The 288,358-nt window shown below is 37.4% G+C and overlaps 3 protein-coding genes, 3 long non-coding RNA genes and 1 other non-coding gene across 8 annotated transcripts; 4 read left to right on the top strand and 3 right to left on the bottom strand.

Annotated features, from left to right (window-relative positions):
• Window positions 1-35,746: 35,746 nt before the first annotated feature.
• On the bottom strand, window positions 35,747-40,688 carry LOC118488252. Its single transcript, XM_035985513.1, has 2 exons — window positions 40,430-40,688; window positions 35,747-36,732 (listed from the first exon to the last, which is right to left on the bottom strand). The coding sequence occupies exons 1-2, from the start codon at window positions 40,686-40,688 to the stop codon at window positions 35,747-35,749; spliced, it is 1,245 nt and encodes a 414-aa protein (XP_035841406.1).
• Window positions 40,689-40,748: 60 nt separating this feature from the next.
• Window positions 40,749-166,628, top strand: LOC110919641 ((3S,6E)-nerolidol synthase 1). The gene is given in 7 exon segments (XM_035985514.1): window positions 40,749-40,847; window positions 52,113-52,347; window positions 52,819-53,176; window positions 53,326-53,544; window positions 102,785-102,923; window positions 103,365-103,610; window positions 166,196-166,628. Coding segments are annotated over 7 exon segments (1,623 nt in total). The 3' UTR covers window positions 166,523-166,628.
• Window positions 166,629-183,657: 17,029 nt separating this feature from the next.
• Window positions 183,658-183,763, bottom strand: LOC118488558. Its single transcript, XR_004885102.1, has one exon. It is a non-coding gene; the product is annotated as a small nucleolar RNA R71 (small nucleolar RNA).
• A 6,422-nt stretch (window positions 183,764-190,185) lies between these two features.
• On the bottom strand, window positions 190,186-193,071 carry LOC118488080. The gene is made up of 2 exons (XR_004883638.1): window positions 192,615-193,071; window positions 190,186-190,365 (listed from the first exon to the last, which is right to left on the bottom strand). It is a non-coding gene; the product is annotated as an uncharacterized LOC118488080 (long non-coding RNA).
• A 29,580-nt stretch (window positions 193,072-222,651) lies between these two features.
• Window positions 222,652-223,340, top strand: LOC110917904. Its single transcript, XR_002580933.1, has 3 exons — window positions 222,652-222,733; window positions 223,161-223,189; window positions 223,286-223,340. It is a non-coding gene; the product is annotated as an uncharacterized LOC110917904 (long non-coding RNA).
• Window positions 223,341-232,229: 8,889 nt separating this feature from the next.
• Window positions 232,230-261,905, top strand: LOC110919663. The gene is made up of 5 exons (XM_022163926.1): window positions 232,230-232,755; window positions 233,162-234,379; window positions 234,471-234,859; window positions 260,631-260,999; window positions 261,372-261,905. Exons 1-5 carry the CDS (start codon window positions 232,230-232,232, stop codon window positions 261,903-261,905), a joined length of 3,036 nt encoding a protein of 1,011 aa, XP_022019618.1.
• Window positions 261,906-285,472: 23,567 nt separating this feature from the next.
• LOC110916563 lies at window positions 285,473-287,084 on the top strand. 2 transcript variants are annotated; one of them, XR_004883639.1, is made up of 7 exons: window positions 285,473-285,562; window positions 285,688-285,739; window positions 285,895-285,979; window positions 286,056-286,118; window positions 286,359-286,387; window positions 286,486-286,597; window positions 286,672-287,084. It is a non-coding gene; the product is annotated as an uncharacterized LOC110916563 (long non-coding RNA). The 2 variants fall into 2 exon arrangements; XR_002579846.2 differs by having other exon boundaries at window positions 286,676-287,084.
• Window positions 287,085-288,358: the final 1,274 nt, after the last annotated feature.

Below are 288,358 nucleotides of genomic sequence, written 5' to 3' on the forward strand. Positions count from 1 at the left end.
TTCGAATAGGTTTTACCCTTTCCTTTCTGCTCAAGGCATCGGCGACTACATTCGCCTTGCCTGGATGGTACCTGATCTCGCAATCATAGTCATTCAGGGTCTCCATCCAACGGCGCTGCCTCATGTTCAACTCCTTCTGGTTGAACAGGTGCTAGAGGCTTTTGTGATCAGAATAAATCACAAATTTAATACCATAAAGGTAGTGCCTCCACAACTTCAGTGCAAATACAACGGCACCCAACTCCAAATCATGGGTGGTGTAATTCTTTTCGTGCACCTTTAATTGCCGTGAAGCGTAGGCAATAACCTTGCCCTTCTGCATAAGCACACACCCCATGCCTGTGTGTGATGCATCGCAGTACACTACGAATTCATCTGTACCTTCAGGTAGTGTCAACACAGGTGCGTTGCTCAGCTTTTGCTTCAGGATTTCGAAGGACTCTTGCTGCTTTGGGCCCCAAATATACTTTTCTTTCTTCTTGGTCAAGGAAGTCAAGGGCGCAGCAATCCTCGAAAAATTTTCAATAAATCTCCGGTAGTATCCTGCTAACCCCAGGAAGCTACGGATTTCGGTAGGCGTCTTTGGCTCTTGCCAGTTCATGACTGCCTCTACCTTAGCGGGATCTACTTGAATACCACGCTCACTCACAACGTGTCCTAAAAACTGAACCTCTCTCAGCCAGAATTCACATTTCGAGAATTTGGCGTAGAGCTTCTCACGCTGTAATAATTCGAGAATGCAACGGAGGTGCTTCTCGTGGTCAGCTTGGTTCTTGGAATATATAAGGATATCGTCGATGAAGACTATGACAAATTTGTCCAAATACGGCTTGCAGACGCGATTCATGAGATCCATGAACGCAGCCGGTGCATTTGTGAGCCCAAAAGGCATCACTAGGAACTCGTAATGACCATAGCGAGTCCTAAATGCTGTCTTATGTACATCTTCATCTCTGACCCTTAGTTGATGATAGCCCGACCTTAAGTCGATCTTTGAAAAGTAGCTCGCTCCTTGCAGCTGGTCGAACAGATCATCGATCCTCGGCAAAGGATATCTGTTCTTTATGGTAACTTTATTTAGTTCTCGATAGTCGATGCACAACCGCATCGATCCGTCCTTCTTCTTTACAAATAGGACTGGTGCTCCCAAGGGAGATGAACTAGGTCTGATAAAACCTTTCGCCAGCAATTCACCCAACTGGGTCCTCAGTTCTTTCATTTCTGTCGGAGCTAATCTGTAAGGTGCTCTTGCTATCGGAGCCGCTCCAGGAATGATGTCTATTCTGAACTCCACTTGTCTATCTGGTGGCAAACCAGGTAGTTCTTCGGGAAAAACCTCGGGGTATTCAGAAATGACAGGAAGATCCTCGATCTTCGGCTTAGGTTCTTCTATTATCACCTGAGCCATGTAAATTACGCAGCCTCTGTTCAAACACCTTGAAGCTTTCAGCATAGATACGTCTTCGGGCAATCCGTACTGCGTATCCCCTCGAATGGTAAGTGATTCACCACTCGGAGTCTTTAGCACTATATGCCTCTTGCCGCAAATGATTTGGGCCTGATTACGGGATAACCAGTCCATGCCTAGCACAATGTCAAAACCCGCTAATTTGAAGGGAAGTAGAGATAAAGGAAAAGAATGGTTCCTAATGGACATTTCACATCCTTCTAGAACAATTGAGACGGTTTCTATCGTGCCGTCTGCTAACTCTACTTCGTATTTCGCATCAAGGGTTTTGATATGCGTATTTAGTAGTTGGCAAAATTTCTGGTCTACAAAGGATTTATCAGCGCCAGAATCGAATAGTACTCTTGCAAATATATTATTTACGAGGAAAGTACCTGTAAGCACATTGTCGTTCTGGACCGCTTCCTTTGCATCCATGCGAAAAACTCTCGCATTTGACTTCTTCGTCTCTTCCGCCTTCTTGGCATACTTTGGGCAGTTACTCTTGATGTGCCCTTTTTCATTACAACCATAGCAGGTTGCATCCTTGATTTTCTTGCACTCCACGGTCTTATGATCCTTGGACTTGCATAGTCCACAGGAAGGAGTCTTTGATTGCGACTGTGAGTTTGATGCAAATCTGCATTTCCCAGAGTGGGGTTTCTTGCAGATCTTGCAGTTGGGCCTTTCACCAGTTTGCCCATCCTTCTTTGCCTCCGACCCTCTTTTGCCTTCACCGCTTCCACGGTGCTTCTTCCCTGATCTTCGTGAGGTATCATCCTCACGTTTTCTCTTCTCAGCCTCCTTGTTCCTTAGTGTCCTCAGACGGACAGCGTCTAAGGTAAGAGACAAGGAAAGGTCAGTAACTGACCTGAAGGTCGTCGGCCGAGAGGCCTTTACACTCGCCTTTATTGCGGGCTCCAAGCCCCCAATAAAACGGGCGATTCTTCGAGGTTCTGGGGTCACAAGGTACGGGACCAGACGAGACATTGTATTGAAACTCGTCAAATATGCCTGGCAGTCCAGGTTCGTCATCACCAGTGACACAAAGTCAGCCTCGATCTTCTCAACCTCATGCTGAGGGCAGTAGTTTTCCTTAATGAGAGCAATAAATTCCTCCCATGTCATCTTGTACAAAGCAGACTTACCAGATGCCTGCACCAACGCCCTCCACCATGCCAGGGCCTCGCCCTTGAATGATTGGGACACATACTTCACCACATCCCTCGCTGCACACCCGCTGATGTCCACAATAGTGTCCATCTCATCTAGCCAGGTGATACAATCCACAGCACCTTTCTCCCCTGTAAATTCCCGGGGCTTACAAGATACAAAATACTTGTAAGTGCAACCCTTAGCACTGGATGCATCAGTATATTCTCTATCGCGATGAACGCTATTCTCAGTGGACGAGTGTTTGTCGTCATCTTTCTTGGGTTGAGAGGGTGGTTTGGAGTGTGTCTTTGGTTTAGAGGGTGGTTTTGACACAGTTCTGCCTTGGGACTCAGTATATGGACGATCAAGAGCTGCCTGAACAGCATTGTCAATCAGAGCCTTCAGTTGTGCGCCTGTCAGATGCACTGGCGCATTGTCGTATTCATCATCATTAGTATGGCTATTCTCTCCGTTGGGATCCGCCATTGTAACTTGAATCTGTTACAGAAGATAACAAAATTTTATTCAGGAGATTATTATATAATTGTCTTTTATGACAATTTGTCAACCATGGTACAGAGACCATATTTGGTTAACTTATTATTTCATTATATATTAGGATTTGAATATATCCTATTTCAGCTATATAAATAGTATTGGCGGCATAAAGCCTAATCATGATGATGTTTTATAATATTAGCCGAGATTTCAGAGAATCAAAGGCATAGAGGTTTGAACCGTAGTTCTCCTACCCCTTTCTGGCAGGGAGTCATAGACCACCACTGTCTTTTGTCGTTATAAGACAATTATTACGGCCCATAGGCACTACACCTCTAATGGATGTTTTTAATATGGTTGGCCCGTAGGCACTACATCTCTAATGGATGTTTTAATAAGGTTGGCCCGTAGGCACTACATCACTAATGGATGTTTTAATAATATTGGCCCGTAGGCACTACATCACTAATGGATGTTTTAATAAGGTTGGCCCGTAGGCACTACATCACTAATGGATGTTTTAATAATATTGGCCCGTAGGCACTACATCACTAATGGATGTTTTAATAAGGTTGGCCCGTAGGCACTACATCTCAAATGGATGTTTTAATAAGGTTGCCCCGTAGGCACTACATCACTAATGGATGTTTTAATAATATTGGCCCGTAGGCACTACATCACTAATGGATGTTTTAATAAGGTTGGCCCGTAGGCACTACATCACTAATGGATGTTTTAATAACATTGATCACCTTCATCGGTGATTTAACCCACGATTTATAAATCATTTAGTTGGGTTTTGAAATCCTTAGAGGATTATTGTATAAGAATGACGTGCGTGATTTTAACGAATCACATCTGCCATGATTGTTAACATGCGTACAGAGGTTAACAGGGAATCAGAATCTTTTCAACTAGGTCGTACCATCTTGACTGGATCTTAAAAGACACCAAGCTAGGTTTCACCCCTATAAGATTCTTTATTTAGGCAGATCAATTTAAAAGGAATGGTTTTGATTTATTTTATACCTATTAAAACAAAACTCATAACATACATTCCATAATCTCAAATACAACTACATATTGCCCTAAACGGGTCTTTCAAATAGTACATACCTCCATAGAGGTTTTAAAATGAGTGACAAGTCCACGCAGGGACTAATACAAGATAGGTGTCCATGTAAGGACTAAAAGATAAGTCCACGTAGGGACTGAAATACGATAAGTTTTCCACGCAGGGACTTATTTCAAAGTAGAAATTACATTAGTACAACTATCAAGGGCTAATGGTCACGTTTCTTCTTTTTGCCCTTTAGTAGGTTTGCCAAGCCCTTGAGAAATCCTCGGTGGCTCTTTTTCTCTTCTTCGAACTCTCTCTCCACACGATCTAGTCGATGGAGTATTTCTTCCTGTTCAGGAGGAGAGAAACGTGGTTGTGGCGCTTGATGCGGAACTGGAGGTCTGGGAGGTATTGGATACCCATGAGCTGAGTAGTCCGGTGGTCCCATGTTTCCATGAGCTCCGTCAGGGTAGCGCGCATTATATCTTGCCGACACCACATATGGGTCGTGCTCATAGCCGTAGTTGTATTGTGCTTGTGATGGTTCGAATGGGTTGTAAGCCGTGGGACCCGTGTAAGCAGGTATGGGTTGGTCATACCCAAATGGTGGCGAATTTTGTGCAGCTGGTGCGGAGTTCGCCTCCTGTATAGGACTTGAAGGTCCTTCTTCTTGTAGTGGCGGATAGTGGCTACTACTAGAATGTCGAGGAGTGCTGAAGTGGATACCCCCTCCTCCTCGTGTAGACATACGAGCATTTGTCCTCCTACGCCTTGGCGGATCAGGTATTACTGGTTGTGCCGGTGGCGGATGTGGTGGCGTAACTGCCTCAAAGCGTGAATCCTCAGAGGGATCCTGTGGATGTCGCGGTTGTTGTGATGTCTGTTGAGGTGGTGTGTAGTACCACTCATGTCGGTCAAACATCGCTTGGAAACTGTCTGGTCCCTGATAGGGTGTACCATGGAAGGATGACCCATCAGAGACTTCTATCGGATGCGTGGGCGTACCACGCGCAGGTTCAGTTGGATCAGTATCTTCATCCATATGGTCCTCGGAGAAATGATCTTGTGGCCCTAGTGGAACAAAACCTGAAGGTTCCTGTATGTAGTCAGCTGGATTAAACTGACCTATGTAGTATGGAGTAGGGTCGTCGTAATTTCGGTGCGATACCGAACGTTGTAGAGGTATGAAGGAAGGTTGTGGGTTGTTGGGATCATTTTCTGAATTTGGCCCAAAGGAGTGCCGGTAGGATGGCGTCGAGCTGTGCGAGGTGGAATGCCTCGCGGGTTCGTAAAGATCTCTTCGTCGTTGTGGCTCTTCGCTCCGTGTCATCGAAGGATGCCTTGTACCAGATGGTCCAGCTTCGTTATCGTGATGTGTCACGATTTCTCCTCTGCCTCTTCTTCCCCTTCCTCTTCCTCGGAATATAACAGGTGGCATTTTCCTGCTCCAAAACTTATTAAAAATCGAATTGAAAATAAAGACAAAAAGGAGTATTAATCCGAATTTATCCTAAGTTATTGTCTAGACTCAAGTATGTGCAATTGTGTTATTGAGATTAAACACAGTAGGGTAGTGTTTAATTCACTCAATGTTGGCTCTGATACCAACCTGTCACACCCCGATTTCCACGTGTCTCACCGGTGGGCCCGGTGGGGGATTATCGTGACGATGTTGGCAACAATATAGTCAAACCACACAATTATATAATGCACAGCGGAAGCTTAAGATAAATATATAAACTTCAACCTCTGGTTGTAATATCAAATGTATTACAGAAGTTGAATATATCCACAGCGGATCAAAAAGTAATAAATATTGTTCATTCAGATGCAGCATCGAGTTTGCGAGACTATGTACGATGCTTAGGAAGCTAATACCAGCCCATTTCGTATAGTACCTGCACTTAATCTTTTTGGGGAAAATACGTCAGTTTACACTGGTAAATACATTCAACTGACACATTTGAAAATTTTTATTAAAAATTGATTTGAATGCACAAGGCACAAACTCTTTTATAACTTGGGAAAATTATAGTAAAATCTTGTGAACGTTTTACATGTTCTTTTATGCTTTCAGTAGCCCGGGTCGTGCCGGGTTAAAGATTTATAGACACACCACATTGCGTAAAACCGTAGTATAGAAACCAACGGCTACGTCTTTTAATTTAATGTCGACAATATATACCGGGTGTACGCCTACACCGGGATGTCGATGGTCGTGGCCATTTCGTAAAATGATGTCAAGGATATCCGGGACAACGGTCATTAAACCCCCCAAAGGCTTATAAGAAACAAAACTGTTTAAATGAGCCGATCATATTATTTAATTAACCACCTAAGCGATGGAAGAATACAATGCTCAATCAAGCGGTATTAATATACCGTAACCCAAGCCCATATAGGGGAAATAAGTTAAAGTATTTACCTTTGCAAGTATATTTCCTTAATTTGGATTAAATCACCGATAGCTTTTACTGGGGCTCCTAATCTGGAACGAAGGTTTTAATTAACCTCTTAGAATCCTAACGAGTCGTTATAATGGCCGTAGCCTAGACCGGTTGGTTCCGATATATATAGATATGGTTTAATCGCGCGAAAAGGCGGAAACCGAGAATGGAGTGTGATTCTGACCCAACAAGTTCAGAGACTTGTTTTATACGGGTTTATGGTCCACACTCTGGATTTTGGGGTTCAAATAATATAATTTGACCCGTATCGGCTAATTTATGAAAACTAGTTTCATAAGCCGAACCGTGCGCGCAATAGGCGAAACGGTTAACCATGAGAGTCGTACGTTTATTTCCTAAGTCAATATGCCTTAAATGGGTTGTGGTATCAGTAGGATACCTTCCGTGACGCCCGCAACGAGTTTAAGTTAATATTATGCCCCGTAGGGGCTTTTCGGTCATTTTAAAGACTTTTAAAGAGCTTTTCGAGTTCTACAGGAAATCTGAGTTTCCCGAACAGTTTATAAAGTCTAAAATACTTTATTTATTATTTAAAATCAGTAGCAACTGGAATCGGGTCAAAAGACCTTGTAGAACTCATGTTTTGGCCGAAAAGGGCATATTCGGTATTTACCGAACCGTAGCCATAACCGCAGGTTATGAGCGAGGTAAAAATTATTAAAAATCTTTAAAATTCCCAAAATATTATTTTAATACAATGGGTAAAAGTTTTGGTGACGAAATCTTGGTTTAGATAGGTGTTATGCTAATTGCGCCGTTAATTACTAAAGTTTACTTTAAATGCGCCATTTAGCATAACTCTCATTCTAGACCTCGGATTGACGTGAAACTTTAGGGACATGCTTATAATTTATTAAGCAAGGTTCTGGTCCGTTCACATATCCGAAATACTCGTTTTAATTTCAAAAGGCCGTTACGGTCAACTTTTAGGCGAATGACGGAAATGCGCAAAAGACTCGGATAACTCATGAACCGATCACAGAGGTTTATACCAACATGTGACCTGGTCCTAAGAGAGTCCTAAGGCATATCTATACCCCACTAAAACGGGTCAGAACTGAAGTCAAAGCAAAAGTCAAACTTTTGCGACATTCGGCTCCGAACCGGGTCAATATAGCAAATGATCGATTCAAACGAGCGCAAACAAGTTTATATACTTAATATCATGTTTTATAAGTGTCAAAACAGGTTTCATAACATATACATTACAGATTATGCATAAATCGCTAAAATAGCTTTCTGTTGACTTTTTAACCACACGTTTGACTCGATATTTGACATAGTTAGAGTGGTGATCAGGGGGAACCCTTTTAGAGGTTTATTACCCACATAAATACCAACTCATAACCACTTTTGATTCGTCGTAAGACTGATCCATTACTGAGTTATTTTAAAGTCAAACCGTATTTACGACGGTTTGGTTTCTAGCCATTTACTAAGGAAATGTGAAACCACAAAGGGTTAGATCACTTACAGAAGTTGAGTCTTGCTTATAGAGCAGAGATGGATGCTTGGGAGCTTCTTAGAATGATCAGTAATTGTGTTTTGAGTTGTGTGAATGTTGTAACCACAACATGGCCTTTTATAGTGAAAAATGAACCCCAAGATCATTCCACATTGGCCTATACTGATCATGGATCATGGGCAGGTGTCCCTAAGGTGTATGGGTCGAGTAGGGGGCGCCCATGCTCCATTAATTATGTGTATGATCGTTCACAAGCTCCAAAAGGCAAGAAACTACAACTTTCTGCATCTGGGCACTTTACGCGACCCGCATGGGAGTTCCCATGCACTTTTACGCGGGTCGCCTGAGTTTAAGAAATCAGACGCGTAATTGAGGTGGCTCGCGACCCGCCTACACTTAGGCTAACACTTAACGCGGGTCGCGAGAGGCCAGATTTCCAGAAACTTTAAATCTTTTGAAATGATTACGAAATCCTGGTAATTAATAACGAAATCTTTCGTAATGATTTACCTGACCTTTCGGGTTCGAAGGGGTAACTTTGCGGTTTGGCCCTCGGTTATTTACCGATAGGGGCCTCGTGTTATTTACCCGCATTATAAAGTCCCCGGTTAGTTTATTAATTATTTGGAAAGCCTTAACTTTCACTGTTGACGCTTTTAACCCTTCTCATACGAATCCGAGTATAACTCTCTCGTTTTAAGACGGAACTTCGCGGAATTTGTACAGTACATTCTAGTGAGCGTATAATATTGTTACGAAGCCTTGGGAACGTTAAAGGGTCACTCAGAGGTAGTATTAAACATGTTGACACAGTTAACCCCTGTAGCTCGTAATCTCTCACTTTCTTCCGCGTTTCGCTTCCGTACGATCTATGATTTATTCGTTTGAAGGTTCAAGCATTATTTAGGGTTACTATACAGTATATTTACCCTTGTTGACATTTATAACCCTCGAATTTATATACTTTCAAGGTTTGTCAAAATTAGTCCTTTATTTAATATCAATGCCACGTGTAAACAAATGACACGTGTTAACACATTATTGGACACAAAAAATTCGAGGTGTTACACTCCTGCAATCCTTGGCTTCATGACCAAGCTTGTTACATCTCTGACAACGACCCTTGTTGCATGGCCCGCTGTGGTGAAAATTACATCGATTGCACTTGGGTGATTTCCCCTATATCCACCCTGACCCTGATTCTGATTGCCTGAAGATTGCTGACCAGGGCTCTTGAAGTCGTCAGTCCTTCGCTGTTGAGACTGAGACTGAGACTGACTGCCTGAAGATTGCTGACCAGGGCTCTTGAAGTCGTCAGTCCTTGCTCGAATTTCCATCCCACTTGCGCTTATTGTCGCTAGGAGCATCTGAAGTAGCTGTAGCACTAATACGTTTGGGCAGCCTGTTTTGCTCAACTGCCTGACCAGTGAGATGGTGGGCTAGCCGTATGACCTGCTGGATAGTACCAAGGTTAGCTGCAGTCACATGGCTCTGAATCTCTGGCACTAAACCCTTGAGGTACAGCTCGATACGTTTGATAGGAGGATCCACCATAGTAGGACACAAGATAGCTAATTCATTTGATCTCTTCGTATACGCCTCGATTTAAGACCCCGTTATCTTTGGATTGTAAAACTCCACCTCTAGCTTGTGAATGTCGTCGCGATGGCAGTATTCCTCTTTGATCAGCTCTTTGAAGTCGTTCCATGGGGTGGCATTAGCAGCTGCCAACCCTAGCATTTGAACATGTGCTTTCCACCAGGTTAACGCAGCACCTTCGAGTGTTCCCGTAGCAAATTTCACTCTACGAGCTTCAGGGCATTCACACATTTCAAAGACAGATTCGAGCTTCTCGAACCAGTGGAGAAGGCCTACAGCTCCTTCAGTACCGCTGAAGGTACTAGGTCGACAGTCCATAAAAGTCTTGAAAGTACATACAGGAGGCTGAGCATGTTGACCTGTCGTGCGAGAAAGAAAAGACAAGATTAAGCACAAGAGTTGGTTCGCGAGAGTAGGATCTAAACGTCCTAAGATAGGTCGGTATGGCAGGTTATACCTCCTGCGGGGCTGCTGCGAGTGCTTCAGCAACTCGTTCGTTGATAAGAGCCGTCAGTTGGGCTTGAGTCGAGTTCAGACGTCCACTCATGATCTTCATTTCAAAGGAAACATAAGTGAGAAAGGTGTCGCGAAAGTACGTAAGTGTGGAGTGACAGAAGAGAGTAAGCACACAGGGTTTCAAACAATGGTCGTTACGTTAACCAAGCATACCATGAACAATGTACTATGTGAACTAACAAGCAGGTAATATAAACATAAACCATATCACCTATAGTGTTGAATCTTGCACGTGGCGCGACGCGTCGTTGTGGATCGTTGAGCACTGTACAGGTTATAGTCTGGTTTTGTCAAAAAGCTTTTCCCTATTTAAAACCAAGTTCACTATAACCAATGGCTCTGATACCAATTTGTCACACCCCCAAATTCCACAAGCGGAGTTTCACCGCAGGAGGCGTGACTGACCAGGATCAAGCCACCAATCATATTGAACCATATAGTAAAGTAATTAAAAGTTCAACCACACAATATAATTGGTGTTCAAAACAAGTTATTCAAGTTTAAGTTAACCAGCGGAAGCATAACATATCAAAACATAAGTCATAAGTTCATAAAGTTTAGCATGGCACACAACGGTCCATGTCCCACCACGACTCCTCCTGCTCGTGCAAGCTCCAGCTAAGCATCTAACGACCTGCAAGGCATGTAACAACGAGTCAACAACAAAGTTGAGCGAGTTCCCAGTTGGTTGTTTAGTTAAAGTTGTTTCAAAAACCATATGTTCATTCGAAAACCAATAGTTAATCAATTCCTTGTTTCCCAAACCATAACCAGTGGAGGCTACCCCATGTAACCACTAGACCGTTACCATATCGACAACTGACTGAGAAAGTTGTGCCCTATGTCAATGTCTATCATCATTTACTAAGTGCCCAGATCCATTAGTACACGCCTGTCCTACCGGCACAGTCTGAGGCTTGTCAACCCTAATAGCGCTATTAACTAATGACCCGCTCGCCATTGGCCCGGCGATTAAGTCGATGTAAAAATGAGGGACTTCATGATAGAGTTATGTCTACTAAGTTATATGTTGTCATCCTTCCCAACCGAGGACGGAGGTACGTACTCTACCCAACCGAGAATACGCAGATTAAATGTAGTCGTCCTTCCCAACCGAGGACGGAGGTACATATTCTGTTAGAGGTGAATATGTAGGTTTCGTTTTAGCTTCTTAACCCATTCCCAATCCCACCGGGAATTCCATGCCTTATAAAAGTGTGAACTCACCTCGGTTTGCTCGGTATGGTTATCTACTTGCTCACAGTTTATCGGTCAAAGCCTATAGTATTCATATGTACATAATCAGTGTACATCCACATAGTTCGCGTATAAGTCATGGTCAACATATGTATTCAAGCATCAACTACCACATAGCACTTAACAGTTATTCGAACTCGTGCAATTCATACTTCACATATATGATTCATTACAACACATAACAGTTACTTGTGCCATCCCTAGTAGTTAACTCAATGTTCCTCCATCTTTCACTAACATAATGATCCATTAACAGAAAAAACTTGATTAACTGTGTCTGTTTACCCTCCAGGCGAAACCCCTATGTTTCGCCGTGATCCCCTATTGACGAAACCCCCAGGTTTCGTCATGACCACCCTTGACGAAACTACCATGTTTCGTCGTGACCTTCAGTTGACGAAACTCCCAAGTTTCGTCGACATCTGGGTTTCGTCGACAATCATAAGTTACGTCGCATTAACAAGTGATCACACACAGAAGCCCTAATTACACCTTAATAGTTAATCATTAGCATCTAACCTAACCACAAATTGTACGTTACCAGATCATTGACATATACATGACTGTAATACATATATATTTTAACATTCATATAACATGATTTACAAGCATCAAACCGAACATGAACAGTGGCGTAACAATTACAATCATAAACATCAGATCTAGTCCAATGGATTAACGACAGAGCATCAAACCCTAACTATTAACCAATTCATCATCAAACGATCAAATCTCTCCATACGTAACCGCAACTGATAATCTAGTGACCTATTATAATCAAACTCATCATCCAATCATGCACTTAAGCATCACTTAGCAACAATTAATGATTTCAATTAAACAGTTAATGATGATTTCACTCAAACAATCAACAAAGGTTAAACAATAACCGAGATAGAAGGAATAATGAGTTGATCGCTAAAGAGGGCTTTGAGAACTCACGGTTGACGTCGCACAGAAATAGGGGATCTAGGGTTTCGCCAGTTATGATTTCTAATTAAGGTTTCACGTATAAGAGGTTTATAGTTGATTCTAGTGTGGGCACTCCTGGGCCGAAAGCCCATATCCACGAAACCTCAAAGGGGCGACGAAACCCTTTGTTTCATCGTCATGGGCTTGACGAAACTCCTGGGTTTCGTTGAGTTGCATTGCGGCAAAACTCTAGTGTTTCCTCAGGTGGATTTTCAACTTTTAAATAATACATAAGTTTATAAAACATGTTAACACATTAACCATATAAATAACAACACAATATTCCAAACATATAACATCCGTGCATAGTTACAGTGCAATAAGTTGTTCAAACATAATTGTGAAACAAATAACGTGTCGAGGAAAGACCTTGAAAACTCGGGTTGTCACACGGTAGTTCATACCCGAGCTCTCAAGGTCTCGCATTAACCCAGAGTACAGATATCAATATAGTATACTCACTGTAAGAATGAATCTAGGGAATCTTGATACATGAGTATATTCTGAGGTGGGACACACGAATAAGTTTAAGTTCTTAAAACAGATACGCGAGTATATTCTGAGGTGGGACACACGAATAAGTTTAAGTTCTTAAAACATTAAACTCGTATCTTGGAACAGTTGAACTTTGTGTGAGAATTTAAGTGGATCAGTATACTGACAATCTAAGTGAATCGTTTATAACTTAAAGTGTGTATAGCTCAATGGTGCTAGTGATTTGTCATAAACTGATATGATCCTCTGGCACGAACTTAAACAAAAATATTGTCTGTAAATATTTGTTTACTGCTTTATGTTTCAGAAAAATTCAAAAAGATTTTGATTCTACTTTATTTTCGACAACCGATGTCTGAAACCTAAGTTTCAAAATCTAACTATGCTGAACATGTTTCTGAAAATAAATTAATTTGAAACTTGAGGTTTTTATTGAAAAATTCAAAAACGGTGTGAAATTTCCAAGGTCATTAATTTGCACTTGGATGATTATCTGAGAGGATTTTGGATGCTTAAACTGTCAGATATTGAGTTATTTGATAGGGGGAGTAGAGTCGGGTAATTATGGGACTCTACATATTGTTATATCTTTATTTAGAGCCATGTTATCATTCTAAAAGCTTTCACTATTAAATACTTGTGATTTTCAGATGTAAAAGCCAGATTACGATCCCCATTGCTGAGACTAAGGGGGAGCCTGAAGACGAGCTCAAAGCAAGGGGAGCTTGTAATCGAAGAGCCAGGTATCGATCCTGAAAAGCATGGATGTTTAAAGAAAGGGGGAGCAAAGAGAAATAGTCAAACGAAAGGGGGAGCTGATTCAGAACGCAGATTCAAGAGTTGAAGAGCAAAAGAGGAGTCTGTGGTACTGAAGATGTCAAAGCTTCAAAAAGACTCAGGAAGAGAGAGAAGATAAAAAGCTATGAGATTGACTGCAGTAATATCTAAGGGGGAGTCTGTGAATACATAATGTCTGTCACTTCCGTCAATCCTATTTCGTAGCAGAAAATGATCGAGACAAGGTTTTGTATAGTTAACATATAAGGGAAAGTCCATTTGGTAGGAAGGTGGCAAACTTGTAAATAAGGAGACAATCCTTATGCCATTGCCTATAAATAGGATGGGTGTTAGGAATTTAGAACTTCTGCACTTTTGAGGAGTTTTAGGGTTCTAGAGAGAGAAAGTGCTACAAGGTGATTCACGGTTCTTGTACTTTGTCAAATCTTCAATAGAATCATCATATTATTACGTTCTTGTGTCGACCCATACACATACACAGATTCCGCACGTGATACGTGTTCTTCGCAATAGTGTCAGGAGTTCGAATACGATCCGGAAACGCATCCACACTTATCATTTTAAGTCTGATTTTAACAATATTCAAGCACACCGTTACCTATTTCATGGCTCAAAGATGAAACATGTAGCCTAACCTGAAATTTGTTGCGCTAAGATGAAGTGTGCGACGAAGATGAGAGGTGATGATGCTCGAATGAGTGATGGCAGCCGATCCTCGAGATAATGTTGACGCTGCCGTGACTTGTCAAGAATAAGGGTAAGGATCTGGGTGTTGCAGGAATTTCTCCTAGAGAGAGAGAGATGGGTTAGAGAGAGAGGATGGAAAAGAGAATTTTTCTAGGGATTGATGGAAATGATTTGATTATGAAACTTCCTTGAATGTCGGCTGGTTTAGAATTTATACTACCTACTTCATGGTTGCAAACTTTGACCACTTGTCCCTTACTCACTATGCGATGGCGTTAGGGTTACATGAGGGTGTCAACTGGGCTTTAGTTGGGCCAGTGTTAGGTTGTACGACCCATAAGGCAACAAGGGTGCAGCCCAATAATCGTTCAACACAGAGAGTGTATGGGGGGTGTAGGTGTTCGACTAAGTTTGCTTATAGACATAAAAATATCATTCTTATTTATTCATACACATATAAACATATATCATTTAAATCAAACAATTATAAATACCCATTCTTTAAATTCACAAAGTTTATTTTAATACTTATTGATGTGTGCAAAATGCAACATATAAATTACATTAATTGAGGTATAAAACCAACCCTTTTTTAGTACTAATGGTTGAAAAAGCTTGTTTCTTTCTTCCTTTTGAATTTACAGGACCAGACGAGCTTAAAAGAACAAAAGGAACAAATAGGTAGCCAAAACCAACATAAATACAAGAAGAAGGAATAACGTGACATGCACGACCCCTCGGCAGCATCCCCAAAGCAAAAACAAGAAGACAGAAACTGACCACGGGGCCGTGCCCAGTTGGGCATGGGGCGTGGTCAGCCCTGGCACATCAAGACAAAAGCTACAAAAGCTTCTACGCCCACCACGGGGCCGTGCCCAACTCTCCACAAGGCGTGGTCAACTCTTAGATTTGTAGAATCTTGATAGTACAGCGAAGAGTTGACCACGGGGCCGTGCCCAGATGACACATGCTCATATGGGGCCCTCTGCTGACAATTGCATTAAATGAAGGAAGAGAAGAAGGATGGCCATGGGGTGTGCCCACTGGACACGGGGTCGTGGCCAGGGCTCTGTTCTGGCTATAAATAGGGGTGCTTGGTTCACTTCAAAGGCATCCCTTGGCAAACCACTTCTCTCCACTTTGCCACCAATCCACCACCACTATGACACCAACACCCACCACCATCATCCATCTACCATCTTTATAGTGTGTAGTAGTCTTAGGATCCAAGATTGATCGTAAGAGTTCTTGCCAATCAAATGCCATGTTTGGCTAATCTCTTACATCACTTGGTGAAGACAAGTTTTTAATGTATTACTTTTGATTTTTAATCTTTCGACGCTTTTTAATTGGGTTTGTATTAATGACTTTAATAACTAGTTTCTTATGTTGAAAGTGAATTTTCTTTACCATTTCTTCATGATGTCATTGATTTGCTCATTCGTGTCTTTACGGTCTATATAAAGCGCGTTAACTACCTGACAGGGGTTAGGAGGGTGGTTTGGTAAAGTTCTTGTCTCGTTTAGTGTATAGATCCTGCGAGGACTTGGTTCAAGCTTACTAGGACCTCCTTCAATGCCTAACGGTATTGGACGGCGGGGGTGCGAATAGCTTGAACCCCTCATATGTAACCTACTATTAATACTTTAAATCGGCTTCTTGGGATTGTATCCTTGCTGACTCAAACCACTTAGCCGAGGGTAACGTCACCTTAAAAAGAGGGGCCTACCACTTTTCGCATTAATAACTTACTTAATTGTCTTTCAATATTCCGACCCTTTGGGATTGTATCCCTGCTGACACAAACCACTGGGTTGAGGGTAACGTCACCTTCAAAAGATGGGCCTACTACTATAACTAAGATAATCTTTTAAAAAGTCTGAAAGTGCGAAAATCATCAAAGGATACAATAAAGATGAGTTGGATCCAAGTGATTCTATCTTGTCTATTTGTTTTTCATTTTACTTATCTTTCCATTTTTAGTTTTATTTTCATGTTTCAAAACTTTTCTCAAAAAATTTGGATTGATTAGACGTTGACGATAAACCGGTATTAAAAGCTCTTGTGTCCTTGGACGACCTCGGTATCTTACCAACACTATACTACGCTCATGATGGGTGCACTTGCCCAAGTGTGTGTTTAGTGTTAGTACAATATCGTGTTTTATAAATTTAAAACTTGACTAATACGTAAAATGGACTCAAAACATTAATAAAATCATATTGCACTCGACACGCACCAGGTTTTTTTCGCGCCGTTGCCGGGGACACAAGGATTTTAAGAAAGTTTAGAATCGACGGCCTAGTTATTTTTATTCATTTTTTCTATTTTTTAGGATTTTTTCTTAATTTTTCAATTTCTGCAGAACTCAGCACGGGCCGTGCCCAGCCAGACACGGGGCCGTGTCCATCATCCTTGCTGGCAATTCTGTTTTAAGTCAGACAGTAGCTGACCACGGGGTCGTGTCCACCCAACACGCCCCCGTGTCCAATCTCTAGTTACTGAAAACAGGACCGTAAGATCCCGACGGTTGGTAAATTCTGACAAAAATATGGATGATATTGATTATTTTTACTTTTGCCACTCTTACGGTGAGTGGTGTCAAATATGTGGAGGATTTCATCAAGATTTAGAATGTTACTTTCTAAACTGTGAACCCCACTATTTAGACACATCGTTTTCCTGTAATCACCTTAAGATGGGCGAAAGTAAAAACGATCAATATTATCTGCCCGAATGTCCTCAACCGTCTCTTCCAACTGACATAACCTTCGAACAATTATGTCAAATCAAAGAAAGAATTCTCCAAAAATAAAAGAAATAGAACTTATGATGAAAATGAGGAATTCGTCACAAGACAACAATCAAGGAGAAATATTGGGACCACATTCGGTATCCACCAACATCGACGACACCAAAAGTACCTCAACCTCTTGTGAAAGCATGGGCGATAGTCGTCCCTGTGTCGATTGTGCCGTGAAGGACTCTCTATCGGCTCCCACTGATGCACTCATAGACCTGAGTGATTCGACATACACCTTCTTTAACAAGAGCCCGGATAAGGGGAATAAAGGTTGGTTTCGCTCACCGGTAAGTAGTTTAGGTTTTACCCTTTCCGATAACCTCTTGCGTTCTTGCATAAATCAAGAGCAATTAAGGTACCTTAGGCACTTCGGTTTTGTTCCCTCCAGTAAGGAACCACCCGATCCGAATACAAACCTTAAAATAAGACGATACTTCATAAAACTCTAGCCACGGGGCCATGCTCAGGTCAACATGCCCCGTGCCCACCTCAAAATTCACCACGGGGTCGTGCCCAGGCCACCACGCCCCGTGCCCCTAATACGGACAAAAGTGTCAGAATCTTATCTGACCACTGGGCCGTGCCCAGCCGACACGGGGCCGTGGTCAGTGTGCTGTCGTTTTCTATAAAGTCAGCAATGGTTCCGCACATTTGGACCCATTCCAAAGACAAAGATCTGCTGAGGATTTGCACACATACCTTAAAAGGTATATTCTCAAAAAGGTTTCTCTCAAACTATCTTGTCTTTGCCACTTTTGTCACTTACATTCTTCTCAAATACTCTCCAACCTCCATTAGTGCTTGAAACTTCATAACTTCAAGATTTATTTAAGTAAGTGCAAGGTTTTTAACCAATGAGTCTTATTAAACATATGTTTTACAATAACGTTTTGAGTTATTTATGTTCAGAAATGTTTTAAAACACAAAAAAATAATTTAAAACAATGATATTTCTTGGTTCAAAATCTTGCAGAGGTGACCACGGGGCCGTGCCCAGCAGGCACGGGGCCGTGGCCGGGAGTTCATCTTCATTCTTTTGAAATTTTTGTCTTGTTTTCTTAGTATGTCGAGCTAGAACAGTGGAACGTCATCAACCCACTCAAGAAACAGTCGAAGGGGAAGAAGACAATCGATCAAAGCTACCCTTGTCCGCTATGTGTATGCATTAAGGGAAGCCATCGACGAAATGACATCGGTGGAGGAGATCCTCATTAACAGTATCAACTACGTGACGGTGGGACTAGAGAATAGCTTTCAAGAAATCAACCTTTTGCACCAAAGGTTGAACATTCTTGCTTTGCCACCCATGGAACCAATCTTCCCACAAGAAGATTGAAACCTTGCGCAAGAAGTTGTTAACCCAACCAGATTGGACGACCTCCCTCCGGAACCTCCTCTAGACGCTTCACACGAGGTTCTGGTGGTCGAAGCACCTCCTCCACAAAATGTTGTGGATAATGAGCCCGTGTTCCTTCTCCCTCGGGAGATTGAGGAGTGGCTCAACGACGTTTGAGGAGCACCCTCCGGATTGAAGTTCTAAGAGCCCTTAGTCACCGGAAAATCATTTTCGGGTTTTTATTGTTCTTATCATGAAAACATTTAGGGTAGAACTTCAATATGGTTTAATTTTCTTGCATATTAGGACTATCTAATTTAAGGACTTTTGAATTTTTAATTTTTAGGACCTATGTATCTCGCACTCCAATGATGATGGTTTAAGTTATTGTGTGGTGTTTGGATCTTATATAATGGCTTAACAAACGAGAAATGATGAAAATTGCCAAAGGGACGTTAAAACCGCACCCCCATGCACGGGAACAGTGCCTTCCGACAAATTTTCCATATGTCCAGCATGTGCAGCATGGGGCCGTGCTCAGCCCAACACGCCCCGCGCCCAGGCTCTGCAGAAAAAGCTCCAGATCAGGTAACTGACCACGGGGCCGTGCCCGGACAACACGGGGCCGTAGCTAGGTGCCCAGTAACACAAAACTTGTTTTTACACATTCAAATCAACCTAAAAACTTATTTTTGGGACACATTGAGGACAATGTGTAATTTAAGTGTGGGGGATGCTAAAACCTTGAATCTTCCAAGTCCTAATAACAAGCCTTACACAAAACTCTATTGGAACCGCTAATCACCCCAAATCTTTCAAAAATTTTCATTTTTTACTTGTCTTGGTTTTATTTGGGAATAAAAAGTTCTAAAAAAAGTTATGTTTTTACAAATTTACAACCGATAAAGTCATGATAAAAGGAACCAAATAAGAAAATTATGAAAAGGCATGACAAATCTCTTTTAAAAATTTGATTATATATACTTGATCACGTTATAAACTCATTCCCACAATAAGTGAGTTTTGAGCATTTATTGAGCATGCATGCATACATCTTTAAACTAAATGCTCATTTACTTTTCTTGTGTGAATAACCGCTTGGTTCTTACGACTCTAGAACTTGCCAAGACGATACATTCCTGGTCCTTACCATCTTGAACCCAAGTGAGTAAATGATGGAGGCATTAGGACTAACCCATTTTCCTTTCAAAACCATTATTTTTCTTTTTTTTTACCCCCCTACCAAAAATCCCCCTAGTTAACCCCTTTGAGCCTAAACAATTCGTTTCAAAACCAGCAAAATAAACACCCATTACCCACCAAAACCTTTTTCCTTTCAAACCCATTTGTTTTAGTAAAAAGCTCGGTTTTCTTGTGACATGAAAAAAATCGAGAATTTTGTAATAACCAAACAAGTTCCTCAAAGAAATCTTGTTTGAATATGCTTAGATTGAATAAATGTCACAAAAATAAAAAGTTTTACGACAACCGACGCTTTTTACGCTTTTCACCATTTTACTAACCACTAACCAAAAAACCACCTACCCTTAGCCCAAGCCTAACCCTTTTCCAAGTCCTCTTGATATTTACAAAGGTTTATAGTTAAAAAGGAGGAGGATTGATCGCTTGGCAAGCATATGGTAGAAGTAAGTCCCATGCCGGTATCGAGTGTTTCACAAAATACACAATCGACAGAGTGTTGAGTGATCTTCCGTGAGGTATGTGAACTTGTATATAAATGGAATTTTAAGGAGGTATGTTATGCCCAAATAAATAATTTTTCTTAATAAGTGTTCTAAATAAATCATGACGAATATGATTGTAAATAAAATAAAATAAAAACTTAATAAAGATCTTGGATTCCCGACACTCAAGATAAGCCCAAAAACTTCTCCTTTACCTATTCCATTTGAGTGTGTAAGCCACATATTAAAGAGTTTTGCTCGATGACAAGCAAAGATTCAAGTGTGGGGGTATTTAATGTGTGCAAAATGCAACATATAAATTACATCATGGGGCACAAGAAGGGTATTTATTATACCTTAGGTAACCCATTGTCCATACCAAAGCCGAAAGGAGATCACATGGGCCATTGTGATGTCGGTTACACATACCTGATTGTAAACCATGTTTGATATCAATGGAGTTTCATCCGTTAATTATTCATTAAGTATTGGCTATGCTCATTAGTGTTATAAAATGCCCATTGAGATTTTTAACTATATTTTTTCCTTTAGAATTTTAGATTTTTAAAATTAAAATAAATAAAAAAATATGTTCACTTGATACAAAATATTTACAATTGTAAATGCTAGGATAATAAAAATCTCAAAAAAAAAATTTCATATTATATAAATATAAGTAAACTAATATCATCAATATATATACACACATACATATATTAATGGTTGCCCATACAATTTGGAAGACAATACAAACACCGGTGATCATGTAACATGTTATTTTTTTTTAAATTAAAAAAAACTATCGCAATATCATAATCAAATTTAAGAAAAGGAAATGCTCAGTTTATGGTGTACGCTTTTTTAAAGAAATATTAACGTATGAAAAAGTTATAATTATTTAAAAATAGTAGGAGTTAGATGGTTCAAGAGTCAACAATATATTTTAAAAGATTGTTCAATTCTAAAAGTTGGATTACCTAAACTCTTTAAATTAAGCAACATTAATTTATTGTCCTCCATATATTTATCATAATACAATGTGTGTGGTAGTGCTTAATGAAGTTAATAGAATCAAGATTACTAAAAAGGGTTAAGAGAAAATAAAATAAAAAATTATCTGATATACGTTTCATGGGTATGGTTAGGGTAAAAAGGTTATATTTTTGTGTAATCGGACCGGATATTACCTATTCCTATACTAGCGAAAAAAATTCCAACCCATACCCTCTTGGATGTTTCAGGCTTCAGGTAAGACTATCGGGCTCAGGTTTTTTTATTATCCCTATGCGTTGGGGCGGCCGTTGGGTATTCATGTTTAATAAACAGGGTAGAACGTGAAGGCTGGGCAATGGTTGGGTTTTATTATAACGTGCTTTCAGTTTTTTAGTTGATCGAGAGGAAAGATCCAGTAAAATGAAGAATGGGCGACAGTATGGGGGACAACAGACTTAGGTGTTGTTTGTTTTTTAAGAGTTAAAATGTCTGTAGTCTACGGACCACATCTACAGACATTTGTAGAAGAAGCGGTGGACCAAACTTCTGCAGTCTGCAAAAAGAAGGTTGTTTGTTTTTTAACGTATGCAGACTTCTAAAATAAACTGGTGGTGGCGTACGGACGGTGGTGGTGGGTGGTGGTAGACGATGGTGGTGGGTGGTGGGTGGTGGACGATGGTGGTGGTGACGGACGGTGGTGGTGAACTGTGGTGGTGGTGGTGATGGGCAGTTGTGGTGAGTGCTGGTGTTTAACTCTCTTCACACTTTAGAAGATTTTAGAAGTGGTTGGCCCAAGTCTGCACCAAGAAGAGCTCGCGCAGACATTTTTTATTGAAACGTCTTCAAAAAAACAAACAATCTGCGTGTGGCATTGTCTGCGTGTGGTCTGCGTGGCGCAGACAGAAGAACTTGCGCAGAGCTTTTCAGAAAAAAAAAAAAAAAAAGCAGCACCTTAGAGGAAAGTGAAGTGGGGAGGATGAATGTTTATTTTTCTTTAAATTTTGTATTATTATATTTTTTTTATTCTTTAATCTTTTATATAAATTTATTAATTAAACTAAGTATTATTTAATTTATTTATTTAATATATATAATTGGACAACCATTTTGAATAATATTTTTGTTTCTTTTTATTTTATCTTTTAGGGTTTTAACTTTCAATGATATTTTTTAATTGGTATTATCGGAACCTTATTGATATTCGTTTTGGATGAGTAGAGCTAACAATGACCAAAGTCACGCCGTATAGTACGGGATAAAACGATCAAACTCTCGCCACGTAACGAGGTGGGAAAAACCCATAGCGTAAGAATCCGACTAAGACCATGTGTAGTGGTAATTTGAAGCGAGCGTGTTCTTGCCACTTCACACCCTAAAACGCCATGTGCACCGACCCTGTGGGCATGATTCGTCCAAATTTTCGAATGGCGTGTTTGTAGAAACGTCCAGATGATTTTGGTTTGTCCAATAGAATTGTTTGTTTTTATTTTATTTTTCTAAAAAATAATAATAATTGGGTAATCATTCTGAGGGCATTATACCACTACACCCTTTTTTAACTTCACATTCCATAAAGTGCCACATGTCATTTCATGGCCAAGGAAAGAGACATTATGATAATGCCTCACTATAAATGGTCTAAGATTTATGAAACTTTAAAGAATGTTAATTTGAGGAAAATTTGCCATTTTAGTCCCTAAGGTTTGACCGAAATTGCCACTTTAGTCCAAATATTTTTTTGTCATTTTAGTCCATATATTTTTTTTCTGCCATTTTAGTCCCTGACTTTTGTCAATTTTTTTACCATTTTCATCCAACTCACTAACTTCATTTAAAAATTTTTAACTTAGATGAATTTTGGTCAAACCACATTTTTCTTTCGCTTTTTGCAGGTGCAATGGTATGAGGATGGTGGTATGCCGGTTTATAGTGAAGATGATGGAGGTGGTTGCTGGTTTACGATGATGGCTGTGGTGTTGGTTGATGATGTGGGTGGCGGAAAAGTGGCCGGTGGTGGTGGAATGATGGGTGGTGATGGTGGTGGGGTGGGTGGGTGGTGACGGTGCAGGCAGGCGGTGGTGATGATGATGATAGAAGCTTATGATGGGGTGGGTGGTGGGAGATGGTGGTGATGGTAGATGTAAATGGAAAAAAAAATGACAAAAGTCAGGGAGTAAAATGACAGAAAAAGCCTATTTAGACTAAACAAAAAAAATATTTAGACTAAAGTGCCAATTCGAGGGACTAAAATGACAATTTACTTTTAATTTTACACCTCAAGCTTATTTCAAAACTCAAACTAGTTAAGTTAACTTTAAAGTAAAAACATTTAAACTTATGGGTTAGGAGAAGAAACAAAGTTTAAAAAAAATAATAAGAAGTCGTACAAAGGATATCAAACGGACTCCAATTGACCTCATTCAAGCGGTATTGGAACAGTCTCATCGAACGCTACGATGTGAGATTTTAGGTTTTTGTTTTTAAATGTTTAACTTGTAGATTTTAGAGTTTTTGTTTACATTATTGTGTCTTTTTATATAGAGTAAACTGCCATTTTGGTCTCTGAGGTTTGGCCAGTTTTGCCACTTTAGTCCAAATTTCATACCTTTTGCCATTTTGGTCCCTGTGGTTTTGTTTTTGTTGCCATTTTGGTCCAAATTTCAAATTTGGCCAGATTCCTCAATTTAAAACCCCCTTTTTGTCCTTTTGCTCAGGGGTATTTTCGTCATTTTAGGCTTTATTTTAACTGATTATCAATTAAATTTAATAAAACCTTTCTCTCTCTCTCTCTCTCTCTCTCTTTCTTTCTTTCTCTCTCTCTCCACTCTACGCACATTGTCTCTCTCTCTAAACACCCTCTGTCTCTCTCTCTTCTCTCTCTATCACACACACCTGCAATCTCTCTCTCTCTATAGAACCCCCTACCACCTCCATTAACACCACCGCACCACCACTACACTACCCCCTTAGATCTGATCGACAAACTCCAATCCTTCCATCAAACCTCCAGATTTGGTCGGGGAGGTGTTTGAATTTTAGTACTCCGATGATGACGACGATGCTCTGATGGCGACGATGCTCTGACGATGGCGGTTGGAGAATCGGGATGTGGTTGAAGTGTACATCGCCGGCGGTTGTGGTTTTATGCTTTTACCAGAGGTGAAGTTGCAGGAAACCATGGTGGGAAAAGTGGAAAGTGGAAAGAGGTGTACGGTGGTGGAGGGGAGACGGTGGTGCTGGATGTACCGTGGTGGAGGGGAGACGATGGTGGTGGGTGATTCCGGTACAAGCGAAACCCTCCGTTTCTCTCTCTAACTGTTTACTGGCGAAACGAAACCCTTTGTTTCTCTCTCTAACTGTTCACCGGTGACATCGCCGGAGAAGATGAACCGGTGCTGCTCCATTGCCGGGTGTACACCGGACTCTCCGTCCGGTTCCGATCCATTTGAGTGAATTGAACAGGATTATAGTGGATTTGTAGGGGTAATTGTAGAGATTTGGTGGATATTTTGTGCGATTGTTAGGGTTTTGTGGAGAGAAAGATCACCGGAGAGAATAGTGGAGTTGATTTTTAGGTGTTAAGGCTGGTGAGTTTAGAGAGAGAGAGAGAGAGAGACTGAGTTTCAGATTGGAGAAGATGAAATAATTTAGTTTTATTAAATTTAATTGATAATCAGTTAAAATAAAGCCTAAAATGACGAAAATGCCCCTGAGCAAAAGGACAAAACAGGGGGGTTTAAATTGAGGAATCTGGCCAAATTTGAAATTTGAACCAAAATGGCAACAAAAACGAAACCACGGGTACCAAAATGGCAAAAGGTTTGAAATTTGGACTAAAGTGGCGAAGTTGGCCAAACCTCAGGGACCAAAATGGCAGTTTACTCTTTTATATATTATTTTGTGTTTTGATATGTTTGCGTCATTATGTTTTTACTATAACACATTGTGTCTTTTTTTTTTTTGAAATTGTGTTATATTTTTTTGTGTTGTGTTATATTTTATTTGAATATTTTTAGAAGCTTTGTAGAATGTAAAGTTATATACCATACATGACTAGATTCAAATCGTACTGTACGTAACTAACTCTTAGTATTATAAAGAAGAAGAAAAAATCACGACTTCAATATGATGATTGTATACTTGTGTTACACGTGGTGTGTGATACTTGAGGAACATTGAACATATAACTTTTTTTTAAAGAAAGGAAGTGCATGTCTCTTTGTTTGACTCCATTTATCAGTACACGAATACCTCCAAATTTGGTGTTTCAACAACTTATTTTTCTCACGTTTATCACGTCGTTCGACCCTTCATGGGAAGCAACGCTTCAAATACAAATAGTTAAAATAATTAATTTATACCTTGGTCAAAGTTACATAATAATAAGTCGTATTAGTTTCTCAAACATACAAAGTATCATCATCAGTTTATTCTATAAGTTCTAAAACAAAACATTGTGTCTATATGTTATAAACTTAGAAGAAGAAAAACACAGATCAATATTCCAAGCATGGAACAGAGTGTACAAAGAAATTAATGTTACAAGCAAATTTCAAACAAAGAAGTAACAAGTAGTGAATTACATATCAAGCAAACAAAGAACAATGTGTGTATTACAAAGCTTAAACAAAGAACACTATGTATATCATGACACGTAAGAACACATATTAAGCATACCGATATACATATGTTACCATAAGGCTAAAGGGTATGGGAGCGTGGGTTGGATTGTGATTTGTCACATAGGACCATTATTCATGCGCTACACCGCCCCCTCATTTAATTACCCTCATTTAATTACGGTGGTTCGTATGGATTAAACCACGACAAACTTGGACCATAATTCCAAACTTTGGGGAGGCACCTTTAGACATTTTTTTTTTAAATAAAAGAGACAGTGGTGGGTCATGACCACACCATATAGGGTAGTCGTTTTGAATAGTGTATTAGGCTGGGTGACATGGCGCTAACAAAGAGGGTCATGGTGGTCATGAGGGTCATGACCACACCCTATAGCCTAATAAAAAAAACCAAACCAGATAATAAACCACCATTTTCAATATTTGGCTATGGGGTATGGGGGTGGTGGATTGGATTATGGATTGCCACGCCCCCTTACCAAACCATGGTGATTCACATGGTTTAATCTATGGCAACCTTGACCCTCTTTTGATTAATTTTGGGATTTTGATTGGTGGTGGAGAATAGTGAATGATAGTGGGGTCATGGTCCATACCATATAGGGTAGTGTATTAGCTTGTTGGATGATGGTGGGATGACATGTCGCTGACGTAGAAGGTGGTGGTGATCATTTGGGTTATGACCATATCACATAGCCTTAAAAAAGAACACAGGTATGAGAAGAGAAAGGAAAGGTGAAGAAAACAGATCTCGGCAAAATAAGGGGGTTTTTTTTTTGAAAGTTAAACTTCATCAAACAACCTCCGGCCCAAACGGGCAAAAGGCCAAACAAACAAAACACCCATGACCCAAACGGGCAAAAGGCACAGTAATTACAAAATGTACATAGAGTATTTACACAAATTCGTCCATCTAATACATTTACAAGAAGATCTATTTTTCACCCAAGCGAAACCTCTAGACTTTATCTCCTCTATGATGTCTTAAAGGCTACATCTTTTCTGATTAAAGACCACTTCGTTTCTTTCTTTCCATATGCACCAACATGCTATCAAAGCCAACCCGTAAATGATCTTCTCCCCCTTCTTGATATGATTACTGAATTTGTGTATTTCAAGGATGTCTTTATATTCGAAAAGTAGAGTGCGTGCGTCTAGTACCGATCTCTCGGATCCTGATAAGGTAATAAAGACACAGATCAATATTCGAAAAGCATGTTGAACTGTCTTTTTTTTAACCGCATCGGATTTATACTGTTATTGCCGCACCTACTATCTTTTGTAGGAAAATAGTGCGTACCAAAAAGGGGTGGTCGTATTGCCTGTATATCTTTTTTTAGGACAAATGAAACCATGCTACCAATTAATCTTGCTATGTTCATGACTTTTGAAAATATCACACAACGTGTTTTCCGTGTTTCAGAATATCTGACTACATTATGACAGCCACATGTGCATTTTGGTAGTACAACATAAATATTTAAATATATATAAGGTAAATCTTTTATTTATGTAGTTTAAAATATAGCAAGCATCTCTCATTCTGGTAGGTAGGGCTATAAACGAACCAAACGAACACGAACAAGACTTTGTCCGTGTTCGTTTGTTAAAAAATATATGTGTTCGCGAACCGTTCACGAACACTTATCGAACAAGATTTTATGTTCGTGTTCGTTTGTTAAGGAAATGAACTTGTTCGTGTTCGTTTGTGTTTGTTTGTTAATTTTAGGCAACGAACGTTGACGACCACAAATGAGCACAAACTAATGTTTATGAACACAAATGGAAACAAACGAACACAAACAATCGTTCATGAACGGAATATATAATACACTGACACTTATTAGATATTTAATTTGTCGGAATTTTGAAGTATTTAAATAAATATAAAAACTAAAAACACTAATGAACTATCGAACACAAACGAACATGTTACCGAACGTTCACGAACATAAACGAACGGACACGTCTTATGTTCATGTGTTCATTTAAGTAAACGAACGAAATTTTTTGTTCGTGTTCGTTTGTTTAATAAACGAACGAACACAAACGAACTTCCCGCCGAACGGTTCACGAACTGTTCGCCGAACGTTTGGTTCGTTTACAGCCCTAGTGGCAGGTCTATATCATATATATAAGAGTTAAATGCGATATTAGTCCCTGTGGTTTGTGTCATTTTTTAGTTTAGTTCAAATGTTTCATTTTTTCCTTGTGTGTCCAAAAAGGTTTCACCATTGCCATTTTAGTCCACTAAGTTAATTTCATCCATTTTTTCTGTTAACGAGAACGGCAATTCGGTCATTTTATATGTAATTTTGTTAATTAGAAGGGCAATTCAGCCATATAAAATGACCGAATTGCCCTTCTCGTTAACATAAATAATTGATAAAGTTAACCCAGTGGACTAAAATGGCAACAGTGAAACCTTTTTTGACCCACAGATGAAAATGAAACCTTTGTACTAAACTATTAAAATGGACAAAACCACAGGGACTAAAATGACATTTAACTTTATATATAATTTAGGTAAATTAAAGGGACCAAAGTAATGCATACCATATAGGATGATGTATTAGGTTGGTGGATGATGGTGGGATGACATGTCGGTGACGTAGAAGGTGGTGGTGATTTTTTGGGTTATGACCACATCACATAGCCTTAAAAAAGAACACGGGTATGAGAAGAGAAAGGAAAGGTGATCTCGGAAAAATAAGTAGAGTGTGTGCGTATAGTATCGATCTCTTGGATCCCGATAAAGTAATAAAGACCGATTTTATCATAAAAGCATGTTGAAATGTCTTATTTTTTTAACGGCACCGGATTTAAACTGTCATTGCCGCACCTACTATATTTTGTAGGAAAATAATGGGTACCAAAAAAGGGTGGTCGTATTGCTTGTATATCTTTTTTAGGACAAATGAAACCATGCTACCAATTAGTCTTGCTTTGTTCAACAATACTGATTGTTAGACTTTTGAAAATATCACACAACGTGTTTTCCGTTTTTATCTGACTAGATTATGACAGCCACATGTGCATTTTGGAAGTACTAGTGGAGCTTTTATACAACATAAATATTTAAATCTATATAGGTAAATCTTTTATTTATGTAATTTAAAATACAGCTACGGCAGGTCTATATCATATATATAATTTAGGCAAATTATTGGGACCAAAGTAATAGAAATTATGGCAGGTCTATATCATATATATAATTTAGGCAAATTATTGGGACCAAAGTACAGTAATGGAATAATATCCATTTTTATGATATCGAAATGTAACACGTATTTATATATTTCATCTAAAAGAAAAATATATATATATATATATATATATATATATTTTTCTTTTAGATGAAATATATAAATACGTGTTACATTTCGATATCATAAAAATGGATATTATTCCATTACTGTACTTTGGTCCCAATAATTTGCCTAAATTATATATATGATATAGACCTGCCATAATTTCTATTACTTTGGTCCCAATATAGACCTGTCATATATATATATATATATATATATATATATATATATATATATATATAGGGGATCGCTAAAATGAAAACCACATCTAGTTGTAAAAACCATGAGAACCACTTTAAGGCCATTAGATCAACTAGATGGATGTATGTGATCAAAAGTAGTTAATATTAATATTAAAAGCTTTTTGTCTTACTATGTCTTTAATATTATAATCCAAAAGGGTATTTAAGTAAAATAACTCTATTTTGTCTTTTTATATATATTAATTTTAAATTACCTTTTTTGTCCTATTCATTAATTACTTTTTATTACTTTTATTTTTTAAACATAATTTTCTTTATTAAAAACATTTTTAAATTCAGTTTTTTTTTAAAAGATTTTTATACTTTTTACAATTTAAGATTTTTATAAGTTTTACAATTTAACGCTGTTTTTTAACGCCGTTTTTTAACGCGCCGTTCTCAATCGGCGTTTTTAACGCGCCGTTTTTAACGCACCGATTTTTTAACGCGCCGTTTTTTAATGCGCCATTATTTAACGCGCCGTTTTTTACGCGCAGTTTTTCACGCGCCGTTTTTAAGCGCCGTTTTAACGCGCCGTTTTTTAAAGGCGTCGTTTTTCTCAATCGGCGTTTTTTAACGCGCTGTTTTTTAACGCCGTTTTTTACGCGCCGTTTTTTTAAGTCGTCGTTTTTCTCAATCGCCGTTTTTTTAACGCGCGGTTTTTTACACGTTTTTTACGCGCCGTTTTTCCGAAGTTTTTTAACGCGCCGTTTTTTTCAAGCGTCGTTTTTTTAAACGCGCAGTTTTCCACGTTTTTTAACGCGCCAAATTTTTTACACGCTTTTTACACGCCGGTTTAACGCGCCGTTTTTCCGAAGTTTTTTAATGCGCCGTTTTTTTGAAGTTTTTTAACGCGCCGTTTTTTACGCGTTTTTACACGCCGTTTTTTCAAGCGTCGTTTTTTTAAAACACGCCGTTTTTCCACGTTTTTTAATGCGTCGTTTTTTTACACGCCGTTTTAACACGCCGTTTTTTTCACTTGTTTTAACACGCCGTTTTCACTTGTTTTTTTACACGCCGTTTTAAACGCGTCGTTTTTTTAAAACACGTCGTTTTTCCACGTTTTTTAATGCGTCGTTTTTCCACCGACGAGATTGATGATGATGCGAGGATGGTGTCGACGGCAAAAAACTGCCCCAGCCGGTGGTGGTGGGGCCGGCCGGCGGCGGCAGTAGCTGTGGTGGTGTTACTGTTCAAGTTTTGGCTTCGAGTCTCGGTTCAAGATGCGGGTTCGAGTCAAGAATGCAAACTTGCTTCAGATTCAGTTTCGGTTCAGATTTGGTTCGGGTTTCGCGACACGGTCGGTCCAGGTCAACTCAGTTCAATCAACGAAATTAAACACGAGACTCGGTAAACTCGGTCAACGAAATTAAACACTAGACTCGGTTATGCATTGTGGATTTGCTTGTTGTCAGCAAACTAGTTTTTTGAAATTTGAAAGGGTTTATATTTGCTTTAGAATTGATCCTGGATGCCCAACCATTTGTGTTTTTGATATTGCGGGTTTGAGAATTGATCCTGTCTTCTGTTGTTTTCTGTGAGTTGACGTTAGTTGGAAGAAAAGGTTCCGTAAACTTTTTAACGTAAAATATAAAACGTAAAGTTTTTAACGTAAAACGTAAAAAGTTTAACGTAAAGCGTAAAACGTAAGAAGTTTAACGTAAAACTTAAAAACGTAAAAAGTTTAACGTGAAACGTAAAAAGTTTTACGTGAAATGTAAAACGTAAAAAGTTTACGTAAAACGTAAACCGTAAACTTTTTTATCGTAAAACGTAAACTTTTTGACGTAAAACGTAAAAAAACGGCGCGTTAAAACGTAAAATTTTTAACGTAAAACGTAAAAAAACGGCGCGTTAAAACGTAAAAAATTTAACGTAAAAAAACGGCGATTTTCTGTTGCGTTCGGTTTTGCGTAAAAACGTTTTTGTAAAAAAAAATTAAACCGTAAACTTGTTAACGTAAACCGTAAACTTTTTATCGTAAAACGTAAAAACGTGAAGCGTAAAAAGTGTTACGTAAATTTTTTCGTAAGTTTTACGTAAAACGTAAAACGTAAAAAGTTTTTCGTAAGTTTTACGTGAACTTTTTCGTAAATTTTTTTCGTAAGTTTTACGTAAACTTTTTCGTAAGTTTTTCGTAAAACGTAAAAAGTTTTAAGTAAAACGTAAAAAGTTTTACGTAAAACGTAAAACGTAAAAAGTTAAACGTAAAACGTGAAAAGTTTTACGTAAAACGTAAACTTTTTCGTAAGTTTTTCGTAAAACGTAAAAATGTTTACGTAAAACGTAAAACGTAAAAAGTTTTTCGTAAAACGTAAAAAGTTTTACGTAAAACCTAAAAAGTTTTACGTAAAACGTAAAAAGTTTAAATTTTTAACGCAAAACGTAAAAAGTGTACAAAAAGGGGCGCGTTAAAACAAGTGAAAAAAACGGCGCGTTTAAAACGGCGTGTAAAAAAACGACGCATTAAAAAACGTGGAAAAACGGCGTGTTTTAAAAAAACGACGCTTGAAAAAACGGCGTGTAAAAACGCGTAAAAAACGGCGCGTTAAAAAACTTCAAAAAAACGGCGCATTAAAAAACTTCGGAAAAACGGCGCGTTAAACCGGCGTGTAAAAAGCGTGTAAAAAATTTGGCGCGTTAAAAAACGTGGAAAACTGCGCGTTTAAAAAAACGACGCTTGAAAAAAACGGCGCGTTAAAAAACTTCGGAAAAACGGCGCGTAAAAAACGTGTAAAAAACCGCGCGTTAAAAAAACGGCGATTGAGAAAAACGACGACTTAAAAAAACGGCGCGTAAAAAACGGCGTTAAAAAACAGCGCGTTAAAAAACGCCGATTGAGAAAAACGACGCCTTTAAAAAACGGCGCGTTAAAACGGCGCTTAAAAACGGCGCGTGAAAAACGGCGCGTAAAAAACGGCGCGTTAAATAATGGCGCATTAAAAAACGGCGCGTTAAAAAATCGGTGCGTTAAAAACGGCGCGTTAAAAACGCCGATTGAGAACGGGGCGTTAAAAAACGGCGTTAAAAAACAGCGTTAAATTGTAAAACTTATAAAAATCTTAAATTGTAAAAAGTATAAAAATCTTTTAAAAAAAAAACTGAATTTAAAAATGTTTTTAATAAAGAAAATTATGTTTAAAAAATAAAAGTAATAAAAAGTAATTAATGAATAGGACAAAAAAGGTAATTTAAAATTAATATATAGAGTTATTTTACTTAAATACCCTTTTGGATTATAATATTAAAGACATAGTAAGACAAAAAGCTTTTAATATTAATATTAACTACTTTTAATCACATACATCCATCTAGTTGATCTAATGGCCTTAAAGTGGTTCTCATGGTTTTTACAACTAGATGTGGTTTTCATTTTAGCGATCCCCTATATATATATATATATATATATATATATATATATATATATATATATATATATATATATATAAAACTCTTTTTAAATAATACAATGAATACTTGGCAGACCCGAATCCAAGTTTCATCTAACCCGAAAATCAATTTTGACTAGGAAAATTGGTAAATAATAATTCAATCTACAGAATTGGTATATAATAATCCTACCTATCAACATGTTGGTACTCAATGAACTTCTGTTAATTTTTTTCAACTGAAGTTAGTTTTTAAGTTTTATTTATTACACAAACAGTCCCTGTAGTTATAAGTTACTAGTTTTAAGTTTTATTTATTACATAAACAGTCCTTGTAGTTATAAAAAAATCATAAAAATCCTAAAAAATCTAAAAAAATCTAAAAAATCATAAAAATTCTAGAAAAAATCAAAAAAATCTTAAAAAATAAAAAAATTATAAAAATCAAAAAAATCCTAAAAAATAAAAAAAAATTCTAAAAAAAATTCTAAAAAATCAAAAAATCGATTTATAAAATTAACGTGTTTCGCTTTACGGAAATTTTACGAAAAACGGGCAGAGTTTCCTCTGTTTTTGGACGACCCCGACAACACAAGTTGTCGATATAATATTCAAAACGCAACAATCAATGAAGCATTAAACTAACCCGAGACTGAACCAACATTACTCGAACCTGCTCGTTGACTTGCGTTGACCGAGACCCTGCAAGAAACTAACCCGACACCCAACTGACCCGAAAGACGAAACTGAAACATAAACAGGTACAGACCACACCTGAACCGTCACCGCCGTCAGCGGCATCTGTCGCCGCCGTCTGCTGCAGTCACCTAATTTCTCTCTCTCTCTCTCTCTCTATCTCTCTCTCTCGCTTCCTCTCGGTCCTTCGCCACCGCTGAGCACCGCCACCACTGGTGGTGCTGCTGCCGTTGTTGTTTATCGGGGAGAGGGGAACCGAGTAGAGGGAGATGGAGGGTGATGGTGGTGCTGCCGGAGAAGAAGGAGATGGGTGGGGTGGTCGTCGGCGGTTTAAGGAGGAGAGGGGAGGTGAGGGGTGTCGTGGTGGTTGTCGCGTGGAAATTCTTGATTTCCAAGATATTGTTTGGGCAAATTTGAGCTAAATTTATTTTGAACTTTTTTCTGCTTTGTTTCTTTACCTCAATAAGCTTTTTTTGATTTTTTTGATTTTTTAGAATTTTTTTAAGATTTTTTTGATTTTTTTAGAAATTTTATGATTTTTTAGAATTTTTTTTATTTTTTAGGATTTTTATAATTTTTTTATAACTACAGGGACTGTTTGTGTAATAAATAAAACGTAAAAACTAACTTCAGTTAAAAAAAAATTAACAGAAGTTCATTGAGTACCAACATATTGATAGGTAGGATTATTATATACCAATTCTGTAGGTTGGATTATTATTTATCAACTGGTTAAAGGTTGGTTTATTAAATACCAATTTTCCTTTTGACTATTACCTAATAATGTTGACTATTTAATTCTTCTTTTCATTCAAAGCTTTAATTCTTATATGTTTCAAACAAATGGAACAAATAGGGCTATAAACGAACCGAACGAGTTAAGGAAATCAACATGTTCGTGAACTGTTCACGAACGCATACCGAACATAAGTTTATGTTCGTGTTCGTTCGTTAAGGAAATTCAATTGTTCACGAACAGTTCGTGAACACGGGTCTCGAACACAAACGAACATAAGCAAATAAAAACGAACATTTAAGTTGAAAATAATAAATAAAAACATTGTTATCCTTAAACATTGGAAATAAGTAGTTAATTACAACCATCAGATGATAAAAAAAAACACAAGAAGTCTACTACAACCACCGAACGATGAATCAAGTTTAACTAACTTAGACATAATTATCCCAAAAAATGTCTTAGAATGTCCAAATTTTAGCTAACTTAGAAAAAATAGAGTTTCAAGTTTTCAGTATGTTTAGATAAAAGGTTTATTATTTATTATTTTTTAATATAATCAAACGAACGTAAACGAACGAACATAAACTAACGTAACCGAACATATCACCGAACGTTCACGAACGCAGTCGAACGAACGAGACCTGTGTTCGTGTTCGTTCGCTAAGCTAACCGAACGAATTTTTTTGTTCGTGTTCGTTCGTTAAGCTAATCGAACGAACATAAACGAACTTCCCGCCGAACGGTTCACGAACTGTTCGCTGAACGTTCGGTTCGTTTACATCCCTAGGAACAAAGGATTGGGGCACGCTAATTATTACAATTGTCTGTATAAGCCAACTTAAGCTTCGTAATCGAAGTTGATTTTCGAATCTGATCCATCTGTTTCGCCCGATCTATTCTTTCGCAACGCACGACCACCGTCCTATAGCATTTCAACCGGAACCCCGCACGTTGTGGCAGAAACGGCTCGATTCCAAATAAAGTTTATCTTGAAACGTAGAAAATATAAGCAACTTGACTTTTGGATTAACATGAAATAATATGTTTCAAATGTTATTAGAGGAAATTAAAACTTAATTTAAAAAAGGAGAAGAATATGTTTTGAGTGAGTTACCCAAATTTCGTAGAAACAGATTTAAAAAGAAAATAATTAAAATTTCGGCTTTTTATCATTTATTTGAAGTATAAACTTGAGACTAACAATTACATTTTATGATAAATAATATATAATATATATGTGCACAGTTTTCAATTAGAATTTAGAGCCAATGATCCCACGTGCCTTGATAGCATCTCTTTATTTTTTTTTAACCACAAAATCACTTTATAAAGCTGGGATACAATAAGCAAACGAAAACGAATAAAAAAAAAAAAAAAAAAAAAACAACAGAGGAGACGCATTACAAAATGTCAACAATATCAAAAATCCTCCAGTTACTCCAGGTTGGGTTTTTTAGATTTGAACGATTGCAAATCCAGAGAAAGGCATCTTCTTTCACGAACTCCAGAGTAGGTAGTTGGCTTTGGGTGGAGCCCAAATGATCCATTCGAAACCTGGAATACAACACAAATCAGCCCCCAGCGTGTCTTCCAAGTCGCTCCGCACCTGTTTGACCGAGAACGCGACATCCGAACTAGACCGCCATTTCCAAAATCCATTGCTCTCAACCAAATTCGGCTTGATATCAATGCCCATCTTATGGAGTTCCGGGTCCATGCAACCGATATCCTTCCAACCCCCGGGGATCGATTTGGACACCGGAATAAGTTGGTTCGCAGTGTTGTATTTGTGAATCGAGCCAATCACATGAGCCCAGAGATGATTCGGATTCACTTTGAATCTCCACCACCATTTAGTCAACATAGCAAGGTTGAAATCTCTGATTCTCCCAACCCCCAGACCACCGGACTTCTTCGAACGCAACATAGAGTCCCATCTGACCCATCTAAATTTTTTTCTTGTGTCTGTTATACCCCAAATGAAATCCCTTCTGATTCTATCAATCTTCTTAATTATACACTTAGGAGCCAAAAACAAAGACAGGTAGTACGCCGGAATACTCCCTAAGACCGACTTAGCTAAAGTTACTCTACCCGCAAAAGACAAATGTCTCGCTTTCCATTTTGATAACCTCGCACCCACCCTATTCACCACTGGATCCCAAAATTTTGCTCTCTTCATGTTAGCCCCAATCTGAACTCCCAAATACATAAAAGGCAGCACCCCTGCCTCACAATTCAATTTGGCCGCCATTTGAGCCACATCCTCGTCCTGAACACCGATTCCGAAAAGTTTACATTTCCTATTATTAATTTTCAGCCCCGTAACCAACCTTAACCACCTCAGCAAACGGGTGAGAGTCACCACATTCTGATCCGACCATCTACCTATAAAAAGGACGTCGTCTGCATAACAAAGATTGGAGAGAAGCGGCCCACCATTGGGGAGCTGAAAACCTTGGAAAAGGCCATCGACAATCGCTTTATTCAAGAACAGGTTAATCACTTCCATAGCAATAATGAAAAGGAAAGGGGACAGGGGACAGGGGATCTCCTGGATGCAAACCGCGCTTAAATTTGAACTCTGAGGTAAGTGAGCCGTTGACCAAAATCGATCCCATACCAGAACGGAGGCAACCTTTAATCCACGAGATCCATTTATCCGGAAAAGCCATGTGAGACATCATCTGCAGAAGGAATTTCTAGTTGATAGAGTCGTAGGCCTTCTCGAAAACAACTTTGAAAATAAGCAAGTTCGTTTTATTTTTCTTCGCCCAAGCAACCGCTTCACTGATAATGAGAGGACTATCCAAAATGTTTCTTCCCCCGACGAAGGCTGATTGAGTCTGGGAGATGACCTTGTTTAGGACAGGTTTTAACCGGTTAGCTAGAACTTTAGCTATGATTTTATATATAGACCCGACAAAGGAGATCGGCCGAAAATTTGAAAGCTCTTGAGGATCTTTGGATTTTGGAATCAGAGCCACAAAAGAGGAAACACCCTTTGCTTATAAAGCCACTGCTGAAAAAATCGCTGAAAATCCCCATTAAGGTCACCAGCATTTTAGTTTTATAAAATTTAGAGGTTTAAGTAGATTTTATTTTTTATAAAACTGATCTATATAAAAAAATAGAAATTAGTTTCTTTCTTAGTTTATAAACATCATTCGCCTTAATAGAAATATTAACTTAGTCATTGGTTGCATGAAAATTTATAAAAATTATGTGACAAAGCTTTTATTTTTTTCATATAAAAATTGCATGTATATTCTTTTTTATTATATATGTAACAAAATTAATTAAATAAAAGAAATTTAAAAGAGTTTGAGTAAATTGCCAAAATCATCCCTATGGTTTTATATTTGCCGGTTTCATCCAAATATCCTCAACTTAACAGAAAAAATAAACTAAGTTAGTGGTTTGGATGAAAATAACAAAAAGTTACAAACGTTGGGGGCAATTTGGTACAAAAGTGTCATTTTAGACGAAAATGGCAAACGTGCCCAAACCTCAGAAACGATTTTGGCAATTAACTCTTAGAAAAAATATATGATCACTTATATACAATCACTTACACTCTGTTCCCGAGTTAACTTAATGAGGGATAAGAAAAGAAAGCAAAAGTGAAAAAGGAAAGGACGAGAAAGGAAAAATAAAAATGTCTTTCCCACCGTTTCCTCCCAAATCGGAAGGAAAGAAAAATTAAAGAATTTAGCCTAGTTTTCCTGTCACTTCCTTTCTTTTCCTTCCTTAAAGGAAACTCGGGAACACGACATGTTTTATTTTCCTTTCTTTTCCTTCCTTAAATGAAACTCTGGAACACAAAATATTTTTGTTTTCTTTTTGTTTCCATTCCTTTCCTTCGGTTAGTAAACTCTGGAACACAGTGTTAGTAATATAGTCGACATATTTACAATTATAAATGCTATGATAATAGAAATCTCAAAAAGTAAATTTCATATTATATAAATAAAAGTGAATTAATATCATCAATATATATACACACATACATACATTAGTGGGTGCCTACACAATCTAGAAGACAACACAAACACCGGTAATCATGTAACATGTTAATTTTTTTAAATTAAAAAAAAAAACCATTGCAATATCATAATCAAATTTAAGAAAATGAAATGCTTATTTTTTTTGGTGTACAGTTTTTAAAGAGATATTAACGTATAAAAAAGTTAAAATTATCTAAAAATAGTAGAAGTTAGTTGGTTTAAGAGTTACCAATATATTTTAAATGATTGTTCAATTCTAAAAGTTAGGTTAGCTAAACTATTTAAATTAAGTAACATTAATTTATTGTCCTCCATATATATTGTGTGTGGTAGTGCTTAATGAAGTTAATAGAATCAAGTATTACTAAAAAGAGTTAAGGGAGAATAAAATAAAAAAAATATTCGATATGCGTTTCATGGGTATGGTTAGGGTAAAAAGGTTATATTTTTGTGTAATTGGACCGGATATTAGCTATTCCTATATAGAGTGGGGAAAAGAGATATGGTAGGCCTTGGAGCTACCTATTTTTTGTGATCAAATTCCAACCCCATACCCTTTTGGATGTTTCGGGCTTCAGGTAAGACTATAGGGCTCATGTTTTTTATTATTCCTATGCGTTGGGGGCGGCCGTTGTGAAGCATTTATGAGGGGGTATTCATATTTAATAAACATGGTAGAACGTGAAGGCTGGGCAATGGTTGGATTTTATTATAACTTGCTTTTAGTTTTTTATTTGATCGAGAGGAAAGATCCGATAAAAATGAAGAAATGGGCGATAGGATGGGGGATGACAGACTTAAAGGAAAGTAAGGTGGGGAGGATGAATGTTTATTTTTCTTTCAAATTTTGAATTATTTATATTTTTTTGAGTTAATTGCCCGGATGGTCCCTGTAGTTTCACGTTTAGTCCCTACCTTTTGAAAATAGCAGGTATCCTCCCTATGGTTTGTTATTTTGTTACTCGGATAGTCCCCTGAGTAGATGTCAGTTAGTTTGGAAATAGCAGGTATGCTCCCTATGGTTTGTCATTTTGTTACTCGGATAGTCCCCTGAGTAAATGTCAGGGGACTATCCGAGTAACAAAATGACAAACCATAGGGAGCATATCTGTTATTTCCAAAAGGTGGGGACTAAACGTGAAAAAATGTGAAACCACAGGGACCATCCGGGCTATGTTTTTATTCTTTAATCTTTTATATAAATTTGAGTAAATTACAAAACTCGTTCTTTATGTTAACACTATATTGCAAAGCGTGTCCTTTGTCTCCAAAAGTACAAAAAACGTACTCAATGTTTGCAAACCCTTACATGTTACGTCCTTTAGCCCTTGTGGTTTGGTCGTTTTAACGGTTTTACCCCAATCCTTTAAAAATAACAATTTTCCTCCATGATCTTTCTAACTTGTCATCATTTTGCTCCCCGCCTCAAACTTAGTTAAAAGTAAGGGTATTTTAGTAATTTTACATATAATCACAAGGGTATTTTGGTAATTTACAAATAAACATTAAACTATTTATTTTAGAGTTAAATGCCCAGATAGTCCCTATGGTTTGACATTTTTTCACCTTTAGTCCCTAACTTTCTAAAATTACAGTTATAGTCCCCAACTTTTTCAATTTCGTTCCCGGATAGTCCTTGACGCAGATGAAGGTTAGTTTTTGATGTTAAGTGGGTATGAAATGACCAAAATGCCCTTAATAATAAAAATGTTATTAATTATCTATTTACATATCTAATTAAAAGAAAGTGGGGCCATCATACACCCACCCCACCCCAACTCCCCTTTTCTCTTTCATTTGATTTGTCTGCAACCAGAAACACCACCAACCACCCCCAAATACCAACCACCACCACCCAAATACCACCCACCAGCACCCCCAAATACCACTGCAACCATCTCACCCTCTCACCATCACCTTCAATCCCTCTAAGTCTTAAGTTTTTGGATTCAGAATCAAAAAGTCCCCAATCCTTAACGAAATCCCCAATCCTTAACCGTCTAAATTAAATACTAATGGGGTCGATGGCCATTGAAAAAAAATCCTTTCAGAACATCTCTAGGGGTTCAAGTCCCACAAATTACGTAATTAAAAAGATTCGTTTAAACAAAAAAAAAGAAAAAAAATTGAAACACCAATTAATAAGGTGTATCTAATAACTAAATAAGTACCAGTGATATCAGTGGCTAGTTTGCCATTGCAGAATCTTTCGGTGGGTTGATTGTTAACAAAGTCACGACCATAGGGTGGATAATTAGCTTTAAAAATGGTGGGAAGGTAGTCGTTGTTACCGACATCGACCGCAGAATCACCGAAAGCAATGATAGCCAGAACCACTGAGGTGGAGTCTTGAGCTTCACCTGTACTGATGACAAAGGCCACCGCTACAACAACCAACCCCCAAGACAGCTTTCTGGTTCTGGAATCCATGAGCATAAGTCTTTGTTTGGAAATGTGTGAGTGTGAAGCAAAACAGTAGTGTTTATAAAGATGGTGCATTTAATATGGGATTTCGTTAAGGATTGTGGACTTTTTGATTCTAAATCCAAAAACTTATGGCTTATAGAGGTTGAAGATGATGGTGGGAAGGTGAGGTGGTTGCGGTGGTATTTGGGGTGGTGATGGTTGGTATTTGGAGGTGGTTAGTGGTGTTTGATAATTCTAGTTGCAGGCATAGCAAAGGAAAGAGAAAAGGAGAGTGGGGGTGGGGGTAAGGTGGGTGTATGGTGGGCCTCACTATATGTAACTAGATAATTAATAACATTTTTTATTATTAAGGGTATTTTGGTCATTTTACACCAAAAACTAACATCCATCCGCGCCAGGGACTATCCGGGAACGAAATTGAAAAAGTTGAGAACTATAGCTGTAATTTTAGAAAGTTAGTGACTAAAGTTGAAAAAAAGCCAAACCAGAGGGACTATCCGGGCATTTAACTCTTTATTTTAATATCAAACTACCTACCACAAACTTTATCCTCTCTTCTTCATAACCCACCACCAGCCATCATCTCTTCTCCATAACCCACTACCACCGTCAACCACCACCCCCACCTAATTCCCACCACTGATCTGAACACACTCAGTCACTCCTCACAGACCACCGATCATCACCACCACTATCCCCACCCATTCCATACCACCGTACCCCTAACGCCACCGCTGCCTGAACACATGTTCAGCCAATAACAACATTTCCCCAAACCAACATTTTCCGAAACGCCACTGCCGCCTATTTCGTTAAGGGGTTTAAACTCAAGAAGATCACCTCAAGAGATTTGAGTGGGTCTCATCAAATCTGAACGTGAATTTGAACGCAGATAAAAGGTGATCTGAACCGATTGTGGAGGGTTTTTCCCGGTGGCGATGATGGAGGGTTTTTTCCGGCGACGATGGTGGAGGGGTTTTTTTTCCGGTGTGAACCAAGGCCATGAAGTGAATGTTGGATCAGTTCTGTTTGAATGTAATGGAAAACATGAATAATACCTGTTACAGCAGACAGGCCAGCAGAGAATCCAGTCAGAGATGCAGCCATTGAGTTCGACATGATTGTCAGGATGATCTGGTTCCTCCTTAGGGTGTAAGTTATGATGGTGATGAAACCGAAATTAGGGAGGTTTCGGTTATGGGGAGAGAGTCACGAATTCTTGATGTTAATGAGGGTTTGATTGTGTAATGTGTGTAACTGTGTAACCCTTTAACTCTCTAATAAGCCCCTTATTTATACACCCAAGAGGAAACCCAATTAGTTAATAAGGGTAATATGGTCCATCAACAATTACCAACTAATTATTAATAGGTTAATAAATATATTTTGATCTAATATAATATAAATGATTATATAGGCTACAAGATTAAATATTACATTTATATATTTAATCTCACATTCTCCCACTTAGCCAAGTAATCATTTATCATGAGTATTAGGTAAGCCTGGCCAGGAGTTAACACTCATTTTAGCTTTAAACCAAGAACTATAGCAGAGAAATACAGCCGTTGAATCATCATTCGACTCAGGACCCCCATTAGTCATACTATAGCCTCAATTTAAAACCTAATAGTTACGATCAAAATATGTATAAGCCCTTTAGCGTCTGATTTGTATTTATATTTGTCTATATGTCATTACACCGGCAGAACATATGTTAGAGACATACAAAATCAAACTGAGGAAATTTTATTAATTAAAACATAAGCTAGTACAATATGCCATTAAACAAGGTCTTTAGTAAGTCCCATATTCGATACATGTTCTTCGAAAACTTTAGGTGGGAGACCTTTAGTCATCGGATCCGCTAGCATATCTTTAGTACTAATATACTCAATACAAAGATTATTTTCCTCAACTCGTTCACGTACGAACAAGTATTTTGTATCGAGATATAAACCAGCTCCAGTCGAACTGTTACTGTTCGAGAAACTAACGGCAGCTGAGTTATCACAGTAAAGCTTCAATGGTCTAGAAATGGAATTAACAATTTTGAGTCCAGTGATCAGATTTCTAAGCAACATTCCATGACAGGTTGCGTTGTAAACAGCAATGTATTCTGCCATCATTGTGGAAGTTGTAGTTAACTGTTGTTTATGACTCTTCCATGAGATAGGTCCGCCTGCTAACATAAAGATGTAGCCCAAGTGGATTTCTTGTCATCTTTGCACTTGGCAAACTCAGAATCAGAATAACCTACCACTTCTAAGTGATCACTTCTTCTATAAGTCAGTTTATAGTCTTTCGTCCCTTGCAGATATCTGAGGACCTTCTTAGCTGCTTTCCAGTGATCTAGGCCAGGATTAGTCTGATAACGGCCTAGCATTCCAGCAATATAAGTGATATCTGGGCGAGTACAGACTTGAGCATACATCAGGCTCCCGACTACTGACGCGTAAGGTATCTGGCTCATTTGCTCCTTTTCAACCTCTGTTGTCGGACACTGGAATGAACCGAAAACATCTCCCTTAACTACTGGAGCGACGGAGGGTTTGCACTGTTGCATGTTATAACGTGTAAGGACACGATCTATGTAAGTCTTTTGAGACAATCCTAAGATCCCTTTGTGTCTATCTCGGTGAATTTCGATGCCAATGACGTAAGAAGCATCTCCGAGATCCTTCATGTCGAAGTTATGCGAGAGTAACCGCTTCGACTCATGCAACATGTCTAAACTATTACTTGCCAATAGAATATCATCTACGTAAAGGACAAGTATAGTAAAATTACTCCCACTCATCTTGAGGTAGGTGCATTGGTCCACTTGATTCTTCATAAAACCTTGCCTCTTCATGACTTCATCAAACTTGAGGTACCATTGACGTGATACTTGTTTTAACCTATAAATGGATTTCTTCAACTTACAGACTAGATGCTCCTGACCTTCAGGTTTAAAGCCTTCAGGTTGTTTCATGTAAACATCTTCGTCTAAGTCTCCGTTAAGGAAAGCAGTTTTGACGTCCATCTGATGTAGCTCTAAATCAAAATGAGCTACTAAGGCCATAACGATCCTTAATGAATCTTTACGAGAGACAGGTGAAAACGTCTCTTGATAATCAATTCCCTCTTTCTGAGTGTAGCCCTTTGCAACCAATCTCGCTTTGTAGCGTTCAACGTTCCCATTCGGATCCAGTTTTGTTTTGAACACCCATTTACAACCTACAGGTTTGACACCGTTGGGTAATTCTACCAAATCCCAAACGTCATTTTTCTTCATGGATTCAAGCTCATCAATCATAGCTTTGTTCCATTCAGAAGACTGATCACTGCTAATGGCTTCATTATAAGAGATAGGATCATTGAGCTTTCCAGCATCCATTTCAGTTAGGTAGGTAATATAATCATCCCAATTAGTAGGCCGTTTTTGCATAGATGACCTCCTGAGCTGATTTTCGGGTTGAGCGTTGTCTTGGTTTTGAGCGTTTGATGTGCCTTCGTTATGAGGCACGATGGGTTCTGGTTGTGGAGATGGAGTTTGTGCAGTGGCTTCAGGTGCAGTTGCATGGGGTACAAGAGGAGTAAACGGAGTAATGGTAAGCGACGAGTCTCTCCCCCCCGCGTCTTGTACTTCTTGCAATTCTTCGTAAGGGTTAGTACTGCTCCCACTGACCTTGAAATCCTCCAGGAACGCAGCACGCTTGGTTTCAACAATACGGGTGACATGGGAAGGACAATAGAAACGATAACCCTTTGAATGATCAGGATACCCGATAAAGAAGCAGGTAACTGTTTTAGGGTCAAGTTTCCTTAGGAAAGGATTGTAAAGTTTTTCTTCGGCAATGCAGCCCCATACTTTCATATATTTAAGACTCGGTTTCCTTCCTGTCCAAAGTTCATAAGGAGTTTTAGGGACAGACTTAGAAGGAACTCTATTGAGTATATGAACAGCTGCTTTTAACGCTTCAGTCCAGAGGAATAATGGTAAATTAGTGTTGGCTAACATACTGCGCACCATGTTCATAAGGGTACGATTTCTGCGTTCAGCGACACCATTCTGCTGAGGTGTACCAGGCATGGTGTATTGGTTCACAATCCCCTGGCCCTTACAAAACTCATAAAATGGACCAGGAGCTTGACCCACATCAGTATGTCTTCCATAATATTCACCGCCTCTGTCTGATCTCACAACTTTAATCTGACGATCTAATTGCTTTTCAACTTCAGCTTTATAATCTTTAAAAGTTGTAAGAGATTCAGACTTTTCCTTTATAAGATACAAGTACATGTAACGAGAATAATCATCAATGAAAGTGATAAATGAAGTATGTCCTGTGATGCCAGCGATTTGATAGGGACCACTAATGTCAGTGTGAATGAGTTCTAATAAATTCGAGCTCCTAGTGGCACCTTTCTTATTCGCTGATGTCATTTTGCCTTTAAGACATTTGACACATGTTCCAAAATCAGTGAAATCGAGAGGAGGTAAGACTTCATCCTTTACGAGACGATTTAATCGTTCTCTTGAGATGTGGCCTAAACGTTGATGCCACAACATAGATGAAGTCTCTAAGTCTCGAATTTGTTTCTTTTCCATCTTTGTGAGTGATTCATTAATATTATATGACAACAAAGATTTGGAAAAATTATCATCTAGTTCTAATCTATAGAGACCACCATCCAGAATGCCAGTACCATAAACAACGGAATCATAGAGAATAGAGAGTTTGCGATGACCATGAGAAACGACAAAACCGTCCATGTCTAACTTTGGTCCTGATACAAGGTTCCGAGTTACCTCAGGAACATATAAGGTATCATAAAGTTTAATACATAAACCAGTTTTCAAAAATAATTGTAATGTTCCTATGGCCTTCACTTCTAATTCCCGATCATCCCCAACTTTAAGTGTTCTTTGGTTTCTTCCCAGCTTCCGGATTGTAAGGAATCCCTGAAGTGAATTGGTAACATGAACCATAGAACCAGAATCAAACCACCAAGAATTAGCAGGAACATTTAAATTAAAGGACTCAAGTATCATGAAAAAATCGTTACCTTTCTTAGCCAGCCACTCCTTGAAATCAGGGCATTCCTTTTGCTTATGTCCTGTTTTCTTACAGAACTTGCAATAGGGTTTGCCTAAGGAGTTCTTAGAGCTGGAAGGTGTACTTGTATTAGGATGAGGATTTTGCTTTTGAACCTTAGAAGCATCCTTTCTTGGATAAGAGTTCTTCCTCTTCTTTGAGCTGGAAGTGGTGAAGTTAGCAACATCAGTAGTGCGATCCATCTTCATACGCTCTTCCTCCTGCACGCACATAGCGATCAGCTCACTCATCGTCCATTTGTCCTTCTGAGTGTTGTAATTGATCTTGAATGCTTCATAGGACGAAGGAAGCGAAGTGATGATGAAGTGAACAAGAAAACCATCACTGATTTCCATCTCAAGGCCAATCAGCTTATTGGCCATGTCATGCATCATCATGATGTGTTCGCGAATGCCGCTCCTCCCATCATATTTAGTTGTCACCAGCTTGAGGATAAGAGTACTGGCGTGTGCTTTTGATGTTCCCTTGAATTGATCCTCCACAGAAGCCAAATAGGTTTTAGCATCTTCAGAATCAGGAATGGCTCCTCTGATTGAATTATGAATGGACTGCTTCATGAACATGAGAGACATGCGGTTACACCTAGTCCATTTATCATGGACTATCTGCTCAGCAGCAGTACTTGTAGCGGTAAGGTCCGCTGGCTTATTCTCTCTTAGAGCATAATCAAAGTCCAGCAGCCCAAGCGTAAGCATGAGGGCATCCTTCCATTCAGCAAAGTTATCACCAGTCAAAGGTGGAATCCCGCAATTGGGTGCTGATAGTGGAAATAAGATGAGCAAGTTATGATACAAAAGAAGAAGTCCTAATGTGATCTAATGGGCATGTTATACTAAGGCAGGCATAAATAATGACCATTTTAATTATGAAGCTGTGATAATGTCTATTACTAACATCAAAATAATAGACTTAGTAAAAATTCTACTTAAACGAAGACAAATCAGCTTTGGCCAGAAGTGTAATCATTTAAGTATGTGTGCAAAGTAATCGTGACAAATCAGCTTTGGCCAGAAATGAGACAATCACTTTAGTTATGCACTTGTCAAGCATGCTAAACATAAATGAATTAAATCAGCTTTGGCCAGAATTAAGACATTTCAGGTTTGTAATGCATACTCAACATAGCTTTTATTAGACTTGAACAATAAATAGATGTATTAAATCAGCTTTGGCCAGAATTAATACATCAGAAGCTCATTCAAGTAAAGCTATTTTGGTTTTGCCAAAAATTATCTGATTCTGATAAATTAATTAAGTGTTAACAAAACCAAGTATTTAATAGCAAACCACCTGTTAGCGCGGATCGAACTAACAACTAAAGTAATGAGGTTTCGAGTCTTGTGCGATCAGTAAAGCCCAAGTGTTGTGCGATTAGTGAGGCCCAAGACTTGTGCGATCAATAATGACTTGTGCGATCAGTGAGGCCCAAATAATTTGTGCGATCAGTAATGCCTTGTGCGATCCACAAGTCTTGTGCGATCCACACATCTTGTGCGATCAATAAGGCCCAAAACTTGTGCGATCAATAAGGCCCAAAACTTGTGCGATCAATAAGGCCCAAAACTTGTGGATCAGTAATGCCTTGTGCGATTAGTAAGGTCTTGTGCGATCCACAAGTCTTGTGCGATCCACTAGTATTGTGCGATTATCTTTTGCGATCAGATTATCACTTATGTGATCCAATCTTGTGCGACATGTTTAAGGCTGTTTGTTGTGATAACTTAACTAAAATTCGAAAATTATGAATTTTGATAGAGTTTCCTATTATAACATTGATCTAATTTTATCATAAAATTTCGAAAATCATAATTGTTTATCTCATTAACAGATTTCGAAAACAACTTATTAGATAAAATAAGATCAAATTAGGAAAAACATTACATAATTCAAAACACATTCCAAAACATAAGGGAAATTTCGAATTTTAACTAAGAACATTATGAACCCTAAAAAAATAAAAACATAATTCTGGGTTCCGAAATCTTAATTTTAAGAATTTTGTTAACAGATTTCGAATATTAGGTTTGTCCATTATGATTTCGAGTCAAAACCTTAATTCATTAACTTCCGAAAACAGTAATTTCGGCAACAAAACTCGAAAACAGTCGTGACTTTTCAAGACTTTAACAATTTTGTTTTTCAGATTTTTGATCCCAGAATAATGGATACAAAACAGAACTGGTTTATCAACATATGCTCTGATACCACATGTTGGATCAGTTCTGTTTGAATGTAATGGAAAACATGAATAATACCTGTTACAGCAGACATGCTAGCAGAGAATCCAGTCAGAGATGCAGCCATTGAGTTCGACATGATTGTCAGGATGATCTGGTTCCTCCTTAGGGTGTAAGTTATGATGGTGATGAAACCGAAATTAGGGAGGTTTCGGTTATGGGGAGAGAGTCACGAATTCTTGATGTTAATGAGGGTTTGATTGTGTAATGTGTGTAACTATGTAACCCTTTAACTCTCTAATAAGCCCCTTATTTATACACCCAAGAGGAAACCCAATTAGTTAATAAGGGTAATATGGTCCATCAACAATTACCAACTAATTATTAATAGGTTAATAAATATATTTTGATCTAATATAATATAAATGATTATATAGGCTACAAGATTAAATATTACATTTATATATTTAATCTCACAGTGAACCCAAACCAACTACCCGTTTTCCACTACCCATCGCATCCTTAACAATCTAGATCAATAATATATCCAGGTGTACACAAAATAGACTGGAGATTGAGGAAATTAGGACCTGGAAGGTTATTTTTTTGTTAAATTATATATTAAGTTACCGTAGTGGAATTGTGTAAGTTTCATGTAAATAATGATGATTTTGGGGCGGTGGTGGTGCTAGGTGGTGGTTCATGTGGTTGTAGGAGTTGGCTGTAGTGATAGGGGAAAAGGGAGGGGTAGTGGTCAACAGGTGGTGGTTGTAGGAGAGAGAAGGGTGATAAAGAACGGGTGATACTAAATACACTCCCCTAATTACTAACTATATCCCCTATAAAAATATCAAATCATTATATCATAAATCAACATTTTATTGTTTTTTTTGTCTTTATGTTGTCTTTTTAATTATTATTATTTACTAGTAGTAATCATTTATTATTATTATTATTATAATAGTAATTATAATTATTATTTTAAAAATATTTATTTGAATAACAATATTTATTAAAAAAAATTGAACGAACTCGGTTTTTAATAAAACTTATCTGAATGTTCAAAAAAAGGTAAAACAAGGCTGTCTTTTCATATTTTTTAAAAATAAAATGTTAATAAGTTATTAAAGAAAACCATATTATAGGTGAAATTAATTGTTATAAAAGAGATATGAAAAACAAATTTTATATATAATTTAGTAATTTTTTATTGTTTCACCCCCTGTTATTGCATTTACTATTAGAAGCAGCGATGAATTTATTATTATTATTAATTTTTACATATAGTTTATAAATTGTAAACACTTTTAAAAAAAGTAAGAAAATATATTTAGACTAACTTATTTAGGGATGAACATTTGATAGTGGGTACTGGTACTGAATCGGTTTATAATTTCGTTATACATGAAGCATCATTATATAATTTGTTTTATTATTTGCTCCAAACTTAATCTCACTTTATCATTATTAATAACTTATCTCATCTATGGAGTTATAAACCTTACTAAAAAATAAGCTTTTTCATCTGTATGGATCAAACTTTTTAATAAAATTCTATTTTACCCGATTACTTTGTAAGTGGCACATTTCTCCGAATGATAAAGTGGATTACACCATTTGTGAACTACCAAGTTCCTGGTGAACCAAGTCCATTCATGACCCAAGATACTGATGGACAAGGGTTTTTTGCCAGCCTTCTAAACACATCGGGCTATGATTTCATGGGGTTAAACCAAGATGTTGTCGGACAGAGTTCTTTCGCCAACTCTACAAGTGCGCCGCACTATGATTTCATGGGGTTGAACCAAGATCAAACATCACAAGTGATACACGAATATATTGATCAAATTCCAAAAATCTTCCATGCGTATGTTACACGCATACATAACGTGTTAGGTGATGGAAATTGTGGATTTCGGGCTACGACTTCTGCTCTAGGGTACAATGAAGATGAATGGTTATTTATCCGAAGATCACTGTTGGAAGAGCTACTTCAGTTTAGAAATAAGTACACTAAAGCTTTCTGTGGCTCCTTTGAAAATGTGTTTACGTCCTTGGCTTTGTCAGGCTCGGGGGTTGCACCAAAAAAACATTGGATGATTATGGTAGAGGCAGGATTCTTGATTGCAAACAAGTTTAACGTAATCGTTCAATTTTTATCTAAAGAAAAAAGAAACAGTTCGACTTGTTTTTCGCTTTGGAGAGGCCCTCACCAGTTCCTACAAAAAAAATAATTTCAATTGCACATGTGAATGGTGGCCATTTTATAATGGTAGAATTGCAAGGAGAGTATCCAATTGCCTCCCCAAACAACCTATGGACATTAATGAGAGAAAATGGTGCGGCTGGCTGGGATAAAATATATTTGAATCACGTCAAAATATGTATAATTCTTATATAGCACATCCTGCTACATATTATGTTGTAGATTAAAGCTCGGTATGTAAAATGTTTAATGATATAATTTTGTAAGAATGCATTTATTTTTTTATAGTTTCTGTTACTACTACAAATGTAATTGGATAAATAATTAGTTATAATAATAATAATAATAATAATAATAATAATAATAATAATAATAATAATAAAATATAACTAACCACTAAATAAAAGATTAAAAAAAGACAACTAAAAGACAAAAAAGCTAAAAACTTAACAAAAGTTGTTAACTAAAAGACAAAATAGACTAAAAACAAAATTGTTAACTATCGTATCATATAGTATACCTCTCGTATAGGTTTCGTATAGCCCTCGTATAGGCCTATGGATGTATCGTATCCAATAGTATCGTATAGTATTGTATAGTTTATTATCGTATCATATAGTGTAGTATAAGTCTCGTATAGGTTTCCTATAGGTCTTGTATAAGCCTGTACGAGACCTATATTATACTATACGATATAATACTTAACAATGTTTTTTTAAGAAAATTACTTATTATAAAAGTTTGCTAAAATAATAAATATTGAATAAAAATGTTTGTAAAAAACCACCCTTTATATACACCGCATATAGGCCTGTACGCGGCGTATATAAGGTGACCACATGATGTGAATCAGAGATTCTCTTGGAAATTGAAAAATGTGACCGCGTATAGACCTATACACGGCGTATATAAAGCTAGGGTTTAGTGTGCAAATAGTAAGCTTGGTGTGCCAATATATACATTCTTTATATAATATTTTAGAGTAAACTGCCATTTTGGTCCCTGAGGTTTGGTCATTTTTGCCATTTTAGTCCAAATCTCAAACCTTTTAAATCTGGGTCTTTGTGGTTTCACTTTTATTGTCATTTTGGTCCAAAAATCAAATCACCCCTTATTTAACTATTAAAAGCTGGTTATTTTGTCTTTTTGTTCATGGGCAATTTTGTCTATTTACAACCTTTTTGTTTCCTACAACTGCTTAAAATTGTAGTGCAGCCAACTTTATCCAAATCGAAAACTCAAAAGTAAAGTACACAGTGCTATTCATAATCATATTCATCAAATTCTTCTTCAAATCCAATTCCTAAAAGTTCAGAAGCTGCTACAACATCATAGATACAACAAAAACTCTAATTCACCTAATTTCATACACATCAATTAAACAATTATCATTCATAAGTCATAACTCATAGAAACGTATTAAATCTCATACATCGTACATAAGAATCAGAATTGAATTCATACGGATCTGAATCTGTGTAATTGAATGGCGAATGGATCATACAGGTTTAGATCTGAACAAGTAGATTTAATGAAACTAACAGCATATAGATTGATTGATTAATTACAGATCTGGAGATTAAAATCTTCATAGGTAAAATAAAAGGATCAATGGTGGAAGAGTGAGTACCTTTGAGGAAGAAAAAGAAGAGTCACCCCTGAACAAAATCTTCATAGTATAAATGAATTAAGTATAATTAATTTAATTTTTAAAATGTTATAATAAATTGAGATGGACAAAATTTTCCCTGAACAAAAAGACAAAATAACCGGCTTTTAATAGTCAAATAAGGGGTGATTTGATTTTTGGATCAAAATGGCAATAAAATAAAAGTGAAACCACAGTGACCCATATTTAAAATGTTTGAGATTTGGACTAAAATGACAAAAGTGACCAAACCTCAGGGACCAAAATGACAATTTACTCTATATTTTATTACAGTTAGGAGAAGTACATAGTCTTCTTAACAATGGTTCTTCCAAAATAAAATTGGAAATGGTTGATGCTCTCCAAAAACTTTGCATCAACCATTACTTCCAAGGGGAGATCGACTCGATATTAAAAATGTTTCACACTAGAATGTCCAATTCTCTTTACTATAATCATGGTCCAAGTCTTTATGAGGTTTCCCTCAATTTTCGAATCCTTCGACAAGAGGGCTACTATGTTCCGGCTGGTGAGCACAAACACTCATCTTATTCTACTTTTGAGTCAAAATTGGAACTTTTTTATATCTATAGGTGGATAAGAAAATGTAAGTGTTTCTATGATATTTATAAGATTATTTTTGTTTCTTTGCAGCCCGCCACCTGAGATAGCGGACTCTAAAATAATCTAACTTAGAATGACACGTGGCAAGCGCACTACATGACAGCGCTGACAAGACATATGAATTAAGCGCATCCGCTTGCCACGTCAAAATATTGGAGAGTCCGCTACCTCATGCGGTGATATCCATACAAACCAAAACAACCCACTGAATGTCCTAGAGACATATTTTGGAGAGTCCGCTACTTCAAGCAGCGAGCTCCGTAGAAACCAAAACAACCCAATGAATGTCCATGAAACACTAAAAACATTTCCTTAACCACCTAGACATCAAAAAAGTTGTGCAAAAATGTCACTTTTTTAATTGTAACACGTGTTCAAATCAGATGTATTTTCAAACAAAAGGATGGAAAGTTCAAGGGAGAACTAGCAGAAGATGTGAAGGGTCTAATGGCATTATATGAAGCCTCACAGCTAAGCATAGAAGGAGATCATACGATTGAAGAGGCTGCGCATTTTAGCAGTCATGGACTAATATAAAAGATTCCATTTCTTAATCAAGATGAAGCTAGAATAGTGAATGATACTTTATAACATTCATATCAAAGAAACTCGCCAACTTTCATGGTCATGAAATTTATCAAACATTACACAGGGACCACCATGTCTAAACTAGCCTTATTGGAGTTGGCTAAAGTCCAGTCGCTGGATCGAACCGAGGTAGATATAATCTCCGGGTAAAATTTTCTAAATATTCAGCTTAATCTCATTATTCTACTACTACAAAAAAAAAAAAAGACCAGGATCTAAGAAACTTATCTTGTTATGAAATTTTATCATTATTCTTTATATAAAAGCTGCATGTTTAATATCTATAATCAAATAGATGGTGGAAGGATTTGGGTTTAGCACAAGAGTTTAAGGATGCAAGGAACCAACTGTTACACTGGTACTTATGGCCGATGGCTAGCCTCACTGATCCTAGCTTGTCGGAGCAGCGAATCGAGCTCACAAAGCCCATTGCTTTAGTCTTCCTGATTGATGACATTTTAGATGTGTATGGAACTCTAGACGAACTTATACTCTTCACAGAAGCAGTGAAAAGGTATAATAATATACATCTTGATATTGGAAAAATATTTTTTTAATTTCTTATAACGTTTCTACTTAATTTACCTTCAGATGGGACAGTAACACTCTTGAACAACTCCCATATAACCTAAGAATCTGTGTTGAGGCTCTATATAAAGTAACACAAGAAATCAATGACAAGATCTACAAGAAGTATGGGTTCAATCCCAATGAGTTTTTGAAACAAGCGTTAAGGCCTCATGTACGTTATTTGCAATGTAGTAATGCAACACCATGAATAAAAGTTATCATGCAAGTTGATGATAACATTCATTACAAAAGTAATTTTAACACCCATTTTTTCTACAAGATTTTGGAAAGTATAAACATTTTTGGCCAATTCGTTTGCATATAGTAACTTATACTAAGTCAACAATTTTACAAACGTGATTTTTCTTTTTTAAGAAAAGTCTAAGCTTTTTGATAAACAAATTTATCAGCCAATGCAATCTACACTTATAAAGTCTACATAAGTTTTACTATGTGCTTCTTTAGAAATATGAACATTTTGTCCTCAACAATTTATATGATAAAATAAATTATTTTAATTTATATACTTCTCAAGGCTTATTTATGTGACAATCTTTCATACACATGTATATGTGAACAAACTTATTAAATATCCTGCAGTGCACAAACCTTTATGAAGCAGTTCTGTTAGAAGCAAAATGGTTTGCTCTAGGACACATGCCTATGGCTGATGATTACATAAAGAATGGGATGGTTAGTGATACGTGGTCGAAAACCGGTGTTCGTAATCGTGTAACTTGATGTTTTTACAGAAGTTTTAATTCCTAATAGCCTACTTTTAATTAAAAATGTCTTTTGCAGGTATAATGAAGTTAAAGATGCTTTTTGGGAGCTTTACGGACTACCGGGACGAAAAACGGACCACCGGGACGCGAAACGGGTCAACCGGACTCAAGAAGTTGAAAAAATGGAGAATATGTTTTGCAGGCACCGTCATCGACGCCCATATGTGTGACATCTCGTATTTTCAATCTTTCCATTTTTGGCAAGTCTACTTGTACTTTCTATTTTTGTAAGTTGTACCTTCGTGGTATTTGTTTCAAATTCCAAATTGTACTCGAGACTTGAAATCATAATGAAAATGCATGATTTTATCCATATTTGTGTTTGAATGCTGTGTATTGTTGAAACAATTGAAACACGTTGAAACTATGTTAAACACGTAAAAACAGTGGAATCACATCTTAATTTCGACTCTTAAATTCATCGTTGCCAAGAGATTACCCTAAACCGTGCAAGAATTGGGAATTTATACGCTAATTCGGTAAAAATATTGAAATTTGGGTTAAAAATGATTATTATATTATTTTATTAATATTTTAGATAAATAAAATAACAATTTAAATTAAATAAATAATCATTTTCTGAATTTTTATTGATTTTAGGCATTCCGTTAACGAAACTGACCCAGTTAGTGAAAACCCGGTTAAATAACCTAACCTGGTTAGTTTTATTAAAGGGCAGCACTAACTGAGTTGGAAAACTCAGTTAGTGGCTAACCCAGTTAGTTAAAACTAACTGTATCAAAAAAGGGATTAAATCCCAAGAAAAGGCGTGACCGGGGTTTCGAACCCGCGACCAACAACAACTAAAACAGCGCACAAACCAACTGGTCTACACCAGAACATGTGAATGATTTGGATCTGCTTTCTATTTAAACTTACATTAATTGCGAATTTAAATTCAAACAAAAGAAACCGCCCAGCCTGTTCTGATCGTCTTCCTCGGCCTTTTTGTTTACCGGAACCCGTTCATTATCCGTAACTGACGACCAGACAACCCTTATAAAAACCCGAGCCAAACCCCTCATTCTCGTTCCTTTCCTTTACACCCGTTACGAACCCGAAACAATAAACGACACACCGAACACCACCTTCGTCGCCGGGAACTTCCGACTGCCGCCGCTGCGACCATCGGCCACCGCCGCTGCCATCACCGGCCACCGCCGCTGCGACCACCGGCCACCGTTGTCCGTCCGGTAACGTTTTCCGACCGTATTTCCTTTTTCCGATTATGATTCTGTTATATTATTATTAATATTATTATTATTATTATTATTATTATTAATACTATTATATTATTATTATTATTATTATTATTATTATTACATAAATCAGATTTATTTATTTAACATCAGGAAATTGTGTTTTTAAAATCAGAATTTCCATTTGATTTATTTATAAAAAAATCAGATTTAGTGTTTTAAAATCAGATTTATATTTTAAAATCAGAAAATATGATTTTCAGAAATTATATTTTTATCAGAATTTTTTTTTATTTTCTGAATTATTAATTAAATCAGAAATTTAATAAATCAGATTTATTTATTTAACTAATCAGATTTATAATTATTATTTATTTATTAAAACAGATTTAATATTTCAGAATTTATAATTATTATTCCAGAATTTATTATTTAAATTTTCAGATTTATTGTCTTATTTGATATAACTAGAATTTTATAAATAAGTTATTAATTATAGAATTGTTAGTTAATGTTAACTTATTTATTTTAGATAATTTTATACATATTTAAATTCTTATTTGTTTAATCCAATATTTTGGAAATCTATTTGTGATATCTTGGTTAATCTTTATTTTATCTATTTATTTGTCATAAATTATTAAATATATAAGGCATATAACTTATATAAATTAGAGATATTAATTCTATTTTATTGATTGTCTAGTTAATTAATAATTCCCAAAATTCCCAATAATTGATAAATCCTTCCAACTTAATAGGGTAATCTTCTTGTGCACATCTCTTGGGATTCTATCAGTCTATTATTCTATCTTATACCAATAAACGCAACGCACTCTAAGGTGAGTATACTTGACCCATTTTCGATTTTACACTTTTGGGTGTAGTATGCATTTCCTATATCAAAAACACTATGTTAAACATTTTTGCACTATCTATCAACATTCTTGTGAATCTATTTGACTCATGTTAATCATGTTATGCTAATGTTAAACATTTATGGCTGTGTGTTCATTAACTTTGCAAGCCTCCCCTAACAATGGCAGCGCTGTAGGTTGTAACGCCCCTCCCGTAATATTATGGGTATTGTTAGGCGTTTTAACTCTATGTTACCACCCTTTCGAGGGTTAGGCTATGTTAATTGCGTTAAACTATGGTTTGAACACATAGTTTCATCGTTACGAGTATAACTGTTAATATGAATTCAAGTATTCACGTGGACTAGATCCTGTTAAACTATTTTAACTCTATTATGCTATGTACAAACTTGTATACTCGCCAGCATTATTTGTTGACTTTATTTTAAATGCATACTGCAGGATGAGGAAGTCAAGATTTGAAGAAATGAATAGGATGGCCTAGAAACCCACTTTTGAAATAAACTATGTTTAATGTTTGTTATTTCCTTTTATGACAATGTATGAAACTTTGCAATTTTAATAAATGAAACTTAATTATATTGTCTGTGTTATGATGTCTTTGAACAGTTTGTACGTCTCATCCCGATGTTTCCGCTATCGGTTGGGGTGTGACAGATTGGTATCAGAGCCATAACTATAGGGAATTAGGTAGAATTGCTATACTTTTCCCTAGTCCATAGTAGGAGTACTCTGATACCAGATTGGTATCAGAGCCATAACTATAGGGAATTAGGAAAAGTAGGAATGCTTTTACCTAGTCTATAGTTTAGGAGCTTTCTCATTATTTGTTGTTTAAGACAATATTCCTTTCTTTCTTCCTTGCTTCCCTCTATTCTTTTGGACTTCTAATATACAAGCCTTTCCTAAGGCTAACACAATACACATATGGAAGCTGTGAAGACATTCATGTAATACAATCGAAAGGATTCATCAAAACAGGGGTGATTCCCATATTTGGTGATGATTTTCATTCAGCTTAATTTGATTTTTGCACGAAACCTACCCTCAAGTTAGGAGTGATATCCAAACCTTGATGGGAGTTTCCATTTCATATTCTAGTGGACCCTCATCCTTGGATGAGTACCAACCACATTAGGGTACGATGTTATCAAGTTAGAGGTGAAACTCGTATCTTGTTAACTAGTCCCATTCCTTGATTTTCGATCTCGCCAAAGTTTCGATTTTCCCAATCGATTAAGGACGTGTAGTAACTGGAAGGACAAACATCGTTAGTCGCTCCTCGATGAGAGTGTTTGTCTATTAGGTCAAAGCACGTCTCCTTAATTCGAAAAGGATTTCGATTCACTTTGGAATAGTCTATGTTACGTTCCGTGACACTCCATGTTTTTATGATGAATCTCTTTTTATGTTATCTTAATTATCATGTGATTTACATTTTGAGCGTTATCTTCATTTCAAGTTTGGGAACACGAAGCACGTTATTATCGCAATCTAAAACAATTAATAATTACTCCTTCGTGAACAAACTAAATTTATCTTGCTTTCATTATACATGATATTCTATGTGTAACACTATGTCATCCTATGTGCAATGCTATGTTATTCTATGTGAAACTATTTGGTAATTCATGTGAAAAACTATGTGCTATGTGATGCATACATGAAATCAATTTTCCTAAACAAAAACATTATGATCAAAGTCTCATTTATTTCCCTCTTTTTGAATCATTAGATGTCATCTTTTCAAAAGTTTTCCTCTTAGATTTCGAGGACGAAATCTCCTAAAGTAGGGGAGACTGTGACATCTCGTATTTTCAATCTTTCCATTTTTGGCAAGTCTACTTGTACTTTCTATTTTTGTAAGTTGTACCTTCGTGGTATTTGTTTCAAATTCCAAATTGTACTCGAGACTTGAAATCATAATGAAAATGCATGATTTTATCCATATTTGTGTTTGAATGCTGTGTATTGTTGAAACAAGTGAAACACATTGAAACTATGTTAAACACGTAAAAACAGTGGAATCACATCTTAATTTCGACTCTTAAATTCATCGTTGCCAAGAGATTACCCTAAACCGTGCAAGAATTGGGAATTTATACGCTAATTCGGTAAACATATTGAAATTTGGGTTAAAAATGATTATTATATTATTTTATTAATATTTTAGATAAATAAAATAACAATTTAAATTAAATAAATAATCATTTTCTGAATTTTTATTGATTTTAGGCATTTCCGTTAACGAAACTGACCCAGTTAGTGAAAACCCGGTTAAATAACCTAACCTGGTTAGTTTTATTAAAGGGCAGCACTAACTGAGTTGGAAAACTCAGTTAGTGGCTAACCCAGTTAGTTAAAACTAACTGTATCAAAAAAGGGATTAAATCCCAAGAAAAGGCGTGACTGGGGTTTCGAACTCGCGACCAACAACAACTAAAACAGCGCACAAACCAACTGGTCTACACCAGAACATGTGAATGATTTGGATCTGCTTTCTATTTAAACTTACATTAATTGCGAATTTAAATTCAAACAAAAGAAACCGCCCAGCCTGTTCTGATCGTCTTCCTCGGCCTTTTTGTTTACCGGAACCCGTTCATTATCCGTAACTGACGACCAGACAACCCTTATAAAAACCCGAGCCAAACCCCTCATTCTCGTTCCTTTCCTTTACACCCGTTACGAACCCGAAACAATAAACGACACACCGAACACCACCTTCGTCGCCGGGAACTTCCGACTGCCGCCGCTGCGACCATCGGCCACCGCCGCTGCCATCACCGGCCACCGCCGCTGCGACCACCGGCCACCGTTGTCCGTCCGGTAACGTTTTCCGACCGTATTTCCTTTTTCCGATTATGATTCTGTTATATTATTATTAATATTATTATTATTATTATTATTATTATTATTAATACTATTATTATTATTATTATTATTATTATTATTATTATTATTATTATTATTACATAAATCAGATTTATTTATTTAACATCAGGAAATTGTGTTTTTAAAATCAGAATTTCCATTTGATTTATTTATAAAAAAATCAGATTTAGTGTTTTAAAATCAGATTTATATTTTAAAATCAGAAAATATGATTTTCAGAAATTATATTTTTATCAGAATTTTTTTATTTTCTGAATTATTAATTAAATCAGAAATTTAATAAATCAGATTTATTTATTTAACTAATCAGATTTATAATTATTATTTATTTATTAAAACAGATTTAATATTTCAGAATTTATAATTATTATTCCAGAATTTATTATTTAAATTTTCAGATTTATTGTCTTATTTGATATAACTAGAATTTTATAAATAAGTTATTAATTATAGAATTGTTAGTTAATGTTAACTTATTTATTTTAGATAATTTTATACATATTTAAATTCTTATTTGTTTAATCCAATATTTTGGAAATCTATTTGTGATATCTTGGTTAATCTTTATTTTATCTATTTATTTGTCATAAATTATTAAATATATAAGGCATATAACTTATATAAATTAGAGATATTAATTCTATTTTATTGATTGCCTAGTTAATTAATAATTCCCAAAATTCCCAATAATTGATAAATCCTTCCAACTTAATAGGGTAATCTTCTTGTGCACATCTCTTGGGATTCTACCAGTCTATTATTCTATCTTATACCAATAAACGCAACGCACTCTAAGGTGAGTATACTTGACCCATTTTCAATTTTACACTTTTGGGTGTAGTATGCATTTCCTATATCAAAAACACTATGTTAAACATTTTTGCACTATCTATCAACATTCTTGTGAATCTATTTGACTCATGTTAATCATGTTATGCTAATGTTAAACATTTATGGCTGTGTGTTCATTAACTTTGCAAGCCTCCCCTAACAATGGCAGCGCTGTAGGTTGTAACGCCCCTCCCGTAATATTATGGGTATTGTTAGGATTTTTAACTCTATGTTACCACCCTTTCGAGGGTTAGGCTATGTTAATTGCGTTAAACTATGGTTTGAACACATAGTTTCATCGTTACGAGTATAACTGTTAATATGAATTCAAGTATTCACGTGGACTAGATCCTGTTAAACTATTTTAACTCTATTATGCTATGTACAAACTTGTATACTCGCCAGCATTATTTGTTGACTTTATTTTAAATGCATACTGCAGGATGAGGAAGTCAAGATTTGAAGAAATGAATAGGATGGCCTAGAAACCCACTTTTGAAATAAACTATGTTTAATGTTTGTTATTTCCTTTTATGACAATGTATGAAACTTTGCAATTTTAATAAATGAAACTTAATTATATTGTCACATTTAGTGTTATGATGTCTTTGAACAGTTTGTACGTCTCATCCCGATGTTTCCGCTATCGGTTGGGGTGTGACAATATGGGCCGTCGCCGATGCCTTGTACAAATTTCCGTCGCCAAAAAGTACTGTAGACAGCATGTTTAGCCGTTGGCCATATTTGAACAAAGCACGAGGCGTCGCCGATGGGGCTTCAGGCCGTCGACGACGGCTTCCCTATTCTGCCGACGAGAATTTCTCAATTTTGGATGTGTTGAACGATTTTAAATATCTTTTGGTCATTAGTTTCGGGAGTTACACTCTCTTTCAAGTTTGAAAGTGATCTTGGAGCCATAGTTCATCATCATCTCATCACCAACCAATCCATCCATCGATCCATCATCCGATTCTTCGAATCGAAACCCTAGTTCATCACCATTACAATCATCCTTCAATACTCTCATGACCATCACTTACCACAACCCTAATCACCATCATTCACTATCTCCAAGCATCAAGATGATCAAGAACAAGTTTCCAACATCCGGTGATCATGTCCGTTTGATCATGCGCGGCTAATTCCTTGGAGGTTTCACCCCGGTGTAAACTTTTGTAAGATTTAGGTTTTGCTATGTGTTGATTTTTGGTTTGTGACAACTTGAATTACATTTGAAGCTTTAGACAATTGTCCTACGTTTGTATCGCATTTATGAATTGTCGAATGAATGATTAAATTTGACTTTGTGAAACAAATACACGTATTTATGCCTTGTCTCTTGATAGGATTTGTTAGTCCAAGGTAACGAAGTGCGTCATGGTCCGTTGTCTATGACGTTGATAGTGATTGGCACCTAAGCTTTGTGATTATTGACCCGTTAATGAATTAATTTGAGTAAATCAAATTAAAACACATAGTAATCCTAGGTCTTGCATTTGTTGAAACCGGGTTTGAACCTTGTTATTCCATATTGCTTTATTAATCAAGTTTTCTTGCAAACTGTTAATCATTAGTAGTTAATCAATCCAATCATTTTTAGTAATTTTATTCAACATCTTTTTAACAAACAAAAACCACAAAAACAACTTAGCAAGCTTCATAAAAGTGACAACTTCTACAAATCATTCAAAGTCCATTCGCAAACCACATACTCTTCATGGTTCGACCCCTTGCTACCACTAGCTATCGTTAAGGGTAATTAGGGCTTATAAATATTATCTTTGACCGGAGCGCGACACTCCGATCAAATATTGGCGTCGTTGCCGTGTCACATCCCTTGTGCGTTTTAAAACTCTAGTTCTTACACATTGAGGACAATGTTTACCTCAAGTGTGGGGATGGGGGAGTAGTAAAAGTTCTTCGATTTTGACCCGTTCATTTAAACACTACACATTGAGGACAATGTTGACCTCAAGTGTGGGGATGGGGGAAAATTTCAAAAATTTTTCAAAAATTTCTTGTTTCAAAAGCGATCTTAAAAGCACAAGTAACTAAGTCAACGAGGGATGACACAACCCATTTGGTCTTTTGTCATGGTCAAGTTCAAATTAATAACATGACGGGTATTTAGCGGGTGGTTATTTGGGAATAATCCGCCTAAGAAACTAGCATGTTATGCATGTCACATACCATACCCTTTATATATGTGAGGTTTTGAGCCACTTTTACATCATAGAATTACATGTTTATGTTTCTTTGTTTGAGTGGACCATTAGTCATGTATTGTAGAACTTGCAACTTTTGATACGTTTGAGACCATAGATCGAATATAAGCACAAGAATGATTAAGGCATTAGGTAAATGTTTTCCTTTTACACCATTTATCTATCCTTACCCAAAAATTATCCCTTAGTAGCCAACTTTGAGCCTAACCCTTTCGTTTGATAACCCATTTAAGCAATAACTTTAAATCTTTTTCTTTTAAATCCGTGTGATGGAAATTCGATTATAGGAGTTAAGTTGTATAGTTGTGAATTGTTTGTTTGCATAAAAAAGAGAGAGAAAAATCAGAAAATGTTGCGAAAAAGAATGGAAAATAATTGAGAAAAGAACAAAAACATGTGTTTCTAGTTGTTGAATAAAAGGCGAAAATCATTGCCTTGAAGTTCATGTTTATAGTTTTGTTTTATTTAGAATAGTCGTTTGTAATAAAAAATCGAATTTTTCATCACCTTAGCCACTTTAAAATATCCTATTTCCTACCCTTAGCCTAGCCCCGTTACAACCCTTACAAAGACCTTTTGACTTGTGCTTAGTATCCGTGATCGGTGATGGAGAATGATTGAGTTGCAAGCCTATGCGGGTACGTGTTCTAATCGGTTTGAGTGATTATTTCAAAAGCGCTAATGCATCAACTACTAGCCAATTTTAAACCGAGTGGAGAGAACATTGTGAGGGATGTGCATGATTTATTGGTTTCACAGGCGGGTTAATCTTGGATAACCATTTTTACATAATTAATCAATTATTGCTAAATATGTTGAAAATTGTAAAGGGTTTGAACTTGGGCATGACAATTGACCTTAACCTTCGTCTCATCGACTCACGTGAAAGTGAAAAACTAATTTGCTTGAGGGCAAGCTGACGTGATGTCGTAGGTACACGCAAACTTAATCCCAAAAACAACTATAGATAGCGGTAAGAGGGTATCGAACTCAGGGAGTATGTGGAAAGTATGTCGATTGTATAGCTTTGCAATTAAACTACAATTACCTAAAATGCAGAAATTAAAATTCAAGATTTGATTGTTTTGGTATAACTAAAGTTAACTAATTAAATTGCAAATCAAAGACCGTAGTTTGTAAACAGATTAGGAACAAGCGACCATCCTAAATTTCCAGTTTGCTTTGGACAATTGTGTTTAAATTCACTAGAAAGAATCACATAGACATGATTCGTGTGTAATTGTTTGTTGTGATAAAAGGGAACTAAGTACTCGGATTATGACAATGCGAGGTTGTTACCCGATAACCAATTGACTAATATCCAACCCTAATCCCTCCCGTGATATCTCGATTGTCAACGACACCAAGAACGTACGGTTTAGAATATGAGTATAACATCAATCAACAATTTACAATCAAACTTCCACACACCATAATAAACAAACAAACATTGCAAGTCTATTATTCTAGAAATACGAATCCAAACACAAAAGTCTTAAACAAACCTTCAATTCAGGATGATCACCATGAGTTTAGCCACACATAGCTTGGTGAATCATCATAGCACAAAGTTCAATGTTCATACGGATCGAAAACACAAACGAAATGTTTAGATAATGTTTACAACCAAGCAAGATCACCAAAATCACCCCTAGCAAGCTCCCAAAACGTCCAATGATGAGAATAGGTGAAAAGACACCATCAAAACTCACTTAATGTGGCAGTTACACAAATTCCGCAGACTCCACCGTAATTTACGGCTCCACCGTAAATTACGGTGGACATAAAAGTGTTACGGTATCTTGAAACTGTTTTACAGTGGGAACCAAATGCTTTTCAGGTCCACCGTAAATTACGGTGGGACCGTAATTTACGGTGGCAGCCTGAATTTTGTGCTTTGTTCATCTTATGCTCCACATTCTCAACCCGTTCAACTTGTAAGCCTTCAAAGCTGCATTTTTCCTCCATTTGAGCCGCCAAACCGTACCTGAGACATAAACAACAGTAGTTATCTAATTCACGATAATTACACACATAAATGAGGGATAAACTTGTCTTTTAGCTTCGCAAAGGGTTGTCCAATGGACCACCCGTCACATCCCCACACTTAACCGTTGCTTGTCCCAAAGCAACTCATCAAATCAGTTTCTAAACAAGTGATCAATGTAAACCAAGCAAAACAAGCAATCTTTTTACTAACCCCTTTTTAACACCCAACCAATGCACCCCTCTCTAAATCTCTCCTCTCGACTACAATTGAATACTAGCAAAGATAAGCTAGACACACAATAGGCAAACGGGTGGTTGCGCGATCATAGGCTTGTACATAAATCAATCCTTCTCCTATAAGTGCCAAACATGAATGCAAATCAATGGGACTTCAAGGTTGTAACGTGGCTAGGTGTATAGGTAGGAAATGGGATATATATGAAGTAGCGAAAATTTGGCCCGGTCTTTTTATTACACAAATAAACAAAATAACAACTACCAAACTAACTCCTAAATACAAGACAACTAACATCCTTTCTTTTCATTTTTCATTTTTTTAGAGAAAATAACCATGCAATAAAGCATCACATATCTACATCCCATTACTACAACTACTACTAATACTACAAGACCGGGTCAAATTGGGCAAATTTTTAGGTAAGTAGCTAGGGGTAGCAAATGATAGGCTTTTAGGCACAAAATTGGGCAACTAAATGTCCAAACCCCCGCCCCTCTCACTATCATGCTCATATATAAAACTTATGAGGTCCAACCCCCCAAATCCCACACTCGCTCACACCAACGACGAGGCTACCTAAATGCCCTTGTCCTTTCTACATTCATGTCTAACTAAGGACTCAAATCGCATTCAAGCACAAGTTCTAACGCACCCCCACCCGTAGCCACTCTCATCAAAGATAAGCATTATTTTTATACAAATGTGGCTACAATTATCACCAAGAATGAAAAAGGTATCAAGGGTTGCCGGTGCACCATTTGGGGTTAATTAAGGGTGTTCAAATTTTCACATCGTTTCGCTTTCGCTTGGCTCACAATTTTTCAAAAATCTTCAAAAAATTCCCCCCATCCCCACACTTGGGATACATTGACCCCAATGTATGGCTTTAGGAGGCTTGATCACTAAATTCATTCAACATCACAACAAGCTTCTTCACTCAAACCACAAATTTCTTTTTGTATTTTTCATTTTATATTTTTTTACTTTTTTTTTTAAAACACATATGACACCACCAACGAGCACCATCCCAAACTCAACAAAACAATCATACACCACCCAACCGCCCAACCATAATCAAAATAAAACTACAAATATGCACAAATTATACAAAAGAGAGAACACCACCTGACTAATAGTAGCGCGGTCCTGGAGGTCCAAAAATGGAAGACATCATGTCATTCCATTCTCCAAATCCAAACGCGCCGCTGCTACTCCCTCCTTGTTGTTGGGCTCCCTCTTGCTGTCTCGGGTCAATCCATTGTGAGTGGTGAAGCGGTGGAGTCGGATATGAGACACTACCATCATAAGGCGGTAACGAGGCATAATCCACATGTTGTGGATCCTCAACAACCGGCCTTCCGGCATGCCAATCTGCATGCATCCTCCTCGCTTGATCATCGAAGTACCTATTATTCGTTTCCACCTCTCGGGAATACGCAAATGTGCGGTTCCATGCCTCAGTACGATCAAGATTTTGCTTCAAAGAACATTCAATACTTGCACTCATCATGGTATTTTGGTCATATAACGTCCGCTCCGGACCCGACCATGTATCGAAGACAGAAGCCGAAGGACGTTGGTTTGCTATTACTTCTTGCATGGTACCTTCATACGCCCACCCGGGCACATAAGATCGCTCAGTATAATCGTAGAAAGCACCACCAAAACCTCCACCATGACCCCCTTGACCCACATTCAAATTCACACCGCCTTGCGGTTGCTCCTCATAATCTTCATCCCCACTTGGGATCTCCGCTTCACTCTCGGGTTCATCCTCTTCACCCGGTAACAAATCTCTCGCATTTGCCTTAAGAGCTCTCCATCTTTGACCCTCGGATTTTAACTTGTGATACCGCTCCGATTGGGTATATGTCCAACCACTTCCCATTTTGTCTAACGTAAACGGTTGGTGCCTCTTTGTTACCCCTCGATCCTCCGAAGTAAGAGCTTTCTGCTGTTTCATCAACCCCGTGATGATCCTACAATATGGGACAATGTCCCTTCCATACTTATTTCGGCATATCCATAGGTGATGCATAATCAGATAGCGTATCGGAAAACGTGGAGACCCATGCATTAGCGAATAGAGGACAGGTACCTCCGGATATCTCACCTGTTCCTTATCTCCTCTGCGCGGAATAACATTGAGAACACAAATGGCTAGCAACAACTTAGCTTCTATCTTCAAATTCTTCCGGTATAGAATACCACTGTATGTACCGGGTAAAAATATTGCTGCCAACATATCATTCCATCGAACATGTTTCTCCGGTTTAAGCAAGAGGTCATCGAGAGTGGGAACCATGTAATCACGAGCCGGGAGACTGTCATACTTCCCGAGCTTCTTCAATGTGTCAAATGACATCTCCACCGGTACCCCGTGCACCTCACCAATTAACTTCATCTGTGATGGCTTGTTAAAATTGTGACATTTCAGGGTCACCATCCATTCTTGTATCTCGGTCATAAACAAGTTGCTCTTGTCTTTATCAAAACATTTAAGCGCCGATTCCCATCCTAACGCCCGAAACTTATCAAACACCCCAAACTGTTGGAACTCCACTTCCCGAACCTCTCGTTCACAAATGAAGGCCGCTGCCTTGTTCTTGAGCTTATTCATTCTATCATGATATAATGTTGGCTGCCACTCCTCGGGTTGATCATCCAGAGGACCCGAGTCCCATACCGGTTTATCATGTGGATCCAACTCCATTTCTTCTTCACTCCCACTCTCGCTTTCACTTATCCGACCCACATATTGCCTTTTTCGCGGTTGTTGTTCCAATTGTTTGCCTTTCCCTTTCGATGATGACGAACTGGATCCCGCTTTTTCTTTTGTCTTAACCATTTTCCTACACACATTAGACAAATAACGCAAGCAAACAACAAAATTAGGCCCTTTCCTCCAAAACATCCTCACACTTGCTTGTTACTATGGTTGTAGATACTAGTGAACTACAATGTATAAGTTTTTCAAAAATTTGGGTATGGTGTCTCTACAATGTAGAAATCCCCAAAAGTTCACTACTTTACTAAACATCCTACATCTACAACCATAATCATGTCCATGAACAAGTAACAAATAACACTATGAACAAGCAAGTGGGTATGAACAAACATCAACAATAACCTCAATCTTCACAATGCATCATCAAAATACACAAATTAAACTTCCATACCTTGTCTTGAAGATGCTAAAGTGCTTGTGAGACAAAAACTCCAAAAACCCCCAAAAATTTTCGGACTAGGGTTCGGAATTCGCACCCAAAAACAGCATTTTCTTGTAAATCTCTTGTCAAAATCAGAATACGTGAAAAATTAGTCAAGATTGACTCCAATTTCACTTAGTTTGGACAAGAATTGATGAAGTTATGGAGGTTTTGAAGGTTGGGGAAGAAGATGGCTTGTGGGTCTTGAGAGAGATGAAGATGGATGGTGATAGAGGGAGTAAGATTGTGTGGTTAGGGAAAGATTCACGTGACCAGATATGTTTGTGTTTTATTATATATATATATTTTTTTATATATATATACGGAACCCCGAACGACGGACATGATTTTTCTCCGCACCGTAACTTACGGTCCCACCGTAAGTTACGGTGAGACCTGGACATCAATTCTTCTACCTTAAAATAGTAGACTTTCACCGTAAACCCCCCAAATTTTCAACACCCACCGTAAATTATGGTAATACCGTAATTTACGGTACAACCTGGGCACTTGAAGTTTTTCCAAAAATTGCATTTTTGAGGGATTTTTTTATATTTTTTTAGTTTTTGATTTTTTTATGTTTTTTTAATTTTTTCAAAAACTTGTAAAAATCACCCTATCCCCTCAAAAGTCCCGTGTTGTCCTCAACACAATGTTAGAGTAATTCGTGACCCGAACGTCCCCACACTTGTTTCAAACACGGATTTCGAGGAAATACGGCAATTGTGCAAACTATACAAAACAAACAAAACAAAACACTACTATGTACACTACCAAACCTGGGCCTCTTATGGTTGTTCCTCATCGACCGGGCGCAAGATGTAGCCCGCTTTGTCAAGCTCCAAGTTATTGATGTCGTTCCCCTCCAAGTATGGCTTCAAGCGGTGACCGTTCACCGTTTGTTGTTTCAATGTTTGCTCGTCTTGGATGTCTACATCACCAAATCTCCCAACTCTCCGAATGACATACGGACCCATCCATTTGCTTTTGAGCTTGCCCGCGAACATCTTTAATCTTGAGTTATACAACCAAACTTTTTGCCCCACTTCAAATGTTTTCTTTCTCAATTTCGCATCATGCACCTTCTTGAGTTTATCTTTATAGGCCGATGCACATTCATATGCCTCATCCCGAATCTCTTCTATTTCGCTTAATTGCAACTTCCTCAACTTCCCCGCCTCATCATAATCCGCGTTAACCGTCTTAATTGCCCAATGTGCTCTATGCGCCAACTCCATTGGCAAGTGACAACCTTTACCATACACCATCCGGTAAGGCGTTGTGCCAATAGGAGTCTTGTAGGCCGTTCGGTATGCCCACAACGCATTATCTAACTTACTCGACCAATCCTTTCTATCCGTTCTTACCGTCTTCATGAGGATCTCTTTGATTTGACGGTTGGACACTTCAACTTGTCCACTTGTTTGCGGATGGTAAGGTGTGGCAATTCGGTGATTCACACTATACCTCTTCAATAATTTCCCAAAGTTGAAGTTCTTGAAATGCGAACCACCATCACTTATAATAACCCGCGGGATTCCAAAGCGAGAAAAAATGTTGGATTGGACAAATTTACAAACAACCGAATGGTCATTTGTTCGTGTTGCAATGGCTTCAATCCACTTCGAGACATAATCCACCGCTACCAAAATATATAGGAAGCCATTCGAATTCGGGAAAGGACCCATGAAGTCTATACCCCATACATCAAATATCTCAACAACCAAGATTGGTTGTAATGGCATCTCATCCCTTTTCGATATACTTCCCATTTTTTGGCAATTTATACAATTCCTAGCGAATTCACATGCATCCTTGAAAATTGTGGGCCAGTAAAACCCACATGAAAGAATCCGATAGCCTGTTTTATGCCCACTAAAATGACCCCCACATGCGGACGAATGGGCATGGGTCAAAATTTCCAACACTTCCGTTTCAGGCACACACCTTCGTATAACTTGATCCGGTCCAATCTTGAAGAGATCCGATTCATCCCAAATGTATTGCTTTACTTGGACCATGAATTGTTGTCGACGCTTTTTGGTCCAATGACTTGGAATGGCACCCGTGGCTAAATAGTTGACATAATGAGCATACCACGGTGCAACGAAAGTGGAAACGACTAAAAGTTGCTCGTCGGGAAAACTTTCATTGATTTCACTCACATCATCGATCCCTTCCACCGGAATCCGAGACAAGTGATCCGCTACTACATTCTCACTTCCCTTTTTGTCTCGGATTTCTAGATCGAACTCTTGTAACAATAAGACCCACCGAATCAAGCGAGGCTTCGCGTCCTTTTTCTCCATCAAGTACCGGACCGCGCTATGATCCGAATAAACCACCACTTTGCTCCCCCAAATATACGATCGAAACTTATCCAAAGCATACACCACCGCTAGTAATTCCTTCTCGGTTGTGGTGTAGTTAAGTTGTGCTTCGGATAAAGTCTTACTCGCATAGTAAATCACCACCGGCTTTCTATCAACCCGTTGACCCAAAACTGCACCAATAGTGGTGTCGCTTGCATCACACATTATCTCGAACGGCTTTGACCAATCCGGTGGTTGCAAAATAGGAGCTTTGACCAAGTGTTCCTTCAAAACAGTGAAAGCTTGCAACACTCGTTAGTAAAATCAAATGGGACATCCTTTAATAACAAATTGCATAAGGGTTTGGTGATAACACTAAAACCCTTAATGAAACGTCTATAAAAACCTGCGTGTCCCAAGAACGACCTTACACCCTTAACATTTTTCGGAGGTGGCAAAGATGATATTACCCGTATTTTTGCCTTATCCACCTCCATCCCCCTTTCAGAAATTACATGACCCAACACAATGCCCTCTTGCACCATGAAATGACTTTTCTCCCAACTTAACACTAAGTTTTTCTCAACACATCTTTTTAACACTTTTTGTAATTCGTTGAGACAAGCATCAAAACTAGTGCCAAAAATGGAGAAGTCAACCATGAATACTTCGAGCGACTCTCCAACCATGTCCGAGAAAATACTCATCATACATCGTTGGAAAGTTGCCGGAGCATTGCACAAGCCAAATGGCATTCGCCTAAAGGCAAAGGTGCCATATGGACATGTGAAGGTGGTCTTGTGTTGGTCATCCGGGTGTATGGCGATTTGATTGTAACCCGAATACCCATCTAAAAACAATAGTATTTTTGACCCGATAGTTTTTCAATAATTTGATCAATGAATGGTAGCGGGAAATGATCCTTAGAAGTGGCGGCATTCAATTTCCGGTAGTCAATACATACACGCCACCCGGTAACCGGTCGGGTGGCAATTTGTTCACCACTTTCATCCTTGACTACTTGAATGCCGGCCTTGTTAGGCACAACTTGGGTGGGACTCACCCAAGCACTATCCGAAATCGGATAAATAATTCCCGCATCCAACCATTTAATTACCTCTTTCTTAACTACCTCCCGTAGGTTCGGATTCAATCGCCTTTGAGCCTCTCGTGTCGGCTTTGCATCTTCAGTTGTAATGATCTTATGCATGACAATGGACGGACTAATTCCTTTGAGGTCGGCAATCGTCCATCCAATAGCTCCCTTGTTCTCTTTTAAAACCTCCAACAATGCTTGCTCTTGTGCCAACTCCAAATTAGAGGCAATAATGACCGGTAAAGTGTCATTATCCCCTAAAAACACATACTTCAAGTGGCTAGGCAAGTCTTTGAGCTCCAACTTTGGCGGTTCCTCTAATGATGGTTTCGTACCCGAATCGATCTTCGCCGGTAGACCTTCAAATTGATGAGTCCATGGCGGTCTACCTTCTTTCAACGCCATCGCATCTTGCTTTTCCTCTTCAACCCGGAGTGCATAAGCATGTACCTGTTCAGAAAAATCACACAGGCAAATATCCAAACCATCCTCCTCATACTCATGCGGGTTGCATCCGTCAACTATATCTGCCATGAAACACTCATCAACACCATTAGCATTAGAATTGTTAGTAAAAACATTCAAACGCATTTTTCTATTTCCAAAAGCAATATCAACTGTACCAAATCTACAATCGATAATAACATGTGCGGTGCTCAAAAATGGCCGACCCAAAATTATATTTTGTTGTTGCTTAGGGTCCGCCGATGAGTAATCCAAGACTAAAAAGTCAACCGGGTAATAAAACTCATCAGTTTTTATGATTACATTTTGAACCATACCCCGAGGTAGCTTATGAGACAAATCGGCCAAAACAACCGTTGTCTCCACCCTTGCTAACGGACCAAAGTCATATTGGTCATATAAGCCCCCCGGTAAAATGCTAACCCTGGCTCCAAGATCTAGCAATGCCTTAGCCATTTGAAAATTACCAACTTGTATATTAATCAATGGCGTGCCCGGATCTTGGAGCTTAGGAGGAAGCTCCCCATTCAAAACTGCACTCACTTGCCCGGTTAAATCCACCCGCTTAGGCACTTTCTTTTTGTTTTGCCTTTTTTGTGTACATAATTCTTTTAAAAATTTTGCATAAGCGGGGACTTGTTTTATTGCATCAAGGAGTGGGAGATTTATTTTCACTTGTTTAAACATGTCCCACATCTCTTCTTTTTGAGGACCTCTCGACACAATAAAATTTTTCTTTCCGGGGTCAAGTAAGGCCGATGGAAACGGGACTTGACTCGGTTCACCCTCAACTTTTTCATTCTTTTCGTTTTCACCCAAACCTGGTTTTTTAACTACTGTTTCTTTTGGTTTAACCGGTGAAACTTCATCATCACTTTCATTACCCGTGATATCCTCAACTACCCCCTCAACCAATTCGGGTGACAAATTGGCTTTGAACTCTTTTCCACTTCTTAAAACACTAACATGATTAATATTAACATTACCTCGTGACGAACCATGTGAAGGATTTACCTTAGTGTCGCTTGGAAGTTGACCCTTACTTTTCTTCAATTTAGCCACATCGGTTGCTAATTGACCCATTTGGGTTGTTAGTGATTGGATGCTTTTGTCAGAAACCTCGTCCTTTTGCATACGAACTTCATCGAGTTGGTTCCGTTTTTGCATCTCCATTTGCATGCTCTTTAGCATCTCCATCATCTCGTTTCCACCCGAGGACCCCCTTGTTCTTGACCCGTTTGGTATTGTTTTTGATAGCCTTGGTTGTTTCCGCCTCGGTATCCACCTTGGTTATTGTAAGATTGGCGTGACCCAAAGTTACCTTGGCTACCTTGAAAGTTCGGGTTGGCTTGATTTGAAGGGTTCCCATACCGAAAATTCGGGTGATTCCTTAACCCGGGGTGGTAGGTATTAGAGTTCATGTTGTTGTAATTCCTACCACCTCCTCCTTGACCTTGACCTTGAACCGCATGGACCTCTTCGTATTGCCCTTCCAACATCCCTTGGCAATTTTCAGCCGCGTGACCTATTTCATTACACAAAGCACAAACATCATAAATTTGGTTAGTAGTTTGAACATTACCATCATCTATGGCGTGCACTTGAGGTCGGGTAATGGCCGGTCGGGCTCTTCTTGAGGCTTGAGCTTTCCTCTTTGATGTAGTTGCCATGCTTTCCAAGAACTCCCAATCATCGTTCTCATAATTTGTTCCAAAAGTCCCACCGGTAATAGACATCAAGTCACGTGCATCTTCGGCACTCAACCCCTCGTGAAAGGAATTCTTCAACTCCCACAATTCAATTCCATGGTGAGGGCAATTCTTTATCATCATATTGAAGCGTTCAAACGCCTCGTGAAACATCTCACCATGTTGTTGTTGGAAGCTTCTCAACCCCTTTCTTGCATCGTTGGTCTTTTGGGCGGTGTAAAACTCATCCAAGAAAGTTTGTTGCATCTCCCCCCATGTATATATGGATGCCGAGGGTAACGTGTAAAACCATTTCTTCGCCTTATCTTCCAAAGAAAATTGGAACAAAACCAATTTAATATCGTCGGCCGAAAACCCTTGACTCCCAAGAGTGTTGCAAATCGAGTCATAAGCCTCTAAATGAAAGTAAGGCTCCTCCGTTGCCAACCCTTTGTATTTTGGTAAGGTTTGCAAAGAGTTGGTTCTCACTTCAAATGTTCTCCCTTGATCATTGTGAGGAATAACTACCGGTGAAGGGTTTTGAGTGATTACCGGCCGAAAATGTGCTTCGATGCCCCTCACATTTTCTCTAAGGTGTCTCCTTGGTACACCAAACCTACCCCTTGGGCGAATAGGACCCATTGGCCTTGGTACATGCCCTTGTGGTGCATTTGGTTGTTGAAATTGCTGTTGCGGCATCGGTGGGCGTTGAATTGGCCTTTGGAATTGTTGAACATTTGGTTGTACATTTTGTGGCCGAATTTGTTGCAACGGGATAGGATGTTGCATTGGTGGCCCTTGTGGTCTTGGCCGAATGTGTTGTGGTACGAGTTGTTGTTGTTGTGACATTCCACCAACACTTGCCATCCCTTGAGATTGACTTTGAACATATCCAAATTCTCCTTGATCACCATAACCCCCGTAAAAATACCCATCTTCATCATAACCCTCAAATTCTTCAAACCCTTCATCATACCCATCTCCTTGAATTCCTGACGATTGCCCAAATGGAATGTTTGAATATTGAAAACCCGCTTGATTCGATGGTCTAAATGTTGAAGTAGCATGGACCATGGTCGAAATTGGTGCTATGGTATGGGTTGAATATGACGGACCCGCACCCGGGAAGAAATGGGACAATGGTGGTATAGTAGTGGATGGGTTAAAGGTAATGGTTGGTTGTTCTTGGGTAGTAATGGGTTGTGTTGTGTTGGTTGGTGTAGTTTCATGAGGTGGAGTAGGAATTGTAGTGGAATTTGGTATAGTTGTGTTTGGTGATGGTTGTGTGGAAGTAGGTATAAATGATGAGGTCGTTTGACCCGTTGTAGGTGGAATTTGTGAATCGGCCATGATGTTTCTTGGTGTAATGGGTGAAGTGGGTGAACCAATGATTCGGTTTTCTCGTAATAAAACCCTGTTTTGCCTTAGCGTTCTTTCGATTTCCGGATCAAATGACAATGGTGACGCTTTGTGAGAGCCTCTAGTATGCATGCACCTGTAGAACCTGCACACTAAACACACCAGTGTAAACCCGAAAATAACAAAACAAAACTAATAAACTGACACACGTTGCGCACTACTCCCCGGAAGCGGCGCCAAAATTTGACGTGATGTCGTGGTCACAATCAAATTTTGTCCCAAAAACAACTATAGATAGCGGTAAGAGGGTATCGAACTCAGGGAGTATGTGGAAAGTATGTCGATTGTATAGCTTTGCAATTAAACTACAATTACCTAAAATGCAGAAATTAAAATTCAAGATTTGATTGTTTTGGTTTTAATAACTAAAGTTAACTAATTAAATTGCAAATCAAAGACCGTAGTTTGTAAACAGATTAGGAACAAGCGACCATCCTAAATTTCCAGTTTGCTTTGGACAATTGTGTTTAAATTCACTAGAAAGAATCACATAGACGTGATTCGTGTGTAATTTTTTGTTGTGATAAAAGGGAACTAAGTACTCGGATTATGACAATGCGAGGTTGTTACCCGATAACCAATTGACTAATATCCAACCCTAATCCCTCCCGTGATATCTCGATTGTCAACGACACCAAGAACGTACGGTTTAGAATATGAGTATAACATCAATCAACAATTTACAATCAAACTTCCACACACCATAATAAACAAACAAACATTGCAAGTCTATTATTCTAGAAATACAAATCCAAACACAAAAGTCTTAAACAAACCTTCAATTCAGGATGATCACCATGAGTTTAGCCACACATAGCTTGGTGAATCATCATAGCACAAAGTTCAATGTTCATACGGATCGAAAACACAAACGAAATGTTTAGATAATGTTTACAACCAAGCAAGATCACCAAAATCGCCCCTAGCAAGCTCCCAAAACGTCCAATGATGAGAATAGGTGAAAAGACACCATCAAAACTCACTTAATGTGGCAGTTACACAAATTCCGCAGACTCCACCGTAATTTACGGCTCCACCGTAAATTACGGTGGACATAAAAGTGTTACGGTATCTTGAAACTGTTTTACGGTGGGAACCAAATGCTTTTCAGGTCCACCGTAAATTACGGTGGGACCGTAATTTACGGTGGCAGCCTGAATTTTGTGCTTTGTTCATCTTATGCTCCACATTCTCAACCCGTTCAACTTGTAAGCCTTCAAAGCTGCATTTTTCCTCCATTTGAGCCGCCAAACCGTACCTGAGACATAAACAACAGTAGTTATCTAATTCAAGATAATTACACACATAAATGAGGGATAAACTTGTCTTTTAGCTTCGCAAAGGGTTGTCCAATGGACCACCCGTCACAAGCAAAAGACAAGTGTGGGGATGTGATACAGGATCGAAAATCGGTGTTCGTAATCGTGTAACTTGATGTTTTTACATAAGTTTTAATTCTGAATATCCTACTTTTAATTAAAATATGTTTTTCAGGTTTGATGAAGTTAAAGGTGCTTTTTGGGAGCTTTACGGACTACCGGGACGAAAAACGGACCACCAGGACGCGAAACGGGTCAACCGGACTCAAGAAGTTGAAAAAATGGAGAATATGTTTTGCGGGCACTGTCGCCGACGCCTTGTACAAATTTCCGTCGCCAAAAAGTACCGTAGACAGCAGGTTTGGCCGTCGGCCATATTTGAACAAAGCATGAGGCGTCGCCGACGGCCTCCCTATTCTGCCGAAGCGAATTTCTTAATTTTGGATGTGTTGAACGATTTTAAACATCTTTTGGTCATTAATTTCAGGAGTTACACTCTCTTTCAAGTTTGAAAGTGATCTTGGAGCCATAGTTCATCATCATCTAATCACCAACCAATCCATCCATCGATCCATCATCCGATTCATTCGAATCGAAACCCTAGTTCATCACCATTACAATCATCCTTCAATCCTCTCATCACCATCACTTACCACAACCCTAATCACCATCATTCACTATCTCCAAGCATCAAGATGATCAAGAACAAGTTTCCAACATCCGGTGATCACGTTCGTTCGATCATGCGCGGCTAATTCCTTGGAGGTTTCACCCCGGTGTAAACTTTTGTAAGATTTAGGTTTTGCTATGTGTTGATTTTTGGTTTTTGACAACTTGAAATACATTTGAAGCTTTAGACAATTGTCCTACGTTTGTATTGCATTTATGAATTGTCGAATGAATGATTAAATTTGACTTTGTGAAACGAATACACGTATTTATGTCTTGTCTCTTGATAGGATTTGTTAGTCCAAGGTAACGAAGTGCATCATGGTTTGTTGTCTATGATGTTGATAGTGATTGGCACCTAAGCTTTGTGATTATTAAGCCGTTAATGAATTAATTCGAGTAAATCAAATTAAAACACATAGTAATCCTAGGTCTTGCATTTATTAAAACCGGGTGTAAACCTTGTTATTCCATATTGCTTTATTAATCAAGTTTTCTTGCAAATTGTTAATCATTAGTAGTTAATCAATCCAATCATTTTTAGTAATTTTATTCAACATCTTTTTAACAAACAAAAACCACAAAAACAACTTAGCAAGCTTCATAAAAGTGACAACTTGTACAAATCATTCAAAGTCCATTCGCAAACCACATACTCTTCGTGGTTCGACCCCTTGCTACCACTAGCTATCGTTAAGGGTAATTAGGGCTTATAAATATTATCTTTGGCCGGAGCGCGTCACTCCGATTAGTTAGTACTGGGGTACATGTTGTGATCGTGCACTTGTTCTTCCTCCTTGGTGGTGGTACCAGCAAAGAAAGTGCTATAGTTATTAACGATAACAAAATCTCATCTTGTTTGGAAAAGATTGTCTTTGGGATGATTTAGGAAGTGCTAAGGTAAAAGAGTAGGTCGATATACATTGTAAATGTGGCATTAAGCTTGTTAATAACCTGAATGATTGTTTGTTATGTGTTAGTAATAATTTTAAAAAAGTAAAATAACTTTTCTCAATCTATCAGGATGCGAATCAAGATGGTCATGATGGATCATATGTGACATTGTGACACCCCAGGAAAACCAGTAAACGATACAACTTACCTAGCTTCCTCAGTAACCGCATGCTAAATTTCGGGACGAAATTTCTTTCAAGTTGGGGATAATGTGACAACTCGAGTTTCCGAGATTCCACTTTCGCATTTATTACACATTCACTGGTTGTTTAGTTGTTTACTTGCACAATTGTTTGCGTTGTAACTGTATACGTTTTGGTTTGATAAAGTATATTGTGATTCTGCATGGTTATGTGCTATTTACGAAAGATTTGACAGATACATGAACTTGGTGATGAAATTGTAAATTATATTGTGATGGGTGTGTTTTATGTAAAAGATGATACTTAGGGGTGAGTAGAGTAGATTGTGAAACCTTAACAACTCTTAACCCTAATCTTCTTCACTAATCATATCACAAAATCAATACACGTACTTTCACATACTCCAATCCTCTCTACAATCATCTTCTTCATCATTGGAACAAGCTCTCAATCATCACTCTTGATCCCTCTCTTTATCTAGAATCAATCCAAGGTAATCGTTTACTGGTTATTGGCTGATTAATCATTGATTATTTGATTCATGCAAACCCTAGTCCTACATACAATAGTTCTGTGTTTATTGATTGATTCTAGTATTGTGAAATGGTTATGATTAGTTGTGAAATCACTTGCTGAATGTTAAGATGCCTGTTATGATAGAATGTTTGATTGTGGATTTGATTACTGCACTGCGAAAATGAAATTAGGGTTCTTGATCGTAAGAACGTAACTGTTCCAATGAACTTGAATATTCGTATGACTGATTGTTGATCTGAGTTTTACCCTAGTCCGACTTTTGAATGATATGTTTCATATGTCCGAGTTTTATTGTATGGAGTTTGGTCCGAGTTTAATTGTAAACACATGGTTCGAACCTTATAAATCACACAAGTGGTCCGAACTTTTAATAAATAAGTTGGTCCGAATTATTTAAGTGTTATGTAGGTCCGAATTTTTATGATGGGGTTTAAGTCCGAATATTGATGTGTTAGTCCGAATTTTTGACAAGGGAAGCCTTGTCCGAATTTTGTATTAAGAAGGCATATGTCCGACTTTTGCTTATATCATATATGTCCGACTTTTTGAAAGACACAAGGGAGTCCGAATTTTTAATTGTGAAGCATGGAGTCCGAACTTTTATATATCAAACAAGGTCCGAACTTTGATATGATATAAGGGTCCGATTTTGTGAATGAATATGAAGTTCCAAAGTTTTGAATGAATACTCATGGTCCGACCATATGTGGTCCGACTTTTGGATTAATTTAAATGGTCCGACTTTGTGATGTATTATAGGGTCCGAACTTTATACAAGATAGTATGGTCCGAGTTTGTTTAATATGCTAGTCCAACTTTTATGCTTGATAACCTAGTCCGAGTTTTATGCTTGATACATTCTGAACTTTATGCTTGATGAAAGATCCGACTTTTGTTGATGAATTGTCTGAAGTTTAGATTGAATACATGATCTGGATTTTTAGTAATGTTACATACTCCGAGTTCTGTTAATGCTTGAAAGGTCTGAGTTTACTTATGATGCTAAGTTCCAAACCCTGTACGAAGAACACCTTGTATGTACTGTATGATATGATACTGTATGATACTGTATGTATGAACAATCTATGTGATGTCATTCTGTACACAACCATCACACGAATCACAGTTGTTCGGACATCAAGGACTTGTAAACCCTAATTGAACGTAAACACTTACATCGAGTTTATGTGCAATGTACCATAGGTCGTGAGTAACGGACCTAATCATTAATTAACACTAGGAGCAATAACATACCGAGCAAACCAAGGTGAGTTCACACTCTTTACCAAGGCATGGGATTCCCGGGGATTGGGAATGGGTTGAATGATGGAATTGAACGATTTCTCGTACTTACACGGTTACTAGACTATCTACCATGGTCCTCGGGTTAAGCAGGACACTTACGTAAAACCTACGTAAACAAGTACAATACTACTGTCTTCCGGAGTCACGAAGGACAGTTACGTAAAACCTACGTAAACTCACACATGCTACTGTCTTCCGGAGTCAGGAAGGACACTTACGTAAAACCTACGTAAACCCCACGCGTACCCCTGTCCTCGGTTGTGAACTACACTTACGTAAAACCTACGTAAACTTTGTACGTACTACTGTTCTCGGTAAGCAGAACACTTATGGTTACAAATAGTCTAGTGTATATGCAACTATGGGAAGCCCCCACTAATAGAACATACAAACATGGGAAGCCCCCACTAAATATCGTGAAAAGGTTTGGGAAATAGGGTAAACGGATTAATCATGTTTTTAACTATGGGAAACCCCCACCATCTATGGATACGTTTTGGGAAATAAGATGAACTGGTTAAACATATTTTCTACATGGGAAACCCCCACGGCAAGTGAGCCAGCTAAAGACAAACTACGTTTTCGTAAAACACCTAAAACGTACACCCAACTGTGAACTCGTTCAACATTGTTGTTGACTCGTTGTTACATGCCTTGCAGGCCTTTAGGTGCATGTCAAGGAACTTGCTGTCTGGGAAGCTGGAGTGGTCATGGGTCGGGACACAAGGAAACGCAACACAAGACTAAGAGCTTACATGTGATTTCATAAACACTTAATGAGTTGAATATGCTTCCGCTGTAAACTGGCAAATATTGTACACCATTGTTAATAAATGAAAGTTTATTTAAATATACTTATGATGTTCAATGTGATTGGTGGTTAAGATCCTGGTCAGTCACGCCTCCAAGCGGTGGTACTTCGCATGTGGATTTTGGGGGTGTGACAGACATGCTACGTGAAAGAAAACGAAGGTTGTTCGATCCAAAATGCACGTGAGCATGTTATTGCAATGATAACCAACACTTGGAAGCAACTAAATAAGGAGTGTCTCTCCCCAAATCAGTTTTCAGATACATTTACGAAGGCTTGTCAGAATCTTGCAAGGATGATTCCAGTTATGTACAATTATGATAAGAATCATTCCCTTCCTCTCATGGAGAACTATAGAAAATCCATGTAGAGAGAAGACATTTTTCATGCTCTCACTACAAACACATATAAGGGCGTGTTAAGTTAAATACGTACTAGTATCTTATATAGTTGTTTTTCAACCTAAATATGATGTGATTCTAGGACGCTTTAGATCCTATGATTATATAAGAATAAGGTCACTTTTAAATTAATTTAACCAAACCTAAAAGTGACACATTAAAAGATGATGTAAAACGTTTTTACTTTCTTGGATTTGTGTATAGGTTATTTACTTCTGTAAGTCCCGTTTAACCGGATCTTTCAATGATATCAAACCTAATCTTGTGAGAGTGCGGAAACCAAACACAAGATGATTCAAGATAAACCGAAAATATGAAACACGAAAAAACAAACCGAATCACCTTTCAAACTTGCACACGATTCTATTACTATCAACTAGCAAAACTGTCTAGTACAAGTGCTCACAAACAATCGACTTCCTCTAGCTCTCTTTAGGAATTCTGTAACTAGGAAGTTCCAACCCTAAAACAAGTTAAAAACTTGTTTATATACATAGACAAGCCCACTTCACTACATAGGCTCCCCTTGGGCCTGCTTGGCCCACATGGTCTAAAGCTTGGCCCAAGTGACCTATAAAGGTCCACAACCTAATATAAACTAACCTAGTAAAGCCTAGTTCGTAACCATAGCCCGTTGTATTAATTTGATGCGTCAGTCTCACACTTTAGGGCCTAACGATCTCCCCTGATGCCATCAAATTGTCTTCATAACTTGAATTCAGCAACGTCTTCAACGAAATCTATGGTTGACGCTATGCTGCAGATGTTGTGGAAGTTCTTGACTTCTGAACTCTCAGCACTGGGTCTCTTTCTTCAGCTCTTGTGGTTAGCTTCATATCAGGATCTTGATCAGCATTTGCTTGAAAATCTTAAAAAAGAATGTGAGAGGAGGATTCTCAGCAGCTCTTTTCTTCTGAAATCTTTGTCTTTCAAGCAGGTTCATGGTACTTCTTCAAATGTACTTTCACTGTCAGACGGCGTTTCATATCCAGTTCTTCTGACTCAGGTACATCTTGTTGTTGTGCTGCTTCAGGCTTCTTCAGTAACTAACAGCATCTCAGTCTTGATCAACCCCTGTTCTTGATTGAAATCAAGTTCTGCACATGCTCATAAACTCATAAGCAGACATTTCTTATGCAACAGGGAGAGTACCATATGAACACTAGGTACATCCAAGTACTTGTACTCGGATTTCGCAATTCAAACTCTTTCAACTTTTTATGATCAGTCAAATCTTCAAGAACGGTTATAATTTTTAATTTTAAGAAAAACAAAAAAAACTCTATTTTTGGATTTTTGGTTTTTGTTGAAAAGCAAGACACTATTTTTGTGTTTTTGAATTTTTTCTATATTTTTTTTAATTTTTAATTTTTAAGAACTAAAAACAAATAAAAACTCAAAATATAAACAACTACCATAATATACAATTACAATTGCAATGGGATCAAAATTCGTTCTCAGGCAGACTAAGGAACACTTTTCAATACGAACCTAATCAAACTGGTCTATGCGATTGCCAATATGTTTGTCTACTTAAACTTTAACGCTCAACTTTCAATTTTTCAACTTCGTGATATGCTTAAGGTAATATTATACTATAATACCCGTGTGTCCCATTCCAAGGCATACCCCCGCGATCAAGGTAAGCACAACGATTCATCGTGAGTATACTGATGTCATCCTTTAAGATATCCTGACTGTGTCTAGGTCTGCATATAATCTGTTTTATCATGTTTTGATTTCTTAACAATGAACACCCAAATAAATACTAATCAAATCCTGGAAATATAAACAGCACACTCTATCACGCAAGTATCTTCCCTACCACATATTTCACAAGTCCAATCCAGATTTCTGAAATCTTAACTGGGAATAGGTTGAGAAGAGAACAGAATAGATCTTAAGCAGAGATGGTATAATATACAGATCAAATGAGTTTTTCTCAATTTGATATAGGTTTCTTGGGGTTCTTTTAGGCACTTGAGGGCCTCTTTCGGGTGTATTAGATCTATAGCGCGACAACGTACAGCTAGGTCAGCATGTATCTGGATGCAGCAGAAGCTGTCGTTGCCTAGCACCTCCAGGTCAGCATATATCTGGATGCAGCAGAGGAGGTACACGACTTTTTTCAGAGAAGATTTCAGAATCAGATCAAAATTGTGTGTATCGGGACAACATACAGACATTCAAATAGAAATGAGCTAATTCCAAGTGACTTTCTTTCCTGGGGTCGTGTATAATTTTAGTTCTGAACAGAAGGACAACCAAGATATCCCCGGATGATTCAACAATATAAAGACCCGAAACCTCAGATGTTGGCTATCTATCAACGCAAGATTAAGACCATAAAATCATACGCCGTTGGTATGTTACCCACATGGTACATAGTTCGTTATGTTTATATCACTTAATATCTTTTATCATTTTGAGCGTCAAGCCTATCGACATATCGCAGTAGATCCTAGTCTTTTCAGCTATGGCACCTTACATGTGTTAGTCAAACCCTTTAACACAAACATTTATTTCACTTCCCATATCATGCAATTTTTCTTTTTGGCTTTTTCATTTTTCTCATTTTCTCCCCCTAAAACAATACATATTTACAGTAAAGCAATACATATATATACCGCAAACTCTTTTTGTATTTTTCTTTTCTGTGTTTTCTCCCCCTAAACTCTATATCTATTTATATGTTCCTCTCCCCCCTAAATTTGTGCATAAATCTTGTATTTTTGCGCAAATTTACCATTTACAAGAGAAAGGACACTTTATTTACAAAGTTATAAACTAAGAAAAGGAGAGAAAAATATTTTTGCTTAACCGTTCTGTCATCAGATTGAAGACTAATCAAATTCAAATCAAAGTACTGAATTTAAACGGTACCTTTTGCTGATGTTATCTTACGTCTCTAATCTCCTCCAAAGGAAACATATCATCTGTAAAAAAAATTGAACTTTTTTGCAACAGTGAAATGTTACCCGTTTTTATCTCTAGAACAACTACTATCAACATTCCAGAGATTGTCAACAGCTCCTCCTTAGTTGTTCCTGAAAGGTAAGGAGATTAGTAAGACATGGATACCCAGGCCATCGTGGTCCTTGGATTTCCTGAAGCATCAAAATAAGACACTTCCTTTAAACATAAGTCCCCTTTAGTTTCAAGGATTGGAGACATTGCTGCTTTGGATTTGGGTTTCCAAATCTGTATCGGTTTAACAAACGTGTTTGTTGCCTTCGATTGAGCAACTTTAGCTGATTCAGACTTGTTAGTTTTAGAAAAACGTTTTTGTTCTTGAACAGCGTTGTGTTTGTTTTTAGCAGTGTTCTAATCCCCATCAGAAGGTTTAACCTTGGGATTCACATTCTTCATTTCCTTAGGTGAAGATACCTTCATTGGCTTAGAATGGTAGTTATCCTTAGGTGTAACCCTCTGATTTTGTATATAGTAGGGTACATGGGGACGCCGTGTGCAGTTTCTAGCAATATGACCCGCAATGCCACAGTTGTAGCAAGTTTATCTTTTCATCGGAAAGACGTTTTGAGCATCTTGATTTTCTCTAGCAGGTCCTGAAGGACAAACTGATCCTTTTTGCACTGGATGCGCCTGCACATTTCTCTTAGACGAAGACGAATTTGGGTGCTTGTATTTGTTGTTTGCAGAAGTCTTGTTGCTCTGAGCACCATTCTTCATCTTTTCTCCCTTATTGGAGCTTTTAATCACCTTGTCACGAGCCTTATGAGATCGTGATTTTCCTTGATAAGCAGACTTCGTATACCCCCGACTTTGATCTGCTCGTTTTGGCTCCTTTTGCGTGTTGTGAACCGGCTCGCAAACATCAGCACAAGAGTGAATATTCGCATTTTGTTGCACGTTTGGGCGATGAACACAATTTCTAGCAATGTGCCCAGGAATTCCACAGTTGAAACATGTCTGTCGCTTCAATATATGGAGATTCGGAGAGCCAGCAGCAGTAGCTGATCTGATGGATCCAGATGACCGAGCTTGCTTAGCATGCTTAGGTTGCTTTGCTTGTGTTCCATGTGTCTTTTCTGATTTCTTCTGTACCTGTTGATCAGAACTAGCACAAGCATGAGATTCAGACAGCTGACGTTTTTCGTCTTTTACAATTTTATCAGGATCATTTTGAAAAGACGATTCAGTTTCTGTTTTAATTTCCTTTTCAGAAACATTTTCTTGTGACTTTTCATTTAATGTGACCACCTCTTCTTTTTCAAAATCTAGTTCAGTTTTAATTTCAGAAGATGTAGAAGTTTCATCAACACGTGTTTCTGTATCACATGCATCAACGGTTTCCAATGGGGTCCCACTAGATTCAACATTTGGGACACTCACTGAGACCGATTCAGAAGAAGAATCAGGATATTCTTGATTTTCTTGAGAAGTAGTTTCAGTGGTTTCACTGAATGTATCCTGAGGGACCTCACCTGTACCACTATCATCAACTGAAGAGTTAGAAACATCACATTCACAATCATTAACTGAAGAAAATTCATCACCAGAATTAATGTTCACAGATTCAACACACCCATCATCAGTCTTGCCCAAAACATCAGGCCCATTAGACGCTAACGAAAGAAACATACTAAAAATATTTTGTCCCAAAACAAGATCAGGATTATTTTCATCAAAACAGTTTTTTGGTAAATCAGAATTTAAAGCTTGTTCTCCTCCAAGAGTATCTTCACATTTCAAGTCAACTTTTTCTGCACATGCAAACGATTGGTTAGGATCAACATTTCCTTTAGAAACAAAGTTCATTGACGGGGCTGACTGTTTATTGCCAGCAGGACCATTGTTGACAGATGACTTATCAATTTTTGGTCCATAAGTCATTTTACCCTCATTAATTAGCTCCTCTTCCGTGAATGGCAAATAAGTATAGTTGTGATTGTATGGAGGAGGAGCTTTTGTGTATCCCAAACCAGCCCCTTTCTTTTCTTTGTACTCTAGTTGTATATCACATATGTTCTTGACCAAATTACTAGAAGTATCAAATTTTTTAATGTTTATTTCATTTATCTGATATTTGACCTTTAGCTCTTCTAGTTCTTTGGTCAGATCACTGATTGTTGCTAGAGCATCTAAAAAATTACAATTCTTGGCACTGAGGTCTTCTTTTAACTGAACAATATCTTTTCTTTGGGCCTCAATTTTTTCTTTGTAAAGTTTTTCATTTTTGGCCAAAGTAAAGTTTTTATTTTTAATGTCTTTGTAATCTTGAATAAGCTCAGCATTATGTACCCTATAAGCCTCAACTCTTTCTCTGCATTCAGTAGTACAGAAAATAGAACGTACCTCTTCAGCAGTAAGTCCATGAACAGGAGCTGACAAGATTCTAGTCATAAGAGCCAGATTTTCAGCTGGAGGCTCAACATCAGGCGAAGAATCTTTGTTATCTGAAGTCATGAAAGCTATGTTTTCGGTGACACTCTTGATTTCTGGTGGAGAGATGTTCAAGCGTTGAATTTCATCATCCCAATTAAACTCTGCACTTTGTTGAACAATGTAACACCTCGAAAATTCATGTCCAATAATGTATTAACACGTGTCATAAGCTTTGAACGTGAGAAAGATTTCCTATGAAGGACTAAAGTTGACAAACAGAGAAAGTATGTGAATATAAGGCTTCAAAATGTCAACAATAGATAAATATATCTTTTAATAACCCTACAAGATGTTTATACCCTTAAACGAATAAATCATGGATCATACGAAGCTAATTGTGAAAGAAAGTGAGGAATTACAAACTGCAGGGGCTAAATGTGTCAACATGTTTAAAGTATACCTCTGAGTGATCTTTTAGCGGACCCGAAGCTTTGTAATGATAAATTATACTCACAAGAATGTGCAATAAAAATTTCACAAGGTTTCGACTAAGTATGAGAAAATTATGACAATATTCGTATGCGAGGGGTTAAAAGCGTCAAACTGCAAAAGTATGTCAATTCGTAAGGTTTCGGACCTTCCGGAATATGACCATGAGTTTAGTATACTCTAATTAACCTTTAGATAGCTTAGATATAGGCTTAGAGGTGTTTGGTGCGCAAAAATAAACTTTTATGTCATGCAGGGACTAAAAGTGTCAAAAAGTGCGCAAGTTTGCACTTTCGCGCATATCTTGCATTCTGAATATCCCCGAACACCCAAAAATTTATGTAAGCACTAAAATATTTTATTTTAGTGTTTGTCTTGATAAAATTCCATTCGTCGCGTAATTTGGTTCGTTTTTAGCGTCCGTCCGTGTTTCGTCGTAATTAGCCGAACAACGGGACCGTACGACCAAACGAACCGACATCCGGCATATTTTTGAGCATGTTTCATGTTCCCTATGCTTAGGCATCATTATAGAGCCTTAAAAATGGTTTAACGGGCCTCAAATGTGTCGGGAATGACAACTATCAAGTGTAGGGGCCAAAAGTGACAAGTTCTGAAACTGGCCATGTGCAGGTCAGGTCCTTACGGACCGTATGAAGGACCTTACGGTCCGTATAGCATGCCCAGTTCCAGAATTTTGAAAACCAGCCTTGGTTTTGCTCTTGTCTCTCAATCCTTGAATCTAGGGGCTGCCCATTGTTTTGTAAACTATGGGTATGAAGTGTAGGGCTGAGATTGAAGCACGATTATCGATGAACGATCCTAACGGCTATCAAAAACCTATAAATACCCCCCCTTGATCATTGTTCTCATTGCTCATTTCCTTCCAATTTTGCTCTCTAACACTCAAATCTGAGGAGCCTGTTCAAGGGAACCTCCTTTTGAGTGATCTTCAAGTCCTTTGGACTTTTGTAAGTGATTCCTTTCATGCTTAGTTATTTATTTAGTGTTTAAACCGAAAAGTCAAGCGTTATCGATAAACACTTTGACTTTTAATCGGTTGAGCCATGGTTCGCGTTGAACATGGCTACGTGATCGTAATTAGGTAGGTGTTTAACCCTCTAAAGGGCATCTCCTAATTACCACGTTTACTTAGTTTAATTGTCGGGTCAAATTAAAGTCAATTGGGTTGTTTTAAATAAAATTCATAACTAATGATATAAAATCTTTAAAATCAGTTTTGTCACTCTAATGACTTGGTAAATATTAGTTGAACATGTCTAAACATGATTCAACCCGACAATTCTAAGTATAGGCTCGGTTCGCGACCGAAAGTCGCAAAGTTTGACCTTTGCTTTGATTTTCAGTTCTGACCCGAATTAGCTTGAGTTTATTTATGCCTTAGGGTCCTTCGTGATCATGTTATATGATAGTATAACCTCCCAAAGTTATACTACTTGGTTCTTTAGAATTAAAGATCATTACGTGTTTCCATAATGCCGAAATGTTGACCATAATGCCCTTCGATATTAAACGAGATTTTTGAAGATGTGAAAGGACTAAAACCTTTATTACTGATCTATAAGCATGTCCACAAAATTTCACATCAGTTTGAGGTCTAGATTAGGAGATATGCTCATTAGCGTAATTAAGAAGCTTTTCGGTAAATAAACCGCATAATTAGCATATAGCCTATCTAAACCCAATTTTTAATACCAAACTTTTTACCCACTGATGTAATATAATATTTTAGGATTTTTGAAGATTTTTAGTTATTTTTGGGCTGATCATAACCTAGAGTTCTAAGCTTGATTCGGTAATTGCCGGTTTTTGCCCTTTTAGGCTAGAAAATGAGTTTTACAAAACCTTTTGACCCTAAACCTTTTTATACGGATCTAATATGATAAATAAAGTATTTTGAGCCTTCTAGAATAATAAAATATCAGCTTCCCTTTTAGAACCCAGAAATAGCTCAAAATTACCTATTTAAGCGTTTTTAACGCATAGTATATATTGAAACCATTTTAAATCTATAAGACTTGATACCTACTGATGTTTTAAGTAAATTTTCATACTTTAGCAGTAAGCAAAAGTCTTAAGCTTAGAATCTCAGTTTTGACCTTTTTAAGCCTATGTGAAATTACCAAAATGCCTTAAGATGCATAGTTTGGTTATAAGTGATAAATTTCACCCATAGGTTATACCCAAATGATATAACTTAGTAAATTAAGTATTGGTACTGATTTAATAAGACTTATAACTCAGATTGCTATTTAATCTCTTTTATAACCTTTAAAAATGACCAAAATACCCCTACGGGGCATAAATTGGATTTAAACTCGTTTTGGGCATAATGGAAGATATTATACTGATATCACAACATATCAAAGGCATATTAACTTATGGAACATGTTCATGACTCTTATGGTTACCCGTTACGCATGTTTCGCGTTCGGATCGGCCTATGTGACTAGTTTGCATATATAAGCCGAAACGGGTCAAACCAAATCGTTTTTGTCTCAATATTCAGAATGTGATTAAGTTACCCATATTAAACAAGTATACAAGCTTGTTGGGTCAAAACCACATTCTAAGCCGGTCTTCGCTCTATCATGCGTTGGAACCGTGCCTTCATTTGAAAACTAACCGGTCTAAAGCCTAGGCTAAATTAAAGACCCGTTAGGATTCTAATAGGTTATTAAAACCTTCGTTCCAGATTAGGAGCCCAGTAAAAGCTATCTGTACTTTCTGATTTGATATACGGCTGGGATTGAATTTATATTCAGCTCAGGTAAATACCCTTAACTTATTTTCCCTATACGGGCTTGGGATACGGTGCTATAAAAGTACCTCTTGGTCGGGTGTATGTAGTCATTTAAATCGGATTGTGATTGATGTATTTGCATAACCTGTTTGATATGTATTATTTGGTGTATGGCCCTTGGGGGTTAAATGACCATGTCCCGGATATCCTTGGCATCATTCATGAAATGGCCACGACCTAAGCACGGGGTGTAGGCGTACACCTGACAGCTGCATTATGTAAAAACTGGTATCCCACTATAAGGAATCGACCTTGTGGGCATTATACCTGTGGCGTGTCAGTTAACTTAAGTCCGGCCCTACAAACCGGCCCTAATGGACGACAAATGAGTAAAACTGTATACAAGATTATTTTGAATAATTGTCCCAAGTTATTAAATATTTTTGCCGAAGTGCATTTAAATCAATTTTCAAACTCTTTTCAAAATGAGTCAGTTAAGTTGTATTTACCAGTGCAAACTGACGTATTTTCCAAAAAGGCTAAGTGCAGGTGCTAGACGAAATAGGCTGGCTACTCCAGGCATCATTACTCAAGTCTCGCAAGCTTTAGATGTCAAAGTCTGTTGAACAGTTTTCCTTTTTATTTGATCCGCCTGTGGATCTGTTTTGACTGTGTTGTAATACTCAAACATTACATTTTGTTCAGTTGAAATAAATCTATATCTTTTGCTTCCGCTGTGCATTTATATGTTGTGTTGTTTGACTATGATGATATCAATGACGTCACGATACTCCCCACCGGGCCCACCGGTGACACGTGGAAATAGGGGTGTGACAGGTTGGTATCAGAGCCAACGCTGAGTGAATTAAACACTAGCCTTTTTGTGTTTAATCTCAGTTACACAATTGCACATTCTTGAGTCTAGACAAGAACATAGGACTAATCCTAATTCATTATATTTTGTCTTCTTTGTTATTTTTTTTTCTGATTAGCCTTGCATGGGCAAGTCATTTCAGTAGAAGTCCCGTTTAGGGCAACCAAGTATATTGTTTAAATTTAAGGGAACGGTTAGACTTAAAATAACATTCCCATTATAAGATCTACCATTATAGTAAAATGGCAAAATCTAAAAAGGACAAGACCTAGCTCAGGTGTCGTTTTAAGACAGGGCCAAGATGGTAGTTCCTCAATTAGATTCAGATCCTTGTTAACATCTCAATTTAGGATTGCTCTGCGAATTATATTAAAAGAGAATCTTAGGGGTAAAACCTAGCCACGTGTCATTATAGACATGGCCAAGATGGTAGAACCTGTCTAAAAGATTCCAAAATTTTGTTAACATCTGTAGGCATGTTAGCGTAATTGGGTAAATTGTGATGCAGTATAAATCACACATGCCATCTTTGAAAATTGGGATTTATTTAAAAATTCCCTGTAAGTAAAATAGCCATCCATTAAGGATGAAGTGCCTACGGGTAATAAATAACGTCCTCTGGGACTAAAGACAGTGGTAGCCTACAACTCCCTGTCTAGAAAGGGTAATGAGCTTTGATTCAAACCTTAATGCCTCGATTCTGTAAGAATTATGGTTTATAAATTAAACTTGTCTACGTGACTAGGCCTTTTGTGCTATTATTTATAATTTAGGGTTATAATGAAAATCCTGAATAAAATAAATATTATTCCTTTTCTGCTAGTATAGGTATTAGAAAGAATCTTAAAAGGTATAACCTAGCTTGAATGTCATTAAAGACCTGGCTAAGATGGTAAAACCTGTTTAAAAGAGATTCATATCCTTATTAACACCTGAAAACGTGTTAACACTCCCGACAACAGTGATGCGATAAAATCACACTTGTCATCTTTATATTAGGAATCTTCCAAACCCCTTATTTAGCCTAAATGATCAATAAGAATCATGGTTAATAATCGTCGAACATGATGTACACATCTAAACATCCATCTGGGATGTATACTTACGGGCAAAGATGTATACATGAAAAAGATAGTTTCATTTCATAACTTCTTGTCAAGGCAATGAATTATGAAATTTTCTGATCCAAAGGAATCATTGATTATGTTTTAAAATTTCCCTAGTGACAAGGCATCTGTGCCATCGAAAAGTCCTTTGGAACAAGCCCTTGTGCTATATAAAATGTCGGTACGACATTGACAGTCGTGACTTATGTCCCCTGCCTAATAAATATGAAGGATTATATTCCGTCTAAACGCCAAAGATGGTTTATTTAAAAACCTAGGCAAACATAATCAAATAAATGCCATCTATTGGCCTATATGGTTGGTTTACACCATGGCTATTTAATCATCAAGTTCGACAATTCAGCAAATTATTACTACCTAGTCTATAGCCTTCAAAGCTTCATCATGGATGACTCATCTGAAGCTCACCATCATCCAGTCGATCAGAATAATAATGCAAGACTGAAATTAACGGGCACTGAGCTACAGGCTATGTTAGATATAGCCATAAACAAAGCAGTGGACCGAGTATTAAAGGATCATAAGTGAAAGTGCGAGAATATCCCAAATAAGGGTTACAAAAGGGGTAAGACTGGTCCAAGTTGTAACCAGTCCAAGCCAAAGGAGGCAAAACCCAAATGTAAAACCTGCGGGAAGAAGCACTTCGGAAAATGTTCCTATGAATAGACTAGGGGATGTGTCATCTGTAAGGAGATGGATCACGAGACCCATGAATGCAAGGACTTGAAGGACGCCACGTGCTATGGTTGCGGCGAGAAGAGGCGCATAAAGACCCGATGCCCAAGGAAGGCAACTAAAGGAAAGTGCACTTTAAGAGTCACAAGCTAGGCCTTGTGGAATTTGTAACAAGAAAGGGCACAAGACTTTGGAGTGCCAAGACATAAAGGACGCAACCTGCTATAGTTGCAGTGGAAAAGGGCACGTCAAAACAAATTGTCCAAATAAAACCAAGCAGCCTGGAGAGGTTGAGAAGACCAAAGCTGAAAGCTCTTAAATGGATGCTCAAGAGACTATTCAGGATGACAATGTAACAACATGTACTTTCTTCATCAAAAAAAAAAAAAAAACGCTCATACTAAAGTATTATTTAATTCAGGTTCAGAAAAGTCTTTCGTAGACAATTGATTTTGTAAATCCTTAAATCTGCCTGTTAAAACTCTAAGCGTTAAGTATAAAGTAGGATTGGCCAATGGTACCTCAGAGACTGCTTCAGCAATATTAGATGGATGTTTTGTATCCATTAGGAACCATCCTTTTCCACTGTCCTTATTTCCGTTGAAATAGAGGAACAAGATATAGTGATAGGAATGGATCGGTCATCTTATAGCTAAGCCCATATTGTGGGTAATAAAAAGCAAGTAGTTGTCAAGACTCCTTAGGGTAAGCCTTTGGCAATTCAAGGAGACACTGGGTATGGATTGCCTAGCACTTGCTGAATTTGGTATTTAATACCAAAACTCGGAAGAAATAAACAACAGTCGCGATGTTAGAGATGCGACAAATGTTAATGGTGCATCAAATGTGAACCTCGATGTTAATGGAGTTAATCTCCAAAACTGTGATTAGCACAACTGTTAGAAAGGCTATGAGAAAAGTCGTGAAAGGGTTCAAGAAGCCGAATGCTGCTTGCTCTAAACCACACGTCGCTGCTCATGAGAAGAGCTTGATTTATACTTCAAATGCGAAGAATAATCTTAACAGAATCGTATATGGCAAGGAGCCCATTCCTTTTAGGACATACTTAAAAGTACTTCGTCTCTTGGAAGTCAAGAGACTTCAATAGTAAAAAGGGGCCATCGATTACAGGAAATTGATTGGATGAAGTAGAAACCATTAGGTGTATCAGTGGTTACGCTGAAAAGAACGATGCGAGGTATGCATCACAGTCATTCGATGGCAATACCCTTAATGAGTAAGGACAATAATGAAGTCCACAAGAAAGATCCTCTTATACATTATGGGATGGTCCAAGTTTTAAGGACCCTATTAGAGAGACCTATTATTCGCATCAAAATGGAAAAAGATGGAATAAGAAATTTCTGAATTTCGCCATAAAAGTTCTAGGATGTCGACAGTAGGTCACAAATTTTGACTCATTGGCTAAGATAGTACCCCCTTTCCAATTACCTAGAATCCAAGCTTAAATGTAAGCAATTGAAGGTGGTTAGCATATATAACACCTCGAAAATTCGTGTTCAATAAAATAAAGACACGTGTCATGTGGGACAAACATGTCAGGGACCCGGATCAAATACGGACGTATGGTAGGATTTAAAAAGGGCGTCATGTTATTTAAATACCTCTGAACGACCCATGGGCGACATGTTATTAAAATACCTCTGAGCGACCCAATATATAAATCCCAAGACCATGAATCAATACGATAAATGTCCAATAAATTAGCCGGTTGTTCCTAGATAAATTAATTTCATAGGTCTCAAGCTTGCTCATTATGAATCCACGATGGATCTACCTCCGCTACTCACGTTTTATAGATTAAGAAATAATCAGTCAAAGCTAAGACTGCCCTAAATTTTTTTAAGGATTCTACAGCTAAGTTAAAAGGGATTAAGAATGGAGGCGTTTAACCCTCTTGATGTATGATTAGAGGCAGATCACCTTAGTAAAGACATTAGATAAATCACTTATTATGATTTCATTTCTAAGAATTACGTTTCGTTTCAGGTACTGTTACATCTTTTATAAGACCATAAGCTTAGTAAACTTTTAGAAATTTGCCCATAAGAACCCCAGATACTAAGTGTAAGGTAAAACTTACAAGCAAAATCATAAGAACCATTTCCTTTATCCCTATCAGAAACCTTCAGTCGTAGAATTTTAGAAGTATCCTCTCTCTAAAAGGAAGTGCGTCTGCATGTATAGATGATATCTCTGGATCTCTAATGATTTAGAATACCAGATGGTATGACAAAAAGCGCCATATGAGGGTTGGTGTATCCGAACAAGTTCCATAGATTGCTTCCATGCCTGATCAACATGGAGGTTTAATGCATGGAACCACAAAGATATCCCAATAATCATATGATACTAAAAGTCAACTAATGGTATTAAGAAGATATCCTCAATGGAATTGTTCAAATAATTGTTCCTGGTTAAGGAATTCGTGAACTTATAACATGAATGTATCACTTATTGGACACAAGCAATGATGGATGAACTGAGGCCTGAGATTTGGAAAATCTCTACAACCTCTTTGTATCTTGATTATCTTCTCCTAAGATTACCCTGTTTACCTCCTGAGAGGCAGGTAGAGTTAAGACTTATATCCAATTTAGGGCTGTATTATTATGAAATCTCCAAGACGGCTAGTACCATCATTGGAAGAATTGAAACCCTGATTAAGTAGGTTTTAAAGTAGAGGATTCATATAGCCTAACTCAATATTCTGAGAATTTGGTATAGTCAAATAAGAAAGACGGTTCATTTTGCTTATGCATTGATTACCGCAACCCTAATTAGGCAACAATTAAGAATTTGCCATCAGCTGCCCAGGATCGTCGATTTGTTCGACTAGCTGTAAAGATTAGCTATTCCTTAAGACTAGCTTTAAGCAGTGGTTGGAATAAACATCTCACCTTAAGATAAGCTTTTCTATAATAGTTAAAATAAGTATTTAGGCTGCTCCTTGGGAGACCTTGTATGGATGGAACGATAAGCGTCCATTGTTAGACAGAAGATTGGTAAGTCCAATTGTCAGGATCTGAAAGTTGCATTGGGAACAACGAATAAGATCAGTCAAATCCATAATCATCTGTAAGTTGCCACTATTTGGCAGAAAAATCAAGATTAATGGAAACATCAAACCTCCTAAGTTCTTGTTAAGAAATAGGGTCCAACAAAGATATCACCCAGGAAGGGTGTGCCAATTTGTTAATTATCAGGCTAGTTGAGCTCTGAATATATAGAATTATTCGAAGGAATCGAATGTATCAAGATCAAATAGCTTATAAGCTAAAACCTATTTAAGGAGCTTGGCAAAACTCGCAATGCATTACACATTAATGATTTAAAGATGTGTTTCACCAATAAGTCGAAAAGCATTATCACATAATGATATGCAGACTTATGATATGATGGGAACCCTGCATCAATTAAGGATCAACAGGTTAAGAAGCTCCAAAAAGGATACATGTACCTATTATAGAGGTCAACTCGGGAGCTTGGAGAGGCTCCAGATATGCTATAGAAGTTAAAGTCCACTATGCGACAAAAAGTACTTCTAGCATTTTAGCAAATCTCGAGGTCGAGATTTCTTTTAAGGGGGTGAGGATGTAACACCTCGAAAATTAATGTCCAATAATGTATTGACACGTGTCATAAGCTTTGAACGTGAGAAAGATTTCCTATGAAGGACTAAAGTTGACAAACAGAGAACGTATGTGAATATAAGGCTTCAAAATGTCAACAATAGATAAATATATCTTTTAATAACCCTACAAGATGTTTATACCCTTAAACGAATAAATCATGGATCATACGAAGCTAATTGTGAAAGAAAGTGAGGAATTACAAACTGCAGGGGCTAAATGTGTCAACATGTTTAAAGTATACCTCTGAGTGATCTTTTAGCGGACCCGAAGCTTTGTAATGATAAATTATACTCACAAGAATGTGCGATAAAAATTTCACAAGGTTTCGACTAAGTATGAGAAAATTATGACAATATTCGTATGCGAGGGGTTAAAAGCGTCAAACTGCAAAAGTATGTCAATTCGTAAGGTTTCGGACCTTCCGGAATATGACCATGAGCTTAGTATACTCTAATTAACCTTTAGATAGCTTAGATATAGGCTTAGAGGTGTTTGGTGCGCAAAAATAAACTTTTATGTCATGCAGGGACTAAAAGTGTCAAAAAGTGCGCAAGTTTGCACTTTCGCGCATATCTTGCATTCTGAATATCCCCGGACACCCAAAAATTTATGTAAGCACTAAAATATTTTATTTTAGTGTTTGGCTTGATAAAATTCCATTCGTCGCGTAATTTGGTTCGTTTTTAGCGTCCGTCCGTGTTTCGTCGTAATTAGCCGAACAACGGGACCGTACGACCAAACGAACCGACATCCGGCATATTTTTGAGCATGTTTCATGTTCCCTATGCTTAGGCATCATTATAGAGCCTTAAAAATGGTTTAACGGGCCTCAAATGTGTCGGGAATGACAACTATCAAGTGCAGGGGCCAAAAGTGACAAGTTCTGAAACTGGCCATGTGCAGGTCAGGTCCTTACGGACCGTATGAAGGACCTTACGGTCCGTATAGCATGCCCAGTTCCAGAATTATGAAAACCAGCCTTGGTTTTGCTCTTGTCTCTCAATCCTTGAATCTAGGGGCTGCCTATTGTTTTGTAAACTATGGGTATGAAGTGTAGGGCTGAGATTGAAGCACGATTATCGATGAACGATCCTAACGGCTCTCAAAAACCTATAAATACCCCCTTGATCATTGTTCTCATTGCTCATTTCCTTCCAATTTTGCTCTCTAACACTCAAATCTGAGGAGCCTGATCAAGGGAACCTCCTTTTGAGTGATCTTCAAGTCCTTTGGACTTTTGTAAGTGATTCCTTTCATGCTTAGTTATTTGTTTAGTGTTTAAACCGAAAAGTCAAGCGTTATCGATAAACACTTTGACTTTTAATCGGTTGAGCCATGGTTCGCGTTGAACATGGCTACGTGATCGTAATTAGGTAGGTGTTTAACCCTCTAAAGGGCATCTCCTAATTACCACGTTTACTTAGTTTAATTGTCGGGTCAAATTAAAGTCAATCGGGTTGTTTTAAATAAAATTCATAACTAATGATATAAAATCTTTAAAATCAGTTTTGTCACTCTAATGACTTGGTAAATATTAGTTGAACATGTCTAAACATGATTCAACCCGACAATTCTAAGTATAGGCTCGGTTCGCGACCGAAAGTCGCAAAGTTTGACCTTTGCTTTGACTTTCAGTTCTGACCCGAATTAGCTTGAGTTTATTTATGCCTTAGGGTCCTTCGTGATCATGTTATATGATAGTATAACCTCCCAAAGTTATACTACTTGGTTCTTTAGAATTAAAGATCATTACGTGTTTCCATAATGCCGAAATGTTGACCATAATGCCCTTCGATATTAAAATGAGATTTTTGAAGATGTGAAAGGACTAAAACCTTTATTACTGATCTATAAGCATGTCCACAAAATTTCACATTAGTTTGAGGTCTAGATTAGGAGATATGCTCATTAGCGTAATTAAGAAGGTTTTCGGTAAATAAACCACATAATTAGCATATAGCCTATCTAAACCCAATTTTTAATACCAAAATTTTTATCCACTGATGTAATATAATATTTTAGGATTTTTGAAGATTTTTAGTTATTTTTGGGCTGATCATAACCTAGAGTTCTAAGCTTGATTCGGTAATTGCCGGTTTTGCCCTTTTAGGCTAGAAAATGAGTTTTACAAAACCTTTTGACCCCAAAACTTTTTATACGGATCTAATATGATAAATAAAGTATTTTGAGCCTTCTAGAATAATAAAATATCAGCTTCCCTTTTAGAACCCAGAAATAGCTCAAAATCACCTATTTAAGCGTTTTTAACACATAGTATATATTGAAACCATTTTAAATCTATAAGACTTGATACCTACTGATGTTTTAAGTAAATTTTCATACTTTAGCAGTAAGCAAAAGTCTTAAGCTCAGAATCCCAGTTTTGACCTTTTTAAGCCTATGTGAAATTACCAAAATGCCTTAAGATGCATAGTTTGGTTATAAGTGATAAATTTCACCCATAGGTTATACCCAAATGATATAACTTAGTAAATTAAGTATTGGTACTGATTTAATCAGACCTATAACTCAGATTGCTATTTAATCTCTTTTATAACCTTTAAAAATGACCAAAATACCCCTACGGGGCATAAATTGGCTTTAAACTCGTTTTGGGCATAATGGAAGATATCATACTGATATCACAACATATCAAAGGCATATTAACTTATGGAACATGTTCATGACTCTTATGGTTACCCGTTACGCATGTTTCGCGTTCGGATCGGCCTATGTGACTAGTTTGCATATATAAGCCGAAACGGGTCAAACCAAATCGTTTTTGTCTCAATATTCAGAATGTAATTAAGTTACCCATATTAAACAAGTATACAAGCTTGTTGGGTCAAAACCACATTCTAAGTCGGTCTTCGCTCTATCATGCGTTGGAACCGTGCCTTCCTTTGAAAACTAACCGGTCTAAAGCCTAGGCTAAATTAAAGACCCGTTAGGATTCTAATAGGTTATTAAAACCTTCGTTCCAGATTAGGAGCCCAGTAAAAGCTATCTGTACTTTCTGATTTGATATACAGCTGGGATTGAATTTATATTCAGCTCAGGTAAATACCCTTAACTTATTTTCCCTATACGGGCTTGGGATACGGTGCTATAAAAGTACCTCTTGGTCGGGTGTATGTAGTCATTTAAATCGGATTGTGATTGATGTATTTGCATAACCTGTTTGATATGTATTATTTGGTGTATGGCCCTTGGGTGTTAAATGACCATGTCCCGGATATCCTTGGCATCATTCATGAAATGGCCACGACCTAAGCACGGGGTGTAGGCGTACACCTGACAGCTGCATTATGTAAAAACTGGTATCCCACTATAAGGAATCGACCTTGTGGGCATTATACCTGTGGCGTGTCAGTTAACTTAAGTCCGGCCCTACAAACCGGCCCTAATGGACGACAAATGAGTAAAACTGTATACAAGATTATTTTGAATAATTGTCCCAAGTTATAAAATATTTTTGCCGAAGTGCATTTAAATCAATTTTCAAACTCTTTTCAAAATGAGTCTGTTAAGTTGTATTTACCAGTGCAAACTGACGTATTTTCCAAAAAGGCTAAGTGCAGGTGCTAGACGAAATAGGCTGGCTACTCCAGGCATCATTACTCAAGTCTCGCAAGCTTTAGATGTCAAAGTCTGTTGAACTGTTTTCGTTTTTATTTGATCCTCCTGTGGATCTGTTTCGACTGTGTTGTAATACTCAAACATTACATTTTGTTCAGTTGAAATAGATCTATATCTTTTGCTTCCGCTGTGCATTTATATGTTGTGTTGTTTGACTATGATGATATCGATGATGTCACGATACTCCCCACCGGGCCCACCGGTGACACGTGGAAAATAGGGGTGTGACAAACAACAAGGGCTGAACTCTGAGTGCCTTCACCAGCGACAGTTGAAGAGTCATTTGTCGTTACAAGAGCCCTTTCAGGATTTGGAGGAGTGGGATGCGCAGGGGTTTGATCTTTGTTGTTATTCGGCTTAGTATAGTTCCGTGCCAAATGCCCTGGTTCATGACAATTGTAGCAACGAAGTTTAAGAGGAACAGTCGCAGTATTTGAATAAGGAGAACCCCATCGATTTCTGCCAGTCTTATTAGCAAACTTTTGTGCTCTGAAAGCTGCCATTGCCATTTGCCATGTGATATCCATCTCCTCCACATCATCCGGATGATACTGGTATAGATCATTCAACGACCAACTAGGGGGTTGTATTTTTCCTGTGACAAAAGCATTCAAACAATTGACAACGGAAGCGGCGATCTCCGGATTTTCTTTGGATTGCTGTGTAAAGAAAGCAATCAGCTCGGCTTTTGCTGAAGGAGTTGTGGCAATTTTTGATGCAGTAGATGAAGGACTTGAGCTAGAGTAATGCATGGTTGTTGTAGAAGCAGAAGAGGTCTTTTTCGATCCATTTTGAGAAATCAGTGCAGCGTTGTCGTTGCTTGAAGTGGTGGAAGAAACAGAAATACCTGCTGCCAGCATACTAGACTTATGATTATTTTCCCTTTGCTTGTCATCCAGCTCGCATGCCTTGATGTGAGAGATCATTTCAGTCAAGGTACATCTTGCAGGATCTTTGGTCCGCTTAATCATTGCAACGTGATTATCCCAGCTCTTTGGCAAAGCATTTAGAAGTTGTCGATTCTGTGCAGCTTTAGAAGGAAGGATTTCTTCTAGATCCATTTGACTGACAATTTTTGAGAAGCGTTGAATCTGATTTTCAATAGTTTCTCCATAGATGTAATTGAAATTGTTAAAGTTCTGCCTCAACAAGTTCCTCCTGCTTTCCCTCATGTCTTCATTCCCTTCGTAAACATCAATCAGCGCTTCCCACATTTCTTTGGCTGATTTGCAAGTGCGAAATCCCATAGCAATGTCTGATCCTAGTCCCATGGTCAAGTATGATGTTGCCCGATTATCTTCCTCTTCAATGGCATAGTCTTCTTCAGTATATTCAGCACGAGGTTTCTTAACTTTGACTCCAGGATTTGTTTCTTTCTCATACATGATTTCCCTAGGACCTCTTTCAATACATCTCCAAAGTTTAGGTTCCTTAAACTTCACATGCTGCTCAAAACGCCACTTCCATTCTGGAAAATCATTTGCATCCAACAACCTTGGAATGCGAGAACTAGTTCCAATTTTGGAGTCCAATTCTTGCTGAGCATTTGTGACAGCTAAGTCATTAACTTGGTTACCAGAAGACATGTTTTCTTAAAGGTAATTAATTAGGTGATTAATTAATTATTTTAAGTCCAAAAGTCCAAACAGTTCAAAACACTTCAATGATTGTAGTTGCGAGTCGAGAATAGTGACTTTAAGAGGCTGGTTCTGAGTCGAGACAAGGAAATTTATGGATCGAGACCAGTGATGGTTGCGGTCGAGACCAACAGATGATGACTCGAGATCACTGAAGATTGCGAGTCGAGATCACTGAAGATTGCGAGTTAAGTCCAGCAAAGATGACTCGAGACCACTCAAGGTTGCGAGTCGAGATCTTGACAATGCTTACTCGAGACTACAGGTTGTTGCGAGTCGAGACCGATGGTTGACTACTCGAGACAGCAGATGAATTCGAGTCGAGACCTGCAAAACAGATATGAGATAATACTGTTGACTTGAAATCCCTGATTTTCAGCACTTTTCCAAAATTCAAAGATATCGAAATCTTTGAATTTTCTTTGATCAGCAAACCTCCGTGAAATCAGCAAACACAAATCATTGAAATCACACAAACCAAAATCACCACCAATAACAAAGAATATGCTAAGAACAGTTTGAAGATGTGAATCTTAAGAACAAGAAACACACCCCACCGAACTTAACTCCTGTGACACAGAACTAATAAACAAGATCAGTAACGACAGAAAATTCTTGAATCCGAATGATATCAAAAACCGAACCAAGATTTGGTTTCTTGGCTCTGATACCACTTGTAAGTCCCGTTTAACCGGATCTTTCAATGATATCAAACCTAATCTTGTGAGAGTGCGGAAACCAAACACAAGATGATTCAAGATAAACCGAAAATATGAAACACGAAAAAAAACAAACCGAATCACCTTTCAAACTTGCACACGATTCTATTACTATCAACTAGCAAAACCGTCTAGTACAAGTGCTCACAAACAATCGACTTCCTCTAGCTCTCTTTAGGAATTCTGTAACTAGGAAGTTCCAACCCTAAAACAAGTTAAAAACTTGTTTATATACATAGACAAGCCCACTTCACTACATGGGCTCCCCTTGGGCCTGCTTGGCCCACATGGCCTAAAGCTTGGCCCAAGTGACCTATAAAGGTCCACAACCTAATATAAACTAACCCAGTAAAGCCCAGTTCGTAACCATAGCCCGTTGTATTAATTTGATGCGTCAGTCTCACACTTTAGGGCCTAACAACTTCTATAATAAACTTGCTGGCTTCTATTATAAATGTGATGACTTTTGTAGAAAAGGAAAAGTAGAAAATTACAAGATTGTTAATGTCTTCTTGTGACGTCTCGACCCATTGACAAGTGCAAGAATACTTCTAAATGAGTTTGTGTTTAAACCACATATTTTGCTCAAACACATTTATCACATGCCGAAAAGATCGATGTTTTATATTAAATTAGTTAATTATAGGATTCACAAAGGCATCCATGGGACCACGCATGAGCCCTTGTTGTATCCGTAGACATCCTTCTACGTTTAATACTTCCATATGTGTTTGTGTTTCAACCACATATCTTGCTCAAACACATTTATCTTATACCGAAAAGATCCATGTTTTATATTAAATTAGTTAATTATAGAATTCACAAAGGTTGGTAATGTGTGAGGTTGGTACATGTGGCAATGTATGAGAATATACATAATTCACCTTCAGATGGGATAGTAACACTCTTGAACAACTCCCATATAACCTAGGAATCTGTGTTGAGGCTCTATATAAAGTAACACAAGAAATCAGTGACAAGATCTACAAGAAGTATGGGTTCAATGCCAATGAGTTTTTGAAACAAGCGGTAAGGCCTCATGTCCGTTATTTGCAATGTAGTAATGCAACACCATGAATAAAAGTTATCATGCAAGTTGACGATAACATTCATTACAAAAGTAATTTTAACACACTTTTTTTTCTACACAATTTTGGAAAGTATAAGCATTTTTTGCCAATTCGTTTGCATATAGTAACTTATACTAAGTCAACAATTTTACAAACTTGATTTTTCTTTTTAAAAAAAAAGGCTAACGTTTTTGATATACAAATTTATCAGCCAATGCAATTTACACTTATAAAGTCTACAAAGTTTTACTATGCGCATCTTTAGAAATATGAACATTTTGTCCTCAACAATTTCTATGATAAAATAAATTATTTTAATTTATGTACTTCTCAAGGCTTATTTATGTGACAATCTTTCATACACATGTATATATGAACAAACCTCTTTAATTTCCTGCAGTGGACAAACCTTTGTGAAGCATTTCTATTAGAAGCAAAATGGTTTGCTCTAGGACACATGCCTATGGCTGACGATTACTTGAAGAATGGGATGGTTAGTACTGGGGCACATGTTGTGACCGTGCACTTGTTCTTCCTCCTTGGTGCCCGTACCAGCAAAGAAAGTACTATAGTTATTATCGATAACAAAATCTCATCCTGTTTGGCAAAGATTCTCTGTCTTTGGGATGATTTAGGAAGTGCTAAGGTAAAAGATGTAACAACTCTCACTAAAATTATTACTTATTATGTTAATTGTCCAATAAGGAAACCCTAATTGAGAAACCCAAGTAATCCTGCATAAACCCTAAAATTTTCAGAACAATCAGAATCAGGATCAGGGCACCTAAAACTCAGGGGGGGGGGTAAACCCTAGCTAACGATTATCTAAACAGTTTGCTGTAGGAAATGAATTTAGTCAAACGACCGACTTAGCTGAGCTACCCATGAACGTGGCCACCCTATGCTAGAAATAGACCCGTCGCGCCATGCGAAGGAGCCAGGTCTCCCCGTTGCGCCACGCGAGGGAGCCAAAATTCCAGCATAAATAGAGGGGGTTGGCACTTACATTCTGGTGTTCGTTCGACGTTCAAATTCCAATTATACGCTGAGATATAGTCCAAATACTACAAACACACACAAATCACTAAACACTGCCGCGATAAACAGGGTAATAACTCGATCGCTATTACGATTCAACGTCCGATCGATTAAAACTATCCAACGAATGTTTAAGTGCTGCTCAAATTGGGTTTATGCATTGTCATTCGTCGTTAATTCGATGGATGTTTAAGTATTGCACTTTATCATTGTTGTGAGGGTTTAATCTCGTGAATTGTCGTAAATGCTGTATTAGTTACTAACCCAGTTCATGTGCATTGTTATTTAAATTTGGTTAAACAGGCTAATCAGTAGACTAAACTCCGCCCGCATAAATCTGCAAAGTGAGTCATTCTCTTTTTACCAAACTTGCTTTCTGTAGGATCGCGTGCTGACCCGAACGAGTCAATCGGAGGTGTTCTAATCCGTTTCAGGTGCGGAAAACAAGCAACAGACATGGAAAACAACTTGTTCTACTAAATATTGCCTTGTATATTGATTTCACAGCTATTACAAGTCAAACGGCACTTCGGCAGCAATTCGGTACCGGAAACAAGACCTCTACATATGATTTCGCTCAGACAACTATTTATAGTGGTTGGGGTTTCGCCCCAAATGACATAAAACCATTTGGAGCGAAATTAACATTCTGATTTCCCACCAAATGTCCAACTTCTGATTTCCCATGAAATGACCAACTTCTGATTTCCCACGAAATGACCAATCTTCTGATTTCCCTTGAAATGACATGTCCATTTCGTGTGAAATCAACTTTCGTGTGAAATCAGCTTTCGTGTGAAATCATTATTACAACTCTATATTCCCGTACAATGTGCCCTAATCTAACATTCTAAGACTAAGACTCGATACAAGACGAAGTTGATAGATGTATGCACCAACAGACTCCCCCTCAGATGTTGACGAGTCTTAAGTGTCGAGTCTTCGCATCTTCAGTCTTGATCAGTCTTCGGGCCTCCAGAATCTCTATCTATCTCTTGCGTCTTCAAATTCTTTCTCTAACAAACTCCCCCTCAAAACGTGATGGGATCAAAGTCTGACTTTTACAGCATCAGAATGACAACCTGCCTTTACATAGTCCTTAGGTATTGAAACTTGACTCTTATCCTGCTCAGGAAATCCTGCACATTCTCTACCCAAAACATAAGATTCACAAGAAAAAGATATTTAACAAATTATCAAATTGCATGCACCAACACTGACTCCTCTACAATCAATATACAATCAGATATTAACATTGATCATTTCACAAATTTCTTTTTACCTAAAAACATTTCAATCAAATTCTCCCAAACCTGTTCATCATGTTTAGCACTCGGAATTTTGAAAATCAGCTCTTCAATATCAGTTGTCGAAAATCTTTTTGGATTTTTCAAAATTTTAAGCTAAAACACACTGAAAATCTTTTTGGAATTTTGTGAAATAATCGAAATGAAATGCAGTAAAGAAATATTTACATACAATATTTTTGTGAGTTTGTGTAAGAGGATCATATCAGTTTAAGAGACAAATCAACAACACCGTTAAGCTTTAAACATTTTAAGTTTTAAACGATTCACTTAGATTGTCAGTATACTGATCCACTTAAATTTTCACACAAAGTTCAACTGTTTCGAGATACGAGATTAATGTCTTAGTGACTTAAACTTATTCGCGTGTCCCACCTCAGAATATACTCCCGTATCCAGATCCCAATATTCAGTCTTACAGGTGAGTATACCTAGATGATATCTGTAAGGGGTTAGGTGCGAAACCGTGAGAGCTCAGGTCAGAACTTCCGTTCAGCAGAGAGATGACGGCTCGACTTTTGGTGGGTCCCCTTTAGAGGATCTTTTTACAACAGCAATGACTATCAATTTTATTGTTTCATCGATTTGCTGAGGGCGGCGCTTTTTCAAGCATTTGCAGAAAGTATTATCCGGGGACTAGGTCAGTACTTCCATACAGCAGAAGTCCCGGGATAATACCCCAGATATCACTAAGCATAAAGACCTAGTATCTTAGAAAGAGGGACCTTTCAAACAAGATTTCGGGGGTTACCCATATATCCGAGAGATGTTACCCACGAATTAAGCAAGTTTGAAATTTAGGTTTATATCTCGTTACAGTCTATTAAATGTGCAAAAACCTACTGACACATCATCAGTGAAACCGTTTATCACTATTTTAACTCTCCAATTCTTTAGCATGCCGTGATCGTCCACTAATGTACTATCATTTCCTCTTTTATACAACAAAACTCATTTTTCATTTTATCATGTTTTTGGCTTTTTCAAAATTTTTTAATGTTTTTGGATTTTCTGTGAAATTTTTACTCCCCCTAAAATTCAAACACATTTTAAAAAAATTTAAACTATTTAAACTCTTGACCCACTTGAAGAAACAAGAACAAAACAAACTGTATAAATAAAGTGACAACTGTATCAAATCGCTTCAAATCGCCATCCATTTGGCATAAACAATCAGAACTCCCCCTTACAACAAACCATTTTCTCATTTAGATTTCAAAACACTTAAGTTTGTTTTAATCAAAATGATTTTTCCGGAAAATGAGTTTGTTTTTACCACTTGCAGGTTTACCACTTGTTAAGTACGGGGATATGGTTCATCATCTTGTTCATCTATTTATCGAGTATAGTAAATCAGGTACAACTTAATATCCCTGATTTACCATTTGCAAATAAGCAACCTTTGTACCACTTGAAGAAAACACACTACCAATTGTAGGAATATCACATCTACACAACCATTTTACCAATCAGGGTGCCGATTCCTGCTTCACACTTACCAACCTGGAAGCTCCGGCATAGTCCTTCAACCTGTAAAATTTTAACACTATCAAAAACTTTCATACAACCTCTTTAAACATGAAAGATGCCGATTCCTGATCCACGATTACAATCTTGGGATCTCCGGCAAGTCAGGTGTTTAATCAAACATAACATCCACCCAAGCCTGACCAGCCTTGGGTGATTTTGGAACACATTTGTCCCACCAACACTTTGATTTATAAAACTCTTTAGCACCCTTAACCTTCTTATCAACCATCTTCCCGAAAATGTGCTTGACTTTCCCGTTGAAAGCTTTCTCAACATCAAATTCTCCCTTATCAGCGAAGAATTGATTTGAGATCTCTACCTTTCCCACTTTCTTCATTAAATTTTCCTTTGACAATGGAGGAAAATTCTCATTGTTCACTTCTGGAACGGAAACCACAATCCTTTTATCAACCAATGACTCCTCTGATTTTATGGAATCAGATTCATTGTCAGAACTACTTTCTGTTTTTACAATCCATTTTGCTTACTCATATCACCATTTCTTTTGTAAAAACGTTTTGAACTTTCACCTTTTTCAGAACTTGAATTTTCAAACAAATTACCATTTTTCACCAATTGTTCTTTCTTATCCACACAAGTCTTTCTCAAAACAGAGTTAGAAGAAACTCCCTGTTTTTGGTAGTTGGTCTGGGGGCAATTCCAAGCTATGTGTCCAACTTCCTGGCATTTGAAACAGGTTCTTCTGTCAACTCTTTCAGCAAACTTTCTCACATTCTTCTTCACTTCAGCAAGAAAATCTTGATTTGACTGCTTCCAGAATGGTTTCTTCTGTTCATCCTCTGAGCTTCCTCCTGGAACAAATTTTGTTTTTGGTTTATAAATTTTCTTATTTTTATAATTTTCTGACGAACTAAAACCAAGACCTTTCTTTTTGAGATTACCATTATGGTTTGGTTTCTTTTGGAAATTATAACCACAACCATAACCCATTTTCTTGTTTACTCTTTGTCGAATCCTTGAAGTGTAAGGTTTAGGTTTTGCAGAAAGATTTAAATCTTTTATATCAGAAATATTAATTTCTGTTAATTTGAAAACCTTTTTGATCATTTTAGTTTTAATACTTCTTATTGGGAATTCTTCATCAGAAAATAATTTGTCTAAATTATTCAAGGTATAAGCAACCTTAAACATTTCATCATTCAAATTATTCTCTGATAACAAGAATTCTTTATTATAAACCCTTTTAAGTGGCAAACTCGGACTCTTCTCAGACGAACTCAAACTATCTGACTTAGACTCCGACTTTGACCCTTCATCCATATCCAACACCTGATCGACAACTTTCTTAATTAACTCAGACTCATGATCAGTGTCAGACGCTGTGAATGTGACATCAATATTGTCTGGTAATTCATCAGTGATTTCAGACTTTAATTTGATGTTTAGAGCCTTGTCTACTTGTTCCTCATTTGGTTTCCTGGGGGAATAACTCTCAAAGATAGGAGGCGGACATCTGTTATACTTGACACTTTTTGTCTTACCAGTATTCTCTTCTTTTTCTTTCTTCTTGAAAGCTTCAAGACCTGCAACAGTAGGATAAACTCGATCAATCAGATAATCACAAGTAGTATAACTCCAAAGTAATCGGTTAATCCTTTCACTCTCAATTTTCTCAAGTTCCAGCTCCTTCTTCAGTTTAGCACAATCTTCAATGTGTAACATCCCAAAAACGGGTTTGGTAATCAAACCACGTTAATAGTAAAGACGGGTAAAATACCGTTAGTGGTAAAAATTAACCCGATAAAGTTACCCCGAAAAAAAATATAAAACTTTATATTAGAATTATAAAGTATAAATACACAAGAATTTACTAACTAGGAATTTTAACCTAGTTAACTACAAGTCTAGAAATAACTGAAATAAGGTTAAAATAACCAAAACTATATGTTAAACAAAAGTAGGAGGGCCAATGTTGTTAAAATTGAAAGTGGTATTATTAGTTTTAATTAAAAACAAAACCAAACACCTCAATTGAGATGTCTGGTCGTACAGAAGCAGGAAGGGGCGATTCCCCACTCTCAAAACCCTAAACATCACTAAACTCTCAAATTGAAGGCTCAATCCAGGCTGAAATCGAAATTAGAGCATAGATTAGTGATCCTCATCACAAGAGGATTACAAGGTATGTAAAATTTGATGAAAACTCTCAACTCGAAATTCTCATGAAGTTGGGAAATCTGAAATTGATGGTTGCATGTTTGTTTTATGATGAATTAGGAACAATATAGTGTCTAGGGAAAAACCATAGACAAATACAAGTTGAAATCATGCTTATTTCTTGTGAATTCACAATCACCATTGAAGGTGATAAGTGGGTGTTGTAGGAACATGTTAAACACTAGAATTTTAATTGTTGTTCTAGTGTAATTTGAGTTCTAGGAAGTAAATTCAGATTTTGTTAATGTGAAAATTTATGTAAACATGCTTAGTTGATGTTAACCATGGCTAAATGACAAATATTGAGCTTGATAATAAATTGTGAGAAATTATGCCCGCAAGGTGTTTGTTAAAATGCCTAAGAGAATGTTTACATGTTGAAATTTCGAATGAAACGCGTAATTGCCTTGTTTGACTAATTACGTGAAATAAGGGTTAAAACGGATTCTAATCATAATGTTGATTTAACTTAATTATGCCTATTATATGATTTAAGATAGTTGACCTATAAAAGTCAAACTAACCAATGATAAAGTCGAATAGTGGTTTCGACATAGAAAATACGTAAGGTGGAATAGTCGTGAATTGAAATGACTAATCTAACCACCTTGTGAATGATGATAGTTTGTCGCCTAACGAGCTAGGTGGAGGCTTGGGAAAGAAGCGGTCAAACGAATAAAGCACGAGAAGAAAGCGTATTCGGATGCGAGGTAAGTAGAGCTTACGCCCCTTTACATTATTTGCAAAGTTACTTAATTTTAAGTATTGATATGAATGCTACTAAGTAGTTGGTATATGATATTCCGACACGATTCAATGAGAGTCGGAATGAGGGAAAATGGTAAGAAATCATGAATTATAGTAAAAGGGGTAAAATGGTAAATTAGTCATGTAATGACGAATAAATAAAAACGGTTTTAAGTAAAACAAGTTCAAAGGAAAACCGGGATAGGTTTAAAGGGGTGAAATGGTAATTAAATACCATCTCATACGAACAAATGGTCAATTAGACTAAATGGGTCAAATGGTGTGGTTAACACCATTTGACAATAACATTTGACAATCACTTGTTGAGTTTTGCAATCACAGGAAATAACATAAGCTTGCGTTGCTTTAACTAGAAAGATTTAAAGCAAAAGTTATGTAAACGGGTCAGTACTCTGACCCGGGCCAGGTACGCATAAATACACTTTTAGTTAAACATACAATTTTTGGTCAAATATTTAGCGAAAGTCCCTCGTCGTAAAGCGAGGAACTAAAGTTAACTAAAACAACCTTGAAGGGTATATTGGGTAAACGACCCATAGGGGTTGTTTAGGAACTTGTATTAAGATTAGGGAATCATTATATATGAATAAAAGTCAGAGGAATACACATTCGTCGTCTAATACTCAAAAATGGTCATTTGCGTAAAATGACCAACCGATGAGTAAAATTGGGAAAAAGGTGTTCATTATGTTAAATCCACCACAAAATAGTTGTGGTGGAATATTTGTAGTTAATTAGACATGGAATTTTTATAATGTCAAAAGAAAAGCACAAGTTCTAGACTAAAATGCGTAAATACCCTTAACAGGTCATAATAAGCATACGAGCGAAAACGAGTTTAAATTGTGTAAGAAACCTGTGACTAGAACCTATTATGATAGATAACATTAGTTTGAAGAGGTGCGTGTGAAATAAGGATCAAACAAATATGATTGCTTGATAAAATACATAAACGGGTTAAAATTCGGTAAAATGATAATGAGTCGAGGGCTTAGAAGTCTCAAAAATTTCTTATGTTGGATGTAGGATTTTAACTCCATAAGATGGAGAATTAAATTACGGACGCGTAGGAAAAAGAATCACGCAAAACAGATCAATAACGGAGAAGTTATAGCCGTTTCCGTAAAAACTGGCATTGCTGAAAATTGCAGGACCCAGCTCCAGACCTGCTGGAAAACGGTCTCCCTCGCGTGGCGCGAGGGAGCAACTGGGTGCCTTCGCGTGGCGCGAAAAGGCACTGTTTTAGTGAAAAAATTTTATTTTAATCAGTTTCGCTTCCCGGACTCGTTTAGATACGTTCTAAGTCACGTATGACTAATTTAACTCATGTTTTATGAGTTTCAGGTATAATTTTAGCACCGGAGGACGATCAAGCACAACGAAGAACCGAACACGATCAAGAATTAAGCTTCCGCACTATGTATCGTTGTTATGTAAAATGACGAACTCACACATGTTATGTTGTATAGTTTTAATTCTGTAATAAAGTTTTAATGAAACCCGTATTTTCAATGTATTTGAAATTCTAATTACCCGTTTATTTTCGTAAATTATACGAAAATCGTTAAATAATAATAAGGGTGTTACAAGTTGGTAATCAGAGCTCATGGTTAAAGAATAAAGTGTGTTCGGTTCGAGGCTTGATCGCAAATCCGGTAAGTACATGTATATCAATGGTTTAGTATGATTAAAGTGTTGAGAACAACACATATGGTTATCGTGTAATACACGTTACACCAATAAAAACGATATAGAATAGTTTAGTCAACGAAATTACACGCGTTGATGCGCATAGTAGAAAAGCCTTGTATTATAATACGAGCATCATTTAATGTCGAAATTACTAATTGTTGTATATGTTTTAGTTGAAGGACACTCGCACATGAAGATAGCGAGAGTTTAACAAATCGCAGATTTGACAGAGGAATGGTCCAAAGATTATGCTCATCAACGACCTAAATCGCGTAACTGTCGCGAACAAGGCTAATGGCATTTGAAACAGGTTCTTCTGTCAACTCTTTCAGCAAACTTTCTCACATTCTTCTTCACTTCAGCAAGAAACTCTTGATTTGACTGCTTCCAGAATGGTTTCTTCTGTTCATCCTCTGAGCTTCCTCCTGAAACAAATTTTGTTTTTGGTTTATAAATTTTCTGATTTTTATAATTTTCTGACGAACTAAAACCAAGACCTTTCTTTTTGAGATTACCATTATGGTTTGGTTTCTTTTGGAAATTATAACCACAACCGTAACCAATTTTCTTGTTTACTCTTTGTTGAATCCTTGAAGTGTAAGGTTTAGGTTTTGCAGAAAGATTTGAATCTTTTATTTCAGAAATATTAATTTCTGTTAATTTGAAAACCTTTTTGATCATTTTAGTTTTAATACTTCTTATTGGGAATTCTTCATCAGAAAATAATTTGTCTAAATTATTCAAGGTATAAGCAACCTTAAACATTTCATCATTCAAATTATTCTTTGATAACAAGAATTCTTTATTATAAACCCTTTTAACTGGCAAACTCGGACTCTTCTCAGACGAACTCAAACTATCTGACTTAGACTCCGACTTTGACCCTTCATCCATATCCAACACCTGATCGACAACTTTCTTAATTAACTCAGACTCATGATCAGTGTCAGACGCTGTGAATGTGACATCAATATTGTCTGGTAATTCATCAGTGATTTCAGACTTTAATTTGATGTTTAGAGCCTTGTCTACTTGTTCCTCATTTGGTTTCCTGGGGGAATAACTCTCAAAGATAGGAGGCGGACATCTGTTATACTTGACACTTTTTGTCTTACCAGTATTCTCTTCTTTTTCTTTCTTCTTGAAAGCTTCAAGACCTGCAACAGTAGGATAAACTCGATCAATCAGATAATCACAAGTAGTATAACTCCAAAGTAATCGGTTAATCCTTTCACTCTCAATTTTCTCAAGTTCCAGCTCCTTCTTCAGTTTAGCACAATCTTCAATGTGTAACATCCCAAAAACGGGTTTGGTAATCAAACCACGTTAATAGTAAAGACGGGTAAAATACCGTTAGTGGTAAAAATTAACCCGATAAAATTACCCCGAAAAAAATATAAAACTTTATATTAGAATTATAAAGTATAAATACACAAGAATTTACTAACTAGGAATTTTAACCTAGTTAACTACAAGTCTAGAAATAACTTAAATAAGGTTAAAATAACCAAAACTATATGTTAAACAAAAGTAGGAGGGCCAATGTTGTTAAAATTGAAAGTGGTATTATTAGTTTTAATTAAAAACAAAACCAAACACCTCAATTGAGATGTCTGGTCGTACAGAAGCAGGAAGGGGCGATTCCCCACTCTCAAAACCCTAAACATCACTAAACTCTCAAATTGAAGGCTCAATCCAGGCTGAAATCGAAATTAGAGCATAGATTAGTGATCCTCATCACAAGAGGATTACAAGGTATGTAAAATTTGATGAAAACTCTCAACTCGAAAGTCTCATGAAATTGGGAAATCTGAAATTGATGGTTGCATGTTTGTTTTATGATGAATTAGGAACAATATAGTGTCTAGGGAAAAACCCTAGACAAATACAAGTTGAAATCATGCTTATTTCTTGTGAATTCACAATCACCATTGAAGGTGATAAGTGGGTGTTGTAGGAACATGTTAAACACTAGAATTTTAATTGTTGTTCTAGTGTAATTTGAGTTCTAGGAAGTAAATTCAGATTTTGTTAATGTGAAAATTTATGTAAACATTCTTAGTTGATGTTAACCATGGCTAAATGACAAATATTGAGCTTGATAATAAATTGTGAGAAATTATGCCCGCAAGGTGTTTGTTAAAATGCCTAAGAGAATGTTTACATGTTGAAATTTCGAATGAAACGCGTAATTGCCTTGTTTGACTAATTACGTGAAATAAGGGTTAAAATGGATTCTAATCATAATGTTGATTTAACTTAATTATGCCTATTGTATGATTTAAGATAGTTGACCTATAAAAGTCAAACTAACCAATGATAAAGTCGAATAGTGGTTTCGACATAGAAAATACGTAAGGTGGAATAGTCGTGAATTGAAATGACTAATCTAACCACCTTGTGAATGTTGATAGTTTGTCGCCTAACGAGCTAGGTGGAGGCTTGGGAAAGAAGCGGTCAAACGAGTAAAGCACGAGAAGAAAGCGTATTCGGATGCGAGGTAAGTAGAGCTTACGCGCCTTTACATTATTTGCAAAGTTACTTAATTTCAAGTATTGATATGAATGCTACTAAGTAGTTGGTATATGATATTCCGACACGATTCAATGAGAGCCGGAATGAGGGAAAATGGTAAGAAATCATGAATTATAGTAAAAGGGGTAAAATGGTAAATTAGTCATGTAATGATGAATAAATAAAAACGGTTTTAAGTAAAACAAGTTCAAAGGAAAACCGGGATAGGTTTAAAGGGGTGAAATGGTAATTAAATACCATCTCATACGAACAAATGGTCAATTAGACTAAATGGGTCAAATGGTGTGGTTAACACCATTTGACAATAACATTTGACAATCGCTTGTTGAGTTTTGCAATCACAGGAAATAACATAAGCTTGCGTTGCTTTAACTAGAAAGATTTAAAGCAAAAGTTATGTAAACGGGTCAGTACTCTGACCCGGGCCAGGTACGCATAAATAAGCTTTTAGTTAAACATACAATTTTTGGTCAAATATTTAGCGAAAGTCCCTCGTCGTAAAGCGAGGAACTAAAGTTAACCAAAACACCCTTGAAGGGTATATTGGGTAAATGACCCATAGGGGTTGTTTAGGAACTTGTATTAAGATTAGGGAATCATTATATATGAATAAAAGTCATAGGAATACACATTCGTGGTCTGATACTCAAAAATGGTCATTTGCGTAAAATGACCATCCGATGGGTAAAATTGGGAAAGAGGTGTTCATTATGTTAAATCCACCACAAAATAGTTGTGGTGGCATATTTGTAGTTAATTAGACATGGAATTTTTGTAATGTCAAAAGAAAAGCACAAGTTCTAGACTAAAATGCGTAAATACCCTTAACGGGTCAAAATAAGCATACGAGCGAAAACGGGTTTAAATTGTGTAAGAAACCTGTGACTAGAACCTATTATGATAGATAACATTAGTTTGAAGAGGTGCGTGTGAAATAAGGATCAAACAAATATGATTGCTTGATAAAATGCATAAACGGGTTAAAATTCGGTAAAATGATAATGAGTCGAGGGCTTAGAAGTCTCAAAAATTTCTTATGTTGGATGTAGGATTTTAACTCCATAAGATGAAGAATTGAATTACAGACGCGTATGAAAAAGAATCACGTAAAACGGATCAATAACAGAGAAGTTATGGTCGTTTCCGTAAAAACTGGCATTGCTGAAAATTGCAGGATCCAGCTCCAGACCTGCTGGAAAACGGTCTCCCTCGCGTGGCGCGAGGGAGCAACTAGGTGCCTTCGCGTTGCACGAAAAGGCACTGTTTTAGCGAAAAAATTTTATTTTAATCAGTTTCGCTTCCCGGACTCGTTTAGATACGTTCTAAGTCACGTATGACTAATTTAACTCATGTTTTATGAGTTTCAGGTATAATTTTAGCACCGGAGGACGATCAAGCACAACGAAGAACCGAACACGATCAAGAATTAAGCTTCCGCACTATGTATCGTTGTTATGTTAAATGACGAACTCACACATGTTATGTTGTATAGTTTTAATTCTGTAATAAAGTTTTAACGAAACCCGTATTTTCAATGTATTTGAAATTCTAATTACCTGTTTATTTTCGTAAATTATACGAAAATCGTTAAATAATAATAAGGGTGTTACAAGTTGGTAATCAGAGCTCATGGTTAAAGAATAAAGTGTGTTCGGTTCGAGGCTTGATCGCAAATCCGGTAAGTACATGTATATCAATGTTTTAGTATGATTAAAGTGTTGAGAACAACACATATGGTTATCGTGTAATACACGTTACACCAATAAAAACGATATAGAATAGTTTAGTCAACGAAATTACACGCGTTGATGCGTATAGTAGAAAAGCCTTGTATTATAATACGAGCATCATTTAATGTCGAAATTACTAATTGTTGTATATGTTTTAGTTGAAGGACACTCGCACATGAAGATAGCGAGAGTTTAACAAATCGCAGATTTGACAGAGGAATGGTCCAAAGAGTATGCTCATCAACGATCTAAATCACGTAACTGTCGCGCACAAGGCTAATGGCAAGAGAAGCCCGTTAGGGAAGGGATTACCAGGTGCACATTTTAAATTTAATTGCACAAATAGTAATATGCAACAAATATGTAGAAATTGAAAGTTGCATATGTAGATTAAAAACTTGAAAAAAAAAACGAATAGAAAATGTATTCGGGATATTGTTTCCAAGAGAAACAAATAGAGGCATTACTTACATAGGGCGTGATGTGAAACAATAAAAAGGTCATGCGTGTCATGTGTTAATCACTTACTCTGGCCAAGTAAGTAGTGGCATATGATACCATGAACTTCTTATAGCAAACACATTTACATCCGATGTAGTAAGGGCGGGGTGAATGGGACAAATTAAAAAGTACCCAAATGAAACAAACGAACACAATAGTTGATAATAATGTAAACGCACAGCCGGGTGACAGAAGCGTATTACATTAGGATAATAAGCCCGAGAGAAGGGACAAGGATTAATGAAAATGATGATATAAATGAATGATCAAAAGAAAATTCACGAAAATAAGTCATCTTGGACGAAAGGGCCATGGTGAACAAAATGGGCAAGTAAAACCAAAGTATAGATGATCCGCTGGGTCATAAAAACAAAGGTGTTGCCCACACGAAAAAGATAATCAAGGTTGCTAACTTTAGTCGTAGTAAAGCAAGGATAACGATGATAATCGTCACTCATAATTAATAAGGCCGCCAATGGTGGTCACGTAAAGAATAAAAGACATGGTCGAATAAAAGCGACGGATTTCACTAAGATGACCAAGTAAATCGAAATGAAGTCTTAATGCATACCGGATGGGGTGCAATGATAATGATTTCGGTAAAACACCCGGTTGATGGGTAAGGAATTAAACGCATGTGTAGACTGAGAAACAGGAACGCGTATGGAAAGTCAAAAAGACTCGGGTTTTGGGTCATGACTAAAGGACGATAAGATACTGCAAATAGAAATTTTGATAAATTACGTTCAACTATTTCAAAGCTGAACGGGTCAAACAAAGACTGAAGTTTGACATTCATAAGTGATGAATTTTCACACGAACAAGTCAAACAAATTTAATAAAGGATGACACTTGCTAAAGTAAGTAAGCGCGAATCGAATAAATAAAAGTGCGAAATATTAATAAACCTATGTAAAGGAGTTATAGGCGTTAAAAACATTAAAATAAAAGAACCCGGGTAATGGGACGTAAAGAAGTATAGGTAAGAACCGGGTAACGGTAAGTGTAGGGCAAACCGACGTGTAATTGACGTTAGAAGTCAAGAAGTCGGAAAGATAATTCGAAAGAAAACAATGTAGCCTTAGACTATGGTCAAGGTCAAACGAAATCCAAAAAAAAGTAAAGGTGAATAATTCTAAACAAAATAAAAGGGGGTGCCTTAACGCCATATGCGTATATAAATGTATACACATTTGAATAAAGACTAGAATAAAAGATGATCTACGGGATCGTCATAACCTACGGGATATTAATTAGTGTAAAGGTCTACGGGGCCAAAATGACCCACGGGCCATGAATTAAAGCAAAGGGATCATAAGGGCCTCGCCTTAAAGAGGTGAAAGCTTAAGGAAATAGCCTACGAGGTTAAGTGAAGAAACCTACAGGTCAATAGTGTAAGGTGAGGGAACTTGTTACGAATTTGTTGGAACTGAGTTTGTTTTTTATTGTATTTTATGTTTGTAAATAAGATGAAGATGGATGAGTGTGCAGCGGAAATTATAATGAACACAAACTTTGCATACAATCAAACGAGAGTAATACTTTTATCAAACATCTTTACACAATGAACCGAAAGATTGAATTTATTTCAAACACGATTACAATGATTGATGAATGATTGCAAACTCCCCCTCAGCCAGAGCTCAGTAGTTTGTCCGTGCAAAGAAGACGAATGATGCAAAGAGCTAATAGAACAGTACAAAGTACTGAACTATTTATAGGCACTTGCAAACTACTGAGCATCTTAGCTGACGTCACCATGAAAGTGACATCTAACCTCCTAACAAACTCTAACCTCTGATCTATACAGACACTGCTTGTGTTAACTACTGCTAATACATTCTATTACAAAACAGACTTTAGAACAGCTGCTGCAACCTTCTACTGCTGTGAACCCAGCAGCACTTGTCCGGATCAGCAGTGCTTGACTCAAGGCAGTAGATTGAATCAGCAGGACTTTAGTCTTCCATCAGATCTTTAGTTGAGCAGCAGTTATGGGTCAGCAGTTTAGCAAGATCAGCAGATAGGAGGTCATCAGTAGTTGTAATCACTTTCAAGGGGAGAGATTTGTATATCAACACCTGCTTATTCAAGATCCACTGCTCTGATCCAGTTTTGGCTTTAATTATCTGTTCCTCTGATAGGGTTCAATCCCAACAATCTCCCCCTGGAACAGATAATGCCAAAACCCTTCATTATTTGTGGACATTTTATTGCCTCATTAACAGCTCCCTTATCTGACCTTTAAATTGTAATTCAAAGTCAAGGGCATCTGTATCTTCATCATCCCTGCTAAGTGGAAGATCAAGGAGATCCTGCAAATCTTCAAGACTCAGGCCAAGAGCTTGTTCCCTTGATATTTTCTCCACTTCTCCACCAGACCTGAGTAAAGTCAATACGCAGGTCTGTTTGTCAGTTTCCCACTTTTGTATTTTTGAGCCTGGTGGGTTTCTTGGGAGATGCTTATTTGCAGAAGTATTTGGTGAGGCTGGCCTGTTCATCACTAGCTGAGCAGTGGTAGAAGAGTTTTCCAGTTCAAGTTCTTCTTTTAACTTTCTTAACAAGCCTTCTTTTGCAACTGCATTTCCAGTAAGAATTTCTTGAACTGTTTCAGCTCCTAACTGGCTTTGTTTCCTTCTTTTGTAAAAGGCAGTACCAGTAGGAGCAGTGGCTTTCCTGGTGTGCAGCTTTGTTGGCCTTTTAGAAACCTCTGCTTCAGGATAGTCAAATTTTTGAGGAATTTTTGGATCTTTCTTTCTTAATTCCTCCAACCTTTTGTAGGTTGACCTGACCACATCTTCTTTCCATCTAGCAATTTGTCTTTTTGTACCAAAATCAGCAACAACCAGTTCTTCTTTCATTCTCTTCAGTTCCATTTGCTTATCAGGTACATTCTTTCTGAACTTTGCCCAATCAGGAGGAGTGTGAGTGACTTTCCTTTTTATCATGTCTTGAATTCTTGCAGCTTCAACTTCAAGCTCAGGAACAGTCCACTCTTTGTACATGTGTCTCTCTCCTTTGTATCTTTTGTGAAACATAATCCTTTCAATGTAGTCTTTCTTCAAAGTTTCAGCTGCTCTTTCTGAAATTTGTTGACTGACATTCTTTGCAAAACGTTCTGGGGAACTGACTTGTGTGAGCAGATATTGATAGTATCTTGAAACTTCTTTGTCAGATTTCCCTTGTGTGTTTCTTTTCGAGATATCCTCTACTTGCTTGGCCTTTATCTTCAAATATTCATCAACATTTTTGGGCCAGGGATATCCTTTGATTGAAGGCAAACTCCTTTTGGCAGGGTCATCCTCAGTATAAAAGGATTTTACTTCTTCTCTAACAGCTTCTAGTTCAAGAGGAAATTGAACACCTGCAGGAGGTAAGGGCTTGTGCATTGGAACAGAAGAGAGTGGGACTGGTTTTGGTATATTGACAAGAGCTAAAGATTTTGAAGATGTTTAGGATGGTGAAGTGACATCATCTATAGGAATTAGCCTTCTCCTCTTTATTTGAGGAGAGACTGATGATGTTTTGGATGGAAAGGTGGTTGTAGTGGCAGTGGTTTGTGATAGACTAACAGTTGTTGAAACAACTGGTGTTCCAGCCACTGTTGTCTTTACAGCAGGAGTTATAACAACTGCTGTCTTCTGCCTTTTGATAGGAGGTGATTTTGATTTTGGTGGTAATGGTGGTAGAGCAGTGGATGTAGTGTGTGTTGAAGTGGGAGCTGATGTTGAAACTACTGAAGTACCAACAACAGCGGATACAACAGGAGTTACAACAGCTGTTTTAGGTGGTGGTTTTTGATCAGACTTTGAACGTCTGACTGGAATGGATTTGGGTAGCCTTACTCTTCTTGTAGGCTTCTTCTTTTCATCAGTAAGATTTTCATCATCTCTTGACCCTAAAGTACCCTGATCCGGATAATCCACCCTGGCTTTCTTTTTGGCCTCTCTATCCCTTTTCACACATGCAAGTGCTTCTGCAAGTGCATTTGTGGTCACATCAATTTTCTTACTCCCATCTGGCAAAGGAATCTGTTTGGTCATATTTGAATTTTCTGGTGCAAGATAGAGACCATCTGTTATTCCTTTCCGTCTCCACTCCTGAATTTTCTCCCCCTTTTTGGCATTATCTTCGGGGAGTTGATCAATGAAGAACACTGGTGGAGGAGCAGTGCCAGAGGTGTGCAGGATCTGAGTTTTGAGAGCCTTTAGATCAGCCTGAGTGTCTTTGAACCTAGACTCCATAGCATTTCTCAGCTAGTGGACATGTTTTTCATGTTGCTGATCTGCTATTTGTGCTTGATGATGGAGAAAAGGTTGGAATAGATTCCAGAGCTCATTTGTAGCAGGTGCCTGTTGGAAAGCAGGTGCTTGAGGTGGAACAGCAGTGGATTGTACCTTTTGTACCTGTAACAACTGTTGGAGCATATCTTTGAGCTCTGCAACAGAATTATCAAGTTTTTCAACACTAGCCGTCAATTTCTGGTACTTTAAATCATCACCCAATTTAATGGGATCATCTGATTTCCCACTAACAGTGGTTTTATCAGTGGTTGAAGTAGGGAGTTTACTCCAAACATTAACCACTGATGCCCCTTTTTCTTGGTACTGGGGTCTTCTTCCTTCAACACTTGACAACCTTTTGATGTTTCCAGTAGGATAAATAAATCCACTGGTGGTTGGCAGAGGTGCTATAAAAGGAATTGCCTCCTAGGAAGTCTTATTGATGTAACCACTGTCCAACTGTAAACCAGTGGGTTCAACAGTTGTAGTGGCTGCTTCACTTGGATTACCACAAAGAGTTACTTGTAACTCAATGGGTGTAACCTCCTCAGGTTGTGTTGGTGGGTTAGCAATGAATGATACAGCAGGCTCAGTCATTTGTTGAGGTATATTCTCATTGATAGGTGAGTGAGAAGGACTGGGTAATGCCTGGTTCAAATCAATTGCATCCAACAGTAGTTGTGTTTTTGGTGGAATTGTGGATGTGATGGTTGGTGTAGAAAGCGGACTTGCTTCGGGCATTGAGCCGTGGATGATGGAAACGAGTGTATCCAGAGCATCATAATGTGGTGGCCCTTTGTGTACAACCTGTTCTTTTTTTGAAGAAGCAGGAGGAGTTATGGTTATGGGTTGAGATATTTGTACCGACTGCTGTGAGGAAGAAGCAGCAGTGGTTTCTTGTGAGATTTGTGTTGTCACAGGCATTAACTCTGGTATCTCATCCTCCAGAGTTGCCGTATTGATTGGTTTGGGGGGTTTTTGATTTTTCTTTTTGTAAAGCCTTTTGGGTTTTGTAGGTGTGGGTTTCAAAACAGTTGGTCTGCTGCTTTGATCACCTAGAGCAGTAGGCTCAGCAGCAGATACCTGAGGAGCAGTGGTAGCTGCTAAATTCTGCTCAGGCACCCCTGCTTGTGTTTTGCAAGGTGCTAACATACGTGAAAAAGTTTCAGATGTTAGGCAGTTTATTACAGTTATCTCACATTGGTTTATTAAAGCTAAATCATCCTTACTGAATTTCTTTTCAAAATAGTAACTTAAAAACCTTGGAAATAGTAAGAATGATTTGGTTTCAACATTATTAACCAAATCTTTAAAGATTTCCCGAGAATAGTTAAAATTTTCTTCTTGAAGAATTGCATATCCCAGATTTTGAATCTTTATAGGGATCTCATTAAAAGAAGTGGTTTTGTTTGAAACACATAGTAGGAATCTGGGTGCAGGAGGAAAATAACCTTTTTCTAAGGTTAGTTTCTTCATCATTGTGGCTTCATACCCTCGTTCAATGAAGTCAATGTGCAACTCGTTTTTAGTGAAGGAAGTTTTACCTGCCTGTTCGGAGATGGATTGTGGCGTGATTTGGACCTGTTTACCCTTTATAGAAGAGTGTATGGTGGTTGCAGTGTCTCCTTGTTTGTCAAGGGTTGCATTCTTCCAAAACTCTCTTTGGGGCGCCAAATAGATTGGTGCATCGGCGGTGAACAAAGTTTTGTACTTTGATTTTGCCATGATGTTGATGATGGACTCGAAAACATCGGTGGTTCCTGGTTTTGTTAGAAGACCCAGGAGATTGTGAGATGATTTGTATGGAATTTCAGTGGAAGTTGCCTTTTGAGAGGCTGTTTTCGATGATTTTGATGAGGGTTTTGCAGATGACTTCGATTTTGTCATTTTTGAAACGAATGATCGAAGGAATTTGTGAGAGATGAGAAGAAAAACTGCTTTGAGAAGAGAATTTTTAAGAATTCATTTCGACAGTAAAACCCTGTTTTGGTGGTGAGTGGGGAATTTTATAGGAAAGAGAATGAATGCTGACGTGGCAGCCGTTACAAAAGGTCTGACTGCTATGTACTGCCCACGTGACAACCACTGGTGAAAATGAAGGACAGTACTTTTGATGAAAGCAACTGATGAAAGCAGTGGAAAGGGGGCAGTGGATGATTTTCACTATCAGTGGATAGCATATCAGTGGATAAGACACTGCTTTTGAACAACAGAGGTTATCAAGAAATGAGAGAACAGAGGTTGCCTTTCAGCAGTGGGCAGGCTCTTTGAAGGAGAGCAGACTTTTGAACGATCAGTGGTTATGACAGACTTTTAAGGATTTTAATGAAATTTTCATTTTTAGCTATTTTTAAGGATGGATTTTTGATTTTCTGAAAACATTTTGTTGCTTTTATTCATAGAAAAACAAGATGTTGCTTGTTATTCCATGTTTAGCATCCCAATCCTAGAGACCAAGTTTTCAAAAGTGGCTGTATCAAGTGCTTTTGTGAGCACATCTGCTAGCTGGTCTTTAGTTGGGACATGATGCAGAGAAATCAAACCTTTTTCATAGCAATCCCTCACAAAGTGATGTCTGATGTCGATGTGCTTTGTAGTAGAGTGGGAAACTGGATTTTTTATGATATTTTCTGCTGCCTGGCTGTCCAACATGAGTGGTGTCTTTAAGGCAGTGATACCAAAATCCAGTAACTGATTTTGAAGCCACGGGAGTTGGGCTGTACAGCTTGCAGCAGCAATGTATTCAGCCTCAGCAGTGGATGTTGAAACTGCTGCTTGCTTTTTGCTTTGCCAAGAGACTAAGCAATCACCTAGAAACTGGAACCCTCCTGAAGTGGACTTCCTTGTGGTATGACATCCAGCAAAGTCACTGTCTGAAAAACCTAAAAGCTTGATATTCCCATTAGCTGGATACCAGATACCAAGTGTGGGAGCACCTTTTATGTATCTGAGAATCCTTTTTACAGCAATGAGATTTGATTTTCTGGGAGCTGATTGACTTCTTGCACAGACACATGTTGCAAACATGATGTCTGGTCTAGATGCAGTTAGGTACAATAAAGACCCAATCATGCTTCTATAAGTGTTTAGTCAATCAGCTCATCCTTTTCATCAGACATGACCAGCTTATTTGTGGCCATGGGTGTGCTGCATGGTTTACAATCATTCATATCAAATTTGGTTAAAAGTTCTTTAGCATATTTGCTTTGATGAATGAAGGTTCCATTTTGCAATTGCTGTACTTGGAGACCAAGAAAGCATTGCAGCTCACCCATTGCACTCATTTCAAACTCAGCTGTCATGAGTTCTCTAAACTCTTCACACATTTTGGTACATGTGCTTCCAAAAATAATGTCATCCACATAAATTTGGACAATCATTAAATCTTTCCCTCTCCATTTAATAAACAGTGTTTTATCAATGGTACCTCTTTTGAAACCATTTGAGAGTAGAAAGTTGGAAAGAGTTTCATACCAGGCCCTTGGTGCTTGTTTCAGGCCATACAAGGCTTTGTTTAGCCTGTAGACATGATCAGGATAAAATGGATCCTCAAAGCCTGGAGGTTGACATACATACACCTCTTCTTGCAATGTACCATAGAGGAAAGCACTTTTGATATCCATCTGAAACACCTTCATGTTGTGGTTGACAGCAAAGGCCAGGAACAGTCTGATAGCTTCTAGTCTTGTAACAGGGGCGAATGTTTCATCATAATCAATCACCTCTTCCTGTCTGTAACCTTGAACCACAAGCCTGGCTTTGTTCTTGACAACAATGCCCCTTTCATCTGTTTTGTTCTTAAAGACCCACTTTGTGCCAATGGGACTAACCTCTTTTGGCAGTGGTACAAGCTCCCATACTTGTTGTCTTTTAAACTGTTGGAGCTCCTCTTGCATGGCTTCTACCCAGCTGTTGTCTTTTAGTGCCTCTTGGTACTTGACTGGCTGATGGAGTGATAGAAAGCCAGCAAAAAGACAAATGTTTTAGGTTTGGCTTCTTGTGAGCACCCCTTCATTGATGTTGCCAATGATTTGATCAGGTGGATGAGATCTCAAGAAGATTAAATCTCCTTGGTATGGTATGATGGCATTTGTTGGTGAAGGCTGCAAATGTGTATCATCTGAGCTAACCACTGCTGGTGACTTTGATGACCCAGCAGTGGCTTCAAAAGGTGGTGGAATGGGTGGTAATGAAGTGGACCACTGCTGACTTTTATCCATTGTTTGAGGACTTTTGTCAGCAGTGTTTGAGGATGTGGAAGCAGTGGTAGATGGGCTACTTTGGTCAACAACTGTTGAGGTAGCAGTGGTTGAGCTTTGGCAGCTGTTTTGAACAACTGGTGCTTTTCCCTTTGTGGCAGACCTTTGAGGGATGATGATTTCATACCCATAGTTTGGTGATGTATCCTCTGATGGACCTGCACTGTTAGTCTTGATAGCAGTATTTTCAAAAGTGAATTTTTCAAGATCAAACAGATCAGCAGGATTTGCTGGGATTTTCATTGATGAAAGTTCATTGAACTTTACATCCAAAGTCTCCTCCACTACCTTGGTCCGTGCATTGAACACTTTGAAGGCCTTGGCAGTGGTTGAGTATCCCAGAAAATAACCACAATCAATTTTGGCTGCAAATTTTGAAATGGAATCTTTTAAGTTCAAAATAAAGCATGGGCAGCCAAACACCTTGAAGTATGAGATCAGTGGTTTGATTTTATACAGAATTTCATAGGCAGTCTTTTTGTGCCTGGGGTTTATTAAAACTCTGTTCTGGACATAGCAAGCAGTGTTTACTGCCTCTACCCAGAAAGTTAATGGCAAACCTGAATCTGCAAGCATAGTTCTGGCAGCCTCAATCAAAGTTCTGTTCTTTCTTTCAACAACCCCATTTTGCTCTGGTGTTCTAGGGATGCTGTACTGCCTTACAATCCCTTTCTTCACACAGAAGGCATCCAACTCCTTATTTTTAAATTCTGTGCCATTGTCACTCCTAAAGCTTTTTACTGGAAGATCAAATTGCTTTTCAACCTGTGTCACAAAGTCTTGCAAAATGCCTGCAGTTTCATCTTTAGAGTGCAAAAAGAAAGTCCATGTAAACCTAGAAAAGTCATCAACTATAACCAAACAATATCTTTTCTTTTTGAGGCTCATGACTTGAACTGGGCCAAACAAATCCATGTGTAGCATTTGCAAACACTGGGTTGTTTTGGACTCTTCAATGGACTTGTAAGAACTTTTATGTTGTTTTCCTTTTAAACAGGAAATGCAATGTTCAGGGCATGAAAACAATTTTTGTGGTAGGCCTCTCACCAAATCAATTTTTGAAATTTCTGTTATTGTCTTAAGATTTGTGTGCCCCAGTCTTCTGTGCCAAAGTTCTGTCTCTTTGTTAGAGGCAGCTGCGAACAGACAGGCATCAGCTCTGGGACACTCTTTAGACATGTTAACAACATAAACATTGCCACTTCTTTGAGCAACAAGTTTAGTTTGACCACTTTTGATTATTGCTTCAATCTTTTTGACCATTTCTGGTCCAACAATCCTACAACAGTCTTTTGTGAAGAATGACCCAAACCCTTTGTCACTCATTTGAGATACACTCAGAAGGTTGAATTTCAGATTGTCAATTAGATTGACATTTTCAAATTTTACATTACCAGATTGTACTGTTCCGGACCCCAGAACTTTCCCTTTACTATTATTTCCAAAGGATATATCACCCCCTCCATGGATTTTAAAGTCTTTGAGGAGGGCTTTACATCCTGTCATGTGCCTGGAGCCTCCACTATCTACATACCAGAGGCTATCAAAGCATGCAGAAGCTCCCTGCACATGAAGTAAAAGGATTAGTTCATTAAGGACTCCAAAGCCAACAGGGCTTTGGATGGAGTCTCAACAGTGTCTGGAATGGATGCAGTGTGATGGACAGTGGTTAAGTCAGGGGTTTGGACAGTTTTAGTACTGTTTCTTGCTAACCACTGTTGAGGTCTTGCCCAATCACCTGCTGATACCCAAAAGGATGCCTATTCACTCTGGGTTTAGAGGGCTTTTTGTAGACCTCATAAACGTGTGGAATCCTTTGGTAAGACTGTTTTTCCTTGCCTTTTCTGAACTGATTGGCAGGAGGTGCATCAGTAACCTGAACATCTCTTTTGACAGATGTTTGGTTCAGCTGTTTTGTGACAGCTGTTTGAACTGGCACAAACAGTGGTTGTTTCTTTGTGAATTTGACAGATGGTGATGATGCTGATGAACTCAAAGATGTTTTAGCCATGTACTCATTCTTCTTTTCATTAAAGTTTTTGAGATACACACATGCCTGAGTTTTATGGTTTGTTTTACCACAAACACTGCAACTTTCAGCTGAAGTAGTGACACTTGTTTTAGTTAAATCATAAGCTTTTAAGTGGAAGCAATCTTTTGTTAGATGGTTCCTCTTCTCACAGAATTCACAAAACAAGTTATCAATTTTTTCTTTCTTCTTCCTCTTTTCAGACTCTTTTCCAGCAGAGGTTTTGACCACTGCTGGGATGTCCTTAAGAGGAATGACTTTAGCTTTTGGAGCTTTAACACCATCAGTTGATGTAAAGTCCATTGGCTTGAAATTTTCAAGAATATCACACTCATCAGACCATTTTGGTTTAAATTGATGATTTTAAATCTCCTCAAAAACAGAGGGGCCCATAGGTCTGTCAAGTGTGATTTTGTTACCAAGTTTGTCAGTGATTTTCACTTCTTGGCCATTCTTGTTTGTGGGGATGAACTCAGCAGTTACATCAGTGGTTGAAACAGATTTTTCAAAAGCAGTGTTTTCATCATCATGTTTTCTATAACCAACCCCAAATTTCACATTGCTTTTTATCTGTTTCTCAAGCATAACTTCATACCCTTTGCATGATTCCACCCATCTCTCACATGTGATCTGGGTGGATTCTAACTCCTTTTTGCAACCTTGGTATTTTTCTACCAAGGTTTGAAGTTGGGTTTTGGTTATGCTTTGCTCTTCTTTCATGCTGCAAATCTCTTTCTCTTTTTCAGCCAACTTGTTTTTAAGTTCTTTTAGAGACCTTTCAAATATGACTTCATCAGATAAGATTTTATCACGAAGGTTTTCATTCACCTCTTTAATGTTAGCAAAAGCAATAATGCAATTGTCAGAACACAGTTTTTCAAGAACTTGAGCTGATACCTTTGCAGCAGCCATCATTGCACAATCACATTTAGGATTTTCCTCATCTTCAGCTCTCTCTTCTATCTCACCTGTCTTTTCTTCTTCGGACCATGGATCTGTCAGTGGTTCAATCAGGGTGCCTGAACTTTCTTCCAACAGTACTTCATTAGCCACAGCAGTAACCACTTCTTCAATCACCTCATCCACTGTTTCAGAGACCAGCTGTTCCTCTTCAGATTCAACACCCTCCTGTATTGACTCTAATACCATTAAACAAAATTCATCATGAGAAGAAACATTAGAAGCATAGAGTGCAAAATTTTCATCACTGAGGTCTTCAGGCATACTGCTCCAGTTAACAAATTCTTGAGTAAAGAAACTTTGTTGATCTGGTTGTGTTGCAACTGGAGCAGTGGTTTGTGGTGCAGGTTGCACTTGTGCCTGGGGAGCAGGGGTTTGAACATATTGGATCTGTGGAGCAGCTGTTTGGACATAATGCACTGGCACATGAGCAACAGCATAGCGAGCAGTGTTCACATGTGCTGCTGGGGCATATTGGGCATAGTGCACAGTGTTTTGATTTTGAGGTCTAGGATTTGAACTATGGTGAGTGATTATGGGACCAGTTGTTTAACTCCTACACTCTCTAGCAAAATGTCCTAACCTGTTACACTTATAACACTTGATTTTCGATTTATCCAACCCAACCCTTAGATTCCCATGCAACCCTGGGAATTTTCGCCCTGTTCTTTTATAAAACTTGCTAGTTCTAACACTTAGCAAGGCCAGTTGGTGCAGGGTGTCCATTTCCTCTAGATCAGTGGGGTCGAAATGCTGTAGATCATTGAGTTCAAAGCTTAAATTGTCTGACATCTGGTTTTCATTTGCAGTGAATGCATAACCTGTAGAGTGAGGATCAGGGTCGTTAAAATTTGCACCAGCAGTTATGTCAATGAAGTGATCATAACCCTGATCCTTACCACTACCACCAGATTCTTCTTGACCCAGAAGAGCAGTGTTACCGAATGAATAATCATCAACGGTTTTCCCTGACTCTTGTAACTTCCTTTTCTGGTTCAACTCCCTTTCGTAGGTCAGGAGTCGACCATGGAGTTGGGTCAAGGTCAGATCCTTGAACTCAGGTGAATTTCGGGTGACAAAAGCTATGGTGTCCCATTTTTCTGGCAGTGACCTGAGGAACCTGCTATTTTGAGTTGAGTTTGTAAAAGTGGTTTTAACAAGCCTCAGTTCACTGATGAGACAACTGAAACGCTCAAATTGTTGCGTCAGTGATTCACCTTTAACATGACAAAATGTTTCATACTGTTGGTTCAGGATTTCCCTATTGTTTTCTATGACTTCTTCGGTACCCCCAAACTGTTCCTTAAGCGCGTCCCAGAACTCTTTGGCACTGTCACAATGTAACAGTCCAGCATATATTTCGTTGGGCAGCGCTGATGCTATGATACTAAACGCTTTAGCATCTAGTTCAAATTTTTGATAATCTGTTTCAGTATAATTTTCAACAGGTTTTGGAACTTGTTTTTTAGCATCTTCAGCACTTGGCACTGTAGGAACATAAGGACCAAAGATGACAGACTTCCAACAACCTGTGCTTTGTTGAGCGAGGATGTGACCCATCCTCCTCTGCCAGATGTTGTACTCATTTCTTTTTAGCATAGGTGGTTTAAAAAGCGAACCAATGTTGTTTTTATCATCCTGAGATTGTGACGTCATTCTTGTTGTTTTACAGGTACTGAGAAATCAACTTTAATGGTGATTAATCCTTACTCTGTTTTTCAACGACGAACAAGCGATCAGTATCAACTGTTTTGAGCTGAACTATTTACGTCAAAATGATTGTTAAATCAAATTTGACTGTTCTGGCTCTGATACCAATTGTTGGATTTGAGTTTGTTTTTGATTGTATTTTATGTTTGTAAATAAGATGAAGATGGATGAGTGTGCAGCGGAAATTATAATGAACACAAACTTTGCATACAATCAAACGAGAGTAATACTTTTATCAAACATCTTTACACAATGAACCGAAAGATTGAATTTATTTTAAACACGATTACAATGATTGCAAACTCCCCCTCAGCCAGAGCTCAGTAGTTTGTTCATGCAAAGAACACGAATGATGCAAAGAGCTAATAGAACAGTACAAAGTACTGAACTATTTATAGGCACTTGCAAACTACTGAGCATCTTAGCTGACGTCACCATGAAAGTGACATCTAACCTCCTAACAAACTCTAACCTCTGATCTATACAGACACTGCTTGTGTTAACTACTGCTAATACATTCTATTACAAAACAGACTTTAGAACAGCTGCTGCAACCTTCTACTTCTGTGAACCCAGCAGCACTTGTCCGGATCAGCAGTGCTTGACTCAAGGCAGTAGATTGAATCAGCAGGACTTTAGTCTTCCATCAGATCTTTAGTTGAGCAGCAATTATGGGTCAGCAGTTTAGCAAGATCAGCAGATATGAGGTCATCAGTAGTTGTAATCACTTTCAAGGGGAGAGATTTGTATATCAACATCTGCTTATTCAAGATCCACTGCTCTGATCCAGTTTTGGCTTTAATTATCTGTTCCTCTGATAGGTTCAATCCCAACAGATCCCCGCGTAAAACGAGAACGGAAAACAATAAATTATGGGTTGTCAATTTCCTTGATATGAGTAATTGACATAGTTAAAGAGAAAAACGTTAAACTAAAAAAAATTCAGTTTTAGTAAGAAATAACGTTTTAACAAATATGAATACTATAAGGCGAATTTGGAAATAACAAATATCAAAGAGTATGGGTTTCAACATCGATAAGTGCGAGACGATACGTTCGAAAAGAAGAAGTATGATAAAGAAACGTTGAACTAAACTTAAACGTGATGTGACACGCTCACGGACAAGAAAAGAAATATAGAAAATGATCACGTTGTAACGTGAGTTACGGGGTATGAAGTGACGACGACTAATTAGTCTAGCCGGCAAAACTATTCAAAGTTAAGAAAGTGTCATAACAAATACAAGCGCTTGTTAATATAACACAAGCGCGGGATAGACCTATTAAAAGACTAACGAGACTAAGTGGTCAAGTGACAACTCAGTCAATAAAGATAAAGGGTTATAAGTTGTAAGTAACGGCCCGCGAGGCCTTACACATGAAAGACGTACGCGTCAGTATACATGAAAACTTTTGACCAAAGGAAACGGGAGCCTTGAAAACGAAACTAGGTCCGTTTGATTAAACCAATGAACTACGTAAATAAGGTTTCGGGGGCGAAACCTCTTTAAGGGTGGTAGACTTGTAACATCCCAAAAACGGGTGTGGTAATCAAACCACGTTAATAGTAAAGACGGGTAAAATACCGTTAGTGGTAAAAATTAACCCGATAAAGTTACCCCGAAAAAAAATATAAAACTTTATATTAGAATTATAAAGTATAAATACACAAGAATTTACTAACTAGGAATTTTAACCTAGTTAACTACAAGTCTAAAAATAACTGAAATAAGGTTAAAATAACCAAAACTATATGTTAAACAAAAGTAGGAGGGCCAATGTTGTTAAAATTGAAAGTGGTATTATTAGTTTTAATTAAAAACAAAACCAAACACCTCAATTGAGATGTCTGGTCGTACAGAAGCAGGAAGGGGCGATTCCCCACTCTCAAAACCCTAAACATCACTAAACTCTCAAATTGAAGGCTCAATCCAGGCTGAAATCGAAATTAGAGCATAGATTAGTGATCCTCATCACAAGAGGATTACAAGGTATGTAAAATTTGATGAAAACTCTCAACTCGAAATTCTCATGAAATTGGGAAATCTGAAATTTATGGTTGCATGTTTGTTTTATGATGAATTAGGAACAATATAGTGTCTAGGGACAAACCCTAGACAAATACAAGTTGAAATCATGCTTATTTCTTGTGAATTCACCATCACCATTGAAGGTGATAAGTGGGTGTTGTAGGAACATGTTAAACACTAGAATTTTAATTGTTGTTCTAGTGTAATTTGAGTTCTAGGAAGTAAATTTAGATTTTGTTAATGTGAAAATTTATGTAAACATGTTTAGTTGATGTTAACCATGTCTAAATGACAAATATTGAGCTTGATAATAAATTGTGAGAAATTATGCCCGCAAGGTGTTTGTTAAAATGCCTAAGTGAATGTTTACATGTTGAAATTTCGAATGAAACGCGTAATTGCCTTGTTTGACTAATTACGTGAAGTAAGGGTTAAAACGGATTCTAATCATAATGTTGATTTAACTTAATTATGCGTATTGTATGATTTAAGATAGTTGACCTATAAAAGTCAAACTAACCAATGATAAAGTCGAATAGTGGTTTCGACATAGAAAATACGTAAGGTGGAATAGTCGTGAATTGAAATGACTAATCTAACCACCTTGTGAATGATGATAGTTCGTCGCCTAACGAGCTAGGTGGAGGCTTGGGAAAGAAGCGGTCAAACGAATAAAGCACGAGAAGAAAGCGTATTCGGATGCGAAGTAAGTAGAGCTTACGCCCCTTTACATTATTTGCAAAGTTACTTAATTTCAAGTATTGATATGAATGCTACTAAGTAGTTGGTATATGATATTCCGACACGATTCAATGAGAGTCGGAATGAGGGAAAATGGTAAGAAATCATGAATTATAGTAAAAGGGGTAAAATGGTAAATTAGTCATGTAATGACGAATAAATAAAAATGGTTTTAAGTAAAACAAGTTCAAAGGAAAACCGGGATATGTTTAAAGGGGTGAAATGGTAATTAAATACCATCTCATATGGACAAATGGTCAATTAGACTAAATGGGTCAAATGGTGTGGTTAACACCATTTGACAATAACATTTGACAATCGCTTGTTGAGTTTTGCAATCATAGGAAATAACATAAGCTTGCGTTGCTTTAACTAGAAAGATTTAAAGCAAAAGTTATGTAAACGGGTCAGTACTTTGACCCGGGCCAGGTACGCATAAATAAGCTTTTAGTTAAACATACAATTTTTGGTCAAATATTTAGCGAAAGTCCCTCGTCGTAAAGGGAGGAACTAAAGTTAACCAAAACACCCTTGAAGGGTATATTGGGTAAACGACCCATAGGGGTTGTTTAGGAACTTGTATTAAGACTAGGGAATCATTATATATGAATAAAGGTCCTAGGAATACACATTCGTGGGTCTAATACTCAAAAATGGTCATTGCGTAAAATGACCAACCAATGGGTAAAATTGGGAAAAAGGTGTTCATTATGTTAAATCCACCACAAAATAGTTGTGGTGAAATATTTATAGTTAATTAGACATGGAATTTTTGTAATGTCAAAAGAAAAGCACAAGTTCTAGACTAAAATGCGTAAATACCCTTAACGGGTCAAAATAAGCATACAAGAGAAAACGGGTTTAAATTGTGTAAGAAACCTGTGACTAGAACCTATTATGATAGATAACATTAGTTTGAAGAGGTGCGTGTGAAATAAGGATCAAACAAATATGATTGGTTGATAAAATGCATAAACGGGTTAAAATTCGGTAAAATGATAATGAGTCGAGGGCTTAGAAGTCTCAAAAATTTCTTATGTTGGATGTAGGATTTTAACTCCAAAAGATGGAGAATTAAATTACGGACGCGTAGGAAAAAGAACCACGTAAAACGGATCAATAACGGAGAAGTATGGCCGTTTCCGTAAAAACTGGCATTGCTGAAAATTGCAGGACCCAGCTCCAGACCTGCTGGAAAACGGTCTCCCTCGCGTGGCGCGAGGGAGCAACTGGGTGCCTTCGCGTGGCGCGAAAAGGCACTATTTTAGCGAAAAATTTTTATTTTAATCAGTTTCGCTTCCCGGACTCGTTTAGATACGTTCTAAGTCACGTATGACTAATTTAACTCATGTTTTATGAGTTTCAGGTATAATTTTAGCACCGGAGGATGATCAAGCACAACGAAGAACCGAACACGATCAAGAAATAAGCTTCCGCACTATGTATCGTTGTTATGTTAAATGACGAACTCACACATGTTATGTTGTATAGTTTTAATTTTGTAATAAAGTTTTAATGAAACCCGTATTTTCAATGTATTTGAAATTCTAATTACCCGTTTATTTTCGTAAATTATACGAAAATCGTTAAATAATAATAAGGGTGTTACAAATGTAATCATTTATGACACTTTGCTTTGTCATCAAAGTTGCACTCATTTTGTCATTTGCTTTCTCAATTTCTGCAGTCGTTCTTTTCAATCCATCAACTGTCATGTTCAGTACATCGTATGACTCTTTCACGTACTTCACATCAAACAGTAAATCTTCCTTAATCTTCTCTAAATCAGCAATCTTTTTATCTTTTTCTTCACAAACTTTGCAAGACTCTGAACATTTCTCACAAGGCTTCGTGACCTCAACTATCTTTTCAACTTCGACAGTTTTTTCAACTTCAACAAGGTTCTCAACTTCAACAATCTTCTCTATTTCGACAATCTTTTCAACAATTTTCTCAACTTCCACTAGTTTCTCGACTTCGACAATTTTCTCCACTACTTTCTCTATCTCAACAATCTTTTCTATTACATTCTCAGTGATTGCTTCAACTTTAGTTTCTACAGGTTTAGTCTTCGCCTTTTCATCAGCGAGTAGCTTTGCTGCTTCTAGCTCTCTCTACAATCGAGCAATCTTCTTCTGATTCAACATCTCAACTTTATCTGCATAGAAAAAAATAAAATTGTCAGGATCAATGCTTTTTCTACATTTGTTAAGATATTCTTCCTCATCATCCGTATCAACATCACTTCCAAGATCTGGAAATATCGGAATTCTTTTCTGACAATCCTCATTTTGGTCCAGAATTCTGGTAACAAGTGCCACATCAGGTTTAGTTCCACTAGGTATATACTTGTCCCAGCTAAACCCCTGTGCAACAACCTCATCACTTTGATCTATTATCCCAAAATAAGCTTTCCTATTAGCTTCTTCAATCATTGTCCCATGAGCAGTTTTCTGTTCTTTTTGTTGAGGTTGTTGATCGATCTGATGAAAGATTGATTTCTGATAATAATTGCTCTTTTCTTGACTTCCAGTTGATTCTTGGTTTTTACACTCCCGTTTAAAATGACCTTTTCCTTTACATCGGAAACAGGTAACCTTTGACTTGTCAAAGCCAAGTGGAGAAGTAGCCATCCCTCGAAATTTATCTCTGCCTGTAATCTGTTGAAAATTTTCAGCTCTCCTGCAGGCACTAGCTAAACACCACTTCACATCCATCAGCTCAAGCTCTTCTGCATCAATTTGGTCGTAATCTTCTTTTGTGAGCATCAGATTACCAATTCTTCCAGCAATCAAACTTTCATACGACTCTAACATGGCTACAAGAGATGCCATGTGTTGCTTAGCCAGTTCAGGAGACAGATTCTGACCATTCTGAATATTTAAAGTAACATTGCACTGCAGATTACTCGGATTTTGCTTTTGAGAACTAGGTGTATTGCTGTTTGGATCAAAACTTGAGAATGATGAAGTGTACCCACCACTTTGAGTTGTAGTACTTGCATTTGGACTTGCAGAACCATCAGCACTGAATGCAGTACTAATCTTTGGACTTTGACTTGGAGTGGCCTCAAACTTGTTCCCTCTATAGTACAGACTGACATCTTGCTTGGCATTTGGATTTGTCATGATAGCAGTCTTCTGAATATCCAGTTCTTGTTCTTCAATTTTCTGAATAAACTGAGCCAAGTTCATACTCTCAGTCTTCTTCATGAGTTTCACAATCATCAGATAAGTTCCCCACTTCTGTTGGGGTAATGCTTCTGCTAATTTATCAACCCACTCATCATCATCTTTCTGAATATCCAATATTCCCATTTCTAGAACCAGATGACAGTATCTATCTATTGTCTGTTTCGTGGTTTCATGATCAAATGCAGTAAACATGTCAAATGACTTCTTCAATAAGGCCTTTTTGTTTTTGATCATATCAGCACTCCCTCTAAATTTTTGAATTAATGCCTCCCAGATTGATCTAGCAGTTACGTTATGCTGAAGTAAGACAAAGATGTCTTCTTTAACTGCTTGCTGTAAAATGCTAATCATCATCTTTTCACTAGTATATTTCAACTTATCAGCTTCTGTAAAATCATTGAAACCCTTTTCCAACCCACGCTCATTCTTTGGTCTCTCATAGTCTTTCAGCAGTGAACACCAAGCATCAAATCTGTAGGCTTGAACCTAATTCTCAAACCGGTTTTTCCATCCCTGAAAATCCTCAATATACATCAACTTTGGTGGTTTCTGATGAGTACCCGTTTCATTTTCACTGTATACGATCTCAGCAGCAGTGACAGATGCAACTGGTGTTGCAAAAGCATTATAAAACTCTTCAGCCATGGTTCGATAACACGTTTTTCAATAACAGTCAATTACAAGCGAAATAGCAGGTTGGGACTAAATAACAGGTAGACTGGAGCGAAATCTGAATTTAGGGTTATCTGGGGCGAAATCAGCTCTTTATGCTTTGGAGCGAAATCTAAATTTAGGGTTTTGGGGCGAAATTAAGTGTTTTGGGGCGAAATCAAGTGTTTTGGGGCGAAATCAGGGTGTTTTGGGGCGAAATCAGGTGTTTTGGGGCGAAATCGGGGTGTTTTGGGGCGAAATCAGGTGATTTGGGGCGAAATCAGGGTGTTTTGGGGCGAAATCAGGTGATTTGGGGCGAAATCAGGGTGTTTTGGGGCGAAATCAGGTGATTTTGGGTGAAATCAGGGTGTTTTGGGGCGAAATCAGGTGATTTGGGGCGAAATCAGGTTAAGTCAGTTCGAGTGAAATCAACTCGGAGGTCCATTTTTGCTATTTTTAGGTTGAATTTTGACGTGAAACTTTCACGGGTTTGTCTATGTCCAATTTCAAACAGTTTGTGAAAATTTGGTCCGATTCTGACCGTGAAATCTTCCTGAACAGATAAAAGAAGGTGTAGAAGACAGAAAATGATGCTGTTTTGGCAAGAACTCCTCGTCCTGAGCTCTGATACCACTTGTAGGATCGCGTGCTGACCCGAATGAGTCAATCGGAGGTGTTCTAATCCGTTTCAGGTGCGGAAAACAAGCAACGGACACGGAAAACAACTTATTCTACTAAATATTGCCTTGTATATTGATTTCACAGCTATTACAAGTCAAATGGCACTTCGGCAGCAATTCGGTACCGGAAACAAGACCTCTACATATGATTTCGCTCAGACAACTATTTATAGTGGTTGGGGTTTCGCCCCAAATGACATAAAACCATTTGGAGCGAAATTAACATTCCGATTTCCCACCAAATGTCCAACTTCTGATTTCCCACGAAATGACCAACTTCTGATTTCCCACGAAATGACCAATCTTCTGATTTCCCACAAAATGACATGTCCATTTTGTGTGAAATCAACTTCCGTGTGAAATCAGCTTTCGTGCGAAATCAGCTTTCGTGTGAAATCATTATTACAACTCTATATTCCCGTACAATGTGCCCTAATCTAACATTCTAAGACTAAGACTCGATACAAGACGAAGTCGACATTTGTATGCACCAACACTTTCAAAATCATGTTTATTTTCAAAGTTATAATTACAGGGATTAAGTCTTTGTAGTCTTCAAATGCAGCCGGTATGTGGGGTTTTGTATACATTACTTGTTATCCATCACCATTGGACAACGAGATAGCCAAAGGGTGATATGACCATAGTCACAGACACCATTGGACAACGAGATAGCCAATGGGTGGTCGAGTGACAAATACCGTGGGTATATGGTTGACATGTATAAACATTGTAATTGCTCTTAATATTGTAAATTATAACAAAAGTATCGTTTTAGTAAAAAAGAATGATTCACTTAGTATTTCCCCGCTGACAAAACCTTTTTCAAACATGTTTCAGGTGATCTGTTGTGATCCAGGAAAAATGCAGTGAAGCACTACAAGCTTAAGGAAGTGGCTCAATATAAATAAATAAAGAAACATGTTTTGTAAAATAAATATTTCCCAGTGAAATTACTTTATTGTAAATTATAGGGTTTTATCCCTAAATTATGAAATAAAGTAAACGGGCATTTTAAGTATTAAAAGATCCTGTATTAAAAACTTCCGCTGTTGCCTAAATTAAATACCACGGGATTCCTGTTCCGCGACTCTTGACCGGGTCAAACCCGGGGCTAGGGCCGTGACAGGAAAAGGTGGTATCAGAGCCACTGATTTAAGCCAATTAAATATTCTGCAAAATACTTAATTTTACTGATTGCCATTTTGAGATTATATGTTTTATTATTTGAATATGTGTTTGCAGTAGGGGTAAGCAAAGACTTTCGGATATCTATCGTCAATTAGATAATACACCAAAAGATAAGGGATCATCATCCTCAAAACACTCCATAGATACTGAAGAAGGAATATTTGTCCGTAAAGCACAGTTTGAGAAGCCACTTTCTCCTAATAAAAGAAGTTTGATTATTAGGAAAAGTCAGGAGAAAGGAAAGATATCACAACCAAAGGAAGTGAGGTTTAATCCCAAAACCTTGGAAATAGGCAATAATCCACCTTGGGAAGACAAATTAGATGAGAAATGGGCAGATCTCTATATGTTAGCCACGGTAGCAGTAAATACAAACCTTTAATAAACTATTAGTACCCTGAACCAGTATTAGCACCTATATTAACTACAAGCCAGAAGCTCTAAAGAAAAGTTTACCCAGTAAATAAATAAGTCACAATAAACCCTAGTATGTTTTAATTTTTAGTTGTCCTTTGTATTAAATTAGTCACATGATACGCAATAATACTTAAATGTTTATTTATGAAATTTCGTTATAAAATTTTAACCTAGCATTTTGTGTGCATTTTGCATATATGCTAAGCAGCATGAATGAGTTATTTGAAGCCCTTCAGAATCTCAATCTCTATCCTGTACCAATAGAAGTTTCCAAGGACTTTACTGGTTACATTGCTGATGTGGAGGAACCTATGGAATTTCAAGCTCCACCTCTGGAGAAATCAAAGCCTAAGAAAAGAAGAAGATATGTAGGATGGAGGAAAGTACGCAGGAAGAAACCAGCAACTAGAAAAATTCCCAAAATAGAGAATCCTATGGATAAAGGAAAAGGGATCGAGATCGGAGAAAGTTCTAGGCCAGCAGAGATAGAAATCGGGGAAAATGTTAGGCAAACAAGAATAGAAATTGGGGAAAGTTCTAAGCAAACTGAAGAATTTCCATTTCAGGAGGAATTAGATCATCTACTGGCAAGCTGTGATATCATTAGACCTATCACCAACAATCTCTACCCTTATCCTGCTGAAACCCAACTTCCAATGAATTTGGAACCAGCTATTCCAGACCCTCTAATCCACACCCAGCCTTTAGGAGAAATGGACGACTGGCAGTTTCAAAATCTTCTTAATAATCCTTATACTTTTTTCACTCAGTTCGACCCAGAACCTATACCAAACCCACCAATGAGTAATGAAAACTTAGCTGAACTCCGCCATTTTGGCGAGGAGCTGATAGGTATAGGGAATAGGATCCGGGAGATGGGAGAACAAATCTCCTGGAAATACGACGAGAGGGAATGTCGCTACTAAAAATGCCAGCTGATAAAGGAATAGTGGGGTTGGGAGGCTATGTTTGTATAATAACAATAGTAATAAAGAAATATAAACTCTGTAAAAATTAGCTTGAAAATAAAAATTCTGTAAAATAACAGTGTGTACGGATGCCTAATGTAATCTATAAAAATGGAAGTCGAGAAATCGACAATTTTGGCTATATGTGTGTTATAAAAGTTGGTGTGATTATGTGCAATTGTTTGTTATATTTTTATTTGACACTAATAATTTACACCTATAATAATTACCAGATGGAAAATGCTGGTAATGAACCAGTTAATGAAGTGAATCAATCTGAGCAAAATCAAGAAAATCAATTCATGACCAGGCAAGATATCGAGAATATCGTTGCTCAAGGGATAGCCAATGCTATTCCAGCAATCTTGGCTGCTGCTCAGAAACCTGCTGAACCTCAACAAATTATTCCTAGTAAACGTACTCAAGAAGATAACTGCAGTAATAGCATAAACGGAGGCGGCAACCATACTCATCACGATAATGATCCACGGCAGACCCCATTCCCTAAGAAAATGAAAGCTGCAACGCCTGGTTGCACTTACAAAGAATTTCTTGCTTGTAAACCAGTTGAATTTGCAGGCAATGAAGAGGCAACTGCGACACTGCGTTGGTTAGAGAAAACCGAAGCAGTAATTATGATAAGTAAATGTGCTGAAGAAGATAAGGTTATGTATGCTTCGCATCTTTTTAAAGAAGGGGCACTAGAATGGTGGAATACGGTACTTCAAGCGAAAGGAAGAAATATGGCCTATGCCATGAATTGGGAAGAATTTAAGCAACTAATGGAAAGAAAATTCTGTCCCGAATATGAAAAGGAACAAATGGCAAATAAGTTCCTGAGCCATCGTATGGTGGGTGTAGATTGTCGAGGATATACTTCAACATTCTTCGAGTATGCGAGAGTGGTACCAACCCTGGCTTCGCCAGAACCGGTGCTTATTTCTCGTTATATTTGGCTATTGATTGGTGAAATCCGTAACATCGTTAAAGCTGCGAGACCTCGCACTATAGACGATGCGGTGGAACTAGCTAACACCCTAACTGATGAACTGGTACGTACAAGAGAAGAAAACCGGAAGAAGGAATTGGCTCAGAAAATTACCCAAGGATTTCGTATGGGTAATAATAGCAGGTTCAAGAAGAGGGGAACCGGGCAATCTTCCACTCCGCCTTTCTGCAGGAATTGCAGAAAGAAACATTTTGGAAAATGCAATGAAACCTGTAACTTTTGTAAAGCTATAGGACATCGTGAGGAAGATTGTAGGAAAAAGACCAGGATCTGCTATAACTGTGGAGAAACCGGGCATTTCAGAACCGAATGTCCCAAACTGGTCAAACCAACAGACAACAAACCTAAGACGACCGACGGAACTCCTAAAAAGAATGCCAGAGCATTCCAGCTGACCACTCAAGAAGCAGAACTCATTCCCGATGTGATAGCTGGTACGTTCATAGTTCACAACGTATATGCAAAAGTATTATTTGACTCTGGTGCAAACCAAAGTTTTATTAATACTTCATTCTGCCAAGCTCTTAATTTACCATTAACCAACCTTAGGCAGATTTTTACAGTCGAAACGGCAGATGGAAATTCTATTAAAATAAATAAGGTTTTGCGAGAAGGAAAGATAGAACTCTTAGGCCATAAGTTTTCTGCAAACCTGTTACCTATGAAGTTATCCGGATTCGATGTGGTGTTAGGTATGGATTGGTTAGTAACCAACCATGCTAGAATTCTCTGTGATAAAAATTCCGTAGAAATTCATACACCTACAGGAGAAGTAATTTTAATTACAGGAGATAAACCTCGAAAGTCACTGAAATTCATTTCAGTAATGAAGTTGGCTAGTTATTCAAGAAAACAAGGAATGGTGTATATGATTTCCGTAATCATTAATACTAAGAGTAAGGAACTTCAGGAAATCCCAGTAGTCTCATAATACTCCGATGTATTCCCAGAAGAATTACCCGGGTTACCACCCGATAGGGAAGTAGAGTTTAGGATTCATCTAATTCCTGGAACTACACCAATAGCTAAAGCACCTTACCGACTAGCACCCACTGAAATGCTAGAATTGAAAAAGCAATTAGATGAATTACTAAGCAAAGGATTTATACAACCTAGTTCATCCCCTTGGGGAGCACCAGTGTTGTTTGTGATAAAGAAAGATGGGTCAATGAGGATGTGTATTGATTATAGAGAATTAAATAAGGTTACAATTAAGAATCGATACCCATTACCTAGGATTGACGATTTTTTTAATCAACTCCAGGGAGCTAGGTATTTTTCTAAGATAGACTTACGCTCCGGATACCATCAGTTGAAAGTACAAGAGAAAGACATACCTAAAACTGCTTTCAGAACTAGGTATGGTCATTATGAGTTTACAGTCATGCCTTTCGGACTAACAAATGCTCCTGCAGCATTCATGGACATGATGAATCGAATTTGTAAGCCATACTTGGATAAATTCGTAATTGTCTTCATCGACGATATATATATTTATTCCGAAAGTCAGGAAGAACATTGTGAGCACCTGCATGCACTCTTAACTTTGTTAAGAAAGGAAAAGCTTTACGCCAAATTCTCGAAGTGTGAATTCTGGCTGCAAGAAGTGCAATTTTTAGGGCATATGGTGAATCACGAAGGTATTCACGTAGATCCTTCTAAAATAGAAGCAATCACCAAATGGAAGGTTTCGCAAACAGTTATGGAAATTAGAAGCTTTTTAGGCTTAGCTGGATACTATAGACGGTTTATTAAGGATTTTTCTAAGATAGCTGTACCTTTGACTAAGCTAACCTGTAAAGCAGTTAAGTTTGAATGGGGACCTAGACAAGAAGAAGCTTTTAAGATATTAAAACAAAGGTTGACAAATGCTCCAATTTTAGCCTTGCAAGAAGGAACGAAAGATTTTGAAGTATACTGTGATGCTTCAAAATTAGGATTAGGATGTGTGCTAATGCAACGCAAGAAGGTAATTGCGTATGCCTCCAGGCAATTGAAGAAGCACGAGGAAAATTATACGACTCATGACTTAGAATTAGGATCAATAATTTTTGCCCTTAAGATCTGGAGACACTATCTGTACGGTAGTAAATTTACAGTCTATACGGATCACAAGAGTCTAAGGTATATATTTGGGCAGAAAGAGTTGAATATGAGGCAAAGAAGATGGATGGAAATCCTGAGTGACTACGACTGTGATATTCAATATCACGAAGGAAAAGCAAACATAGTCGCTGATGCTCTAAGTCGTAAGTATCATGAAAAGCAAAAGCAAGTCCGTGCTCTTAGATTAAATCTGCAATTTGATTTAATGGAACAATTAAAGAGAGTTCAAGAAACAGCAATCGAAGACGATGCTGAAGGAATGAAAGGACGAATAAAAGATTTAGAACAAGGAAATGATGGAATTCGGAAATTCCATAAGAAAAGAATTTGGGTACCTAAGCAGGAAGATTTAAGAAATAAAATTTTAGAAGAAGCTCATAAATCCAGATATACCATACATCCAGGAAACAATAAGATGTACCAAGATTTAAGAAACAATTTCTGGTGGATAGGTATGAAAAAGGACATAGCTAAATATGTATCTAGGTGTCTGACTTGTTCGCAAGTAAAGGCAGAACATAAGAAACCTTCGGGACTACTACAACCATTAGAAATGCCTGTATGTGTCACACCCCAATTTTTCCACGTGTCACCAGTGGGCCCGGTGGGGAGTATAGTGACGTAGTTGGCATCATCATAGGCAAACAACACAATATATAAATGCACAGCGGAAGCAAAAGATAAATATATTACATTCCGAATATAAGTAATGTCAAAGTATTACAACGGAAGGTAAAGGATCCACAGGCGGATCAATAAAAGAAAACTGTTCAATAGACTTTAGGCATCTAGAACTTGCAAGATTCCCTAGTGACGCCCCGAGCTCCCAGCCAATTACGCATAGTACCTGTCACTTAACCTTTTGGAAAATACGTCAGTTTACACTGGTAAATACAATTAACTGACTCAATTTGGAAAAAGAGTTTGAAAAGTGATTCGAGTGCAAACGGCACAAAATATCTTGACACATTGATTAAAATGCACAGAGGCAAGATTAATCTTTATACTTGGGACAATTTTATTAATAAAAATCTTGTATCCGATTTACATGGTTGTCCAACATTTAGGGCCGGTGATTATACAATACAAGCCGGACAAGATTAATCGACACACCACAAATATAATCTCACAAGAAGATACCCTTACGAGTGAGTATACGTTATACATATGCAACAGGAGGTGTTTTGCCTACACCTTGTGCTTACGTCGTGGCCATTCACTTTTTAAAATGAGCCAAGGATATCCAGGACATGGTCATTAACCCCCAATGTTATTTGTTATCAATCAATACAGATTAAAACGGGATTATGCAATTTAATCATCTCCGATTAAACGGTTTCTACACCCGACCAAGCGGTATTTTTATAATACCGTATCCCAAGCCCGTATAAGGGAAAATAAGTTAAAAGTATTTACCTGAGCTAGCTCCTGTCTTAAATAGCAAGAATAATAACTCAGCCGTATTCACTTAAGTAAGCGTAGGTACAATTTACCGGAAGGCTCTATTCTGGAATAATGGTATAAATAACCAATTAGACTGCTAACGGGTCTTTAATTTAGCCTAAGCTTAGACCGGTTAGTCTTAAAGAAATATACGGTTAAGACGCACGATTAAGCGAAGACCGGATAAAATGTGATTTAGACCCGACAAGTTTGAATACTTGTATAATATGGGTATACTAAACACATTCTGGATATTGAGATAAAAATGATAACGTTTGACCCGTTTCGGTCAATTTACGCAAACTAGTTACGTAAACCGAACCGAACGCAAAAAGGGCGTTACGGGTAACCAAAAGAATCATATGCAAGTTCCCTGAGATAATATGCTTTAAATATGATATAATATCAGCAAGTTATGTTCTATTATGCCCCGAATAAATTTTAAACTCAATTTATGCATTAGAAGGGCATTTTGATCATTTAAAATGCTATAAAAGAGTTAAATTGGAAATCTGGGTTTCGGGTCTGATTTATACCGTACATATACTTAATTTGGCATATTATAACAGTAGGGTATGACCCATATACCAAACTTATCATTTAAAATCAAACTATGCACCGTAGGGGTATTTTAGTAATTTCACAAGGGCTAAAAATGTCAAAACTAGAAATCTGAGTTCAAAATCTTATACTTACTGTTATTATATGAAAATATGCTAAATACATCAGTAGGTATGAGTCTTATATGTTTAATATGAGTATAACGCTTACTATGCGCTAGAAACGCTTAAAAATGCGATTTAAAGCCGTTTCCAGGTTTTCAAAAGAAAGCTGAGATTTTTATATTTCCAGAATGCTCAAAATAATTTATTTAACAAATAAAATCAGTAGAAAAAGGTTTGGGGTCAAAAGGATGTATAAAACTCATTTTATGGCTTAAACGGTCAAAACCGGCATTAACCGAATCGACTTAGCGACCTATGGTGCGTTCAGCCAAAAATTAAATAAAAATCATCAAAAATCCCAAAATATTATATAACATCAGTGGGTAAAAAGTTTCATATCAAAAAGTGGCCTCAATTAGGTTATACGCTAAATGCGCCGTTTATTAAACATAAAGATATAGTTTTACGCTATCGGCCATAACTCAAAATCTGGACCACCAACTGATCTGAAATTTTCGGTGCAAGTTTATAAATTAATAATAAAGATTTCTACTCTTTCACTTTTCCAAAAATCACGTTTTATATCAAAAAGGGCAAAATAGTCAACTTTTAAGCATAATCGGAAACATGCATATACATCGGTTAAGCATAGACTCAAGATGCAAAAATTCCAGAGAGTTAAACTAAAATAAAAATGGTCAAAAACAAACTCTAATACAGATCTCAAACATGCATGCATGGATCCGAATCGAGAGTCAACGAAAAAGTCGTTTTACAAGACTTTCGGTTCCGATCCGAGTTTATACTAATGATTGTCGAGTTGATTATGCTAAATCACATTTTTGTATTCATTATAAGTTATTTTTGATGATAAAACTGATTGCATGTCATCTACATTACCATTTATGCTATATTTCGCAAAAACGATTTCTGTTGACTTTTTAGGAACATCTTTGACTCGACAAATAGCATGCTTAGAGTGGGAATCAGAGAATACCCTTTTGAGGGTTTGTTCCCCCACATAAATACCAACTTATAAGTGGTTTCAATTTGAGACATGACAGAGCCAATTTCGTTTAATCGAAAAGTCAAACTTTATGAACAACGGTTTGACTCTTAACTAATAATCTATGCTAGAACGGATTAGAGAGTGATATGAAGGCTTACAAAGGTCCTAATGAAGCTTAGATAACACTAGGAGGCTGCCTTGACGATCAGATTGCTCCTGGAAAAGCCTTGTGAAGTTTTGATAGTTGGGTGTTCTTGTTTACAATCACAAGTGCCTCAAAAAAATGGAGAAATGAGCTGATTTATAAAGGAAATCAGATGTTGTAAGGAGTCTACAGGTGCCTATACTTGCATGTCCATCCATTGGTGCATTTAGGAGGTGATCCCAGCTGTTTCCCACAAAAAAAAAATGGACTAAACAGCCCCTGATTCGCAAAAAGCTGCACCTGGGCTGCCAAACTTGGATTAAAAATGGCAGCTTTGGTCCCTGTCTTTGCACGCGAGGTTTCGGCTATTTATTTTGACTCGTAAACCCTCAAATCTGGTTTTTAAGTACCTTGGGACATTTACCAACATGGTAATGTCCTCGGATAACTTTGCGCTCACCCGAAAAGCCATGAAATTCGACGTTGATGCTTTTAACCCCTCAAGTACGGTTTTGGCCATAACTTTCTCATACGATAACGAAACTTCATGAAATTTTTACCACATATTCTAGTGAGTATATTTTAGCATCACAAAGCTTCGGGTCTGCCAAAAGTTCACTCAGAGGTATAAATTCAACATGTTGACACCTTTAGCCCCTATAGTTTGTAATTCCTCACTTTTGTGCAATTTCCGCTTCGTATGATCCATGATCCATCCGTTTAAGGTTATAAACATTATGTAGGGTTATTATAGAGTCTATTTATCCATTGTTGACACTTTGGACCCTTACGTTCCATAGTTTCCACCGTTTGTCAACTTTAGTCCCTCTAAAGTTTGTTTTTGCATATGCAAAGTCTATGACATGTGTCAATACATCATTGGACATAAATTTTCGAGGTGTTACATCCTCACCCCCTTAAAAGAAATCTCGACCTCGAGATTTACTGAAACAAATGAGGATATTTCTCTTTCATCGTGGATTCCACTTCCCACGTGTATTCGGGACCTCTACGGGCATCCCATTTGACTTTAACAATAGGCACGTGCTTCCTTTGAAGTTTCTTCACCTGTCGATCCTCAATCAACAAAGGTTTTTCCACGAACTTCAAACTCTCATCTATGTGCATATCTGTGTGCGGTATATCCAGTGATTCGTCAGCGAAACACTTCTTCAAATTACAGATGTGGAACACATTATGAATAGCGCTAAGTTCTTCAGGCAAGTTCAACTTATAAGCGACTGACCCGACACGTTCGACAAATCTCGAAAGGTCCTTTGTATCTCGGGCTTAGCTTGCCTTTCTTACCAAATCTCATCACCTCCTTCCAGGGCGATACCTTAAGTAACACTTTTCCACCTACTTTGACGTGAAAATCTTTGCGCCTTGGCTCCGCATTCGATATGGGTTTATCATTATATCACAAGTCTTCCAACCGTTATGTGATAGTGCTTCTTGACTTATTGGCGAAACATATCCCTTCATCCTTAGGGTGTAATACATTGCGAGCTCCACCAAGCTCCTTAAATAGGTTTTAGCTCATAAGTTATTTGATCTTTATATATATTCGATTACTTCGAATGGTTTTATATATTCAGAGCTTACTAGCCTGACAATTAACAGATTGGCACACCTTTCCAGGGTGATATCCATTGTTGAACCTTATTTCTTAACAAGAACTTAGGAGGTTTGCTATTTACATGAATCCTTGATTCTCTGCCGAATACTGGCAACTTATAGATGGCTATGGATTTGCTCGATCTTATTCGTTGTTTCCAAGGCAACTTTTAGATCCTGATAATTGGACTTACCAATTTTCTGTCTAGCAATAGATGTTTAATATCTTATCTATACAAGGTCTCCCAAGGAGCAGCCTTGACATTTATATCCACTTTTATCGAAAATCTTATCATAAGGTGAGGTGGTTATTCGAACCACTGCTTAAAGCTAATTTTAAGGAAATAGCTAATCCCTTCAGTTAGTCGAACAAATCGACGATCCTGGGCAACTGATAGAATTTCTTAATTGTTGCCTAATTAGGGTTGCGGTAATCAAATGTATAAGCAAATGAACCGTCTTTCTTACTTAACCGAATCAAATATCAGGATATCGAGTTAGGCTATATGAATCCTCTATCTTAAAACTTAGTAAATCAGGGTTCGATTCATCCAGTGATGGTACCAGCCGTCTTGGAGAGTTCATAATAATACGACCTTAAATGGGATATAAATCTTAATTCTACCTGCCTCTTAGGGTAAACAAGGAAATCTTAGGAGAAGATCGTCACGATACGAGGAGGTTACAGAGATTTTCATATCTCAGACTCCAGTTCACCCATCATTGCTTGTGTCAATTAAGTGACACAATTATGTTATGAGTCCTCATATTCCATTATCAGGGAATATTTATTGGGATAACTCTATTCTGGATATCTTCTTCGAATACTACTAGTCAACTCTAGTACAATACGATCATTGGGATATCTTAGGGGTTCCATGTATTAAACCTCCATACTGATCAGGCATGGAAGTAATCCATGGGACACACTAAAATACGCCAATCCTCATATGGCACTTTTATCAAACATAGTTTGGCATTCGCAGGCGATATAAAACAATGAGAAGAAAAAAAGAGAAGAAAAAAAATATAATTAAAATAACATATGTTGTCGTATTCTATGCGAAGAAAGAGTACTCTTAGATCTTTCGGAAGGATCCCTTGCCGATACTAGAAGAATCGGTTACTAAGGTTTCCTTGGTAATTTATACCTTGTGGCTAATATAAAAGTTTACTAGGCTTATGGTTTATGAAGGTTTATTATTATACATGTGCTTATATTTAATCAAAATGGAAGTTTTCACAAACTAGGCGCCTAGCTCTGTTGGCTATGCGCGCGAATGGGTGCGGCCTAGACCCAGATTCGATTCCGGGGACGGCCGATTCTACCATTTTTGCGACTTATCGATTTCTTACAGGAATGGAAAATAGTCCTGGTAAATTTTCTACTTGTAAGTTTTACCTTACACTTAATATATATATATATATATATATATATATATATATATATATATATAGTCCTTATGAAGAGTTTTAAAAAAAATTGTTATACTTATAGTTTATGAAGGATTTACTAGTATCCGAACCAAAATAACACTCTTAGCATTTAAATTACTGATAAAATGACAAGGAATGTACCTGATGTCATTATTTATGGGCTAGCTTAGGCATTTTAGGCGCTTTCAATTTTTGGCTTTACTTCCTCCGCCGCATTTCCTTTGACATATTTAGGGCACGTAGTCTTGATGTGGCCTTTCTCATTACAGCCAAAACAAACTGCATTCTTCATGTCCTTACAGTCCAATGTTTTATGTCCCTTAGACCTGCAGATCCCACAAGCCCTGGGCTGCGATTTGGATTTTGGTTCGAACCTGCATTTCCCATAATGGCGCTTCTTGCAGGTCTCACATACTGGTTTCTTGTCAGACTTTTGTTTGTTCTTTTTCTTAGAACTCTGGGAGTTATCTACCTCCCTTTTCCTTTTTAGTTCATCCTTTGCATCCGAGGCATGAACGAGATCCTCCTTAAGAGTAAGGAAATGTGGTCCTAGATAAAACTTGGACCGAGCAGCATGGGGCTCCTTTAACTTTTTCACAGCCTTCTTCACAGCTTTTCCAACGGCTGCGTCTATCATAGTCTGAAGAACATCTTTGGAAATTCTAAGGTTTACAATTTCAGCATCATTAGCATGCGTCGCGTCATCAATGGCGCGATTGACTGTTATCTTACCCGAGTTTGCCATACTCGATATTGGTTCCTAATACCAATAAAACAATTTCTTAGTTGAAATCCAACAACTGCTATTTTTCACCCTGATGGCCTTAATATATACTAACCATGGTGTCAATCACCTATACAGGCTATTATAGCACTAACATTATTAATGAACGTTGTTTAAAATATATTAATATTACTTAGCCTAGGTCGCAAAAGACCATCAATGGCATTAAAGATTTGGACCTAGTCCATTACTTTTCTGACAGAGAATCAAAACGTCATATCTGTCTTTATTATATTAAAGAATTTAGGTAGCTTGAAAGCTTGCCATAGGAATATCAGAAAAGAGTGATTCCTATTTAGATACAAAATATCCATCTAAGGTTTGTTGGAGCATTTTCTAAAGTATCATCGGCCAATTTCTACTTCGTATAAAATGACCGAAGTCCTACTAAGACGGAGACAACAGTTCTCAACAGTGATCGTTCATTATTGAATCACATGTGTCAGTATCAATTAAATTTCTGCATAAACTGCTTGATAAGGAAAAGTACCTGCTATATAGTTATCCTTCCTGGCATTCATCCGGAAGACTCATGCATTTGTTTTCCTGGCCTCTCAGGCTTCTTTATAAGCTTTGGGCAGTTGGTTTTGATGTGCCCTTCCTCGTTACAGTTGTAGCATGTGGCGTTCTTTAACCCCTTGCAATCTAAGGTTTTGTGGCCCTTGGTCTTGCAAATTCCACACAATTTAGCGCGTGGGTCTATTGTACATTTTCCAAAATGCTGCTTTTTGCAGTTATTGCATTTGGGTCTGTTATCCGACAGACTCGAGTTCTTCCTAAACTCGGAGTCCTTCCCACGCTCCGAGCTTCCCTTCTTCTTCTTGTTAGTTTGATGGGAGTTTTCCTCCTTTCTTTCTCTTCTTCTCTCGCCAGAAGCCTTAACAGACTTAATTCTGATTGCGTCTAAGGCGAGAGATAAGGATAAGTCCACCGCGGACCTATATGTGGTTGGCCTAGATGCTTTAACATTCCCTTTTATCTCTGGTGCTAGGCCTCCAATGAAATGCGCTATGCGTTTAGGTTCAGGGGTGACTAGATAAGGAACTAGGCGGGACATAGTGTTGAAACTTGTCACATATGCCGGACAATTCAAATTCTCCATGACCAAAGTCAAGAAGTCCGATTCTATCTTTTCTACTTCATGCTGAGGGCAATAGTTTTCCTTGACTAAAGCAACAAATTGACCCCAAGATAAGTTGTAGAGTAGAACTTTCCCCGTGGCTTAGAGCAATGATCTCCACCATGCCAACGCTTCTCCTTTAAATGATTGTGAAACAAACTTCACAACATCTTGCTCCACACAACCGCTGATGTCAACAACAGCGTCCATCTCATCGAGCCATGTCATGCAATCGATGGCCCCATTTTCTCCTGTAAAGTCTCTGGGCTTGCAGGAGACAAAATATTTATATGAACATGTCTTAACTGGTGCCTCTTGATGAAACATAACTTGTCTAGACGGAATACTCCTTTGATTTGACAAGTTATGGACATCGTCCTCCCTTGACTCATGTGTTTCAGGAGGGGGCTCACTGCGAGCCATAGATAGAGTCTTGGAGTGGGTATCATTTGATTCATCATACTGTCGATCAAGAGCTCGAGTAACAGCATAATCTATTATTGCCTGCAGTTCTGCTCCAGTTACACTAATTCTGGTAGTATCATTGCTCTCCTTCAAGTGACTGTTAACCTCATCTAATCTAGCCATGTAGCTTGATTGCTACATAAATATTAACAATGATTTATTCAGAGATTATTATGGAATCATCATCTTTGACGATTTATCAACCATTGTAATATAAACCATATTGGTTGACTTGTTAGTTATATTTAATTAGTATTTTCCATTATAATTTATCCTAGTTATAAAACATTAAGGATATTAAAGTGGCGCATAAGGCCTAGTCACAAGGACAGTTCTAAATTTTTGTAAGCCATGATTTCAGAGAATCGATGCATTAAGGTTTGAATCACGTTCATTACCTTCTCTTGACAGGGAGTTGTAGACTTCAACTGTCGTTTGTCTTTTAGGACAATAGGTATAGCCCGTGGGCATTTCCCTTCTGAGGGGTGTTATTTTCCATTCATTTCATATTTCATGTTTAGAATGAAAACTTAATTTAATCAATCCATTATATGAAAATAAAAGTACAAAGTTGACCTAAGCGGGTCTTTGAAGGGATAATGTGTCCTCGAAGGGACCGAAAGATAAATATGTCCTTATAAGGACTATTAAGGAAACGATCTTCAGCAAAAGGAGTTTCTTCGTCAAGTTATTTCTGAATGCTCCCTCCTTGGATGCTCGTTTCACCCCCGCCGCGCTACGAAGCTCAGCACTTAAAGGCTCCAGATTGTGGAGAATTTCTAATACAGCTTCTTCGCTTGGCGACGTATCCAAAAAAAAAATTTGGAAGTAGAATTTTCCAGATTAGGATTGGAAGTATTCCTATGTTAAGTCTAGACTCAGAAGATTTAGGAATGTGCAATTGTGTCATTGAGATTAAACACAAAAGCTAGTGTTTAATTCACTCCATGTTGGCTCTGATACCAACCTGTCACACCCCAATTTTTCCACGTGTCACCGGTGGGCCCGGTGGGGAGTATAGTGACGTAGTTGGCATCATCATAGGCAAACAACACAATATATAAATGCACAGCGGAAGCAAAAGATAAATATATTACATTCCGAATATAAGTAATGTCAAAGTATTACAACGGAAGGTAAAGGATCCACAGGCGGATCAATAAAAGAAAACTGTTCAATAGACTTTAGGCATCTAGAACTTGCAAGATTCCCTAGTGACGCCCCGAGCTCCCAGCCAATTACGCATAGTACCTGTCACTTAACCTTTTGGAAAATACGTCATTTTACACTGGTAAATACAATTAACTGACTCAATTTGGAAAAAGAGTTTGAAAAGTGATTCGAGTGCAAACGGCACAAAATATCTTGACACATTGATTAAAATGCACAGAGGCAAGATTAATCTTTATACTTGGGACAATTTTATTAATAAAAATCTTGTATCCGATTTACATGGTTGTCCAACATTTAGGGCCGGTGATTATACAATACAAGCCGGACAAGATTAATCGACACACCACAAATATAATCTCACAAGAAGATACCCTTACGAGTGAGTATACGTTATACATATGCAACAGGAGGTGTTTTGCCTACACCTTGTGCTTACGTCGTGGCCATTCACTTTTTAAAATGAGCCAAGGATATCCAGGACACGGTCATTAACCCCCAATGTTATTTGTTATCAATCAATACAGATTAAAACGGGATTATGCAATTTAATCATCTCCGATTAAACGGTTTCTACACCCGACCAAGCGGTATTTTTATAATACCGTATCCCAAGCCCGTATAAGGGAAAATAAGTTAAAAGTATTTACCTGAGCTAGCTCCTGTCTTAAATAGCAAGAATAATAACTCAGCCGTATTCACTTAAGTAAGCGTAGGTACAATTTACCGGAAGGCTCTATTCTGGAATAATGGTATAAATAACCAATTAGACTGCTAACGGGTCTTTAATTTAGCCTAAGCTTAGACCGGTTAGTCTTAAAGAAATATACGGTTAAGACGCACGATTAAGCGAAGACCGGATAAAATGTGATTTAGACCCGACAAGTTTGAATACTTGTATAATATGGGTATACTAAACACATTCTGGATATTGAGATAAAAATGATAACGTTTGACCCGTTTCGGTCAATTTACGCAAACTAGTTACGTAAACCGAACCGAACGCAAAAAGGGCGTTACGGGTAACCAAAAGAATCATATGCAAGTTCCCTGAGATAATATGCTTTAAATATGATATAATATCAGCAAGTTATGTTCTATTATGCCCCGAATAAATTTTAAACTCAATTTATGCATTAGAAGGGCATTTTGATCATTTAAAATGCTATAAAAGAGTTAAATTGGAAATCTGGGTTTCGGGTCTGATTTATACCGTACATATACTTAATTTGGCATATTATAACAGTAGGGTATGACCCATATACCAAACTTATCATTTAAAATCAAACTATGCACCGTAGGGGTATTTTAGTAATTTCACAAGGGCTAAAAATGTCAAAACTAGAAATCTGAGTTCAAAATCTTATACTTACTGTTATTATATGAAAATATGCTAAATACATCAGTAGGTATGAGTCTTATATGTTTAATATGAGTATAACGCTTACTATGCGCTAGAAACGCTTAAAAATGCGATTTAGAGCCGTTTCCGGGTTTTCAAAAGAAAGCTGAGATTTTTATATTTCCAGAATGCTCAAAATAATTTATTTAACAAATAAAATCAGTAGAAAAAGGTTTGGGGTCAAAAGGATGTATAAAACTCATTTTATGGCTTAAACGGTCAAAACCGGCATTAACCGAATCGACTTAGCGACCTATGGTGCGTTCAGCCAAAAATTAAATAAAAATCATCAAAAATCCCAAAATATTATATAACATCAGTGGGTAAAAAGTTTCATATCAAAAAGTGGCCTCAATTAGGTTATACGCTAAATGCGCCGTTTATTAAACATAAAGATATAGTTTTACGCTATCGGCCATAACTCAAAATCTGGACCACCAACTGATCTGAAATTTTCGGTGCAAGTTTATAAATTAATAATAAAGATTTCTACTCTTTCACTTTTCCAAAAATCACGTTTTATATCAAAAAGGGCAAAATAGTCAACTTTTAAGCATAATCGGAAACATGCATATACATCGGTTAAGCATAGACTCAAGATGCAAAAATTCCAGAGAGTTAAACTAAAATAAAAATGGTCAAAAACAAACTCTAATACAGATCTCAAACATGCATGCATGGATCCGAATCGAGAGTCAACGAAAAAGTCGTTTTACAAGACTTTCGGTTCCGATCCGAGTTTATACTAATGATTGTCGAGTTAATTATGCTAAATCACATTTTTGTATTCATTATAAGTTATTTTTGATGATAAAACTGATTGCATGTCATCTACATTACCATTTATGCTATATTTCGCAGAAACGATTTCTGTTGACTTTTTAAGAACATCTTTGACTCGACAAATAGCATGCTTAGAGTGGGAATCAGAGAATACCCTTTTGAGGGTTTGTTCCCCACATAAATACCAACTTATAAGTGGTTTCAATTTGAGAAATGACAGAGCCAATTTCGTTTAATCGAAAAGTCAAACTTTATGAACAACGGTTTGACTCTTAACTAATAATCTATGCTAGAACGGATTAGAGAGTGATATGAAGGCTTACAAAGGTCCTAATGAAGCTTAGATAACACTAGGAGGCTGCCTTGACGATCAGATTGCTCCTGGAAAAGCCTTGTGAAGTTTTGATAGTTGGGTGTTCTTGTTTACAATCACAAGTGCCTCAAAAAAATGGAGAAATGAGCTGATTTATAAAGGAAATCAGATGTTGTAAGGAGTCTACAGGTGCCTATACTTGCATGTCCATCCATTGGTGCATTTAGGAGGTGATCCCAGCTGTTTCCCACAAAAAAAAATGGACTAAACAGCCCCTGATTCGCAAAAAGCTGCACCTGGGCTGCCAAACTTGGATTAAAAATGGCAGCTTTGGTCCTTGTCTTTGCACGCGAGGTTTCGGCTATTTATTTTGACTCGTATACCCTCAAATATGGTTTTTAAGTACCTTGGGACATTTACCAACATGGTAATGTCCTCGGATAACTTTGCGCTCACCCGAAAAGCCATGAAATTCGACGTTGACGCTTTTAACCCCTCAAGTACGGTTTTGGCCATAACTTTCTCATACGATAACGAAACTTCATGAAATTTTTACCACATATTCTAGTGAGTATATTTTAGCATCACAAAGCTTCGGGTCTGCCAAAAGTTCAATCAGAGGTATAAATTCAACATGTTGACACTTTTAGCCCCTATAGTTTGTAATTCCTCACTTTTGTGCAATTTCCGCTTCGTATGATCCATGATCCATCCGTTTAAGGTTATAAACATTATGTAGGGTTATTATAGAGTCTATTTATCCATTGTTGACACTTTGGACCCTTACGTTCCATAGTTTCCACCGTTTGTCAACTTTAGTCCCTCTAAAGTTTGTTTTTGCATATGCAAAGTCTATGACACGTGTCAATACATCATTGGACGTAAATTTTCGAGGTGTTACAGTATGGAAATGGGAACTCATAACAATGGATTTTGTTACTAAGTTACCCAAAACCAGAAAAGGTAATGATGCAATTTGGGTAATTGTAGACCGATTAACCAAATCTGCTCATTTTCTACCCATGAAAGAAACCTTTAGTATGGAAAGTGTGACAACCTGAACTTTCAAGATCCGTAACGCCCTATTCTACGATCTTTATATCTCGTTATCCTTCCCTAGTAGGCTGCATACTCACCACATTCACACACTAGAATAACCCAAATGTATCATGGCCCAATTTAACAATCCTTGTAGCCCAAGTGTTCTAATAAATAATATTATCATGCAACCGACCCACTTTGATTTAGTAATTCGCATTATAATCCAATTAACGTTACACCCTCTCCTTTATTTGCGGATGAAGAAACCCCCCCTCGTAATCATCTACTGCCCAACCTTACAATTATATATAGATAACATCGGTTATCAAATAAAAACTAAAAACCCCCCTGATCGCACGAAGTCAGTAGAGCCCACCCCCCCTGATCAAGATAGCAGCGTTGAATTGCCAAGAGTAGGTTAGTGATTCTTGTCTGCAATCTTTCATAATTATATGGTATTATTTATTTGTGGGATTTATGATTAAATGATTGTGTGTTTGTGAATTGTGCCGTAAAGTGTAGATGATTAATAAAATATAGTGGCAGCCCTTTTAATACATGCGGTCCAATGATATTTAGTATTTGTGAGCATATAACAATTATTTTATTTATGGATTCTTATTGTCGGCTAATGTCAAAGATGGTATTGTTTGATTCTCATGTGCTTGTATAAGTAAATGTCATTCAAGTGGGTCAATATAATGATGGGTGATTGGATTATATGGGCGGCTAGTTGTAGGTGAGTAGATATAGGCGGCTTGTGTATTATAATAATTAATTGTTTTTGAATGACTTGTGCATGCCACCATTACCGTCCAAGTTGTGATAGGGGGGCATGAAAGGTCCAATAGTTCTTTTGAATGTTTGGTGATACTAAAAGGTTGCACATGGAGCCATAGATTAATTTGAAGTGGCAACACATGGAGCCCAAAAACAATCTGAGTTGGGCTGCCGTGAATAGGGGCTGTACAGGGAGCCCGGTTTCACGTGTTATGCTTGTCTGGGCCGAAGCCTAGTGGGCGATTACCATTCCAAATATTAGGCTAGTTACAGTTATGAGTTATGTTAATAAGTTGAATTTGGGCCTTGATGGGTTACCCGCACACACATGTATACTGCATGTTTGATTCGAATAGGCTGGCGGATCAGGCCATGTTGCATACTCTCAATGGGCCTAATAATAACGGAGACACACTTTTATGTGAATAGCAAAATAACTGTTAAGCGTATTGTGAAACATGAACGTGTAATGTGAACGTCACAGGAGACCCGAATACTTTTATATGTTGTTAGGGATTGTTGTGTTACATGATCTCTTACTACGACTGCATAATGATTTATGATTTATGTGAACTCTACTTGTGCAATGTGAATGTTGAATGTGGGATTTACGTGCATGTAAACTGACTGTCTTCGTAACCACGATAGGGTTTGATTAATCAACTGTTAAACAAGCACTTAATCTTACCGAGCAACCCTAAGGTGAGTTCATTGCATTTTCTCAAGCATGCGTCCCGGTGGTTTGGGACAACTGGTAAACATTTGGAAGGGAAAACATTGGGTAAATAACTTAGTCGGTTTTGGTTATTGCCTGGAGGGCAATGGGGGTGATTAGTTGATAGCGCTATTAGGTACTAATTATCTGGGTTTCACTATGGTTGTTTAGAGGCACACTCCTCGGTTACGTAAGGGCGGTTCCCCTAGGGTAACTAACCGAACAACATAGTGGGTTGCTTAGAGGCACACTCCTCGGTTACGTAAGGGCGTAGTCCCTAGGGTAATCTAACTTGAGCAACATCGTAACATATCATTGAATCGTATTAACATATATCTGGTAATACAAACACGTAAGCAACACTTTGAACTCACCAGCGTAGTCTGACACACTTGTTTGCATGCTTGTAGGTCGTTAACGTTAGGAACATGGACTTGCTATCTGGGAGTGCTGGAGTGGTCATGGATCGAGACTCTTGGGTGACTTATAAACGTTACATTGATTTTGAATGTTATCATGAAACTATTACTAAACGAATTAATACATGCTTCCGCTACACAACTTTTGAGAATTGATAACATGTTGACATTTTATATTAGTAGTTAACGTCATGACTTATTAAATATCTATCATTGGTTCAATGTGATTGGTGGCTCGAACTCTGATGCGTAACACGCCTCGCGGGGTTTCCGCAGGTGGAATTTTGGGGGTGTTACAGTTGGTATCAGAGCCACTGGTTATAGTGAACTAGGTTTTAAAACGTTTTGTAAAACCAGACTATAACCGAACAACTTCGAAAATCGATCATGACACTCAGCTCCAGATTGCAAGGTTCGTCTCTCTCTCTCACTTTATACGTTACTTGCTTAGCAGTCACACACTCACAGCGTACATGAACTGAAACATTTAACACCATAGTGACTCGATAGTATGACACTACTCCTTGACTCATGTAAACCATAGAACTGTGATATCATCTGTTGTGTTGTTTGAACGGGGGAAGCTTTGAGCACAAGCTAAGAGGCACTGAGATAAGCATGCAAATTGCCTTATTATTATGGGTGCACACTTAATAATAACGCGGGGTGCATGCAAGTCCCAGTGAGGCTTATCGAGCGTGAGAAGGGTTCTGCCTTACTATGTGTGAACTTGGTAGTACGTAAATATCAGTATGATACTTGACTCCTATCTCGTTTCGATTCCTAAATCGGTTTATTCCCAACTATAGAAACATGAGTGGACGAGGACACGGACGTGGTAACGTCACCATGACTCAGGCTGAGTTGACTACCCTAATCAATACTCGCGTGGCTGAGGCTTTAGCAGCCTATCAAGCTGGTCAACAAGCGCAACCTCAACCTAACCAGCCTGCGTGCACATTCAAAATGTTTATGGACTGTAAGCCACAGACCTTCACCGGGACTGAAGGGGCTGTGGGACTCCTAAGATGGTTCGAGAAAGCAGGGTCTGTGTTTGCTATCTGTAACTGTCCCGCTGGGGACAGGGTGAAATATGCTGCGGGTACCTTGGCAGATGGTGCCCTAACGTGGTGGAACGCCCAGGTACAGTTATTGGGCATCGAGGCAGCGAATGCGACAACCTGGGAAGACTTTAAAGAACTGATCAGGGAGGAGTACTGTCCTCGGGATGAAGTTCAGAAGTTGGAAAACGAGTACTACGACTTGAAGATGGTTGGATCTGAAGTCGAAGCGTATGTGAAGCGATCGTATGAACTGGCCGACATGTGCCCGAACTTGTCCCGGCCTATGTCTCGGAGGATTGAGTTATTCATCAAAGGGTTGCCTCCGCGTGTGAAGAGCTTGGTCACTGCAGCCCATCTCAATGATCTGACACAGATCGTTCGTCTGACTCATAAGATTGTGGACCAAGAAGTAGAAAGCGAATCGTTACCCCCGCGTATTTCGGCCGCTACTGCTGCTGCACCCACTGCCACTGCGTCCGCTAATGTTAACAAGCGGAAGTGGAGTGATCATGACAAAGCATCTAGTGCGGGCCAGACTCAGAAAAGGCCAGACAACAGCAACCGCAACATCAGCCAGTCGTCTTCTGTCAATCAAGGCCAGGGAAGTGACCACAGCCAGGGTTCGTATGCAGGGAGAAAGCCACGATGCAACGGGTGTGGCTATCATCATTGGGGGCCGTGTGGTCGGACGTGTAACAAGTGTGGTAAGTCAGGCCATGAGGCCAGGGATTGTAGGACCTCACAACCCAAACACCAGCAGCAACAGAACCAACAAGACCAAGGACAACAGGGGCAATCATCCCAGCAGAACCAGGGTTTCAGGAAGGGGTGCTATCAGTGTGGTGATGAGGGTCACTTTAAACGAGACTGCCCCCAGTTAAACCAGAACGCCAACACCAACAACCGCCCGAATCACGACAATGCTGGAAACAACAACAATGGCAACGAGGCAAGAGGTCGAGCTTTCGTGTTAGGACAAGGGGACGCAATGAACGATATTTGAACTTATAACTTATTTTGGGTTTTCATTGTTATGTTTTCGCTACTCAAACAAAGTTTGGTTTGAACATCAATCGTGTTGGGTTTTATGAATTAATTGGACTACTATACTTTATGTTTGCTATGATGGATGGTTTGATATTATTGAACGCACCTAGCGTATTTATGAACCTTATGAACAGGGTGTGCAAACCCTATCTTGACAAGTTCTTCATTGTCTTCATCGATGACATTCTAATCTACTCCAAGAGTCAGGAGGAGCACGAGCAGCATCTACGCCCTATTTTGGAGCTTCTTCGAAAGGAACAGCTGTGCGCCAAGTTTTCGAAATGTGACTTCTAGGCTTCGTGAAGTCCACTTCTTAGGCCACGTAGTGAACAAGGATGGGATCCATGTCGATCCATCCAAGTTAGACTCGATCAGGAACTGGCCTGCACCATGTACGCCAACGGAGATACGCCAATTCTTGGGTTTGGCAGGTTACTACGGACGGTATACCAAGGATTTCTCGAAGATTGCGCAGCCACTTACACTACTGGCACAGAAGGGTGTCACCTATCGTTGGGGAGAGCCCCAGGAGACTGCTTTTCAGCACCTGAAGGATAGGCTTTGCAGCGCACTTATTTTCTCTTTGCCAGAGGGCACAGACGATTTCGTAGTATATTGTGACGCATCCATCCAAGGTCTCGGATGTGTATTAATGCAGTGTGGCAAGGTCATTGCTTACGCTCCGCGCCAACTTAAGAATCACGAACGGAACTACACGACACGCGATTTAGAGCTGGGAGCTGCAGTTTTCGCGCTTAGGATATGGCGACACTACCTGTACGGTACCCGGTGCACGATTTACACCAATCACAGGAGTCTCGAGCATATTTTTAAGCAGAAGGATTTGAACATGCGTCAACGACGATGGGTTGGACTACTGAACGAGTACGCATGCGCTATCAAGTATCATCCAGGCAAGGCCAATGTTGTGGCTGACGCCCTCAGTCGGAAGGACACTTTACCTTGGCGCGTGCGAGCGCTACCACATGCGATTCAGCCTAGCCTTCCAGTGCGAATACGAAATACTGAAGCCATTCGTGGCTCACGACAGCGATTAGAACCGAAGGCAGACGGCGCTTACTACATAACTGGACGCATTTGGGTCCCATTCTTTGGCAAGCTTACTTTCCGACGCGTGAGACACTCGGATTATTGGAACAAACGGTGACTTGGCTCACAAACTCAGGCTAATTGATGAAACGGGATAACTATCGTAATGGTATGTATGCCCTAGGTTTAAGGCAGTGGTTGCCCGATGAAACCCTGGTGATACCCTTACCGGAATTTGAGGTCATCGGATCAGTTGTATATATCAGGGAATCTAACGAAAGCATGGGCTAAGAAGTCAAGGTTCGTTAGCAGGAGTCTTATGACAATCGTGAGGGCTTGTTAAACTCCAATACGTGGACAGAAGTTCGCGTAGGAACGGAAGGATATGTTAAAACTTCAATGTTCTCAATTGTTTAAGGGATTGAACCAACTCTTGTTACCGCTGGTGAATTTCGGGACGAAATTTCCTTCAAGTTGGGGATGATGTCACAACTGAGCAGAACCCGCAACAATCCTGATTTCCCACTTCGTTTCTCTCACACTTGGCGCTTGCCAATTTCGGGACGAAATTTCTTTCAAGTTGGGGATGATGTGACAATCTGAACTTTCAAGATCCGTAACGCCCTATTCTACGATCTTTATATCTCGTTATCCTTCCCTAGTAGGCTGCATACTCACCACATTCACACACTAGAATAACCCAAATGTATCATGGCCCAATTTAACAATCCTTGTAGCCCAAGTGTTCTAATAAATAATATTATCATGCAACCGACCCACTTTGATTTAGTAATTCGCATTATAATCCAATTAACGTTACACCCTCTCCTTTATTTGCGGATGAAGAAACCCCCCCTCGTAATCATCTACTGCCCAACCTTACAATTATATATAGATAACATCGGTTATCAAATAAAAACTAAAAACCCCCCTGATCGCACGAAGTCAGTAGAGCCCACCCCTCCTGATCAAGATAGCAGCGTTGAATTGCCAAGAGTAGGTTAGTGATTCTTGTCTGCAATCTTTCATAATTATATGGTATTATTTATTTGTGGGATTTATGATTAAATGATTGTGTGTTTGTGAATTGTGCCGTAAAGTGTAGATGATTAATAAAATATAGTGGCAGCCCTTTTAATACATGCGGTCCAATGATATTTAGTATTTGTGAGCATATAACAATTATTTTATTTATGGATTCTTATTGTCGGCTAATGTCAAAGATGGTATTGTTTGATTCTCATGTGCTTGTATAAGTAAATGTCATTCAAGTGGGTCAATATAATGATGGGTGATTGGATTATATGGGCGGCTAGTTGTAGGTGAGTAGATATAGGCGGCTTGTGTATTATAATAATTAATTGTTTTTGAATGACTTGTGCATGCCACCATTACCGTCCAAGTTGTGATAGGGGGGCATGAAAGGTCCAATAGTTCTTTTGAATGTTTGGTGATACTAAAAGGCTGCACATGGAGCCATAGATTAATTTGAAGTGGCAACACATGGAGCCCAAAAACAATCTGAGTTGGGCTGCCGTGAATAGGGGCTGTACAGGGAGCCCGGTTTCACGTGTTATGCTTGTCTGGGCCGAAGCCTAGTGGGCGATTACCATTCCAAATATTAGGCTAGTTACAGTTATGAGTTATGTTAATAAGTTGAATTTGGGCCTTGATGGGTTACCCGCACACACATGTATACTGCATGTTTGATTCGAATAGGCTGGCGGATCAGGCCATGTTGCATACTCTCAATGGGCCTAATAATAACGGAGACACACTTTTATGTGAATAGCAAAATAACTGTTAAGCGTATTGTGAAACATGAACGTGTAATGTGAACGTCACAGGAGACCCGAATACTTGTTATATGTTGTTAGGGATTGTTGTGTTACATGATCTCTTACTACGACTGCATAATGATTTATGATTTATGTGAACTCTACTTGTGCAATGTGAATGTTGAATGTGGGATTTACGTGCATGTAAACTGACTGTCTTCGTAACCACGATAGGGTTTGATTAATCAACTGTTAAACAAGCACTTAATCTTACCGAGCAACCCTAAGGTGAGTTCATTGCATTTTCTCAAGCATGCGTCCCGGTGGTTTGGGACAACTGGTAAACATTTGGAAGGGAAAACATTGGGTAAATAACTTAGTCGGTTTTGGTTATTGCCTGGAGGGAAATGGGGGTGATTAGTTGATAGCGCTATTAGGTACTAATTATCTGGGTTTCACTATGGTTGTTTAGAGGCACACTCCTCGGTTACGTAAGGGCGGTTCCCCTAGGGTAACTAACCGAACAACATAGTGGGTTGCTTAGAGGCACACTCCTCGGTTACGTAAGGGCGTAGTCCCTAGGGTAATCTAACTTGAGCAACATCGTAACATATCATTGAATCGTATTAACATATATCTGGTAATACAAACACGTAAGCAACACTTTGAACTCACCAGCGTAGTCTGACACACTTGTTTGCATGCTTGTAGGTCGTTAACGTTAGGAACATGGACTTGCTATCTGGGAGTGCTGGAGTGGTCATGGATCGAGACTCTTGGGTGACTTATAAACGTTACATTGATTTTGAATGTTATCATGAAACTATTACTAAACGAATTAATACATGCTTCCGCTACACAACTTTTGAGAATTGATAACATGTTGACATTTTATATTAGTAGTTAACGTCATGACTTATTAAATATCTATCATTGGTTCAATGTGATTGGTGGCTCGAACTCTGATGCGTAACACGCCTCGCGGGGTTTCCGCAGGTGGAATTTTGGGGGTGTTACAGAAAGGTTAGCCAAGTTGTACGTAGACGAAGTAGTATCCTTACATGGAGCCCCGCTCTCCATTGTATCGGATAGGGATAGTCGTTTCACTTCTCATTTCTGGACTAGTTTCCAGGAAGCAATGGGAACCCGACTAAATTTATGTACTGCCTATTATCCACAAACAGACGGACAAAGTGAAAGGACAATACAAACCCTGGAAGACATGCTCCGAGCATGTGTAATTGACTTTGGTGGTAACTGGGATAACTACCTACCCTTAATTGAATTCTCCTATAATAATAGTTATCATTCAAGCATTGAAGCTGCCCCATTCAAAGCACTGTATGGACGTAAATGTAGAACTCCAGTTTGTTGGGCAGAAATAGGAGAAAGTCAACTATCAAGTCCTGAAATTGTACAAGAAACCACTGACAAGATAATGCAAATCAAAGAAAGACTGAAAACGGTTCGAGATCGCCAGAAAAACTATGCAGACAATCGCTGCAAGCCACTAGAGTTTCAAGTCGGAGACAAGGTACTTTTGAAAGTTACTCCTTGGAAAGAAGTAGTACGGTTCGGTAAGAAAGAAAAACCGAGTCCAAGATACGTAGGACCATTCCCAGTAATCCAACGAATAGGACCAGTTGCCTATCGTTTACAACTACCAGAAGAATTACTGGAGTACATGACGTATTTCATGTATCCAACCTCAAGAAATGTCTATCTGACGAATCCCTGGTAGTACCTCTTCAAGATATAGAGGTAAATGAAAAGTTGAAATTTGTGGAAAAACCACTACAGATAGAGGATAGAAAGATCAAGTTCTTAAGCACAAATGACTAGTGTTAGTCAAAGTCAAGTGGGATTCAAAGAAAGGACTAGAATACACTTGAGAGCTAGAATCAGAAATAAAGCAAAAATATCCTCATCTATTCCAGTAAATCTCGAGGACGAGATTTTTATTAAGGTGGGGAAGATGTAACAACTCTCACTAAAATTATTACTTATTATGTTAATTGTCCAATAAGGAAACCCTAATTGAGAAACCCAAGTAATCCTGCATAAAACCTAAAATTTTCAGAACAATCAGAATCAGGATCAGGGCCCCTAAAACTAGGGGGTAAACCCTAGCTGACGATTATCTAAACAGTTTGCTGTAGGAAATGAATTTAGTCGAACGACCAACTCAGCTGAGCTACCCATGAACGTGGCCACCCTATGCTAGAAATAGACCCGTTGCGCCACGCGAAGGAGCCAGGTCTCCCTGTCGCGCCCCGCGAGGGAGCCAAATTTCCAGCATAAATAGAGGGGGTTGGCACTTACATTCTGGTGTTTGTTCGACGTTCAAATTCAAATTATACACCTAGATATAGTCCAAATACTACAAACACACACAAATCACTAAACGCTGCCGCGATAAACAGGGTAATAACTCGATCGCTATTATGATTCAATGTCCGATCGATTAAAACTATCCAACGAATGTTTAAGTGCTGCTCAAATTGGGTTTATACTTTGTCATTCGTCGTTAATTCGATGGATGTTTAAGTATTGCACTTTGTCATTTTTTGTGAGGGTTTAATCTCGTGAATTGTCGTAAATGTTGTATTAGTTACTAACCTAGTTCGTGTGCATTGTTATTTAAATTAGGTTAAACAGGCTAATCAGTAGACTAAACTCCGCCCGCATAAATCTACAAAGTGAGTCATTCTCTATTTACCAGACTTGCTTTCAAAATCATGTTTATTTTCAAAGTTATAATTACAGGGATTAAGTCTTTGTAGTCTTCAAATATAGCCGGTATGTGGGGTTTTGTATACATTACTGGTTATCCATCACCAATGGACAATGAGATAGCCAATGGGTGAGATAACCATAGTCACAGACACCATTGGACAACGAGATAGCCAATGGGTGGTCGAGTGACAAATACGTAGGTATATAGTTGACATGTATAAACATTGTAATCGCTCTTAATACTATAAATTATAATAAAAGTATCGTTTTAGACAAAAAGAATGATTCACCCAGTATTTCCCCGCAGACAAAACCTTTTTCAAACATGTTTTAGGTGATCTGTTGTGATCCAGGAAAAGTGCAGTGAAGCACTACAAGCTTAAGGAAGTGGCTCAATATAAATAAATAAAGAAACATGTTTTGTAAAATAAAGATTTCCCAGTGAAATTACTTTATTGTAAATTACAGGGTTTTATCCCTAAATTATGTAATAAAGTAAACGGGCATTTTAAGTATTAAAAGATCCTGTATTAAAGACTTCCGCTGTCGCCTAAATTAAATATCACGGGATTCCTGTTCCGCGACTCTTGACTGGGTCAAACCGGGGCTAGGGCCATGACAAAAGAGTAGGTCGATATACATTGTAATTGTGTCTTTAAGCTTGTGTATAACCAGATTGGTTGTTTGTTATGTGTTGGTAATAATTTAAATAAAGTAAAATTACTTTTCTCAATCTATCAGGATGTGAATCAAGATGGTCATGATGGATCATATGTGGCGTACTTCCTGAAAGAAAACGATGGTTGTTCGATCCAAAATGCACGCGACCATGTTATGGCAATGATAACCAACACTTGGAAGCAACTAAATAAGAAGTGTCTCTCTCCAAATCAGTTTTCAGATACATTTACAAAGGCTTGTCAGAATCTTGCAAGGATGATTCCATTTATGTACAATTATGATGAGAATCATTCCCTTCCTCTCATGGAGAACTATATAAAATCCATGTGGACAGAAGACATTTTTCAAGCTCTCACTACAAACACATATAAGGGTGTGTCAAGTTAAATACTTACTAGTATCTTGTATAGTTGTATTTCAACCTAAATATGATGTGATTCTAGGACGCTTTAGATCCTATGATTGTATAAGAATAAGGTAACTTTTAATTTAATTTAACCAAACCTAAAAGTCATAGGCGACTATGATGGTGTGCGGGGAGGACTTCTGCACAAGGCCCGAGATTTCGAGAGGTACGTGATTTAAAAAAATTCGATAGATATATGTTTTTTTTAAATAGTAAATACATACCAATTCCAATATAGGCCAATTTACAAATCATTTTTATTGTTTAGAATTTACCCCACCTGGTATTAGGTTTACTAAGCCCAATACTAATTTGATTTTTTTAGAATAATAATAAAACATTTCGGAAGAGCACATTTTTTCAAGCTCGAACAGGGTACGTCAATTCTCAGAGACGCCTCTGCTAAAAGTGACACATTAGAAGATGATGTTAAACGTTTTTTCTTTCTTGGATTTGTGTATATGTTATTTACTTCTATAATAAACGTGATGACTTCTATTATAAATGTGATGACTTTTGTAGAAAAGGAAAAGTATAAAATTACAAGATTGTTAACGTCTTCTTGTGACATCTTGACCCATTAACAAGCACAAGAATACTTCTAAATGTTTTTGTGTTTCGACCACATATTTTGCTCAAACACATTTATCACATACCGAAAAAATCGATGTTTTATATTAAAATAGTTAATTATAGCATTCACAAAGGCATCCATGGGACCACGAATGAGCCTTTGTTTTATCCGTAGACATCCTTCTACGTTTAATACTTCCAAAGGTGTTTGTGTTTCAACCACACATTTTTCTCAAACACATTTATCGCATACCGAAAAGATCCCTGTTTTATATTAAATTAGTAAATTATAGCATTCACAAAGGTTGGTAATGTATGAGGTTGGTACGTGTGGCAATGTATGAGAATATACATAATTTACCTTCAAATGGGACGGTAACACTCTTGAACAACTCCCATATAACCTAAGAATCTGTTTTGAGGCTCTATATAAAGTAACACAAGAAATCAGTGACAAGATCTACAAGAAGTATGGGTTCAATCCCAGTGAGTTTTTGAAACAAGCGTTAAGGCCTCATGTACATTATTTGCAATGTAGTAACGCAACACCATGAATAAAATTTATCATGCAAGTTGATGATAACATTCATTACAAAAGTAATTTAACACCCATTTTTTTTCTACACGATTTTGGAAAGTATAAACATTTTTGGCCAATTCGTTTGCATATAGTAACTTATACTAAGTCAACAATTTTACAAACGTGATTTTTCTTTTTTAAGAAAACTCTAAGCTTTTTGATAAACAAATTTATCAGCCAATGCAATCTACACTTATAAAGTCAACATAAGTTTTACTATGTGCTTCTTTAGAAATACGAACATTTTATCCTCAACAATTTCCAATTTCTATGATAAAATAAATTATTTTAATTTATATACTTCTCAGGGCTTATTTATGTGACAATCTTTCATACACATGTATATATGAACAAACCTATTAAATATCCTGCAGTGGACAAACCTTTGTGAAGCATTTCAAGTAGAAGCAAAATTGTTTCCTCTAGGACACATGCCTATGGCTGACGATTACTTAAAGAATGGGATGGTTAGTAGAGGGGCACATGTTGTGATCGTGCACTAGTTCTTCCTCCTTGGGGGTGGTACCAGCAAAGAAAGTGCTATAGTTATTAACGATAACAAAATCTTATCTTGTATGGAAAGATTCTTTGTCTTTGGGATGATTTAGAAAGTGCTAAGGTAAAAGAGTAGGTCAATATACATTGTAAATGTGGCATTAAGCTTGTGTATAACCTGAATGCTTGTTTGTTATGTGTTGGTAATAATTTTAAAAAAGTAAAATTACTTTTCTCAATTTATCAGGATGTGAATCAAGATGGTCATGATGGATCATATGTTACATGCTATGTGAAAGAAAACGAAGGTTGTTCGATCCAAAATGCACTCGACCATGTTATGGCAATGATAACCAACACTTGGAAGCAACTAAATAAGGAGTGTCACTCCCCAAATCAGTTTTCAGATACATTTACAAAGGCTTGTCAGAATCCTGCAAGGATGATTCCAGTTATGTACAATTATGATGAGAATCATTCCCTCCCTTTCATGGAGAACTATAGAAAATCCATGTGGAGAGAAGATATTTTTCAAGCTCTCACTACAAACACATATAAGGGTGTGTCAAGTTAAATAAGTACTAGTATCTTATATAGTTGTTTTTCAACGTAAATATGTTGTGATTCAAGGACGCTTTAGATCCTATGATTATATAAGAATAAGGTCACTTCTAAAATAATTTAACCAAACCTAAAAGTGACACATTAGAAGATGATGTTAAACGTTTTTACTTTCTTGGATTTGTGTATAGGTTATTTACTTCTATAATAAACTTGATGGCTTCTATTATAAATGTGATGACTTTTGTAGAAAAGGAAAAGTAGAAAATTACAAGATTGTTAATGTCTTCTTGTGACGTCTCGACTCATTGACAAGTGCAAGAATACTTCTAAATGTGTTTGTGTTTGAACCACATATTTTGCTCAAACACATTTATCACATACCGAAAAGATCGATGTTTTATATTAAATTAGTTAATTATAGCATTCACAAAGGCATCCATGGGACCACGCATGAGCCCTTGTTGTATCCATAGACATCCTTCTACGTTTAATACTTCCAAAGGTGTTTGTGTTTCAACCACATATCTTGCTCAAATACATTTATCTCATACCGAAAAGATCCATGTTTTATATTAAATTAGTTAATTATAGCATTCACAAAGGTTGGTAATGTGTGAGGTTGGTACGTGTGGCAATGTATGAGAATATACATAATTTACCTTTAGATGGGATAGTAATACTCTTGAACAACTCCCATATAACCTAGGAATCTGTGTTGAGGCTCTATATAAAGTAACACAAGAAATCAGTGACAAGATCTACAAGAAGTATAGGTTCAATCCCAATGAGTTTTTGAAACAAGCGGTAAGGCCTAATGTCCGTTATTTGCAATGTAGTAATGCAACACCATGAATAAAAGTTATCATGCAAGTTGATGATAACATTCATTAAAAAAGTAATTTTAACACACTTTTTTTCTACACGATTTTGGAAAGTATAAACATTTTTGGCCCATTCGTTTGTATATAGTAACTTATACTAAGTCAACAATTTTACAAACTTGATTTTTCTTTTAAAAAAACCCTAAGCTTTTTGATATACAAATTTATCAGCCAGTGCAATCTACACTTATAAAGTCTACATAAGTTTTACTATGTGCATCTTTAAAAATACGAACATTTTGTCCTCAACAAGTTCTATGATAAAATAAATTATTTTAATTTATGTACTTCTCAAGGCTTATTTATGTGACAATCTTTCATACACATATATATATGAACAAACCTATTAAATTTCCTACAGTGGACAAACCTTTGTGAAGCATTTCTAGTAGAAGCAAAATGGTTTGCTCTAGGACACATGCCTATGGCTAACGATTACTTGAAGAATGGGACGGTTAGTACTAGGGCACATGTTGTGACTGTGCACTTGTTCTTCCTCCTTGGTGGTGGTACCAGCAAAGAAAGTGTTGCAGTTATTAACGATAACAAAATATCATCTTGTTTGGTAAAGATTCTGTCTTTGGGATGATTTAGGAAGTGCTATGGTAAAAGAGTAGGCCGATATACATTGTAAATGTGGCATCAAGCTTGTGTATAACCTGAATGATTGTTTGTTATGTGTTGGTAATAATTTTAAAAAAGTAAAATTACTTTTCTCAATCTATCAGGATGTGAATCAAGATGGTCATGATGGATCATATGTGACATGCTACGTGAAAGAAAACGAAGGTTGTTCGATCCAAAATGCACGCGACCATGTTATGGCAATGAGAACCAACACTTGGAAGCAACTAAATAAGGAGTGTCTCTCCCCAAATCAGTTTTCAGATACATTTACAAAGGCTTGTCAGAATCTTGCAAGGATGATTCCAGTTATGTACAATTATGATGAGAATCATTCCTTTCCTCTCATGGAGAACTATATAAAATCCATGTGGAGAGAAGACATTTTTCAAGCGATCACTACAAACACATATAAGGGTGTGTCAAGTTAAATATGTACTAGTATCATGTATAGTTGTATTTCAACCTAAATATGATGTGATTCTAGGACGCTTCAGATCCTATGATTATATAAGAATAAGGTCACTTTTAATCTAATTTAACGAAACCTAAAACTGACACATTAGAAGATGATGTTAAACGTTTTTACTTTCTTCGATTTTTGTATAGGTTATTTACTTCTATAATAAACGTGATGGCTTCTATTATAAATGTGATGACTTTTGTAGAAAAGGAAAAGTAGAAAATTACAAGAATGTTAACGTCTTCTTGTGACGTCTCGACCCATTGACAAGTGCAAGAATACTTCTAAATGTGTTTATGTTTCAACCACATATTTTGCTCAAACACATTTATCCCATACCGAAAAGATCGATGTTTTATATTAAATTAGTTAATCATAGCATTTACAAAGGCATCCATGGGACCACGCATGAGCCCTTGTTGTATCCGTAGACATCCATCTACGTTTAATACTTCCAAAGGTGTTTGTGTTTCAACCACATATTTTTCTCAAACACATTTATCTCATACCGAAAAGATCCATTTTTTATGTTAAATTAGTTAATTATTGCATTCACATAGGTTGGTAATGTATGAGGTTGGTACGTGTGGCAATGTGTGAGAATATACATAATTTACCTTCAGATGGGACAGTAACACTCTTGAAAAACTCCCATATAACCTAGGAATCTGTGTTAAGGCTCTATATAAAGTAACACAAGAAATCCGTGACAAGATCTACAAGAAGTATGGGTACAATCCCAATGAGTTTTTGAAACTAGCGATAAGGCCTCATGTCCATTATTTGCAATGTAGTAATGCAACACCATGAATAAAAGTTATCATGCAAGTTGATGATAACATTCATTACAAAAGTAATTTTAACACACTTTTTTTCTACACGATTTTGGAAAGTATAAACATTTTTGGCCAATTCGTTTGCATATAGTTACTTATACTAAGTCAACAATTTTACAAACGTGATTTTTCTTTATTTAAAAAAAAAAAGCTAAGCTTTTTGATATACAAATATATCAGCAAATGCAATCTACACTTCTAAAGTCTACATAAGTTTTACTATGTGCATCTTTAGAAATACGAACATTTTGTCCTCAACAATTTCTATGATAAAATAAATTATTTTAATTTATATACTTCTCAAGGCTTATTTATGTGACAATCTTTCATACACATGTATATATGAACAAACCTATTAAATTTCCTGCAGTGGACAAACCTTTGTGAAGCATTTCTAGTAGAAGCTAAATGGTTTGTTCTAGGACACATGCCTATGGCTAACATTTACTTTAAGAATGGGATGGTTAGTACTGGGGCACATGTTTTGACCGTGCACTTGTTCTTCCTCCTTGGTGGTGGTACCAGCAACGAAAGTGCTGTAGTTATTAACGATAACAAAATCTCATCTTGTTTGGCAAAGATTCTCTGTCTTTAGGATGATTTAGGAAGTGCTAAGGTAAAAGAGTAGGTCGATATACATTGTAAATGTGGCATTAAGCTTGTGTATAACCTTAATGATTGTTTGTTATGTGTTGGAAATAATTTTAAAAAAGTAAAATTACCTTTCTCAATCTATCAGGATGTGAATCAAGATGGTCACGATGGATCATATGTGACATGCTACGTGAAAGAAAACGAAGGTTGTTCGATCCAAAATGCACGCAACCATGCTATGGCAATGAGAACCAACACTTGGAAGCAACCATATAAGGAGTGTCTCTCTCCAAATCAGTTTTCAGATACATTTACAAAGGCTTGTCAGAATCTTGCAAGGATGATGTCACACCCCAACCGATGGTGGAAACATCGGGATGAGACGAAAACAAGATTACAAGAGACTTCATAACACTATGTGACAATAATAATTAAATTCGAATTTCATTTCAAAACTAGATTGTCATACAAGATTCGAATAAAAGGAAACAACATTGTCTCAAAAATAAACATAACATCAAAATAGATAAATTAATCTAGGTTTGTATCTATGTCCACCTAAATCTTGTTTCATCTTGTACATCATCTCTAGAATCAACCTGCAACATGTATTAAAATATATGAACAAAAAAGTTGTCGAGTATACAATTTTTGTTACATAGCATAATATAGAATAAAAATAGTTTAAGTGCTCATATCCAACATGAATCATATTAAGCAAGTTTACTAGCATGCCGAAACGGTGTACTTATATGTTCAAACCCAGGTTTCCAACACGTTAAAATAGCCTATCCCAAATAGAGTAACGGGAGGTTAACATGTTTAACTTAACAATACCCCAAGTTTCGTGGGCGGTGCGTTAATCCTATAGCGCTATAATTGTTAAGGTAGGCTTGATCGAAGTTAATGAGCATATAGACACGGAAAGTTTACATAGCATATGAGATTAACAAGCATCAAGATGTTTCATGTTTAAATGTGGATAGAGTGTGATAAATACAAGTTTCAAGTGTTGCGTGATTTTATATAGAATACATGTTGCACCCAAAGTGTTAAATCAAAAATGGGATCGAGTATACTCACAGTTTTGCAAGCTTTCCTACTTGAAATCCCACGAGTGATGTTGGTTGATGGATTAGTTTGGAGCACCTTGTCCTTCTACACGAAGAAAACATAGGTGTGTGAGTTTGGGGAATCGGAAGATTAGAGATTCGGAATTTAAATAACATGAAAATAAACATAAGAAAATAATCATCTAACACCTATGACACTTGTTCTTGACACTATGAAACTCCAAAAGAGTTAAATGTTTTCATGGAACAAGGTTCCATTAGAATCGTGACAAGTTGTCAAGGCCTAAGATGATATAAAATCTACTAGCTTGCTAATGTCCATTATTTCATCACCAAGAGTTCGATTACTTGAATGTTACATAAGTATTACATAGTGTATATTATAGCATATACGTCAAGCATGGGGTAGAGGGATGAATCCCCCATTTAGGAACCTCTTTAGAATTCATACAAATCATGCATGAGGTAGGAAGAACAAAGCTCCCATTTAGGTACCTCCATTGTTCACCACTACACTTGTTGTCATAAACAACAAGGAGGGTCACGAACTTACAAGTATTAATGAAATAATAACAACTAATCTATGGAAAAACATCAAGTAGTGAGTGGATTTCTGTCACGACCCCCGACCCCATCCTGGCCGGAATCGGGAGCCGCGAGCAGTCCAGTGGTACCGGTGATTATTTTGAAAAACATTGCAGCGGAAATTTCATCAGGACCGTGAGTTAGGAAAATATCAGAGTTTAGAAACACCGGATTTTATTATTTAAATAGATGGAATAGATTCAATTTGTTACAAAGGTAGCTTTTAATAAAAACAATATTTCTTAATTTGATTTGATTAATAAAATAAGCCACTTCTTGAAGTCTTTTAGTGCCGGATCCAATCCTTACTCCAATCTACTGTAATTACCTGAAACGTGTTTTAAAAAGGTTTTGTCAGCGGGAAATACTGAGTGAGTTCATTCATTTTACTGAAAACGACACATTTGTTATAATTCACAGTATTAAGAGTTTTTACATATGTTTATTATCAACCAACTTTCAAGAATAGGTATTTGTCACAGACCAGCTCTGTGACGGTGGTCATATCACCATTGGCTGTCCCAATGAGTGACGTATATCACTTTAGGCTCGCCCACCTAATGTGAAGGAAACAATAATAATAATATTGTGCACAATACCCCACATACCGGCTGTAATTTGGTGATTACATAAACTTAATCACTGTAATTATAACTTTTTGGAAAATAAATTGGAGTATTATAAAACAGTTGATAAAAAGAGAATGACTCACATTATAATCATGCAGATTCATACGGCCAAAGTTTAGTCTATAGATAAGCCTTGATATATTCCAGATTTATACATGCAGAGCTTAGCCTATTGATTTTGCCTTGTAACCTAGTGTATACGAACTAGGTAGGTAACTTAATACAACAATTACGATAACTCACGAGATCAAATTCTCACAATGAATGACAAAGTGTGATACTTAAACATCCATCGATTTAACGACGAACGACAAAGTATAACCCTAATGTGGGCGGCACTTAAACATCCATTGGATATATTGATCGGTCGGAAAATGAATCGTAATAGCGATCGAGTTAATACCCTGTATCGTAGCAGCATCCCCTCTACTAGTTAGTGATTTTATAGTAATTGAACTATAACTCAGCGTAGAATTGGAATTTCTACGTCGTTTCAACTCCCAGATTCAAGTCCCAAGGCCCTCTATTTATACTGAAAATTTGCATCTCCCGCGTGTCGCGGAAGAATTCGGGGAATCTCCCGCGTATCGCCTGGGATGTCATTTTTAGGGTAGGGTAGGTACGTGTCCAACTAGCTCAGGTGAGTCGACAGTTTTTATAAATTCAATTTAGACAACGTATTATATGGATAATCGTAAGCTAGGGTTTACCCCCCCCCCCCCTGAGTTTTAGGGGTCCTGATCCTGATTCCGATTGTTCTAAAATTTTTAGGGTTTATGCTAAATTATTTGGGTGTCTCAATTAGGGTTTTCTATAGGTTAAATAAGATAATAATTTATAGTTTCGGGTGAGGGTTGTTACAATTTCTATGAAGGATAGCCCAAGCTAGTCCAACTATCACACATTCATCAAGCTTCAAGCTGGAACGCTACTTGTGGGTAAAACCCTAACTAAAACAGAATGTTTGTGAGGTTTTAACCTCTGATTTAACATGTCTCGGCCTTGTTTTTAAGCCCAACTAACCATTCAATTGATTATGAGCATTAGGACATAGGATTGAGATGAGATAAACACAAGTTTAGCTATGTTTAACAAAGTTTAAGTGAAAACAAAACGTAACAGTCCACTTTGGAGCCTTTTTGGTGACATTCCAGAGCTTGGTTTTCCATGGAAAACTTGTGGAAATGTTCCTAAGGTTGTTCCAAGCAAGTGGGAAAAAAATGGATGAAAAAGACTAAGTATTGAGTGAGTTATGCTCACTTTAGTGAAGTGTGATGATTCTGCTCGAACTTCTGATTAACAGCAGATTGGGACCTGATTTGAGATGGTTGTGGATGATTTGCAAAGTGTAAAATGCTTGGAAAGCACTTGGGTTTTATAGGGGAGGATTAGGGTTGGGTTTGGTGCATAATTAATGCAAGAAATGAGTTTAAACATCAATTAAAACACAAAATCGCGCCCAAATTGAAGTCTGGTCAGCATGTTCTTGAAACCAACGGGCTCGCGGGCCACGTAAGGCATCTCGGGGCTGGGTCGCAGGCCGCCAGAGTGTCTGGGTTGGGTTAAAGTTTGCTATTTTTACAATTCAGCCCCTATACTTCCAAGTTTTGACGTTTTAATATGTAATTAGGATGTTTTAAGCACGATTATCATATTTCAAGGTATGTGATGTAAATAAACCATAAACTAAACATAAAACAAGTATAGGATGAAATCCATGGCAATGCTATCCCATTTCCAGACGGGGATTTCAGGTTGTTCGAGTAGACCAGAAGGTCGTTGATGCTCGGCTTTGACTTTCGAACAGGTAAGGCACTTAGAAACATACGTGGCAATGTCTCTATTCATACCAGGCCACCAATAAGATGTACGTAGATTATGGTATATCTTGTCAGCACCAGGATGAATCGAGTATTTGGATTTGTGTGCCTCGTTCATGATGAGTTCGCGAAGATTGTCTGGCACCCAGATGCGATCAGACAGTATTGATGCCCATCGGACTTGGTCAAAAGTTGGTCGTCAGTTGCACCACGTACTTCTACGAATAAGGTTCCTTCGTTGGCTGACGAATATTGAGCTTCACGAATGCAAGTGTGAAGATCATTAGAGATGTGAAAACAACGAATGCTACTAACATGAGACTTACGACTAAGTGCATCGGCCACCACATTCGCTTTTCCAGGGTGGTAACGAATCTCGCAGTCATAGTCGTTAAGCAATTCCACCCAACGTCGCTGATGCATATTAAGCTCTTTTGGTTAAAGATATGTTGTAGGCTCTTATGGTCGTTGAAATCAATGCACTTCGTACCATATAGGTAGTATCGCCAAATCTTTAGCGCAAAAACCACTGCGCCAAGCTCGAGGTCGCGGGTAGTATAGTTTTTCTCATGTATTTTGAGTTGACGAGAGGCGTAAGCGATGACTTTGTCTCGTTGCATGAGAACGCAACTAAGACCCCGATTTGAGGCATCACAATACACTACGAAGTCATCATTCCCATCGGGAAGAGCAAGAATAGGAGCGTTACAAAGCAAATTCTTGAGAGTTTGAAAAGATTCCTCTTGCTCAGGACCCCAAGCAAAAGGTTTCTCTTTTTGAGTCAACGAAGTGAGAGGAACGGCGATCTTAGAGAAGTTTGAGATGAATCGGCGGTAATAACCCGCCAATCCTAAGAAAGAACGGATTTCAGAAGGAGTTCTAGGCGCGGTCCAATTCTTCACAGCTTTGATTTTGGAAGAATCAACATGAATTCCATTTTCACTAACAACGTGTCCAAGGAATTGGACTTCCTTGATCCAGAACTCGCATTTGGAAAACTTCACGTAAACACGTTCGACACATAAAAGCTTGAGTATAAGACATAGATGACGTTTATGATCGGCTTGAGATTTAGAATAAATGAGGATATCATCAATAAAGACGATCACAAAGCGATCCAAGTAAGGTTTACAAACACGATTCATAAGATACATGAACACAACAGGTGCGTTGGTCAAACCAAAAGGCATAACCACGAACTCGTAGTCTCCATAGCGAGTGCGAAAAGCGGTTTTGGGAATGTCCTCTTCGAGATCACGGGGTTGGTGATAACCAGATCGAAGGTCGATCTTGGAGAAACAAGTAGCACCTTGGAGTTGGTCAAAGAGATCATCAATGCGCGAAAGAGGGTAACGATTCCTGATGGTGAGTTTGTTAAGCTCATGATAGTCGATGCACATGCGGAACGAGCCATCCTTCTTTTTGATGAAGAGTACAGGAGCACCCCAAGGAGAGGTACTTGGATGAATGAAGCCCTTATCGAGGAGTTCTTGAAGTTGCGTAGATAATTATTGCATCTCAGAAGGTACAGCATGATAAGGAGCTTTGGCGACAGGAGTCGATCCAGGTACGAGGTCAATACGAAAGTCAACAGATTGAGGTGGAGGAGGACCAGGCAAATCTTCAGGAAAGACGTCAGGGGAGTCGCGCACCACTGTAACATCACTTAGTGGGCTAAAAAGGCAAAGTACTGTTTGCGTAAATATCTATTCGCTTGTGTGCAGGACATCAACTTCAGTCCTTTTGAAGGTCGGTTTCCATAAACATGTAAAACATCACCAGATGGAAGGGGTAAACGAACGTATTTCTCATGGTAAGCGATTTCAGCATGGTTCTTTCAAAGCCAATCCATGCCTATGATGACGTCGAAACTACGCAATTGCATGGGTATAAGATCGATGGTGAAAACGTGCTCGTTAAGAGTGAGAAGACAATCAAGAAGAATGGAATCAACAAGGATCGATTTGCCATTGGTGACTTCAACGGAAAACGACTTAGGTAGCTTAGAGCGTGTACAACTTAACAAAGATTCAAATTCTAAGGACACAAAGCTTCTATCCGCACCAGTATCAAATAGTATCTAAGCATAAAGATGGTTAACAAGAAACGTACCATTAACGACGTCATTGTCGTTGCGCGCCTCATTTGCGTTTAGGTTGAAAGCTCGTCCTCTAAGTGGTTGTTGTTGTTCCTGGTTCAGTTGAGGACACTGAGGACGAAGATGAGTTATGCCATCGCATTTGTAGCAGGCTCGTGCTGGTTTGGCGTTTTGTTGAGCGGCTTGAACTAGTTGAGCTTGTGGTGTGGGGTTGTTCTTACAATAGGCGGTGTTATGGCCAAAACGGTTGCAATTGGTACAGTGACGAGAGTTGACATTGGTAGGATGGTGGAAATTGCAAGTAGCACACTTGGGATGAATCCCAGTGTATGGCTTTCGTTCGTTTGTGGGTGTAGCAGGGTTGGGTTGTAAGGCTTGAGGGTTTGGCGGAGTAACAACCGCGTTCTTCGAGGAAGCCTTTTCAGAGTTCCTACGAAGGACGATGTTGTTGTTAAGGCGAGCAGCCAAACGATAGGTTTCCTCTATGGTTGCTGGAAGAGCAGCTTCCATAAGGTTCATGAAGGAGTCAGGGTAGCAGTGGATGTATTTGTTGATTTGCTTTTCAGGGGTGTCGACCTGGCTAGGACAGAGAATGCTAAGTTGTTTGAAACGGGTGGTTAAGCCATCGTTATCATCACCGACTTGTTTCAGGAACCAAAACTCATTCTCCAACTTTCTGAGTTCATGCGGTCGGCAGAATTCTTCCCTCATTATCTTCTTTAGCTCAGCCCATGGTAAGGCGTGGGCGACTTATTCTCCTCTTATGCCTTGCTCAGAGGTCCACCAATCCAGGGCCCTTGAGCGAAACACCCCGGTAGCGTTTTGGGTGCGTAATTCGTCAGGATAACCACTCTGACGGAACACGATTGCTATGGCGTCAAACCAAGTGAGCAACGTGGTGGCACCATCCTTTCCTGAAAATTCCAGGGGTTTACAAGCCATGAATTGCTTGAAGAGGAATGGTGCTTTAGGTTGTTCGACCTTGAATTCGACAGAACCCTGCTCAATGGGGAGTTGAATCCTACTTACGATATCAGGAAATAACTCAGGCTATTTGGTCACGATATCAGGAAATAACTCGGGCCATTTGGTCGGCCATTTGTTCAGCGATTAGACCCACTAACTCTTGTTTGGAGATGGAGTCGGAGTTGTTGGAGTTCTTCTTTGAGCCTGATTTAGACTTCTTGGCTTTCTTGGAGGATCCAAAGTGTGGTGAAGACATCTAGAAATTCAAAAGGAATGAATAGGTGAGACTTTGATCATAATGTTTATTTAAGAAAAATCGTTTTTCATGAAATGAATCACATAGCATAAAGTGTCACATAGCGTAAAAAGTGTTCCAATTGTTTCACATAGCACAAAACGTTCAAATTGTATCACTTAGCATAACATGAATTTCACATAGCATAACATGAATAATGAAAGCATCGTAAATTTAGTTTGTTCATGAGGGATTATTATTGTTTTTGATTGCGATAACGTGCGAAATGTGTAACGGTTTTGAAATGAATGAAGTTTCAAGTATAAAATTACATATAAATTGAGGTAACATAAAAGAGAGGCTCATGAAAAACATTGGATTGTTTCGGGTAGAGAAACGTCGACTATTCCAAAGTGGGTCGAAAGTCCTTTCAAATTAGAGAAAACGTGCTTTGGCCTAGAGGTAAGATACTCTCGTCGAGAAGCGATTAACGGTATCTTACCCTTCCAGTTACTACACGTCTCTAATCGATTGAAACAATTGGGACTTTGGCGAGATTGAAAATCAAGGAATGGGACTTAATCGACAAGGTGCGGGTTTCACCCCTCACTTGAAGATTTCGTACCCTAATGTGGTTGGTACTCGTCGGGTCAAAAATAAATTTTTAACACTCTGACGAGGGTCCACTAGAGTTTGAAATGGAAATTACCATTAAGATGTGGATTTCACTCCTAACTTAATGGTGAATTTCGTGCAAAAACAGAATCGGACGGAATGAGAGTCGTTTACCAAATTGTGGGTTTCACGTCTATTTTGGTAAATTCGTCTCGTTTTTGTTACGAGTGTCTTCAAGTCTTCAAAAGTGTATTAGTGTTAGCCTTAGGAAACGCATGTAAGTTTAATAGACAAAAGAATAGATAAGAAGCAAGTAAGGTAGAAAGCATGTAAATTTTAAACGACAAATAAGAATCAAAGTTCCTAAAACTATAGACTAGGGCAAAGTATTCCTACTTTTCCTAATTCCCTATAGTTTTGGCTCTGATACCAATCTGTCACACCCCAACCAATGGCGGAAATATCGGGATGAGACGAAAACAAGATTGCAAGAGACTTCATGTCACACCCCCAAAATACCACATGCGGAACCACCGCGGGACGTGTGACGTACCAGGATCCAGCCACCAATCACATTGAACTATAATATAATATTAATTAAAAGTTTCCATTTATTTCATAGAGTAATTCCAAAACACAACCTAAATCAAATACGTTCAGCGGAAGCATAATGTAAACCGTTATTCAAATGTTTCAAAATAAATGTACATAATCAATAAACATGTATCCAAGAGGCTCGACCCATGACTACTCCAGCACTCCCAGATAGCAAGTTCCATGTCCATGAATCTAATGACCTGCAAGCATGCAGACAAGTGTAACAGACAACGCTTGTGAGTTCAAAGTTGTTATCCCGTTTAGTTACCAAGTATATGTTTAAAGCTATTCAGAAATACAATGTTGTTAATAACTCGAGTACCGCAAGATGGCTCCAGATTATTTACCCTTCCCCAATGCTCTATCAAACATTGGTCGAGTGGTTAAGGTAATTAGTTCACGCCCGTCCTCCCTGGTACGGTGTGAGGGTACCAACCCTAATAGCGCTATCAACTAATAGCCCCGTTGCCTCCCCGACAACTAATTTGGTATATGATGGGAGTTAAATGATAGATATGAGTGTATTAACCAACATCCCGAGTTTAACATTCCAGTTAAACCTATTTACCTGACATTCCTCCCCGGAATATTTACTAGATGTCCCTCCCAGGGACGAATGCTTGAAAAAGACAGTGAACTCACCTTAGTTTTGCTCGGTTTGTTAAGTTACCCGTTCCAGTTAGTCAACCAACCCTACCGTGGTTTGATATGTGTAAAATGCAACATATAAATTACATCAAATAAGGCATAAAACTAACCCTTTTTTAGTACTAAAGTTGGAAAAAGTGTGTTTTTGTCTTCCTTTTGTATTTTCAGGATTAAATGAGCGCAAATGAACAAAAGAAGCAAAAATACAGCTAAATCTAACATAAATACAAGAAAAGGAACAAACGTGGCATGCCCGACCCCTCAACAGCATCTTCCCAAGCAAAAACAAGATATCAGAAGGCTGAACACGCCTCGTGCCCAGCGGACATGGGGGCGTGCCCAAGTGTCTGCAGAAAAGACAAAGTTGTAGAAGCTTCTATTTCCCAACACGGGGGCGTGCCCAGCTCCACATGGCCGTGGTCAACGCTAAGATTCGCAGAATCCAAGCAAATCTTGATAGTACAGATACGCTTCTGCACACGGGGCCGTGCCCAGCGGACACAGGGGCGTGGTCAACTAATGCAGACAAACTGCAATTAATGAAGAAAGAGAAAATGGATGGACACGGGGCCGTGCCCAATGGACACAGGGGCTGTGTCCGGGCTTCTGTGCAGGCTATAAATAGAGGTGCTTGGTTCACTTAAAAGGCATTCCTTGGCAAACCACCTCTCTCCCACTTCACCCACACTCCACCACCATCACAACACCCACATCCACCACCATCGTCCATCATACATCATAGAGTGTGTGTAGTAGTCTCGGGATCCAAGATTGATAGTAAGAGTTCTTGACAATCAAAGGCCATGTTTGCCTAAGTCTCTTACAACACTTGGTGAAGACAAGCATTTAGTGTAATACTTTTGTTTTTTAATCTTTTCACACTTTTTATTTGGTTCTGTATTAATGACTTTAATAACTAGTTTCGTATGTTGAAGGTGAAACTTCCTTATCATTTGTCCTTGGTGTCTTGGCGTTATTTTACTGTCTACATAAAATAAAAGATTTACACCATTCATATCTCTACGGTCTATATAGAGATATGTTGGCTACCTGGTCGAGGGTTAAGGGAATGGTTTGGTAAGGTTCTTGCCTTGTTCAGTGTATAGATCCTGCAAGGACCTGGGTCAAGCTTACTAGGACCTCCTTCAATACCCACTGGTATTGGATGGCGGGGGTGCGAATGGCTTGATCCCCTCATATGTAAGCTACTATTAATACATTAACCCGGCTACTTGGGATTGTATCCTTGCTAACTCAAACCACTTAGCCGAGGGTAACGTCACCTTCAAAAGAGGGGCCTACCACATTACGCATTAATAACTTAATTAATTATCTTTCAATAATCCAACCTTTTAGGATTGTATCCCTGTTGACTCAAACTACTGGGTTGAGGGTAACGTCACCTTCAAAAGAGGGGCCTACTACTATAACTAAAATAATCTCTTAAAAAGTGCAAAAGTGCGGAAAACATCAAGGGTTACACTAAAGGCGAGTCGGATCCAAGTGATTCATCTTGTCTATCTATTTTTATTTTATTTTTATTTTCAGCATTTTTAGTTTTTAATTTTTAATTTCATGTTTAAAACCTTTTTCTAAATTTTTGATTTGATTAGACGTTGAGGATAAACCGGTATTAAAAGCTCTTGTGTCCTTGGACGACCTCGGTATCTTACCAATGCTATACTACGCTCACGATGGGTGCACTTGCCCATATGTGTGTTTAGTGTTAGTAGAATATCCTGTTTTATAAATTTAAAACTTGACTAAAGTGTTAAAAAGGGCTAAAAATATACATAAAAACCTATGACACACCGCACACATCGAGGTTACCAATGAAATCAGTTTCGGGGGACCAACTTCCAATGGAGGATCAACGTACCCTCATAGATTACCTAAGTCCCACCGTAAGTAATCTTGGCGCCGCTATCAATGCACCTAATGTCGAGGCCAACAACTTCGAACTTCGGCCGCATTTGATACAAATGCTCCAAAACTCCGCAACCTTCCACGGGCTTGCGGACGAAGATCCCCATTTACATATTACTAACTTCTTGGAAATATGTGATATTTTTCGGATCAATGGAGCATCAAATGATGCCATCCGCCTCCAAATGTTTCCATTTTCACTAAAAGACTGAGCTGAGGCTTGGCTTAATACCCTCCCAGTTGGTTCGGTAAACACCTGGGATGAACTAGCCTAAAAGTTTTTATACAAGTATTTCCCTCCTGCTAAAACGACTAAATTAATGACTGAATTAATACATATTCACAAGAGGACGGGGAATCCTTATATGAAACTTGGGAAAGGTTCAAGGAGCTACTGAGAAAGTGTCCTCATCATGGTCTTGCGGTATGGGTTGTTGCCACACACAAGACAAACACTTGACTCTAGCTCCGGGGGACTTTTAGGTAATTGTCGCCCAAATGAAATTTATAATCAAATTTAAGAAATTGCTCAAACTAATTTTCAGTGGCGCACTCCCCGAGGCACAAAATCTATTGCCCTGGGCGCCCATAAGGTTGACGAAAGCACCTCCTTGCAAGCCCAAATCGAGGCCCTTTCTTCAAAAATCAAAAAGTTAGAAATGGCAAAAAACGGCCTCGGTTATGGCTTGTGAAGGGTGTGGTGGGCCACATGAAAATTAGAGTTGTATGAAAGAAATGGATAATCAAACAGAAACGGTAAACTACATTGACAATAGACCTAGGCCGTCGAGTCCTCCAACGGGTTCATACAACCAAGGATGGCGTAACCACCCTAACCATGTCTGGAGAGAACTCGACAGTAGTAGTAGTAACCAACAAAATATAAACCAACGAACAAACTTTCAACAACCAAGAAATGAGTCACAAAATTTCTCTCAACAACAACAAGGGGGACAAGAAAGGCTTGAGGATACCGTCTCTCGCCTCATCTCCGACACCGAAAAGAAAAAATCAGATCGATTTCAACAACTCGAATCGAACTTTAGAAATCAACAAGCTAGTATTAAAAACATTGAAAAACAACTAAACCAACTAGCTCAAAATTTCTCTGAGAGACCACAAGGCGCATTACCCAACAATACCGAAACAAACCCAAAGGCGCAAATGCATCTCATCACGCTGAGAAACCGTACCGTAGGTCCCGAGGAGGCTCCGCTACCTCCAACTGAAAAGAGCCGATCTAGCCAAACCGCAACTTCGCCAACACCCCAACAAGAGATGGCTCCTCCACCAAATCAAGAGCCTACCAAGAATCCTCCGGTACCGTACCCCGGTCGGTTACTTCGCCAAAAGACGGATGAGCAATTCACAAAATTCATAAATTTACTAAAACAATTGCATGTTAATATTCCATTTGTCGAAGCCCTAACTCAAATGCCTAAATATTCAAAATTTATGAGGGACTTCCTCACTCACAAAAGGAAAATCGAATCATTGAAATTAGTTAATTTAAGTGAAGAATGCTCCGCCTTGCTACTCAACAAACTCCGCAAAAGAAGATCGATCCCGGAAGCTTCACTATCCCTTGTTCAATTGGGGAATCACCCATTCGCAATGCACTAGCCGACCTCGGGGCTAGTATCAACCTCATACCCGCATCAATGTTCGACCGAATCGGATTAGGGAAAACAAGCCCTACAAAAATGAGTATACAACTCGCCGATAGGTTCGTAAAATATCCACAAGGTGTCACTGAAAATCTATTGGTTAAAGTTGGAGACTTTGTCTTCCCGGCCGACTTTGTCATACTAGATATGGAGGAAGATACCGAAGTACCACTCATCTTAGGGAGGCCATTCCTAGCTACGGCCCACTCAGTGGTAGATATGAATGGTGGGACACTAACATTGAGGGTTGGGGACAAGGAGATGAAGTTTGGGGTTGGTAAGAGAGTAGAAGACGACGACCCGGTCAATTACATGAAAGTCATAGACTCAAGTTTGGATGATGTTCTCCGACGGTGCAACATGTGATGCAAAACATCCCACTTGGGTAACATATGACTGACTTTGGGTCTAGCCAAGGACCCTTATAAACGTGGCGCACCACGGAGGCTTTCCGCGGAACTATCCTTTGTTTTAGTTTAGATTAACTTTTATGCTTTCTAGTTTAGTTTTAATTTTCAGGAATAAAACACACTCGGATGGTGAAGGATACTAAGGGAAGCTTGAACCAACACCCCATGCACAAAAACAGAGCCTCCCGACAATTTTTCTTCATTACAGCAAGTTCAGCACGGGCCGTGCTCAGCCAACACTCCCCGTGCTCAAGGATCTGCAGAAAAACGCCCAGTTCAGGTAACTGGACACGGTGCGTGTTCGTTGAACACGCCCCCGTGCCCAGCCAGCCTTCTGTTACTTTCTGTTACTGGCAATTTGAACACGGGGCAGTGCCCGGACACCACGGCCCATGTCCAGATGCCCAGTAACATAAAATTTTGTTTTAACACACCTTTTTACACATTCAATCAACCTTTTTGGGACACATTGAGGACAATGTGTAATTTAAGTGTGGGTAGGATGCTAAAACCTTGAATTTTGCAAGTCCTAATTACAAGCCTTACACAAAACTCTATTGGAACCGCTAAACACCCCAATTTTTTTCAAAAAAAAACTTTTCATTTTTTTTACTTGTCTTGGTTTAAATTAGGAATAACAAGTTCTAAAAAGGTTATATTTTTACGAATTTACAACCGATAGCGTCGTGATAAAAAGAACCAACAAAAGAAATTATGAAACGGCATGACAAATCTAGTGAAAATTTGATTATATATACTTGATCACATTAAAAACACATTCCCACAAAAAGTGAGTTTTGAGCCTTTAATTGAGCATACAAATACACATCTTTAAACTAAATGCTCATCTTTCGTTTCTTGTGTGAATAGCCGCTTGGTTTCTTACGACTCTAGAACTTGCCATGACGATGCATTCTCGGTACTTACCAACTTAAACCCAAGTAAGTAAATGATGGAGGCATTAGGACTAACCTTTTTTCTTTCAACACCATTATTTTTCTTTTCTTTTTTACCACCTACCCAAAATCCCCCTAGTTAACCCCTTTGAGCCTAAACCTTTTCATTTCTAAACCCACAAAACAAACACCTTTCACCCACCAAAAACTTTTTTTTAACCATTTATTTTAGTAAAAAGCTCGGTTTTCATGTGACATTCTCTATCAAAAAAAATGAAGTCTAGCAATAAACAAAGAAGTTCCTCAAAAGAAACTTTGTTTGAAAAATGCTTCGTTTGAATAAAAAGTCACAAAAACAAAAAGTTTTACGAAAACCGACGCTTTTTACGCCTTTCGCCCTTTTCTACTAACCACTAACCCAAAACCACCTACCTTTAACCCAAGCCTAACCCTTCCCTAGGTCCTCTTGATATTTACAAATGTTTATAGTTAAAAAGGAGGAGGATTGATTGCTTGGCAAGCATATGGTAGACGTAAGTTCCATGCCGGTCTCGACTGTTTCACAAAAATACATCTTCAGCCGAGTGTTGAGTGATCTCCAGTGAGGTATGTGAAATTGTATATAAACGGAATTTTAAAGAGGCATGTTATGCCCAAATAAGTAATTTCTCTTATGAACGTTTTAAATAAATCACAACGAATATGATTGTAAATAACATAAAAATAAAACCTAATAAATATCTTGGAATCCCGACACCCAAGTCAAGCCCAAAACTTCTCTTCTACCCATTCCATTCGGGCGTGTAGGCCACATTATAAAGGGTTTTGCTTGAGGACAAGCAAAGATTCAAGTGTGGGGGTATTTGATGTGTGTAAAATGCAACATATAAATTACATCAAATAAGGCATAAAACTAACCCTTTTTAGTACTAATTTTGGAAAAAGTGTGCTTTTGTCTTCCTTTTGTATTTTCATGATTAAATGAGCGCAAATGAACAAAAGAAGCAAAAATACAGCTAAATCTAACATAAATACAAGAAAAGGAACAAACGTGGCATGCCCGACCCCTTGACAGCATCTTCCCAAGCAAAAACAAGATATCAGAAGGCTGAACACGCCCCGTGCCCAGCGGACATGGGGGCGTGCCCAAGTGTCTGCAGAAAAGACAAAGTTGTAGAAGCTTCTATTTCCCAACACGGGGGCGTGCCCAGCTCCACACGGCCGTGGTCAACGCTAAGATTCGCAGAATCCAAGCAAATCTTGATAGTACAGATATGCTTCTACACACGGGGCCATGCCCAGCGGACACGGGGGCGTGGTCAACTAATGCAGACAAACTGCAATTAACGAAGAAAGAGAAAATGGATGGACACGGGGCCGTGTCCGGGCTTCTGTGCAGGCTATAAATAGAGGTGCTTGGTTCACTTCAAAGGCATCCCTTAGCAAACCACCTCTCTCCCACTTCACCCACACTCCACCATCATCACAACACCCACATCCACCACCATCATCCATCATCCATCATAGAGTGTGTGTAGTAGTCTCGGGATCCAAGATTGATAGTAAGAGTTCTTGACAATCAAAGGCCATGTTTGCCTAAGTCTCTTACATCACTTGGTGAAGACAAGCATTTAGTGTAATACTTTTGTTTTTTAATCTTTTCGCACTTTTTATTTGGTTCTGTGTTAATGACTTTAATAACTAGTTTCTTTTGTTGAAGGTGAAACTTCCTTATCATTTGTCTGTGGTGTCTTGGCGTTATTTTACTGTCTATATAAAATAAAAGATTTACACCATTCATATCTCTACGGTCTATATAGAGATATGTTGGCTACCTGGTCAGGGGTTAAGGGAATGGTTTGGTAAGGTTCTTGCCTTGTTCAGTGTATAGATCCTGCAAGGACCTGGGTCAAGCTTACTAGGACCTCCTACAATACCCACTGGTATTGGATGGCGGGGGTGCGAATGGCTTGATCCCCTCATATCTAAGCTACTATTAATACATTAAGCCGGCTACTTGGGATTGTATCCCTGCTGACTCAAACCACTTAGCCGAGGATAACGTCACCTTCAAAAGAGGGGCCTACCATAGTACGCATTAATAACTTAATTAATTATCTTTCAATAAACCAACCCTTTAGGATTGTATCCTTGCTGACTCAAACTACTGGGTTGAGGGTAACGTCATCTTCAAAAGAGGTGCCTACTACTATAACTAAGATAATCTCTTAAAAAGTGCAAAAGTGCGGAAAACATCAAACGTTACACTAAAGGCGAGTCGGATCCAAGTGATTCATCTTGTCTATCTGTTTTTATTTTATTTTTATTTTCAACATTTTTAGTTTTTAATTTCATGTTTAAAACCTTTTTCTAAATTTTTGATTTGATTAGACGTTGAGGATAACAGGTATTAAAAGCTCTTGTGTCCTTGGACGACCTCGGTATCTTACCAACGCTATACTACGCTCACGATGGGTGCACTTGCCCATATGTGTGTTTAGTGTTAGTAGAATATCGTGTTTTATAAATTTAAAACTTGACGAAAGTGTTAAAAAGGGCTAAAAATATACATAAAAGCCTATAACACACCGCACACATCATGGTTACCAATGAAATCAGTTTCATAATCAATTGTCACGTATATACACAGTTCATAGCAAAGATCATCGTATAACAGATAGCAATTATTCAATCTCACACATGTCATAACTATAGGGACCCTACTGTTTTAAAAGGTTCTGTTTGTTCACAGTGCAGCATCTCCACGAAGAACCAGTCCTTCGTGGAGTGCCTCCTTGGCGAAGAACAATTCTTCGTCGATCATGGGTGTGACGAAGCACCCCCTAGCGAAGGACTATCCTTCATCGAGAATGATTGTGACGAAAGACCCTGATGGTTCATCAAAACCGTCCAATGAAGAACCAAGTTCTTCGTTGAGTCCTGTTCTTCGTCGGGGCAGTCCTTCGTCGCTGTCTTCTCAGACAGTTACACTTCCCTTGATTCAACCATAACATATGCTAACAAGTTCATCAGTTTCCAAACAAATCAAACAACACTTTTTTTATCATGATCTTGCACCCTAATTATGAACAATCATCAACTATTCACATCCATTCATAACATAACAGTTCCTATTCGTCATACCAATCATAACTAATAATTTATCATGTAAACCATCATACTAATTGAACAAATCATCAGTTTGTTAATCCAAAGATTCCTAATCATCAAGTCCACCATAGTTTTATACCATATTCAACCACATGTTCTAGATTTACGATCTTAATAATGAAACCCTAGTTTTTCATAAAATCACGACATCAAGATTTTAGCAACAAACAATAATAGACACTAACCGTGATACCAAAGCAATTAGTTTATTCGGGATGGATAAGCTTCGAAACCTACGATTGCCGTCGCACAGGCAGAGGAGAAAAGAGAGAGAGTTGTAGGGTTTTTGAGTTTATGATTAACGATCACTACTCATTATACAAACAAAACAATTGTTGGCTCAACTTGGGCCACGAATGGTTCTGAGTCGAGGCCCTTTTTGGTGAAAGACCTCCTGGCGAAGAACCTTCTTCACTGTGAGGTGTTTGGGATGAAGAACTATAGTTTTTCGTCGACATGCTTGGGCGAAGAACCCTAGTTCTTCGCTCACTTAGGTTTCTCATGAATTAAGTGTGGTGCCATGCTATGTTAAACATTAAACATTACACATCTAACAACCAAACATCAGAATATTCTAATCATTCAAATAACTACACATGACATCACATGAAACAGATTGTAAAAACAGGATTGTTATGCAAGCGATGCGTAAAGAAAAGACCTTGAAATCTCGGGTTGTCACACTTCATAACACTATGTGAGAATAACAATTAAATTCGAATTTCATTTCAAAACTAGAGTGTCATACAAGATTCAAATAAAAGGAAACAATATTGTCTCAATAATAAACATAACATCAAAATAGATAAATTAATCTAGGTGTGTATCTAAGTCCATCTAAATCTTGTTTCATCTTGTACATCATCTCAACAATCAACCTGCAACATGTATTAAATTATATCAACAAAAAAGTTGGCGAGTATACAAGTTTTGTTACATAGCATAATATAGAATAAAAATAGTTTAAATGCTCATATCCAACATGAATCATATTAAGCAAGTTTACTAGCATGCCGAAACGGTGTACTTATATGTTCAAACCCAAGTTTCCAACGCGTTAAAATAGCCTATCCCAAATAGAGTAACGGGAGGTTAACATGTTTAACTTAACAATACCCCAAGTTTCGTGGGCGGTGCGTTAATCCTATAGCGCTATAATTGTTAAGGTAGGCTTGATCGAAGTTAATGAGCATATAGACACGAAAAGTTTACATAGCATATGAGATTAACAAGCATCAAGATGTTTCATGTTTAAATGTGGATAGAGTGTGATAAATACAAGTTTCATGTGTTGCGTGATTTTATATAGAATACATGTTGCACCCAAAGTGTTAAAACAAAAATGGGATCGAGTATACTCATAGTTTTGCAAGCTTTCCTACTTGAAATCCCACGAGTGATGTTGGTTGATGGATTAGTTTAGAGCACCTTGTCCTTCTACACGAAGAAAACATAGGTGTGTGAGTTTGGGGAATCGGAAGATTATAGATTCGGAATTTCAATAACATGAAAATAAACATAATAAAATAATCATCTAACACCTATGACACTTGTTCTTGACACTATGAAACTCCAAAAGAGTTAAATGTTTTCATGGAACAAGGTTCCATTAGAATCGTGACAAGTTGTCAAGGCCTAAGATGATATAATCTACTAGCTTGATGAATGTCCATTAGTTCATCACCAAGAGTTCGATTACTTGAATGTTACATAAGTATTACATAGTGTATATTATATCATATATGCGAAGCAGGAGGTAGAGGGATGAATCCCCCATTTAGGAACCTCTTTAGAATTCATACAAATCATGCATGAGGTACGAAGAACAAAGCTCCCATTTAGGTACCTCCATTGTTCACCACTACACTTGTTGTCATAAACAACAAGGAGGGTCATGAACTTACAAGTATTAATGAAATAATAACAATTAATCTATGGAAGAACATCAAGTACTGAGTGGATTTCTATGAAGGATAGCCCAAGCTAGTCCAACTATCACACATTCATCAAGCTTCAAGCTTGAACACTACTTGTGGGTAAAACCCTAACTAAAACAGAATGTTTATGAGGTTTTAATCTCTGATTTAACATGTCTCAGCCTTGTTTTTAAGCCCAACTAACCATTCAATTGATTATGAGCATTAGGACATAGGTTTGAGATGAGATAAACTCAAGTTTAGCTAAGTTTAACAAAGTTTAAGTGAAAATAGAAAGTAATAGTCCACTTTGGAGCCTTTTTGGTGACATTCAGAGCTTGGTTTTCCATGGAAAACCTGTGGAAATGTTCCTAAGGTTGTTCTAAGCAAGTGGGAAAAAGAATGGACGAAAAAGACTAAGTATTGAGTGAGTTATGCTCACTTTAGTGAAGTGTGATGATTTTGCTCGAACTTCTGATTAACAGTAGATTGGAACCTGATTTGAGAGTATTGTGGATAATTTGCAAAGTGTAAAATGCTTGGAAAGCACTTGGGTTTTATAGGGGAGGATTAGGGTTGGGTTTGGTGCACAATTAATGCAAGAAATGAGTTTAAACATCAATTAAAACACAAAATCGCGCCCAAATTGAAGTCTGATCAGCATGTTCTCGAAACCAACGGGCTGGGTCGTGGGCTGCCAGATTGTCTGGGTTGGGTTAAAGTTTGTTATTTTTACAATTCAGCCCCTATACTTCCAAGTTTTGACGTTTTAATGTGTAATTAGGATGTTTTAAGCACGATTATCATATTTCAAGGTATGTGATGTAAATAAACAATAAACCAAACATAAAACAAGTATAATTATGTTTATTTGTCGAGAAATAGTATCGAATTCACGTAATTTAGCATATAGATCAATATTTTGCAAGTTTGACGTTTTTAGTACAAGGTATGAATAAAGTGTCACATGAAGGATGTTTTTGAATGTATGAACATGTATAAGACATATATAACACAAATGTAACGAAAACATGAATTTCATTATGATTTAAGTCTTGGATTTTACATTGATTACAACGAACGAACGATTACAAGAATACACAGTTTCCAAAAATAGAATTACAAGCAAGGGTTTCTAAATATAGAAAGTACGAAAAAGCAGGGCGTTACAGATGATTCCAATTATGTACAATTATGATGAGAATCATTACCTTCCTCTCATGGAGAACTATATAAAATCCATGTGGAGAGAAGACATTTTTCAAGCTCTCACTACAAACACATATAAGGGTGTGTCAAGTTAAATACGTACTAGTATCTTGTATAGTTGTATTTCAACCTAAATATGATGTGATTCTAGGACGCTTTAGATCTTATGATTATATAAGAATAAGGTCACTTTTAATTCAGTTTAACCAAACCTAAAAGTGACACATTAGAAGATGATGTTAAACGTTTTTACTTCCTTGGATTTGTGTATAGGTTATTTACTTTCATAATAAACGTGATGGCTTCTATTATAAATGTGATAAATTTTGTAGAAAAGGAAAAGTATAAAATTACAAGATTGTTAACGTCTTCTTCTGACGTCTCGACCCATTGACAAGTGCAAGAATACTTCTAAATGTGTTTGTGGTTCAACTACATATTTTGCTCAAACACATTTATCACATACCGAAAAGATCGATGTTTTATATTAAATTAGTTAATTATAGCATTCACAAAGGCATCCATGGGACCACGCATGAGCCCTTGTTGTATCCATAGACATCCATCTACGTTTAATACTTCCAAAGGTGTTTGTGTTTCAACCACATATTTTGCTCAAACACATTTATCTCGTACCCAAAAGATCCATGTTTTATATTAAATTAGTTAATTATAGCATTCAAAAAGGTTGGTAATGTATGAGGTTGGTACGTGTGGCAATGTATGAGAATATACATAATTTACCTTCAGATAGGACAGTAACACTCTTGAACAACTCCCATATAACCTAAGAATCTGTGTTGATGCTCTATATAAAGTAACACAAGAAATCAGTGACAAGATCTACAAGAAGTATGGGTTCAATCCCAATGAGTTTTTGAAACAAGCGGTAAGGCCTCATGTCCGTTATTTGCAATGTAGTAATGCAACACCATTAATAAAAGTTATCATGCAAGTCGATGATAACATTTATTACAAAAGTAATTTTAACACACTTTTTTTCTACACGATTTTGGAAAGTATAAACATTTTTGGCCAATTCGTTTGCATATAGTAACTTAGACTTAGTCAACAATTTTACAAACGTGATGTGATTCTAGGACGCTTTAGATCTTATGATTATATAAGAATAAGGTCACTTTTAATTTAGTTTAACCAAACCTAAAAGTGACACATTAGAAGATGATGTTAAACGTTTTTACTTTCTTATTTGTGTATAGGTTATTTACTTCTATTATAAACGTGATGGCTTCTATTATAAATGTGATGACTTTTGTAGAAAAGGAAAAGTAGAAAATTATAAGATTGGTAACGTCTTCTTGTGACATCTCGATCCATTGACAAGTACAACATTACTTCCAAAGGTGTTTGTGTTTCAACCACATATTTTGCTCAAACACATTTATCACATACCAAAAAGAAAAGAGCGATGTTTCATATTAAATTAGTTAATTATAGCATTCACAAAGGCATCCATGGGACCACAAACACATTTATCACATATCGAAAAGATCGATGTTTTATATTAAGTTATTTAATTATAGCATTCACAAAGGCATCCATGGGACCATGCATGAGCCCTTGTTGTATCAGTAGACATCCTTCTGTGTTGGTACGGGTGTCAATGTATCAGGTGTCACATACCTAATTTTAAACCATGTCTGATATCTATGGAGTTTCATCCGTTAATTATTCATTGAGTATTGGCTATACTCATTAGTGTTATAAAAATTCCTGTTGAGATATTTAACTATATTTTTCCTTTAAAATTTTAGGTTTTTAAATTAAAATAAATAAAAAAAATATGATCACTTAACAAAATATTTGCAATTGTAAATGCTATGATAATAGAATTCTCAAAAAGAAATTTTCATGTTGTATAAATATAAGTAATTAATATCATCAATATATATACACACACATACATATATTAATGGGTGCCCACACAATTAGGAGGGAAACACAAACACCGGTGATCATGTAACATGTTAATTTTTTTTAAATTCAAAAAAAAAAAAAAAACTATCGCAATATCATAATCAAATTTAAAAAAAATGAAATGCTCATTTTATGGTGTACGCTTTTTTAAAGAAATATTAACGTATGAAAAAGTTATAATTTTTTAAAAATAGTAGGAGTTAGATTGTTTAAGAGTCAACAATTTATTTTAAAAGATTGTTCAATTCTTATAGTTGGATTACCTAAACTCTTTAAATTAAGTAACATTAATTTATTGTCCTCCATATATGTATCATAATATAGTGCGTGTGGTAGTACTTAATGAAGTTAATAGAATCAAGTATTACTAAAAAGAGTTAAGGGAAAATAAAATAAAAAATTATTCGATATGCATTTCATGGGTATGGTTAGGGTAAAAAGGTTATATTTTTGTCTAATCGAACCGGATATTACCTATTCCTATACTAGCGAAAAAAAAATCCAACCTCGTACTTTTTTGGTTGTCTCGGGCTTCAGGTAAGACTATCGGGCTCAGGCTTTTTTATTATCCCTATGCGTTGAGGGCGGCCATTGTTAAGCATTTATGAGGGGGTATTCATGTTTATTAAACAGGGTAGAACGTGAAGGCTGGGCAATGGTTGGGTTTTATTATAACGTGCTTTCAGTTTTTATCGAGAGGAAAGATCCAGTAAAAATGAAGAATGGGCGACAGGATGGGGGACAACAGACTTAGGTGTTGTTTGTTTTTTAAGTGGTAAAATGTCTACAGTCTGCGGACCACATCTGCGGACATCTGTAGAAGAAGGGGTGGACCAAAGCTCTGCAGTCTGCAAGAAGAAGGTTGTTTATTTTTTAATGTATGCAGACTTCTAAAATAAACTGGTGGTGGTGTACGGACGGTGGTTGTGGGTGATGGTGGTAGATGGTGGTGGTGGGTGGTAGACGATGGTGGTGGTGGTGATGGACGGTAGTGGGTGGTGGACGGTGGTGGTGATGGACGGTGGTGGTGATGGACGGTAGTGGGTGGTGGACGGTGGTGGTGAACTGTGGTGGTGATGGTGGTGAGTGGTTGTGTTTAACTCTCTGTAGACTTTAGAAGATCTTAGAAGTGGTTGGCCCAAGTCTGCACCAACAAGAGCTCATGCAGACTTTTTTTAATGAAACGTCTTCAAAAAAACAAACAATCTGCGTGTGCCAATGTCTGCGCGTGGTCTGCGCGGCGCAAGCAAAAGAGCTTGCGCAAAGCTTTTCAGAAAAAACAAATAGCACCTTAGAGGAAAGTGAGGTGGGGAGGATGAATGTTTATTTTTTTAAATTTTGTATTATTTATATTTTTTTATTCTTTAATCTTTTATATAAATTTATTAATTAAACTAAGTATTATTTATTTAATATATATAATTGGACAACCATTATGAATAATATTTTTGTTACTTTTTTTTAATCTTTTATGGTTTGAACTTTCAATGATATTTTCTTTTTGTTTTTTATTGGTATTATCGGAACCTTATTGATATTCGTTTTGGATGAGTAGAGCTAATAATGACCAAAGTCACGCCGCGTAGTACGGGATAAAACGATCAAACTCTCGCCACGTAACGCGGTGAGAAAACCCTATTTTTATTTTTTCTAACTGGTACGGAACTGATATCGGTATTTGCTTTTATCGATCTTCGCTTTTTGGTTTTCCGATGAGTCGAGCTGATAATGACCAAAATCACGCCACGTAACACGAGGGAAACCGATCATATTCTCGCCATATCGATATTGCTTTGTATATATGTATGTGTCAGTTTAAATTCAACGGGGTTTACGTCTCCACATAAATTTTGTGAGGTCAACTATAATACGTTTTCACGCATATCTTTATGTACGTTTTTAGTTGGTCTACGTTTTGACGTAAATGCTCTTTGAAAACAAGTCGGGTCAAATAACGTTTTCATTAGACGGTATAAATTCGAGTTACCTTACGTTTCGACGCTGCCGCAACGCGCGAGAAAAATTTACTAGTTATATATAATTGGAAAGGCACCATGAATAGCAGTTTCTTTTTTATAATACTATATAGTTTTGTAATATTATTATTTAAATATTATATTAGATTGTTATTATATTTATTTTTAACTTCACACATATTGTATTTACTTTTATCCTTAAACATATTTTGATTTTTAATTTTAACTTTAATGTATTGATTTTCAACTTTTCATATTATAGCTACCCTCTCTAACAATATCGGTAGTACAATATCGGTAGTAACGTATAACATTAGTTTACATTGTTATATAAAATAATGTCGATTACCGTTACCATTTTTATTAATATAATATAATATTTTATAAAATTCTGAATATACCGTCATCATGTGCTTATTATTATGCACGATTCGATAAATGTTCCTTTAAACAGGTAAAAGATGGTTTATTTTTTATCGTCCTAAACGAAACATGTACTATAAACAAATCGATATCGGTATCGGTACCGTATTCATTTCTATAATTTTCTCTACTTGACGGAATAAAATTCATTGAACATAGGGTTATATTCGGAATAAAGTCTTTTTGGTATATATCCAAAGCTATATTGAGCGAACCAAACCAATAATGATTAAATAGTATCGGTACCCGTATGAGTATTCAATTTTATGGTTTACAATAGATGTAAAATGCATGTTGATTGCCATGCCGAGTGCCAGTATCGTACCTGTACTGATACTGTAATGAACCAGACCAATAATGACCAAATACCGGTTGCAAAGCGCGGGGAAATCACATTAGTACATATGAATATAAAGTCACTATGAATAGTGATAATCATTTTTAAAATATAATTTTTTTATTTTTGATGTATATTTTTTACATATTCTTTATAATTTTTTAATAACATATTATTTATCATTTAACTTAATTTAACTTTTAATAACTTGCCTACTTTGATATTTTTTAAATCTAACTCCAACTATATATTTTAAATTCTCGATTAATAGTGGTCATAATTTTTTAAATCTTCTTTTTAATTTATGATCTAATTTTTTAAGTATTTTTTTTAGTTTTTAATAACATGTTATTTATCATTTAATTTTATTCTAACTACTTGCGTAGGTTAACTTTTTTTTAAAAACAAAATCTAACTCCGCAACTATTGTAAAATGGACATTTTCCGCTATCGTACTAAATCGAATCGAAGCTGACGATGAATAGTAATTTATTTTTGTTATTCAAAACAATGCATTTTTTGTATAGTAAACTATCTGAGTGTCGATAACAATATCAAAAAAATGTAATTTTTTTATTGTAAAATATACAGGTATCAATACGTGATGAACATAACCGTTTTCGATCAAACATCATTGGTACTGATATCGGTAGTAGCAGAATTGGTATTCGTTTTTATGATTTCGATTGATGTAACCACGTGTCAATATCATTTTGGGCATATCATGACTTTATTTATTTAGTTTGTTCTTTCAGTTGTTATAACGAGTGTCGGTGCCGAAACGAACATAACCGATACGAACTGAGCTCCCCCACGCAACGCGATGGAAAACCATTAATTAGAAATTAAAAATGAATATAGAAAGTGATGATGTTATTAATTTAAGAGTAAATTACAACTTTTGTCCTTTATATTTACACCAAATTGCAGGCGTTGTCCTTTAGTGCAAAAGTTGACAAGTCTTGTACTTAATGTTCCAAAATCTTGAACGTTATATCCTTTAGGCCAAACTCAGTTAAATTTTTTGGTTAAATCTGGTCACCCAAGTGCATTTTAGTCTTTTTTACCCTATTTATTTAATAGTATTTAAAAAATAAAACAAAATAATTTAAAATATTATTATTATTTTAACTATATATTTAATGTGCAATAAGTTAACATCAGTGATGTACGACTATTAAACTTGGGTTTTAAGATCAGTTATTGAATTCAAGACCACCCTCCACCTCCATCATCAGTGGTGTATGACTATATAACCTCCATCACCACCACCCTTCACTACCACCCTTCACAACCACCACCACCCTCCACCGCCACCGCTACCACCACCACAGCCACCCTCCACCTCCACATCCTCCTCCTTCACATTCACTGCTACTTGCATTAAAAACCCCCAAAAATCAAAAACCTAAATACCAAATCAAAAACCCCCAAAACCAAAAATATCAAAAACCCCAAAAAACAATTCCGGCATCGAGTCTCCGGCCACCGCTCCCCTACTCCAACGGTCCTGTTTCGAACCACCAGAATCACGAAAACCGGAACCAAAATTAGAAGATCTAAGAGGTGGTGGTGGTGGTGCTACTGCTATGAATCGTCATCAAATCCAACGGTCCTCCGGTGGTTGCTAGAAATAGCCCCTTTGCTCCGCCTATAGATCCCCTTCAAGATTCCCCGAATCTAAAAACGCAATACTCATTTAAAGCCTTAGGCCAGTAAATAACCATAATTTCTTCCATGAAAACGATGGCTTTTGTTGAAATCAGAGAACAAATTAGGTCCATCGAGTGTTATTTTTTGCTGTCATTCGAACGAATCTGAGTTGCCGATGGTGTGGATGGTGATTTGAGTGGATGGTTCAGATCTATGTCACTGCTGGAGTTCAGATTTGGTGTGTTCAAATCTATTGGTGGTGTTGATCGGTTCATTTATAACACTTTATTGCATACTAATTATAACATCAGGGGCTCTTTGATATGTTTTTATTTTGTATACAATAGCCCCTTAATATTAGTTGTTGTACATAATAGTCCCTGAAGAGATGAAAAGACAATAATGCCCTCATGTGCAAGGCACATGACCAGATTTAACCAAAAAATCTAACTGGGTTTGGCCTAAAGTGTTAGTACATTCATGTCTATAGCCTTCGTCAATCCGAGCCGTAGCGAGAAACAGAAGAAAGCGAGATTAATATTGTTATAATTAGTGATAACTAGACAAAAGGCAAGGTGGCATAATTGTAATAATGAGAAATCTCATTAAATGCCTTAGACTATAAATAGGGAGCTTTATGTTTAGTTTACAACTTTTGCTTCATTTGTCATTTGGAGGTTTCTAGATCTAGAGAGAGAATCTAGAGAGAGAAAGTGTTGTCATAGTGATTCAAGGTACTTGACATTATCATATATGATATAGAATCACGTTTATATTACATCACGTGTATTAGGTCGTGTTCGTGTACGGATTCCGCACGTTATACGTACGTTTCGCAATCGTTTCGGATTCAAAACCGGTCCTACAAGTGGTATCAGAGCAGGAGCTCGATTGCACTGATCTATCACACATTTCCGAGCGGAAGATTATCAGATTCAGATCTGAATTTCATAGATTTCTTCATCTTTTTTCATATTTTTCACGTTTTCTACTGTTTTTCGTCAAATTGAACAGGTTTCCACAGTCCGTTTCAGCTGATTTTTTGATATGTGGTACGAAAACATCTGATCTAAAACCCTACCAAATTTCAGATTCAAATTCCAAGCAGTTTAGGAGATATTCGAATTTTTGTGTCCGACCTCGTTTGAATCAGCGAGTGACCGTTTGAAATGGAAGCTTCCGTTTGAACTGTCGTTTGAAACAGATTATTCCGTTTGAAAATTGGCTTCTCTCGTTTGAAAATGACACTATCGTTTGAACTGGCCGTTTGAAGCAGTTCTTCCGTTTGAAAATGACATTACCGTTTGAGGGTGTGACCGTTTGAGAGTATGAGCGTTTGAGGGTACTGTTCGAAACACAATGTCAGTTTGAAAGTGATTAAGTTGTTCACGTGAATTGTCTTTGCAGAATCTCGAGATATAGAGTCAGCTATTATTTTTGAGGTCCAATCATATTTTGGACATTTATAAAGTTGTCAGGCCACATTTAATCAGCAGATTCAATTAAAATCGGACTTTTAATTGATAAGATTGCATGTGAATATTATGAGGTCCAATCACAAGAAATAATTAGCGGCCCTATCAGATCATTCTTCTTTTAATCGGTCATATCATCAACTCTATAATTACAAATGCCGCCCACTAAAAAATATGGTCAAATAGGAGAATTTTTTATTCTAAATTCTTGTCGGCCTTCATGTGATTTCATCAATGGTCCTATAAGATCCTTTTCACATTTTGAGCAGCCCAATCACAGTTGATTCATTACAATTGGCCAATGAGATTTTATAAGTGATATAAATGTGCTGCCCATTCACATTTAAGGTCCAATGAATGTTTTTTTTTTTAAAATGTGTGTTAGTTGTTGTCGGCCATTTATAAGTTTGAAGTGTTTGTTAAGTGTTTGTTAGTTGTTGTGGTATATCATATTAGTGTTAGTTGTTAAGTGATTCATAAGTTTGAAGTGTTAGTTTAAGGCTGTTAATCAAGTGTTTGTTTGTGAGGTCAAGTGTCATTGCAGCCATATCACTATATTTGATTCAGCTCATCCATTGGTTCAAATTGTCGGCTCAATTCAGGTTAAACAAGCGGCCCAAGTCACAGCCCATGATTATTTCCTTTTGTTTGTGACCCAAAATGTTGACAGGATATTGAAGTTCGGGACTCATTTGATCTAGTACATTAGTTTCAGATTGCAAAGTCATTTGAAAGGGTCAAGGTTGTTTGAAAGTGAATTCTGTGTCATACAACTTAAATCTCAGTTCGTGTTAAGTTCAGTCCGCACAGTCTGTCATCCTTCAGTCCGCACAAGAATATTCACCAGTTCGAGTACTATTTTGTTTCGGTTGTTTGATAGTGTTTGAACTGATAAGTATTTGTTTGTTTTGTGTGATTCAAGGTAATTCGAGATATTCAAGGTTTGAAGACTAAAACAATGACTGCTGAAGTAACACTTACTCGTGAAGAAAGACATGCACGCCTGAGATTGGATGATGTTTATGATGCTTACAAAGAAGCAACACGAGCAGGTAGGTGGAGCAAAGAAAAAGAATGCTATGTTGATCCTCAAGGAAACCCGACGGTTGATCCAAAGACAGTTGATCTTGATGCATTAGTTGCGGCAATACCTACTGTGAGTGTTTGGTGCAAAGGCCTTAGGGAGATTCCGAGGTACAAAGAGCAGGTTGAAGAAGGTATTCGAAAGGTGATATTTGCTAGCCTGGAGAAGAAGAAGAAGAAGAAGAAGAAGAAGAAGACAGTTGAAGAAATTGTGACTGAGAGTGAGAAGATGGTGAATGAAGTGAAGAAGGTTGAAGGGAAAGCCGAGGAAGTTGTTGAAGAGAAAACGCAAGTGGCTGAAGAAGAGCAAACTCAGAAAGTAGAGGAAACCGCAGAGTTAGTCACTGAGGTAATTATTCAAACTGATACTTCTGATAAAATTGAAAATGAAGTTGAACAACAATGCAAGAAATGCATGGAAACGTGCAGTGCTTGTATTGAGAAAGATGAAAAGTTTAATAACAGAGACATTGAGTTTACTAAAAAAGAACAAATTTTCAAAGAAAAATGTCATGAGATGATTGAATCTGAAAAGTTTTTGAAACAAGAAAATGAAAAATTGAAACAAAAATGTGATGATCTTGAAACAGAAAACAAGGTATTAAAAGAAAAGTGTTCAGCTGTTTGCAACGAATGTGTTCCCAAAGACATCAAAATTCAAGAGTTGCAAAAAGAATATGATGTAATGAAATTGTCATATGATACTGTAAAAGAAGGATATGAAACTTTAAAAAGTAAAGTCAAAAGTCTAGATGATAGATTGTGTGCTTGTCAAAGAAACACTAAATTTCTTGAAGCTAGATTTGAAGATAAACAAAGAGTGTTAAACCAATATATTGATGATGTTGCTAAACTTAAACAAGAATTGGCAGACAAAGAAAAGTTGGTCAATAAATTGCAAAGCTATCATTTATCTTCATATATTATGGAACGTATTTTCAACATCACACCCGATGAGAAAGAGTCTGAAAAGAACAAAGAGGGAATAGGGTCTGAATACCATCAAGTTCCACCACCGTTGGAGAATAATTATACATTCTATGATGGCGAAAAAGTGGAAAAAGTAATCAACATGGTTGACCAGTTACCCGATAACATCGATGTGACTTACACCAAATCTGATGATATCAGTGATTCAGAGGTGGTAGGTAAGGTTGTTGAAAGCGTTTTTGTGACAACCCGAACTCTTGAGGTTTGTGTTACCTGATTTCAAGGCTTGTACGGTTATGTCCTATGTCCCACTGCATATAAATCCAGTGTACGATACGTAAACATGTGATGGTTTTATGCAATAGTGTTATCCGCTAAATCCAGTCATACACTACCTTATGTCTCGACCCCCCATGTTATGGCCCACAACCATCATATTTTTATTAATTCTTTTGGGGGTCAATCTTGGCAGTCATATCACGTGGACTTGTTTGAGGATTTTTTTTTATTTCAAAACAAATCACATGATCCATCACCATTATTATGCTGGTGGTTTATGAATTGAAAAAGGAGGAATAGACCTGAGCATAAATTGGGACGATATAAATAAGAGGTGGATTTATGTGAGAAGGTTTTGGTTCTACCAGTCAACAACATCACATGCAGCCGCATCTTGGATTTGAGGGAATTAAACTTCATTTTTTTTGGGTCTTGACTTGTGGCAGCAACAATAACACAACTTTTGAGAGCAACATTTATTATTTTTAGTGCTTTTCGTCAAATGTCAAGCTCGACGAAACTAGGATTTTCGTCATCGCTTCCTTCGACGAAGCTTAGTCTTTCGTCGGTAAGATTCGTTCCCGCGTTAGGGCTCTCGGCCCAGTTCCAATCAAAACTCAAGTGGGTTCGGCCCACTAGTGATCACATAAAATAACACCCGGTTCTCATTTATCCTGCACGCAACACCTAGAAACAAAACCCTAGTGCCAGTCTTTTCCTCTCTAGTGTGTGACGGCAACAAGTACTATCGGTGCTCTCTCCTCCATTCGCTCGTGTCTCTCCCTAATCGGTACGTAATCGATTCAAGTTCCTGTTAATATTTGGTTATGTGAATGATTGTTGAATGATGATTATTACATGAGAATAAGGAGTTTGGTGGTAATCTTAATTACGTATGTGGCTTGACTAGCATGCTGATGATTGTATTAGTTTTGTATGTTAGTGGGCTATGTTGACTATAATATGATGATAATAGTAAGTGCTCTAGGGTCACGTAAAGAAGTAATGGTAATCAAGAACTCTAAAACTGTTTTGCTATGGCTGGTGATGACAAACTGTGATGTTGATCTAGAAAGTTGTTAATAGTATCTATCCATGATCTTGATTTATGTGATGATTCAAAGTATGTGGTAAATGAATGTAATGTCGATAACTATGGCAATAGCACAATAAACACATAATTGTTATATGATCTGTAGTAAACTTTAGTTCATGAATTAGGTATGCATGATGACAAACGATCATGGAGAATTATTATATTATTTGATTTGATTGTATAATTAATTATGATGGTTATTGCTTTGAATAAGTAACTGAAATTGGGGAATGTGGGTTGACCATGGGTTGGTGGAATGTATCTGAATGGCCGTGATTTAAGGCCACAAACAGCTGTCATCGCACACTTAAACCTTGGGCACACACTCCACTGTTGTCGCACACAATCATGGGCTCAATGTTAGTTGGGCCTGTTAGGTTGTTGAACCGTACAAACCAGTAGTCGCACACTAGAAGTCAACCGCACCGTGTTATGTGATAGCACATTCATAAACTGTATGTACAATTACAAAAGGCATGCTTAGTCGCACATTAATAAGTCGCACACTTTCATTGGATCACGCATGTTAAATGGGTCGTACACCCTGACTGGGCCACGGGTTAAACCTGGGTCGCACCTCCTTTTGTGGGTCGCACATTAGCATTGGACTGGTTACATTGGGCCAGCAGCATTGGGCTGCACACTAGGCGTTTGGGTAAGGTGAGATAATGAATCGCACAATTTAACGTTGGGTCGCACACTTGAACATGTACACCGTTAGACGTTAAATGTGCCTGTATGTGTGTTGACCGTTATGCTACATGCTTTCGTGTAACTTGCTAGTATATGTGTACTGCTACATGATTTACTTGTATATGAAGCCCAAACACTTGTTATGTGATTATATAATAAACGTTATGGATCAATGGGCCGCCTGATTAACAGTTACGACTTGCATGAGGATATGTGTCTTACATTTATGCTATTTGTGTAACGTGTACTAAGGATACGTGATATACGTGAATACTGAACTGATTATCTTTGGTAACCACGGTAGGGTATGGTTGACCAACTTGGAACGGGTAATGTAACATAGCATACCGAGCAAATCTAAGGTGAGTTCACTACATTCGAGCATGCGTCCCAGTGGTTGGGGACAGTCAGTGGGTATTCCATGGGGGGAATGAGTCATTGGGTAAAAACGAGTATATTGGTTAATGATCTCACCTATCATCATTTGTAAGTCCCTCATCGGGTATTAGTTAGTAGCGCTACTTAGGTTTGGCACCCTCACCCCGTGCCTGTAGAGGACGGAGGTGAACTAATGACCCAGTCTGGCCCAGTACTAGATAGGAGTACGTGGGAAGGGCAGTCGTGTATTTCAGGAGCCGTCATTGTTCGGAATTGAGATATTAACAATATTACTTGCATTGGTTATTGAACTGTTTTACATACAACTGGTAACAAACGTTTTATAAAACTGTGAACTCGCCAGCTTTGTCTGATACACTTGTTACATGCTCGCAGGTCGTTAGGTACTTGGGAACAGGAACTTGCTGGATGGAGGGCGTGAGTGGTCATGGTTGCATTGATGGGTTTAGTTATCAAACATTATTTACTATGGAAGTTTGGAAAGTATTTACATTATGTTACGTTAACGCTTCCGCTGAATTTGCTGGTTTCGAATAACTTATGTTTGGATTTTAATATTAAATGATGAAACTTTATTTTAAACTAAAGGATTCAATGTAATTGGTGGCTCGTTGCTAGTGGGTCACACGCCTAACAGGGACACTCCCTAGGTGGTATTTTGAGGGTGTGACAGTTTGGTATCAGAGCCACTGGTTATAGTGAACTTGGTTTTAAAACGATTTTATAAAACCAGACTATAACCGAACAGTTCTGAAAACAAGAATACGACCATGACACTCAGCTCCAGATAGCAAGGTTCGTTTCTCGTTTACTATTGCATAGTATATCTAGTGTTTGCTTATGAATAACATCACACGTGAATGCACCCTTAGCACTGCAGTATGAACTTCTATGTTACCAACCCATGTTATGTGTTTCAAGAGTCCGACTCTTCTTGAACTTTCATGATCTATGTTGTGGTGTCATCTGTTTATTGCTTGAACTCGGGGAAACTTTTAGCGCTAATTAAGAGGCACTGAGATAAACATGCAAATTGCCTTATTATTATGGGTGCACACATAATAATAATGTGGGGTGCATGTGTGTCCCAGTGAGGCTTAGCGAGTGTGAGAGGGGTTCCGCCCTGTTAATTGATGTTATGTTAGAACTCAGCAGTCTATAGGAGTCATAGTCTCTTACTCGAACATGATCTTTTCACTCCTTTCTGAACCCTTACGAATCTCGATTGCTATCGAGTATTACTGGAACACACATCTGAACTTCTGGCGAAACGTGTAGAATGTCAGGTGCTTGCACGAACGACCTTGAGTTGGTTTATACCCTTCTTGTTTCTCTTTGTTTGATGGAACTCTATGTATTGACGTCTTAGACTCCGAAGTGTGATCACTTCTGCAACACTTGCGCCGCATACCGTGTATTACTCAATCGACTTGCTAGATCGATGGACAAAAGGGTGAGCATAGTATTTTACCAACCTCATTAATTGGATAGCCCTGATTACCGGCAACTAACACCAGCAAATCGACTCCAATCGAATCCTTAACCCTAGTCAGTAACTTACGGGAGTCGACTCTTACGAATTAATCGGGGCATGAACGATAACAATTGAATATAGAGTGGAATGTGAAACTTCCCACGCGGTGAGTAGTGCCTTAGTAAGTGACACGGAATGTGAGAGATGTACCATGTTGGTGAAAGGTCACAGGACCCCGTTACAAGCAGCGGCATTAGGGGCAACAGTCACGGTGGCATCGAGGCGCTCATAATCATAGTCTACAGTATGAAAACGAAGGTGACTCCGACAAGGAATGACTGCTGTTAAATCAAGACGTAAACAACCCAGGGAACAATAACAGTTTTGGGAGTTCTAGTAGCGGTAGCAGCAACACTGGAGGTGGGACTCATGAAGGGTATATAGGGTTGGCGTGAGCAACGCCAGGTATAACAGCAACATGGTAGCTTGTACAAGTAGCTAATCGCTTCGTCTCTGTTCTGTCTAACCCTGACGCTTCTTGAAGCCAAACCTCTTGTGGAATTGACTGAGGGCAAGACAATCGAAACCTCATAGGTTTGTTGGGATGCAAACTTGACCTTGTGGGACAAGTATTCAACATCGGCCTTCCTTCTACTACCCCTGATGGTTACAATGCAGTAGTTAGTGTGGATTGGTTATTCAGAAATCGCGCAGGCATACCTGGTGAGGAGAAAATTTTGTGTGGAGGATCGTTATTTGTTCTAAAACAACAGAGTGGTGCAAAGGTTAGCGCCATTTCAACTATGAAGGCCCAGAAGTGTCTACGGAGGGATCACCCCGCTACGTTAGCAACCGTTACTAATGATGAGGCTAAGGAAAAGAGGATCGAGGATCCACCAATTGTCCGTGATCCCCCTCAGTGTGTCACCCGAGGAGCTTTCAGGCATACCTCCACCACTGTTAGGCAGAATCTCAGTTTGACCTCACGACAGGGGCAGCCCTGGTTACCCGTGATAAATACCGTCTTGCACCACGATGGTTGCAAGGACTATCTACAGGAACTGTTGGACCGGGGTTTATTGGACATAGTTTGTTCGCTTTGGGGAGCCCCGGCTATAATCGGGAAGATAAAGGCTTTTCGTATGTGTACTGATTATCCAGAACTCAGCAAGGTGGCAATCAAGAACTATTTTCCTCGACCATGTATTGACGGAAGACCAAGAGGAGAATGTTCCTACAACGGCATATTAAACGCAGTGTGGCCTTTGCAAAGTTGTATTCCATGACCTTTGGTCTAATCATCACACCAGCAGCTTATTGATCACATGAATCCACCATGCTTATTGATGACGTGTCGAATCATTTCCAGGAGAAAGGAACATCATGGACGACATCTATATCGTATTTTAGAGCTCTTGAGGGAGGAGCTATTGCGTGCGAAGTCTTGTTAAATGTAACATCTAGATTCGAGAGATGCAATTTGACCATGTAATCAACGAAGTGGGAGTCACAACTGGCAGTGGAAGCCATAGTCCTTGGACTAAAATTGGAGGCATTTCTTGGGCGATACCAAAAGCACTACTTGGATCGACCACAAGAGCCTTCCGTGTACCCTGGTTTTGAAAGAGCTAATCAAATGATGGCCTCGCTGGATGGAACCTCCGAATGACTTCGACTACGGACCCTAAGCATGAATGAGTTTGCAGTTCGCTATCGACTCTAACTTACCTGATCAAACCCGCTCTGTTCAAACTGGATAACTGAAGGAAGAGAAAATGCAAGTTAAACCCATGCGAGGCATGGAGGAGCAACCTTTGGCAGGCCGGGCGATATTCGCTACCTCGTGGAATAAACGTGGACCTCATTATACGGCAACTTTAGGGAATTTGTGTTGAGCAAAGCACACCGACTTCGACATTCTAGTCGTCTGGATCTTGATGAGAGATGTTAGGTTCTATGAATCTTGCGCTGATAATCGGGCATGAAGACCCACCTAGCAGTGTATGTGAACGACGTTTGACTTGTACGAAAGTCAAGGTGGGACATCAGAACCCTTCTGGTTTGTGTCAGTAATCAGAAACACCCATTGGGGGGGGATGGGAACAGACTGCCACGGATTTTGTCACTAGTCTACCTGGAACTCAGAACAGGAACAGTATCACCTGGGTGATCGTTGATTGCCTCACGCGACCAGTTCACCCTCTTGCAATCAAGGAAACTGACGAGTTTTCCCAGCTTGTGAATATTCCTCTGAGAGAGACGGCTTTTAGGCACGAGGTGCCAACTCCTGTTATCTCAGATTTTGATCTATACCTGATTTATGATAGGCATTACACAACACTCTTGGCTCACGTGTAGACATGAGCATTAATCATCATCATAGGACAAACAGTTAGAGAAAACGAACCACCCTGACACTCAAAGACATGCTGCGAGCATGTGTGTGATTGACTTAGTGAAATTGTAAGGACACATATCTTTGGCTGCGTTCTACTATAGCAGTCACCATTCTAGTATTCGGACAGCTCTGTTTGAGGCATTGCATGGACAGTAACGCTAATCTCCTTGTTAGATTAAGATGGGTGACAATCTAATCACAGGTCCAGGACCTGCACTCGAAACTCTTAGGAAGATTGCTTAGATCGAAAATCGTTTGGCGGCAGCGCGTGACCATCAGAAAAGTTGATAAACTTAGGAACATTGGGAGTTCGCTATAGGCGATCGTATCTTGTTGAAAGTCTCACCCTAGGAGGGTGTGGTATGGTTGAGAAGTGTGGTAAGTTTAATTTATGTTACATGAGTCATTCTGAATTCTGGAAAGTATCGGTCAAGTTGCAGTCGTCGAAGAGCCAATCAAAGACATAGACAAGGAAGTAAGGTTTGTGGTCATAGTTGAATTCCTATCGAGAGAGTTCGTTGGAACTCAAGACGTGGACCAGAGTTCACATGGGAACGTAAGGATCTGTTTAAGCTCTTGTATCCTTAATTGTTCAGGTGGTTGTATCAGCTGTTGCTGTTATTGGCGAATTTCGGGACGAAATTCCCTTTCAAGTTGGGGATGATGTGGTACCCAAGGAAAATCCACAGCCATCCTGATCTAACTTTTTGCTGTTTGGGATTACTTATCGAATTTCGGGACGAAATTTCTTTCAAGTTGGGGATGATGTTACAACCCGAACTCTTGAGGTTTGTGTTACCTGATTTCAAGGCTTGTACGGTTATGTCCTATGTCCCACTGCATATAAATCCAGTGTACGATACGTAAACATGTGATGGTTTTATGCAATAGTGTTATCCGCTAAATCCAGTCACACACTACCTTATGTCTCGACCCCCCATGTTATGGCCCACAACCATCATATTTTTATTAATTCTTTTGGGGGTCAATCTTGGCAGTCATATCACGTGGACTTGTTTGAGGATTTTTTTTATTTCAAAACAAATCACATGATCCATCACCATTATTATGCTGGTGGTTTATGAATTGAAAAAGGAGGAATAGACCTGAGCATAAATTGGGACGATATAAATAAGAGGTGGATTTATGTGAGAAGGTTTTGGTTCTACCAGTCAACAACATCACATGCAGCCGCATCTTGGATTTGAGGGAATTAAACTTCATTTTTTTTTGGGTCTTGACTTGTGGCAGCAACAATAACACAACTTTTGAGAGCAACATTTATTATTTTTAGTGCTTTTCGTCAAATGTCAAGCTCGACGAAACTAGGATTTTCGTCATCGCTTCCTTCGACGAAGCTTAGTCTTTCGTCGGTAAGATTCGTTCCCGCGTTAGGGCTCTCGGCCCAGTTCCAATCAAAACTCAAGTGGGTTCGGCCCACTAGTGATCACATAAAATAACACCCGGTTCTCATTTATCCTGCACGCAACACCTAGAAACAAAACCCTAGTGCCAGTCTTTTCCTCTCTAGTGTGTGACGGCAACAAGTACTATCGGTGCTCTCTCCTCCATTCGCTCGTGTCTCTCCCTAATCGGTACGTAATCGATTCAAGTTCCTGTTAATATTTGGTTATGTGAATGATCGTTGAATGATGATTATTACATGAGAATAAGGAGTTTGGTGGTAATCTTAATTACGTATGTGGCTTGACTAGCATGCTGATGATTGTATTAGTTTTGTATGTTAGTGGGCTATGTTGACTATAATATGATGATAATAGTAAGTGCTCTAGGGTCACGTAAAGAAGTAATGGTAATCAAGAACTCTAAAACTGTTTTGCTATGGCTGGTGATGACAAACTGTGATGTTGATCTAGAAAGTTGTTAATAGTATCTATCCATGATCTTGATTTATGTGATGATTCAAAGTATGTGGTAAATGAATGTAATGTCGATAACTATGGCAATAGCACAATAAACACATAATTGTTATATGATCTGTAGTAAACTTTAGTTCATGAATTAGGTATGCATGATGACAAACGATCATGGAGAATTATTATATTATTTGATTTGATTGTATAATTAATTATGATGGTTATTGCTTTGAATAAGTAACTGAAATTGGGGAATGTGGGTTGACCATGGGTTGGTGGAATGTATCTGAATGGCCGTGATTTAAGGCCACAAACAGCTGTCATCGCACACTTAAACCTTGGGCACACACTCCACTGTTGTCGCACACAATCATGGGCTCAATGTTAGTTGGGCCTGTTAGGTTGTTGAACCGTACAAACCAGTAGTCGCACACTAGAAGTCAACCGCACCGTGTTATGTGATAGCACATTCATAAACTGTATGTACAATTACAAAAGGCATGCTTAGTCGCACATTAATAAGTCGCACACTTTCATTGGATCACGCATGTTAAATGGGTCGTACACCCTGACTGGGCCACGGGTTAAACCTGGGTCGCACCTCCTTTTGTGGGTCGCACATTAGCATTGGACTGGTTACATTGGGCCAGCAGCATTGGGCTGCACACTAGGCGTTTGGGTAAGGTGAGATAATGAATCGCACAATTTAACGTTGGGTCGCACACTTGAACATGTACACCGTTAGACGTTAAATGTGCCTGTATGTGTGTTGACCGTTATGCTACATGCTTTCGTGTAACTTGCTAGTATATGTGTACTGCTACATGATTTACTTGTATATGAAGCCCAAACACTTGTTATGTGATTATATAATAAACGTTATGGATCAATGGGCCGCCTGATTAACAGTTACGACTTGCATGAGGATATGTGTCTTACATTTATGCTATTTGTGTAACGTGTACTAAGGATACGTGATATACGTGAATACTGAACTGATTATCTTTGGTAACCACGGTAGGGTATGGTTGACCAACTTGGAACGGGTAATGTAACATAGCATACCGAGCAAATCTAAGGTGAGTTCACTACATTCGAGCATGCGTCCCAGTGGTTGGGGACAGTCAGTGGGTATTCCATGGGGGGAATGAGTCATTGGGTAAAAACGAGTATATTGGTTAATGATCTCACCTATCATCATTTGTAAGTCCCTCATCGGGTATTAGTTAGTAGCGCTACTTAGGTTTGGCACCCTCACCCCGTGCCTGTAGAGGACGGAGGTGAACTAATGACCCAGTCTGGCCCAGTACTAGATAGGAGTACGTGGGAAGGGCAGTCGTGTATTTCAGGAGCCGTCATTGTTCGGAATTGAGATATTAACAATATTACTTGCATTGGTTATTGAACTGTTTTACATACAACTGGTAACAAACGTTTTATAAAACTGTGAACTCGCCAGCTTTGTCTGATACACTTGTTACATGCTCGCAGGTCGTTAGGTACTTGGGAACAGGAACTTGCTGGATGGAGGGCGTGAGTGGTCATGGTTGCATTGATGGGTTTAGTTATCAAACATTATTTACTATGGAAGTTTGGAAAGTATTTACATTATGTTACGTTAACGCTTCCGCTGAATTTGCTGGTTTCGAATAACTTATGTTTGGATTTTAATATTAAATGATGAAACTTTATTTTAAACTAAAGGATTCAATGTAATTGGTGGCTCGTTGCTAGTGGGTCACACGCCTAACAGGGACACTCCCTAGGTGGTATTTTGAGGGTGTGACAGTTTTTCACGAAGAGTCGGTTGATACAGGTAAAACTGAATCACAAGATGAAAATGAAGGAAACTTTCATGATGGATATCTGAAAAACACAAAATCCAAGAAAAATTTGAATGATGATTCAAAGGGATTGGTTTATACCATGATTGGATCAGACAAATTATTCTTAGATGTTGTATTATCGATTCAGAATGTGATTTCAGATAAAGTTGATCAGGTTTTCAAAATGGTTGAGATTGAAAAATCTGAGATTTCAAAATTTGCTGGTAAAGGTCACAAAACTTTTTATAACAAACCGGGTGTCAAAAAGAAGAACATGAAGGCTGGGTTGGGTTATAGAAGGAAACAAAATTGGAAGAAAAATGTGACGCCAAATTATCAAGAAAAAATGAGTTTTGTTCAAGGAAACAGTTTAGCTGAAGAAAAAGAACTCAAAATGAGGCAGTCTAATGTTGAGTTTGAGGCACAAAAGAAAAAGCAACAACCACAGGTCAAAGATGTGTCCATGAGAACATGTTTCAAATGTGATCAAAAAGGACATCTTGCACGAAAGTGTCCAAATCTAAAACCTGTGGATGTTGATCAAAAGAAGATTGATGCTGAGAAACAAAAATCTGAGACTGTGAGACAAAGGTCAACCAAATTTGATTCGAAACAAACTTGGAGGTACAACACAAACAAGTTTGCTTCCAATCAAAATTGGAAATCAAACCAGAACAGGTTTGATTCAAGACAGACCTGGAATTCTCACACACCCAGATTCAGAACAACACAAAGTTGGAAAACATCAGTTGATATGACAAAACTCCTTTGGAAACCAAAAGTTGTTGTTCAAAACCAAAGTGTTCAAAAAGATTCACATTTTTACAAACGTGGAACACCAAAAGGTCAAGCATGGAGTGTTAAGAAACATGTTGATTTGGTTAAAAATGAGAAACAAAAACAAATCTGGAAATCGAAAACAGAAATAGAAAGTTCATTTTCTAAGGTGAAGAAAGCTGAGGAGTCAATTTCGATTGCCTATGATGCAAATTTTCCACCACTCAAGGCTGAAAACTTTAAAATTCAGGTTGCTAGAATCAAGGTTACACCCAAGGTTGATGAGGCTTGGGTGGACACAATGTTTGATTAAGCGGTTGAAATTGCCGGAGCTTCCTTTATCACGAAGCATGATTCGGCACCTTTAGTGAATGAAAATTATTGTGTAGTATTTGATAAAGTTTGAATGTGCAGATGCTCAAGAATTCTGAAGATTGTAAGATTGAAAGTTGGAGCAGCCTGGCACATGAAGAGGAAGCAGAGGCTGCTGGACCCTGTGTTGGTTGAAACAGGGAGTTTATGTGTTTTTCTGTACATAAATAAACAAAATTTCAAAAACTCTAAAAATTAGAAAATTGAAAACCAAAAATATGTTTTAGTTTGTTAACATTTGAAAAACCAAAAATATGAATGTTTTTAATTTTTGTCAAAAAATAGAAAATTTCAAAAATATGTGTTGATTGAATACGCCGAAACCCTCACGGCTGAACAAACATGATTACATTCATCAGATTGAAATTTCAAACTGTAAAAATCAATGTGTTGTAAATCATGGGGGTACAAAATTTGACAAACATGATACTGTCAATCAGAGCATGAGAAGCAGAAAATGGATGGCGAGACAAAGCTATCTATGTCGGTTTGTCAAATTTCTTTTAATGGTTTTGCATTTTAGGGGGAGATATGTTGTCAGAAAATACAAAAACATTAGAAAATTTGAAAAAGCCAAAAACATGATAAAATTCAAAAATTTGAGTTTTGCGTAAAAAGAGAAAATGATAGTACATCAGTAGACAGTTACAGTATGCTAAAGAATTGTAAAGAATTAAATAGTGTTAAACAGTCTCACTGATGATATGTCGATATGTTTTTATACACTTAGTAAACTTTTTCAGGATATAAACCTAAATTCAAATACTTACTTATTTCGTGGGGAACACTACTTGGATATATAGGTAACCCCTGAAATCTCGTTTGAAAGGTCCCATATTCTGAGATACTAGGTCTTTATACTCAGTGATATCTGGGGTATTATTCCGGGACTTCTGCTGTATGGAAGTACTGACCTACTCCCCGAATAATACTTTCTTCAAATGCTTGAAACATAGCATCGCCCTCAGCAAGCTGATGAAACAATAAAACTGATAGTCGCTGCTGTTGTAATTAAAAGATCCTCTAAAGGGGACACACCAAAAGTCGAGCCGTCATCTCTCTGCTGAACGGAAGTTCTGACCTGAGCTCTCACGGTTTCGCATCTAACCCCTTACAGATATCATCTGTGGTATACTCACTTGTAAGACTGAATATCTGGGATTCTGGATACGGGAGTATATTCAAGAGGTGGGACACATGAATGAGTTTAAGTTCTTAAAACATCTAATTCGTATCCTGAATCAGTTGAAATTTGTATGAAAATTTAAGTGGATCAGTATATCGACAATCTAAGTGAATTGTTTAATTCTTAAAGTGAAATTAAGCTCAACGGTACTTGTGACTTGTCAAAAACTGATATGATCCTCTGTCGCATACTCAAACAAAAATATTATCTGTAAATATGTTTGTATATATTTCTTTACTGCTTTATATTTTCAGAAAATACAAAAAGATTTTGATTTCTGCTTTATTTTCGACAACCGATGTCTGACATGCTGAGTTTCAAAATCTAAGTAAGCTGATTATGTTTCTGAAAATAAAACAAGTTCATTAATTTGATACTTGATTTAAAATCAAAAATTTCAAAAACAGTGTGTGATATCTCCGAGGTCATTAACTTGAACTTGGATGATAAACTGTGAGGGAGTTGGATTCTTTAATGTTGCCATATCTGTTGAGTTGGTTGATAGGGGGAGTGGATTAGAGAATTTAATTAAATGTTCAAAACATTGTTACTTATAAATGTCTGAGTGTTGCAGATGTTATACCAGACTACGATCCCGAAAGCCGAGTCTAAGGGGGAGTCTGAAGACGAGCTCAACGCAAAGGGAAGCGTGCAAAGATCCAGGTATCGTTCTTAAAAGAGCTTGTAAACGGAAAGCCAGGTGTCGATCCCAAAAGCACGGAAGCTTGACGAAAGGGGGAGCCTGATGAAGTGAAGAGTTTACCGAAAGGGGGAGCTGAAGCTGAAAACAGATCCACGGGGATTCTGTTCAAACAAAAGAGAGTCTACGTTGATGAAGACGTGTTAAAACTTCAAGAAGACTCAAAGAGAGAAAGACAAGACGCTACGAGATTGACTGCGGCAATATCCAAGGGGGAGTCTGTTAGTACATTCATGTCTATAGCCTTCGTCAATCCGAGCCGTAGCGAGAAACAGAAGAAAGCGAGATTAATATGGTTATAATTAGTGATAACTAGACAAAAGGCAAGGTGGCATAACTGTAATAATGAGAAATCTCATTAAATGCCTTAGACTATAAATAGGGAGCTTTATGTTTAGTTTACAACTTTTGCTTCATTTGTCATTTGGAGGTTTCTGGATCTAGAGAGAGAATCTAGAGAGAGAAAGTGTTGTCATAGTGATTCAAGGTACTTGACATTTATGATATAGAATCACGTTTATATTACATCACGTGTTTTAGGTCGCGTTCGTGTATGGATTCCGCACGTTATACGTACGTTTCGCAATCGTTTCGGATTCAAAACCGGTCCTACATAAAGGACATAACGTGCAAGATTTTGAAACATTAAGTACAAAACTTGTCAACTTTTGCGCTAAAGGACAGCGCCTGCAATTTGGTGTAAACATAAAGGACAAAACTTGTAATTTACTCTTAATTTAACTAAGTATTAGAAATTAAAATATAAGTAGTTTGTTATAATAGTATGCTAGGTTAGAACCCCGTGTATTACACGGGTTGAATAAATGTAATTTTATATATTAAATAATAAAAATTTATATCTTTATGAACTTCGTATATTGTACGGGTTAAATAAATATAATTTTATATATCAAATAATAAAAAAAGTTATATCTTTAAAAACCATGTGTATTACACAAATTAAATAAATGTAATTTTGTATACTACTAAAAACGTCGTATCTTTAAAAAAAAACCGTGTATAATCGGGTTGAATAAATCTACCAAATAATAAAAAAATTACATCCTTAAAAACCCCGTATATTACACGTGTTTAATAGATTTAAAAAAGAGGTATATCTTTAAAAACCATGTGTATTACACAGATTAAATAAATGTAATTTTATATATTAAATACTAAAAATGTCGTATCTTTAAAAACCCGTGTGTAGTTGGGTTAAAAAATCTACCAAATAAAAAAAATTATATCCTTATAAAACCCTACGTATTACACGTGTTGAATAAATCGAATTTTACATAGCAAATGATAAAAAAGTTATATCTTTAAAAACTTCGTATATTACACGGGTTATATAAGTGTAACTTTGTATAGTAAATAATAAAAAAATTATATTTTTAAAAACCACGCGTTTTACACGAGTTGAATAAATATAATTTTTATACCAAATAATAAAAAAAAGTATTTTTAATAAATTAGGATAACATTTAATATTAATTTATTATTTATATATTTAATATAAGATAAATAGGAAAGAGAGGTATTTGTTTTAAAAACATATTAAATTAACAATTTAGATTTAAGGATAATATTTTATTAAAGTATGATAATATTTAATATTAATTTATTATTTATTTTTTAGTTAATATAAGATAAGTATAGATTTGAGGGTACTTTTAATGAATGACACAATATAAGATAAATAGGAAAGAGAGGTATTTGTTTTAAAAATATATTAAATTAACAATTTAGATTTAAGGATAATATTTTATTAAAGTATGATAATATTTAATATTAATTTATTATTTATTTTTTAGTTAATATAAGATAAGTACAGATTTGAGAGTACTTTTAATGAATGACACGTGTCCAAAAGTTGGTTTCTTTTATTATAGTAGATAGATTTAGTTATAAAAATGAATATAAGAAGTGATCATGATACGTGGAGTTTATATTTCATAGAAACCTGGTCTTATTTAAAAACACTAAAAACAAATCTTGAACATTGATTAATTGAATTAAGGGCTAAAATTGACTACACGTCATTACTAACAATAACTATACTATTTAATGCGATTCAAGGGTGTTTTAGTCATTTTCTCGTATTCCATTAACTACTAATTCCACCCGGTTTTTAAAAACTAAAATAACTTTTATATACTTTATTAAAAAAAAACAATACCATAAAATCGAACATTTTTTATCTTTAACGTGAGTATAACATTGTTGTACTTTTTTTAAATGACATTTTTTTAAGAAGTTACAAAATAGTGTTTTATAATTGTGCTAATAAGTATAACCAACACATATATAAGCAACACATGAATTTCTATAAACATCACATACCTATATAATTATAACCAGCAAATAGGTAGCAAATAGGTACACGATTATAACCAGCACATAATTTATATAAGCCACACATGAATTTTATAACCAGCACATAGTAACACATAAATTTGTATAATCAACACATGAATTTGGAACTGCTTCCATAATGTAATGCCCTACTCTTTCGTACTTTCCATAATTAGAAAGTCTTGTTTGTATTTCTATTTTTGGAAGTCTTGTGTTCTTGTAATCGTTCTTTCGTTGTAATCGTTGTAAAATCCGAGACTTGGATCATAAATAAAACTTGTATTTCTTTAATTTCGTGTTAAATATACTTTATACATGCTCATACATTTAATTTCGTGAAACATTTGATTTACATTCTTAATTCTTGGAAACTTTGTGCTAAACATGCAAATACGTGAAACTTATGCATAAAACGTCTTTTGAACGAATACGATACTTAAATACGACATTCATACGCTTAATTATACTTGACTTGTGTTCATCATGCTTGTTTTACCCTTATATTATGCTTATACGACGAAAAAGACCCCTAAAACACTTAAAAACCCTAAAATGAAAAGTTAAGGGACTAAATTTGTAAAAAGCTGAAACTCACCTAGAGGAGAGTCGTAAGCCGCGACCCACCCCCCAGAAACTTACGTTGGCCGCGAGCCAGTCTGATCCAGAGACAGCTCCTTAACAGCTCGTGGTTGGTCGAATTTTTGGTGGGTTTTGAGTGGTTTAAGGTGTGTTTCTTGCATTTAAACCTCACCTAACCCAACCACAACATTCCCCTATAAATACCAAGCCATCTCTAAGCTATTTTCACTTTGCAAACACTTCCAATTCACTCTCAAACTTCCTAAATTCGTAGCTGATTGCAGAAGTTTGGACAGATTCATACTCTCATACAAAAGTGAGCATAACTCACTCGTTTCTTATCCGATTCACTCGATTCTTTTTCCTACTTATTTGGATTAATCTTAGCAACGTTTCTAGAGGTTTTCCCTGGAAAACCAGAGCCTGGAACGTCGCCAAAAGGTTCCAAAGTTGACTGATTTTTCTGTTCTTGATTCAAACTTTGATAAACATGATTAAACTTGAGGAAACTCATCTCAAACCTATGTCCTTATGCTTATAACCACATCTATGGTTAGTTAGGCTTAAAAACAAGGTTGAGACATGTAAAATCAGAGGTGTAAACTTCACAAACTTTCTGTTTTGTTCAAGGGTTTAACCCACAAGTGATGTTCAAGCTTAAGACTTGATGATTGTGTGATTTAGGATTTGCTTGGGCTATCCTACTTGAAAATCCACACATTGCTTTATGTTTTCTCATAGATTAGTTGTTCATATTCTATTGTTTCTTGTAAGTTCATGACCCTCCTTGAATGTTCATAACATCAAGTGTAGCGGTGAACATTTAGAGGTACCTAAATGGAAGACTTGTTCTTCCTATCTCCTACATGAATTCTATGATACATAAGAGGTTCCTAAATGGAGGATCATCCTCCTACCTCATGCTTGACATATTTGACATATTAACATATTACATAATCTATATATATTACTTACGTAATCAACCTTTGATAATGATATAATGGTCACTTGTCAAGGTGTTTGGTTACATCATCTAAACATTATGTGTTAAAAAAAGATGATTACTTTCATATGATTATGTTCATACGTTTTAACCTCCGAATCTTTAATCTACCGTTATCCTCCAATACTCATACACCTTTGTTTCTTCGTATAGAAGGACTTGGTGTTCCAACCTCCCACAACAACTCACTCGCAGACTCACAAGTGGAAAGCTTGCAAAACCGTGAGTATACTCGAAACCCCCTTTTTTTGTTTACCACTTTTGGGGTGTAACATGTTAAATTATTAAATTACACTTAAACTTTAATCTTTATACTTGCACGAAACAATCCAAATACATGAATACTATGTTGTGATACTTGATGCTTATACTTGGGTGATTCTTATGTGATACTATAGTCATTAGCTTTGTATGAGCCTTCATTTAACATGTATAGCGCTATAGGAGTAATGCACCACCCGTGAACGAGAGGTCATGTTGAATTATATCATTTTTGCGTAAACAGAGGGTTGACTAGAAATATTGCATGCCTTGTATGATGATCATGTATAAACTAAGTTGCTATGTGGATTCGTTTTAAACTTTTAAACTTATACTTATACTTATTCTTAAACTTGTATACTCGCCTTTGCTTTTGCATTGAACTTTATTTTAAACATGTTACAGGTTGAGGATTGATGATGCTATGAAACGGATTAGCAATGATGCCGAGATACTCACTTAGACGTTTAGGTTTAAAGTGTTGTATCAATTTTGTTATTGTTACGTTATGAACATGTTGTTAATTGAATTTTCCTTATAATGTTTGACAATTTGATTATGAAATGAAAATGGTTGAATTAAGTATTGTCACAAATAGTGTTATGAAGTCTCTTGCAATCTCGAACTAGTCCCACTCCGATGATTCCGCCATTGGTTTGAGTGTGACACATAATTTTAGGAAATTTTAGAAATCAACTTTAAAATAAAATATATACATGAATTAGAGTGGTGAAATGTTGTGAATGGTTCTTACTATTTTTGTACAAAATGAAGTTTGTATATGATCATATCACATGATATATAAATCTAACTTATAATAAAAGACTCCAAATAACGACATATGACATTCTCTCATTCAACCTCATAAATTTTATTTATATTTGTTTAATATATTTCTTTTAATATTAATAATCGATATATAAATATCACGTATCTTAATCTTTATCCTTATCTTTATCTAAGATTAATAAATAACTTCAATATACCACATGACGTTTTCTCCTCGAATCTTTTAATAATATTATTAATATCTAAATCTGATATCTAATAAATGATTAATATCTCTTGAACCAATATGAATTCACAAATATTAAACAAATCAAAGAAGAATAAATAAACTGAAAACAAATCGTGTATTATTCAGATAATAAATAAGTATTTAACCATTAACTAGAGTTTACTCTATTAATATATAATAGTTTATTCAAATTTAAAAAAATAAAATTTTTAACTTTTATTGTAAATTATGGTGTTGTAGGGTTTTTTTTCTTTATTCATTTTTAACTAAAAACTTTTTTTCTTTTGCAATTTAAACGCTTTGTTTTTTTTTTTACTTTTAACCAAAAGTTTTTCATCTTTTGCAGTTTAATCCCAACTCTTTTTATTTTCAATTTTGGTCCACCATACTTCTCGTCTTTCTAAAGTTTTTCGTTTCGTTCTAAACTTTGTGAGTTAACGCACCACAACGTGCGTGTGGGGTTCAACATTTTTTTGTATATTTTTCCCATTTGACTAGTCGGTCAAAACACGTCTATTTTTCTTCGTTTGACTTGGTTATTTTTTTCTGTGTTTACGTTTCGGTTTAATTTTTCTGCAACGAGCGTGCGTGATTCAAAGATTTTACATCTACTTTTCGCTCGACGTTATTTTTTCCGTTTTTATTTATTTTATTTTTACGAGCTTTTCCGGTGTTGGTGGTCGTTGATAGTGGTATAACATTGGTACTACTTGACACAGTTTTATGATAACTGCTAGAACGCAAGGGCTTAATACTAGTTAGTAAATGAAAGGTTGTTTGTATTTAAGAAAATATCAGGGTTTTTAAATAATGTAAATATAGCAGATAACTCCGCATATTCTTTTTTATGAATTTACGCATTTCTTCTCTTCAAAGATGTTATCTATATATATATATATAAACGAGATGTTATTTGGGCTAGGTGGCATGGGATTTGGGACATTTTTGCTGATGTGGCAACCTCATTTTTTGAGTTTAGGAGGGAATTCTCAAAAGCAATAAGCTTTCACGATTTGAACGAAATGGAAGCGGGATCCGGAATGTTGTGGGTCGGGTTTTCCATTTCTGAATTGACCTTTTGCATATATTCGGATCATTTATAAACTTTTTCATTTTCTTATCTCTCATTCATACCTACCTCAACTTTACCTTCTTCTCTCTACCTTAAGAACATTCAATCGGTTATCTTCTCACCATCTTTACAAAAATTAGGTCAAGATCAAAGGTAAATACGCTAAATTGAATCTAAATATTTGTTATATATTTTATGAATCAAGATCTGCTGTTGATTTTATGTTATTTATTATATATATGAAGTTAGGTTTATAAACATTGTTTGTGCTTATATTAACTATTATTTGGTCTGATTTTTGAGGATCCGATCATAAATCTCGAGGTTATTTTGTTTTACTTTGTTGTTTATGTAGGATTCATATTTATTCTAATGGATTGAACATGCTTACTGTTGTTAAATAAAAACCGAAATCTAGATCAGATGTTTTACTTGATTGTTGATGATTGTTTCTTCTATCTAAATCAATAATTCCGTCATAACAATCTGAATACGGAAATTGTCAAGCAACAGAGGTTAGCTCAAACAACCTAATTTGTTTTTGTATATTTTTCCGTTATGTTTTATTTTTTTAAATAACAATAATCTGTGTTAAAAATTTTTGAATTTTGGTTTAAAGATGATTAAATGTATATAAGCATAATTATCAATATTTATGTTTTTTGTAATTAATTGTCTGTTTATATAATTAGTCAATGTTTCTATAATTAATTTCACGTTTTATTTTTTAACATATTATTTACTTCCTTTTGCAGTTATGGTTCCAATCAACTCTTCAACTTCTCTCCAATCTTATTCCAAGAATACCATCGGTTTCCATATAACAATGATTTTCTTTAGTGGATCTACATATATAGATGGGTTTACGTTCTTTACCGTCATCATCTACATCTACAATTCATTGAATCCATTCCTCAAGTTCACATATCGCTTTACAATCTGTAAGTTTTTTTTCTTAAATTCATTCTTTAGTCTTTATTCATGTGTTTTTTCTTTTGTGTTATGTGTTTAATGTATGTTTATGTTTATTTAACCCTAAATCCCATTAGCATTGTTATTTATGTTGATCTAAAGGCGATTTTTGATGCAAACTATTTCCTATGATTATGTTTATATGATTTATTCAGTCTGATGGACTTTTTAGGTTTATGTTATACATGCGATTATTCTTATTGTCATAGAAATTTTTATTATTTGTTCACTAATATATATTTTTTATCATTGGTAACTTTATCTATATTTGATGATAGTATACTAGGTTTTATTATAATTAGGAATTTTTATTTAATTTAATTGTCACTGTAAATCATTTGGTAGCACATATTTTAATTCATCTGACGTGCTTTGTTTATGTAACCTCTTATGTAGGTATTTCATATGGCTGAAAGTTCATCAAGGTATTTCATTTTTAGAATCTGTCTTTTGTTTTCGTTTTTTTTATCATGCTAACCTTAACATTTTACAGTTGATTAACATCGTAATCTTTAAATCAGTTTCAGGGGACCCTGCTTCTGTAGGCACATGAATAAAGCAGACGAGTTTATTATGGTAAATGACAAATTATTAAATATCTTTTTTTTATTTTCTTTATCTTATTATTAAGTACAGTTTTTTATTATTGTATTGTTTATATTTTTTCACTATAATAATAAATCATTTTGTTTTTTTTATTAGTGTATTCCAGATGATGCTGTGTGCAAACTATGGGGTGTATATAAATGTCCTGCGAATGTTGATATACACACAGAAGATGGCCGACTATTTAATGTTGGATTAAGCGCTTCTAAAGGAAAGATATTCTTTTTTCATGGTTGGTCTAAAGTTGTAGAACATTTACGACTAACCATAGGGTGTTTGGTAGTATTTAATCCTATAGATTCTACTACGTTTAAGTTAACATATTTCGTTGATGGGGTTAGTCATAGCACTTTTTGGACGTATCTGCTCCCTCCATCATCTCAATTTTATGTAAGATAAGTTATATTTATATTTTTCATACTGTATTATGTATTACTTTACTTATATTAAATTTACTTTTTGCTGATTTTTTTTATCATTCCCACAGGTCATTCCTGAATGTATCCTGCCAAAACACTATGATTATTCGTCAAATGATGTAATCTCTACTGTAATTACAGACAACAACACATTTAACGTTCTCATTGAAACATCTGACGGAAAAGTAGGTTTTTCCGTTGGTATTGACGTAATTGTTAGTCAGTTACAGCTGAAGGATGGTTGTTTTCTTTTTTTTACAAAAGCTTTTGGTAATTTCTTCCATTTAAAAGTATTTGGGAAAAACGGTCTTGAAATGAATTTTTCGGATTTAGAGGTCGATGAGGTAAGTTACATATTGGTACATAATAATATATTTTATACATGTTAATTTAATTTCTGTTATTTATTTAATTGCAGTCTGACGTTGCACCTATCGATGTTGAAAACGAAGTTGATGAAGTAATACACGGTGGTGTTCGTCATTTTGTTCGTATGGCTGGTGATCGTTATTTTGTAAGTTTTAGAAACTTTTTTTTGTTTCTTTCTAAACATTGTTCTTTTATTTAATAATTTTTATTAATTTTATTTCCACAACAATACAGAGGATTCCAGATCCTGTTTCACGAATGGCTAGACTTGATGAAGGTTTAAGAGATATCACCGTTAGAGTTATGCATCTGGATCCGCCAAAGCAATTTACTAATGGTACCAGACGTGAAAGAAAAAGCGATGGAGGATGGCGATATGCTTTAACCAATTGGAAGAAGTTCATGAAAGCTGCTGGTATTAAGGTCCGTGACAGGGTTCATTATTCTTTTGATGAAAATGACCAGGTGTTGAGTGTTGATCTGGTTGTACCTTACGTTAGGCGTAGTCATTAGATATATGACATTTACGGCATGTTTTTTGCCTTCCATCTGTTACTTTTTTAGTTTTTATATGGTTTTTTTTGGTTATTGACATTCGTTTTGGTTTTGAATTTTAAGTTTTTATATTTTTTCATATCTTTACTGTTCTTTTAACCAATCATTTTTGTCATCTCTTTCAAAATATATTGTATTTGTTTAACAGTTAATGGTCAAATTTATAAAATCCTTGACAGATTCTAATGAAGTTAATAATTTATTAAAAAAGTAGCATAAACACACTTTTTTCTTAAACAAATAAGTATTTAAGATTAGTTAAAGTAATATGTATCCCATTTTTAATGAATAATGTATTTCTATATACATAACACTATCATTGTCAGTTTTTAAACTTGGATTATGCTTGGGAAATGATACAGTATAAGTTTTTGTCAACTTTATTTAACATAAATAACCAATTTTATATTTATTATTATTATAGAAATTAAACTTTCAATTTGTTTGTTCCAAATTCAATATTTCATTTTTTACCTTTCAAGTCATTAATCACATAATTGCGTCATTTCCAAATTCAAACCTATAATCATGTAATATCGTTTCGTTCAAAAACATTTAGAAAAATACAATAATCATAGTTGTGAAATGCTACATTATAATATATATAAAATCATAGGTAATTTTAAAAAATATTTAAAATCGTATACGGAATCCCAGGGTATATAATTAACATGTATAGTTTCCATTTATTTAAATTTTCATAAATGTTAATTACATTTATCTAATTATAAATTATTTTGTTTCCTTATTTATTGTCTTTAAAAAAAGAGGTTTATTTTGATTACAAATATTAATATTATATTACTAAAAATAATACGTTTGATCGTTTTATATAAATAGATCAATTGTTTTCTGTTTAAGGCAAACTAATAGTTTTTCAATACCCTACTCCTATATTGATTGCATCTTAGCTACAATGGAAAACGAAGGTCAGATCACCTTGCTGAACGATATCGATGCTCTTAGCACAAACTACACTATCAAGGTTAAAATTGTTAGTTTGTGGAGGAAGAAGATGAGAGCTAATGAAAGAGAGACTTATTGTATAGATATGATACTGATGGATGAAATGGTATATTGATGATTTTTTCTTTTTTGTTTAAATTATACTGACTTTCATTTCATATTAAGATCTCTTTTTCATGCTTTTATGTATTTACCGACAGGGTACCAAGATTCAAGCATCTTGCTTGCATAAGCTATTTTCAAAGTTTGAGAGGCATCTTATTGTTGATGAATGCCTTATCATAAAACGACCTTCTCTTGCTGCTAACACCACTTTTTTCAAGATTGTACCTAACAATCAGAAGTTATCTTTTTACTACCATACGTTTGTGGAAAAGTGCAAAAAATGGGAGGGTCCGCAGTATGTTTTCAATTTTGTTGATTTTAATGATGTTCTGTCACAGAAAATAAAGGAGGGTACAACAGTAGGTATGTAGCTTTTTAATTAATTTTTCATACTTTATATACCATAATATTTGTTTTAGGAATTTTTATGTTTTTTTTATGTTCTTATATATGCTGACATGTATTTTTTATTTTTTGGTAGATTTCATTGGTTATGTTTGTGTTTGTTATAACATCGAGGATACGAACAAAAAGGATGGTAGTAAAGGGAAACGCCTTAATCTTAAGCTTCAAGATATTGAGTAAAATTTTTTCTTAAATTATATGATTGTTATTCTATATTAGGCTTTTAAAATTACAAAATGTTGTTAAACTTATACTTTTTTGTTATATTATTTTTTAGAGATGTTCAGATCGATTTAACTCTTTGGGATGATTACGCTAAGGACATGTATTCTTACATGGTTAGTGAAAAGCGTGAAGCACATGTTGTCGTTGTTGTCCATTTTGGTGCTGTTAAGACATACAAAGGTATTTATTTCAAACCACTTTACTTACCTCATAGTACACTTTATTTAGATGTTGTTACTTTATATATATTTTATTTAATGTTTATTTTTTTTACATTACAATAGGTAAATGGGGTTTGTCTAATAACTTTGATGGTTCACGACTTTTCATTAACGACAACTTTGATGACATGCTATTGTTTAGGCAAAAGTAAGTCATATTATATAAAATATTTATTTATTGATTTCATCATTTTGTTTTTTATTTATTTTTTGTTTATTGAACATTTTTTTTATTCAAACTGTTCAATAGGTTTCTTGCAAAACTTGCTGCTTCAATTGAGTCAAGTAGCCATGCTGGGTCATATATCATGTGTTCTGTCGAAGATGAATTTTTAAAGAACGATGTTTTTTCACCAATTGCTCATCTTGGATCAATCATAGAGGTTATCATTAACAATTCATATGTTATATTTTAAATTTTATCTAAATTTTAATCTAATTGTTGTCTTTTGTTATGTAAACAGCCAAAGAAAGTTGTTGTTGTTGGAACTATCGTTGCAATTGTTTCAGATAAGATGTGGTATTATGATGGGTGTAACTATTGCAAGTCCAAAGTTGAGCAAAAGTTTGAAACATATGATAAGGATGATGGAACAAGTGATGTTAAAGATGAGAAGTTGTATCAATGTTCTAACAAGGATTGTAATGGTAAAGAAGTTTTCCCGTTGTCCAGGTAAAATGTTTTTTATTCATACTTCAACCTATTGTTCGGATATACAACAACAACGTAGGTCGTTTGTTTATATATTCATAAATATATATGTATATATAGATATACTTTTTTAAATATTTAAACTATGTTTTAAAGGTTTAAAATACCGGTTCGTGTTCAAGATTCAACCGGTATGGTGACACTTACATTGTTTGATCATGAGGCTATGAAGTTTGTTGGTAAAACTGCAAAGGAACTTATAGAAATTCAGGACGAGGTTATTTTTATTTATACTTTACATTAAATATTAGTTGTAATTAAAATTTTATATATTTTTCATAACGACACCGTATATTCTGTAATATATAGTTATTGAAGTCGAATGAGAATCCCGGAGAATATCCAGTTGAATTTGAATCATTGCTTAACCTAAAGTGTGCTTTCGTGATTAAAGTAAGTGACTTTAATATTGTCAATGCTGTCGAGAATTATGGAATCTCAGTTGTTACCACTGATGAAGACATCTTGGATAAGCTGAACAAAAAATTCAAAATTGACCAAGTAAGCTTACGTTTTGTAAATGTAGATATACATTTACTTTCATAACTGTTTAAAATATCTTCAAGTAATTTTCTTTTGTTTTCTCATATTGTTACAGCTTGATGTATCTGATTCTTTTGGTATGACTCAGTCTGAGCTCCAAGCTACTGGTGGTGACAGTTTTAAGGTATTAACTTTAAAATTAACTTATATGTAATTTTAATGTTGTCTTAGCAGATTTATTTTTATTTCTTTAAGGATGCGGATTCTTACACTGGCGATAACACCACACCTGTGTCAAAGGATTACGTGTGTGAATTGAAGCAACCATCTTCTGATATGAAGCGTAACCTGGATGATGTTTATTTGAATGATGAGGGATTGGGGTCGTCAGCGAGTAAGCCTCGCATGTGTGTTGAGAAGAATGCTGTTGACGAAGACCTTAGCAACAATTGATGAAGGAGATTTGTCAAAGTGTGGTTTTAATAAGAAACAAATTATTTGTTATTTGAGTATTGGATTTTTTTCGGTATGCTATGACTAATTTTATGTTTAAAGACATTTTATGTTTTGCGGTATTTATTATGACATATTCATGTTTGATGTAATATTTTTTGATTGTCAATGATGTTTTGTTATATTCGTTATTGTACTAGAGTACGTTGATTACTTTAATTTTTTTAATTTAATCATCCGAAAACATAAACATAACTAAATCAAACTTAAATTTTACCTTTAACATTTATTAATTGTTTCTCATCAAATGAACATTTACCATTTATAGTTATATATGATTTAATATTCAATTACACCTTTAAACTTATTTTAAGTAATCAACGTAATTATGTCAAATTTTTCTTTTCAGTTACATTTCTATACTTATTTATAGAAAATCGTATTTTTAGCAAATTTAATCAAACACCAATAAATGTAAGATTGTTTTCATATTTAATGTGATTAACTTTCTTCCAATTCATTTTACCAATTTATATTATTCATTCCATAAATAACTAATACCATAGTTCTATAAATTCGAATACTTCATAGACTTTCAAAAAGCATCTCATGGTTAGGAGAATTTGCATTCTCGAGTTCCTTATACGGTTGAAACATTTTATTAATCACTTTTTATATTTCCAGTAATTTTTTAGGTATTTTGTTATAATTTTATTCATTCATGCATTTGTTTTTCATTTTAAACTTATATGGTTTTTGTTGTAGTACTCTGTGGTGTTAACAAAATGCAGAATACGTTTCAACAACTTACTTCATATTCTTCTGAACGTCCACACCCTGGCATCGGTAATAAGTGTACGTGTTTTCATACTTTTTACTTCTAATATAGAAAATGTTATTCAATTGTACATTTATTTGTACTTTTTTACTTTTTTTTTCTTTGTAGCTGATGAAGGTAAGTATAGACGTTGGTTAAGAAAAATATATCTTGATTATAAGAAGTCAAAATCAACAGCACTTCCGGCTTATTTTGTTAGAGGTAATTTTCTTTCATTTATATATTCATATATGTTTTTAATACATTTATTTATGTTGTTTACTGTTATAAATCATATATTTATAAAATCGATATTACATATAACAGATTGTAATAACCAAAACCATTGACTTTCATACCTCATTTTATTTTTAATCAAAGAAAACATTAAAATTGAATATCTTATTCAAACATAGTAAATATTTATTATTCGTAACAAACAAGACATAACACAAATTATCCAAGAAGGCTAATTATTCAATTTCACCAATCGTGTTATCTTCTTACATTGCCTCATATTCTTTGTTATTCTTCTGATTCGAACCTGGAGGAAAATATTCCTTATAAAGTTCTTTATTTAGTGACGCGCAATCCTCCCAGAATCTCTCCTGCATCCATAAGTTTTGAATAATTTTAAAGTAAGAATCAACAATGTAAGTGTACAAGTAATTTAAATATGAATGTAAGTAAAAGACAAGTATAATATCTTACTAGATATTCTTCAACATAGTTAACATGTAACGACATAAACTGCCATGACGATAGCCCTTCATTCCATTGTCGACATACACATTTGTACTGATCAATGGATCTACCATGGAGTCGAATTAAGATTTCAAACAGTATAATATCGAAAGGAATATAAACCATTATGTCAAACTTCAAACCTATAGTTGATGATGGTATGTATACCCTTTATATAATAGTTTTAGTTCGGTCCAATTGAAATAAAAAAACCAATATTTATTACATTATTGTAATTATGTTATAAATGGAAATGTTGAATCTAAATATGTTTATCATTATAAGTCAAATATTGAGCAAACATACTTATTTAAGGCAACCTAATTTCTTACATTATTAAACGAAATAAGATTTTATTTTTAATAATTGATTTGTTATTTAACGAGATGTGTAACAAATAATTATTTTAATTAAAATACTAAAGAACCATATGTCAACATTTATTCATTTTTTCTATATTACTATTTCAGCTGTTCAGGCTAAACACAGGCGGAAGTTAAGAAAACTATACCTTGATAGTAAGAGATCAAGGATTAGTAGAAATTTGATTTCTAAAAGTGGATGCTCAACGTCTTCATCATCAACACGTTTTATTTTGAATAACAAAGAGAATTAACTCCCAATTTTTCAATACCAACATGTACTACCCAATCATCAACTCTTAAACCAACACGTAAGTTTACTTTTAATATTTAGATAATGTTATAGACTTCACATTATGGATTTACTTTGTCAACTGCAATTCTGTGATATTACTTTTTATATTATGTTTTTTTATATCCTATTAGGTAATCATTTAGATTCCTTGGTTAACGTAACATCTTCCATTATTACACCTTCTACAATGAAGAAGAAAGGAAATGTACTACAAGATAAGTATACAACACCCAACCGTACACCGTTTGCAAATATAGAAAACATAACACCAGGTAATCATAGCCAATAACAAGCACTTACTACTTTGTGATTTTTCATATTTTGTTTATTTTTTATACCAAAAAGATGCCAACAAATAATTTTCTAAATAATTATTTTGTATTATCATATTTTTTTTCCTGAATAGGAAATAATTCTAAATCGTCGAGAAACGTACCTTTATCATCGGGGGCAATTTCAAGTAAAAATATGAGGACAAATGTTTTGCAACATTCTTCAACATCAGTACCACGTATGATGCTGGCAAACAAGGAAAACATGACACCACTGTCGTGTATTACAAACATACGTACGCAAGTTCAGAGTGTACCATATTGTTCTAATGCTATGTCTTCTTTGAATCCTATATCACACGGTAAATGTTACAATTATATTCTTACATACATTATTATTTGTATACCTTAATATACTTAACGAAAAAGTATTTTTCTTTGTTATGTAGATAATATTGCAAGCTCATCAACTTTACCATTGAATGACTGCTACTCTTTTAATCCTCCAATAACCAATAAACGTAACACAAGATGTTCGATCTCCGAATTTACCTCGCTAAAAAAGATGTCTTCTGGAAAGCGTAGACTTATTCATAAACCAATTGAAATAGAAGCCATACCAATGGCTCCTCTTGATTCTGATGATGAAAATCATATTCACGAGGTTGTTGTAGACGCCACCAAAGGCGTATCCAAAGGTAAGTTAGTAATGTTAGTCATATTTTTTTTCATATTTTAAATGTCCTACACAATTATTCAATTTGTGTTTAATGTTCATATTTGTGTTTAATGTTCAGATTACGTTGACCATGGTGACCAATCACTTACGTGTGGTTTATGCTTTGCAAAGTTATGGGCTACCGAAGGTGGAAAGGGTCGCATTACACTTCAAAAACAAACATATAGCTTATGTTGTGGATATGGTAAAGTTGACTTGCCTGAATATAAATATTCTCATCCATCTTATCAGATGCTTTTTTGCTCTTTAGATCAAGAAAGCAAGTTTTTCTTAAAGAATATAAGACGTTACAATTCTATGTTTTCCTTTACTTCAATGGGAGGAAAAGTAGATACTAAAATAAACAAAGGAAATGCTCCATATGTTTATAGAATCAGTGGTCAGAATGCACATAGTATGGGTAGTCTTCTTCCTAAGGAGGGAGCCCAGCCAAAATTCTCACAACTTTATATCTATGATACTGAGAATGAGCTTGCTAATAGAGAGTTGTTATTTGGGTAAGTATCTTTTTTGGTTATGTTTCTTAATGTTATGTTATAACCTGTAATACTATTTTTGTTCATTTCAATGTTTAACACGGTAATTAACAATCTATCATTTATTTACAGTGATTCTACAAGCAAAGCATCTTTAAGGGCAAAGGAACTTGATGCTAAATTTATAAAGTTTCTTACCAACATGTTAGATTCTACGAATATGCTGGTAAAAACTTACAGAATGGTACGCGACCACCTCCATGAGACTCCTAACGTTTCCCTTAGGCTACGGTTAATCTCACAGAGAGATCGTGACGGAAGGACATACAACTTACCTACGTGTTCTGAAGTTGCTGCTTTAATAGTTGATGAACCTGATCTTAAGATAGAAAGTCGTGATATTATTGTTGAAAAGCGTTCAGGAGTCCTTAAGCGTATTAGCGAGTTACATCCTTCTTACCTTGCTCTCCAGTATCCGATTCTTTTTCCGTACGGAGACGATGGCTATAGGATTAATATTCCTCATAGGGAATTTGGTCCTAACACAAAGAAGACAAGACCAACTTGCACTATGAGGGAGTTTTTTTCTTATAGAATTCAGGATAGACATAACAAGTTTTCTCTAATTCTTAATGCAAGAAGGTTGTTTCAGCAGTTTTTAGTCGATGCCTACACAATGATTGAAAGTGAGAGGCTCAACTTCATACGTTTTCAGCAAATCAAACTGAGATCTGACTCGCTTAACAGTCTTAAAAATGTTCAAAGAGGTTGGTCAGAGTGATTTGAGTCATACCGGACAACATGTTATATTACCGTCATCGTTTACTGGTGGTTCTCGATACATGATGCAAAACTATTTGGATGCTATGGCGTTATGTCGGAATTATGGGTATCCTGATTTCTTTATCACTATCACATGTAATCCGAAATGGCCTGAAATTGTTAGATTTATTGGTGACTCATCAATTAAGCCAGAAGACAGACCTGACATACTTTGTCGATTGTTTAAGATGAAACTCGATGAATTGATAACTGATTTGAAGCAAAAAAAAAAAATTTGGTGATATTAATGCAGGTATGTAAAATCGATATCCACTTTTAAGTTATTAATTGGTTTTGTCTTTCCCATTCCTTTTATCTACTATATTTAACTCATTGTTTTTTTTTTTGTAGTTGTTTACACAGTTGAGTTTCAAAAGCGTGGTTTGCCACATGCGCATATTTGCTTATTTATGAAAGCTGATCATAAGCTTCCTACGGTTGAACACATTGATCCATTTATCTCAGCTGAGATTCCTGATAAAAACGAGGATCCTGAATTGTATTCTCTTGTGAGTGACTTTATGATGCATGGTCCTTGCGGACATGCCAACAAAAAATGTCCATGCATGGTTGGCAACCGTTGTTCTAAGAATTTTCCAAAGAAGTTTTTGGAATCCACTTCCATTGATTCTGATGGATTTCCCGTTTATAGGAGAAGAGATTCTGGTCACATGGTTGTGAAGAAGGGTGTTACTTTGGACAATAGGAGTGTAGTTCCATACAACAAAAAGCTTCTTAAAAGGTATCAGGCGCACATCAACGTGGAGTGGTGCAATCAGGCGGGTTCAATTAAGTATTTGTTTAAATATATTAATAAAGGACCTGATCGAGCCACTGTTGCTGTTTTTGATTCAGACAGAGGTCCAGATGAGGAGATCCCAAAAGATGAAATTAAAGAATATTACGAAGCTAGATATGTTTCCGCATGTGAAGCAAGCTGGAGAATATTTGCCAATGATGTTCATTATCGGTATCCTTCTGTCATGAGATTACCTTTTCATCTTCCAGGACAACAAAATGTTGTATTTAGTTGTGACGACGATATTGAGGATGTCTTACACAAACCTCAAGTAAATTCATCTATTTTCTTAGAATGGATGAAGATGAACAATTCTAAGCCTGAAGCAAGAGAACTTACTTATGTTCAGTTTCCTTCAAAATATGTGTGGAAGTTAAAAGATCGTTGCTGGCAGCCACGTCAAAATTATGTTGTTATTGGGAGAATATATTCTGCGTCTCCTTCTCTTGGTGAGGCTTATTATCTAAGAATTCTTCTTACCAAGGTTAAAGGACCAAGATCATTTGAAGAAATCAGAACATATGAAGGTGTTGTTTATCCTACTTTTAGGGATGCGTGTTATGCACGTGGCCTGTTAGATGATGACAATGAATATATCGAGTGTATTAAAGAATCCAGTTTCACTGGGAACGGTCATTATCTTCGTTCTTTGTTTGGAACACTACTTTTGTCTAATACGCTTTCAAGACCTGAATTTGTTTGGGAGAAAACGTGGGAGCTAATGTCTGAGGACATTTTATACAATATGCGTAAAGATACTGGCATGAGCGGTATGTTTTTTTTATCCTTTTTGTTATATTTTGTTTATGTTTTATTAACAAATTGTTTCGTTATATTAAATATTTTTTGTTTTCATTGTAGGATTCGTTGTATCAGATGAACGTTTAAAGAATATAACATTGACCAGAATCGAAAAATTTCTTCTTCGTAATGGATCCAGCTTGCACAGGTTCTCAACGATGCCTTATCCTGATGATGACTATCTAATGACCGAGAGCAACCGTTTGATAAATGAGGAGCTTTCTTTTGACACTGATGAACTTAGGGGTGAGTTCAATAATCTTCACAGCTCTCTAAACGAAGATCAAAGAGCAGTTTATAATGAAATTATGAATGCTGTTCGAAGTGGAAAGGGTGGTGTGTTTTTTGTGTACGGTTATGGTGGTACGGGCAAGACTTTTTTGTGGAAAACTTTAGGTGCATCCATTAGATCCACTGGACATATCGTTATTAATGTTGCTTCAAGTGGTATTGCATGTCACACCCCAACCGATGGCGGAAACATCGGGATGAGACGAACAAATTGCTCAAAACAACATAACACTAATTGTGACAATATAATTTAAATTCAATTTCATAAATTCTAAAATGTCATACATTGTTCAAATGAACAAACAAGATTCCAACATAGTTTATTTCTAGGTGTGTTTCTAATCCACCCTAACTTGATTCCTTCATCATCTTGACTATCAACCTGCAACATGTATTAAAATAACATCAACAAAAAAATGTTGGCGAGTATACAAGTTTGATACATAGCATAGTAGAATAGAATGTGTAAATACTCATATCCAACACGAATAACATGATCCACTTTGCCTTTCCCAATAGACTAGCGGGAAGTTAACACGTTCAACTTGTTCAATACGTTCAACTTGTTCAGTACGTTCAACTTGTTCCATACGTTCAACTTATTCAATACGTTCAACTTGTTCAATACGTTCAACTTGTTCAATACGTTCAACTTGTTCAATACGTTCAACTTGTTCAATACGTTCAACTTGTTCAATACGTTTAACTTGTTCAATACGTTCAACTTGCATAGCATATGAGATTAACAAGCAGCGAAATGTTTCGTGTTTAAATGTGGATAGAGTGTAAATATAACAAGTTTCAAGTGTTGTGTAATTTGAATATAGAATACATGTTGCACCCAAAGTGTTCAAAACGAAAATGGGATCGAGTATACTCACCTTAGTGTGCGTTGCGTATTTCTTGGAATAAGATTAAGAATCAGGAATTTGCCCAAGAGTGTGCACAAGAGAATTACCCTATTAATTTTTGAGGATTTGTTAATTATTGGGAATTTAGAGATTATAAAAAGGCATATTAGAATAATATAAACATGTCTAAATTAACAATCATAAGTTTCATTAATGAAATATATGACAATCTGTTCTTATAAATTTCTGAATTAAAATAATATTTCAGATATTAGAATAAATCTGTTAAAATGATAATTTTATAAATCTGTTTTATTATAATAATAATAATAATAATATTAATAATAATAATAATAAGGATAATAATAATAGTAATAATAATAATAATAATAATAATAATAATTGTAATAATAAAAACAAACTGTTATAATGGATCGAAAAAAAAACTGTATATATTCATACTTCTATATAAGAAAAAAAAGAAAAGGAATGAATGGAATCGGGATTTCGTACCGGCGGCGAAGGTGCGGTGGTTCGACGGTGGTCAGAGGTGGAGCAATTCCGGCGAAGAAGCAGGTCTCCGGCGACAACGGTTTTGGTTTCGGTTCGAGTCGAGTTGGTTTCGTTTTATTTCGGGTTTGCGCCAACGAACTCCGGCGACCTTCGAAACAGTGAGGAAGAATAAAAAGTGCGAGTGGGTTTGAAGAAGGGTGTGTTTTCGATGGAGGTATGAACCGGTATTTATAGGTGTCGAATGAATCGTATGAGTTTGGAAATGGTCCGTAATATGGAAACGATTATGATTGATCATAATTGATTGACAAAAAAAGGAAACGCGAATTTGTTTAGTAATTCCGAAATGGAAATGGGAGCAGATTTCCATGGATTTTGTTACAGGGTTACCTAGGTCTCAACGCGGAAATGATACTATTTGGGTAATCGTAGATCGATTGACCAAGTCCGCGCACTTTCTGGCTATTAAGGAAACAGACAAGTTCTCTACCTTGGCGGAGATTTACTTAAAAGAAGTAGTTTCGAGGCACGGAGTGCCAACCTCAATTATTTCCGACCGAGACGCTCGATTTACTTCGGAATTGTGGCAAGCTATGCACAAATGCTTTGGCTCACGTTTGGACATGAGCACTGCTTATCACCCGCAAACGGATGGACAGTCTGAACGCACCATCCAGACTCTAGAAGACATGCTTAGAGCGTGTGTGATCGATTTTGGCAAGAACTGGGAGAAGCATCTACCGCTAGTAGAGTTCTCTTACAACAACAGCTACCACACTAGTATTCAGGCAGCACCTTTTGAGGCATTGTACGGTCGTAAATGCCGGTCACCTCTCTGCTGGGCAGAAATCGGTGATAGTCAAATCACGGGCCCAGAAATGGTGGTAGATACAACGGAAAAGATTGCCCAGATCAGACAACGCATGGCGGCAGCTCGTGACCGCCAGAAGAGTTACGCTGATAAGCGTAGGAAACCATTGGAATTCCAGGTCGGTGACCGGGTTCTACTTAAAGTCTCACCCTGGAAGGGTGTGGTTCGCTTTGGTAAACGGGGCAAGCTTAATCCACGGTATATCGGACCATTCGAAATTACCGAGAAGATCGGTAAGGTTGCTTATAGATTGAACCTGCCTGAAGAACTGAGTGCGGTACACAACGTTTTTCACGTATCTAACCTGAAGAAGTGTTTGTCGGATGAAACACTTGTGATTCCTTTTAAGGAACTAACGATTGACGAACAGCTACACTTTACTGAGGAACCGATTGAGATCACGGATCGAGAGATCAAAATCCTCAAACGTAGCCAGATACCTCTTGTACGAGTTCGTTGGAACTCGCGACGTGGCCCAGAGTATACCTGGGAGCGGGAAGATCAGATGAAGCACAAGTATCCCCAGCTGTTCCCTAACGAAAACCCCAGCACTGAAGCTACGAACGAATTTCGGGACGAAATTCCAAACTAACGGGGGGATGATGTGACACCCCGTTGAAACGCTTTCACTCACACTAGCTTGACAGTGGCTGCCTTAACTTTCGGGACGAAAGTTCCTAAAACTTGGGGATAATGTGACACTTCGGACTTTCCCGGGAAACCTTTTTAATGTAACTTACGTGTATATGTGTGTTTAAATGAGAAATTATGAATTGCTTGTTATTACGTGTTGGGTGTATATGTGTACGTATAGGTATATATATATATATATATATGTGCGTGTTATATATATGTGAGCCGAGACCCGCGAACCCGACTCGAGACCACCCCCGGTCTCGAGTGAACAGTGAAGCACTTGGGCCGGTTAAGGCCTTGTAGCCGAAAACCCAACCCGGAACCCCCCTAAGCCCACTCGGAATGTTATATAAACCAACCCACCCCTCCCTTAGCCATTTTTACAAATCTCACTACACTCTCATACTCTCCTCTCATCTCCTCTCACTAAACCCTAGCAAACCAAGATCATCTCCTCTCATCTCCTTCTTCTCGGAACCAAATCGGAGACATCAAGATTCTCGGATCAAACTCAACATCGCACTAGGAAGACCACCCCTCACACCCTTCATCAACCGGTTAGTTTTGTGGCTTTGTTGATTTTGAATAACTCTTGAATGCTTGGTAGTGCTTGATTGTTTATGTTAGTTACTATAAAATGCTTGAGATTGCTTGAAGATGATTTTGTGTCTTAATGAAAATTATCCGGTTTTGTGTTTAATGGTTTTGTTATTCGGTTAATGCTAGGTGCTTGTTAGAATGATTTTGACCAAGTGATGTGCATGATTTGCTTGATCTCATGAGTTTTGATTTGTGATGAACCATGCTAGATAGGAACCGAGAATAATAATGCCGATTATGTCAAAACTGATTGTGTTAAAAATGTGTTCTTTGATCTCATAGTTTTGTGCTTAAATGATGAATGTGGTTTGAATATTGTTTGATTACATGATGAACAGTTTGAAGATGGTTTGCATATTCAAAAATAGGTGTGTTTGATCCATTTTAGACAAGGAATAGACAAACAAACATGTTTATGCAATATTAGTGGATAGTACATATTTGTTTCATGAAAATGCAATTCTATTGGTTAGTACTTGACAGGTTCTAGAAGGTCTTCATGTGCACGTAATCATCGGTTGCGAGTAGCAACCTTTGGTTGCTACTCGAGACCACAGCAAGCCTTGTCGAGATCTCCCGGTTGCGAGTCGCAATCAACGTGTGTTGGATCTGGTTGCGAGTCGAAACCGCCGGTTGCGAGTAGGAATCTCTGATTGCGAGTCGTAATCAAAGCGTGACGAACCGAGACCTCGGTTGCGAGTCGCAACCTCGGTTGCGAGTCACCCTTGTCTCGACTGGGCTGTTATTGGGCCAAAGAGCTTGTTGGATTATCTGTTAACTGGACTGCTTGTGTATCTATTACTGTTTAGGCCCAATAACCCCACTGTTGTATGTTGGACTTTCTGATTGACTGGGCTGCATATATACCTGCTACTGTGGTTGTTTGCATTTATGTTAAGTGTGTTTTATACGTGTTTACTTGTACCCAACTTGACCCATACTTGGTAACCATGCTAGGACGTGGTGACCAACATACTTAACCAAGTAACGTATCATACCGAGCAACCCAAGGTGAGTTCACAACTTAAAAGCATGCGTCCCGGTGGTTTGGGACACGAGACTAAAACAACCCTATCCCCTTGTAAAGGGGATGCCGTCTACATTCCTTCCCTAGTTATTGGGAACAAACTTACTTTATCTTCCCTTGTATTGGGAAACCCTTTTTAGTTAATTACTGTTTATACGGAATGCAACCAACGGCACTAAACACAACTCTATCACTCAAGTCCCTACTACATAATACCGATTAGTCGCCGGTGCCAGGCGAACGGGTTATTAGTTGATAGCGCTATTTAGGTCTTACCAGCCTCACACCGTGCCATGGTATGGGATCGGTCGTGAACTAATGTACTCAGGCATCCGTCAATGATGATAGAACATTGACATCGGGGCATCCTGCGGAAACGCAAACGGTTACCTAGTGTTCGGTATTGGAAAAACAGTTTAGTCGCTAACTTTTGGGGTAGCTCCCCAGGGCATGTATAAACGGATAAATTAACTGGTGAAACAAGTTTTTTGGTAATTAAAACTGGACAACTAGTGAGCTCACTCAGCATTATTGTTGACCCCTTACTGCATGCTTTGCAGGTGGCCAGTGACTGGAGCAGCTGCTTGGGATGTGTAGTGGTCGTCTGCCCGTGTGTTGGGCATTTATCATGCTTACCTTATGAACAATGTTTAAAACTGTTAATTATGCTTCCGCTACATTTTACTCTGAACTTAAGACTTCGAACTCTAAACTTAACACTTGCTAATCGTATGGTTAGTAAGTATTACTTTTGTTATCAATTTAATTAGTCAGTATAATTAGTGGCTGGATCCTGGTCAGTCACGCCCTCGAAGCGGGTGTCATCCGCGGGTGGATTTTGGGGGTGTGACAGATTGGTATCAGAGCCATTGGTTATAGTGAACTTGGTTTTAAAAAGGGGAAAATCTTTTTGAGAAAAACCAGACTATAACCCGTGACTCGTGACGACACTACACTCCAAGTACAAGGCTCGACTTATCTGACCTCATAGCTCGGACCCATAGTTACTTGCTTAATTGTCTTATGTTTTCCGCTTTACTATACGTACTGGTTTGCCTGATTAGATAGATACGTCATCTCTCTTCTATCTTATTCTCGCTATCACACACTCATACTATGTTTTCTGGTTATGAAGACAATGAGTGGACGCGGACGAGGAAACGTCAACATGACTCAGGCTCAGTTCACTAACCTGCTCAACACTGTGGCTGCAGCTTTCGCAGCTCACCCTATAGGTAAACTCGATGTTTTAGGATGTTTAGATCCTACCGTCACCTCGTCTTTTCGCCTCTAAACCTATTTCGCTTCACCCCTCACAACAGGTCAGCCTGCACCTGTGCAACCACGTGTCTGTACCTTCAAGACCTTCATGGATTGCAAGCCTCTTCCATTCAGTGGCACTGAGGGTGCCATAGGTCTCCTGCACTGGATCGAGAAGGTCGAAGCTGTCTTCGCTGTCTGCGAGTGTCCCCCTGCTAATTGGGTGAAGTTTGCTACTGGTACTCTAGAGGGAAGCGCACTTTCGTGGTGGAAGGCGCAAATTCAAATGCTTGGTTTGGAGACTGCTAACGCTACTGCATGGGAAGATTTCAAGGATATGATCAAGGAAGAGTACTGTCACAGGGATGACATCCACAAGCTTGAGAATGAGTACTATGAACTCAAGATGGTTGGGTCAGAGATTGAGACCTACACCAAGCTGTCCAACGACTACGCTGCTCTTTGTCCAAACATGTCTCGACCTATGTATCGAAGAATCGAACTGTACATCAAGGGTCTGGCTCCAGAAATTCGAAGCCATGTAACTTCAGCCAACCACACTACCATTCAGCCGATCGTTCGACTTGCTCACAAACTCACTGATCAGGCTGTGGAAGAGGGCAGGTTGCCCAAAAGAATCAGTGCTACTGTCGGAACTTCTAGTGACAACAAGCGTAAGTGGGAAGGAAATCAAATCAAGGATGCTAACTCTACTCAGGCCCCAGCTCAGCAAAGGAAAACTGACAACAACAAAGGCACTCAGCAACAGGGTGGCTACCGGGGAAACTACCCTAAGTACAACAAGTGTAACAGGCACCACAATGGGGCATGCAACAAGAGTCAGTGTCAGCGATGCCACAAGATGGGGCACGAAGCAAAGGATTGTAGAAGTCAGTTCCCAGCAAGACAGAATCAGCAACAACCTCAACAGCAACAGCAACAGGGAAACAACAGAGCATGTTTTAAATGTGGGGCAACAGGGCACATGCGAAAGGATTGCCCTGAACTGAATCAGAATCGCAACAACAATCAGGGAGCTGAGAATAATGAGCAAAACAACAATGCTGGGAATGCAAGGGGAAGAGCTTTCGTGATTGGAGCTGGAGAAGCAAGGAACGATCCCAACGTCGTGGCGGGTAAGTTCCTACTTGATGATCGCTATGTTTCTGTGTTATTTGATTCCGGTGCCGATGCCAGTTATGTATCCCTTCGCATTAGTAAGAAACTTAAGCACTCGCCCGCATTATTAAGTTCTAAGCACATCGTCGAGATAGCTAATGGTAAGAACATCGAGGCCACGCACATGATCCACGACTGCACACTAGAATTGTCTGGTCACACGTTTAGTATCGATCTTTTCCCCGTCAAACTTGGAAGCTTCGACGTCGTCATTGGTATGGATTGGTTATCCAAACATCGCGCTGAGATCCTCTGTCAAGAGAAAGCAGTTCGTATACCTCGCCGTTCTGGTCAACCCCTCATCATCCAAGGCAACAAAGGTGGAGAAGTCACAGGCATTATCTCGCTTTTAAAAGCCCAGAAGTGTTTGCAAAAAGGGCGCACCGCTATCCTAGCACTCGTCACCAATACTCACGAAAAGGAAAAGAGGATTGAAGATTTTCCTGTAGTACGCGACTATCCCGAGGTATTTCCTGAGGAACTACCTGGACTCCCTCCTCACCGTCAGGTCGAATTCCAAATCGAGCTAGCTCCCGGAGCCGCACCCATAGCTCGTGCACCGTACCGTTTAGCCCCTGCAGAACTGAAGGAACTCTCCACGCAACTACAAGAACTTTTGGATAAAGGATTTATCCGTCCTAGTTCATCACCCTGGGGAGCACCAGTACTTTTTGTCAAGAAGAAGGATGGCACATTCCGAATGTGCATCGACTACCGTGAGTTAAACAAGGTTACCATCAAAAATCGTTACCCTCTCCCGCGCATCGACGACCTATTCGATCAGCTGCAAGGATCGAGCTACTATTCTAAGATTGACCTGCGATCAGGCTATCATCAGCTGAGAGTTCGTAATGAAGACATTTCCAAGACTGCATTCAGGACTCGTTATGGTCATTACGAGTTCCTCGTCATGCCTTTTGGAATGACTAACGCACATGCAGTGTTCATGGACCTTATGAACCGCGTATGTAAGCCTTACCTCGACAAATTCGTGATTGTGTTTATCGACGACATCCTGATTTATTCGAAAATTCAAGAGGAACATGAACGACACCTACGCCTTATTCTGGAACTCCTTCGCAACGAGCAACTGTACGCCAAATTCTCTAAATGTGACTTCTGGCTTCGAGAAGTCCATTTCCTCGGCCATGTAGTTAATAAGAACGGAATTCACGTCGACCCAGCTAAGATCGAATCGATAAAGAACTGGCCTACGCCTAAGACTCCCACTGAAGTTCGCCAATTTTTGGGTTTGGCAGGCTACTACCGCAGATTCATTCAGGGATTCTCAAAGATTGCACAACCCCTCACGACTCTCACTCAGAAAGGCGTCGCCTACAAGTGGAATGCAGCACAGGAATCTGCTTTTCAGAGGCTTAAGGATAACCTCTGTAGCGCTCCTATTCTCTCGCTACCTGAAGGCACTGACGACTTTGTGGTTTACTGCGATGCGTCTATTCATGGGCTCGGTTGCGTGTTAATGCAACGCGAGAAAGTTATTGCCTACGCCTCTCGGCAACTCAAGACGCATGAAAAGAACTACACGACGCATGACTTGGAACTGGGAGCAGTGATCTTTGCTCTTAAGATATGGAGACATTACCTGTACTGTAACACCCCCAAAATTTCACCTTCGGAAACCCCGCGAGGCGTGTTACGCATCAGAGTTCGAGCCACCAATCACATTAAACCAATGGTAAATATTTAAATAAATCATGACATTAATTTACTCACATAAGTTGTCAACATAATATTAATTCTCAAAAGTTGTGTAGCGGAAGCATGTATTAAGTTGTTTAGCAATCGTTTCATAATAACGCTTAAAAACCAATGTATCACATGTATTTTAATCCAAAAGCCTCGATCCATGACCACTCCAGCACTCCCAGATAGCAAGCTTCCCAATTCCAGCATACCTAACGACCTGCGAGCATGTAACACGTGTATCAGACAAAGCTGGCGAGTTCACAGTTTTAGAAAATGTTTATTACCCGTTGTGTGTAAAACCGTTCAATAACCACTACAAGTAATATTGTTAATATCTCATTCCAAACACGGACGGCTCACGGACTGCCCTTCCCACGTACTCCTATCTAGTACTGGGCCAGACTGGGTCATTAGTTCACCTCCGTCCTCTACAGGCACGGGGTGAGGGTGCCAAACCTAAGTAGCGCTACTAACTAATACCCGATGAGGGACTTACAAAAGATGACAGGTGAGAATATTAACCAATATACCCGTTTTTACCCAAAGACTTATCCCCCCATGGGATACCCACTGACTGTCCCCAACCACTGGGACGCATGCTCGAATGTAGTGAACTCACCTTTGGTTTACTCGGTATGTTATGTTACGTTACCCGTTCCTAGTTGGTCAACCAAGCCCTACCGTGGTTATCGAAAACAGTCAGTTTTGTATACACGTAAATCTTGTATACTCTTTGCACATTATCCAAGTAATGAACAAATATAGCACATACTATTGCACAAGTTATAATAAGTATGCGGGCCGTATATTTATTCACGTTACAAGTTCATATCTCACAATGACATATGCTAACAATTCGGTTCTCATACAAGTAATCGTGCAAGTTCACAAATATGAAACAGTTTAATATTCTAATACATCAATATTCTAATTGCACAATTCTAATTTCATTAGAATTTCAACAACTTCTTGTGTTCCACATAAACCTCAATCACGTTCCAACACATTGTGCATATGATCGTGATTTATCATGCATACATTCAATTCATTGACAAACTACTCTACATGATACTCATCGAATCATTACAACAAACAAGTATTATCGGGCCATTATATTATAAAAACTAACAAGCATCAAGTATTACCATTATCAAAACAAATGGCTGACAACTGTTTAAAGCATCAGATCACGTGATGGCCTGACAATTTATTTTATTAAACTTCACAATCAATCTTGGGCTTGTCTATTCATTCACATGATACATTCTGATAACTTTCAATTTATATTCAATCTTTAATACAATTCAAACTATCATTGTCTTTTTCTAATAATTTATTCACCATAATCATTTTCTAAATCAGATTATCTATTACTTTAATACCCATTATCATTTGATTCTAGCTTTCATGCACTCTCCAAGCAAAATAGCCATCGATCTGATTATGATAATTATCAACAGTTTACATAATTCATAACTTCTCATAACTCCACATGAAACCCTATCATCATACATACAACCTATGTAGCCTAACAATATCATCAACCATATCAGATCCATGAGTCATAAAATGCATACCAAAGGTTATATAAGCATGCATCTAGTACCATACAAACACATAATCAACACACATCATTCATCGCCGATCATCCAGCCTACCCAAGAGCATCACATCGCACCAGATTATCAAGTTCAAGAATAATCACCAACTGTAATCTACCCACTTTAATTACGTATATTGTTCATGATATCAACCCGTAATCACAACACTTCTAGCGGATAACAACTCATAACAGTTTTCAAATAGTTTCAATCATCACACATAACATAGCCGTACATAAAAGGAATGCAACGTAAATTAATCGCATAATCCACTAACCTGGCATGCGAGACAAGGTGGATTATTAGAGAAAAGGGATTGCAACCAGAAAGGAAGGAGGTGTATATCCCCCCTCGTTGCCGTCGATGAGGAAGGAGGACTAGGGTTGGGTAGTCAAGTGTATATGATAGAAGAGAACCCTACACAATTGCTCATGTATTTACGACCACAATACATGGGCCGAACTCAGGTTGGCTCATAGATATTCGGCCGAGAACACCCAGTAGCAAGGAAAGCTTGTTTGGCCCAAACCCAAAAAGGTGTGCGATACGACGGGATTTGTAAGATTAATCATTCAACCTATATTAACTTACATTATGTATATAATTAGAATCTCGCATAAATTACTCCATAATAATCATAGCAGGTACTCGGTTGCAACATGTAGTGAGACATGAGGCATAGATTAATTGGACCAAAGCTCTAACAATTATGATATCTCATGCAAACCTTTCAAATCAACTAGCCGACAATCATCTATTTTGAATTGAATATTTTAAATCAATTGAAGTGTTTGTTAATTGGACCAAAGAAATCACTATTTTGAATTGAATATAAAAACGAACACTTCACGTGATGTTTAGTATAAAGGGAACACACTTTGTGTCAAGCCCAAACACCATAGCCCAATTACTCCATGGGTTCGTACACGGCCAGTGGTCAAGGAATCAAATAACGCTGACCTGAAAAGTTAGGGTTGTCACATCATCCCCAACTTGAAAGAAATTTCGTCCCGAAATTTGATATGCAGCCTCATAAGAGCGGAGTGACGTATCAGAATGACTGTGATTTTTCCCCGGGTACCACATCATCCCCCAACTTGAAAGAAATTTCGTCCCGAAATCCATTAGTTGCATGAAGATCGGATCCGACAGCTTCCCAATCTATTATTTCGATGGATTCCTCGTCAAACTCCAACTCGTCATAAATCTTAGGCTTTGGTAAGGGTATCACACGTGTTTCATCGGACAAACATTACACTAGATCCGAGACATAAGTGACACCGTGAGCGTTACCCATTTCGTCAAGTAACCCGAGTTTGTAAGCCATGTTACTGATTCATTCCAAAATTTCAAATTGTCCAACGTAACGTAAATTAAGCTTATCGCGCTTCTCAAAGCGCACCGCACCCTCCTAGGGTGAGACTTTCAACATGACACGTTAGTCTGCAGCGAACTCCCAGTGTTTCCTAAGTTTACCAGCTTTTCTGATGATCACGCGTTGCCGCCATACAATTTCCGGTTTAAACAATCTTCCCAAGAGTTCCGAGTACAAGTCTTAGACCTGTGATTAGGTTGTCATTCTCCTTAGTCCAATAAGGGAGTCTGCGTTGTCGCCCAAGCGATGCCTCAAACAAAGTTGTCTAAATACTAGAGTGGTAACTGTTGCAGTAAAGCTCAACCAAAGGTAGATATCCCTCCAAATTTACTAAAGTCAATCACACACATGCTCGCAGCATGTCTTTGAGTGTCAGGATGGCTCGTTTATTCTGACCGTTTATCTCACGGTGGTGATAAGCAATGCTCATGTTTAGACGTAAGCCGAGAATATCGTGTATTGCCTGTCATAAATCAGGTATAACTCCAATATCAGAAGTAACAGAAGTTGGCACCTCGTGCCTGAGACCGCCTCTCTCAGAAGAACATCCACAGCTTGTGAAGACTCGCTAGTTTTCTTGATTGTAAGAGAGTGAGATGGTTTCGTGAGGCAATATACGATCACCAGGTGATATCGGTTCCGTTCTGAGTTTTAAGTAACCCAATGACAATTTCATGGCGTTTGTTTTCGTTCCCATATGGGTGTTTCCGGTTACTGTTCAAACAAGTAGGTTTCCGGTGTTCCACCCTGACTCCCGCACATGTCCGACATCGGTTATATGTAGTATTATGGGGCCTTCATGCCCGGTTATTCATACGAGACTTAAAATCCTAATATCCCCTATCAAGTCCAGACTACCGGAACATCGGAGTCGGTGTGCTTCGCTCAGTATGAGTTCCATACGGTTGCTGTATAGTGGGATCCACATTTGTTCCATGAGATAGCGAATGCCGTCCGTCCTGCCAATAGTTGCTTCCCCATGCCTTGCATGAACCCATCTTGTGAATTCTCTTCCAACAGGTCTTCACTTCGAACTAGGTGAGTCTGGTCAGGTGTGTCAGAGTGGATAGCGAACTGCAAGGTCGTGCACGTTCAGGTCTCACAGTCGTAATCATCCAAAAGTTCCATCCAGCGTTCTCATCAACTGATAAAGCTTCTTTCATGGCCAGGGTACACGGGAGGCCCTTGTGATCGGTCTAAGTAACGCGTTCGGTACCGTCCAAGTAATGCCTCCAAGTGAATCCAAAGGCCACGATTTCTTCCACCGGTTGTGTGTCGTGATGTTCTTCTTTGTAACTCCATTACGTAAGTCGTCACTTTCTCGTGTTGCGTCGGCGTGTATCTGGGTCTCCGATTCAAACATGATGATATACCACTGTATTACCCACACCCTTGGGTAAAACGATGCTCAGCGTCTGGCAGAGTTAAAATTCGAAAGTTGGAAAGGCGTCCTCCTGTTCTGTCCTTCGCAATCTCATTACTCGGCTGTACTAGAGCGGTCTAAGCTACGCGACCTCCGGAATCCCTGTGATTAATCTGCGAGTATATTAAGCGGAACCAAGTAATCGTTGTATCCTCGAGGAATTCTTCAGTGTCGATCAGTTCCAACCGAAACGAGTCTTAGCGAGATTCATGTGCATCCCTGCTTCGTTGATTGTATGACTCACCAAGGACATCTCTCGAACCCATAAGTTACATTTATCGAGACTTCGTACGGTATGGCTCCTCCCTCAAGGTCCTTCTAATGTAAGAATGCCTGTGATGTTCTTCTCCTTTGGGACAGATTCGGTACGTCATCGAAAATCATGGTTGGTTCACGTGATACGTAAAGCTGCGGGTGTGATGACTATTCCCAAGGTCATGGGTACAAAGTCGCATGTCTGAATTGCGTCTGATGTGTCGCCTTAACAATCTTTTCCCTTGAACTTTCATCTGATAAAGCTCATTCCTGGCAACTAGTCGTTGGGTCGTCAATACACGGTCATAGAGAACGGTTCCTTGTCTGTCACCTTGATGAGTTCCCGATAATCAGTGCACACACCAAAAAGTTTATCCTCCCGGATTTATCTGGGCTTTCCAAAGCGAAAACTAGGTCTGACAACCTTCTTGTCGAACAGTTCTCATAGTGGCTTATACTGCTCTTGCATCCATCCTGATGCAAAACAGTAAGAGTACGAGTATTCGGAGCTTCCTCTGATCGTGAGATCAACGAGTTTCTGACTAATAGTTGTGGCGATATGTCTAAGAGTTCTTCAAGTTGTACATTGGGATTAGTCACAGCAATTGATGGATCCTCGATCCTATCGCCCCTAGTCTGATCACTAGAATTAGTTGCTGCTACAGCGAGATCATCCTTTCATAGACGCTTTCGGGGCTATTATTACTTTCATGATGCTAACCTTCTCACCACTCTGGTACTTCAATGCATAAGGTGACGCTAAATTTCTTCTCACAGGGTGCGTCTGAGTGATTTGTCTAGTTAATGAACCATTACTGACTACTGCATCGTAATCACCAAGGGTAGTAGAAGTGAGACCGGTGTCGAATGCCTGTCTCTCGTAGGGTCGAGTTTGCGTCCCAACTAACATGTGCGGTCGCAGTTGACTTGCCATCAGCCGGTTCCATAACATGTTTGGTTTTTGCGAATCATCAAGGTTAAACAGAATTAGGGCGAAGCGATTTACTACCCAACCAAACCACTATGTTGTTATTTTCCTAACTTCCTTTCCGTGAGCACCACTGCCGATGCAATCGTTACAGTCACGCGGATTCCTCCCGTATTGACCTCGCTCTCGTGATTGTGGTCGTTTTTGACTTATCAACGTCCAATACGTGCCGAAGGCACCTCCTTTTCCATACAGTAGGCTACTATTACAAGTACCTGGTTGTCACGAATACTGTTGCTCAAATGCTTGGGCTTGAAGCCGATCGCCACATTCTTTCACCACAATATTCCTCTCTTCACACTTCGTGCCGAGTTCCAAGGTGTTACTCGTGGTGCTGGAAGTTACACATTCCCCACTAAAATCTGTTATCACTTCTAAAGTCCAGATTGGTTTGTAACAGTTGACTCCCACGAGTCGCTGACCAGAGTTAAGTTTTAGATTGAAGTCAGTTCGCTGGTGTCCGTTGCTGGCAATCGGGGTCGTCCAAATACTGAACTCGGTAGGATACTACACTCATCCTTTTGTTCATCGTTCCAGCAAGTGATTCGAATTATCCCCAGTGTGTTTCAAGGGTGTTGCAAAAGCGATCGCACTTCGAGGTTTAGAGCGTTAGTGTGTTGGGTCCAAACAAATGAAGACAAGTGAGGAAGGTAATAACCATTCATTCAACGCTATCACATCCAACTCAGGAACGTTCGCACAAGCACCTAGCATTCTACACAGTTTGCTAGGCGTTCTGATGAGTGTTCAAGCACTGTTTGTTAACATCGAGGTTCGTAAAAGTTTGCTGAGAAGTGAAAAAGTTCGTGTTTCAAAAGTTTGTGTTCATGTAAGAGTCACTCACTGCCATGCCTCCTATAGGCTGTTGTGTGTCACATTAATCAAATAATAGGAGTGGAAAGTCGTGTACACATTATAAGTGAAAAACCTCGCTGGGACTCGCATTATGGAAGTGAAAAGTCGTGTACACAATACGGGGGTAAGGATGCTTGGTACATTCCGTACCAGCTTGATAGGCTGCTAAAGCCTCAGCCACGCGGGTGTTGATTAGGTCAGTCAACTCGGCCTGTGTCGTGGTGATGTTGCCTCGTCCGCGTCCTCGTTCACTCATGTTTCTATAGTTGGGAATTAACCGGTTTAGAAGTTGAAACGAGATGAGAGTCAAGTATCATACTGATATTTACGTACTACCAAGTTCACACATAGTAGGGCAGAACCCTCCTTACGCTCGATAAGTCTCACTGGGACTTGCATGCACCCCGCGTTATTATTAAGTGTGCACCCATAATAATAAGGCAATTTGCATGCTTATCTCAGTGCTTCTTAGTTCGCGCTCAAAGTTTCCCCCCGTTCAAACAACACAACAGATGATATCACAGTTCTATGGTTTACATGAGTCGGAGAGTAGTGTCACACTATCAAGTCACTATGGTGTTAAATGTTTCAGTTCACATACGTTGTGGGTGTGCGGCTGCTAAGTAAGTACTGTATAAAGTGAGAGAGAATCGAACCTTGCAATCTGGTGCTGAGTGTCATGATCGATTTTCGAAGTTGTTCGGTTATAGTCTGGTTTTACGAATCGTTTTAAAACCTAGTTCACTATAACCAGTGGCTCTGATACCAACTGTAACACCCCCAAAATTTCACCTTCGGAAACCCCGCGAGGCGTGTTACGCATCAGAGTTCGAGCCACCAATCACATTGAACCAATGGTAAATATTTAAATAAATCATGACATTAATTTACTCACATAAGTTGTCAACATAATATTAATTCTCAAAAGTTGTGTAGCGGAAGCATGTATTAAGTTGTTTAGCAATCGTTTCATAATAACGCTTAAAAACCAATGTATCACATGTATTTTAATCCAAAAGCCTCGATCCATGACCACTCCAGCACTCCCAGATAGCAAGCTTCCCAATTCCAGCATACCTAACGACCTGCGAGCATGTAACACGTGTATCAGACAAAGCTGGCGAGTTCACAGTTTTAGAAAATGTTTATTACCCGTTGTGTGTAAAACCGTTCAATAACCACTACAAGTAATATTGTTAATATCTCATTCCAAACACGGACGGCTCACGGACTGCCCTTCCCACGTACTCCTATCTAGTACTAGGCCAGACTGGGTCATTAGTTCACCTCCGTCCTCTACAGGCACGGGGTGAGGGTGCCAAACCTAAGTAGCGCTACTAACTAATACCCGATGAGGGACTTACAAAAGATGACAGGTGAGAATATTAACCAATATACCCGTTTTTACCCAAAGACTTATCCCCCCATGGGATACCCACTGACTGTCCCCAACCACTGGGACGCATGCTCGAATGTAGTGAACTCACCTTTGGTTTGCTCGGTATGTTATGTTACGTTACCCGTTCCTAGTTGGTCAACCAAGCCCTACCGTGGTTACCGAAAACAGTCAGTTTTGTATACACGTAAATCTTGTATACTCTTTGCACATTATCCAAGTAATGAACAAATATAGCACATACTATTGCACAAGTTATAATAAGTATGCGGGCCGTATATTTATTCACGTTACAAGTTCATATCTCACAATGACATATGCTAACAATTCGGTTCTCATACAAGTAATCGTGCAAGTTCACAAATATGAAACAGTTTAATATTCTAATACATCAATATTCTAATTGCACAATTCTAATTTCATTAGAATTTCAACAACTTCTTGTGTTCCACATAAACCTCAATCACGTTCCAACACATTGTGCATATGATCGTGATTTATCATGCATACATTCAATTCATTGACAAACTACTCTACATGATACTCATCGAATCATTACAACAAACAAGTATTATCGGGCCATTATATTATAAAAACTAACAAGCATCAAGTATTACCATTATCAAAACAAATGGCTGACAACTGTTTAAAGCATCAGATCACGTGATGGCCTGACAATTTATTTTATTAAACTTCACAATCAATCTTGGGCTTGTCTATTCATTCACATGATACATTCTGATAACTTTCAATTTATATTCAATCTTTAATACAATTCAAACTATCATTGTCTTTTTCTAATAATTTATTCACCATAATCATTTTCTAAATCAGATTATCTATTACTTTAATACCCATTATCATTTGATTCTAGCTTTCATGCACTCTCCAAGCAAAATAGCCATCGATCTGATTATGATAATTATCAACAGTTTACATAATTCATAACTTCTCATAACTCCACATGAAACCCTATCATCATACATACAACCTATGTAGCCTAACAATATCATCAACCATATCAGATCCATGAGTCATAAAATGCATACCAAAGGTTATATAAGCATGCATCTAGTACCATACAAACACATAATCAACACACATCATTCATCGCCGATCATCCAGCCTACCCAAGAGCATCACATCGCACCAGATTATCAAGTTCAAGAATAATCACCAACTGTAATCTACCCACTTTAATTACGTATATTGTTCATGATATCAACCCGTAATCACAACACTTCTAGCGGATAACAACTCATAACAGTTTTCAAATAGTTTCAATCATCACACATAACATAGCCGTACATAAAAGGAATGCAACGTAAATTAATCGCATAATCCACTAACCTGGCATGCGAGACAAGGTGGATTATTAGAGAAAAGGGATTGCAACCAGAAAGGAAGGAGGTGTATATCCCCCCTCGTTGCCGTCGATGAGGAAGGAGGACTAGGGTTGGGTAGTCAAGTGTATATGATAGAAGAGAACCCTACACAATTGCTCATGTATTTACGACCACAATACATGGGCCGAACTCAGGTTGGCTCATAGATATTCGGCCGAGAACACCCAGTAGCAAGGAAAGCTTGTTTGGCCCAAACCCAAAAAGGTGTGCGATACGACGGGATTTGTAAGATTAATCATTCAACCTATATTAACTTACATTATGTATATAATTAGAATCTCGCATAAATTACTCCATAATAATCATAGCAGGTACTCGGTTGCAACATGTAGTGAGACATGAGGCATAGATTAATTGGACCAAAGCTCTAACAATTATGATATCTCATGCAAACCTTTCAAATCAACTAGCCGACAATCATCTATTTTGAATTGAATATTTTAAATCAATTGAAGTGTTTGTTAATTGGACCAAAGAAATCACTATTTTGAATTGAATATAAAAACGAACACTTCACGTGATGTTTAGTATAAAGGGAACACACTTTGTGTCAAGCCCAAACACCATAGCCCAATTACTCCATGGGTTCGTACACGGCCAGTGGTCAAGGAATCAAATAACGCTGACCTGAAAAGTTAGGGTTGTCACATGTACGGTACCAAGTGCACTATTTACACCGATCACAGGAGTCTCGAGCATATCTTTAGGCAAAAGGAATTGAACATGAGACAACGTCGATGGGTCGAACTCTTGAATGACTACGAATGCGCCATCAAATACCATCCGGGCAAGGCCAATGTCGTGGCAGACGCCCTCAGTCGAAAGGACACTATACCGAAGCGCGTGCGAGCATTGCAACTTACCATCCAGTCTAACCTCCCTACCCAGATTCGAAATGCTCAAGTTGAAGCATTGAAGCCGGAAAACATCAGGGCTGAGTCTCTGCGAGGATCGAGACAGCAACTAGAACAGAAAGAAGATGGTGCTTACTATGTAACAGGGCGTATCTGGGTTCCACTCTATGGAGATTTACGTGAACTCGTGATGGACGAAGCCCACAAGTCCCGCTACTCAGTACATCCTGGTTCGGACAAGATGTACCACGACTTGAAGACTACGTATTGGTGGCCTGGTATGAAGGCCCACATCGCAACATACGTCAGCAAATGTTTGACTTGCGCGAGAGTCAAGACAGAATACCAGAAGCCAGCAGGTCTACTCCAACAACCAGAAATCCCGAAATGGAAATGGGAGCAGATTTCCATGGATTTTGTTACAGGGTTACCTAGGTCTCAACGCGGAAATGATACTATTTGGGTAATCGTAGATCGATTGACCAAGTCCGCGCACTTTCTGGCTATTAAGGAAACAGACAAGTTCTCTACCTTGGCGGAGATTTACTTAAAAGAAGTAGTTTCGAGGCACGGAGTGCCAACCTCAATTATTTCCGACCGAGACGCTCGATTTACTTCGGAATTGTGGCAAGCTATGCACAAATGCTTTGGCTCACGTTTGGACATGAGCACTGCTTATCACCCGCAAACGGATGGACAGTCTGAACGCACCATCCAGACTCTAGAAGACATGCTTAGAGCGTGTGTGATCGATTTTGGCAAGAACTGGGAGAAGCATCTACCGCTAGTAGAGTTCTCTTACAACAACAGCTACCACACTAGTATTCAGGCAGCACCTTTTGAGGCATTGTACGGTCGTAAATGCCGGTCACCTCTCTGCTGGGCAGAAATCGGTGATAGTCAAATCACGGGCCCAGAAATGGTGGTAGATACAACGGAAAAGATTGCCCAGATCAGACAACGCATGGCGGCAGCTCGTGACCGCCAGAAGAGTTACGCTGATAAGCGTAGGAAACCATTGGAATTCCAGGTCGGTGACCGGGTTCTACTTAAAGTCTCACCCTGGAAGGGTGTGGTTCGCTTTGGTAAACGGGGCAAGCTTAATCCACGGTATATCGGACCATTCGAAATTACCGAGAAGATCGGTAAGGTTGCTTATAGATTGAACCTGCCTGAAGAACTGAGTGCGGTACACAACGTTTTTCACGTATCTAACCTGAAGAAGTGTTTGTCGGATGAAACACTTGTGATTCCTTTTAAGGAACTAACGATTGACGAACAGCTACACTTTACTGAGGAACCGATTGAGATCACGGATCGAGAGATCAAAATCCTCAAACGTAGCCAGATACCTCTTGTACGAGTTCGTTGGAACTCGCGACGTGGCCCAGAGTATACCTGGGAGCGGGAAGATCAGATGAAGCACAAGTATCCCCAGCTGTTCCCTAACGAAAACCCCAGCACTGAAGCTACGAACGAATTTCGGGACGAAATTCCAAACTAACGGGGGGATGATGTGACACCCCGTTGAAACGCTTTCACTCACACTAGCTTGACAGTGGCTGCCTTAACTTTCGGGACGAAAGTTCCTAAAACTTGGGGATAATGTGACACTTCGGACTTTCCCGGGAAACCTTTTTAATGTAACTTACGTGTATATGTGTGTTTAAATGAGAAATTATGAATTGCTTGTTATTACGTGTTGGGTGTATATGTGTACGTATAGGTATATATATATATATATATATATGTGCGTGTTATATATATGTGAGCCGAGACCCGCGAACCCGACTCGAGACCACCCCCGGTCTCGAGTGAACAGTGAAGCACTTGGGCCGGTTAAGGCCTTGTAGCCGAAAACCCAACCCGGAACCCCCCTAAGCCCACTCGGAATGTTATATAAACCAACCCACCCCTCCCTTAGCCATTTTTACAAATCTCACTACACTCTCATACTCTCCTCTCATCTCCTCTCACTAAACCCTAGCAAACCAAGATCATCTCCTCTCATCTCCTTCTTCTCGGAACCAAATCGGAGACATCAAGATTCTCGGATCAAACTCAACATCGCACTAGGAAGACCACCCCTCACACCCTTCATCAACCGGTTAGTTTTGTGGCTTTGTTGATTTTGAATAACTCTTGAATGCTTGGTAGTGCTTGATTGTTTATGTTAGTTACTATAAAATGCTTGAGATTGCTTGAAGATGATTTTGTGTCTTAATGAAAATTATCCGGTTTTGTGTTTAATGGTTTTGTTATTCGGTTAATGCTAGGTGCTTGTTAGAATGATTTTGACCAAGTGATGTGCATGATTTGCTTGATCTCATGAGTTTTGATTTGTGATGAACCATGCTAGATAGGAACCGAGAATAATAATGCCGATTATGTCAAAACTGATTGTGTTAAAAATGTGTTCTTTGATCTCATAGTTTTGTGCTTAAATGATGAATGTGGTTTGAATATTGTTTGATTACATGATGAACAGTTTGAAGATGGTTTGCATATTCAAAAATAGGTGTGTTTGATCCATTTTAGACAAGGAATAGACAAACAAACATGTTTATGCAATATTAGTGGATAGTACATATTTGTTTCATGAAAATGCAATTCTATTGGTTAGTACTTGACAGGTTCTAGAAGGTCTTCATGTGCACCTAATCATCGGTTGCGAGTCGCAACCTTTGGTTGCTACTCGAGACCACAGCAAGCCTTGTCGAGATCTCCCGGTTGCGAGTCGCAATCAACGTGTGTTGGATCTGGTTGCGAGTCGAAACCGCCGGTTGCGAGTAGGAATCTCTGATTGCGAGTCGTAATCAAAGCGTGACGAACCGAGACCTCGGTTGCGAGTCGCAACCTCGGTTGCGAGTCACCCTTGTCTCGACTGGGCTGTTATTGGGCCAAAGAGCTTGTTGGATTATCTGTTAACTGGACTGCTTGTGTATCTATTACTGTTTAGGCCCAATAACCCCACTGTTGTATGTTGGACTTTCTGATTGACTGGGCTGCATATATACCTGCTACTGTGGTTGTTTGCATTTATGTTAAGTGTGTTTTATACGTGTTTACTTGTACCCAACTTGACCCATACTTGGTAACCATGCTAGGACGTGGTGACCAACATACTTAACCAAGTAACGTATCATACCGAGCAACCCAAGGTGAGTTCACAACTTAAAAGCATGCGTCCCGGTGGTTTGGGACACGAGACTAAAACAACCCTATCCCCTTGTAAAGGGGATGCCGTCTACATTCCTTCCCTAGTTATTGGGAACAAACTTACTTTATCTTCCCTTGTATTGGGAAACCCTTTTTAGTTAATTACTGTTTATACGGAATACAACCAACGGCACTAAACATAACTCTATCACTCAAGTCCCTACTACATAATACCGATTAGTCGCCGGTGCCAGGCGAACGGGTTATTAGTTGATAGCGCTATTTAGGTCTTACCAGCCTCACACCATGCCATGGTATGGGATCGGTCGTGAACTAATGTACTCAGGCATCCGTCAATGATGATAGAACATTGACATCGGGGCATCCTGCGGAAACGCAAACGGTTACCTAGTGTTCGGTATTGGAAAAACAGTTTAGTCGCTAACTTTTGGGGTAGCTCCCCAGGGCATGTATAAACGGATAAATTAACTGGTGAAACAAGTTTTTTGGTAATTAAAACTGGACAACTAGTGAGCTCACTCAGCATTATTGTTGACCCCTTACTGCATGCTTTGCAGGTGGCCAGTGACTGGAGCAGCTGCTTGGGATGTGTAGTGGTCGTCTGCCCGTGTGTTGGGCATTTATCATGCTTACCTTATGAACAATGTTTAAAACTGTTAATTATGCTTCCGCTACATTTTACTCTGAACTTAAGACTTCGAACTCTAAACTTAACACTTGCTAATCGTATGGTTAGTAAGTATTACTTTTGTTATCAATTTAATTAGTCAGTATAATTAGTGGCTGGATCCTAGTCAGTCACGCCCTCGAAGCGGGTGTCATCCGCGGGTGGATTTTGGGGGTGTAACATCCTTAATGGATTTATACGAATGCCAAACCTAGACAGGACGTCCCGACTACCGGTACCTAACCCTTCCAGTTACTACACATCCTTAATCGATTGGGAAATCGAAACTTTGGCGAGAGTGAAAATCGAGGAGTGAGACTAGTTAAACAAGATGCGAGTATCACCTCTAACTTGATAACATCGTACCCTAATGTGGTTGGTACTTATCAAAAGATAAGGGTCCACTAGAATATGAAATGGAAAACTCCCATCAAGGTTTGGATATCACTCCTAACTTGAGGGTAGATTTCGTGCAAAAATCAAAGTATAGCTGAGTGAAATTCATCACCAAGTGTGGGAATCACCCCTATCTTGATGAATCATTTCGATTGTATTGTAAGAGTGTCTTCAAAGCCTCCAAGTGTGTATTGTGTTAGCCTTAGGAAAGGCATGTATATTAAGAGTCCAAGAGAATAGAGGAAAGCAAAGAAGTTAGAAAGGAAGTTGTTTTAAGCAACACATAGTGAGAAAGCTCCTAAACTATAGACTAGGCAAGGCATTCCTAATTCCCTATAGTTATGGTTCTGATACCAATCTGGTATCAGAGTACTCCTACTATAGACTAGGGGAAACTAAGGAAATCCTACCTAATTCCCTATAGTTATGGCTCTGATACCAATCTGGTATCAGAGTACTCCTACTATAGACTAGGGACAAGTAAGGCAATCCTACCTAATTCCCTATAGTTATGGCTCTGATACCAATCTGTCACACCCCAACCGATGGCGGAAACATCGGGATGAGACGAACAAATTGCTCAAAACAACATAACACTAATTGTGACAATATAATTTAAATTCAATTTCATAAATTCTAAAATGTCATACATTGTTCAAATGAACAAACAAGATTCCAACATAGTTTATTTCTAGGTGTGTTTCTAATCCACCCTAACTTGATTCCTTCATCATCTTGACTATCAACCTGCAACATGTATTAAAATAACATCAACAAAAAAATGTTGGCGAGTATACAAGTTTGATACATAGCATAGTAGAATAGAATGTGTAAATACTCATATCCAACACGAATAACATGATCCACTTTGCCTTTCCCAATAGACTAGCGGGAAGTTAACACGTTCAACTTGTTCAATACGTTCAACTTGTTCAGTACGTTCAACTTGTTCCATACGTTCAACTTATTCAATACGTTCAACTTGTTCAATACGTTCAACTTGTTCAATACGTTCAACTTGTTCAATACGTTCAACTTGTTCAATACGTTCAACTTGTTCAATACGTTCAACTTGCATAGCATATGAGATTAACAAGCAGCGAAATGTTTCGTGTTTAAATGTGGATAGAGTGTAAATATAACAAGTTTCAAGTGTTGTGTAATTTGAATATAGAATACATGTTGCACCCAAAGTGTTCAAAACGAAAATGGGATCGAGTATACTCACCTTAGTGTGCGTTGCGTATTTCTTGGAATAAGATTAAGAATCAGGAATTTGCCCAAGAGTGTGCACAAGAGAATTACCCTATTAATTTTTGAGGATTTGTTAATTATTGGGAATTTAGAGATTATAAAAAGGCATATTAGAATAATATAAACATGTCTAAATTAACAATCATAAGTTTCATTAATGAAATATATGACAATCTGTTCTTATAAATTTCTGAATTAAAATAATATTTCAGATATTAGAATAAATCTGTTAAAATGATAATTTTATAAATCTGTTTTATTATAATAATAATAATAATAACGATAATAATAATAATATTAATAATAATAATAAGGATAATAATAATAGTAATAATAATAATAATAATAATAATAATAATAATAATAATAATAATAATAATAATTGTAATAATAAAAACAAACTGTTATAATGGATCGAAAAAAAAACTGTATATATTCATACTTATATATAAGAAAAAAAAGAAAAAGAATGAATGGAATCGGGATTTCGTACCGGCGGCGAAGGTGCGGTGGTTCGACGGTGGTCAGAGGTGGAGCAATTCCGGCGAAGAAGCAGGTCTCCGGCGACAACGGTTTTGGTTTCGGTTCGAGTCGAGTTGGTTTCGTTTTATTTCGGGTTTGCGCCAACGAACTCCGGCGACCTTCGAAACAGTGAGGAAGAATAAAAAGTGCGAGTGGGTTTGAAGAAGGGTGTGTTTTCGATGGAGGTATGAACCGGTATTTATAGGTGTCGAATGAATCGTATGAGTTTGGAAATGGTCCGTAATATGGAAACGATTATGATTGATCATAATTGATTGACAAAAAAAGGAAACGCGAATTTGTTTAGTAATTCCGAATCAGTCAACCGAGCAATGAAAGGAAATCTGGTTTGTTACTTGCTGTCACTGTGTTGGCGGTAAGTGTTTAAAAAAATGGAAAGTCCGAAATCGCGCATAAGGTTTAATTGATTTCATAAATGGTCGGATGTGGTATTCCCGACCGAGTGGTTAGTCATTCGTTTGTTATCCTAGAGGTCTCCGGTTCGATCCTGTCCCACGCGCATAAAACCCATTTTTTTTAAATAACCATCCAACTAACTGAGTTAGCCACTAACTGAGTTTTCTAACTCAGTTAGTGCTGCCCTTTAATAAAATTAACCTGGTTAGGCTCATTTAACCGGGTTTTCACTAACGGGGTTAGATTAACTAACAAAAATGCTTAAAATCAATAAAAATTCAGTTTTTAATATATATTTATTTATTTATTTAATTTTAGTTATTAATTTATTTATTTAAAATACTAATAAAATAGTATAAAATCATTTTAACCCAAATTTTGATATTTCAACCGAATTAACGTACGAATTCCCAATTTTCGTACAGTTTAGGGTAATCTCTTGGCAACGATGAATTTAAGAGCTGAGATTTAGATGGAATTTCACTGTTTTTACGTGCTTAACATAGTTTCAACGTGTTTCAACGTGTAATAACATAACATAGCATATAAACACAAATATGAACCAAATCATGCATTTTTCATTAGGATTCAAGTCTCGGAATGAAATTTGGGAATAAACGAGAGTACAATTGTCTAAAATAGGAAAGTACAAGTCAACAAGCTATAAATAGAAAGTTCAAAAACACGAGGCGTTACATTGCATCTTTGTTGCTATCACGAGGTCGTACTGCTCACTCACGATTTCATATTCCTATTAATCTCAATGAAGATTCGGTCTGCCATATCAAGCCTAATACTGAAGTCGCTAATCTTCTAAACCAAGCCAAGTTAATTATTTGGGACGAGGCACCGATGGTACACAAACATGCTTTTGAGGCTCTTGATCGTACAATGAAGGATGTTTTGAGTGTATTTGATTCACGAAATTCAGAACTTCCATTTGGTGGAAAAGCTATTGTCTTTGGTGGTGACTTTAGACAAATCCTACCTGTTGTACAAAATGGAAGCAGGCAAGATATTGTAAACGCATCTTTATGTTCATCCCACATCTGGTCCCATTGCAAGGTGTTAAAATTGACAACCAACATGCGTTTATCGGTAGGATCCAGTAGCTCAAACATCGAGGAAATAAATCTATTTGGTAAATGGCTTCTAGAGATTGGCGAAGGCAATGTTGGTGATTCTAACGATGGTGATTCTAATATTGAAATACCTAATCATCTTTTGATAACTGATGAAAATGATCCGATTCAAGCTTTGATTGACTTTGTATATCCTTCAGTTTTGGATCGTTTTAAGGACCGTGACTACTTTTCTGAAAGAGCTATACTCGCTCCTAAGAATGAAGTTGTTCATGATATAAATGATCGTTTGCTTGCTTTGTTTCCGGGTGAAGAGGTAGAGTATCTTAGCTCTGATAGTTTATGTCCTACTGAGGAGATTAATGATCCGTTACATCAAGATTTATATAATCCAGATGTGTTAAACAGTGTGAAAGTTTCTGGATTACCAAATCATAGATTGGTATTGAAATTGGGTATTCCGGTACTGCTTTTGAGGAATATTGACCAGCAAAACGGTTTGTGCAATGGTACGCGTCTTCAAATCACACGTCTTGGTAAACGGGTTATCGAGGCTGAGATATTATCGGGAAGTAATGTTGGTTCAAGAACTTACATCCCAAGAATTAGCATGATACCATCTGACAAAAAAATACCCTTCAAGTTTCAACGAAGGCAGTTTCCAATAACCGTATGTTTTGCGATGACTATTAACAAAAGTCAGGGACAATCTCTATCCAGAGTTGGTCTATACCTTAGAGACCCCGTGTTCTCACATGGTCAGCTTTATGTTGCTTTGTCGAGAGTAAAGACTAAGGATGGCGTTAAGGTTCTAATATTCGACAAAGATGGGAGACCAACAAACAAAACTGCAAACGTGGTTTACAAAGAAATTTTTGGGAAATTGTAGATTAAACTTATGTTATGTACTTGATTTATCCTAACATCAATGTTATAGTAAATGTTTTTAATAGTTATTTTTTCGTATATATAGATGTTGTCATTTATATATTTTCTAATTTTCAGGTTAATAATATAAAATTTTGTTATTTGAATATACTTAACCTCATTGTTATATCCCTATAAGACGATATTTCTATGAATTAAATATAACATATAAACAAAAACTAGAACAACTTGATATTATTAATCACGGTTACATACTAGAAGTCCATAATACATAAAGATGTTAACTAGAAAGATGTTAACCTACTACAAAACAACTTTTAACAACAAATAACTTACTGTATCTTCCTTCATTAGCCAAAATTACCATATATTATGGTCAAAAGTGTTTCATACTTTGAAACATCACCTCTAGCGCAAAACACCAGCATGGAACAAAACACATATATCCGGAAAGTACTGGAACTTGCAATGATCACCTTCTTGTATTTGGTTATCTTTTAGCCATTTCGCCCAGCCTTTCACAACGTACTTGATACTGTTTTTATTTGGCTCCGGCCTAACATCATGTTTTGTCTCCACATTTTGCCTGTTGGCGATCTTAACTTTCAATGTTTCGTCAATTCCTGTGATCCGTGCTACTTCAACTGGTATGCGCTATAAGTTAGAAAATATAACAATAATTTCCATTAATGATGTTGAGATATTTGAAAAATACCATAGTTAACCAAATTATAAAAACATATTTCACATGTATTAACATTTACTTTATGTTGGAACTTACAAAGCGTTTCGTGTATGGCACAACAAATATAAGTGGACCGATATCATCATCATCAATCTCATCTGATTCAGCCGAAGATTTTTCAGAATCCGATATCACGACAACATCGTTTTCAGCTCCAGCCATTCTAACAAACATTTATAATTTTAACCCATTTTTTTTAAAAAAGGTCCAGTAATACCATATAATCCATTCTTTTTTTGTACTTTAAAGTAATGACAAACATACATACGTTAAATACTGTAATTCCTTTTGATGTTACATTTGTATTCTACTTTAGTTAATTACTTTTATTACTTAAACATATCCTATAATATTATGATTTTTTAATCAATCTAGATTACACAAACCCATTTGTCATTATATTCAAAATCAAAATCAAGTAGAAATCTTTGTTCTTTCATCATTTATTACCCAATAATATTTTCATTATTTATAATCCAAATATAAAGCATATAAACAATATTATAGAAACTGTTATAAATAACAATACAAATTTATGTCAATATATGTGATTTAAGAATAGTGTAAATCATACTTTATTCAACAACAAAAACCATTTAATCATCCAAATCAAAATATAAACCAACCAAATCAGTTTCTTCATACGACTATCAACATAATATTTCAACCAAATCACACTACCAACCTAACAAACTAAAGTTCCAAACACATGCAATACATATAATCCCTTTTTAATTTACATAACATACTAATTAATTAATTTAACTTTAAGTCACTCAAATTTCACATTAACTTACTGATTAATCATTTTTAGGGTTAGATCGTGTGAGTTTTTTGGAATAAGAAAGACAACTTTAGTTTTGAAATCAGAATAACAATCTGTTTAAAAGTGATCGGATGTAAAATAAAAAACTTACCTTTACTAATTTCTTTATCCTCCTTTTGGGTATTCTTGAGGTATGTGATGAAGTTGAAGTAAAGCTTCTTTAGGTATTAGGTGATATATATAATGATTCTCATAGATAATGTAAAAGGTAAAGATATTTTGAATATTTTATTCGGTTATTATTTCATATATAACATTTAACTTTATATTGTTTTATATTTCTAATATTTACTATAATAACATTTAACTTCATAGGTGTATAAATTAAGTTTTGGAACTGAATTGATAACATTAATACAATTACACAATTATTTATAACATAAATTTATTGTTAAATTCATTTTATTTTAGTCACTTTATAAACTATAGGTTGTGTAGATGTAATTTTTTAAGTGTGACGGTTGTAACATAGAAGTTCTATCTATACATTTTCATACTAACATCTCATCTTTGAAATTCTGAGTATCACAACAGATCTGTCATTTAAAAAGATTCCATACAAAATGATCTATAATACACGCACATTTGTCTTTTTTTTGTTGTATTTTTTATTATATATATTCTAATTTTAGTGTCAAACTGTCACACCCCGATTTCCACGTGTCTCACCGGTGGGCCCGGTGGGGGATTACCGTGACGATGTTGGCAACAATATAGTCAAACCACACAATTTTATAATGCACAGCGGAAGCATAAGATAAATATATAAATTTCAACCTCTGATTGAAATATCAAAATGTATTACAGGGGTTGGATATATCCACAGTGGATCGTAAATAATCATAAATTATTGTTCCATCAGATACTGCAATCAAGCTTGCGAGGCTTATCCCGACGCTAGGGAGCTAATACCAGCCAATTACGTTTAGGTACCTGCACTTAATCTTTTTGGGGAAAATACGTCAGTTTACACTGGTAAATACATTCAACTGACACATTTGAAAATGTTTATTAAAATTGATTTGAATGCACAAGGCACAAACTCTTTTATAACTTGGTAAAATTCATAATGATCTTGTGAACGTTTTACATGTTCTTTTATGCGTTCAGTAGCCCGGGTCGTGCCGGGTTAAAGATTTATAGACACACCACGTTTGCGTAAAACCGTAGTATAAAAACCAACGGCTACGTCTTTTAATTTTAATGTCGACACTTTATACCGGGTGTACGCCTACACCGGGATGTCGATGGTCGTGGCCATTTCGTAAAATGATGCCGAGGATATCCGGGACAACGGTCATTAAACCCCCCAAAGGCTTATAAGCAACAAAACTGTTTAAATGAGCCAATCATATTTAATCAATTAACCACCTAAGCGATGGAATTATATAATGCTCAATCAAGCGGTATTAATATACCGTAACCCAAGCCCATATAGGGGAAATAAGTTAAAGTATTTACCTTTGCAAGTATAAATCCTTAATTTAGATCAAGTCACCGATAGCTTTTACTGGGGCTCCTAATCTGGAACGAAGGTTTTAATTAACCTCTTAGAATCCTAACGGTCCTTATATTAGCCGTAGCTTAAACCGGTTGATTCCGATATATATAGATATGGTTTAATCGCGTGAAAAGGCGAAAACCGAGAATGGAGTATGATTTGGACCCAACGAGTTCAGTGACTTGTTTTATATGGGTTTATAGTTCATACTCTGGATTTTGGGGTTCAAATAATATAATTTGACCCATATCGGCTATTGCACGAAAACTAGTTCCATGAGCCGTACCGTGTGCGCAAATAGGCGAAACGGTTAACCATAAGTGTCCTACGCTTATTTACTAAGTCAATATTCCTTAAAAGTATTTTGGTATCAGTAGGATACCTTCCGTAATGCCCGTAACGAGTTTAAGTTAATATTATGCCCCGTAGGGGCTTTTCGGTCATTTTAAAGACTTTAAAAGGGCTTTTCGAGTTCTACAGGAAATCTGAGTTTCCCGAACAGTTTATAAAGCTTAAAATACTTTATTTATTATTTAAAATCAGTGGCAACTGGAATCGGGTCAAAAGACCTTGTAGAACTCCCGTTTTGGCCAAAAAGGGCATATTCGGTATTAACCGAACCGTAGCCATAACCGCAGGTTATGAGCAAGGTAAAAATTATTAAAAATCTTTAAAATTCCCAAAATATTATTTTACCACAGTGGGTAAAAGTTTTGGTGACGAAAACTTGGGTTAGATGGGCGTTATGCTAATTGCGCCGTTAATTACAAAACTTTCTTAAAAGTGCGCCTTTTAGCATAACTCTCATTCTAGACCTCGGATTGTCGTGAAACTTTAAGGACATGCTTATAATTTAATAAGCAAGGTTTTGGTCCGTTCACGTGTCCGAAATACTCGTTTTAATTTTAAAAGGCCGTTACGGTCAACTTTTAGGCGAATGACGGAATTGCGCAAAAGACTCGGATAACTCATGAACCGACCACAGAGGTTTATACCAACATGTGACCTGGTCCTAAGAGAGTCCTAAGGTATATTTATACCTCACTAAAACGGGTCAGAACTAAAGTCAAAGCAAAAGTCAAACTTTTGCGACATTCGGCTCCGAACCGGATCTATATAGTAAATGATCGATTCAAACGAGCGCAAATAGGTTTATATACTTATTATCATGTTTTATGATTATCAAAACAGGTTCCATAACATATACATTACAGATTATGCATAAATCGCTAAAATAGCTTTCTGTTGACTTTTTAACCGCACGTTTGACTCGATATTTGACATAGTTAGAGTGGTGATCAGAGGGAACCCTTTTAGGGGTTTATTACCCACATAAATACCAACTCATAACCACTTTTGATTCGTCATAAGACTGAACCATTACTGATTTATTGTAAAGTCAAACCGTAGTTACGACGGTTTGGTTCTTAGCCATTTACTAAGGAAATGTGACACCACAAAGGGTTAGATCACTTACAGAAGTTGTGTTCTTGCTTATGGAGCAGAGAAGAGGACTTGAGAGCTCTTGAAATGATCAGAGGTGTGTGTTTTGATGTTGTGAATGTTATGTTGCATACTAGTGCTATTTATAGCAAATGTCATGGCTCAAGATCATTACACACAACTCTACAAGTGCCCTTGGATGAATGGCAGGTGTATTAGAGGGTTATGGGTCGAGTAGGGGGCACCCATGCCTCATTGATTGAGGTTTGGTCGTTCATAAGCTCCAAAAGCCATGTAGTTACAACAATTCTGCATCTGGGCACTTTACGCGGCCCGCATGGGAGTTCCCATGCACTTTAACGCGGGTCGCATGAGTTCAATAAATCAGATGCGTAATTGAGGTGGCTCGCGGCCCGCCTCAACTTAAGCTTAACCTTCACGCGGGCCGCGAGAGGTTAAGATTTCAGGATTTTCAAATCCTTTTGCAATGATTGTAGAATCCAGCCATTAATAACGAAATCTTTCGTAATGATTTACCTGACCTTTCGGTTTTGAAGGGGTAACTTTGCGGTTTGGCCCTCGGTTATTTACCGATAGGGGCCTCGTGTTATTTTACCCGCATTATTAAGTCCCCGGTTTGTTTATTAATTATATTGGAAAGCCTTAACTTTCACTGTCGACGCTTTTAACCCTTCTTCTACGAATTCGATCGTAACTTTCTCGTTTCATATCGAAACTTCGCGAAATTCATATATATTATTTTAGTGAGGGTATGATACCGTTACAAAGTCTTTGGAACGTTAAAGGGTCACTCAGAGGTATTATTAAACATGTTGACACAGTTAACCCCTGTAGTTTGTAATCTCTCACTTTCTTTCGCGTTTTGTTTTTGTACGATCTATAATTTATTCGTTTGAAGGTTTAAGCATTATTTAGGGATACTATACAGTATATTTACCCTTGTTGACATTTTATAACCCTCGAATTTATATACTTTCAAGGTTTGTCAAAATTAGTCCTTTGTTTATTATAGATGCCACGTGTAAACAAATGACACGTGTTAACACATCATTGGACACAAAAATTCGAGGTGTTACATCCTCACCCCCTTAAAATAAATCTCGACCCGAGATTTACTCAAATAAATAGGGGTACTTTTCTTTCATTGTAGCTTCGACTTCCCACGTATATTCAGGACCTCTACGAGCATCCCATTTGACTTTTACAATCGGTACGTGCTTTCTGCGAAGCTTCTTCACCTGTCGATCTTCAATCGACAAAGGTTTTTCTATAAATTTTAAGCTCTCATCTATATGCACATCTGTGTGTGGAATCACCAACGATTCGTCGGCGAAGCACTTTTTGAGATCGCAGATGTGGAACACATTGTGAATTCCATTGAGCTCTTCAGGCAAGTTCAGTTTATAGGCAACTGATCCGACCCGTTCAATGACCTCAAAAGGTCCTATGTATCTCGGACTCAGTTTGCCTTTCTTGCCGAAGCGCATCACCCCCTTCCAGGGTGATACCTTAAGTAATACCTTTTCACCTACTTCGAAGTGAAAGTCTTTACGCTTTGGATCAGCGTAGCTTTTCTGCCTATCGCGGGCAGCCTTGAGACGTTCCCGGATCTGGACAATCTTGTCCGTTGTCTGGAAAACAATCTCTGGTCCCGATAATTGGACCTCTCCTACTTCCGCCCAACAAACAGGCGATCTACATTTCCTACCATATAATGCCTCGAAAGGCGCAGCCTTTATGCTGGTGTGGTAGCTATTATTGTAGGAGAATTCGATCAGGGGTAGGTTTTTATCCCAGTTACCACCTAAATCGATCGCACATGCACGAAGCATGTCTTCTAGCGTTTGGATAGTACGCTCACTTTGACCGTCCGTCTGTGGATGGTAAGCCGTACTAAAGTTTAAACGCGTGCCCAAAGATTGCTGGAAACTTTTCCAGAAATGAGATGTGTATCTAGTATCCCTGTCGGAGATAATAGACACAGGTATGCCGTGTAAGGCTACAATCTTATCAACATAAAGTTGGGCTAACATATCGGAGCTATACGTCTCCTTGATGGGTAGAAAATGAGCTGATTTAGTCAGCCTATCGACTATGACCCATATTGTATCGTTTCCTTTCCTTGTTTTGGGTAACTTGGTTATGAAGTCCATAGTTACGCATTCCCACTTCCACTCGGGAAGTTCAGGCTGTTGTAGCAAGCCAGACGGCTTTTGGTGCTCGGCCTTGACTTGAGCACAAGTCAAGCACTTTGCTACGTGGGCGGCTACAGACTTTTTCAAGCCTATCCACCAATAATTTGCCTTTAAGTCTTGGTACATTTTGTCAGCACCAGGATGGACTGAGTATTTGGGACTATGGGCTTCCTGGAGAACAACATCTCGTAGTCCTCCATATATCGGAACCCATATACGTCCGTTCAGTCTAAGAATTCCATCCTTGCTAAGAGTCAACTGCTCCTTAGTTACTCCCAGCTTTTCATTAGGATAATTAGCTTCCAACACAGCCTCACGCTGCGCAGCTAATATCCTTTCCATCAAATTATTTTTAACCTCAATGCTCTTGGCATTGATTCGAATGGGTTTTACCCTTTCCTTCCTGCTCAAGGCATCGGCGACTACATTCGCCTTGCCGGGATGGTACCTGATTTCACAGTCATAATCATTCAGGGTTTCCATCCAACGGCGTTGTCTCATGTTCAACTCCTTCTGGTTGAACAGGTGCTGGAGGCTTTTGTGATCAGAATAAATCACAAATTTAATACCATAAAGGTAATGCCTCCACAACTTAAGTGCAAATACAACGGCACCCAACTCCAAATCATGGGTGGCGTAATTCTTTTCATGCACCTTTAATTGCCTTGAAGCATAGGCAATCACCTTGCCCTTCTGCATAAGCACACACCCCATGCCTGTGTGTGATGCATCGCAGTAAACTACGAATTCATCTGTACCTTCCGGTAATGTCAACACAGGTGCGTCGCTTAGCTTTTGCTTCAGTATTTCGAAGGACTCTTGCTGCTTTGGGCCCCAAATGTACTTTTCTTTCTTCTTGGTCAAGGAAGTCAAGGGCGCAGCAATCCTCGAAAAATTTTCAATAAATCTCCGGTAGTATCCTGCTAACCCCAGGAAACTACGAATTTCGGTAGGCGTCTTTGGCTCTTGCCAGTTCATGACCGCCTCTACCTTAGCGGGATCCACTTGGATACCAAGCTCACTCACAACGTGTCCTAAAAACTGAACTTCTCGTAGCCAGAATTCACATTTCGAGAATTTGGCGTAGAGTTTCTCACGTTGTAGTAATTCGAGAATGCAACGGAGGTGCTTCTCGTGGTCAGCTTGATTCTTGGAATAGATAAGGATATCGTCGATGAAGACTATGACGAATTTGTCCAAGTATGGTTTGCAAACGCGATTCATGAGATCCATGAACGCAGCCGGTGCATTTGTGAGCCCAAAAGGCATCACTAGGAACTCGTAATGACCATAGCGAGTCCTAAATGCAGTCTTGTGTACATCTTCATCTCTGACCCTTAGTTGATGATAACTCGACCTTAAGTCGATCTTTGAGAAGTAGCTCGCTCCTTGCAGCTGATCGAACAGATCATCGATCCTTGGTAAAGGATATCTATTCTTTATGGTAACTTTATTCAGTTCTCTATAGTCGATGCACAACCGCATCGACCCGTCCTTCTTCTTTACAAATAGGACAGGAGCTCCCCAGGGAGATGAACTAGGTCTGATAAAACCTTTCGCCAGCAGTTCATCCAACTGGGTCCTCAGTTCTTTCATTTCCGTTGGAGCCAGCCTATAAGGTGCTCTTGCTATCGGAGCTGCTCCAGGAATAATGTCTATTCTGAACTCCACTTGTCTATCTGGTGGCAAACCAGGTAGTTCTTCCGGAAAAACCTCGGGGTATTCAGAAATGACAGGAAGATCCTCGATCTTCGGCTTTGGTTCTTCAATTATCACCTGAGCCATGTAAATTACACAGCCTCTGTTCAAACACCTTGAAGCTTTCAGCATAGATACGTCTTCGGGCAATCCGTAATGCGTATCCCCTCGACTGGTAAGAGATTCACCACTCGGAGTTTTTAAAACTATCTGTCTTTTGCCGCAAATGATTTGGGCCTGATTACGGGATAACCAGTCCATGCCTAGCACGATGTCAAAACCCGCCAGTTTGAAAGGAAGTAGAGATAAAGGAAAAGAATGGTTCCTAATGGATATTTCACATCCTTCTAAAACAGTAGAGACGGTTTCTATCGTGCCGTCTGCTAACTCTACTTCGTATTTCCCGTCAAGGGTTTTGATAGGCATATTTAGTAGTTGGCAAAATTTCTGGTCTACAAAGGACTTATCAGCGCCAGAATCGAATAGTACTCTTGCAAATATATTATTTACGAGAAAAGTACCTGTAAGCACATTGTCGTCCTTAACCGCTTCCTTTGCATCCAAGCGAAAAATTCTCGCATTTGATTTCTTAGTCTCCTCTGCCTTCTTGGCATACTTCGGGCAATTACTCTTTATATGCCCCTTTTCATTACAATTATAGCAGGTTGCATCCTTTATCTTTTTGCACTCCACTGTCTTATGATCCTTGGACTTGCATAGCCCACAGGATGGAGTCTTTTGTTGCGACTGCGAACCAGACGCAAACCTACACTTCCCTGAGTGAGGTTTCTTGCAGACCTTGCAGTGAGGTCTTCCATCAGCTTGCCCCTCCTTCTTTGCCTCCGACCCTCTCTTGCCCTCACCGTTTCCACGGTACTTTTTCCCAGACTTTCTTGAGGTATCATCCTCACGTTTTCGCTTTTCAGCCTCCTTGCTCCTTTGTGCCCTCAGACGGACAGCATCAAGTGTAAGAGACAAGGAGAGGTCAGTAACTGACCTGAAGGTCGTTGGCCTAGAGGTTTTTACGCTAGCCTTAATCGCCGGCTCTAAGCCCCCAATGAAACGGGCAATCCTTCTAGGTTCTGGTGTCACAAGATATGGCACCAGGCGTGACATAGTGTTAAAACTTGTCAGATATGCTTGACAATCCAGGTTTGTCATCACTAGTGAGACAAAATCTGCCTCAATCTTCTCGACCTCGTGCTGAGGGCAGTAGTTTTCTTTAATGAGAGCAATAAATTCCTCCCATGTCATTTTATACAAAGCAGACTTACCAGATGCCTGCACCAATGCCCTCCACCACGCCAGGGCCTCGCCCTTAAAAGACTGGGACACATACTTCACCACATCCCTCGCTGCACACCCGCTGATGTCCACAATAGTGTCCATCTCGTCTAGCCAGGTGATACAGTCAACAGCACCTTTCTCCCCTGTAAATTCACGGGGCTTGCATGATACAAAGTATTTGTAGGTGCAACCCTTAGCACTGGACGCATCAGTATATTTTCTATCGCGATGAACGCTGTGCTCAGTAGACGAATGCTTGTCGTCATCTTTCTTGGGTTCAGAGGGTGGTTTGGAGTGTGTCTTTGGTTTAGAGGGTGGTTTTGACACAGTTCTGCCTTGAGACTCAGTATGTTGACGATCAATAGCTGCCTGAACAACATTGTTAATCAGAGCCTTCAGTTGTGCGCCTGTCAAATGCACTGACGCATTGTCATAGTCATCTTCGTTTGTGTGGCTGTTCTCTCCATTGGGATCCGCCATTGTAACTTGAATCTGTTACAGAAGATAACAAAATTTTAATTTAGGAGATTATTATATAATTGTCTTTTAGGACAATTTGTCAACCATGGTACAGAGACCATATTTGGTTAACTTATTAATTCATTATATATTAGGATCTGAATATATCCTATTGTAGCTATATAGATAATGTTGGCGGCATAAAGCCTAATCATGATGGTGTTTTATAATATTAGCCGAGATTTCATAGAATCAAAGGCATAGAGATTTGAACCGTAGTTCTTTTATCTCTTTCTGACAGAGAGTCATAGACTACCACTGCCTTTTGTCTTTATAAGACAATTATTATGGCCCATAGGCACTACACCTCTAATGGATGTTTTAATATGGTTGGCCCGTAGGCACTACATCACTAATGGATGTTTTAATAATATTGGCCCGTAGGCACCACATCACTAATGGATGCTTTTAATAATACTGGCCCGTAGGCACTGCATCACTAATGGATGTCTTTATAATATTGGCCCGTAGGCATTGCATCACTAATGGATGTCTTTATAATATTGGCCCGTAGGCACTACATCACTAATGGATGTTTTTATAATACTGGCCCGTAGGCATTGCATCACTAATGGATGTCTTTATAATACTGGCCCGTAGGCATTGCATCACTAATGGATGTCTTTATAATATTGATCACCTTCATTGGTGATTTAACCCACGATTTATAAATCATTTAGTTGGGTTTGAAATCCTTAAAGGATTATTGTATAAGAATGACGTGCGTGATTATAACGAATCACATCTGCCATGAATGTTAACATGCGTACAGAGGTTAACAGGGAATCAGAATCTTTTCAGTTAGGTCGTACCATCTTGACTAGATCTTAAAAGACCCCAAGCTAGGTTTTACCTTTTAAGATTCTTTATTTAGGCAGATCAATATAAAAGGAATGGTTTTGATTTATTCTTATATATATTAAAACAAAACTCATAACGTACATTCCGAAATCTCAAATACAATTACATATTGCCCTAAACGGGTCTTTCAAATAATACATACCTTCATAGAGGTTTAAAATAAGTGACAAGTCCACGCAGGGACTAATACAAGATAGGTGTCCATGCAAGGACTAAAGATAAGTCCACGTAGGGACTGAAACACGATAAGTTGTCCACACAGGGACTTATTTTAAAGTAGAAATTACAGTAGTACAATTATTAAGGGCTAGTGGTCACGTTTCTTCTTTTTGCCCTTTAGTAGATTCGCCAAGCCTTTGAGAAATCCTCGGTGGCTTTTCTTTTCTTCCTCGAACTCTCTCTCCACTCGATCTAGTCGATGGAGTATTTCTTCCTGTTCAGGAGGAGAAAAACGTGGTTGCGGCGCTTGATGCGGAACTGGAGGTCTGGGAGGTATTGGATACCCATGAGCTGAGTAGTCCGGTGGTCCCATGTTTCCATGTGCTCCGTCAGGGTAGCGCGCATTATATCTTGCCGACACCACATATGGGTCGCGCTCATAGCCGTAGTTGTATTGTGCTTGTGATGGTTCAAACGGGTTGTAAGCCGTTGGACCTGTATAAGCAGGTATGGGTTGGTCATACCCAAATGGCGGCGAATTTCGTGCAGCTGGTGCGGAGTTCGCCTCCTGTATAGGACTTGAAGGTCCTTCTTCTTGTAGCGGCGGATAGTGGCTACTACTAGAATGTCGAGGAGTGCTGAAGTGGATACCCCCTCCTCCTCGTGTAGACATACGAGCATTTGTCCTCCTACGCCTCGACGGATCAGGTATTACTGGTTGTGCCGGTGGCGGAGGTGGTGGCGTAACTGCCTCAAAGCGTGAATCCTCAGAGGGATCCTGTGGATGTCTCGGTTGTTGAGATGTCTGTTGAGGTGGTGTGTAGTACCACTCATGTCGGTCAAACATCGCTTGGAAACTGTCAGGTCCTTGATAGGGCGTTCCATGGAAGGATGACCCATCAGAAACTTCTATCGGATGCGTGGGCGTACCACGAGCTGGTTCAGTTGGATCCTCATCCTCCTCCATGGGATCTTCAGAAAAGTGGTCTTGTGGCCCTAGTGGAACAAAACCTGAAGGTTCCTGTATGTAGTCAGCCGGATTAAACTGAGCTACGTAGTATGGAGTAGGGTCGTCGTAATTCCGGTGCGAAACCGAACGTTGTAGAGGTATGAAGGAAGGTTGTGGGTTGTTGGGATCATTTTCTGAGTCTGGCCCAAAGGAGTGCCGGTAGGATGGCGTCGAGCTGTGCGAAGTGGAATGCCTCGCTGGTTCGTAAAGATCTCTTCGTCGTTGTGGCTCTTCGCTCCTTGTCATCGAAGGATGTCTTGTACCAGATGGTCCAGCTTCGTTATCGTGATGTGTCACGATTTCTCCTCGGCCTCTTCTTCCCCTTCCTCTTCCTCGGAATATAACGGGTGGCATTTTCCTGCTCCAAAACTTATTAAAAATCAATTCGAAAATAAAGGCAAAAAGGAGTAATAATCCGAATTTGTCCTAAGTTATTGTCTAGACTCAAGTACGTGCAATTGTGTCACTGAGATTAAACACAATAGGATAGTGTTTAATTCACTCAATGTTGGCTCTGATACCAACCTGTCACACCCCGATTTCCACGTGTCTCACCGGTGGGCCCGGTGGGGGATTACCGTGACGATGTTGGCAACAATATAGTCAAACCACACAATTTTATAATGCACAGCGGAAGCATAAGATAAATATATAAATTTCAACCTCTGATTGAAATATCAAAATGTATTACAGGGGTTGGATATATCCACAGTGGATCGTAAATAATCATAAATTATTGTTCCATCAGATACTGCAATCAAGCTTGCGAGGCTTATCCCGACGCTAGGGAGCTAATACCAGCCAATTACGTTTAGGTACCTGCACTTAATCTTTTTGGGGAAAATACGTCAGTTTACACTGGTAAATATATTCAACTGACACATTTGAAAATGTTTATTAAAATTGATTTGAATGCACAAGGCACAAACTCTTTTATAACTTGGGAAAATTCATAATGATCTTGTGAACGTTTTACATGTTCTTTTATGCGTTCAGTAGCCCGGGTCGTGCCGGGTTAAAGATTTATAGACACACCATGTTTGCGTAAAACCGTAGTATAAAAACCAACGGCTACGTCTTTTAATTTTAATGTCGACACTTTATACCGGGTGTACGCCTACACCGGGATGTCGATGGTCGTGGCCATTTCGTAAAATGATGCCGAGGATATCCGGGACAACGGTCATTAAACCCCCCAAAGGCTTATAAGCAACAAAACTGTTTAAATGAGCCAATCATATTTAATCAATTAACCACCTAAGCGATGGAATTATATAATGCTCAATCAAGCGGTATTAATATACCGTAACCCAAGCCCATATAGGGGAAATAAGTTAAAGTATTTACCTTTGCAAGTATAAATCCTTAATTTAGATCAAGTCACCGATAGCTTTTACTGGGGCTCCTAATCTGGAACGGAGGTTTTAATTAACCTCTTAGAATCCTAACGGTCCTTATATTAGCCGTAGCTTAAACCGGTTGATTCCGATATATATAGATATGGTTTAATCGCGTGAAAAGGCGAAAACCGAGAATGGAGTATGATTTGGACCCAACGAGTTCAGTGACTTGTTTTATATGGGTTTATAGTTCATACTCTGGATTTTGGGGTTCAAATAATATAATTTGACCCATATCGGCTATTGCACGAAAACTAGTTCCATGAGCCGTACCGTGTGCGCAAATAGGCGAAACGGTTAACCATAAGTGTCCTACGCTTATTTCCTAAGTCAATATGCCTTAAAAGTATTTTGGTATCAGTATGATACCTTCCGTAATGCCCGTAACGAGTTTAAGTTAATATTATGCCCCGTAGGGGCTTTTCGGTCATTTTAAAGACTTTAAAAAGGCTTTTCGAGTTCTACAGGAAATCTGAGTTTCCCGAACAGTTTATAAAGCTTAAAATACTTTATTTATTATTTAAAATCAGTGGCAACTGGAATCGGGTCAAAAGACCTTGTAGAACTCCCGTTTTGGCCAAAAAGGGCATATTCGGTATTAACCGAACCGTAGCCATAACCGCAGGTTATGAGCAAGGTAAAAATTATTAAAAATCTTTAAAATTCCCAAAATATTATTTTACCACAGTGGGTAAAAGTTTTGGTGACGAAAACTTGGGTTAGATGGGCGTTATGCTAATTGCGCCGTTAATTACAAAACTTTCTTAAAAGTGCGCCTTTTAGCATAACTCTCATTCTAGACCTCGGATTGTCGTGAAACTTTAAGGACATGCTTATAATTTAATAAGCAAGGTTTTGGTCCGTTCACGTGTCCGAAATACTCGTTTTAATTTTAAAAGGCCGTTACGGTCAACTTTTAGGCGAATGACGGAATTGCGCAAAAGACTCGGATAACTCATGAACCGACCACAGAGGTTTATACCAACATGTGACCTGGTCCTAAGAGAGTCCTAAGGTATATTTATACCTCACTAAAACGGGTCAGAACTAAAGTCAAAGCAAAAGTCAAACTTTTGCGACATTCGGCTCCGAACCGGTTCTATATAGTAAATGATCGATTCAAACGAGCGCAAATAGGTTTATATACTTATTATCATGTTTTATGATTATCAAAACAGGTTCCATAACATATAAATTACAGATTATGCATAAATCGCTAAAATAGCTTTCTGTTGACATTTTTAACCGCACGTTTGACTCGATATTTGACATAGTTAGAGTGGTGATCAGAGGGAACCCTTTTAGGGGTTTATTACCCACATAAATACCAACTCATAACCACTTTTGATTCGTCATAAGACTGAACCATTACTGATTTATTGTAAAGTCAAACCGTAGTTACGACGGTTTGGTTCTTAGCCATTTACTAAGGAAATGTGACACCACAAAGGGTTAGATCACTTACAGAAGTTGTGTTCTTGCTTATGGAGCAGAGAAGAGGACTTGAGAGCTCTTGAAATGATCAGAGGTGTGTGTTTTGATGTTGTGAATGTTATGTTGCATACTAGTGCTATTTATAGCAAATGTCATGGCTCAAGATCATTACACACAACTCTACAAGTGCCCTTGGATGAATGGCAGGTGTATTAGAGGGTTATGGGTCGAGTAGGGGGCACCCATGCCTCATTGATTGAGGTTTGGTCGTTCATAAGCTCCAAAAGCCATGTAGTTACAACAATTCTGCATCTGGGCACTTTACGCGGCCCGCATGGGAGTTCCCATGCACTTTAACGCGGGTCGCATGAGTTCAATAAATCAGATGCGTAATTGAGGTGGCTCGCGGCCCGCCTCAACTTAAGCTTAACCTTCACACGGGCCGCGAGAGGTTAAGATTTCAGGATTTTCAAATCCTTTTGCAATGATTGTAGAATCCAGCCATTAATAACGAAATCTTTCGTAATGATTTACCTGACCTTTCAGTTTTGAAGGGGTAACTTTGCGGTTTGGCCCTCGGTTATTTACCGATAGGGGCCTCGTGTTATTTTACCCGCATTATTAAGTCCCCGGTTTGTTTATTAATTATATTGGAAAGCCTTAACTTTCACTGTCGACGCTTTTAACCCTTCTTCTACGAATTCGATCGTAACTTTCTCGTTTCATATCGAAACTTCGCGAAATTCATATATATTATTTTAGTGAGGGTATGATACCGTTACAAAGTCTTTGGAACGTTAAAGGTTCACAGAGAGGTATTATTAAACATGTTGACACAGTTAACCCCTGTAGTTTGTAATCTCTCACTTTCTTTCGCGTTTTGTTTTTGTACGATCTATAATTTATTCGTTTGAAGGTTTAAGCATTATTTAGGGATACTATACAGTATATTTACCCTTGTTGACATTTTATAACCCTCGAATTTATATACTTTCAAGGTTTGTCAAAATTAGTCCTTTGTTTATTATAGATGCCACGTGTAAACAAATGACACGTGTTAACACATCATTGGACACAAAAATTCGAGGTGTTACACAAACTTTACAATTAACATATTATTTATTTTACCTAAATTATATACATGAAATATAAAAAAATATGTATATAATGTTATATTATGAATTCTACTTTATTGTTTCTTTGCGTTTGTATGATAATACATTTTTAACTCCAACAGTTACCCAATACGAGTGTACTGAGATGCGGAAGTTATTTAAATTGTATTTGAATCCCAAAACATTTAATGTACTACATGGCTTACCGGTTTATAATAATACTACAAATGTAGTTTACAAAGACATATTATCAATTTTATAGTTTCATTTATGTAATCATTAATTTTATATTATTAACCAAGTTTATAAGTCTTTTACATATTTATTTTTTGATATATGGTTTTTTTAAAATGTAGTTTAGGTTCTTTTGTTAGTTACAAATTATATAAACAATTTGAATGACATATAAATAACCACAACTTCATTTATAAATATACATATTTAAACATTCATAATCCACAACCATTCATAAAAGATACCAACATTACGTACATTCCAAAATATGGTATCATATAAGATATAGAACTAAGAGGTTTTAAACTTAAACTACTAATTAAGAAAAAAAAAAAGTTTAACAGTACTTGCATGTCCCAAAAAAGAAGAAGACATTTAATAGTTACACAACCATCATCATTTAGTCTGCCCAAACATCTAAAGCATTATGTTATCGAAAATGTTTTAACCTGCATTAACTGGATCAACCTTTGATAAGATCAGGAGATTTTGTGAACATACAAATGTGAAATGCAACGTGTCACCGGAATGAAGTCCATTATCCTTCATGAACATCGGCCAACCTTCGATAGCATACCTTACAGCATCTCCATTCTTCTGCCTCTTAAGATTTATATCTATTGTTTCTCCTTTCATGTTCATCACTTTTAACTGGTGCACTTTGTTTTTGAATCCTCCAATTCTTACAATATCAACAGGCATTTTCTGCATGACAAATATAGTTTTATAATTAATTTAGGCTTATTGATATTAGAATATTTTTCTTTGTCGTTGACTATTTTAAAAAATCATACCAATCGTTTATCACCATTTTTTTTGAACTCATGAATACCACTTTTGTAAGCATCATTTATCCTTGCAACACCTTTTGTTTGCACATCCACTATCTTCAATACTTTGTTATAACTCTTTGTATTTTCTTTAACCTTTTGAAACATTATACAAATTGTACTATTAGAGTAATATATATAATCACAGCAGTTATACTAAATACTCATTACTAAATGTTGTTAAGTTAAGTTATACGTACCAAGCGGCTGTGTGTTCTCTGTCCAACAGTTGTCACTTCTGGCATTTCCACGTCGGATTCACATATCAGGCTTTTACTGTTTTCTTCCTTACAACATTCCACCATCTTTTTTCCTTTCATTTGAAACTGTTAAAACAATTAATAACGTTAAATAAAAAATGAACAAATACTAATTAAATATATATAAATCTTTGTAAATATATTAATATAAGTAATCATCTATTATTTTGTTTAAAACCAATACATATGCTTTTCTTGCTTGGTTATTGTCTTCTATGATCAAACTCTTTCTTCCTGCCTTTGACATTTCTTTTCCTTCATTGTTTTTATTCACCTTTTCTTGGTTATCTCCTAGAAGCCTTTGTATTTCCTAAATAATTAAATCCATAAAATATTATAGTAATTTCAACAAAATCTATACAAATGATTAGTTATTACCTTACTAACTATTTCATCTGTTGAGTCATCATCTTCACAGAAATTCTGTTATAAAATAACATAACGAAATTAAAAATATTTACATAATTCTAATGTAAGCTACTTTAAATTACTTACAAAGTTAACGTTTTTGTAGTATGTCTCTCTAGGTACTTCCATCAGAGAATCATCTTCACTTTCTTCTTTCTTGGTAAAAACTACCTCAACTCCTCTACGGTAAATTTTCAATTCAAATGTGACGGTGTCCGTTTTCTTCAACAAGAGTATATCATCCTCTTGTATTGCAAGATCATCAAATAACTTCGGACAACCTTTTGTAAAAACATAATGATCATTGATTTTGTCCTTGTCAATGTTCCAAGTCTGACCTGCTGCATAAATTTTGTAACAATCTTTTACTGGCGAATAAGTGTAACAGTTTGTTACGTAAGCTTCCGGAATGACCTGAAAAGTTTTGTAATATTTTATTGTTGGTTATATATGTATACCATTTATTTAAAAACTATATCAAAATAAATTTAATTTACAAAACATGTTAGTAGACTTACTACAATCTTTAAGATGTTGTAACGGTTGACTGTCACAAACGATTCACCACATATGTTGTCCACAAAACAATCTATCTCAATGTTTTTGTCTTCCATTATCCTTAACCGCAATAACGTCCTCTTTGGCAACTCAAGCTCCCTTATTACATTACTCCATCCGTCAGTTATAACCGATTCACCACTTACACTTCTCAAAGAAACTGGCCAACTTTTTCCAGTTTCATGCTTTATCAATATTTTGGTTCTTTGCCAATAACGTCCATATACGTTCTTCACAAACTCAATTGGAAGCACCTACGGTTACATTTATTTTATATATTTTAATTAATAAAAGATATACAGAATTGTTTGTATACATTGTATCATACCAGTTTTAACGATGATTCATCTTCTAACAAAGCCACACATGACGAGCTCATTTTTAAAAACCTGTAATATACAACATATTTTAGAATCATTAACTATTGAACATAAAGTTATACATATTTGTTCATAGCAATATAAAAATTAGTTGTTAACTAATATTCCACAAAAAATTTTGATAACTATGACTTTGTAATTGTTATATCTACAAAATTTAAAGTCATATAATTTTATTAATATTTTCATTATTTATAATCCACATATAAACAATATTAAATTAACTGTTTTCACATGATCATATATCAATATAAATGATGAATGATTCATTAGTTAATATTAAGCTATACATATATTATAATTGATGAGCAAAAATATAAATACATAACTTTAATAAAATCTTATGTAAATATAGGTTAATAATGATACTATTAACCAATAAATCAGATGTAATAAATCAGACTATTAACTAATAAATCAGTTTCTTTACAACCAGTTAAACTCCTATTTCAACTCTATAAACAATATCAACATAATCTTTCAACCAAAATCATTTAATCATCGAAATCAAACTATAAACCAAGAAATCATTTTTTTATAACAATATCTATAGAATGTTTCAACCAAATAACACTATTAACCCATGAAAGTAAACTTCAAATAACATGCAATACATATAACCCTTTTAAATATACATAACATACAAAAAATTTGATTTCTTTACAAATACTTAATCCCCGATTTCAACTGTATTTCATCATTAATCGGTTCAAAGAAACAAAATCGTCTGAGTTATTTGCAATAATAAACACAACTTCAGATTATATATGAAAATAACAATGCTGTAGAAGTGATCGGAGATGTAATCGGAATTTTACCTTTACTAATTCTTCACCGCCTCTTGGTTGTTCTTGAGAGTTGTGAAAGAAATTGATGTGAAGTGAACTTGCAGTATAGGTAGATGTAGGTGATATTGTATGATTATCAAAGATATTGTAAAAGTTTACTTTTTTTATTTGTATATACGGTTATTTGATAGTTAAAATATACCTTTATTTTTTTTGTTATATTTCCCTATATTCATTCTAATAATAAAATAAATCCGTAACTCTTAAATATTTTCATTATTTATTTGGTAAATATTACATAATATACGAATAACATTGAATTTATCAATTTATATATGTCATCTCTATATATAATTGGAAATAGAAATCAGCCGATTTTTTTTAAACAATTGTTTTACAATTATATGTGAACTGATTTCTTTTGTTACATTTAGGTTTTAGATATTTGGTTTTCATATGTTATAAGTTTACTTTGTTATGTTTAATAGTTTTTCACGATGTTTAATGGTTTTTATTTTTAAGTTATTACATGTTATCATATGTTGGATTATTATTACTATTTGTTTTAGTGTGCAAAATTTATCGATCATTGTTTTGACTTCCAATGCAGTTTTTTGTTATCATATCCATTCATATAAAAAGTCACAGAATGTTTGATTAATTATTCATACACCTTATTAATCATACAATCTTTTCGTTTATTAATTTAAATGTATATATTTATTTGATTACAAATATAGATTTCCAACCCGTGAGTATTCACGGGTTATAACCTAGTTTTAATAGATATAGTGAAACTAATGTTATGTGTCATTGTGTTAAAAAAAAAAACAGTACCTATCAAAACATCACAAGGCACAAAAAAAAAGTTTTTATGTTTCTATTATCTTAAATTCATCAGTTTTAAACCACTCTGAATCTTAAATTCACCCTACACATGGATGACAACGTATGGGTATAAGTAGAAAGTAGAAAATGGGAAAATATTGATCGGTGTCGAAGTACAACCAAAGGTAAGAGATACAGGTGTTTTTAATCAAACCCACAAGGAGAAGGAGTTTGTAGATGTTTTTGAATGTAAGTTGATTATTTATACTAAACCTATTGGGGTCGTCCTTGAAAAACTTTAATAATCTATTGGTCCTGGGCGATTAGAAACTAAAAGCCTCTAAAATAAACTTTTTAAAAAACAAATATATGAGAAACTTTTTTTAAATAAATAAATATATATATATATATATAAAATTAAATATATGAAAATGGAATAAAAACTTGTGGGATCACTCGCATGTTGCGACGAGCCGCTTAAAACTAAAATTTATGTGGAAACGTATATAAAACAAAAACACATCACACGAGCATTTGCACATTGAAACGTATAAAGAAAACATGCTGTAAAGGTATATTTAGAAAATACGAAAAAGTTACGTCGTAATTTTTTAAAATGATAATTTAAGATAATGTAAAATCACTGTAATCTATCCAAATTTATTTAGAAAATACATAGAGTTGAAAGAAAAACAAAATAAGACTATTTTCATAAAATGAATATTTTTTGGAGCATGCAAAGCTAGTTGTAGATTGAATGATAATTTAAAAATTAATTTAAATAATCATTTTGAAACAAAATTTGAAAAATAGCTAACTGATTCCAACAAAATTAGACAATTAATGTAAACAAAACTCTACTAAACCAGAGGATGTCATGATTAGAACCTGCCTCTTGTTACTGTTAAAGTGACACGCCAGCCACTAAACCAGCGTTTCATCATGCTCGTTTCCGATTTAGTACTTATATATCCCAAGTTTTAAAACCTAAAATTTATTTTAAAAACAAAAAATTTCAGGCTCCTGGAGGATTCGGGCCCTAATCCATCGCTCACCCCCACCCCCTTCGAATCGGCCGTGAAACCTATTTAAGACTGATGTTTTGAGTTGGTTGATTGGTAATTAACATTAACTAAAATAAAACGATTGATTTGCAAATAATTTGATTCTTTTATCATGTGGGAAAGCTATATAGACATAAATTTATTTAAATTAGGGTTTGAAGGACAATCATAAGAATAAGGAATTCGGCTGCGTTACATAGTGTTGTAGAAATCACTAGGTACTAGTCACCCAGTAATGTATCGACTAATGATTAATTGGGTTGGAACTTTGTATTTAATTTTTCAATTTATATATAGGATTAGGATCGAATACAAAGACTCTTAAAAATAAGAAGTCTACAAAGGCTTCTAAAAATAAACCCAATTCACACACAAAAAAAAAAAAAAAAAAAAAAAACCCCTAAACGCCCACCACCACCCAAAAACCTAAACCCCCCACCTCCCAAAAAAACAAATATTTTTTTTTTTTTTGGCTGGGGGAGAGGGTTTAGGTCTTTGGGTGGTAGTGGGGTGGAGGTGGGTGTTTAGGTTTTTTTTAGGTTTTTGGGGGTGACCGTGGAGGGGGGGTTAGGTTTTTTGGTGGCGGTGGAGTGGGGTGGGGTGGGGGTGGGTGTTTAGGTTTTAGGTGGTGGTGTAGTGGGTTTAGATTTTAGGTTCTTGGACACTTGTCACTCTATAAAGCATTCTTACACTTATTACAATTAGGACCCAATAACTAAACCCAACACCATGAGGTTGTCTTCAATTGTTCAGTGGCTGCCATAAAACACAGCAAAAACAAATAGCTATATAAACTATGCTACATTGCTTCCATTCCATCTTATAAAAATTATTACATTCAAAACTACCTAATTGTTTACTATCAAAGAAAAACTAGTTGTGTTTATGCATAGAACGTCCAAAACAACTAAACATAATTGTACATTTAAATTAAACCTCTACATCATTCTCTATAAGCAATTAGTCAACAAACTTGTGTTCTTACATCCCCCATAACCTAGTATAAGATATTAAAGAGCAACAACAAAAATTAAATGAATGGTTACCTCTGTTCAAATCTAAATTTTCTGTCGAATTTTTGTGGATTCCATTAAGTATTGGAACCAGAAAATTATTGGAAAAATGGCATAATCATCGCTTTAATTGCACCACCTAAATCCACGCATGACAATAGCCATCGTCCTTTCAGTTCCATCTAACCTAATTTACTTTTTTTAAAGGCAGTTAATACTGCGTTCGTTTACATAATTACAGGTATGGGGCCAGCCCAATCAGTTCTCATAGTAAAGCCCAGCTTCTTGTTTTTAAGCCCATAATCGCAAACAACAAAGAACACACATTTTTTTGTTGGAGGCCCTATCAAGTTGGAGGCCTAAAGCCCTAGCTTGACTTTAGTGGCTCATGGGCCGGCCCTTTTAGCATTTGTTTCTAGAAAAAAGGTTTAGGTACAAGGCTTCAGACTCAAAATCATATACTTTTAGCATTTGTTTCTGTCAAACTATTTCAAGCATGAAGTCATTTTCTTTTGTCATTTATCTTTGCTAGAATATTTCAAGCCCAATGGCACACTAAAAACAAATTGAACCTGTCATGAAAACCAAAATCGAACGCATTTCAATATCCAAAAACCAAATTTTTACGAATGATCTCTAGATCAAGTGGTGGAAAACTTGCATTTCTTTGTGAGATGCAGGTTCAACTTCCACTTGGTGCACAGTCAGGGATTAGTGGGCAATGATAGAAGATCCAGGGATAGCCTGGGTTCGATTATTGGGCCAAACGGGTTTTACCGATAATTTCACCGTCGTGCCTATGGGCGGGTGGGTTACCGGGTTTTCCCCAAAATTATATATTACTAAGCCCGCATAGTCTAACCACCTTCTAAATCGATCACCATCGTTAGATCTTGCTGTGATGAAATCTTACTCATTTAAACTAACAAAAATAACCGTTGTGATGGCGGTTCAGGGCATTTCTTTACGCTTTCCATAGATGGTGGTTACCTCCACCTTTTCCTACCTATTATCTACACAACTCACTCCTCCTAGGGACCTGGATAGTGCTCTATATTCAGTTGAGAAAGAGATGGAACAATGTAGGAACAAAGTAAAATTGTCAATATAATTCTTGCAAACCTCTTTACATCAAATTAGTATTTTTTTTTCTTAAGTTCTCTAAGTTTGCTTACTGTTTGTTGTTGTTCATGTAATACTATTGCAGGGGGGAAACCAAATTCATTCCGCAACAAAAGCAGGCACTTTGAGAAAGATTAGTAAGAATATTTGTTTACCAAATTGCTACTCTAATTGTCAAAATATGTTATAGAGCAACATGAATCTGAACATTAGGTTAAACTAATTAATCACAATGAACTCAACTCAACTAAATAATAAAGTCTTGATTGTTTGAAGGTATTTTCCGATGCAGGTTAATCTCTTACACCCGTGTTTCAGTTTCATTTAATTCGAAGTTGAGATCTATGTTTGTGTGTATGTGTATATTGAAGTTTAAGGTTTGTGTTGAGTTTGTATCGTATACTTTATTATTTGACTCTTGACTAATTATCCGAATCATCTCTGATACTGAAGATGTGGCCGACCAATCGTTGTTTGATGTGAAAACGATTCCCTTGATGATGTGGTCGTTCAAGGGTGAGTTTATATCCAATCTAAAGCGTTTTTCAATGTCAATTGTGAAGTTAGATTATGGTGTTCACTTTGATAATTAGAAGAGTGATCGATGTTGATAAGAAAATAATAAAAATGATATGTTTTTTTTAATTTATTTCTTATAATTATTACTATTATATTGAAAACTGTTGCTGAATATTTTTTTTCTTTCTGCATAAGTGATCAATTTCAACTAACTTCATTTTATGCATATTTATACAGGATGTTAGCTGACAAGGTTGTTTCAGTATGTAAGTATTATGTTGTATTATTGTATACTTTGCGTTTAATTCGATGAATATAAATATAACTTAATTTTATTTGTTTTTACCGATGCTTGTGTTAACAGAAAAAATGTGTGTATCCACTTAACGGTGGTGGTATGTAGAAAATGGCAAACCATGTTAATGCCAATCGACGGTGGTCACTGGTGATTGATGGAGGAACCCGTATGGTTGTTGGTAGGACATATAAGACAAACAGTTCTCATCTGCAGCCCTATTTTTCTTATTCTTAATGGACTTTTTTATGTTAGGAAGATATGCATGGTGATATATGCTTTGTCTCTGGGAAAAAGTGAAGAATGGTTCAGAAGGTTATTAGGCATTTCTGAAGTGCATTGAACAGTACTGCTCATAAATTATTACTCTACACAATTGGAATTGCAAGTAACCTTATGTACATGATATGCTCATGTGTGAAATGAGGCAGCGAAAGACAATGTTAACGGAACTTGGTGTGCCTTTGACTTCTATGAGTTAAACAACAATGGGGTAGGTTTAACTTTTGTTAAACAAGTAAGTATATCCGCTGCTTTAACTGTTCTCTTTTTCATTGAATCACACAATAAACATCGATAACAAAGCAACATGATTGGAAGCTCAACTTGCGTTGGTCACACCTTTGGTAGAAGATTTAGAAGTAAAAAAAGAAAGAAGAAGCACACCATTTGCAGATATAAAGGGTCAGATTGAAAAAGATAATGCTGGAGTTTCGGGATTTAGTTATTTGTAGATTCATTGGGGAATACCAATCTCATCTCAGACCCTTAAAAAAACATAAAATCTTTTTAGAAGAATTACATTTTCATTGCAGTCCAAAGTGCTTCACAAAGTTTCAACCCATGTGAATGAGGTGCGTTCAATTTGTAGTGTTATTGAGTTGTATTTTGGTAAGACCTATCAAGTTGTCACTTTTGGTAGAACACCCGTAGTGGGAGGGGTTTTGGGCGTTTTTCCCTCCAAAAACGCTTTTCACGCCTACCTCATCGCCCCGCGGGGTGTTTTTGAAGGGTTTTTTTATTGGGCGTTTCCTTAAACACACCGGATGGAAGATGGAATGGCAAATGGAACATTTTTGATGGGTTTTCATTTTTATTTTTTTTAATTCAATTTCAATGTTTAATCATTATAAGTGCATTATACCATTACACTCCTTTTTAACTTCAAGCTCATTTGCTGACTAGGAGCCACGTGTCCCTTCATGCCCAAGGATGAGGTATTTGTTTCACTCAACATTACACATGGTCTTAGTAACTTTAGCATTTTGTTTAGATGTATCGTATTACCTTCAATATGTTACATATAATGATATATGATTAGAGTGAATTGCAAATTTTGTCCTTTATCTATATACCACATTTCAAGCGGTGTCCTTTATCTTTAAAATTGACGAGTTTCATGTTGTTGCATCGTTTGTCCTTTGACTCTAACTCAGTTTGTTTTGAACATTAAATGAGATCATGAGGGTAATTTTGTAACTATACCCATCGTTTGTCCTCAACAAAAAAAAACAACCAGAACTCTACTTTTGGCAAAAAGTGACAAATATTTAGTGGGCGTTTAGGATTCCTTTTCAAAAGTGACATATTAACTTATATAAGTCAAAAGTGAGAAGTTAGAAATTCTAACTTCTTAAAAATGACTTCTAAACACACAAAACCCTTCAAAATAAGCTAACCAAAACACTTTAAAAAATAACTTATTAACTTTTGTAAGTCATAAGTTGCTTCAAAATAAGCTAACCCAAACACCCCCTTAATTATGGGGAAATGGACTGTATCACCCTCAACTATTCAAAATTGGCCAATAGCACGCCCAACTTTCAAGTTGGCTCCCACCACCCTCTACTTAACATTTAGGTTGCTGTGTCACCCATTCATTAAATAATCACTAATTCAGTTTGTTTTTAATCCTACGTGGCAAGGAACTTGTGAGGTGGGC

This window comes from Helianthus annuus, chromosome 16 (assembly GCF_002127325.2).
Source record: "Helianthus annuus cultivar XRQ/B chromosome 16, HanXRQr2.0-SUNRISE, whole genome shotgun sequence".
Lineage (NCBI taxonomy): Eukaryota > Viridiplantae > Streptophyta > Magnoliopsida > Asterales > Asteraceae > Helianthus > Helianthus annuus.

Coding starts and splice junctions, on each gene's coding strand:
- LOC118488252 (XM_035985513.1), bottom strand. CDS start 40,688: ATGGATTCCAGAACCAGAAAGCTGTCTTGGGGGTTGGTTGTTGTAGCG. Junction 36,733..40,429: donor ACTAGCCACTGATATCACTG/GTACTTATTTAG, acceptor TCTTGAATAAAG/CGATTGTCGATGGCCTTTTC.
- LOC110919663 (XM_022163926.1), top strand. CDS start 232,230: ATGGTACGCGACCACCTCCATGAGACTCCTAACGTTTCCCTTAGGCTA. Junction 234,380..234,470: donor TAAAGATACTGGCATGAGCG/GTATGTTTTTTT, acceptor TTTTCATTGTAG/GATTCGTTGTATCAGATGAA. Junction 234,860..260,630: donor TTAATGTTGCTTCAAGTGGT/ATTGCATGTCAC, acceptor ACGAGGCGTTAC/ATTGCATCTTTGTTGCTATC.